Source organism: Alligator mississippiensis, chromosome 5 (assembly GCF_030867095.1).
Source record: "Alligator mississippiensis isolate rAllMis1 chromosome 5, rAllMis1, whole genome shotgun sequence".
NCBI classification, from domain to species: Eukaryota; Metazoa; Chordata; order Crocodylia; family Alligatoridae; genus Alligator; species Alligator mississippiensis.
In genome coordinates, this window is record NC_081828.1 from 210,447,575 (window position 1) to 210,735,932 (window position 288,358).

General features: G+C 45.5%; 1 protein-coding gene and 4 long non-coding RNA genes across 8 annotated transcripts; 4 read left to right on the top strand and 1 right to left on the bottom strand.

Moving 5' to 3' along the window:
- Window positions 1–23,206: 23,206 nt before the first annotated feature.
- Window positions 23,207–136,743, bottom strand: CTDSPL (CTD small phosphatase like). Of its 4 annotated transcripts, XM_019499389.2 has the most exons (9): window positions 136,222–136,306; window positions 127,388–127,574; window positions 67,628–67,782; window positions 56,600–56,632; window positions 47,595–47,696; window positions 38,013–38,069; window positions 31,702–31,794; window positions 29,815–30,000; window positions 23,207–27,866 (listed from the first exon to the last, which is right to left on the bottom strand). In XM_019499389.2, exons 2-9 carry the CDS (start codon window positions 127,464–127,466, stop codon window positions 27,741–27,743), a joined length of 831 nt encoding a protein of 276 aa, XP_019354934.2. In that variant the 5' UTR covers window positions 127,467–127,574; window positions 136,222–136,306; the 3' UTR covers window positions 23,207–27,740. The 4 variants fall into 4 exon arrangements, with proteins under 4 accessions (XP_019354934.2, XP_006275916.3, XP_019354945.2 ...); XM_006275854.4 differs by lacking the exon at window positions 127,388–127,574 and having other exon boundaries at window positions 136,222–136,743; XM_019499400.2 differs by lacking the exon at window positions 56,600–56,632.
- LOC132250956 (uncharacterized) lies at window positions 76,415–80,510 on the top strand. The gene is made up of 2 exons (XR_009462727.1): window positions 76,415–76,577; window positions 80,036–80,510. It is a non-coding gene; the product is annotated as an uncharacterized LOC132250956 (long non-coding RNA).
- A 788-nt stretch (window positions 136,744–137,531) lies between the features above and the next one.
- Window positions 137,532–179,948, top strand: LOC109286136 (uncharacterized). The gene is made up of 4 exons (XR_002094076.2): window positions 137,532–137,685; window positions 137,774–137,958; window positions 160,452–160,618; window positions 179,687–179,948. It is a non-coding gene; the product is annotated as an uncharacterized LOC109286136 (long non-coding RNA).
- A 37,586-nt stretch (window positions 179,949–217,534) lies between these two features.
- Window positions 217,535–228,749, top strand: LOC109286151 (uncharacterized). The gene is made up of 2 exons (XR_002094098.2): window positions 217,535–217,688; window positions 227,650–228,749. It is a non-coding gene; the product is annotated as an uncharacterized LOC109286151 (long non-coding RNA).
- Window positions 228,750–242,958: 14,209 nt separating this feature from the next.
- LOC109286142 (uncharacterized) lies at window positions 242,959–257,057 on the top strand. The gene is made up of 2 exons (XR_002094084.2): window positions 242,959–243,347; window positions 253,287–257,057. It is a non-coding gene; the product is annotated as an uncharacterized LOC109286142 (long non-coding RNA).
- The last annotated feature ends 31,301 nt before the right edge of the window (window positions 257,058–288,358 follow it).

Consider the following 288,358-nt stretch of genomic DNA (forward strand, 5'->3'; position numbering starts at 1 on the left):
TACACCAGTTTTTGTGTAATGTCTGTCCCTAGCCTTAATGACTGCAAGGTGCTTGGAAGAGACGGTGACATGGGCCACGTCAGTGTCTTGACTAGTTTGATAAGGGGGACTTTGAGAGATCCATGGCACATTTATTAGTATATTATGGAACAAAACACCTCAATGGCTATGATGCCATGACAGGCTACAATTTGTACAAGATCACCAAAACTTCCAGACAAAGGTTCACTGAATCTTGCCTGGCAAACTGCACGGGGTGGTCAACTTGTGACACTTTGGAAGAAAACAAAACTGTCGTGCACCAAAGCACCTTCCTGACCCCAGCTGGTGATCAGCTTGTGTCCTGAAGCATGAAGGTTGCCACAGCCATTATGAGTTCCTCTATAACTAGGGTTATAGCCAATGCTGTTCTTATACTTCTGGTGATTTTAAAGTCACTTGCCTCAGCAGTGGAGGTATGGACCCAGACCGCTGGACCTCGTCTCTTTTGCTCACTTTTTACTCACTTCTGCTGCAGCCACACAGCAAATGTAAAGAGAGAACAGGATAATCCAGGCATTTTGTAAGCAATCCAGGACTGCTTTTCTACATTTCCAAAGAGAGAACAATGACTTCACTGGGGGCCCTGGTCATTTCCCCCATGAAAGCAGACCGATTCTTGCTTTTGACTTTTCTGGAAGGAAGCTAGAGACCTGATGGTGACTTTCATTTAGTGACCTCAGCACAACTTTCAAAGTCAGAATTTACATTCTGTGGGATTTGGACACTTAAATGACTTAGGTGCCTTTCAAAGTTTTGCCCCAGGTCACTAAGTGCAAGTCACCATCAGGCCCGTACTCTCTTCTCACACCATTGGGCATCAAGCATTGGAATTCCCTCCTTGCAGTATCACAGAATCACAGATCCAGCGAAAATGAGGGTGGAAGGGACCTCAGGTCACATCTAGCCCAAAGCAGGACCAGCCCCAACTACATCATCCCAGCAAAGGCTTTGTCTAGCCGGGTCTTAAACACCTCCAAGAATGGAGACTTTCTGGGTAACCTGTTCCAGTGCTTTACTACCCTCCTAGTGAGAAAGTCCTTCCTAATATCCAACCTAAACTTCCCTTACTGCAGCTTGAGCCCGTTGCTCCTTGTTCTGTAGCCTGCCACCTGAGAACAGTTCAGCTCCATCCTCTTTGCAGCCCCCATTCATGTAGTTGAAGACTGCTATTAAATCCCCCGCTCCAGTCTTCTCTTCTGCAGACTGAATAAGCCTCTCCTCACAAGCCATGTGCCCCAGCCCCAGTAGAAACAGGGCTTGGGTATTCTGTTTAACAGGCACTCAGTGCACAGAGGTGCTTGCCTTTAAAGAGTAGCAGGTAAAGAAAGAGGGTGGGAGCATTTGCAACAAGACAGCTATAATTTTCTCTCTTGCTGCAAGATGGGCCTGACCCTATGAAGTTGCAAATACCTCCCAGTGGGAATTTAAGGCATTCAGAAATCAGCAGGATTGGACTCAAGATGCTGCCCTGCTGGGATTTAAGGCACTAGAAGATGGATTTCACTGACTTAAATCTTGGGATGATGATGAGGAATGTGGATTGCACTGATTGTTTCTGGAACGACTTTTAAGTCTGCTACAGCATTTTGAGCTGAGTGTCTGGACCATCAACCATTACACAGTGTCTCATTGCAAATGCCCTGAACCAACTGCACTTTATACAGTGAAACTTAAATACTGATTCCGGTGAAACTGAAAGGAGCCACTTCTAGAGCGAGATAGCGCAGGTCTCAGGCTGTGCATAGCAACAGTGCCATACCCTTCCCCTCCCTTCTTTTCTCTGATTGAAAAGGCAGCAGTGCAAAGGATGTCATTACCCCATTCAGCCAGATCGTGCTGGTAAATAATAATGTTTGTCCTGCCCGCAGTCCTCCAGAAGCGCCAAGCCACACAGAGCTGCTATTACTACTAATGACATGGTGTTGTCTAGAAGCCCCAGGGTGGCTGTTCCAGAAAGAGTGTATTATTCACATAAGCAAGACCAGCAGAAGGTGGGAGACAGGAATGATCATCCCCACAAAACTAAGGCACAGAGAAATCAGAGGACTTTCCCAGGGTCACACAGGGCATTTGTGGCAGAGGTAGAAACTGGACCCAGGTCTCTTATATCCCCTTCCAGCACCTTAATCACAAGTCTAACCCTCTTCATTCAGACCCAGGTGGCTTAGAGGTCACTCCGTTTTTGCCGAGACAGATATTCTTCTGCTTTTGGTAGTCGTGGAGGCGTTTCCCTACAGTTACAGAAACGTGGGTATGAAACTCCAATTACAATCTCTGTTCCTGAACTCTACCAAAATTTTGCAGCCGTCCTTCGTCCACTGCAGTTCAGCAGGCTCATAAAACCTCAGCCTCCAGAAGACTCCCTCACCCCTAATTAAAACCTTATGAAAACCAATGACTGCATGCAAATGCCAGCATGCTTTGCTCGGGGTCCTCAAATAATAGCCTTGCAAACACAGAGTCAGCTGAGACCAGGAGCAAGAATCCATCTCCACACCAAGGCCAAACACGGTGGGGATGAACTACTAGCTCCCGTGGCTGGTCAGTAGGAGTTCGGATCGGATGCAGGCAGGCAGCAGCTATGCAGGCTGCACGCACATTTCCAGGCAGGCTGTTATGACTGCATTGTGCTATGGAAGAAGCTGGAGGTGCCAACTGAAAGCAGTGCTTCACTGGGCCAGGCGTGCACACAGGCAGTCTTAACCGTCTAGACTAGAGCAGGGGTGTCAAACTCATCTAGTCCTGGAGTTGTGCAGGACTGGTCCGCAGGTCAGATGCGTGGTGCAGGGCCGAGCCTGTGGGCTGTGTTAGGTCCATGGACCTCCTCCCCAGCAGGCCTGCCAGTAGGGGAAATGAGCTGCACGTGGTGGCCACTCCAGTGAGACCAGGGCAGGCACTACATGGTGTCTTTGTCCTGGACCATCTGAGACAGGCACTGGGTGCAGTATGTATGTGAGGGACCCACAAACCCCCTCTCCACATGCAGGACCAGTATCAGCTTTGGCTGCTCCAGGACCTGCACTGCCCTGCCCTTGGTGCCCACCCCAGACAGGCTGGAATGAGTGCAGCGTGCAGTCCACCCCCCTGGTTGGCCAGAGCAGGTGCCACGTGTGGTAGTCCTGGACCACCTGCAGTGGGCTGGATCTGGCACGTAGGTGCGGTGGGGGGCCCTGTGCAGGTGCTGTGTGTGGTGCAGGACCCAAAATGGACGCTGCATGTGATGCCCATGCACCGCATGTGGTGTGTGGGTCAACTCAAGACCAGGGCCAGCACTGGGAGCTGGTGGTGTGGCTCCATAGGCCACGTCTTGCTCACGGGAATCTCTTCGAGACCCCTGATCTAGAGTGACTGTAGCATAGTATAGAGACAGCCCAGACAGTTGTAACCAGCTAGCTTGGATACTACGAGCAGTCTGGCCACTGCAGCATGGAGCTCAGCGCAGGCTAAGGCTAATTTACCCCTGCTCAGTACCCCATGGGACAGTGACTCCCACTTTCCCATGTTACCGGTCCTCGAGGCCTGAGAGACTCCAGATGAACAGACTGTGTTGTTCCCTTCCGTTCCTCCATTTCTCAGAGTGGGTCAGGGGGCCAGGAATTACAATTGAAATCCTCTCCATCTTTAATGCACTTTAATCCTGGTGGAAAGCCCCAGAGGGCTGAGCTGTGGGTTGTTTGCACTGGGAGCTTCCCTACACTGGCCAAGCAAGTGTGCTATGTTGACTGTAGCCCATGAGGAGGCAAGATTGACTAGGGGTTAAAGTCTCTGCCAGAGCCCTTAGCTAAAAGGGTTCAAATCCCAAATCCACCATCCATGACCAGGGCTTGAACACAACTCCTCACAAGGTATTTAAGGCAGAGCACTCCCATGGAAATCAATGGGACTAACAGATTCCAGCAAGAGCTTGGTATCTGCACACTTCCGAGGACCCAGGACTCACAGAGCAGATGCTTGGCACGGGGGGCTTGCGTCAGAATAAATCCTTTTGACATTACAATGGTGCCCTGACCCGTGCATGTAGGACCAGCAAAGATTCATCCTGGCCCAAAACAAATGCTAAAAGAAAGGAAGTTTGTGGTGACTTCGTGGTTGTTCATGAAGCCTGTTACCAAGACTACCCAGGGACAACACCCACAAAACGCCTCCCTGGCGCCATGGATCTCTCTGCCGCTGAATTGATCCTCTCGGCTCCTTTCACTCAAGCTCTCAGACTACAGCTACGGGCCAGGCCCATATTTGAACCGGTGACCTTGGAGGTGAGAGGTTGTACTACAAGCTGTCCAAAGGATCCAGCCCTCCTAGCAGCAAGCTGGTGTCATATAGGCAGCTTCCTATGTGCTCCTTGGGTAGCACTGAGCTTCTATTTACTGCTGCTTTGTTTGTAGAAGGAGACCAAGCCCTGGTGCTGGCCTGCCACGGGGTTATTGTTGTAAGGAATGTAGCTGTGAACATGCCAACCAGGAAGGACAGTAAAGTCAATAGCTGTACTAGCTGGGAAATTAGTTTCATTAAATCCTTCCCTTCCTTAGTTTTTGTACAGCCAAGATCATGAGAGGTGCAGGGCACTTCCAGCTCTCCCCCAATGCCCAATTTCACCCTTGATGAGCACATCTACCCCATTATCCACGTGCAACAGATGTCAGTCACATTGCTTAGTGCCCTACTGGAAGGCACCCAACTACTATGGCAATGAGCCCGGCCTAAGAGCCTACGTAGGCCAGAATCGTCTCCGTTCAACAGCAGCACAGATTAGTTACGTAGCTGAACACTGTGCACATTTTTCCACGCCACGTACAACAAGCCTCTTAGCACTGATGATCTGGCTCAGTGCACTTAGAGCATCTCTCTGTAGCCTGCATAAAAATGCCTATTCATAGTCTCCAACATGAATTTGCAAAGCAGTTATGGAGGAATACACTCAGCTGCTCTATTAGGACTTTTCCATTGCTAACATCTCTTATCATAGACGTTCCCTATTTCCCCAGGATCAGCGTGAAATGGTAAATGGAGACAACGGCTGCTCGTGTGTAGGCATTTTGCAACATGGACACTAAGGAGGCAGAATCCGGTTTAGAAAGCTGTTGCTTCACTGACTTCAGAACGGGTGTGACTTTTACAAGCAGCGCCCTTGAAGTGCTGAGGGATTTAACCACAAGATGCTATGGTCAGACTAGAGAGAATAAGGGGCCTCCATAACTTTATGCATTTATTTCTAATGGAACCAAGATCTTGATACACAGCAACAAGGAACTTGAGCAAAATACTTCCTGCCGATGCAAAAGACCTGCAATTTAAGGTTTTGCACATTTCTTGAGGAACTTGGAAGGGAGCTCCATTTGACAGGACGTTTTATATGGTTTTGTGAGTTCTTTTGGGATGAAATCACGATCATCCTCCTCATCAAGGTTTGGCATGAAAAAGCAAACACAAAAAATGCTTCTGTCAGCAGGATGACAAAAGCGACGCCTCTCCAAACATCGCTGCCTTCAGTGCAGAAGAGACAGAAAGAAGGAAATCACAGGAAGCTTAATAGGCTTAAAGCTTGTTAAGAAGTTAGTGCATGACAAGTACCCTCTCAGCTGACACTGTGGCTTAAACCAAGGGCTTCTAGTGCTGAAAGCACGACTTGCTGCAGCTTGATCTAAAGAACTGAGGGTGCCATTCGGCAGCTGCAATATCTGCTGGGAATCGGGCACAGGGGACATGCAACTCCCTGACCGGAGGGTTATCAGGATGCGCTGGAATAAACTTGCTGCATCCATGAGCTCTGACTGAGATGCTCCGAGTAATGGGGGCTGAAAGGGCCTATCCCACCCTGCTAGAAGACTGCAGCCTGCTCCTAAAAGTACAGGTCTACTCTGGAACGTGACTATGGTCTGGAAGGGATTTCTGCCCCTGGTGCAGCCATCTGAATGGCTGTGCTGGACAAACCTGTAGCAGGGCCAAAGACTAATAAGCAGAGGTTTGCATCAGCTCAGTCTGGGCCACTTGGGTTAGCAGTGGTGAATTGATAATGAAATATGCCTGTCCTCACTGCCAGCCTCACCAAGTCAGCCTGGGAACCGAGTCAAGCTGGTTCCTCTCCACTGCTGGCCTTTCTATTGCATTTTACCTGCTAGTTTCTCCCTAGGTATTAATTAAAGCCTTATCACTGTGACATGAGATTGCCCTCTAGCTTTATGCACCAGAGACTTTCAGAACTGGAAGCACAAGGCTTTAGGACTCTAGCTACAAACCCAGGCTCGCTAGCTGGGAGCAATGCGGATAGAGCACAGGGTAGGGATGCTGTACTTATGCTGCAGCGGGCCTCTCAATCACCAAGAGCTCTTATTCTCAGTGCTTCTGAGAGGCTTGGCAAGTTCTAGTCCCTCTGTTGGAAGAGGATCTAGGAGGGAGTGACCTGCACAAGGGAACACACAGGAAGTCAGTGGCAGAGTCAGGAGTCAAACCCAGGTCAAAGTCACAGTCCTAATTACAAGGCCTTCCAAGCCCATTGCAATTTCAAAACTGAAAGATCACCGTAGCTCTGGAGAGAGACGGCACTAAACTTTCCTTAGAGAACTGACTCATATCACCTCTTCAACTGGCGTCAACAAAGAGCTGTGAACATTGTTCCAGCCTAGGTGAAACCCATACTATCTTCCTTCAGCAGGAACCTGCCGCTTAGTTTCAGGTTTATGATGGCTTGGGAGGCCTTGGCCCTTGACCTCCAGGTTGCTGACATCTGACATTCAAGAGAAAACCTTAGGGTGAAGCTTGCGTACTGCCCAGGCATACCTTCCCCCTGTGACAGCTCTAGGACTGGTAGATATAGAATTATTTGCATTATTCTCATCTGCTGTCACTGTGTACCAATAACATTTGCCTGCTATTGAATGGAGAGGTCATGGTCGGTCTGCGGGTTTGGGTCCACCCAGAACAAGGTATCTGGGTCATAAATCCAGTGCCAACAGTTTACATGCATAATTCCTCTGTAGTCATTTTCATTATTACACAGTGCAAATATTGATAAGACTTAGTGTTCCCGCTTAAAAGGGATTTACACCAAGTAGGAATTTCACCTGAGATAAGAGGACATTTCCTCTGCTCTGGTTGTAATGTTTAACACCAGGCCAGTGAAGCACACACTGTTACTAAAATAAATGTCTCACTTCTAGGAGGTAGGGGCCACTTTAGAGCGAGGGGATGCACATAAAGAGCACTGGCCTGTTTAGCACCCACATAGTTTGCCTTCTGTAGGCCAGGTAGTGCTCAGCCAAAAATGTCCATTCGGCAGTGACTAAAGAATTATAAGGGCATTTGAAGCAGAAACAGAGCACCTCTAAAGTAACGACTCTTCTTTACCTCCTGTCTGTTTTGATTGTAAGCTTGTGAGGCAGGGGGTACATATAGCATCTAACACAAAGGGGCTTTGACCCTGATTGGGGGTTTTAAGCAGGAAGGCAGTACAGACACTTACCCCAGTCCTCACTTGGGCTGTCTGATAGAGGGAAGATAGAAAGACACCAAAGGCTCCAACACGCGTGTGTAGGAGAGAGCAGGAAAGGTTCTTTGGGTAGATGCGATATCTTTTATCAGACCAACTGAATAGTTGAAAAAATTGTTCTTTGCAAGCTTTGGGGCACAAACACCTTTCTTCAGGCATAGGGAGAGTCTGCTGGTGTTTTATGTGCTTCTCCTGGGTAGAATAGAAGCCAAAATGCAGGTCTATGAAAATGCAATAGGAAGGATGGGGGACTATAAGTGTGAGACACGTAGGCGGGGGACAAAGGGGGTGTTGAACGGCTGATTAGAATGTAGCTGATCAAATGCAGGCAGGTTACCTAGGGCTACGGGGTGGCAGGCAGGTTATAATGTACCATATATCCAATGTCTATATTTAGTCCATGATCCTTTGTATCCAGTAGATCTATGAAGTTCGTAGGCTTGTCTACAACAGGTGTTTTGTAAATTTCCTTTGAGGATCAGAGCTCAGAGACTGGCAAGAGAGTGGTTTTCTTGTGAGAAATGTGCATTTACAGGTAATTGGGTATTTTTGTCTTGGATAGATTTTCAGAGTGCGTTCATGCTGGTATGCAGTTGTTGTTTGGTTTTTCCTAAATATTTCCCACTGGGCATTTAGTGCGCTGGATGAGATGTATTGCATTTCTGGAGGTGCAGGTATAAGGTCCGGGAATGGTGATGGCTCTGTTGTGGGGTGTAGTTATTGTGGGAGTGCTGGGGATGTGTTGGCAGGTTTTACATTTCTTGTCCTGGCATGGTCTGGATCCATTTGGTGTGCTTCGCGCCATAGGACGTTTGCTTCTGGTAATGAGGTTGGTGAGGTTCAGTGCTTGTTTAAAGGAGAGCACACAAAACACCAGCTTTCCCTATGCCCGAAGAAAGGTGTTTGTGGCCAAAAACTTGCAAAGAACAATTTTTCCAACGATTTAGTTGGTCTAAAAAATAAAATGCTGGCTCCCTAGTGGGAGCAAATATCTATGAAATTTGCTCTTTATGCCACAACTAACCCACAAAAATTCTTTAGTCTCACTGCAAGTTAAACAGGTCCCTACCTATCACTCCAAAACTACCACTGCATATATCAAGTACGGCTTAGTAAAATTTTTCTGGAAAACTCTTTGACTAACAATATCCATGGTGAAAATCATATGGTGAAACACCTAGCAAATCCAGCCAAATCCCAATATATTTCAATTTGGGTATCCCACCACAATGACTGGGGGGATGGGCGCGTCCAGACGAGCCTGCATGTCTCTTGCAGCACATGCAAGAATGAGAAAATGTGCCCCATGCTGCAAATTTGCAGCACAGGGGCAAAGTTAGACTCCTGGATATCCAGGGGTTAAAAAAACCCCGCAGACAAAAAAATGCCCGGAGGCAACTGGAGGCTGGGTCCTCCGCAGAGATGCTCTGGCTGCCACAGCATCTCTATGATTGGCCCTCGCCCTGGTGCTGGTGCAGGGCAGGCAGTGCCAGCAACAGGGAGCTGGCTCCGGGCTCCAGTGCTGGTAAGTAAGGGGTTGGGGGGACCCACATTGGCCCTGCCCGCTCCCCCAGCCCCCTGATCCCTGCCCCACCCAGCCCCCCTGGGTCTTCCCCGATTCCTGCCCCACCTGGCCTCATCCCGCCTGCCCCCCCCCCCCCCCCGAGACCTGCCCCACCCAGCCCCATCCCCCACCTGACCCCTGAGCTCCCCCAGTGGCTGCCTTGCCCGGCCCCATCCTCTGACTGGCCCCTGACCCCCCCAGTCCTTGCCCTGCCTGGCCCCATTTCCCCCCCATCACTGCCCCATTCCCCCCCAATTGCTGCCCTCCCACCACAGCATCCCAGCAAAAACCCACAAACAACCCTCCCCGGCAGTTCCAGCTGCCGTCAGGGGTCACTCGCCCCCCTGCACAGCGGGGCCGGGTGACAGCCCCAGCCTGGGCCCTGCTGCCCCTCGCAGGGGGGCTCCGCCAGGCGGCCCCGGACCCCCCAGCCCCTGCTCCTTTATTTTTGGTTCAAGTGCTGGAGGCTGTGGTGGGGGTGCAGCCATTGGGAGGGGCACCACGTCGCAGCAGGCCACAGACCCAGGGGATACAATGCTCAACAGCAAGCCCAGCGGCTTCTTGTTCGCATCACCTCGCCATCCCAGAGGAAAAGGGCAGCCGTCTCAAGTGGAGAAAGGGGATACCAGGAAGCACCCAGTAGCTGTTCCTGCTCTGCTCCCATCACCTCCCTCCACCTGCAACTCCCAGCCTGGGAGGGGGAAAAGGGAACCCTCCCCCAGGCCTCATGAAGGAGCCCAGGAGGAGCAGGATTGAGGGGGTTTGGGATGGTGAAGACAGGGCGATGTGGAGGGTGAAGACATGCCTCTCCCTCACTGCTTCATGCCACCTAAACAGTCTGCACTAGTCGTACCTAGAGACCCGAGTGAGACCAGGAGCTGGGTGTGCCAGGTGCTGTACGGACAGGGTGAGACTGCCTCAGGTCCAAAGTGCTGACAGTGCAAACAGATAGATACCAAGAGACGGGAAGGGGAACAGTCACAGAAGAGAAACGACTGGAACAAGGTCACGCAGCAGGTCAGAGGAAGAGCCCTTTCTCCACAGAGCTTCTCCACAGAAAGGAAATCCATGCAACGCATCACGCAAAGCCCCTTAAGTACAAGGTGAAAAAAGGGTTTGCTATGCACGGAAATCATAGCACGTCCTCGCTGCATTCTTACGTCCGCCTCTCGTCTCCTATCAAGGCTGCTGCGATCCTCCAGGCAGGGACTGCTCTGTGCATACAGGGACTAGCAGCAGGGGGTTGGGACTTTGCATGGCGCTACAAAGAAAGCTATAACCCACTTTCCAGTGGCCGGCAGGAGAAGTGAACTCAGGGCTCTCACTTCTGCAGCTGTTCCACCGAGTCTCTACAACAGTTACCGAAGGCCCTGGTTTTAAGAGATGCAATAAGGCACCGCACAATCCCGCTAATTCTGAACACACACACCTGCCCCGCAATAACTGTGGACACACAGGCATGAAGTGACAATAGCACTCACTCCTCTTACGGGGCTTTCCCCTGCAGACCCAATTCTGCCCATGAGAGTAATTAAGCTGATGCCTAATTCTTGTGGACTCACCCTTACTGGACAAGGAGAACAAATGGTTACTAGCCTCCGTACGACTGCCATTTCCATACTTGAAGATTTATGTCCACACACAATCTTCTCCTTTCTAAAACAAACTCAATTCCTCCAACATGTCCTCAGAGATGATGTTTTCTACACCTTGCCTGCCTTGCTACTCTCCTCTGGACTCTCCAATGTGTTACTTCTCTGAAATATGTTGTCCAGGACTGGACCCACTACTCCAGCTGAGGTCTCACCCACACTGCGAAGAGTTGAATTAATTACCTGTTGTGCTATGTATGCTCCTCATGTTAATACACCCAGAATTAAGACTTTCTTTCTCTCTTTGCAAAAGCACCACCTATTTGACTCAGGCTCAGTTTGTAGTCCACTCCAACGTCTAGATCCTTTTCTGAAGTGCTGCCTTCTAGACAAATACTCCCCCAGTTTGTGCATTTGATTTGGTCTTCCTGAGTGCAGTACCTGTGAACCTGATTTTTTTTTAAAGCAGATTTCATTGTATTGGTTTTGATCCATTTCTTCAATTTACCAGACCATCTTGAAACCTAATTCTTTCTTCCAAGGTGTGTAGAAGCCCTCTCCTCAGGATACTATCCCCCGATTTTATTAGCAATCATTGTTATAGAGTCATTATTGAAAATACTGACTAGACAGACCCCTGGGAATTTTTGCTTAAATATCCTCCCAGTCTGACAGCAAACTGTTGGTAAGTGCTTAGGGGATCATACATCCAATCTTCACCAGAGCAGACCCTTTTAAACCTGACCTGGGCAACCCACGGGTTTCTTCAAGTGAAGAATTTTGTACCATTTTCAGAAACGTCTCCACTGGAGAAGCAAGTTTGAAGCAGCTGAAGGGATGCCCAAGACAGGAGTCTCGTTCCTAGCAGAGACACAACAAACACAAGCCACAAAAACCACAATAATCTTCTTCTGCCTAAACTGTGCAAAGCAGTGTTGGAAATGGAAATGCTGAGATCCCCTAAAGTCACCCAGTAACACTACAACAGGGCAGGACAGGCATTTTTGTACCATACAGCTTAGGTTTAACTTTCACTTTCTGTCCATCAAGATAATTGGGATCATATAAGAGGAACAGCATCGGGTCCCAGGGCTCTGACATGGGAGGTGAGGGAGACTGTATCGGGGTGAAGAATCAGAGGCAAAACTAGAGAGAGAACGTGGCTGCCTCTTGCACACGACCTAGACCTCGGGCCCCGCACCCAAGTGAGGTGGGTGGAAAGGTTCCCACGGCCCACTGTGGCAGGCAGCATACACTCCTGTAACAAACCCACCGTGCCCCAGACAACTTACAACTGGGCATTATACGCACAGAGACTTCATTGTTGGCTGGGGCAGTTCCAGTGGCATGGATGCTCCCCCTTTTGCATTGCACCAGAAACAGCAGTGGGGACTCTTGAATGCTAAAAGCCAGGTAAGAAAAAAAACCCACTTTCTGTCCTTCCCCTTCTAGGCATCGCTTCCCATCTCTGTCCTCAGCAGCGCAGGCACCCGGCTGCTGTCACTGTCTCCCCTGATGCAGGGTGTTCCCCAGTTGCCCCCACCTGCTCCAGTTAGGGATGATGGCAGCAGGTGGGTCCCTCCTCTCTGCCCGGTACCCTGCCAGCCAGGAGCAAGCGCACGCTGGAGAGAACCTGCCTGCTGCCGCCTCCGCTGGGCCTGGCCGCAGCTCTGGAGCCCCTTCTTGCTGTGAAATCCACGGGGAGAGGGACACGAGGTGAGGGCCTCCAGAGCCAGTGCACTGGGGCTCAGCATTGGTGTCGGCAGCAGGGCGGTTCACCCTCCCAGGGTTTGCTCCCAAGGTGGCAGGGAACACCTGGGGGGGAAGGAAGGAGGATCCTACTTGCTGCCTCTGCTGCTGTCCCGTTAAGCCCAGCTGGAGCAGGGCAGGAGGAGTTAAGGAACACCCCCATCCCACCCATTAGCCCAGGATAGCATCAGGTGCAGGTGAGGGAGGGGAGGGGACAAGCTGCTGAGGACAGAGGGGAAAAGAGGGGGTGCCAGAAGTTGGGGGGGAATGAGGGACAGTCCTCACTGCTGCTCCCATGGTGCTATCTGCCTGCTAGGGGTGGAAGGGGCCTGGGAGTGGGGGTGCAGCCACCCCTGAAGCACTGGTTGCTGCTCCTGTATCCCCCTTCACAAAATCCTGGATCCACCCATGATCACTGGTCTCCTCCAGTTCCATTTAAACACTGACTTCTGAAAGCGGTTGCGATGCCAGTCCTGCTCCTGCCCATCCCGTCTTTGCAGCAATTGTTTGCTGCCTAAAACCATATAACATCGACATGCCTATATTTGCATATCTCATCTCAGCAGAGAGGCTGATACAGCACAGCCTTCCAAAAGATGCCACGAGGTTATTAGAGATGCTACTACTTTGAGTGTAAATGTTGCTATTTGATTATCAGGGAAGGGAATTTGGATTTTGAAATTTCAATTAGAAAATGCTGGACAGTAAACATGGTTTTGATTTGCTTTATAGCTGCTTCAAAGAACAGGAGAGGGCAGAAGATTCATGGAAACTCAATACTCCCACTGCTCATTTTTCAAACACCAGGAGTTTGTTCAAATGTTTTCAGCCAGCTCTAATTGCAAGGTAAGCGGAGCAAAGACCTCAGTCTACCTGCCTGATATGCCTAGTGTGTTGCTGCTGTGATCCAAATACCACAGACAGGAATTCCCTCGCATGGTCTCCAGGAGCGGATCCCTCTAGCAGCAGTGAGGTTGGACCGTGATCCTCGGGCACAGATTTGGAATCCCTTGCGGATAAACTGCCGGCCACTGTCTGATGTTCTTGTATCCAGGTTCAGCGCCAGCGAGCTGAAAATCTTGCTTTTGAATGCTGCTATTTCACAAGGAACAACAGCCCACTCCTTTCCTTTCAGAATCAACAACCCTTATCATTTAGTCATTCATTTCCCAGCTGTTGCATTAGTGGTGTTCTTCTAGGAGCACTTTCACGACTACCATCATGTCACATTCAAGCAGTTATGTAGCTCGCACCCTCTGCTGCCATTCCTCTGCCTCCTTCCCCTGAGACTGATGAGCTGCCCATGGTTAGGCCAGATAAAGTCCAGTTTTCCTCCATCTGGCCACACCAGTTCTCACTTTTTTCAAGATTGCTGCTTTGCTAGGGCCTTGCAGAGTTGGGTTCTGTGTTTTTCTCTTCCTGGTGTCCTGGATTCATTATTTTCAGCATCTAGGGTTCGACTCTGATGGGAGCAAGCTTTTCCTTAGGTATTTCTATGGCTCTTACAATCTTTGAGGTAGAGAAGTGCTGTTATCCCCATTTTACAGGTGGGAAACTGAGGCCCACTTCTTCACAGGCACCTAACTTCCATTGATTGCAGTGTCCCCACCACCCATTGTAATCATGAGGAATCATGTCCCTGGGCTTCCCATCCACTTAAGTGACTTGCCCAAGGTCACACAAGAAGTTTGTGGCAGAGCAGAGGAAACCTGGATACAGTTCCCTAGCCAGAGGTTAGTGCCCAAGCTACCAGCCCTGTTTTCCTCTAGCTAGGCCCTGACAAAGCACGCTTGAACCCTCCCACCCTTTCCATCTTGCTTATCTATTTTTCTGGACTCCTCCCCTGGTCTCTGGCTACCTTGGCCCTTTTCCCCACATACACCTGCAGATGGGAGAAGGGAAAGCTAGAAGCCCATCTACACTGCCTCTGGCCTGGTCCAGGGAGCATCGCAGCGTGGGTACACTTACTCCACGAACAGATGCAATGTAGCCGTCTTAAAATGGTATCGCATGCAACCCAAGAGGCCTGCTGCTTATTGGCATGTACCCAGCACCATTCAGAGGTGGCTACACTGCATCTGGTTCTGGGGTTAGCATGCAAGGCGGTGGCACACCATGCTTCATAGCAGTGCGCCCTAGCAGAGTCCTAGGATGGCCCAGACCTATCAGAGGAACTGCCCAAACTGCATGGAGACAAATACGGCTGACACTGCCAGTCTATGGGGCTTTTCCTATGTACCTCCAATACTGCCCAAATCTTTTCAACCACGTATGCACGGGAGCTGCTTGTTCAGCGTCAGCTTCCCTGGCCATTTCATAGGTAAAGAAAGTGGGGGAAAAACCCAATTAATTTGACATTTTGCCTAAAAATTGAGTTTTGGAAGATGGCCTCCAGCTGTGCTACTCATGCTGTTTGCCCACAAGCAAGAGTGGTTTTCCTATCTTGCCTCACTAAGTCACACCAGTGCCTCGAAGACCCGTTGCCTGTAGCTGATCACTGTCCATTAGTGGCCTACGCAGCGTTTCAAGCTCATAGTGGGGACTTCATCACAGGTGGGACGGCAGGGGGTAAAGCGCATGGTCTGAGGACATGCCATTAGGCTCACAGTCAAAGCACTGAAGTGGGACAAAAGCAGCCCAGTGTCATGTCTGCCGGGGCTCCCACGTAGACTCTGAAACTCCATCTGGGCCTTTCTCCCCCACCATCTCCTTGCTCTCCTGTGAAGGCCAGGTGACTTCAGCCTTTTTGACCTCCTGCCCCATTTCACCGAGTAGTGACTGACCTGCATCATCCTTCTCTGGGTCAGGGCTTCACCAGCTCCGGGCTGAGCAAGAGCCACTTGTTCTGTGGGTTGGATAAATAATCTACGGAGGCTTCAACCTTGGGGCATTCTCTTTCCCTTGGACTTATGCCCGGTCATAATGAATTATCTTCTGGACACTATCACACAAAAATGGCAAATCAATCACTGGGGAAGCTGATTTTGCCCAATACTGAACAAGGAACTTTCCCGGGGGAAAGAAATGTCATTATCCACTCACTTAGTCATTTCCCAGTCCTCTGCAGAGGTTGTCCCCAATCTCCCCTCTGCCCCATTTCCCTGCCACAGGTTTAAAACAGACCGCACACTCACAAGGGCAGGCTTTCACAAACCAAGTTAGCAATGCAAGCTTTGGGCTGGCAATAGCTTCTTTTTAAAGCATCCTGGTTTAATTCTTTTCAACACCCAGGCTTTGGTTTTCATGCACTTCAGTGTGAGCAGGGATCCATCTGAGGTCTTCATATAACCCCAGTCCCCTCTGACAATCCTTAGAGCAAGGCAAGGCGGTGCTATTATCCTCATTTTACAGAAGAGGCTCTGGAGAGATCCTCAGGTCTGTAAGTGCCTAACTCTTTGCATGATGAAATTAGAATATCTGGATTTTCTCAGAGCTGACGGGCAAAGCCGCTCTGGAGTCAAGCGACCTGAAAGCAAACAGCAGCACGTCACAAGACTTAATTGCACAACGCATTCTAGACTGCCACAGAGTGTAACATCAAATACATTATTAACAACCCCCCCCACTCACAACTAGAGGAACAAAGCCTGCCTCAGCTTAGAAACCAAACAGAAAGGCTGCAGAAAATCAAAAGTCCTATACACAAACTTATCAAACAGTAGATACATGATTTTAAAGGCAGCAGTTCCCTTTCTACCACTCACTGACCTACCTTAGATATATTAGAAGCCTTTTATTCAAGGCCATGTATTTTTAGAGGACACACTCATGCAAAGTGCTGTTATTCAGAGCCCAGTTAAGCTATGATCTCCGCAGAGGATCCAAGGGCTAAACAGAACAGGGATCTGCCTGGTATTGATTTCTGCTCTCCCCAGCTGAATCCATTCTTCTTGTTAATACGACTGTAAAGAAGGAACACAGGCTCACAGCATCCGTAAGACTGAAACAATCCAGCTGGGCATCGGCATCCTAGAGCTAAAGCCATATTTTCATAGTTGAAGATGTGATATTTGACAAGAGAGGAGAGCCAGCTTCCAGATAGGAAGGGGTTGACAGCTTTTGATTCAAGTTCTGCATCACAGACTGAGTGTGTTAATTCAGCATAATGCCGATTAATGGTGCGAGACCGACATCAAGTAATTATGCAAAGTCTTGATACACAGTAATCAAGAGAAATACAAATACCCCCTAATTAACATGGGTAGCTTGAGACTTCCATTTATATTATCATGGCTGGAGGGTCCTCAACTGCCAGCAGGGATCCCTGGTAGGGAGGTGCTGACTGCTTGGAAACCTGTTATAAAGCCAGGAATTGAGTCCAGATCTCCTGAAGCGTAGCCCAGTGCCTAAACCACTAGATCAGACTCTTCACTGCAGGAATGCCTGGCAAACTTTGAGGTTACCCCATGTTTTAATATATTCAAGTTGCCGAACTCCCACGAAGTCAACTTCTCACGCTTTGGGCACAATTTTCCTGCAGGAAAGAAAATTGGTCTAGACGCCACAAAGAAAAAGCAGCCACCCTCTCATCCCCAGCCCGGGGATTATCGTCAGTGATTTGCTTTCCCCATCAATGTGTTGAGAGAGTACGGTGCAATTCACTGTCTCCATGACAGGCCCATCCTTCTTTGCACAGCGCATCTTGAACCACCTGTAAGAGCATCCTTCCCCTGCACCTCTGAAAGGCACCGCACCCTCCTCCCCATCTGCAATAACAATCTCCTGACAAACCAGCAGGGCAGACCTGCAAATTCTCACCCATTTCGTGTTGTCACACCACCTCTGCCAGGTGCCTCGATGCATCTGTTTGGGAACACTCAGCCTGGCTGACTTCAGACTAAAACTGGCCAAGTTCTCCCAGCTGCATTGTCCTAAGTGCTCACTTTCCAAACGATGACTATTTTTAAAGAGTAAAAGAGAATGCAGAGGAGCAGAGCTTGAGACAAAGTGGCAAGACAGCAACAAACCTCTTGTGCGTACTATAGAGCTGGGATTGCTGCTGGTCACTGAAACACACTCTCAGTAGCGCAGCGCAGCATTTGGGAGACTGGAGGAATCTAGGGTATAAAAGGAAAGAGATGAGATCTACAGCAAATACTGAGTAGGATAGAGCGGAGAAAAGACATTACAGTCAGCAGGACCTAGTCTCCCATCAAAACCAAGGGGTACCTATGTGCTCACCTATTGAGAGAACTTGTGTTCCAAAATAAACCAGATGCAAAAGGGTGGGAAGAGATGAAGATGCAGATGGAGAAACAGGTAAAGAAATCAAGCATCTTGCTCCAAGTGACACGGGGAGTCTGTGGCAGGGCTGGGGGTGGAGCCCAGAGCAGACAAGACCCACCCCAAAGCCTTTGCCACAAAACCATCCTTCTTCTCCAAGAGAGCTGCGCTGGGATGGAGAAACCAGTGCCAGTTGTACAAGGTAGTATAACTATGAAAAGCAGGATGGAGGCACAGCACCAGTAATGCCTGATGTGATGGAGACGAATTAGGCTGTAGAGCCCCTTCCCCAAGGAAAATGCAGGGAATCTGTTTAAAATCAGATGTGATCAGGGACAACGCATGACCTGTAATTTTGTGGCTGGATGGGGTCTTCTTCATCCAATGTGCATTTCACAGCCGTGTGTAGTGTAGTGGTGGTCCATGCACCGGACATAATGCACAGCTTTGGTCTCCTTTAACTCCCAGGATACGTGAAACTGCTTTGCTCTACCATTTCGCTCCTCTTCTTTCCGTCCCTCAAGCCATTAGGGGTGCACCATGGTGCTGACAGGCAGTAGTGCTCTCGCATTTTCCTTTCTGAATGCACCAGCTCACTCATCAGCGCCTCTGACCTTCAGATCAGGGACTGTCCCACCGCGCTGGTACAGAGCCGCTGAACGCCGTGGGGACATCTGCACACCAACAGTAGCTTGTGTGCTGGGCCAAGCTTGCTGTCCAAGCTCCTGTTGAGTCGACTCCCAGCTACATCTCCCTCTCTGTAGCCTGGCAGCTGGCACTCCCCAGGCTTTGCAAGGAACGGAGCGAGTGAGCTATCACTGTGTTCACTTACTCTGATGTCCGGGTTGTATCAGGCATGGAAGTTTTCCACATGGAAAGGTAAGCGATGGCCTCAAGGTGGCCTAAAACATGCTCTGGCAGATGGTGCCCTTTCAGCCTGGCATCTACTTTCTAGGTTTCCCCCTCCCCTCCCTTGGATTGGTTAGTATTTTGGGGGTGTTTTGGAGTCACAAACAGAGCACTGGGCAAATAACCGCAGGGAAACGGAAGACCTGACGGAAGGCACTGGGAGCTCTAACGTGCTGTGCACCTGCTAGCTTGGCACTGGATGGCGGCACAGACGTATCATTTATCCCTACTTCTTCCAATGCATTTCAGCCAAGTGCAAAGTGATTTACTATCCTCGCTTTGAAAAGGTTAGCTTCTGAGCTTCGGGAGAGGGAGAAGTCGCCAGCAAAATGTGCAACCTGGCCATGTTTACAAACCCAAGACATTTGAGACAGACATCCTTGCAATGTTTCAATATCTGTTTTGAGCACTCGGCCCTTCTGAAACACTCAGTATCCAAACAGGTGGGAATGTTGGCTCCATTTTCAGTTCTGGGGAGAATAAGTATTTTTGGTAAACTGCGGCATTCGTGAGTTAATGATGTTGTCAGTGAAAGAAAAACAGCCACCCAGGTCCTCAGTGGAAGATGGACCTCAACACCAGCTGCAAACTTGATGCCCTGGTATTTTAGAAACACTTCTTCCATTCATCTTTAAGGAAAACACAACCATGCCATCTAGTGGCCTACTGAAAAAGACACCCCTGCATGAACATGGTTTTAAGTCTTCAGTTGTTCTAAAATGGTGGCTGCCCTGAATTTGGAGTATTTGCATGTTCACCTCCAGCCCCTCGCAGGAACTTCCTTGTGATAAGTTAGTCCTGGACAGCGTGATCGTCGTGTACCCTTGCCTCCCAGAAAGGTGTCTTTTCCCTAAAATGTCATTCTTCTCCCCAGCCCAAGATCCCCAAGTGGTATCTTTCCTATAGCTAAATGTAAGTGGTATTACAGTAGCATCAAGAGGCTTGTCCAGGGCCACAGAGCAGGAATAAAACCGAGGTGCTCTCAAGTCCAATCCTTTTCTCTGATAGACCATGCCGCTCTCCAAAAACTAGAACAACTTTAGAGAGTAATGGCATTAGTAGGTGGGGAATAGGCCTATTCTAGGCCAAAAAGGTGATTTCTCCCCTCTACTTCTGATGAGATGCAACCCAGCATTTGCTCACCCAGCAATAAGATGGCCTTGGATATCAGATTTTTAGGCATAGGAAAGCTATTTTAAGGCAGTTTAAGAATTTTTATAGCTTCCTCTCAGCTCTGTAAAGTCAGATAAATGTTAACTAGGGCATCTGGCTTTACCGGGAGGAACAAATTGTCCAAACATTTAAAAAAAACCCTCCTAAAATAAACTTCCTTGCTACACATGTAGTGCACACATGCTGTAGTGTAAGAGAATGCCAAGGTTTCATCAGCACTTATTTGTGGCACCTTGCCCAACAGTTTGGACTAACATGACCATCCCAAACTCATGCTATTAATACTATAATGTGTAGGAAGGGTATCATATATTTGGGCACTTATACCCATACACATTCTGAGTGTTATCTTTAAACCGCTCTTCCCAAGACAAAGCTCAGAAAATTGCAAGTTAAGTGATTATGGGAAAGCACTGGCAGAGACCATATGTTCAAATCCTAGAAAAAGCAGAACAGCATGTCTCATTCTAGCTTACAGTCAAGACAGGTCTACATTGCAAGAACACCGATACAGACTTGAAACCCCCAAAGTATTAATCAACCCCCTCCCTAGGCACAGGTGGCACTGCCTGCTACTTTACAATCTTGTAGAAAGAACTGCTACATACCTTGCAGAATCCAGTCTTAGGCACGTGCCTGCTGAGCGTGAAATCCATGGGGACAGTCATTCAAAGATGAATCTACTCTCTCTCTGCCCAAACACTGCAACAGGAGTGATGTTTCAAGGCAGGAAGCTGATTTGAATAGAGAAGCCAGCATGAGATCTGCCAGCACTGGGATGATCCGAGTGCTTTAACCACCAATGCCTTTAACCACACAGCCATTCACCTCAGGCAGCTTTGGAAGGAGAAGGATGGTTTTAGTCACACCTGTATCGATCTCACAGCAGAAGGAAGGAAACTGCCACGAGGGAGAGACCCTCTAGAAGCCTCAGCGCTTCTTAATTTAGTTGAGTCAGTTGAGATTTTCATCTGCACCCAACTGAACACAAGACATGCCATGGTTTGAGAAGGCAGTTCTGGTGCTGAATGAGGGGGTATCTCCCCTCTGCTCTGGAGGCCTTTGCAGGCAGAGGATTCTTGTAGCGAGCGTGTAGGCAGGGCAGCTTTGTCCCACCAATCGCTGCTTCTAATTGCCCCAAGCAGAAAAGTGGCTCTGTGTGGATCATCAGATGTAAACAAGATGGAGATCTGCTGCATTCAATATAACACACATTGGCTGATGAACATTTCTGAACTGGGACATAAATCAATGGTAAATTACTATACGTTGCATTTTAAATCCAGTCTGGTCTTAAATCACAACACTTGCAAAAGTAAAATCACCAATAAAACAGGATATTATGAAATTAACTTTGAATCAGCAATCCAAGATAACTGAATATAAAGCATTCACTGCAGTGTTGGGAACTTGTGGCTCTTACAATCTCATTTGTAGGGGTGAAATAATCAAGTTAATTATCCAGAAGAACAGTGGTCCTGCAAGCATCCAAGGCAGGAATGCTTCTGGTACAATGGTGAATCATCCGTCAGTCTTCAAGCAGTGACAGCTTTGTGCTATTTTGAGTCCTGTCTGGGATGGCTGCAAGCATTGCCAAAAGATGTGGTGTTTTATTTTGTTTTGTTTTTTTTATTGGGGAGGGGGGGAGGGGGGACCAGCTAAAGTGAAACAAATTACCAGCTCTGTGTGCTAGTGTGCTATGAATGAGCAATCTGTGTCTTTATCCAGTGTTTGTGTAAAATTTAACCCAGATCCAAGTTATGAACAGTCAAAGTCAGAGGAGCAGCTAAGACAAGATGATGGCAGGACTGCACAGATCACAGTAGTGAGATGAGCACAGTGCACGTTCAAAACAACACAGGTTCAAAGTCTATGAGGGACAGGACCAAACAGACCTTAACGCAAATTCAGCTGGTTAATAATACCCAAATCTGAACTTTTGACTTAAGTTCTGAAAATTAGTTTCCTTTCTCCACACACTTTTAAATTATATCCCCTTCTGATGCTTGGTTATTCTTTAAAAAGTTACTATTTGAACTCAGGATGTTCTTGTTACCTGTGTAAATGCCTAAGTCTTTCTAAACATTGCATGATCCTGGCCTCCTTGATTGGAAGACAAAGCAATTCCTACCCTATATGATCTGGACTACGGGGTTGGATCATTAGCCTTATTCTAACAAGGTTAGATGATTCTTGATCTCAGTAGGTGCATCTACACATGCACTATAATGTGCTGTAGCCCATTTAATGGCACAATAAAGCATCATGTAAAAAAACCATGCTAATATGCTAAGGTGCAGTAAAAACAGGCTACAGCACATTAAGCGTCGCTAAAAAAAAAAAAGCATGTATTCTTGCTACTGCGCATTAGGGCAGTCTAAAGTGCATTAATTTATTACCTCACATTGGAAGTACTGAATTGCATGTTCATTAGGAAAAGCACATTAATGAACATGTAGATGCACCCACTGAGCAGTAACTTACTGTGCAGTAAGTCCAAATAGCATTAATTGTACATGTAGACGTGCCCAGTGAGAGGTTAGTTTGCACATGAAATGTAAAACATCTCTGCAGGGAAGTTAAACCAGTCTACATTGTTCCAGTTTGCCAAGAGCTGGAGGGGCTTCACCAGCAGGAAAAAGACCCTAGGTGTCAAGAAATGTAGGTTCTACTCCAGGGGCAGGCAATTATTTTGGGTGGAGGGCCGCTTACTGAGTTCTGGCAAGCCATCGAGGACCACATGCCAGGCAGCCAGGGGCAGATAAATATGAATTTTCTAAATTTTTTAGAGTCTCCGCAGGCCAGATAGAATGGCCCAGCGGGCTGCATCTGGCCCGCGGGCCACATTTTGCCCACCCCTGCTCTACTCTTAATGGCGAGGGCTGTGTGACCATGAACTAGCCACTTAACCTGCTCATGCCTAGTTTTCCCCCTTGTACTTGGTGAATCATTAATATGTAGCCTAGTAGCATGTGACGTTTTGCTACATAACCGTGTTAGCTAAATGACAAAGTCAACCATTCAGCCAAACAAAGTATGTAATTTAATCCAATCTTTCTTAAGCTACAGCAACACTTTTCAAAAACTGTTACTCAAGCAGTACCAGCGAGAGGCCTTCAAAAATAAGTCACAGCTTTAAGACTCAACAAATTACGGCATGATCTCATCCAAGAGATCTAAATAGCTGGAACATCTGCTGAAGTCGCCAGCAATTTATTTAGCAGAGTTCATCAGAAGTTCATCAGCTCTGTTTGTACAGGCAGGTGCCAGGGTGTTAAAAAAGGACTACTATACATGTGTTAAAAAGCGGGAGATGATGGTGAATGGTTCTCCTTCTGACTGGTAGAGTCACACAGAGAAGGAATAAAGTCCCTGTCAAATGAGGAGAATGATTTGAATTGAGCGGAAAAGTGGCAGCAGAGGAAAGGACAGGATTTTTCTCAGTGAAGTATTACATGCACAAGTGACTAAATTGTTAAAAAAATTTTATTTGTGACAGTAAAGAAACCATTCAATACCCGATTGACAACACTTCTCTCTCCTCAAAACACTCACACGGTATATGTAGTGTTTCTCAAGTATTGCTGGATTGTTCAATGCATTAAAGTGTAAACAGCTCCCATTCTTTTTTTTTTAAACAAGCAATATGTCCATTGCTTATTCCTTTGTTAATAAATTCCCAGTAGATTTTTTAACAAAACCCAGACAGCTGGAGTTTTACAAGAAAATATGAAGAGAAACCTGACAGCTCATTTTGCATAGTTAGCCCAAGCAATTCCCCTTCCCAAGCCTTACCTGCCCTGCTTTCCACACAAAGGCATACATCACAGCACCTTTGAAATCAGAGGCACAAACTTGTTTTTATTTTACAATAGGGCTGTGCGGTTCTGTGTTTTATTAGTAAAAAGAATCTGTAAAACAGGATCGTGTTTGTCAATTATATAGCTACAGACTTTTTACATTGAAATTTCAAAGCTGCAATGCCAGTACAAGCCAGTGTCATTTAGATATTTTATTGTCCCCAACCACTCTATTCAAAATCATGCTGTGGTAAAGTGATTGCACACACTGATAACCAAATTCTTCATGTGACGGGTTTCTTCCATGGATAACTTTGCTGTTTAAAAATATATATATGTATATATATATTAAAAGGGCAAAACGAGACAGGATCCCTCTCCACCCCGAAGCTACCTAAATGAACACAGCTACATTGTACATGTGTTAAAATCTTCCATCAAAAACCCTGCCATACCTCCTGATGGGTAACAAATTCTGCGCACAGCCCTAGTTTACAAATGGCAATTTAATTGTAACACTTCAATTGAATTTCAAGAATCTAAGGCATTCTGCCTTACAGCTTAATTTAAAAATACCTATACAGGCAAAAAACCTTTTTTTTAACCCAACATAGAAAGGACAACAGAACTTCAGGTCAGGCAGCATTTATTTAGCTGAAAAGAATGATCTGCTGGGAAAGCTTTTGCTGTTGTTCTTTAAAGTAGTCTTGTGATAATACCTGGGAATTATAATTGGAAACCAAGGTTTATAACAGCCCTGGTGACACATTAACTGCATCTATAAATATGGAAGAGCACTGGGAAATGATCTGATTTCCTTTTTTGATTTCCAAAATCTCATATTTAAAGTAAAACCAAATACCCGTATTGCAATTTGTACAAACATTCCACTCATTTTCTGGCTTTCTGCTTAGACTATATTGCTTTGTTAAAATCTAGGTGCTATAAATATATAGGATATAGAAATCAAAACAAGCTTATAAAAAGCCTGAAATTTTTAAGTGTGGCAAAATAAAGTGCCAAAAAGGTATATATATATATATATGATAGCTGCTCATGTATTTAAAAAAAAATTTCAAAAACTAAGGAAACCCAAAACTTGATCAGAGAAGACTCCTACTTTGTTGCCAGCAGGAATCATGGACTATCCCAAAACATCCTCTTTCTAGAGTGAAAGTCATCATGATTAGAAACTTGCAACAGAAACCATATACAAAATGCACTTAAAATATTAACACAGAGGAGATATATTTCTAAGTGTTATCCCTTATTTTGCATCTGAGTATTATTTTGTATGCTTTATTTATTGTAAATTTAAATGCTATTCTTCTGGAATTTTGTGGATTTCAAAAGCCCCAAACCGTATTTAAACTATACAGAAACACAAAGATAATAATCATACAGAATGTCATTAAAATGGTTCTTCCAGATGTTGAAACAGAAGTTCAGTTGTCCATTACATGTGGATTTCAAAACAATACAAGACACTTTAATATCAACATTCATTCACAGACATTAAGGCAACTGGTTCATGAAATCGCTGCTTTTATCAACATGAAATAACATGGTTTGTGTTATGTACAACAGATTACAACTGTCAAAATGGTAATGTCTCAAAGGGGTTATGCATTGTCTTAATTGGTAGTTAGAAGATTGTTTGGTCTAATGCTAGTGAAAAAAAAAATCTTTAATTTTTTTTTTTATCCATTCCTATCATACCTGCACAATAAAATACAACCTGAATACTTCCCTGCAGACTGTATTTGGAGCATGGAGACCATAAATACAGTTAAAAATACTGCTCAGAGAACAACTTTTTGGCGGTTTATGATTTCGTTACTCTGTATTCAAATACAAAATTAAAGAATCTTAGATCGAATGCAAAACTTAATGGACTAACCAGAATCCATACGTCCTTTTAAACAATCTAGATTTTTTTTTCTCTAAGTTGTCAGAACTTATCTTTTGTCCTGGCACAGAAATATACAGTACTAGGGTAATGTCAATAGAGAAAAAGAACAAAAAGGTGTTGCTGTACAGACTCACAAATGTCATGATACTGCTTTGAATTCCCTCCCTATCACACATGGCAAGTACTCAGTGCAGAGCTGCGCTGCAAGCAGACACGTCTCCTCTCAGTCATCCTGCACCTGTGATAATCTATCCCAAGCCTACGTAGGCTGGCCTACCCTTTTCTGGATGAATTTATTAAGCTGCTTAGTAAATGTTTTAGTCAAGGACTACAGTCCAGGTCAGTTTCTCGTAACTCCTACTGGCCATACCAGGAAAAAGGCAAATAGTATCGACCATTCTGCATTTGACAGTAGGCTATTAAAGCACCAACTATTCAGTTTAACTGTGATGCCTGCCAAATATGGCTATAATTTGTATGACTGAATATTTCTACTGGTGCAAAAATGGTTAGAAGATGACAGTGGAAAGGAAAAAAGGATCATGCTTTTTTGCCTCAAAGTACCTGAAAGGGTTAAAAAAGCATACATTTTACATTAGAAATGCAGGCTTCGTCTAATCCGAATGAATGGAACATGAGTGTGCTTAAAACACCACAAAAGGGTGACAGTCAAGTAGACCGAGAAAGGGGTATTTTTAGAATGTTAAAAACAATATCAAAGTCTAGCTTAACAGTTATTTGACTCCATTACCTAAGGAATATGTAAGAGTAAAATCCTGTGTGAATAACACCTCCAGCCCTTTCAGCAAGAGGATATTGTTCCCAATAGGCATATGGGATCCTCAGTAAGTTTTCTTGGTTTCAATGGGAAAAAAGTTGACATTCCTTACATTTTCATAGGAAAAAGAAAAAGGAAAAAAAAAAAAAAAAAAAGAGGAAAAAAATCTACTCTGAAAACTGATCATTGCTTTTTTATGACATATACTCACATATATCATAAAAGAACAAAAAAGGGATGTGAATGCAATACTTTTAAAATTTTAAATCCCTTGCAGGTCACCTTTATCAGAGCTATCTGCCATATCAGATACCCCAGGTTTAATACATGAGGATGGATAATAGGACCTGCTTTTCATTTATTGCCCAAGTTTGCAGCTTATAGCAAAACATTTTCATGGCACAGGCACAGCGGCAAAGAACAGTATAACAGCCGATGGTCAACTCCATTTGGTGAGTATACAGTAGCAGCAAGGAAAAAAAAAAAAAAATACTCTGAACAGCTCAATACAGATCCAGCTTACCCAAATGGGTTTTTGTAAGATAACAATTTTAGATTAATAAATAGATCTTTACCTTCCCTCCCGAGATAAAGGGTTTCTCATTGTGGTGATCAAAAGAGAGAGGCATGGCAGTTGTGCGTAAGCAGAGACAGTAGAACTTGGTCTGTCTAGAATAAAAGGTGCTTCAGATCTAATTTGCCACCATATTTTCCCCCAACCCCATTGATTCCCAACACATAACAACTGCAGATATGTTCAAACGGTGCCCAAAATGAGTAAAACCATGCCAACAAACATGTAACCAAAGTTACCCCCCTCACACAAGCTCCTAGACCTTCCAAGCATGACAAAATGTAATACAACTCAACTTCAACGTGGAGACAGGAACCCAGCATCTTGGTTTCAGCTTTTTTCCTTTGTTACCATATATTACAGTGCTCTATAATTTTTTTTCCTTTTTCCTTTTAAAGCATTTTAGACAATACAAGACTAAAAGATGTTTGGAAATACGCCTTATACAAAAATGATTTTTTTTTTTAAATCTTAAAATAACATTCAAAAAGGCACTTCATTCTGTAAGAAAAGAATTCAGAGTCAGGTCAACTGCTCTAAGCAGGGGGTAAAACTGTCTGCATAGTGGGAGGGGGAAGGGAGAGAAATTCGACTGCTGAAATACAAGCTTCTTTTTGGCATGTTTTAAGAAAAGCTGATCCAGTAAAATGTGTCCATTTATGAAATTCATTAAAAGAGTCCCATTTAAAATAGCTTCTTTTTTTTTTCTTTTTTTTTTTCCTAAAAAAAAGTAGTCTGAACACATGACCTTAGGAGTCAGGTTTCTGAAGGCTTAATAGCATCACTCATGATTGTCCTTCGTGTACAATGTAACAGGAAGATCAAGAGTAGCACTTCTGACAGGAGGGGCCTCCCCAGAGCTTACATTTGAAAGAGCTGTGAAAGATGGCTACGGCCTGTAGCAACTGCAACCTAGCAGCAGCAGTCAGAGTTAAGGGCTACCTGTTGCAAAGTTTGTGAAGCATACTGTAAACTTCTTCTTCTTTGCTTAGTCCTTCAAAGAAAGGAATAAGATCTAGCAGTTCTGTGTCTGTCATGTCATCAAACCAGGACTGCACAGGCACCTGAAATAACAAGCACAGCATGGGAGAGATTTCATTACATCAAGAATGCGTACACTGTCCACCTACTTCAAGATCCTACCATGCAACTCCTGTTAGTAGGTACCTGACTGCAGATAGCAGCTGCGGTAAGGAAGAAGTTGCTCGTAACTTGAATTCAAGTAGGTTGCCAGTTCAGACCCACATTGCTTCTAATGCACGCTCCATGCAAGCCTGGAACCCTATGGATAGCTAATGGTTATCGCTATGTGGATGATCTTTCCACATAAGGAGCATCCCAGGTAAAGTTGTGAGAGGCCTAATGCTACATAACCTCAATTCCTTGGGTCTCCTTGACATCTAAAACAGATTAAAGAGGTAGGGAAGGAAGGTATAGACCATGAACCTGCATAGATACACCACTTGGAAAACTCCAGCTACGGGTGAGTAGCTTTTCTTTTGCCTTAAAGTATTGTCAGTGAAGATTCCCATGTATGAGCAAGCAGCAACAAACCCCTACAAATAAGGACTAGACATCAGAGAATAGGGGCTACATTAATGCTTCTTAAATGCGTCAGTTCCATGTGCTTTTACAGTAGGAATAAACTGAGGCCATGCCATAGAAGTTGCACTGGATTTGTGCGTTGGTGTTTGATTAGACTAGTGTAAACAGTCCCTGCTATTTCTGCCCACAGCATTTTTCTAGTCAGGATTTAATTCACTTGAAAAGGCACCCAGCTTCCTCTGCTACAGTGGCTCTCACTCTTTTCAAGTCAGGGTACCCCTCCACCATTTTTTAATGTGACAGCACCCCCGGTTAAGAACCACAGTTGGTCCTGCCTCAACTTACCTTAATACTCACCTGGGAGATGCTGCTTCCAGGTAAGACTGCCTAATGCATCTGCCACACAGCCAGCCAAGGAAGGGCCATGGCATGTGTGCATATTCCTGCTGCATTAGGGCTCTCTGATAAGCCTAAAGCAGGACAGAGCTGGCTTGGGTGTAGCTCTTTCTGGTCCAGCCCCACCATGCTTCTCCTGGAAACACACACGGGACACTTCCACCCTTCTGTCCGTTTCAAGAGAAGTGCGGGGGTAAAGGACTGGGAACGGCTACAGTCTAAGCCAACTCTCTTGTCCTGGGACAGGAAACAGGAAAACCCTGTTTTAGGGTTTTCAGAGAGCCCCAAGGCAGCCTGTATGTGTGCCATAGGCCTTTTTACTTGGCTGCCCCCTTATTGTCAGTGCCTACGTTGTGGCATGGTTGAGGGGGTCCTGCGACACCCCAGTTAAACCCAACTGTTCTATTAGGTAGTAATTCCTTGGCTCTACATTTTGAAACATTAAACGGTCTGGAATACTTCTGAATCCTATCCATCAGCTTGAATTAGAGCTGAGACTCCCCATCATTTTGCTCATTGATAGTAACTTCAAACCATATTTGGTGCCTAACGGCTGAGTACCATATTTGGCACGCAACCGTTAGGTACCACCCAAACAGCTGAGGCACCTGGATATTAAGATCCTATTTTAGAAAACTGAGGTTAAGACAGGCGTGCCTTAAAGCCTTTTTTAAAAAAAGGCAACAAAACAGCCAGATGAGCTATTTCTACAGGAAGGCCATGTTCATGCTAACACTGTTTCTAAGGAAGAAGTATAAATCTTTGCTGCATTAAATTCAACAATTTACAATGAAATAAATACCTAATAACTGTGAAAGGAAGTGGCTGACAAGCAGAATGCACAAGCACCCCCAAAATGGGAACCTCTACTGATAATACCTAAAGGAACAGCTGGAGAAGCCCTCCCTCTCCCTCTGACCATATCTAGCAGTAGAGCCCACACGTCTACTTTAAGAAACTGAAGGCACCTGGCACTAGCTCACTGTAGATCACGAACATCAGTAATCTCCGAACATGGAGCCCTGAGCGAAAAGCCCGAAGAAATAAAGTTCATCTCTCAGAATTACTTACTGCATTTTCAGGATGGAAGATATAAGATGCAGGAGAATTATCTACTATAATAACTTTACTCAGCTCACGTCCCAGTCGACTCAGATCCTTCACATAATTTCCTCTGTGGAAAACACAGGATTCTCTGAAGAGTCTGGCCCTGAATACACCCCAGCGGTCCAGCAAGTCTGCTACTGGGTCTGCATACTTAAAAAAAGAAGTTTGAGAGCTGAAATAGTCTGTCCATAGATTTGGCAATATTTCCCAGAACTAAACAGAAGCACAGAAAAGGCAGGCTGGAAAGGGACTGTGAACTTCATCTAGATCAACTCCCTGCTCAAGTCAAGAAGGACAGAAAAGTAAAAGCACAATTATAACCACCTTTTCCTTCAACTAACTGGCAAACCCAGTGTTTATTAATGCCGGGGTGACAGGAGTACAGTACAGTTATTTTTCAGAAAGGAAATAACTGGCAGTGCAAAGCTTCCTATGCTTTACTGATTACATAAATACAGCTCACTGTGGAGTCCTTGCATTTCTCCTTAAACGCTTAATGTTACTGTGAAATGCATGAAAAAATAGTGAAGAGAAATCTACAGCACCAAACAGCAAGTTCAAAGTTGCTCCTAGCAACTCCAATTCCATGTGCCTATAAAGGTAAAGTGTTATGAAGGGGCAGGTGACTTAATCTAATTAATTTACCTTTATTCATTATGTGTGGTGCCGGAGGGCCAAACCAGAGCAGGTGAAAATACCATTAAGAAAAAGAGGCATATGCTGCATTCTGTTTTGGAAAACACCCAAAGGAAAAAAGGGGTAGCTCTACCACATACCTTGAAGATAATGAATGTAGTACAGCATATTAGGACATGAACTGGGGCTTGAGAAGTGATAGAAATGGCCAAAGGAAAAAGAAAGATGTAGGAAGGAAACCAGAGCATAGGCGCTTATATCCTTGGCAATTTTACTTCGCACTAGTCCTTTACAGTTTTGCTTCTGGAGTATAAGGTTAAGTGTTTTATGTGGACTTTCAATTGTGCAACAAAACTGACCTTTCTGTCAATGACTTTCCCCTACAGAAAAGTGCCAATGCCCAGAATTTGCAGAACTAGACTGGACACAACCCTGGTGACCATAAATCCAGCGCTGACAAGGATATAAACTAGATGCTCTATTAGGTCTTCTCTATCTCTATAGTCTATGGAAAGCCACAAGAAGACTAAAACATAACTTACTTTACTAAAAACAAAGATATTTAAGATTAAAAATAAGCTGATTTCATAGCAAAACCACCACCAGATATGCTCCACCAAAAACAATGCAGAATTTACATACTGAAGTCCGCTACAGAACTACCTCTGGTATAACTATGTCTACAAAAACTCAAAGGACACAAAATATGGACTTTCAGATACTACATCTGTCAAGCTGTGCAAAAAGGATTCAGTTTCTAAACCCAGAGTATAACCGCACATCCACAATTCAGAGGTGCTTTCTGTATTTTTGTACCCAAGTAATTTCTGAACTAAATCACCTGGTTACACAGTTGTTGTGTTAGATATGGTGTATTGTATTTCATGCCCGGCTTTAATACACTGCTTTATGTAGTACACTATTTGTTCTAATTGCCCACTATAACCATGGTAACTTGTAAGCCTTTCATATCGGCATCATGAGCAATACATGGAGGCTACATTATGAGACAAGCCCATATGTGATATTGTTACCATGGAAACAACTTACCCACACACTAGCAGACAAAGTACACACTGTCAGACAAAGAAGCAGAAAAGAAGGGGAAAAATTAAGATAGCACTAAGAAAGACAATTATCCATAGAAAACCCAAACAAAAGAATTTGCTAACCAGCATTAAAAATACTAAGGACAAAGAAAAGTCTATGACAAACCTTGGCTAGACTGGCTGTGAAGAGTACACATTCAAAGAGTTCTCCCATTCTCTGGAGAAACTCATCCACATGCGGTCGTTTCAATACATAAACCTGGAACGACAGTAACTGTTTAGGTCAAATGATGCTTTAAAAAACAGATGAGGAGTTAGCCTAACACTGGAAAGAAAAAGTAAATGTGACACAGGGTGCTCTGTTAAATAGATAAGGAAAAGATATTTGCTTTTATGTGCCTCGTAGCCCCCAGCTGATCATGCTGTTGCTAATAATGTGCATCCTCCTGCCGTGGTGTGTTCTGAAAATACCCCTTAAAGAGGAAGACCATCTATCTAAGTGCTGAGGATTTACAACTTCTTGAGTGATAGGACTGACTCTTTAGTTGTTTATTTCTTTAATTTCTTGAGCAATTTTGGAGGTAAGCAAACATCCAACGTTTTCTGCTGTTAGCACTCTTTGCTTGTCTGTGTCGGATGCTGCTTTCCCCTCCTGCTCCGCAAATATGTATTTTTTTATGTATCCACAGGATTACTGTCTCTGTTGCATTTTGCTAGCTTTCTAAAGCTGCAAGTAAAATAGAAATGTTTACCTGCTGAATGGAGAAATGTATTTCCAATATATACTATGAGCTTTGCTGTACCACCACTTTGAATGGCTAGTAAAAATTGCTTTTAAAAGCCACAAACTAAAGACATAACCCATTCTGTTAGGGCTTTATCATAAATGCAGTAAATATTCTGAGTTTTGCTCCTTTCAGGCAGCTGCAGCTCCAAGAAGGAGCCCTTGCCTATCAGCACAAAGAACAGTACCAGTAGCTTGGCTGCTCACTGCCAACACTAAGAATAATTAGATTATTATTTGTCAAGCAAAAAACACTGTGCTTTGTGTTCATACAAGATCCCAAGACAGACAGTCCCTGTCCAGGAAGTTTACAATTTGATGAAGATGATAATAAAAAATTGGGAAGCCAAGGGGAGAGTGAAATATGTATATATTTTAAATCATGTCATCTGTCTTGTTTGCTACTGAGAGACTGAAATTGTTTGAAAGAACTTGATTAGCCATATTATATCTTCCTAGTGTAGCCAATAATCTACAATGCTAAAATTTGCTTAAATGCAAAAAAGTCTGGTAAATAATTAAAGGACTTTCTTCTTTAAAAAGCAAAGCATCATACACAAGTCAACTTAATTAATGTTTCTGTTTTGTGTACAAGGAAGTTACACTGCTTAACTTATGTTCTTGATTAGATTAAAAGTAATACCAAAAAGCAAAAGAAGTTTAGGGATCCCATTAAGCACTGAAGGAGAAATACTGCAGAAATACTCTGCAGTGTAATAAAACCCTTCAGCAAAAGAAGATAAAGGACGTAATAAGGACTTGAACACTGCCTAGGAGTTGTTTGATAAAAACCCAAGTGTTTTGATGCAAATGCTAATTACTCTTCACTTCACTTTGAGCCCCTTGTCACCTGGGCACACTCATTTGAGATATTCAAACATGGAATCTGAGGACAAATTTCTCTCTCAGCTTTAATTCTGATTCCCCACTTTTGTAATGATTTGAGTAGTCAATTAGGTAAGTATGTGACACGAGTGGAATTCAGTTTACAGACAATTCTTTAGAAGCCAATGCATGTAAATGCTATTTGTTTTCTTTCCAGGTAGCTGTAGGGATGTTTTGCAGATGTTGCCAGAAGTGCAGAACTGCTTGCTCTCTTTTCTAAAGTCACAATCTAGTTTCTCTCCCACATTTATATTCACAGACACCCAGAACGATGTAAAAGAATTCCTTAACCAATATACTGAAATCACCTAACGACAGGTTCTAGGTGTTATTAGTTTTCTTCCTTTCCAAGAAAAGTCAGTGCATTCAGTTGCACTAAACCAAAATGCATTAAAAGAGAGAGACATATATATGTTTAAAAAGCATTTCCCTTGCACTATAATTATAAAATCCAAACCAAGAATTTAAATGATTGGCACTTGCAATAAAAACATATTTGTCCCCATGCCAGGGGAGCCTGGCCCCACTTACAGACTTGCTTACAAAGGGGGACTGAAAAACAAATAATTTTTTTTATTTTAAATCCTTGCCTGGTGTCCTGTGGCAACATGGCTGCTAGCAGGTAGTCAATATGAACTGGACTATGCAGTGCCTCTAAAGTGGAGCAGCCTCCATCTAATGACGATGGTGGGCTAGGTCTTTTGGTCTATCAGTGGCACTCTCATGCATTCCTAATTCAATTCCCTTCTGTCTTCCCTTTTTCATGCCAACTGGGCACTGGCCAACAACTTTTCTCTTTTTCGTTACTTAAATGCCTTGTGTGTGCACAAGTTCCTAGTATATGCTACAGGACCATTTCCAAATTCTGGATAAGGCCCCACCATTTCCTGCTGGCATATAGGAAAAAAAAAATCTCTTCTTCCTAACAGCATATCAGCATTTACCAAGACAAAGTTCCTTAGTGCTTCGGGTGTGGATTCTCTCTAGAGAAGGTTTTTGAGAAGTCACTTTCAGGTTTTGGTAGCAACCGCAAGTGTACTGGTATCCTGGACTACAAAATCCCTTGGTCTCCTTTACACAAAACCTTTCTCCAATTACAGAGCAGCTCTTTTCTTCTCTGCCTCCTCACATTCTCACTTAGCATATTCTTTTCTTTGCTTCAATAGCTACTGGACTTGAATCTCAATGCTGCATGGTTATTTGTGGCTTGGCTTTTTCTCTGTTGTATGATGTCTTCAAGTCTCTAGACTAACTGGCTCCTGGCTCTTCGCTGAGATTTATATACTGTTTTCAAGGCATAAAAAGACTCATTTCTTCTACATCTGTACTCTTCAGGATGTAGTGGCTTGTTAATTACCTCTCTATTCTGGTAAAAATTTAAAGGAATACAGTCAATTTTTATTAACCATATCTCAGTAACTAACATTTAAAGGAGTTTTAGTTAAGTACTTCTTTAAAACTTACTAAGTTTAACTACTTCAACTATATTAAATGTATTTTAGAGATTTATAGATAAAGCTTCCCATATACTGTGAAGCACTGTCACCTTTGAAGAGTACAATATTTGTAAGCAGAAATACAAACTTTATTTCAATAAAATACAATTGTGTACACACTTAAAAAAAAAATCATTTTGGAACCTCACAATCTTCATGCAAGAGAGTAGTCTGACCGAGACAACCTGAACTACTAAATCTTCCATTTCACAGGGTGGGTCCTTCCTACTGATAGGAAACGGAAAAATACTGCAAATTCTTGAATCTTCACGTGTCTGGTCCTCTTTGTTGTGGCTGTCTCCCAGTGCAAGTAATCAAGAATAGGCCAACTGCAATGCATACAGCCTATCCTGGATTACTTGAACCAGGTAACAGCCTTTTCCAGGAGAACTGAGGAATACTGTCCTTCGTGGAAAGAAAGATTACATTTAACATTGTTCTGCATAAAAAGGTCACACACAATATCCCAAACAAGCATAGTAAACATATGTTTCCATCAGCTTAAAAACGCAAAACATTTTTTTCTGTATTGACATATTATTCAAGCAATAAAAAGCTACAGTTTTTGTTCATGTCAGTGCCTGGCATCTTAGATTCACATAATAATAAGGGAAAAAAACCCAGTTCCAAACTGTGCTAAATAAAGCTATTTCTAACTGCTGTATCTACTCCAACTGTTCCAGTATAAGACAAAGTTATGTAACCACCCTAATAAAGGAGCACTGTATACAAAGGAATTTCTGGGTATAATGGGGTGCTATGCAACTGCCAGGATAGCAAGTTACCAAAATCATTATATGGTAAAAAAACAGAGAACCCTCCATTAGTGTGAAGGCTTCAAACTGCTGGAACCACATTTTAAAAAAAGCAACCTATCTTTTCTAAGCCCATCAAAATACTCACGATTTTTCCTGGGTGCTAGAATTAAATATTAATTTTTAATGAACAGGCTCTTGACTGATTAACATGAAAAAAGGTGTTATGTAATGATGCCAAAATTATGCATTAATTTTACACATTGCTATGTCTCATCTCAGTATGCCATTTTCATTTATAAAAACACCCACGTTTATAAAGCCTTCATGAATTACAACATCTTTTTCATTGATCTTGCAGAGATTTATGAGAAATAATTTGGTAAGGCACAGGAAATTAAGTTCATCCCTTTTTTTTTTTTCTTTTTACTTTTATAGAGCCAGAAAGAGAGACCTGAGAAAGGGACTGTGCTATTATCTGACCGATACAGCATCTGTTTATATTGGACGTGCTCTCTTAGGTATTTGTGCTACAATTTACTCCAGCAAGAGAAAGGCTAATTTAGCTTTTCAGTGTCACCTGAAGATTGTAATTTAAAAAAAACAATAGTTTAATAGATCATGTGTGCATTATACATTGCTGTGTATTTACGAGAAGCAATTTGAGGCTTCTTGTAGACAAAACCATGCTAATATATTTTGTTGACAGAAAGAAAAACCAATAAAAAGTTGTTTCCAAACAGGCAGTTTAGAAAATAACAGAGCAGCAAAACTTGTACACTCTGCTTGTCTTCTAAGGGAACCTATTTAAGGTGAAAATCAGGTCTGGTAATACTGCTCTGAATAACCTCTGCTCTGAAAAGGTGCTATTACTTTCATACAAAGTGGATTATGACTTTAACTACTGTCAGGATAGTTTCATAACATGTTAGTGCTTGTCTAATATCCTATATTAAATAAATAGACTTTCCAGTGAAGATTGCTTAATCTTTGTTTTCTTTCTTGTAGACTTTAGTCAGAATACAGGGATTGCAGATTCTGACAGATAATAACTGTTGTTAAATCAGTTTATACTCCGCTCTACCAAATGAGAAGTAGCTTGTGATGAGGCAGAAGATCATAATAGCCCTGTCCACTCAGAGAGCAAGAGACCTTTGGGACACAGCTATCTACTTAGAAAGATGTGTGACATGTAGTACAATTAGGTCTTGATCCAGATGTTATCATAATCCAGTGTAATTTAGTATAATGGAGCAAGTTTGTGTGTTAGGTGTCATGTTTAAGACTGGTTGGGGAAGAAACTTTTAGGTATTAACTAACAGGAGATATTTTAATCAGCATGCAAGCTCAATACCTTAAAAAATTAAGATATAAAAAGTCCAGTAAGAAGCGGGGGCAAGTTTAAGTATAAAAATGCAATGTTAAAATCTGGGGAAGAAACCTTTAAGCATTATGTTAATTTGGGCCAAGATTTTTAGAAGTGACACACAGTTGAATGCATCAAAACTTCAAAGAACAATATGAGATGCCTTTCAATGGTTTTGATTTTCACAGAACAGATGGTCAACACCTCCTGAAAGGCAGGTTCATGTATGGTTTCTGAAAGGAAGAGCTTAAAATTCGAGGTAGGCCAAAAAAAAAAAAAAAAAATCATCACATGACTTTTGAAAATCTTTTTCATATTGTCCCAAGCCTGCTGGGTACTTAGAGGACTACAAGGAACCCTGACATGCAAAACTTAAATGTAGACGTGCACTGGGGTGAGGGCCATCCGGATTTCTAGTTCTATTTTTCCTGCTGATTCACGTTTTTACAAACAAAAAAAATTCAATTTTTCAATGTTCATCATCTGACTCTGTCAGTCTCTGCCCTTAAGGAATGAAGAACACTGTAAAGAAATAGGTATATCACCTTACACTGACACCACTTGAAATGTATCATTACCTCATTTAATTTTTGAAGAAGCTCAACCTCCATGAGAAAAGATTTCAAAGTTTGGGACAGGAGATTTTCTAGAAGTGCTGAAGCACCTAAAGGCAGACTAGTAGTTGATTAGAAACCCTGCATCAGGTGAAGTCTGGATGCTTTTCAGGACGATATGCTCTACACACACAGGGCACATTTACACGTGGCCGTACGGCACCTTAGTTACTGCGCCATCCTTTAGTACTTCCAGAAGTAAGTACTAAAGGATGGTGCAGTAACAGCCTGTACTGCACTGTGCTGATCACACACAGTTATTTTTGGCTGCTACATCACTGTACCAACGCACTATAATGAGAGAGCGCCTTGCTACAGTGACACAGCCATGGCGTCATGGTTTTTGCTAACAGACGCTATGGCGCCTTAGCATCTTGTGTAGATGTGCCTACAAAATTATTATTATTTTACTTATTATTTCACTTAGGAGGAAGTTATTTAGTTCAACACAGAAACAACTGAGAGAAAGATAATAGCCTGCGATGTATACGAAGCAAGACTAGAAGATCTAATGGTCCCTTCTGGCCTTACATTTTTTCATAAAGTCAGAGTTCAACAGCATAACCGCGATGATTACCTGATGTATGGTTCCATCAATTTCAACAGGGACAATGAAATCCGCGTTGTTAATTGGCTAGAAAGAGAGAGACAGGGAAGTCAGTCCAAGGTTTCAAACAACCAGCTTAGCTAGCATTAGAGAAGGACGTTTCTAAGGCATAAGAGAGAGATCGCGGTAACTGGAGTTCTTCAGGATCTCTCTTCTGCTGGTGGATCCCACTCTAGATGTATGCACCCCATGCAGGCATGTCTGGAATCTTTTACCCAAGAGCAGCTGTGGGAGGCTGTACTTTTGTCCTGTATGCCTCTGGATCCCAGACCTCACCCCTTAACCTAAAGAGGACAGCAGCCCCAACATTGCTATTCAGGTTGGGGTTTTTTTTAACCCAGTGCTCACATCCAGAGAGAGGATTCCACGACACTGAGAAAAGCGGGTGGATCATGAAATTTGCATGGGAAGAGGCACCTCAAGCAGCTGCAGTTACTCTAAAGCAGGGGTTGCCAATTTTTTGCCCCTGTAGGTAGAAAATTGTGACCCAGGCCCCTGCTGCAGGCTGCAAAGCTCTGCCCACAGCTCAAGCCACCTGTACTTACTCTCACTGCAGGCACCCCATTCTCCTTCAGTAAGGGTAACTACAGGTATAAGCGAGCAGTAGAGAGAGCTGTGGAGGAAGATGCTGCAGAAGGGATGGGCAGCACGATGGAGCTGTGTGCCACCTGACCCTCCCATGCTGCCTCAGCCCAGGTTGGACTTTCCTGGGCTGGATACAAACCTTTTTGCATGTTGGATGTGACTCCTCCTCTGAAGTGCTCTTTTTCAAGCACTGGTCCACACATATTTCACTCTAAGCAAGTGGCTAGTAGTTAACTCTGAACATGGACCAACCTAAAATCTATAGCCCTTTAAACAACTTTAAAGTGCTATAAAAATGGAGTAGGATGATGAGACAGTGCTATAGTGCTACAAACCATCAGAAATGACCCTGGATGAAACGGGAAAACTCTGCGGCATTTCACAGTGACCCTGTAAACTGGGTGGCAGTTGTCTGTCCTTCTGGTATTGAAGCACTGAAGATTAAAAATCCTTCAAAAAAGGGAAGATTTTTGAAACTCTTATATGTATATCTGTCCATACCCTCTGAAGAAAGGGTGTCAAACCTGTCTAGCCCCAAGGGTTAGATGGGTGGTGTGGGGCTAGATGTCTGAGCACTGCATGCAACATAAGTCCTGGACCTGCTCGAGTAGGCACCGCACGTGGTGCAGTTTAACTGGAGAGGTTACCGTGTGTGGTCTGGCTGCCACTCCAACGAGACTGTGCTGTGTACAGTGCAAGAATGACAATGAAGAGTCCAATGACTTGGGGAAAAAAAAAAAAAATCATAGGTAAGTGGATAAATTGGTCTGAATGAAACTCTGAAACAAAATTTGGCAGGTTTCAGCATAACTCCAGCTTTATGGAAATTATATTAAGAGGTGCAGACATGAAAGCCTGCGACTCACCCTAAACAAACAAAGCAATGGCTGTTTAAAAACTCTGTCTTTATAGAAAGATGACATGCAGGATGTGATAGTTTCAAAGGAGGGTCCAATTCAAGACTTTAAACCACATTCATGTCCCAGGAAGAGAAAGGATCCCGATCTGGGGGAACAAATAAGAGGCACTCTAAAAACCAGGAATCTGGATGGTGATGGGGACCCTTCCCCCCAAATAATCAGAGTGAGATATGAAAAGAGTCGCCAACTAGTTTTAAGAAAAGAGAAACCAAAAGAAAAGAAGAGAGCCTGATGACCGAAATATTTCAAGGAAACTGTCCTAATTTGAGACAAAAAGGGCGCGTTTTCACTTTTTGCAGTTGTATATGCCTCTGCATGTGTGCTTTGGTGTGGGGCAAAATGCCCCACTTGGGGAAACTACCGTTTCTCCACTCCTCCCGGTTCCCAGCAGACTGGATGAGCTGGGGCAGAACTAGAGGAGGGGAGCCAGAGCATCTCCCAGGAGGACAAGGCTTTGTAAGGATGCTTCTGTGTCATGCATTACACCTTTTTTGCGGCAGTTTTTGTTTTGCTACCAGGCTTTTTAGATTTGAAAATTTGCTACTAGGAACATGTTTTAACATGCCAGGGAGGTGGTTTGTGGCACCACAAAGTTTGTGGTGCACAAACTGCACACGCCTGCATGTCTGGGTCTGGCCAAAGGGTCCTCTTGCTGGATACATCTCTGGTTAGACTATTAAAAAATGCTCCCATTCAGGTTTTGTAGGAGCTATGCTGATATGAAGACTTCCTGAACAGTTGAAGAACAGCTCCTCAAATGAAATCAATTAGCTAGAGTCTACTAACAGTTTCTGGGTGTTAAGTGCAACACTCAGTCCTGGAAAATGTGTCACAGGTTCAGAAGCAAAGTGGACAGACAATGTATTTCTCAATCAGAAAATGAACCTAACCAGGTGCTATTAAAAATAGTGCTTAGGCATTTCTACAAGTTAATTAATTTGCTGTAATTATGGCGCATTGAAATTTTGTACCTGTGGGCAGTTTTACACCTACTCTGGGGGTGGAGTGGTGCCTTAATTAGAGCAGCTCCGAGAGCCACTCTAATTAACGTGCCTCCTGCATCTCCTGTATCAGTGCTCCCATGCTTAAAAATGGTGTCTCATTGAACGAGCTTTGGTTCAAGTGCCCCCACCACCATTTTTAAGCACAGGATGCTGATGGCACATGGCAATTGCTACATGCCAGCAGACTTGATTGAGTCTGCTCCAATGAACTGGAATTCTAGCACTTTGGAGCAGCCTCTGCACTCGTGTATAGGCGGCCTAAAATAATAGGTACTAACTTAATGCACCATATGTGCTGCTACTGCGCATTAGTATAGATGAATGCTTTTTATGCAACTCTTAATGCGCATTAGACTAATTCTCCTGAGCATTATCATGGTTTTTGCCAGATGTGCTAATACACAGTAGAATTAGTCTAATGTTCATTAAGCATCTTGTATAGACGCACCCATTGAGTTGTATTCATATGAATTTTCCTGAGTATTCTGCAAATGAAGAACTGAGGAAAGGAACACACTGGGTTTTGATCCCATTGAATCAGAAATGCCTGACAGATATCAGATGCATTCTTTTCTGAAAGCAAAATATAGGAAATTCTTGGCATCTGTGCCAAAAAGATCCCTTCCATCCAAATACTGGAAATATAGTTGAGCCCTAACACTGATTTGTAAGAGATGGAGGGTTTCCTATACAAGTGGCTTGCTAAACTGTGCTAAATTCTTGCCAGAGTAAAAGCCAACAAGTTGATATGACAGTGATGCCCCATCACACACAGAATATTTTTGTGGAATAAGAGAAAAATCTTCCAACTCTTCCATATTTTACTTAACATATTGCCATTGTATTTTCCATTCAGGCTTGCATTGCAGTATTCTGGGGTGTGGGCCAGATTACACTAAAAACTAGACAAGTGGCTCTCAACTCCAACACACACTTTCATACACATTTAATTTTCAGGGTACCTCAGACTGTGGATCTCAAGTTTCCCTGGATGAACACATTATGCTTGTTCAGATATTTATTACAATCTGGTGGGAGAAAACTGAGGATACCAAATTTCCTGATAACTGAAGGGCAATGGAGAATCTGTCCACCAACGAAGAGAAGCCTCCTTGGAGGAACCTCTCTTATGTGCGTCTAATGCATCTGCTTGGATGATAAACTGAACTTAACCATCTCCTGAAAGGGGCAGAAGAGAAGTATCCTATAGAGAGTCATAAAGACATGCTTGCAGGATGCAATAAGCTGAAGGTAAATGTTCACTGAGGTCTTTTTTTGGGACTGGACTGACTGAAATGAGTTATTTCAGAAAAAAATCTGCACTGAAACAGTAATGCCCTAGCCAAAGCAGAATTCAGATGTCCTCCTATATAGTCCACAGGCTGAAAGGGGGCAAGATGGCTTTGTTCCTGCCTGTCTTAAGGCCCAGGATGACAAAGAACTCCGTAAGTTCCCAAACTTGTCCTCAGCATGACCCCATTTATGCAACATGGCCGCTCTCCCCGTGACCCCATCCGCTGATGTTGTGACCCCATTTGGGGTTGCAACCCACAGTTTGGGAACTGCTAAATTAACCTATGGTGACAAGGCATCAGATGTCCAAAATGGGATCCCACTTCTCTCTCTCTCTCTTTTTTTTTTTTTCAAATGAGAAAATAATGAGACCAGAACTCTTGGCCACTGAAGTCTGGATACACCACCTTCATTGGACTTCTCCTAATTCTAGTGGCGAGTGACTGGAATTGACAGGAACTGGACTGACCAAATCAGCAAAATAACCTTCATAATTCACTGGTCAGAGATAACTGCAGCCCCTGGTACTGCAAAATGGAGAAGATCTTAGATGTTGCTGTGGCTGGAGCAAGGGGTTTGACAAAATTCGCCTGCAGATTCTAGGCTACTTGCCTTTCCTGGCAAGGTCATATGACCCCAAGTGAAAAATGAACATTTTATTATCCTTGAAGATCTTAGTGGTGCTCAGGAGAAGGAATACCATATACTAGCATCTTTTCAAAGTATCAAAGGAACTCTCTCTTTGAAATAGTCAAAATTTTAGGTAAGGATCAAAGAGATCTTCTGGACTGGTACCAGAGACGTGGAAACTCATGGAAAGTGAAGAGTCTAGCAGAGAAGTCCGGTTCTGAAGCAATAGCCATGTCTGCAGAACTTCAAAAGTAGACTACCAAACTTCAAGGGATGGCACTGATACAGTTGGTAAAGATCTTGTTCGCCCTGAAGCAGAGAACTTGGTAGTACCTGGCTGTTCACTAAAAGTGCTGTACCACAGACATTGTAGTCTACGGCCACGTGTAGACCAATGATTTATAGTCTTTGGGGTGGGTTAAAATGCTTTTGCACTGCTTTAATGGTGTTGGTGTTTGCCCGTGTCAGCGGTGTATTGCACAGCAATTCCAGCCACTGTAGCAGATTCTGCAGTGTAACGTGCCTTAAATGACTTGTGACGCAGGAATCTAAGATTAAACTCTTCCAAGGAGTTTAATTTGCTGCCCTACAGCCACAGAGCAAAGCAAGGGGCTCCGTGCAGCTCAGGGGCTCTGCAGGAAGCCCTGCAGGCAGCCTGGCAGCAGTCTGGGAAAGCACGCTCTGCCCAAGAAAAAATAAAAATAAAAAAAAGCGGTGAGCCTGATTTTTCCTCCCCTCCTTGGAGCCTGCCTGCCTCAGCTGTGTGGGGGCCTGGTACTTCCCTCCATAGCGGCGGTGCCCCCCGGGACCACCTGAGCTGGGTGCCACCTGCAGGGGGAGGGGTCCACCGCTGTCACAGAGGGAAGCACCAGCCCCACCCCCACAGCCCAGGGACCACTCCACCTGCTGGCAGCCCACCCTCCCCTCCCCGCTGCCAGAGAGGCAGGTAAGTTCAGATGTGTGCAAGACACGGGGGTTTAAAGGGCCTTAAATTGAAGTGGTGTTTTCAAAAACCCACCACTTCAATTTAGGGCCCCCGTTTCATCTACACACACCCTACAGCACCAAAACCTAATGAATCAGTCGCTACTGAATCAGACCTACCTACTGAAGACTGCTTGTGCAGTACTGAGATTTGAAACGGGCTCAAAGTTGGCATAGATGCAGGATGCCAGCATGGCCTAGAAGAAACTGGCGTCAGAATGTCAGACTTATGCAATTCAGACTTTTTTGGTCATTTACTAAATATGTTGACTGATGCCAAGCAGCTTTTCCAAGCCTCTCTGCCTTTCCCTTTGTGGAGGCAGTCCACCTGACCCACACAAAGCAGAAAAGAAGGGAAGGTTCTATCTGTTTTTGATCAGCAAGAGGTCTCAGAGAGGACCTGTTAGTATTGAAACCAAAAACACAATAAAACACCGGCTTCAATAGACTGAGTTTCTCTTGAGGGGGACCTTCAGAATAAAGATACATGCCTGACAAACTTCCCAGCGCACAAGTTTTCAAAGCAAATAAAAATCTTAAAGGCGTGCATATTGCATGTTTATCCATTATGTGCAATTACCCTAAGTAAAATAAATTTTAGTGAGCTGTGCTAAACACGTGATTTCAAAACTGGGGAAGATCTTAAAACCAGGGCCCAAGATTCAGCTAGAAGTAAACCTCACTATGAAAAAGGGAGGGCCAAAAAAATTCTTGCTTACTTTCTTTCCCTCTCCCACAAAAGCTCTACCAACTAAAATAACCCTTAGTACAACAAAAGCAGCTACTCCTAATTATATGAGGGAAAGTGGGGATGCAGGCTGACACTAAAGATACCTTGTTGCTTAGGCAAAAGGAACTCAGTGGCAATTGAGACTGTTCTAAGATCTTTATATCCTCAAGTTTTATGGTTGCATGGGATGGTTTGGATAGGCATGATCCTGCCTCAGACAGGGGACTGGATTAAATGACCTCCAGAGGTCCCTTCCAGCCCTATTTCTCCATGACTATAGCTCTAAGTTTGGGAAGAAGTGGGGAAACACAAACATCACTTCCAATAGACACTGAAAGACTCTGGACTTCGGCACGAAAGGCAGACACATTTACAGCGGGACCCACGTGAATACACGTACGTGTTACTGCGGAGTTGACTACTTAGTTCTGCAGTAAAGCATCACCATCTACACATGCAGTGTTATTAGGTCGCACTAAACTAATTAACTTCACTGTAGGATAGTACTGCCTGACACAAGTACTATCCTGCAGTGGAGTTTAGCGCACCAGAACGCACGTGTAGATGGTGACTGGGACTGGCTGAGGCAAACAAATCTTACAGTGTGGGGCTGCCTGCTGGCTAGTCCTGCACTGTAGCACCCTTATGCCCCAGTCAGCACTTCCACAGCATGCTGAGCCAGGGCCGAGCAGCTCTGGGTTTGCAGGTTGACCCCCAGGCTGAACCACGCCGGCTCAGCGTACTTCAGTCCCAGGCATCAGTGTAAATGCTGCACCTGGGAGCAATAAACTCCAGAGTTTATTCAGGCTCATTAATATCACGTGTAGATGAGCCAACTGAGCATAAAAGAGCTGGGTATAGAATAGGGAAAGTTGCCTTTTTTAATTTAAAACAAATGCTCCAGAGTACAGATAGAACAACACACTCTAGTCAGATTGAAAAAATTGGGGGGAATTCAGATACTTCAGTGCCTGATTTACTTTACTTAGGATGGGGAGAAAAACAAGCATCTTCCTGCTTTATTTATGTATTATTTGCTTCCATTGCCATGTGATGGGAATTTACTCTGCTGCCATTTTGTAATGCTCTTCTCTCCCTCTCCTGCCCAAATACTCTGCAATCCTGTTCATCTAGAAGAAATTTAACACAATAAAAACTTTGAAGATAAGCGCAGTGGAACAAAGAATCTTTGAAGTACATGTATGTGCAATCTTCCACTCTGCAAAAGGGCATTGGACTATAAATCAACAGAACTGAAATGATTTGAGAAAATACATTTTCAAATTAATTTAGTAACACGATGTCAAGATATTCACATCTTCTTCTCATTAAAGAACCATAACTTCACAACTCAAGGCCACTCAGAGCACTCAGTTAAATACTCAATACCAATTTGAGACTGATTCTCTGCTATTTTTGTGGATATGGTAATCTCCCTTGAAGACTGTTCTTTCCATTCCCCCCCCCACCTATTCTGAGTTCTCTCTCTAAATAATGTGCCAGACGAACAAAAAGCTGCAATTTTTTCTTCAGTCAAACTGAAGGTCTAATGCTGGTATAACACTTAAGACATTTCTCAAGTATAAATTCAGAAGTGGCTACAGAATAACAGGGGTTTGGTACTTGAGTCTGTTACATCTTTAGACTCAATTATGAAGTGAATAAAATTGCCACAGTGTGGAAGGCAAAACATTTCACAGCTTCAGCCTGACTTTGCATCACGGTAATATTTATTACAATATAGCCATAAAAGGTCTTTTTAAAAGTCAACCAAGAAAATTGGTTTCCAGATGCTGACCACTAAATGAAATGGGATTTAAATGTTCAAATGCTTTGGCAATAGAATGCTTACTAGGATTAAAACATGGTATTTATATTTGCAGTGAAATACATATTAAAACCAAAATAAGAAGCATTATAATGTTGGTGGTAAGTTGGAGCTGCTGCTGGAAGGAGAAGCACTAACACTGTTTATTTACCAATGTATAAAATGAGATGATTATGAAAACTTTGAGATTCACAAAGCAAGAATAGAGATAAAGCACGAGGCTCGTTTGCTATGTCGGGGTTTTTTTCCCCCTCCACACCTTCCTTAGAAGCATTGAATGTTGGCTGTAGTCAAGGGAGAGGATTTTGACTGGGGTGTGCTAATGCTTTTGCTGGGAATAAAACCCAGAGGTTCCTGGCTACAGGTTCTTGCTCTTCTGCTCAGGGCCAGACTAATCACCACATTTGGGGTCAGGAAGGAATTTTACCCCATGGTCAGAGTGCTAGGGATGGTGGGGCTTTTGCATTCCTCTAGTGGGGGGTGTAACCCTCTACTTGGTACCGCTCAAGCCTATTTGAACAACTGTTGAAGCAGCAGAACGTTGGCCACCATTATGCTCTTGGCTTTACCTTTTGCAGGTTATGGTCCTATGCTTTGTGGTTGTGTGGCAGGGTTGATCGTGTAGTTTTAGTGACAGGCCAGACAATAGATTTGTTTAGGGTGGTTTGGATGGGGATGATCCTGCCTCAGGCAGGGGGTCAAACTAGATGGCCTCTAAAGGTCCCTTCCAGCCCTACTTTTCTATGATTCTGTAACTGCAGCAGCATTCACGTTTCAGACGCAGTCCTACATGTGTTAAACTCTGACCCCTACTGGAATAGTTCAACAACTACTAAGGTAGGACTGAGATACAGGTCTTGTCTTACCTTCTTATGTTAGAGAACTCTCATAAATCAGAAGCCCTTTCTTTAGCAAAGGTTTTTGACCAACCAAAATTAGAGCAAATCAGGGAAATAATGGTAAAACTGCCAAAAGAGGCAGTATATTCATCATCTTTTGAAAAACACATTAGACAATGGGTTTAACTGGGAATGAGAAAAGTAATTCTGGTACAGACAGACATATAAAATGCTTCCAATTACATCTGATTTTTTGAAGAGTTTTGTTTGGTCTTCAGCAGCACGCAGATATACAGCTGCTTCCCAGATAAAGCGTCACTGTGAAGCACTTCAGAGTTATGCAGGGTCATTCTTTTTGTAACAGCTTAAGACAAATCTGTAGTGCAACAGCTTTGTGCGTCATCTCTCCACTCAATTTTTACAGCATTTTGAAGTTGTGTGAAGCACAAAAAATCCCATTTGTCTCTGTCCTACGAAAACTGTCTTGCAACAATGCATGGAATCAAAGATGACTCAAAAGGTACTGTCTAAGCTTGTCAATTAGAAAAAGCAAACAAAGTGTCTTAACCGAACAACTTTTTTGGACAACGAGAGGTCAACTTTCAATTAAGGAGCTGATCTAATTATCAGAACATTTTTGGTTGGCTTGTAAGTTAATAGCTTGAAGATTACTCTCTCTAAAATAATCACTAACATTCATACAATCAAGTCTCAAAGTCCACTTCAGAATTTATTTTACCTTAAATGAGCTGTGCACTAATGTTTCATCTAAATCAATGACCACACATTTCTTCCCATAGTCCGACACTGTCAATTCTGGCAGGAGGTATTTAGCTGGTGGCTAAGGAAAAAAAAACACATTGAAAATGTAAATATTTCAAGTATTAACCAAAGGTACAAACTGCCAGCACTACTATAGTAGCTCTGGGCATGAGGAGGTCACAAACACACATGTCAAAGTTGGGCAAGCTCTTGGTTTTTTTGTTTTTTATATCAGTTGAACACAGCTGAAAATTAAAGGCGCATGCAATACACACACGCGTACACATGAATTTCTGTATTTGTTTCTTTAATGAAGAGAAACAGTTTGAAGATGAGTTTAAGCAAATACAAATGAACATAGCAAAACAATTTGCTGCTAGACAGTGGTGAAAATGGGACAGTTAATAAGATGACTCACCATCTCCAACAGCTCATTTTCTTATGCCTCAAAATAAGCAGGAGATAGTTGCAACCTGTATCCTGCTTTCCATCTCAGGCTCCAATGCAACAATTGGAAGCATATATTTCTCTCCACAGGCACGGGTGGCTGCGATGCTTACAGAAATCAACACTTCCATTTGCCATGATGCATGCTGAGATGAAGGAACTGAAAGATGAGTCCCAATTTTAAAGTCAAATGAGACTGTGTGAATTGTCATTTCCAGCATGGATCTCCCAAAATATCCACGCCTTTACATGGATTAGATGATCAGAATCAAAAGAATAAGACTGTACCCAATCTGTCAAATGCAGTTTTGCTAGAGTCCAGTACCAATCATAAAAGTACAATGCTTCCTAAACTGTACTGGGGAATTCCATAAAACTTCTCCCCAGAACAGTCTGTGAATGGTACCCATATCTTGAGGAATATAAAATGCAGCTGGGATAGATGACTGGGGTAGAAGGGAAATAAATTAGCAGCCCAATCCCCACCTGATACCAGTTGTCATCACTTGTTTCCAAAGTCTGAAAATACTGGAAGAGAAGGAAAGCATTCACCTGAATGCTTACTGGAATTCAGACATTAATATGCTGCCACTGTCCTAAGGGAAACTTTTAATGAAAGAAAGAGGCTAGTTCTGAAAGCGAAGGAATTTTCAGGTCAAGTGTATAGAGCCACTCAGTATATTAGGAACCAGACATGGCAATGAGTTTCAAAAAATCCACAAGCGAGGGCTAAAAATACAATGATTTTTACCAGGATGAGGCAAAGTCCCAGTACAGGCAGTCCTCAGACTTATGACACAATTGGTTCCTGAAAACCGCATCTTCAGTCGAAACGTTGCAACTTGGAACTGATTTTCCCATAGGAAACAATGTTATAAATGGGGGATTGGTTCCTGAACCAAGGCCCGATACCCTGTTTTCACCAAAAATAACCCAGAATTTTGTACTCAATCAATTATAGATGCATAATATAGCTACATTAATGTGTTCATATTGTAAACAGCAATCATATTGATTTGGAAGGACTTCTTTGGAGGGGACTTTGTTGGACTTTTTGAAGGGCTCTTGGCTGGAGTCTTCCCAGAAGTCTCAGCTGCAGGTTTTTCTGGAGTCTTGGCTGCTTTCTTAAAGGAAGTGTGCAAGGAAGTTTGGACAGATGTTCTCCAGGGAGAAGGGCAATGCAGCGAACTTGTTCGCTAGCATGGTGGCGCATCGGATCAAGCGTTGTAACGTCCAAGCTGACATCATAAAGTTGAAACAGGGTGTCAATTTATAAACTTCGTAAGTGCAAAATGTTGCAACTTGAAACACTGCAAGTTGAGGACTGCCTGTACTTCATCCTTCCTCTAGTGTGTACAGGGCCCATCTACACAGTAAGGTTTTTCAGGTGTGAAACTCCTAATACTTGTATCTTTAGCTCTATTTTGGTATAACTGAATGCAAAAACATAAGGTCTTTCTAACACGTATACACATTTTAGTTATCAGGACCAGAAAGGCAAACTGATCAACAGTGTCATTTTTTGCTTCCTTAGAAAGCAAAAAGGTTAACTTACAATATACGCTGCTATCAGCGTTCAAAACATCCATCCACTGACATTCAGGGACTCATAATGTTGAGCAGAAGAGCGATGTATGTGTGCATACATATTTTTGAGACACTTTGTGAAGCACCTTCTTGTTGCCTTTTACGGCAGTAGCCTGAGAGACCCGAGGTCACTACTGTAAACTGTACTAGGGTCAGCTAGCTGTATAAGATTACTGCTGCATACAGGGTTGCAGCTGGAGAAGAGTATTCTGTAGTTTATCACTGTTTTATTTCAGCTGTCACAATATATTTACCATAATTCTTAAAGACAAAACTCTCACTATAAACCATCAGTTAGAAATCTGAAAGTACTTTCTCTCAATACTGTACTTTTCCTGTCTGTGCACTTAAATATTCAGTGCATCCCATGAATGGAGAAAAGATTCCCAGGTTCACATTAACTGCGTGTGTTGACTCAACAAATGGATAAATAAAAAAATTCTCAAGACAAGTCAAATGACAGGTCATGACATGCTAAAATGTGAACTTCAAAATACTTGTTACCTCTGTAATAAACCCCCATTTGATAAATGTATGTAAATTTATCCCTAGCAAGTGTTGCTTTCAATCAATTAGCTTCTCAAATACTGTTAAGAATTTGAAATTACTACTATAAAATCCTCAGATACATAATGCTCTTGGGGGCAGTGGGCACAGGGGGAAGAGGGAGATGGGAGCATTCAATGTTGGTCCAACTTATCCCACAGAAGTCACTGAGAGTTTCCTGAGACACAAGGCACGAACAGACAAATGTTTCGAGCATTTTAAGGAGTTTAACTGAACTACAAATTAGCTTGAGCCATATATAAATGTCACTATACAAAAAACAGGGAGAAACTCTAGAGTGCTTCAGAGTGACACGTTGGCTGGGAGGCAGTTTTTAATCTGCACACTACAAATTAAAACGCTTCAAATTCTACCTTTTTAAGTATGTTACATGTATGTCTGTCCAAACCCTTATTTATAAAACACTTGCCTTCAAGTCTCGTTTGTTCCTTAGCTCAATTTCCCTCAGTGCCTGTCTAAAACTGATCTACAAGAAATAAAATTGTACTGTAGCTGATGAGGTTTGTAGCATGCATACAGCTCTAGACAGAAGAGATTTTGTATGCCAGGTATGATCCAATACCCAAACATAAGGTCCGCTTGAGGCTTTTACTGTTGGGGTCAAGAGTCACGCCTTTTCTTTATTATCTGCATTACAGCAGTACCTACAGCCTCAACTAAAATAGGTTCCTTTATTAGCAAAACAGTGCACTAACATAAGTACCTAAATATCTTTCTGGTATACTAAGTATCACTGAAAAAAATTAAATGAAAGTTTGGCACCTGCATATTTTTCTCGATCTGGACCCTACCTCTTAACAAAAACACTTAATGTAAATGAGTGATTCACAACCAGGGTGCCATGAGACACTTTCAGGGGGATGTTCACAGCTAGGTAACACTACCCTAAGTGCCTTGAGTAGAGCCAGATCAGAAAGTGGCTGTGGCAAGAGCAGACACTCCTGCCAGCCTAAGGTCTATCTGTTAAACACAGGGAGTTTGTGACAAAGGGACTCCTACCTGCGTTAGGTTTACCTAATAAGTATAACGATAAACTAAAAAAACCTTACAAGGAAAACCTAATGCCGGTGGGAGCATCTGCTCTTGCTTCAACCCTTCCTGGTCCAGCCCTGCATGCGCCTTCTGGAAACAGACGGGCAGGACGGTTCTACCTGGTGGTGGCGACAACTCGGACAAACACAGGAAACAGATAAATCTCCAGGCTGCAGTCTCATTGCTTGGTGGAATCACCCCAAGCACCTATTTCTGGGAGGAACATGCAGGGTTGGAGCAGGAAGGGCTGAGGCAGGAGTGGGCGATCTGGCTTCCAGATCTAGTTTTGCATGAAGCTCACAGAGCAGATCCACTTGGTGGCAGTGGCAGCGACAGCATCAGGGTCAAGGACCACAGAAGTAACCCAAGGCAGTACAGCAGTGGTTCTCAGCTGGTGCTGAATTCAGAAAAAAGTTAAATAGGATGCCTCAAAACTAAAAAAGGCTGAGAACCATTGATCTCAACAGACAAGGCAGAGTAGGGAAAAAGTTTTCTTTTCTCATTTTACAGCTGGCAAAGACAGGTTCAGTGCCCTGCGAGACAGCTTGTGAGCAATGCCCAGTCCCTCCTGGCCAGCAAATACTGGGCTCCCTTTCTCACCAATTTGGAGCTCTGTTCTCCAGAGTCAGTCTATGATGAGGGGTTCAAGCCTGTCTCCACTATGCATTCTCATTGTTCTTATGGTCCAACACACTCCCTCTACACAGTATTCTCCTTTGTCTTCAAGAGCCACAACCGCAGCATAAATTTACCCGCCTTCGTTATGAGTCAGTGGAAGAGCCACCTGACTTGCAGCTATATTTGATTTAAATCTCATCATGCATTAGAAGTGAAAAGCCTCAAGTGACCAAAGCTACACACTAAATTCTGTCAATAATTTGCATGTCTGGGGATTAGAAGAAATAAAGCAACTACTCTGGTTCTCAATTCATTTGTTCTCCATATTGAATTCTATTTCTGTGTTGCGAGAGAGCACATGAAGACTTTTTATTCCTCCAGCACTAAAGGGTTGGGTTGAAACACGAATGAAAAAGATAAGGCTTCACAATTTCTGCATGAAGTAAATCTCTTGATTGGGAATGTAATGTGAGGATGTGATTTAAAGAATATAAAGAATACTCATATGCAGCCATAACTCATTTATGCAGATGCCCAAATCTTCTAATAGGAGTCATTTTCACATTAAGTATAGCAAAGTTAAAATCAAAGATCACAAAGGAAAAAAATTAATTTAAGCACTATCGAAAGTTAAAATCTATTCATAATAGATTGAATAAGAGGGAACAGGAGAAATATTCAGGAAGGTTCATGAGTAATAGAATTCTATCCAAGTTATCCTTCAATGAAGATAAAATTGAGATATTAAATATTTTAAGAGCTCATGTTCTTTACCAGTTTAACTAAATTTTCATAAACATTTTAGTAAATAGAGCACATTACACAGCAATTCACTCACTACACAGCAGAATCTGAAGTACTGTGCTATTTCTCCAAAACTGAGTAGAAAAAGCCAATTATGATATCTCAGATACCACCATGCGGAAACTGTGGATCAGATGTTTTAAGTGAGAAGAAACATAAATACTCAAATGAGTCAGTTGTGTTACCAAAGATCCACATTTCCTGTAGATGCAGGTTACTGCAGGTACTGTAGCTTTTTAGACTGTGGAAGCAGTCAGTGGTCAGGGCTTTAGTATCCTGTGCAGGTTTCCTGATTGCTGGCTGGCGTAATTGTTTTCTAGAAGCAACTACTGCCCACGTGTTTCAAGTCAGTTGAAGAAATACTGCATTTTCTGTTATAGCAAGCAGGAAATCCTGTTTTCTATTTGAAGTATAAACAACTGGCAAACACCAAGTCTTCAAGAATTCACTATATAAAACAAACTCTAAACCCCCAGAAAACATCAAGGTTAAAGGGGTCTTTCACTACACTTCACATCCTGTCTGCCGTACAGTGCAACGTGTGTTCCTTTCCTCTTCACGCTCCCTGCACTTTACTTCTTGGTCATGCACAGAGGCAGCATGGTGAGCAGTCTCTCTTTGAGCAGTTCCCCCCGAAAAACAAATAAGATGCAAAAAATATGCCGATTTAAACTCTGTATTTACTTGCCCACCAGCAAAACCAATTTGTGTTCAAATGTAGATGATCAATTCTAATAAACATATTAACAAGCCTGACTTTATTTTCTCGGGGGGAGGAGGGGGCATCAAGGGATGAAGAGGAGGGATATTTTTTTTCTAGGTAGAAAGATACAATACTTTGACTTCTATAGCAGCCATACAGCCAGCACTTCCAACTCGTCAGTGCTTTCATTAAAAAAAAAAAAATCCAAAAAAAAATCACTATGGTTGTTTTATTATTTAGGAAGTAATACATTCGAAGAGGGGTGCCCAATCTCCAGCCCATAGGTGAGATATAGCCTACAGGCCCAGGCCCTCTGGGCTGCCCATGCATCTGGAAATTTGGCTGTGGGAGAGTGGTAGCATAGCTCCTTACCAAATTTCTGGACCTCTGTCTGGGATGATCTAGTTGGGGCTGGTCCTGCTTTGAGCAGGGGCTGGACTAGATGTGACCTCCTGCAGTTCCTCCCAACCCTCATTTTCTGATTCTATGAGCTTAATTGGGTGCCTCATCCCAGCACGGAGGGCAAGGTGGCAGTGGTGCCAGGCCCCAATCCCTGTGCACTGGGGTGGTGCCAGGCCCCTGGGGAATAACTCCCTGTGGGAAGGGCTGGCAATGCCCCCAGGGCCCAATCCCAGCATGCTGGTGCAGAAGGGGCAGTGCCAGGTCCCCGGGGCACAATATCCGGGAGGCAGGAACAGTGCCAAACCCTCGGGGCTCAGTCCTGACACATGGGGGCTGGAGGGGGCAGTGCGGGGCCCTAGAGTTTCCCTGCAGTGCTCAGGGCAAAGAAGGGACAGTGCAAGGCTCCAGTGCTTGATCCTGGTGCCCAGGGCTCAAATCCAGCCTGCGGATAAGTCCCACCCCACTCATCTGGCCCACAGAGAGAAAGAGTCCAGCTCTCCTGCTTTAGAAGAATTAAAATGAAAGAAATCCAGGAAACAAGGCCATTCTGAACTGCAGGTTCCCTGCCACTGTTAGCCCCGATACCAGGCTTCCCAGGACTCCACTGCATCTGCAAGCTCTACATAACCCAATTTGGTCTTCAGAAGAGGAAAAAAAACCAACCATCCACCCACCCACCAAAACAGTTTGCCTTACTAGATAGTCACTGAACTACCAAAACCAATTCATTAAAATCTGATTTCTAAAATGAAAATATGAATGACCTTATATGGCTGATTAACTTATAGGTATACTGGCAGTGGAGATCTAAGTTATATATAGGAACTCTAAAAAATTAAGGTTTCTTATGAAACAATCTCTGCCCTTGTGTGTGAGGATATTACAATTCAGGCTGTAGTGATGTGTTCACAAACTGACACTTTCCTGTATCACTCGACTATCGTGAAGATGAACTCATTAATGTACATTCATTAATGAAGCACAGAAGTCAATTAATTAAGACATTTTCTTCTGAGGAGCATGCAGATGCACTACAGGAGACATTAGGCCATGCACATGACCAACAAGGTTCCCAACTCACTGAGCCCCATCCACCCCATCCACCACGAGCACCAAAACTTGATCATTACGTTTTGCTAAATCCTCCAAATTTGATAAGATAGCTATGTGGCTTATGTAATGTTTTTGTAGATTTATGAAACATTTCTTAATAGGCAAATCCAAGAGTGTTAGACTACTCACTCAAAGTGCCCTGTTTAATATGTCTCTATTAAATCTAGCATTTTGGAAAGTAGTCTAATTATGTGTTTGTTAAAAAAAAAAAAATTATATATTTGGCATTAAGTTTACTACATAAGTTAATAGCCAAGTGTTATATTTTGACTTTGCTGTCTGCATCCTTGTGCCTATGTGTTATTGTATTCTCATCTCTTAAATTTTAAAGCTTTCATTTCAAGCTTGGGTTCCACGCTTTTTATATAGGAAGAAAACTACAGCATTTGTTTCTAGGTCTAGTTTTCCTTTGCAGAGCTAATGTTTAAACCTACCAGGTTAAAAAAGTTGGAAGGAATGAGAAGAGAGGACAGTAAATCTAGACACAAACATAATATACCAATGAAAAGAGGATATTCCCAGGTGCCCCATAACGTATATAGTTTGCTTCTGGCCCTGATGATTTGGGAGATGCCAAACTTTAAAAGTGATCATTGGCTCTTCAGTGTAATGCTCTTTGGGCACTAGTCCAGGACTACTGTATGGAAAGTAACAATCCTGGAGCTAGTATAATTTCCAATAGTTTTCAGCTCCAAGGAAAGGTGGTGATGGAAAGAGGAAGCTTATATGGCTGAATACTGATCACTTGACACCATTTAGTAGCAGGAGCAGTTTAAAAAAAAAAAAAAGATACTGGTTGCAATGTTGAGCCTTGTGAAACTTTGGTGTAAAAGAAAAAATAGGGAATCCGAAGGGCAATATTCAGACCTTTAAAACAGATACAAAATACCACCAAAGAGGGGTGAGCATCTTTTAAGACCTGCATTGACACTGTCTTGAGAGCTTTGCAATGGCACTGTCTCAATGAAGTATTGTAAATGGTGAAGCAGTAATGATAGATACAGTACTGAAAAGTCCCCCAAATTAAAAACAAACATTAAAAAGCACACAGTGAAAGCACCCTGATAATTCTTAAGCAAAAAAAAAAAAAAAAAAGTCTCAAGTCCAAAAAAGTAAAATCTCTAGCTCAAAACATGTACAATGTTTTTATTTGGTTTTGAAAAAAAGAATTCCCCACTAACAACCTGTATTCTAATTAAACCAGTTAAGATTAAACAGAAAAACTAAGACTTAAAACCATGGTTTATAATAAAAGTACCGTCTTACTACAACACCAGGGATCTTACTACAGTTGTGTAATACTCCAGAAGTGGACTGTTCTAGGAAAATTAATGCCTCACTTCACAGGTGGAAACTAGGGGAAATTTATCTCAATCCTCCTTCATTTATGACAATTAAGTAACCTCAATTTGGTTTTTTCTTTTGAGCACTAAGTTTTCAAAATTCAACTACAACTCAAAAACAAAGGATAGACAGAAATGAGAACTTCATAAATCTAGACTGTCCTCATCTTTGTAATTAGTTTTGTCTCTATATTTCCTGTACACTGTTAAGATAAATCATTTCATAGCATTATACATCCTTGAAAATTAAAAAATGTTTCATATTACATGCAACATAAAATAAATCCATTTGACTCCAACATAAAATAAACCAAAGCAAAGAAAATTATGAAAATTATTAAAATAAAAGGGATAAAAAATACATACACTTGGGATTGGAATGACCTGCATCTGGTCACCCTGGGAAAAAAGAAAAAAAATACCGTGAGGGTAATGGCTTTTAAAAGGGTGAAACAGAAAAGGTTTCAAACATTAAATTTAAGTACTTAACCATTTTAACAAAAAAAAAAAAAAAGTTCAAAATATAAGAAATCAAGAGGAAAAACAAAAAACTGGGGTCTTTAAAATGATTGGTTAGTACAACGTAGTATTAATGGATTTTAGGAAACCAAAACTGATAAAAACCCAAGGCTGATTAATAAGAGGTGATTAAAGTAAAATTAACCTGTGCTTGCTTTAACATTATTTCGTTTGAGGAGTAAGGTCTGAAGGCGTGTTGCAAAGCATACTGTCGGCCTGCTTCTAGCTTGGGGCAAAACCTGACCCGTCAGTCACTAGGAGCGGCAGATTGCCTAACTGCGACAACTTCCACAACTAGGACAATTCAAAATCTATTCCCCCCAATTTACAAGATGTGCTAAATAAACCTCAAGGCAAAGCAATTTCCACTACTGCATAGCATAGTAAATTCCACTCAACAAGAAACCCAAACCCTTGGATGTCAGTCTCCAGCTCTGTTTTGGAGACCTGGCCTGTCTCTTGAGCGAGGAGGTGGATCTGTGGACCTCATTACTCCAAGACAGGAAGTTTTTAAGGTAAGCACAGATTAAGTTTCCCCACTCTTTGCAGCAAGGTCCACAGATCCATGTATTTGTGGAAAGCAGAACCTTCCTTTAAGTAGGACTATCTGAAACACTGTATGGTATATCTAAATATTTTCTCTATCTTTCCCAGGGGATTAAAGCACACAATTTTTTTTTTTTTTCTTCAAGAAAGAAAGGAAATTGCACTAGCTAAAACTAGAAGACCAGTATGCAGAACGTACTGAACTGATGTCCACCTAGCACATACAGCAACACAAGAACCGTGGTTACTTTGCATGGAGATAGATGACTGGGGTTCCTAAGAGCTGGTGTATTTTTTTAAATTTACTTAGGAAATGCTATGTCAAAACAGTTATATTTTTTAGCGCAGATAAGACCCGGTATTTTGAACCCGGCCTGTCAGAGACGGCTTCAGATAAAAAAGCACCCAAAAGATGGGGAGAGTAGCTATGGTGAGTCCTAGTGTTGGGTACTGCTACATGAACATGGCTCCTGGGTTGTGCAATATGACTTTGCAGATTTGGAATATAAAGCCAATACCTCAAGGAAGCATTTAGTGTTGGGATTCATATGGAACTAGCTACATTTTACTGAACATATCAAAAAACTGAACTGGAAAAAACATGCCTTTTTTTGCTTGGAAATTCTTAGGGACCCACAATAAAACCACTGGTATGTGTTATACTGCTGGACTTTGCCAATATAATATATTCCATCTGCTGGCTTTTTAGGGGGTCCATGAGGACAGTTGTCATTTCACCAAATATTTATTTTATACCTGTCTGGTCCTCAATGTGGGATTGCAGTAGCAGACCTACTTTAGGAGATGCATCCAATGCAAAGTTAATCAAACTAGAGACTCAAACCATCATTGGGAATAAAGGCACACAAACTGCTACTCTCTCATTCCTAGATTTTAGATCGTTCTGAGAAGCAATAATAAAGATGGGAATACACATAGCAGGGACCTTTGTCTAGCTTTATAAAAATGCCATTTACCAGCTCACATCCCAGTTACTTCCATGGAGAAGCACACCAAAAAGCACTTTATTAACTAACTGTTTGGCAAAGAGACTGGTCACCAAACTACAGTCTTTGATTTATGATAAGCAAGATATTTTGGACTGCTGGAACCACTCCTACCCACCATGCTCCTGCCATGCAGGGTCAGTGTTGTGATATTACTCTTTGTGGGCAGTGTACAGGAAGAAGGGAAAGGCTGCTTTAGCTTGGTTGGGATTGCCTGACATTTTCCCCCCGATTATTCCAAAAACGCTACTTGGACAGTTGAAAATTAAGGGTTTTCTTTCTTTCCTTCTTGATAATATCTTTTATTGGACCAAGAGTATAGTTGAATGAGACGTTAGAGAAGTTTTTGGGCACAAGGTGCCCTTCTTCAGGTTGAGGAAAGAAGCAGGTACATTTCCAAGGACTGGAATCATACATGTCTCCGCAGGTTTAAAAAGCACCTGCTGAAACCCAGGGTTGAATCAGGGACCTTTAGATCTTACGTTATTTATTTATGTTAGTACTGTAGATATTTCCTTCTTTCCCTGATCTGTGGAAGGTCAATTGTTGCCCAAAAGCTTCTCTAATATATCTCCCAGCTATATGATTACTCCAATAAACGATATCAACAGAAATCCCTTGATTCACTCATATTCCCCGAATTGCCACAGCTACACCACCACTCCAGCCCTACTACGCTGGACATGTTAACGGTCATGACCAAAGCAACCCTGTTATCCATTAAAATACCAATACTTTGAGACCTTCATTGGACTTCAACTGATGGATGCTTCACTTGCTTTCTTTCTGACATCCATCCCCTGAATCAGACTAGAATTAGGCCCTTAAAAAGAGAGATTCTTTATATTCACCAGGTATGGATATAGATAACCTGCCAATAGATCAAATGGGGTGGGATGCAAGGGAATACCTACCTTTATTTGATGCACATTATTTGAACTCTGGATCACTAAAACATACGTCTGTATAAGATCTCATTTGATTTCCCAGCAGGCTCCAACAATAAGCAGGTTTCTGTTTGTGACACCACCTGTCTGCCATTATGTTAATCTTCTGAAGGGAGACTGCGCACCCAATACAGACCTGGGCTAAGCACAAATATTTCCTGAATCCCCTGGCATTGTATGTCTCTCCTGAATTCAAGATACTTTCTTTCTGTACAGAATTTGAGTACACACACACACACACACACACACACACACACACACACACACAGATGTGAATGCCTTCTTCCCTTAAATGCAACATTTGGGGGTCGGACTTGATGATCTATTGAGGTCCCTTCCGACCCTAACATCTAACATCTATGAATTATTGCTACAAAGATCCTGGAGAGTGTCGCTGGGAGTTTATGTAAAATTTGAATGGTAACCACTGACATTAGAAAAGCAAGAGGTTGCTGTGCTTTTGTAAAAACTAAGAATCGTCTGTAGACAGTACAATGGGAATATCTTCAAGACAGGCCTCCTTCAGAAATGCAGTTTTTGCAGGAAGGTTCTGCTCTGCTCATTATGATACCCTGGAGCTAGAAACATGGAGGGAAAGCAGGCCACGGTGCTCCAATTAGAAGCAGGTGAAGGTGAATTTCATTCATGTTGTGATTTTTCCATAAGTTGCGGGGAATTGGTTAAAGCTGTTCCTAAACTTGCAGTTTCAAATCATGTCACTAAGGTAGCTGAGAACTAGTTTGTTTGAACACCTGATTGCAAGGACTAAAGTCCCAGGTGCTGGAGAAAAGGAACTTTGTCCCCCACCAAAGAAACCCTTCAGCCCTATAATTTTTAGGTTGAAATGGACAAGATCTACAATACTGTCCACCATATAAGCATTGGTTTGACAGCATAAGGCAGGGTGGATAAAAATTAATTATTAAAAAAAGTCAGATTTTTTAAAATTTAAATCAGATTTTTTTTAATCGTATTGTTTTTTAAGATGCTTTTAAAAAACAAACATAAAGATATCTTAAATTTAAACTATGTCAAAGCTCAAAGATATCATCATGGAATAAGGATTATAACTTGTAATCATATACTATTTGAGATAATATACTCATATAACCTTTTTAGAAGTTTTATAAATAGGTCACAACAGGCCATGGACTATATTAGGGGGCCAATCTTACAGGGTTCCCAGAGGCTCCTTATAGATTAGTAAAGATTGAAGAAAACCACTGTACCCAATGGGACCCCGTGCTCAGTCTAGACGATGCCATTAAGCATCTCTGTAATGTTTGGTTTCAGTTCTCAAACTGTGGATTTGTGCCTCCAGAGATCACAGGCAGACAAGATTCTTTGGGAAGATGTAATATCTTTTATTAGACCAACTAAATAGTTGGAAAAACTGTTCTTTGCAAGCTTTCAGACACAAACACCCTTCTTCAGGCCCAGGGAGAGTTTGTAGTCTCCAGAGATAACATCCTTGTTAACAGCAGTATATGGGGATCTCAGAATCATAGCAGTCGGGTCGGAAGGGACCTTGTGGATCTTCAAGTCCGAACCCCTGCCTGGGCAGGAGGAAAACTGCGCTCAAATGACCCCAGCCAGGTAGGCATCAAGCCGCTTATTAAAGACCCCCAGGGTAGGAGCCAGCACCACTTCCCTTGGAAGTTGGTTCCAGATCCTAGCTGCCCTGACTGTGAAGTAGTTCTTATGAATGTCTAATCTAAACCTACTCTCCAACAACTTGTGGCCGTTATTCCTTGTTATCCCGGGGGGTGCTAGGGGAAACAAGGTCTCCCCCAAACCCTTCTGGTCCCCCTTAGTGAGTTTATAGACAGTCACAAGGTGAAGGCTGAACAGGTTCAGGTCCCGTAGCCTCTCATTGTAGGGTCTGCCCTGCTGTCCCCGGATCATGCAGGTGGCCCTCCTCTGGACCCTCTCAATGTTGTCCACGTCCCTCTTGAAGTGGGGTGCCCAGAACTGGACACAGTACTCCAGCTGTGGGATGAGAGATAACAGACCTAACTGCCCACCCATCAGCCCTATTGCCAATCTGCAAGTTTGTGTGCACACAGTCAAGCCTTACACCTTTCTCTAAAAAGTGCAAAGTTTCAAGAAATTAAATGAATAAAGGGTATCAAACAACATGAATGCACTTTCTGTAGAAAACAATGATTGATTAAATTGAGGCTTCCTGGCCAGCAATTTAAATCAAATTGATTTAAATCACAATTTAAGTCAAATCCACCTTGGTGTAAGGACACTTAAGGATCATTAGGTGGGAGAGAACAGTGGTTTATTTTTGTTGGTCTGATGCCAGTCAAGATATTTTATGCCGAAATGGAGGCTGTGAGAATGCCTGCACGCACCCTGCTGCCTGTGAAGAGCCTAAATAGAAAGGGATGCACGCCTTCCGATGCAGTATCTCCCCCACTAGAATCCCAAGTCACCAAAATTTACAGAGAATGGGTGCATCCGTCTTTAATAATGACAAGTTAAATTTGGTTGGCGCATGTCACTGCCTGCCAGTCCTCCCTCATCAGGGATGCCATCCTGGTGAAAACTTCATAGCCCGCGGTGAGGGAAGAGGCGCTGTTGAAGCACAGCCTCTGCTCTAGAAGCTGTTGGCAATACACTGGACATTCTGGTATGGAGACTTTTGGCAGCAGCCCGAGTGACGCCCTGATGCTTTCCAAGTTTTTAGGTGTGGCAGAAAAACCCCATTCCTCTCAGACAGCTTCCCCAGGTGCATGAGACAAGACGGAAGACAATCATTTGTCTAGGAGAGGTACTGACATCCTAAGCACAGCTTCACGTCTCAGCGAAGCAAAAGGAGGGCATGGACCTCTCTCTCCCTACCACGCCATGGTGCTGGCAGCATTATGAGCACAGCTTCACTTCTTTCATGCTGCACTCTGATTGAAGGCAAGGGGGCTGAGCACTAGGGATTACCTGCCCTGCTGATCTTTGTGCAAAGGGCAAAAGAAACCGTTCTTTTATCTTCCGTGGGAGTTTGTTTCCTTGCTCAGAGAAGGGAGCAAAAGGGGATTCAAGCACTGCTCCAGAAATACTGCCTGTTCTCAAGAACACTGGGCATTTTTGTCTCCCTGTGTAGGTCCCTCAAGGAAGGTAGCACTGTAGAGCTCATGAATGGGCTCCCAAAAAGCTCCAGTTATCTCTAAACCAAGGGATTCAACACAACCCATTTAGGTTTGTGTTTGCCCTGTTCTTATCTTTGGTTTTCAGTAAGGATCCTTGGGGAGCTGGGGGGTGCAGGGCAGGGAACTCTCTCCCACTGTCACTCTGGTTTCAGCAGCATCCTGTACATATAGTGCCCTCCACCTATGCCTATGGAAAAGCAAAGCGGGGAAGGACAGATGAAGTCTGCAGTTGGGGATATGTATCCGATTCCATTCAGCGCTCTGCTCTCTGCACTGGACACCAGGGGGTATTTTTAGCCCCCCGATCCCACCAGGAGAAAAATCCTTCCCCCTGCTTTGTGACCTCCATCATCCCTCCCACTCCAACTTACTTCTATTGGGTCTCAGCACCAATGATTGACAGGAAAACCGGCACCAGAAGTGGCATGCAGGACTGGGGGAGGGGGGGGGGGGGTTGGTTGGCAGGTTTGGAGCTGGGTGGTTAAAAATAGTTCAATGCTGGGGAAGGCAGGAGGCTGTGCTGGGAATGTGTACAGAAGTTCATTTAGATTGCTCTTGCAAGAACCCATCTAAGTTAGACTAACTCCCAAGTAGAGTTAAATTAGATCCAGTCGACCATTTTTTTATTTTTAACAGAGTTAACCTTCTGGGAACTTCTATACAGTTCACACTTAGATTGATCTAACTAGAGATCCAAGTGTAAGGTCTGCACATGGGCAAACTTGGTTAGCTCAGCTGGCCATTTTCAATGTGATCTAACCTCCCCTAATGTCTGTACCCACACTAACCGATTCACAGATCTTAGCACAAAGGTTTGTGTTGCCTTAAGGGACACTGTAGCTACTTAAGAAATGAACAAATCTACAATATAATTTAAGTAAGTATGGTTATTGGAAAGGGTGTTACTGCAATTATTTTTTCTTCATAGAACGGACTGATCACTATTCAGCATGTGAGTCACAAAGAAAGCAACTGCTTTGAGTAGCACTTTTAAAAGAAGCATTTCACACTCTGCAAAAATGGGAATACTTTAAAGTTTGTTTTTTTTAATGGAACAGAAATCCATATTATAAAAGTCTGGGTTATTCAAGATCACCCTCCTCAGCCTGACGTTTCGTCCAAGCCTGTGAACATGTTAATTGATGCTTAGCTAGCAAAATCACATCCATACTGCAATTTTTTTGGTAATACAGAAGTAATTTTGCATTTTATCTGAAAAATATGTTTCTAGATGAAATTAAAAATTATGGAATTGTTTAATGTGAGGGCTTCAGGACACCAATATTGACAGGGATTACAAATTAAAAGTTATTAAAATGAAAAAAAATATTTCCTATACCAATTAAAACTAGAACTGTCACATCAGTTTCAAGAACATTCTTAAATAGTTTGAGAACTGGTTACACCAGGGTAGGCAATTATTTGGGCTGGAGAGCCACTTTGGGGGTTTTGGTGAATTGCTGTGGGCTGGGTCAGCACACCTCCCTCCCCTGCTGCTCACAATGCCTCGCTGACTTCCTAAGGGGTAGATTACGGGAGTGGGCATGGTTTCAGCATAGACTGGCTGGGTCCCTATGGGCAGAGTGTGCACTTGGCGAGGCAGATGGGATGGGGTTGCAGGCAGGCAGGGAGCGGTGTCTGGAAGCCAGGGCCAGAGTGGGTGTGGGGCCCGGGGCAGAGCTACAATCTGCTCCAAGCATGGCACTGCACTGTCACTGCAATGGGATCCAGGCACCAGCCTCACCCACCCAGTCTACTCCTGGACGTTGCTCCCTGCCTGCCTGTAGCCCCATCCCATCCACCCTGCCCATGGGGGTTTCATCTGATTTCCATGGAGACCTGCCCCGCCTGCTGCATCTGGTGCTCCCAGCAATGGGTACAGGGGAGGTGGGCTAGGGTGCTCAGGCAGTGGGGCCAGGTCTGGCAGCAGCAGCTGGAAGCCGCTGATATGGGGGCTTCTGGGAAGTGAGTCTGGCTGCTGCACCGCCTCAGCCCCGCTGCTCATCTAGGAATCGCAGGATCCCAACACCTGGGCCAGGTGGGGCTCAGGGACACGCTGCAGGGATAAAATCCCTTGGCCAGATCCGGCCTGCGGGCTGTATTTTGCCTACCCTCGGCTTACACTGAACTTCTATAAAAGAGAATATGCCTTCCTACTTCTGCTTCTCTCCGTTTCTTTTGTTTTCATCACTAGCAATATTGCAACACCGCACAATGAGAGAGGAGACACAATACGGGCAAAGCCATTTTATACTACAGCTCCTGACAGCAACTAATTAACACCATTAATGCTTAAGAGGCTTTTTCTATTTAGCAAGTAAACAATCATGTTGCAAATGCTCATGCCTGGTGAAGTGCGCCTTGGGAATCTGGGCTGAATTCAGAGATAATTTGTAAGGTGCTAAGAAGTTACCACCTCAGGATATGGGTGACAGCAGATGCAGAGAAGCAACCAAGTATATATACACTAGCTCAGAGTTTAAGGGATTCTAAATGGGTGCAATTTACCAAGGGGCTGGAAAATAGGAGTGTTGTAGGAGCCGCAAGTAATGGAAAAGTAGTGTGAGAGTTACAGCACCTGCTTCTTTTTTGTCCCTTCTACAGCAGATCTCATTTTTCATCCCCCGGCAGTTTTATTTTACCAACATAGATATCATTAAACCCACTTCAATGTGTAATTTTCACCACCTTTATGCAGTGCTTCTGAATTTGGCCTCCATAAGCACCATAACTAAACCAAATTTGACAATTGCAAATTTGCAGCATCCTCTGGAAAGCTGCACTAACCTTGACAGAAGTTCATTTATTTACATTTATTTTAAGCATGGCTTGTTTTTTTTCAAATCTAAATAAAAGGCAGCATATATCAGATACATTTACAAAGTATATGCATAAAATAATGTTTTACATATTTCAGTGACCTTCAAAACTTCCACCTTCCACCTCTTTCAAACAATTTTATGGATTCAATTTAAATTGGTTTAAGATTATGTGATGGGCAAGGATTCATTTGGGTGGCATCTTTTATTGGACCAACTACCTAGTTGGGATAAAGTTAGACAAGCTTTTGAATGTAAGACGTCTCTGTCATGTCTTTGATTCAGATTATGAGCATTTTTCTTTCCCCAGGAATCCTACAGGTTCTGTTGATATTAATATTAATTAATTATTCAATTTCTACTAAATTAAAGGAAGTGGGTCTGCTTTAAAAAATTTTAAAGTGTGAATTTTGTGACAGTTGTTTTTGGCTTTTGAATTTGGGTATGAAAATAGATCTTGAATTAATCCAACTGCCATCAACCTTTGCAGTTTAGTACTATTGTAGTTTAGCATTAGGATGATATCTTGTACTTATACAGCACAGGTAGCAGTTCCATCAAGCCACAATGTACAGATATTTAGATCATTTATCTGTATTACCACATGAATTCTGAAGTGTTTCCGTTTCTGAACGATTCAACTAGAACATTCACTCTATCCCAGCAAAACTGAATAGGATACCATGTACCAAGGAAAGTGAGAAATGCAGAAAGCTAAAGGTAATTTATTTTCTAAGTTTCTGGTTATCAAGTTAAGGAACCTACAGGGTTTTAGTACAGTTCTGGTCTTCTGCTTAACACTAAGCATTTAACATTTCCGGGTCTCTCTCCCACTCTGGAATTCATTCCTTTTTCTTCTTTCACCCCTTTCATCACTGATCTTGTTTCTGTACATCCTTCCCATCATCTGTTATTTTGGAAAGGGTTACCTGTTCCTTTTGCTTTTTTGCATGCCGCTACTCCTGGACCAAAACATTGGAACTGCTCATTCTAGTCAGTCAGTAAAGAATTTGCAGTTAGACAGACCGAACAAAACAGAAACATGCAATTCTTTCTCCTCTTGGGGTAGAAAATAGCCAACTCTGAATTTGATCCAGAGCTTCTGGACTAGTAAATTAGATGCAGAGCAGTCTCAAGCTAACATGCACACTTCCAGTTCAACTCTCCTCCATCTGCTCTTTTAATTTCCCATTCTTTTCCTCACTTCTCCAGAAAGCTTCTTGCTGCTCCTCCTGCACTGTGTAGGATTGATATGATTTGCTTCTGCTGATGCCAGCCTGGGACAGATTTGGTCCTAGGAAGTATGAAACCTGTTGTTCCAGCTATGAAAAGATGTGACCCAGTGTAACATTAAAAAAATGAATCACTGAACTGGAATTGTGCAAGGAGGAAGGAACAGACTTCTCTTACTTTTATTACTTCTGGACACACCAAAGGTCCACATTTATTTTTCTGAGACCTCCAAACTTACAAGCACAAATGGGAAGTTTTTCTAGACAACAAGGGTATAATATAACTCTCTAACGGAGAGTTCCAAAAATCTAGCAGAGCTTGGGAAGAGATGGGAATTCTAGGTTCACCGTTCCCAATGGTAAAACTCCAGCCAGGAAAGGCTAGTTTACTCTTTGCCATCAGTATAAATTATGTACAAAAATTATATGTATATTTATCACAGTTATGTGTCTAAATTAAAACATATGAACTTGCTGAAAATAACCCTCTGTAAACTCAGCTATTGGTTTACATTTAGTTATAAAAGTTTAAGGGTTCATTCAGTTTCCAATTACCTACTGTTCAATTATCTAATTTAAAATCTAAAAATAGGTTTGCACACCAGTAAGACACATGGCAAAATAAACCATTCTATCTGATACCTGTGGACCGGTTTAAATGACAACACACTGCGGGCAGGTGCAGGGCATCTGAAAAGGTCAGTACCTCCCACCACGCTGGGAGTTGCTCCTCTCACTCAATGCCTTTTCAACTGGATGCTGAAAGCAGTTCCAACTGGCTCTCAAGGAGCAATATCTAACTTTGCTTTAGCTGGGAGAGAGTAACCCTGGGGATGAAGATTGTGGTTTAGGTGAAGAAAACCCACCCCCCACAAAAAAGGGGTCCGTTTCTAAAATAAATGTAAGTTTAGTGCTTTGGGTTTCTCTATTCATTTTATTTGAATTATACATATTGTTCACATGCTACAGCTAAATTGTTTTCTGCAGAACCACAAGTACCTAGACTCATGGAATAAAGGCCTATCTTTTAAAGACAATTTTTAACTAGCAGCTGAGCAGATATTACTCATAGGCGTTCAACTTACTTGAGTTACAATTACATTTTTCACACAGGAAATCAGCATAAAGCTAGCATTCAAAAGCATGAACTTTGCTATTGCCAACTTGTTTACCTTCTGAAGTCCCCCATTCTCCTCCACCAACGGTGGGAGAGTACCGGTGCTGTTGCTTGATGGTGGCTCGACATTGTAGTCACGAAAGCAGCAGAATAAGGTGCTAAAGATACTTCGACTCCTCTGTTTCTTCAAACTGATATTACATTGGGACACTACAGAAAGGGGAAAAAACATCGTGTTATACAGATTTAAAACATTTCCAAATATAAAAAAATTTTAAGAAGCACAATATTACTTTTAAAAATAATTTTAAGCAAACATTTTTTCTTCCCACTACAACGTATTATTGTCAGTTAGGCTTTCATAGATATTTGTATATGCTTTGGATCTCCACATAATCAAAGTTTTTCTTAGCTGTTATCTTATAATATAGTGAATTGTTATTTTGATGTATTTTCCATAAGTATTTATAATAAAATACTGTAACCTATAGGCAACAGTTTGCTGTCAAACAGTGACTCCTGTAGCCATTAACTGAAACAAGACTCAAAGTCAATTTACAGCTAAACATACTAGGATGTTTATACTCGTTCCAAGCCGAGGACTACTTTTCAAATTTTTTTTGATTCTTCCATTATTTACGGCTTGACAGGCACATTGACGGACACAAAAAGCACTGAAACGGAAATTCTTCTAGTGCACAGGTTTACACAAAGTCCTATAGGAAAGAAATACTGTCACTCTTCCTGTGCAAGTTGTTTGTAAAACCAGAGTAAAGGAAGCTACAGCTTGATTTTTGTGGCAGAACATTTTTGAAGGACAATACCACACCCACCGACTGATTAGATAGTAGGAAAAAGGTACACATTCATTAGGTACATAGAAGACCTGCAGGCAGGCCTCAATTACCAGAGCTGCAGGTTCAAAGCTTTTAAGTCCTCCTATTACCTTTTGAATGAGCAGGACAACAGTTTCCCAATGCAGTAATGACCACCAGGTTAATCAGACTCAATAAAAATTTAACAATTAGTTGAATCTGTGCAGGCGTAGTTCTACTAAAAAGAGAATTTAGATATATTTTATTATTACTTTAGATCTGGACCATCCAACTTTTAAGTGGTTGGGGGCTGCATGCTGTGTGGGCTGCACCACTGGGGGCCACAATAGGGAGATCCACACTCTACCCAACTGCATGGCACAAGGCAACCCCTCCCACACCACTGCACTATGCCGCAGGCTCCCTGGCACTGTGAGCTGCACTATCCTTCTCTACTCCCTGGGACAGGAGCAAGAAGCGAAGATAATGGTGGGTGAAGCTTAGAGGCTCCAGCTGCAGAAGCAGCTGGGGGAAATAAGGGGGGCAGTGGCCAGCTAGGAGCCGGAGGGAGAGGGGGAGGACACGCATTAACCCCTTACACATTAACTCTAGTTAGCATAGTTAATATTCTCTCACAGATAATAGCATTATAATCTCTCTAATAATAGTATAACACTTGGCACAGTACAACCCTTATTTCTTTAGTCTACTCTACTGAACAACTGCTGGTAACAAGTAACTTCCAATACTACAAGATACAATAACCTAAATCTAAATGCCTGGTATACCTGTCTCTTGGAAGTTAAAAAAAACAAACAACCAAGCAAATATGGCTCTATCACAATTACTAAAAGTTAAAGCAGATCAGAAGTGTGGGAACACCAAAACATGTTAATACTAGACACATTTTGGATGCTGCGGTAAAGAGACAATAGCTATTGCAATGTACTGGAGAAAGAGTTCCTAAACTACATGATCTTTCAGCCTGGGGTTGCAACTACCTTGCCTTTCCCATTACCTGGGGGAAAGGATTCAGGGATAGAAGATGCAATTACCTCAATTGCACCTAGTTCATAATTTCATACCATACTTTTTGTAACCAAAGTTTGGGCAAGGAGCTACTCTGTACTTACTCCAAAGCCAGTCAATCATGCACCAAGGTGTGTATATATATATTCATTTATAGGTCATCCATAGAAGTGTTATGTCTTATCCAATTGTAAAGGTTTTGGTTGAATTTTCAGCAATTGAAAATGATTTCTTTTGTGTTTACACCTAAAAAAAATTGAACAGATATATGTGACGAAAGGAGCCAACTTATGGCCCGATCAGGAAACTAGCCTACTTCTTTGTCCTTGGGCCAACAACCTGCCTCTTTCTCCTGCCACACCTTGATGTCTTACTGTTTTGATGTTATTAGGCAGGAAGCTTCCCTTCAGTCCACCCTGATGTCAAGCACCTGATGTACATGCTCCAACAATCCCTAGCTGTGTCCCATATCTCACAGATGTTTCCTCCACCTAGGCAGTACTGGGACCCAAGCTCCAGAGTCTCACATGGGACTCTCACTGCCCACCACAGCCCAAGTTCCCAGCATCCTCACAGATGTTTTCAACTGCGCTCCCACGACTCAACTACCTCTCACTACACCGCCCTCTCCCGGGGCCACGCTACGCCGCCCTACCATTTAGGCTCAGGGTCAACCACCCCTGTAGGCTCAGGTGGCACTCTTACTGTGCCTCACCCACCACTCCATGCTCTCACTCAGGGCTCGAGGTAGAACACCGCTGTAGGCTCAGGTAGCATTTTCCTGCTGTGCCTGCCCCACCTCCAGGTCTACCACCCCACAGGGCTCAGGTGCAGTTACTCTGTGTTCCTGGCACTGAACTGCCTCCAAAGCCTACCTGAAGGTGGGGGCAGGGATTTAGATGCCCCGACTTGCCTTACACCAGGATGGTCCTTGAACCTAGCCTTTAAGAGGCCCTGCTCCACCACAGGCAAGACCACCAGGCCTCCCTATCCTGGCAGGGTAGTTTCAGGTCACGTACAGGACGAATGAGGCGAGGCCTCCTCCTTCCCCATAGCCTCACTCTTATCTGTCTGAGGTGTTCCAGGAGCAGCTCAGCCCAATGTTGCCTCCTTGGGCCCTCCGCAGACTGCTCCGCTCTTATACCAGAGCTCTCCAAAATGGCCACCTTTGTCAATCACCTGATGGCTGGCTGCTCCAGCTCTTAAAGTGACATGGCACTGAAGCTGCTCCGTCACAGATACCATACTGCAGAGCTGATACGCATGTATAAAATGCCTATATCAGTGTTACATATTTTAGGTATTTGATTTTAAAAAGCTATATGGCAGCTTGCATGGCAGGGCAATCTTATGCTTCAAATGCAATGCTTTTGCTGTCTGGGTAACATCTGATTAGATTCAAATCACAGAGCAGGCTAGCTACCTGCTTAAATTTATTTTTGTGTAAAGGGCCCACACGGCATTTGTGGAACAGATGTAAGACTTTGGGATGGCCTCAGTGAAGACATTTTCTCATGTCCAAACATTTGTTTCTATTTGAATGTTGGCTTGGGAATTTTAGAGGAACAGGGAGGCATACTGCACAAGTCCTAAAATATAATTACTTAAAAGGAAGTAGATCAGATGGATTTTCAAGAAAATATCAGAACTATGCATTGAATACTCTAAGCAGCATGATTAAGAGAACTGCTCAACATGTGGCAGTTAGAGGAAGCCTCTTTCTTTCTGGGAAACCACCATCACCACTGAGGATTTCCAGATGCTACTTCCTATGACCCCACCTCAGACACTAAGCTGGTGACCCATTGTCCCTACTAAAGCATAAAAACAAATCATGAGAGTCATGCAAGAATATTTTTAAAGTTCTGTATGGACTTCCTTGACATACACATGCCATTTTCTTTTAAATCACAATATTCAAATATATACAATTTTAGGCAAGTGAAGGTGGAGGGAGGCTGTCAAGCCAAAGCTTCCAGAGCTCTCCCTAGATTAATTTCATTTTTGGTCATACCTAAACATCATACATATCAGGAAAAGAAAAAAACCGTTGCCCAAGACAAAAAGAGCTAACATTTCATGCAGCAAATCTACACCGTGGAGGAGGCAACTAGGAAAAGAAATGAGAAAATCTCATGCAGTCTGTGTTCTATATACACATACACTGAGTTAATTATAACTCTTAATGGCACATTAGCTTGTTAAAAACCACCCGCTATGTTCTTTATACTTTTCAACTAGTATTAAAATACAAAGACTGAATGCAAATGGCATGAAGGGCAATGGAAGTACCTAATGTGAATAAAATAAAATCTACAGATGTGGCTAGTGTCAATGATTGATCTTACCTAAAGGCAGACTTACCATCTACTGCCATGGTTTTTGTGGCATGGCAGAAAAAGGACTGGAGGCCCAAGGGAATACAGAATGCCTGATTTAAACACAAATGATAAACAGAACCATACACTTCTACTAACAGAAAACACACAGCAGTCATATCTGGTTCAACAAAATGAAGGGGAAGAGGATAGCCATTATAAAAACAACCTCCACACTCTACCAGTCATTCTCAGCCTTTTTTAGAGTAATGATACCCCTCCCCACCTTTGAATTTGGCAACGCCCCAAGGTGAAAACCACTGTTAGTGCTGTTGTATCATCTTACCTCAGGGCTTTTCAACTGGTTGTTACCACTACCAGGTGTAAGTGCCCATGCACCAGCTGCACAGCCAGGGCTGCAGCACACTTGCTCTTCTGCCTCCTTAGGGTTCTCTGATATCCCTAAAGCAGGTAGGAGAGCTGGGGTCTGCTGCAACCCTTCCTATTCTGACCCTGTATGGCATCTCCTGAAGGAGGCATGTGGGGTAGGGGAACTGCCCGGCATGCCTCTCGTTTCCAGGAGAAGCGAATGCACGTACTTGTGTGTGCAGTGGGGAAGAGGGAAGAAGGGGAATTGGACTAGGAAGGGCTGTAGCACAAGCTGCGTCTCCTGCCTCCTAGGGTTTCTAGAATGTTATCAGCTCCTTTCTCTACATTATACTAGAATTGATGCAATTGCTTGTGGATCTTCCCTAATAGATGAACAAGATAGCTGATATACCTGAATATTTTTAATAAAAAACTCTGACAATGAAAGACTGCAAATGTACTAAATGGGTGCTTCCAACAGCAGAAAATGGCTTTCTGCTTGCCCAGACTCAGACTTGAGAAATGCATAAATTTACTTTGAAATATCCTAATATAATGGAAGGGTACAAATAGGTGGAAAAAAACATGGACTGGAAAAACCACAGTTAGCCATCCTTCACATTTTCCTGTTTTGTTTTTTTATTAAGAGTAGGGAACCTATTGTCAATTTACTCAGGAACTTGACATTTGATTAAGTAGCTGAAACTTCAGCTGACTTGGATTGGAGGAACAAGAATTTTTTACTCAGTTATTCCATGAAATGGACTACCTTCCAGTTCACTATTATAGAGGCTTGCATGTTGCCTTCTAAATTATTAAGGCTAGAGTGTTGCAATTCATTCAGTCTTGTATGTCTGAATGGGATCTTTAATTTCAAAGAGCAATGTATTCAGTTGTTAATCTCTAGGAGACTGTTATCCCTTTTCTTTTCTAGGAGGAAACAAACACCCACTACTACTATACTAATGTTAAGTAGTAGTTACCACAGAAAAGGTGCCAGAATGGAAGACCTGGGAGGCAGAGTCGCGTACGATATGAAATTGGAGAAGTCTGCGGTCCTCATTTGGGGACATTCTGGTACAGCACTGGAGGGATTTGTGGACCTGGTTAACAAGGAAATGGAGGAGTACCTACTGGACCTGAGCAGAATTAGTTCCTACCAAAATACAGACCCTGAACCTTGTCTGGTTATTTATATCAGTGCAGTTGACTCGAGGACAGACAGAGCAGGAGAAAGGCTTCCTGACTCTTAAAGGGGGTTTCTTAGGCAAAGGATTGCTTAACTTTAAACCATATACACTGAAATGTGGAAAGATCTCGGATCCCTTGCAAACATCCTTTCCTATCAGTGTCTGGTTTACCCCATCTTTCCCCATGGATTTTCAAGGGCCTTCATTGAAAAGGGAGAGGCAAGGTTGTATGGTATTCTCACCTTTTTTTAAATAAAAAATTCTCACCTAACAAGCAGGCTGACCTCTTAGAAATTCAAATCGCTTTGGAAGAAACAATGAACACGGCTGTACTAAGAGACAAGAGATGTCTGGAAAGCTAACGAAGCCACCTAGTGGTGGCATTTCACTGTTTTTTGGACAACAGGCTATAAAGAGACATCTCCCTTCTAATGAAGTGATCTCGTTAAGCCTTGCGATACACCAAGAACCATACATTTAGGACTATACCAAATACGAGAGAAAACTTATCTGCTTTGCATATTTTATGTCTGCCTTTTTTCTTTTCAGATACCTGTTGCCCCTAAAAACCCAAATGGAGTTGTGAAAGCAATGCCACGGAGGAGGCCAAATCCCTAGAACCAGATACGCTGGAACTCAGCACCAGATCTGCCAATGCTCCCTTCCTTTTCTACTGCTGCAATAGCATACATCTCAGGAGTACTCCCTCAAAACCTCAAGTGACATTTACACACCTCACAGAAGGAGTCATCACCAGCATTTCCTTCTTTGTGGGAAGGTTAGTAGCAGAACTGCCTCTTTTGGCTTTTGGTGGTTTCAAATGTACGGTAGTGTCACAGCATGCAGCATTAGCTGGTCTTACAATAGGGCAGTGATTCTCGACCGTGATGCGGTGGCATCCTGGGGTGTCCCAAGATTATTTCAGAGGTGCAGGGAAGGCCACGCAATGGTTGTACGTGAGTAAATACAATTCACAAAATACATAAAGCCAATGATTTCAAATAAAAATTCCCAGTGTTAAAAAGAAAGAGAGAGGAAAAAGTGAGATCTGTTGGTCTTTTTGAGTTATTTGCAATAAAAATAATAAGAAAAAAATAGAATTTTTTTTGTTTATTATGGAAGAGTGGAAACTAGGAGGGGGATGAATCTCAAAAGGTTGAAAACCACTGCTGTAGGGAAATGCTCGTCTGATCTATCCACTGGCAGCAGGCACCTGCTAAGGGTGCTTTTGTGGAAGCCAACTCCATACCTCTGAGAGCCCTGGGAGAAGGCATCTGTACTACTTTTTTTGGTGTTTCAGAAAAACTAGATCAGTTTTTGGCAGCAGCCTGATTCTCTTTGGGATAATCTACCTTCATTTAGAACCTAGCTAACATTACATTTCACTGACAATATTAAGGTACCCGACGACCATTCAACATGAGTCTAGTCCTATGGATGGCCATTAATACAAAAGGGAAAAAAAAACGAACTGAAACACCCCCCCCCCCCCCCCCAAACAACTGCTCTTCTACAGTATTCCTCAAGTTTTCTGTATACAGTGAAGTTCAAGACACATTCACCTACTTGGTACAAACCAATCCATTCCTAAAGATGGCACACAAACACAAAATCATTTTCTATGCTAAACATGGTAAACACAAAATCCAACTACATATCACCCAAAACTTGGTGCCTTCTCTATGGAAAGTGAGCTTCTGGGTTACCTCCGAAACACCCCTGAAAAACAAGTACTCAAGAAATGGTGTCATGACTTCCATGAACTGCAGCTACAGCTACGTACGAATGGAATACAAATATATAACGTTCTTCTACTGCTTTTACTGGTTTATTGTCTTTGCATCAAAATACTGGAATTCTCCCCTTCTTTTTTCTGAGAGATGAAGTTGCTTCTATAATACAACACTCCAAAAGAGCCTGTGAAAACAAAGCTGTCAGATTAAAAAAAAAAGAGAGAGACCTAAATCCCATAGTCCTCATATTTAAATACTGAAGACAAACAGCTGAGAATGAAGGGCTGTAACAGAGCTGTTGCATGTACACAGGATTGCATATCCTGTGGGTCCAAATTCCTTCAATTTCAAACCACACGAAGATCCTTCATCTCAGTTTCATCATACCATGCACAAAGCTGACGTTCTCCTGTTAGAGATTAGCAGCGTCTTGGCAGATACTATGGGGACTACAGCTGATCCTTTACATTTTGCTACCTAAAATACAATACACTGATTTAAGTCTGAGATAAAATGTAAGTGAAACATGTGCAGGACAAGGGACATAAAACACACAGCCACTGACTACACAAATAAGACAAGATCATTCTAGTAACAAAATGAGGTCCCCGTTTGTGGCAAGAACCATTCTGTAGATGGCAATTTATTGATCCTTTTTGTTCAAACACCCAGAAATGCCACAGAGGACAGAGCTGTCTGTAAACGATACAAATGAGGACCGTTTTTCAGATGCATTTGATCAAATGAATATACATTATAATGATGCAGAACTGTTATGTTAGCTTCCACCGTGGTGAGCAACTTTTTTAGACTCAAGGCACTCCTTGAAAATATCAGCTCTTAGCTTTCACTTGGTTTTTGACTGAAAAAAAATAAACAAAACAATTTTTTCTCCTTTTTTTGTGCAAGGAACTAGGAAAGACAAGAAGAGGTCAGAATGGTTTTTGACACTTGGATACCCATTTGAAATGTGTGGGGTTATCCTGTGAATCATGCATGCACACTTAGTGCTACAATGGCACAGCACAGCACCCCATGGCAACTTTGAAAGGATCTCCGGGAACCACTGCTTTAGTTACAGTATTCAATAAAGGTTACCTAGCATCAATTTTGTATTGTCTTTGTATCATTCTCTGGAGAATTAATAAGATCATTAGGAAAGAAGCAAATGATATCTGTGACACCTCATTATTTATCCCAATAAAGGGGAAAAGATTTTGTATTTCCTATACAATTTAAGTATTTCAATTGATGCATCATTCCTTCATTTTACAACAAGGATCGAGCTGCCCTGCTTGGACTCCTTCCCAGTACAGAGGTTTGGAATGGGAGTTTCACAGGAAATACTGTGCAGTCTGTGCATGCATTACATTCCTTTCCCGCCCGGAGAGAGTGGCCAACAAACAAACCTTTCTTCTAGCAAAAAAAACACAGACTGCACAAAGTCGAACAGCAGATGTGGCCTATGAATCTAAACATCCTTTTCTGCTGGTAAAAAGAATTCGATGCATTTGCAACATTAAAAGTAGCCTCACCATTTTGGGATGCCAGGTCAGTAATACCAGGGGTTTTTTTGTTTTTTGTTTTTTAACAAATTAAGTTTGTGTGTGGCAGTCTTTTCAGGTTCCTACTGTACACTAACTTGTTTTCTATAATGATTTGCCAAATATTAATAGAAACTGTCACAGCTACTAATTAAGAGTCAAATCCAGCTTTTTAAAGAAAACCTTGGTGCACAAAAATAGTAATGAAAATGAAAATGAGTTTTGTGAATGTTAACTCTTACTTAAATTTCATGCAGGACTCAAGAAAGAGCACTATGTCAAGTACTGAATTTTTAATGTTTTCCTGCAGTGTACAGATGGGAACAGAATTGGATACAGGAACCACGTGTTCAAATTGCTTGCTCTCTATAATTACTTTTATGTTGGTTTCTTAACTTCTGAAACATTAAGTAATTTGTTAACTACTGGAGAGGAAAAAATGAGAGAAAAACAAATGGGAACGGGTAGTACACGGGGTCAAAATACCAGTATCTCTCAGTTTGTTAATCAGGACTGACACTTTCGAATTCTATTCCAGTAACCCAGGGGAAGTTTCCGAATGGCAACAAAAATGCAAAACAAACCTGCTTATAGAACAAAACCACGAATCTGACTTGCTCTGCTCTAGATCCAACTTCATTGAGAAGCTGTGGGAGACAATAAGTGATCAATAAGTGATAGCCAATGTAGGGCTCCACTCCGAAGCGGCACATGTACAGAAGAGAGATACTGTGCAACAGAATGGCAGCTTTGGAGAGGCTGCACTACCAGGCCAACTCATCCTCTAACACCACTTTTGAAATGCAATTCATGCTTTGTTTTTGATACTCAGGAGCAGTGAGCACTATACTGACTAACCACAGGGATGAAAGACAAGCTCAAACAAGTAGCACTCCCTTAGTCATATTTTATATACACCTACACGCAAACACCAATATGTCCATTTTCTCTACAAGGTAAGGCCACAGCATTGGCCTTACTTAGCAATGCTAAAGATGTAGAAATACTGTAAAATCTCTTAGTTCTACACTCCAGAAACATTGAGCAGCATACTTAAAACATATTCATTACATTAAATCAAGAGCCTGAAGTATTTCACTTGGTTGATGAATTCTGCAAACTGGAAGTGCAGTTTTAGCTTAAATAGGTCTGTAACGAGGACATCATGTACCTCTGGAATTATTTATCATGTTTCATTAAAAAAAAAATCAAATTTGTTCCGTTTAATAAGTGAGAAGGACCGCCACACCCACAAACTCAGACTTGGCTCTGGAAGTCACAGCGCGTCCTTCCTATCTCGTACGTACGTGAATACACAGCAGGTTTATTCACTGTACGTTACATGTTTTCTTAACACTTCATTCTCAGCTTGCAGCATTCCACACCAGCATTCAAAGCTACTTCATTCAACTGAATAAAGCCCCTTCTCATCTCCAATGAAAAATGAAACTGATATGCTTGGGAAGAGGAATTAAGTTTAATTTATTTAAATTAAGATGGTAGCCTTTCTATATACACACACTAGTGAAGTATGATCCTCTGATATGGGATACCAAGGGAAAATATTTGTGCCATGCCAGTGGTTTTCAGCATTTTTTTCATTTGCGGACCCTTCAAACATTCTGAATGAAAGTACAGACCCCTTTGAATTGAGTGTGGGTATTCACACTGTTGATTGATCACAGTCATTTTTTGGACCCTTTAGACAGTCTGTGGACCCCCAGGGGTCCATGGACCACAGACTGAAAACTACTGCACTATGCTATTAGTTTGGTCTTCTTTGGTCTTTTAGCCCTTAGGGTAATTGGCAACTGTTGATAGTATGGATCATGGTCCACATAAAAGGTCTAGTCAGATGCCTGATGAATCCATTTTGTGGCTGACTAGCCCAATTCAAGAGCGACACAGTTTGCTACAAGTTTCACAGATCCACGGTGTTGTCTGAGTTAGAATCAAAGTTTACAGCATGCTGCTTTCTTCTCTCTTGCTTTGCTTCAAACCTCAAAGCCACTTCATGTCAAGCTGCAGCCAGTGCCAGGTGTTCCCTCCAGACCAGATGGGTTTCTGTGCACTCCTCCTAGCTTTCCAATGTTGAACGACTTCACATCTTTTTTGCACATGTGGTATTGCCCTAGAGGGCAACCCCACTTTCTAGAGCCATCCTGTATCTTGCTATACAAGTTATTCTTGGGGATACAGTCTCCTCCCATTTTCTTAATACGGTCTATCCATCACAACCTCCTCTTGTTGATAGTGGTTTCTAAGTGTGTCAATCCTGTGCACTCCAGTACCTCCATGTTTGGCATTCTGTCTTCCCACTTAATTTTCAGGATTTTATGTAGGCATCTTATACGGAAGCAGTTCAGTCTCTTGCTATTCCTAGCCTATGTAGTCCACGTTTCTGAACCATAAAGTAGGGATGACAGCACACAAGTCTCATAGATTCACATTTTCACCTTAGCTGATAGATTGCTGTTATTCCATGCACATTTCTGAAAAAGCCTGAAATTCTTAGCTGCATTTCTGATTACGTTCGTTCAGTCTGAAGGTCAAGATTTCTACTGATTGTAAAACCCAGGTAGCAAACTGTAAATAACACCACGAGTTACCCTCCAGAGTGATGTCAGACACTGGTTCTTCCATCCCGTGGTGCATGATCACAGTTTTCTTGAGATTAAACGCCATCCCAAAGCTCTTGCATGACTCAGAAAATCTGCCTCATCAAGAAAGGGTCAGTTTTTCTACCTTGGCTTTGCATTCCCTCAGCCTGTCCCAGCTGGTACTCGGGGACAAAACATTCTGGTCAATTTTCAGGGAAACAAAATAGTTGAAAATCACTGCATTTGGCTCAGAACCTTTTCAGGCTCAAGGCATCCCTTTGAAAAGGGCAGCTCTTAGCTTTCACTCGTTCCTTTTGACTACAGAAAAACAATAGAGTAATTCTTCTGTTGCAAACGACTCTAAAAGACCACAGCAGGCCAGAATGTTTTTAACACCAGAGATTTCCATTTGAAATCTCTGGGTTTATCATGAGAATAATTATTGCACACCTAAGCATGCAAACACTGTGCAGCATCCCACAGGCACCCTGGAAAGGATCTCAAGACACCCCGGGGTGCCATGGCACTCAGGTTGATGATCACCGGCTTAATGGATCATATATAACCTGTGGCAACAGGGTTGATGCTGACCTACTAAAAAAAGCACTTCTAACACAAGAGGCCCAACTTCAACATACTGTTCAGTTGTTTTGAGGATAACTGGAACAGGGGTGATGCACAGGTATTATTGTATGCACCAAACATGCAACTCTATCTCAAGAAATAATTGCTTTGGATTGTTTACAGGGAAACATAGGCTCAAAAATTTTTCAAGTAACATATCTTTGATTGATTAAGCCCCTTTTTCTCCCTCTACCTTGCTGCTATAATTCCCAGTAAAGTGGATATTTTTTTCATGTTGCAGGAACAAAGAACTGCACAAATAAGAGCCAGCATCCTTTTCTCCGCAAGTCTTAACTGCAATTTCACTGCAAGTCTCAATTCAAGAAAAGATCTGCATTTCTGACAATGTAAATCTAGGGAGTAGAACGATCTGCTTTTTTTTCCCTCAAATCTCTCCATGTCAGGAGACTGACATCAAAATTGGGTAGAGTTTACACAAAGATTAGGAGAAACACTTCTGCTCCACAAGATAACCTGAATTTATGTCAACAACCTTCTCTCCAGATGCTGCCACTGAAAATCTTGCTTTTACTACTTCTGGGTTATTTTACTGCAATATAATAAACACAGGATTATCAAATGAAAACCACTCACAAATTACAGCAGATGTAGAATGAGGCCGATAATCAACAAGGAAAAATGTATCACGTTATTTCTTTGATGATGATATTGAGTTATTTTCTTCTGGAATAATACAAGGTGTTTGAAGCCCTAAATGGTTTTGTCCTGTTTGAAAGACTGGTGCTTTTCTGGTGAACTGATAGGGTAGTTGAGATTAGGTGGGTGTTTTAAATCTTTGCATGTCTAATTACAGCGCTTTCCCAGGGAAGGGCCTTTGACACAAAATCGTTTCTCTCTGAAGGGGTGTGGCAGAACCCATTCCTTCTTTGGGTTTCACATCAGTAGGGATGGTGGCTGGCTTGGGGTTTGCTCCTTGTGTTATAAATAGGGCTTTAAATTATATATGTTAACTCTAGACATGTAATTGAGCGCATTTCATACAGCAAAAAATAAACATTTTAAAACAGAGAATTCTCTAACTAGCTTTAAAATACATGAACCTACTGCTAAAAAAAAAAAAAAGAGAACAATTCCCTCTGTCTTGCCTATAGCAGGGGTTTTCAACTCGGGGTACGCATACTGCCGGGGGTACTCGACAGCAGGCGCCGCCGCTGTGCCATCGGCACTGCTGCTGCTGCGCCGCCCTCCTCCTGACTGACAAGGGATTCCTGCCTTCTTGGCCAGCCCCCGGGGGTACGCCAACCCAAAAAGGTTAAAAACCCCTGATCTGTGTGTGTAAGGAGTTCTTTCAATGACAAAATTTATTTTAGGCACTTTTCAAATGTCACTTACGGTCAGCTTCTTCAGGTGCCTGAATGCAGGGCTGCAGTTATGGAAAGACTGCAATAAAATTCTAGTGCAATTTAAAAGAGGGCTCTCTTTCCCCTGCTGAAAGGCTACATGCATGCTAGGAAATGTAACAGGAGGTGGTACAAGCTGACTAAAGAAACAGGAGCAGAGTAAATCAAGACATTTCAAAATCACAGAACACAGATCAACTGCACTGACAGCTTTCAGAATGAGACACAGGCCAAAACAAGGCAAGGGGCATGCTTCAGTATGAAAACTCAAAACAGGGAAAAGTTAGCTAATACCTACAAGACAAAGATAACTGGTGGGCAAGCAAGGCTGGAAACACTACCCTTTTGAGAACAGCTCTCCATCCAGCCAGCTGCCTGAAGACTCAATCTTCTGTGCCAGCTTTTAGCTAGTAAATGACCAATAAATCTGAATCCTCTCTCCAAAATCAGGAAGGAACGAGGTTTCTCTTGACTCCTGCCAGGACTGCATCTCCTCTGTTCTACTTCAGCCCTCATTAAGTCTTCCCTCAGTGCCTGCATTTTGCTGGCGACATGGCTTTTCTATGCACCACCATGAAAGCAACTTGATTCTTGAGTTTCCATATACTGTACCATGCTCCCAAAGAACATTCAGCTGTCCAGGTGGTTGCTCTCTGCTGGCTTCAGTGTTATAGATGCAGACTTCAGGTTTTCCCAAGGCCTTCCTCAAAACTAATATGTGGATTGCAAAACCCTGTTATCGTCACTTTATTTTTCCACAATAGACATTCAAAGGGAGCATTTTAGGCCCTAAACGGAAGACAGGATTTACCTGTTACAATGCAATCTTGACATATTGATATGGTACTGCAACCTTTACAAGTTTAAAAATCCTGAAAAACTCCCCCCCGCAAAACTGTAAGACTAAGCAGAACCCCAACATGGTTTTGCCTGGGTTTCTTTTCCATCCTCACTTGGATTTTCCGCTGTGTTCCTCTCATCCCTTAGTGCTGAATGGAGAAAAGATGAGTAAGCAGCTGCCTTGTTTAATTGCTTGCCCCATGACCTAAGACCCACAACCTGTATACACACTACAAGCTATAGGGTGGAGATCTACCTAGAGGCACAGATAACAAAGCAACTCCACTGGTGATAAGTGGAACTGCAGAGGATCACTTTTAACAAGTGCTGCAGCCAGAACTGCAGGATGTTACGGCTCAGGCAGATTCCAAAGTTGCCAAGAAATCCTCACACGACCTTGAGTGAAGTTTGATGCTGTAAATTATGGCATTTTCAAAAACATTTCAGGAGTTGTCAATCCTGTTTAGAAATCAAGCATCACAGTCAGATGTATCCATTTTAATTTGGTTCTACCTCCTGCCCCCAATTTTATCATATCCAACTCAAAAATCTGATCAAATACAGCCTTCGTGCTAACTTTGGTACGTTTTTTTTTTTTGCTAGCTAGAAGGACGCACAGTTTCTATACAAGTTTATTTCACCAATTAAGCCAAGAGCTTCAAATCACACACTTATTTAGTCTTAACTTTTAATTTTTATTATGTTGGAAAATACAAATGACGCATTTAACAAGACTGGTAGTTTATTTGAATAAAAATTGGAATGCAATTCAAACACACAAGAACAGCATCACATTATTTTTATATTAGATAGTATTAACTTTAAGCGTGGATACATAAGAAAAAGTAATTCATGTAAAATGCTTTGACATAATTAACAGATTAACATATTTAACAACAAGGGAAATAATAATGTTTTTAGGGAACTGTATTGATAGCTTCTAGTCACCATATCCATCAAAACTAGTATAGGTTTCCTTTGCTTTATGCTGTACATATGCATCCTGGAAAACGGCGCATAACTTGAATTTGCATAAAGGGACCCACTTTACAATGCAACAAATAGGGATATGTTCCAAGACCTCGACTGTACTGACTCCCAGACGCACTTTTACAAGACAATTTTGGTACTCACCAACAGGAGACAGCGCGCACAAGCACAGGGCACTATCGTAATGGAGATGGCAACTACAGAAACACGTGTTGCAGACAATGAGCGGGGAGCATATATCCACAGAGGAGACTGCATTTTGGTGTGCATCGCTCCTACAACGCACCGCACAAAGGAGCCAACTACGGGCTTCCACCACACCGATCGCATAAGAGTGAATTTACCTTGCATATAACAAATTTTTGGTATAAAAAGGGTCATCGCATAAGAGCGAATTTGCACATATAGGACCTGCGTAATGCAAAGGAAACCTGTATCTAAAATATCCCATCCTCCAACGCTTGGTGTTTATTCACAGATTGGAAAAAGAAAACACATTTTCCTTCCTTTCAGCTCCCAACTGATTTCTTAACTTGGGATGCACTAAATCACTGAACTGAGCTAGGTGAATAAATTGAAACAACAATCATAAACATAGGCGCAGCAGAATTTGATTTTTCTAATATATAATTTCAACAGATAATATCGATGTTTATTTTTAAACATTTATTTACATTTTTATCAATTTAAATTTTCAGGATTCTGCAGTTTAACTGCCTGCTGCAACAAATGTAACTACCGTAGGGCTGCTATTGGCTGAGCAGCAGAGCTGCCATGAGTCCAGGCTCCAATTGCCCATAGCTCCCTTGTCCGCTTGGTCACTTCCTCTTCCTTTGTTCCCAGTCCCCTGGGAGTTTCAGGCCGAATTACAGTCAGCACGGTTTTGCAGGACTGTTCCCCTTGCACTAACACACTCCATCAGCCATCTTTTTTATTTACATCCTCGTTCTGTAAATTTGATTAACGCAGGAATTATTTTTTTGTCAGTCGGAGTATGAGTGGAAATCAACATTTGCCAATAAACATTGAATCCTGCCAAGCCTACATATATGTGACTGAAAATTATACTGCAGTCAAAGTTAGTATAGCATGTCAATAAATTCTGGTTCCTGGTGCTTAACTAGCAGTTAAGCCACTTCACTGGCTTGGCTTTTTTTAGAATTTGGGAAGCAAATGTATTGCTTGATTAATTATAGTAACTTTAGGCCAGTGGCTCTCAACCTTTTTAGGTTCAACATTCTCCCTGCCTCCCAGCCTTGGAAAATGTAAGCTTGTATTTTTCACTCATTTCTTGACTTACAAAGCAATTCTTCAGTTGCGAAGAACTCAGAAAAAACACAAGGACAGAATGGTTTCATCACTATGGATTCCTATTTGAAATATCTGGGTTTTTATCTTTTGACTCATATTGTCACACCTAACACTGCATGGTACCTTGTGGCACCTATGGAAGAAGGCTGCTTCACGCTGATTGAGACTCATTGCTTAACCCCGGGTGTCGATTTCATATTATTTTTCTTAAGGAAAAAGACAAACCTTACGTAAAGAAAACTGAAAAAAATACCTCAAATTACAATCCAACTCTTTAAACAAAATTATTCTTAATCCAGCATAGTTACATTTGTTCAGTGTTTGCTACATTAAGGTCACATTAAAGTCTCCTGAAATAATTTAACAGCCACCATCACTGCTACTCTGCAAAATGTTTCGTTTGGTGAAAAATGTGGCACAGCAGTGGGGCAGGGAAGCGAGGAAGGTTTTCAGCTGGAAGATCCACAGGGCCCCTGTTATGGTTGTACTCGTAGAGAGGTAAGCCAACAGCAGTAAAACAAAACAGGGCATGTTTTAGTGATCTGTTAATATAAACAAGTAATTATTGAGCTGAAGCATGAGGCTTCTTGTGCTTTTTCACTCCCTTTCCCCAGGGTGCTATTTAAAAAGGCCAATGGAACATGTATTATCATTTCCGAATGACAAGTGTAATATATTTAAAACATCTAAATGTTGCCTATTGAAATCTTTGCTACGAAAAGGAAAGTCTCTTGTATTTCAAAAGCGTTATTAATATTTTCATTTAGAGACTTTTCTTTCCTCTTTGGTTAACTGTACATGCAGTGCCAAAGTATGGATTACAGGCAAAATACTAAAAATGACCCTATTGAGCTGAGCTGACATGCCCTCATACAATGAATTTTAAGAACTCCACAGAGTAAAACATTTTATATTGCTTTCAATCAAAAGTCATGCTTCAGGACTTGCCATTACTTATAATGTCTACAGTCAGTGACAACATTTCTAACAACTCAAACGTGGAAATTGGTATTTATAAACTTCTCTCCTTACCCTGCATACTTGTCAAATACTTTTCAACTAGTCCAAAGATGAAAATTCCAAAATGTTGATTTTCTAGCGCTCCGAGTACGTGGGACTAAAGATTATCCACCCTCTGTTGATGTCCCTGGACTTGTCACAAGGGGGAATTCTCAACACTGAATGGGCTACACAATGAGTATTGGGAAGATAAAAAAACAACCCCCCCCGAATTGAATTGAAAGGGTAACCACACTACTGTGTGCATTTCACATGACTAGGTAATATAGATTTGACAAAGAAAACAGCAAGATATCCATACATTTTTGGATTCTTTCTGAATTGTAAGGAGCATATTTCGTGAGTTCAGACTACAACTGAAGAGGGAAAAACGAGTTTCAAGCAGGGGTGTTAAACTCACCCAGCAGAGTGGCAGGGGCCAGTTCGCAGGCTGGACTGGGCCCACAAGCCCCATCCCCCAGTATACTGGATACACTGCAGCTGGTCTGGGAGCACCATGCAGTACCTGCCCCAGCTGGACTGCAAACGCAGTGTCCGCTCTGGGAACTGTGCTGCACACTGCATCTGCTCCAGCTGGTCCAAGACCCAAGCAGCATGTGGCTTTCACAGGCACCGTAAGAAGCAGGGATGCTGGACTGGCTAGAGAAGATGCTACACATGGTGCAGTCATAGAGCTGCCAGGGCAAGCACCGTGTGTGCATGGCACCCGCTCCAGCTGGTCTGGGGTCTGTGCTGCACACACCCGCCCATGCAGTGCAGTCCCACAGTGGCTGGGGCACAGGTCACGCGCAGCACGCGTCCCAAGCCCTGTCTGCGGGGCTGGGCTGGTGCGTGTTGTGTTCTGTGTGGGTCTGCTCAGAGCCCAGAACAGCACCAGGGGCTGGATGGCAGGGCTCCACAGGCTGGATCCTGCCCACCAGCCATATGACACCCCTGATTTAAAGCATTTTAAAAAAGTGGAGGTGGAGAAAAATTGTCTTCAAAAAAGCCATTTGAGGTACAAACACACTTTATAAAGTGTGCAGCTGTCTTCCACAGTGACAAGACTGTTGCAGGCTAAAACAGATGCCATCATGTTTAACTGTGTTTCTCCAAAATACTCAACACAAAAAACTTCTGACCCATTTGAAACCTCGTCAAGCTTTGGCCACATAGCAATGCAAAAGATTTAACAGCACATTCAAATGTCTATTAGCTGACAAGAAGCTCGAAGGTCAGCCATTTAATAAACAACCTCTACTTTGCTCATGACTACGCAGAGTATCACACAGCTTGCTGTTCCTGTTAAATAATCAACAGGCTCAGTATGATAGGTCTGAAATCATCCTATTTTAGTTAATTCTGCCAGGAAAAAAAAAAAGATTTACAGAAGTAGTGCGTAAAGCTAAAATGATCAAGTTTAAATAAAGTTGTGCACGCACTCTACAGATGATCTCTTATTTCAGAAAAAGGCAAAACGTTCTTATGATATTTTATCTGTGCTGAGATTAAGAAAAGGAAAAAAATAACATTTGCTCCAAGTAGTGAAATAGAAAGCGTTACTCTGTTGAATGCTGTCATAATCCTAATTGCATAAAATTTAACTTCACACGCACTTATCAACCAAGCCCGGACGGAAGTCATGGCTATCAGCAGTGTGCCATGACCAAACAAGTTTTGAAGAAATGTATATATATATTTCTTCAGTTATCTGAAACTAGCTAATGAAACCAAGACCAAACTTCTAATCCATGACTGTACAAAGCAGTGTTATTTTATGGAAAAGCATTCTGCAACAGAAAGTGAACTTGCCTTAGAAAAAACTGTCCTCCCAAACCTTTCAGTCTTCAGAAGTCCATAAAGTCATTCCATGCAATCTAATTAAGCAGAGTGATCAGACCATGTCTTCTGCATTGTAAAGCCTTTAAAATACGAGTAGGCTCAGTCACACAAGTTGTTGTTCAGACAGTGCAACAGAGTAGGCACACAACACAGGATTACAAGAGTTTACCAGTCCAGATCCACCATTCCTAGCACCATAAGTGGTTCCTGAATCAGTAGCAGATGAGACCTTTCTTCCAGAAGGACAGAGCTAGATTTTCTACTTTTCATGTAAATAAGGACCTACTTTCCTCTGTTCATGGGACCAAGGGAACCCAGCTCATAGGTTGGATTTCCCATCCATTAGAGAGAGAGGCTCTGAAATGCCTTGTCCTATATATCTTACAACTTCAGGTAGTGACGATCCTGACATGGACAGGGTTGGGGGACCCCCCAAAAATGAGAGCCTACTTAGAGATAACTGAAATCTAACCATTAGTACCCTTCAGTTTAGTAAGCAAACATCACTGGAAGCTCCTGTGGGTATTCAAGCACTATGGGAAATCTGACCACTTAAAGTGCACAGTTAAGCAGTTAAAACCTGAAGTCTGGATTCCTATTTAAAAATTTTTTCATCCATAACCTTCTGGTAAACCAATCAATATTTAATTATAAAATTCCACTTCAAATTATTTATTATTTTTTGCACCATTTTACGGTTTGTGGTTGAGATTCTACTTTATTTGCTAGCAGGTGCACGTACCACAAACATCAAACAGCTGGGCCAAATAAAGTCAACATGATTAAAAAAAAATCTAAATTATAGGACAATTTGATTTTTAACTGAAAAAAGGATTGTAACGCTTGAAGTATCCAAGCATGTCTCAAATCCTTCATCAAGAGGAAATATTTATATAGGTCAATCAGTAGTAAATGTTCTCTCTCCTGACAGCTTTGGAGACCTGTAAGCCTGCAAAAGCTGCAGAGTAGAGCACTACAGAAAGTACAATGTACTTTAATCACACTAGGGCTGGAGGGTGGGATCTGAAAGAGGTTGCACTGGGTATTAATTGAGTCCTGCCACTTTAGGCAGAGCCTCTCCCCACCTCCTTGGCTCCCTAAACCTTCCCTAGAGTACATAAGATGACATCTGTGCCAGGCACATTGAGATCTAAATGCCTCTGTTTTGCTGAAGTATCAAATCCCCAAACCATGAGCCAAAGATGACCTTAGATCTTTTTGTGCTGCATGATTCTTCCCTCTGCCTCCCAGTCACCTGCCATCACATTTTTATCATGGTGGCACTGCAGGCCTTCAGAAGCAAATTGCATTATAATGGAGGCATGTTTGTGTTACTGCCAGTACAGAAAATGCAACAACAACAAAAAAAGGACTTTGTCTCTGAGTTTAACCAATGCCTTCAGCTTCATTTACATTTTATATGGCAAATTCCCAACATTAGTCTACAAATACATTTCAAAATAAGAGGTACTTCTCTTTTGTTCTTGAACAAGCCGGGGGTGGGAAAAAGGGGTGGGGGAGGGTAAACAAATCAGCTGATTGCGGAGGACTTTGCTTATCTTCCTAGTTAAGGCCCTGTCTTTTTTTGGTTTTGGGGTTTTTTTGGTTTTTTTTTGGTTTGTTTTTTAAGTTCCTTCTTTGCTTCAGAGAAACATCCTCCACCCCAAGGGCAGCCTGCTGAGCGCACATACAATTACTAACCTACTCCCCGCCAAGCCCATCAACCACCAATACTCCAGCCAGCACTGGTACTGGTCATCTTCAATTACAGTCCTAACTAAATAGCATAATGGCACTGCAAAAGTAAGAGGGAACAGGGGGACAAGTCTATTTTACACAGACCGTTCGCCGTCGGCAATCCCGTGGAGTCGAGAATGACGTCCATTAGGCTAGATGGGTCCTCAGGTGACTGAGAAGCCCGATTCTGGATACACATTCTTTGGCAATGGGGGTATGTTGTTGCGCGGGGGCAGTGGAATTCACAGCCCCGGGTTGGTCTCCTTCCCCTTTCTCCACCACTGCTGTTCTGCCTCAGTAACGAGTTGTTGGGCCTTGAAGTGATGCACACCTTGGTGAACCAGATGGCACCAAACTGAATGGTCAGCAGCTTGCTCCTCTCAGCTGCTGGTGTTGATGCCTCCGTGCTTGAGGGCAGCTTTGAGCGTGTCTTTGTACCGTTTCCTTTGGTCACCCTTTGAGCATTGGCCAACAAGAGAGCTGGGAAAAGAGAATCTGGCAAGGGAGGCAGTTCTTGAACATCCGGACATAGTGGCCTGTCAATCAGAGTTGATTTCTCAAGAGCAAGGTTTCAGTGCTGGTGGACGCAGCTTCATGGAGGACGCTCTCACTGGTCTGACAGTCCTCCCATTTGATCCCCAGGATTCGATGCAAGCACCACAGATGAAAGCTCTTGAGGGTCTTAATGTGATTTTGGTAGACAGTCTAGGTTTCACTGCAGTTGAGGAGGGTGGTCAGCACAACAGCCTTGCAAACCAGGACCTTCGTCAACTTCTGAAGATCTCTATTTTGGATGACACATTGTCGCAGTTTGAAGATGGTGGCACTGGCACAGCTGACCCGGGGCTGGACTTCTTCATTGATGGTGGTCCGTTGAGGGAGGTGGTGGCCGAGATACAGAAAGTGCTCCACGTACTCCAGATGTGGAGCACAAAGACCATTATTAGGACATTAGCTATGACGGATTTTGTGTGTTCACCTAACATAAAATGATGCAACCATCACTGATGGTCTAAACTTCTGAAAAATGCCTAATTGAAGCAACAAAAAAGGACGAGGGGCAGGATACAGGTTGGCAAAGTTAGCAGATATCACATCTGAGCAGCCTACACAGGAAGCAGAAGAGTGGACATCCAGGAATGGTTGTTGGAAGTGATGCATAAGCAAATAACTTGAGAAGAATATTTGATACTGAGTTCTTGATCAGCACTTCAACCTAGCTGTGGTCACCACTTTGTGAAGAGGACAAGATATGGGAAGCTTACTTTCAGACCCCAAATATCAGGCTCTTCCCAGTACACTGTACTTTGCAAGACACAGAACAGTTTTAAACATCCTGTCGCCCTCAAACTCCGCGAACACTCAAGTCCAGTGAGTCAGGTATATAGGCAATCACTTTAATGCATCTTTGTCATAGTCCCACTGGTTTTAAATGTGTTCTACTATAAGGAATCAAAGGGAATTTTCATTAAAAAAAAAAAAAACACAGTCAGGAAGTCTCACTACCCCCCACCACCATATGTTCTTAATAAATGGTTACACAACCACACATCATTAATTTTTAGCCAGAAGGTAAGAATACAATTTTTTTTTAACCGTTTCCCTGACCAGTAGATGGAGCCTCTCCATGTTATTACGAGCAAAATGTCTCTCCACTTCTGCACCATCAGTGACAATTTCTCCCTTGCTTTCTCAGATGTTGTACAGCAAGCACTTGTCACATGAGGCAGATATTTTTCATACACATCCAGTCTGTCAGTGAAAGATCCTCATCTTCCCCTTTAGTTTTCCAAGGGAATTTTTTCCTGTCCAATTGTCCCGTACAGTCTTCATAAGACAGGACAGAAAAGGAAAGCTTAAGTTTCCAGAATCACAGATGGGTTTCAACACCATTTAATCCCCACAGTGATTTTTGGAGAAAGCTTCCTTATCGCTGTAGGAAACAGAGATCCTAGATGTTCTGGAATTGGAGACCTCTCTAGAACAGCCCATTTTAACATTAATGAACCATCTGCTATGAACAGGGCCTAGAAACACTCCTTTCTGCTGATGAACTTTGAGTCCTGTGCTAGAGAGCTGAAAGGGTGAGGGTCTCATCAGCCATCTCAAAACAACTGGAGAAACCCAAAACACCTCCCATGCACTGTCAGACTTTATAATTTAACCTAGGGGCACCCCGTGAATAGCAGGTGCTCATTCTCATGAGAACAGCCTAGCCAATACCATACTGTTTAATCATCAACTGGTACTTTACAGTGGGAAGCTTCCTATCAGTGAAGGTCAGACAGATCTCTACAATGCTGGTATTCTACCACTGCAGGTTCAGAGTGAGTTCTGTCCAGATTTCTAGGCTTGCAGCCTGTGCCATCCTGAATTTCTGGTCATCCTTAATTTTTACCAGCTATTACCAGTTGACCAAGGTCAGAAGCAGCAACCCATTGCACAAACTGATTCCAGAAAAACATGCAGAAACAGTTGTTCCATTTCATCCCTTTCCCCTTCTTCCATCTATATTGCTGCGGTCATCTCTTAGCCACTCCGAAACCATCCATGTGGGGCAGCCTGCTTGTATCAATGATGGACAGACAGAATCAGGGCATCTAATGGTCTCCTGTTCCCTACCAGGGCCACTTTCCAACTGCTCTCACAAAAAAAAGAAAAATGCAGAGATACCAGATGAAGAATCAGCTGTTCGGCTCTATCCCCAAATCCCAGAATTCCAGTAGACCCCATAGACACCCCAGAATGCGCTGTGATAACAGCTGCAGAGCACAGGCTGTAGTGCAAGGGTAGGCAACCCCCAGCACAGGTGCCAGAGCATGGCACGCAAAGGCCTTTTGCCTGGCATGTGCACCTGGGGGCAGATGGTAGGGAAGGGACCGGGACTGCACTGCCACAACAAGGATCAAGACTCTCAGCTCCCCCACCATTAGCCTCTGGCACGCCAACATCTTACAAGCCGAGGTTGCGGAGGGGTGGGGGGTGGCATATCTTCCCCAAAACATTGCAGAACCCCTGCTCTAGCAGGAGAACACCACACTCTGGACCAGGAGCCCTGAATTTTGAGAGACTATTTTAAAATAAAAGTGCAAGGTTGTATGGCTGCAATGTTTTGCAGGGGAAATAAAATAACCCCAAACCTGAAAACCTTGCATAAGCATTCTTTAACTAAAACTATTCTGCACTAGTTTTATTTGTGCATGGGTGGGGGTAGGGAGGTGAACAGACGGGAGGGGGCATTATTGAGTAAATGAGGCTCTGGAAAAAAAAAAAACACTTCAGAAAACACATTTTAAGCTAAATTGTTTACAACATGATACTTTTGTCACATTTATAAGCTAGCATTGATAACTTGTTATCTGAGATCCCTGATGTTGTCTTATTCTTAACCGACCAGTGATGAACTGTTTTAAGTTTTTATCAAGTTCATGCCTCCATGATGGGAAGCACAAGAACTGATAAGACCACTTGACCCCAGAATGCCTTAAGCCTGCAGTTTAAATTCTGAATACGAGGTAACTAAAATTAAGCAATGCCATTTGCTAATTGTACAAACCCACAATGAAATTCTGCCTTTTCTGGTGTTTACAGCAGCTCCAGTGGTTGTCATTTATTTATAATGTTACAGGGCTGTTTTGATGGCACTTGTGCCATTATCACAAACCACAACTAACATCCTTTCAAGGCACACACTTCAAAATGAACGTGGGAAGAGTAACGATACCATGAAGTTTGTCTTCACTGCTGCAAAAGTATTTCAGGCCGAAGGTGCTCATATTACAACAATCGATGGAAATACAAGTTTGAGACTGACAGTACCAAAAGATAAAACTGCTCGGGGCTGGAGAGAGAACTGAACTGATTTTTGTTGGAAAAAAAATCTAAGGATCAAACAAAAGGAACTAGTGTACTGTGTTGCTCAATATTACATATGTACAAAGGAAAAGGAGAATTCATTTGTTAGCCATTGATTTGGAAGACTGAATGCAATTAGCAGCACTACCTCAAACTCCCTTGATGACCTTGGACTAGTCACATCACCAGCTTGTGCCTCAGATCTCCCTATAAAATGGAGATAAATTCTGCATACAGATGCAACCCCCCCTTCCCCCCCCAAAAAACCCAAAAATGTTGCATTACTTTCAGCTCTCCACGCCCCTGCACTGAACGCAGCGCACACCCAGAAGAGGCAGCACGTTAATTTGACCCAGTTCACCCAATGTCTATACTGTACAGATCAGGCACTTCAGTGGGGCTTTTTAGCACTTAGATAAAAGTGCTAAAAAGCCCCACTGAAGTGCCCGATCTATACAGTATAGACATTGGGTGAACTGGGTCAAACTAACGTGCTGCCTCATTTGGTAAAGTTCTCCCCATGTTCCATATGTCTGTTAGTAGCCAATGAGACTTTTTAACCTCCAAGGGATGTTGTGAACATAAAAACCATGAGGAAATGGAGAAGTGCACATATATGATGATGGTGGTGCCCAGGGAAGTACCTATTATAGAACACACTTACTTTATTTCCTTAACACTGCAGGCTTTCAGCGCAAAATTCATTCTAGGAATTTATCAGACCATTTTTTGCCATTATACTCCAAACGTCACACTGAGCTTAAGATGCAGGAACTAGTGCTATTAGCAGCTACTTAACATTTAGTCGCAGTTCAGGTAATGCTTCAACGAACTGCCAAGGCTTTTAAGATATTTGTGCATTAATTGGGGGGAAAAAAGCGTGTAATTAGTAAAGTAATTTTTGTAATGATATTTATACAAATTAGAAAACATTTGGAAAGTCACTTGTCTGAACATGCAACTTGCCATTTTTGCCCAAGTCAGTTCAAGCAAGTGAAACAAATACAATTTAAATGAGGTGATGCATGAAAGCAGGAGTATCACAGAAAGCAATGTTCAGCTTCTCTCCGCAGTTATCTATGATGAAGGTAAAGAGGAAAAGAGCATTTTCCTCATACACATGGATTTTCATCAAGCTTAAAAAATGTGAAAGATTTAAATTTAACCTATTGCATAATGCTAAATAGCTTGAAACAATTTCTGGAGGAAACTAATGAATTAGATAACCTTCTGAGGAGAAAAGCAGAGGGCAGTTTCAAATGCTTTGACACACTGATCCAAGAAAAGATTAAGTGCATTTCTAACAGTTCGTTTTGAAATATGGGAATAATGTAAAATGTAACTGTCCCACCCTCTTATGCAAATGAGAGGAGTACTCTCATGTCAGATGTGAAGTAATTTCATTACTCCCTTTCAAAGCGGTTTCTCAGCAAGCCTATTTTGCTTTTCTGCAGAAAAAAAATCCATAAAAAAATTACTGAAATCAAAATGTCTTACCATTGCTTAGATTACAGACTCTAGTTTTTCCAATGTGACTGTCTACCAGTGGTATATGTATATGTAGTCAGAAGCATCATTAAGGGTATGAGCAATAATAAAATATCCCTTTGCCATTTTCATTAAAAGAACAAAATATTTTACTCTGAATTCATTTCTGCTTTTAAAAAGAATAAAGCTTCTAATGTGAATCTTCTCATTAATCAAATAATTAACAAAGAAGAGAGATTTAATTTCTTTAAGTCCCCAAAATGTATAGTTTCTCCAGAATACTTCAAAGCAGAGTCTTATAGACATGTGAATATTATAAGAGTACAATTGGTAATGTATAATGTAAAGAACTCTACTATCAATACACACTTAACATTTCAGTGCACAAGCTACAAGGTACACCGTCTCTCCACTGCTATCAAAAAGGTATATTCAATGTAAACCACTGCATCCCATGCCAAAGGTTTAGTCAGTATTATGCTTTCATCTGTAAGCAATTTGCTCAGCAACTCACTAAAATTATTTTTATGCATGTGAATGGAAAGAGAAGCAGAGATCAGGAGGGTACAGAACAACTGCAAACTCCAGATCAGAATATTAGAGTAAAATCTAAATTACAAAGTTCCAACTACTATCAATTAAAATCCAAGCACCACCAAATAAAGCAGTGAGGCTTCAGAAGTAAACCCAGACAGAATGACTCTCACCACTGAATTATTATTTCCCAGACAAGATGAGGCAGACAACGAAGACTGGATGTGGGCTGAAAGTCTGCGGGCAAGAAAGACCTACAGGAGACAAATATCCTGATATTAGCAGGGTTACTTCCTCTTAATTTTTATTACAAGTTCTTGAATCATTTTTTTCCTTCTAGCTTTCATAACTGTACAAACAAACACTAGGAACACTACAGGTTCAAAAAGCCAGAAGGCAAATGAGTTCTGAGATAGGGTTTTTATTCCCCTTGAGGGACTCATGTGCTATTGTTTCTTTTTGGGTTAATGATGGGAATGAACTACCACCAAGACTGCAGCAGCTGTAATTGCAGCACCACAGTCTGCTCTCAGTCAAATATCTGATAAAATAATACACTATTCTGGAGAGGTTTTTAAATTTCTTCTTCCCAGTCTTTAAGACACCTGTTCCATCCTCAAGAATTAGGACAGTCTATTCTTCTTGGTGCCCCTGGCTAAGCAGCAAGAAGTGTTAGCTTGGAAGGGAGAGAGAGGTGTTTTGTTATTCTTATTTAGTTAATCACCAAGGCTGTCTCTATAGAGGTTTGCTCTCCATGAAGATTTCACTCTGGCTCTATAGTTTTCAAAACACTTGAGAACAGGAAGATCCTGTTCGGCATGGAGTGGGGAATTGTTTCCTACAGTGAACATAACAACAAATTATTTTGATCACTTGACTTTGACACCCATGGAAGTAAGAGATGAAGCCTCCCGTGGCACTAGAGCTGGGTACAGCATTTGGAGACGAAGATGGTAGGGTGGTTACAGGGAAAGAGATGCTGAAGTATCAAAGGCACTGGGAAGCAAGTATTGAAGTTGGATGGGTAGGGGAGAGATGTGTATGGATAGACAACTGGGTAGTGTATAGTCAAGACACTTCCACTACTCTCCTCCTAGGACGTTTAGCAGAAACCTCAGATGTTCAATCTAGAAAACTTTCTGCTGTCTCTGACTAAACCCAATTGGGAAGACCTGATAAGCAAATATTCACCCAAGGCTTCAGGGCAGACTATGAAAACTAGCTACAGGAAAGGTAAAGCGGTGGGCTTTCGGAGTCCCTATCAGATCTTAAGAGTATCTAGATTAGGCTGAGATAAAAAAAAACTGTCTAAACCTATCCAGAAGGGCTTCCTGCATGCTTATTTCAAAGTTGCCTCCTAGCAGGAAAAATTATCCCGCAGGATCACACAGAGTAGTGGGAGAGGACGATACTCATTGACAATGACACAAATCTAAGGTACACAGCAATTTTGTGAAAGCTTAACATATATTTTATGAAGCAGTCCTCCAAATTGCTAAGTTTAGTATATTAAAGTGGCTTAAATGGTAGAAAAATTACAGTTCTTTAATTAAAACTTACCACCCATACAGGCCTTTTTCAGTAACTTCTGTTTTGCTACATTTCAAAATTTGTTTTTACCTGGAAAAAAATCACTTTTGTACAAAATAAGAAACTTCTTAACCTTTATGCAAAGAGCGTTTCTTAAATAATAAAAAAAAAGGTTTAGCATAAAAATATGTAAAAGACTGTTTTTTGAACTATTGAAGTCATGATAAACTGCCAGCAATCTTATTAACAGGCTTCTCATATAAACAGTTGTTTTCAGTATGGTTAAAGGGCAGCTTCACACAGACAGTGACTGCCCAAAATGTCAGCCTTGTCCCAGGGCAGGAAGTCCACTCAGCAGTAGCTGGCAAATGCCAGAGTAAACTGAATATTCTGTGTTTGTCCAATTACCCTTTTCCCTTTTGGCGAGTCTTTGCTGTTCGTAAACGCTCTGCTTCCCCTACACAGGAAGTCGGGGCCTCAAATTTAATCCTGCACATTCAGTTCTGTTCTGTTACAGCTACCACTACAAAAAGGAGTCTCAGAGTAGATAATCTGGTTTTTGCCTCTGACAGCATTGTAAGTTCTGAAAATTGTTAAGAGCTTGCTTTGGGAGGAAAAAAAAAAGCAGCCCATGCTTTTGCAACTCAAACAGGATTTCGGAACCTCACTGGAATTACTGAGTAGCTAAAAAAAAAGGGCTGTAGCAAATTTTTCTCAATACCTCCCCCTCTCCAGAGCTGAAAATATTTTCTTGCTATGAAGAAAAAAGAAAACAGAAGAAAAATCAAAATAAAATCGAGTGGGGGGGAGGAGGAAAGGAAAAAAAAAAAATCACTGAATATCCATTCATCAAGCATTAAAAAGAACATATCACACAAAAAGCTTATCATTCGTATAAGTCCCATAATAACCGAGTCTACCTACAATCTTTTAACTAAGTAGAGCTTGATTTTATTTATTTTTTAGTTTCTACCCTTAGCCACACACATCTGTCAACTTGTTAACTTTCTCAGCACCTAGTGAACTGGGTGGACAAGAAAATACACATTTTAAAATAATTCTATTGTTCTGATTCTGCATGATACTTCTATAAGCTTTCACCATTTTGATGCAATTACTGTCAACCTGATCTACGAACAAGGGGAGGGGGATATACATCTTTAGTTTTAGATGACAGTAGGAAAGGAAGAATTCAGTATTAAAGGTTCTGTGTTGCATTCAGTTACTTCCTGTTTGGGCTCCACCTGCTGCTGTGGATCAGCCATACCAACTAGGCAGCAAAGTTTCATCGCTTCCCAAAAAGGATACAAAAAGGGAACTAGAGAAAGTACAGAGAAGAGCTACAAAATGAAACTAGTAGGCAGCAAGTTTAAAACCACTGAAATTAATTTTTCACATGGTCTAATCAAAGTGGGGAAACTCACTGCCACAAGAGGTTGTGGAAGCTGAGTTAAATCAAATTCCAAAAGGGGTTAGATCAGGGGTGGGCAAAACGTGGCCTGTGGGCCAGATGCAGCCCACCAGGCCATTCTATCCAGCCCGCGAGGCCCCTAAAAAATGTAGAAAATTCATATTTATCTTTCCCTGGCTGCCTGTCATGCAGCCCTCAATGGCTTGCCAAAACTCAGTAAGCGGCCCTCCACCCAAAATAACTGCCCACCCCTGGGTTAGATGCACTGTTGGAGGAAAGGGGCACCAACAGCTATTGAACATGATTCAGCCTCCGAATCAGAACTTCCTAGACCCTAAATACTGGAGGCTGCAAGTGGGAGAGGAACAGTGGGAAAAATCCTGGTCATACCTTGCTCACTCTCCATTTCAGCATCCACCCTGCCCTGTATGACATGGGGTACCGGGCAAGATGGATTGTACGTAAATGGTAATCCTAATTTGTGCATTAGACCAAGCTAACACAAAAGAAGATCCTAGAGTTCTGACTTCTATTCCTTTAGTCTGCCATTCGCATAGCATCTCTTCCTCCCTCTCGCATCAACAGGAAATTGTCTGTCAGCTGTTTGCCTTCAGCGTTTTTGTCAGTCCCTAGATTCAGCTGCCAGGACATCCAGCCCTCGGCAGAAAGCCTTCTCCTGGGACTTAGAGAAAGCATTTTTCTCTTCCCTCTCCTGATCTGCTGGACAGGATAATCACTACTATGGCTATACCCTTGTTGGTCACAGAAACCCTTAAGTTAAGCCTGTTCATCTATAAAGACAAGGTCATCAGCTCTACTTTTCTGAACCCTGCATTTTCAAGCGGCATACTCCTTTACCTGTAAAATATTCTACTTGTATCTCTTATACTCAACACATCTCTGTCAACACTAGTTTGCCAATGTGCACTGACCAATCAGAAGACATTTAGGCACATACTCTTTGGCAAAGCACTATGTACCCCCAAGGGTTGTGTACCCTGGTATGAAAACTACCATTTGAGAAGACAGCAAGGAGAAAGATTCTGTCCTTGAAGTTGCAACATGTCAGCTAGCAACCACAAGGTCTCAATAAAGACCCTTAAGCATGAGCTTGGCAACTGGTTATTTCATTTATGTTCAGGCACAATACTCCAAAATGCGTCTTATAACAATTCTGAGGACATGAACAAACAATTTAGCCCATTTAAAAGTGTGTGCGTGTGCAGGGTCAAACTTGGAATATTTCTGCTACACTTGTATCTCTGCAAAATCGTAAAGAAAAAAACACAAAACACTTGCAGCATAACAGTGTGTACCACTGTTTTGACTGCAATACAACTGTTACTGCTATCCATACCCTGAATTAATCTTAGGTAGGTTGAAGAGAGGCCTGTATTTCAGCTTTCTTGGCCTTCAGAAGTCCAGTAACTTTTGCTACCTGTCTTTATAGCCTTAGGCTTTTCCAGCCCCTCTCTTAACTGCAGCTGGTCACCCTGTCTATGCCTAAGTCTACGGTAAGGGTGGGCAATTATTTTGGGCAGAGGGCCACTTACTGAGTTTTGGCAAGCCATCGGGGGCCACATGACAGGCAGCCAAAGGCAGATAAATATTAATTTACTAAATTTTTTAGGGACTCCACAGGCTGGATCGAATGGCCTGCAGGCTGCATTTTGCCCACCCCGGTCTACGGGGACCTATGCGAAAGTTCCCCTACAAACTGTGACTGTGAAAGTAATTCACTTAGTTGCCCACTACAAAAAAATTGAGTATGAAATGTTAATTAGGACTACAGGTTAATTTCTCATCTGAGCTTTTTACCTGACAAACTGGCACATTTATTTTTCCTGTTGAAAACTACTGCACTGCACGCTATCTGGACAGAGAAGCAGCCAGGGGCAGATCCAGGGGGGTGCAGTGGTGCAGCTGTAATGCTGCCCCCCCGCATTTTGATTCCTGTTCCACACGATTTAAAAACAACCGTCTGGCCATGGCAGCAGCATTTCTGTCCAGGCAGCAGTGAGGGAGGCCCTTAACTTCATGGCTCTACCCAATCCTTCTAAACTCTTCACTCCACAGGTGTTAACAACCCTCTCTCCTCAATGATCTTGAACTTCCACTAAACATGTCATCCTTTCTTCTGCAATCCTGCTGTCAGTTAACCATTCCTGGTACTGTAGCTCCTCCCTCACAGCCCTGCTGTAGTCTTTTTAACTCTGGCCACAAACATTAACTCAGGAGCAGAAATAACTTTCAGTGAAGTACTGGATGCACTGCCAAGATACTCTAGAAGCCAGACTTTGTTTTGTGAATCTGAAAAAGAGGTGCCCATTTAATTCTAATGACTACAGGACTAATGAAATGACATATTTTGATTATTTTTACCTGGTTTGTTTTGGTTTTTATGCATACTATATGATATAGCAAATTAATGCACATTTCAATCAAGTTATATTTGTTTTTGCTTTAATCTTACACAGATTAGTATGGCCGTAGACCCCTAGTATATTAGTAAAGCTTCTAGTTTCTTTTTAACTGGTCAACATGTATTACACCAATGATGTACCACACCACCTGCACCCCCCTTTTCAAAATCCTAGATCCGTCTACAGAAGCAGCCACTGCTTTACTTGCTTCATAGAGAATCTTTTAGAAGGACAAAGCTTCCCTTCCAAAACTCGAAGTAAAGTCTGGCTAATACATCCCTACCATTCACTGGCTGAAATCACATTCACTTAAGCCAACTATTTGCTGGCTCCAGATAGTTTTAGAGCATAAGCCAGTGCAGAGTGCCCTGCAGCAGTTTAGATGAGTGAGGCTAGAATTACAGCAGCAAGGTCCTTATCTAAGAGAAGAGGTTGCAGTCTCTTTATCAGGACATATTTCCTCAACTGCTGTCAGCCAACACAGGCTAAGTAGATCACTCCAGTTATAAGAGACGGTGGGTGGCCAGCACAGCGCACTCTCAAGGGCCCAAGACAAGGGACTTTTTTTCTCTCCACCCTATAATTTGGTCTGGAAGCTTAAAGGAGACAACTTCTCAGTATTCTGCAAAAGCCATTTGATAGGGGTTGAGGGCAAACAGACTGTAGGCTCCCAAGAGCGCTAGCTGAGTTAATTTGCTACCTGTTTATGATTTGACTGTCTGTTGATAAGATAAGGCATTATCAGGGTCCAAGTCTCTAAAAGGTCATTGGGTTATCGCACTTTAATTAATAGGGTACCTCAAGCATTTAGTATGGGCATCTGATAATTAAATTTCAATTCAAATCATAACATAGATAAGCAAGTTGAAAGGAGCATGAAAGTTTAGGGATATGTGCTTGCATGACCCAACTACATGTTAAATTACAGACCGACATTAATTTTTTGTCAAAGACATATAAATAAGCCACAAGACATCAGCAACACTGGTAATTCTTGCTGGCAGCCAGCTTATCCATTATCAGTTGGCCATCTGTCACTAGCATCATGGGACTCAGACTAAGGAAATGATTAGTGGTACTGACCAATTCCAAGATGGCTTCTATGCAGAACCCTAACACTGTAGAGCAGGGGTGAGCAAAATACAGCCTGCAGGCAGTATCTGACCTGCCAGGCCATTCTATCTGGCCCACAGGACCCCTAGAAAATTAAAAAAAAAAAAAAAAAATTTATTGGCCTCTGGCTCCTGTCAAAAGTGACAGGAGCCAGGGGCAGTAGGACCCAGGGGAAGCCACTGCAGGTCCCTGGAAGAGCAGGGCCTGCCCTGCCCCCCAGCCAGAGGGACCATGGGGCTGTTCCCACCTGTGCTGGAGTGGGAAGCTCAGATAAGGGGGGGGAGGGGGTGTCAGGGGGCACGCTGGTCCTTGCCTGGCCAAGGAGCGCGCGGGAGCCAGCACTGGTGGGGCCCAGAATGGGGTGGCTCCCCTCTCTCCCTGCTGGGGCAGCCCAGCCAGACTTCATAGAGCCCAGCCAGCTGTGCTCCGGGCTCCCGCCACCCTGTTCTGGGGCTCCGCCTGGCTGTTGCTGGCTCCCAACACCCCTGTCCGGCCCTGGGGGTAGCACGGGAGTGCGCCTGGGGCCACTGGGGGCAGCAAGATCCAGCGGGGACATGGCCCAGGGAGACGGTGCGGAACTTGTATCCCATGCCCGAGGCTTAGGGCAGCAATGGCCCAGCTGCTCCCCCCACGGGAAGCTCCAGTGGGTGCTGCCACCCTGTGGGGGAAGGCCTGGGCCCCCCTGCCCCATACAGGGAAAGCATCAGCTCACTCCCTGGCCACAGTACGGGGGGGGGGGGGGGAAGGGAAGGAGGCAGGGGCTGCGCCTGGAGCAGAAGCGGATTCGCAGCTGCTTTTCTGCTCTAGAAGCTCCTGCGAGGAGCCCAGGGGCCCCGGGAAGCTCCTGGTCAGCCCTGGGGGCAGTGTGGATGGCCTCCCAAGACTGCTGGGAGTGGCACAACCTGGCAGGGTCCTGGCCCAGAGCCTGGGAAGCTCAGGGAGGCCACAGGAGCTTTTGAAGCAAAAAAGCAGGCTCTGCTCCGGCTCCTGGCACAGCCTCCCCACCTGTTCTAGGGTTGAGGGGCAAGCTGCCGCTAGGCCCCTGTGCAGTAGGGGTGGGCTAGGCCTTCCCCTCGGGGCAGTGGCAACCTCCAGGCCACTCGTGGGGGAGGCAGCCAGGCCTTTGCCACCCCAAGCCTCCGGTGTGCGATGCAAGTTCCACGCCACTTTCCTGGGCTTCCTGCATCCCAGCCCACATCCTCACCAGGTTATGCCACCCCCAGCAGCTCTGGGAGCACCTTGCACTGCCCCTGAGCCTGATAGGCCCTTCCCCGGCAGCTGCCACCTGGCAGATGCAGGAGCTGCCGGAGTGCAAATGTGGCCGTGAGGCTTTGGGCAACAAGCGCCCGGCTGGCTCCCCCTTGCAACCCTTCCTACAAACCCCACAGCTACACCCTCCTCCAGACACAATCACACATCCCACAAATACCACGCGCACACAGCCACAGTTGCCCACAAACCCCACATCCACCCCCCCGGGCACCCCTGCACACCCCACACACGATACAAGAGTAAGACTATATTTTGAGTTATTATGCAATCACTTCTACATATAAAGCACAAACACACATATAACAGGACAAAAATATTTTTTTAATTGAATTAAAATATTATATTATGGGTATTTGATTTTTAGTACATAATTTGTTTTGTTCTGGTCCTAAGATAGCAAACCCTCTTCAAAGAAGTACTTCCAGGGGCAAGGGGAGGGACTTCTGGCGGCAAGGGTCAGAGGTGGGACTTCTGGTCCCAAGATGACAACCAGGGGGTGGGGTGCCTGTCAAGGGGTGGGGTTACCCATGCAGCCCTCAGCAGCTTGCCGAAACTCACTAAGCAGCCCTTCGCACAAAATAATTGCCCGCCCCCGATTTGGAAGGACTTTTTTGAGGTGACTTTGCTGGACTTTTTGAAGGGTTTTTGGCTGAAGTCTTCTCAGGAGTCTTAGATGCAGGTTTTTCTGGAGTCTTGTCTGTTTTCTTAAAGAACGTGTCCAAGTAAGTTTGGACAGATGTTCTCCAGGGACATGGGCAATGCAGCGAATTTGTTCCCTCGCGTGGCGTTGTGTCAGATCAAGCATTGTAAAGTCGAAACTGACGTCAGAAAGTTGAAACAGAGTGTCAATTTATAAATGTTGTAAGTGCAAAACCTTGCAACTCGAAACATTGCAAGCCGAGGACTGCCTGTATGCATACGTGCAGCCAAGTTTGTCTCTACTTGTTACTACATGTGCCAAATGATCTGACAGACAGAGCCACATTTGCAGACCTGAGTCAGGCTTGTAGACATGATGCCTGACCTCAGGTCAGCTAGTATACGTTTTGTGTCACAGGCTCTTTATGCATACTATGCTACTTATTTTTCCTAAGATTGTTTTCCTCCTTGAACAGATTCACTTGAAACTGGTTATATTAACAAGATGCTCTTGCTGCCACAGTGCAGTCCCCTCTCTTGGGAGATCAATAAATCAAGGAAAGATGGAAACTGGAAGACAAGGAGGAAATGTGAGCATGAATCACAAAATGTTATTACATGGAAGATTCCAGGGATTTGGAAGTGCAGTGATGCATGGGTCTCCAGATTAAACAAAAACAAAACACTTCCATGTGAAAGATATGCTTTTTCTTACTTTTTACGGAGATGTCAAAGCCTTCTTGCAGTACTTCAGAAATCAACTGAATAAAAAGATTTTTTTTTTTTTTTTTAAAGTAACACGTTGAGCTGTAATCCCAGGCCCTTTTTAATCATCATAACATTTTGTAACAAACACCAGAAAAATAACCCCCCTCAAAATGGGTACATATTTATTCTGAAAAAGCAGTCACTGTATGCACTTCTATCAGTACTAAATTACTCATCTAGGATCAAAAAAATCTACAGTGAAAGGCTATTCATACTAGCCACTGTTAAGTCAGGAAGCCTAAATACAGGGATCGCATGCTGATACTGAAACCCTTTGCCAGAATGCCTCTTAGCAAACTCCTGAAGAGACTGCTGAGCTTTGAATTCAAGTCATTCAGCGTAGAAAGACTCCACACCACGCTCCTGATGCTAAAATGGCTTCTGCAGTTCCTGTCAGAACTTGGTCCAATGTCTTATGCATTTCTTCTTCTTGACAACTGCTGTGGAAAAGAGATTTAACAATCTACTACTGACTGAAGAATACAAAGCGGAAGAACCATGACTGTTTAAAAGTCTGCATGACCAACAGTAAGCTGCTTTAAAAACCTTGGAGTTGCATGTAGATGCTACTTGAAAACCTAACATTACTTCCCCAACTGCAGTGTAACTTCTGTTCACTGCAATGCCATGTAATCAGACAAGAGGTGCTTGTATAAACCATGATCATACAGTTGCAAGTTCCTCTGAAAGATCTCTCTCTACATAAACAGAATTATATAAATTTCATTCAAGTCACTTAAGAGTTTATCAAATTACATTATAATTATTACTTTTGCCACAACAGAACTATTATTGACAGTAGTTCTCCATCAAAGAGCCCTCCCCCTTGTCATCTGACACAGAAGCTCATTTAAGTGGCAGCACTGACTGAACAAAACTGTTTTCATTGCCATACCAGAAAAGTATTCTGCCTGATTAGACTTTGTTTCCTGATATGGAAGCAAAGGCACGCTCCTAGCTTACTGAACTCCTTGTATACTAAATCAATTTTCAGAAATTACCACCATCACCTGACCTGGATAACTACAATTATAAGTGAACAACAATGCCTTGCAGAAACACCACAAATTCCTGAGCAAGTCAGAAAATGCCTGCTACAGACTTTCTTTTTGCAGAAACTATGTATCAAAAGATATATGGAGTAATACAGGTGTTAATTTTTTTTTGTTAATAAAATGCTTTCAAGACACAAAAGTATACACACACATAGCACACAGGTTTATCCAGGTTAATTATACCAGGGATGCTACTGCAGTGATCTGTCTGTCTGTCTACCATCTGGTAGCTAAGCATGGTGCTAGTCAAGTGGCCAGCACAACTTTGGCAAAGTATTCTTGATTCAGTTGAGACAGTCAAAGATAATGATCAATCATAATGATAACACAACATACAGCTAAGAAAAAAACAGCATGTAACAGAATCGCTTGTCATTAACCTTTAGAATACAAAGACGTGGTATCACATTACGATGCTTAAAGATATATTAATCTTAGACCAATTACATCACTACTGTAATGAAGTACTAACACTGTAGGAAGGTATAGCCACATGTGCTACTGATTATCCTAGTAACAGGGCTGAACTCAGCAAAATGCAAGAAACTTAAAAACAAAACTTGGTGCTTTGATGGCTGGATAAAATAGGGCTTATGTAACTGGCTGTAGTAATGCCGTTTAGCAGAGGCAAAAGGCAAAGCACTGGTTTCTTATGGATGCATTAGTATCGCAGTAATAAAATGAAGGACACTGCAGCAGATGAAGGCAAAGTTAAGTAGGAAAGGATAAGAGCTTTGTCAGCATTTTGTCAGGAAGATAAATTATCTAGAACTCTTTATGTATATCTGAAGAAATACTTTGGCTACTATCCTAACAAGATGTAGAAACACTTACACAGGGTATGCACCTGTGCTTTTTTTGGAAACTTCTACACCAAAAATTGCTGTTTGAGAGTTTTTGATGAAATGCTGAGTATAAGACAAATACTACAAATGTACAGGATCAGTACACTTGTCAAGGTTTTAGCAAATAATGGAAGTTACAATATATTCATTCTTCTCAACTCATAGGAAACATTACATTTCTGATCTCACTTTGCCTTTTCTGATAGTTTCAGACCAATAACAAACAAAAATACTTGAATCTCAGTTCAAGTTGACAGACTTTTAGGAAAAGGTTTTCAATATCAGAAACACTAATTCTGCCATCAGTGGCTGAAAACCACTGTCTTAGGCTAAGTATAGGCAGTCAAAAAACCCAAAGCTGAATTAATTCAGTCTTTGCAGGTTGGTTTAAGATGGAAAGACTGAACCAATAAGCAAGTGACCAGACACTCACTTTTGATTCAGGAAATGCAGCCACGTGCCTGAAGTGGCTCAAGCCAGAAGCCAAGGGGGGCTAGAACATGGCTCTCTGGCATGCAGCCAGCATGGCTTGTGTGTTTGCTTCCTTCTACCTCAGAGGCAGTGGGATCTGGGATTTGCAGTCCCCAATCACAAGAACAGGACTCTGCAGGGTTGCTCATCACTTCCTCTTCCTGCTTTCAGTGCCTCTGGGATTTGCAGGCCACAGTTGCAGCCAGCAGTAAGTAAGTGGTGCAGCTCCATACCCAGGGGAAAGGAAGTTTAACCCACCTCCCTAGCCCCAGACCCCAGCCAGGTTGCGCCTGGGGGGGGGGGGAGGGCAGTGAGCTGGCCAGTGAGCCAGCCCTCACTGCTCCAGCTAGGAAGCTGAGGGGTGGGGCAAGCCCTGCTCTCTGGAATAGGCAGCCCAGCCCAGCCTAGGGCTGAAAAGCACACTGGGATGCTGGGTGGCTGTGATTCAAACTTGAACTAGGAAGCGGTTTGGGACAAAAGTTTCATAAACTGGTTTGACCTAAATCAGTTAACTCTGTTAGGTTTATCTTAAACCAGTTTCAGACATTTTGAAACTGGTTTATGTGCACTGAACTTCTATTCTGTTATAGCTTTAAACCAGTTTATGTGTAACTTCTGTCCCTAGCCTTAGAATCACAGAGAAGCAGGGCTGGAAGGGACCTCCAGAGGTCATCTAGTCCAACCCCCTGCCTGAGGCGGGATCATCCCTAACCAAACCATCTGATACAGTCATAATCTAAACTGTACCTAAGACTACCATCAACCCTGACACAATATAGACCTAACACCCTAACCTGCCACAGGGAAAGAAGGGGCCAAAATATCAGCCAATGTCCTGCTTCTAATAAAATATTGTCAAAATACATTCAAGAAGTCCCAGGTAGAAGGCCATGTCCCCTGCTACCGAGGAAGGCAAAAAACCCACAGTCTGTACCAATCTGACTATGGAGTGTAATTCCTTCCTGACCCCATATGCAGCAAATCAGCAATCAGTCTGACCCTCTAGCCAGGAACCTCTACCCCAGTCAAAGTCCCTCGACTTGGCTGCAGCCAATACCCAATGCCTCTAAGGGAGATTTAAAAACATCCTGACATGGGGAGCAGAACAGGGGGAGCAGGGGCAACCAGCAAATCCCAGAATCATGGGAAAGAGTCATGGTAGAAAACAGGCATAGCCTGACCAGTGGCTGTCCAACCCCTTCTTGAACACCTCCAGTGATGGAGTCCACAGCTTCCCTAGACATCTATTCCACTGCCTCACTATTCTCACACTGAAGTTTTGTTCCAAATATCCAATCTAAAACTTAATTTGTTGCAACTTCAAGCCATCAGTCTGTGTCCTCTCTGCAGCAAGAGAGAAAAGGTGTTTTCCCTTTTCTTTATAGAAGCCCTTCAAGTATTTGAAGACTGCCATCACGCACCTTTTCTGCGAGCTAAACATGCCTAGCTCCTTCAGACCTCTCCTCATCAAAGACTATCTTTGTTGCCTGCCTCTGGACCCCTACTTCTCCACATCTTTTTAAAAATGTGGAGCCCAGAACTGCCCACTGTATCCAGAGGAGACCTAACCAGTGCCAAGTAGAGAAGCACTATTCACCTCCCGTGTCTTGCACCTGCTGCTTCTATTGATGCAAGCCAAAACTGCATTTGCCATTTGTGCAGCTGCACTACACTGCAAACTCCTATCATTACAAAACAAGGTACACTGCAAAAAAGGTAAACTATATGGAGGAAAGATGGGGTAAAAGAAAGCCTTATCCCAGAAGATCCCAAATGATCTAAGCTAGGGGGTTGGCAACATTTCCTAGAGGGGGGAAGGGGGGGGGGGCTGGAATGACCCAACTCGTGTCAGAGGATGGCAGGCATTAAGACTCGGCCACCATCGCCATTTCTCCCTGCTGCAGAAAAAGCTCCACTTGCTGAGCCTGTGCTGCCCAACTGCAACAGCTGGGAATCACTGCACTAGAATAGCAATTTGCTAATCTGAACCAAAACTGAATTACTACTTAAGTTGGCTGTTAGGGATCACTGTGCTACTGTCTCTCAGATAAAGTGTTGACTTGTCATTAAAAGCTGCAAGGTTTGGGGTTTTTTTGTTTTTTTAAGGGCAGTGGCATTATCCTTGACATCCTTGCCAATTTCTAACTATCCAAAGTAATTAGTGTCTACTTAAATTCTGTAGTTCGAATGAGACATTTTTCATTTTGTGTTCTGAACTATTGTAGACAACTGCTGAGCACCGTTAAGAGCCATCACGCTTAAGGTCAAAGAGAGTCCTGTTTCAGGAGTGGAGGGATTCATTTGCACGTAATATTTCCATTTGTAGACTTTTGAATCTTTTAGGATGCAGTATAATGTGAGCACAGATTTTTTGGAAGTTATAGTGCACCTTTTGTGGGGAGAACAAGGGTAGTTGCTACGTTTTCAAGCCTAGGTTTGCCCATCAGGATTGGAAAAAAAGTGCATTAATATAGTATACAAGGCAGCCAAAAGGACATAAACCCCATTCTTAGCTCCATGCATATCACTTTAATGAATGGACTTGGGATAGTACAAAGGATTGTTTTCATTTATATTCTCAACAGAACCTCAACTGCACTCCCTGAACACTGGCTAAGCTGCCGAGTTGCTTCTAGCCCAGGAAGTAAATTGATGAAGTGTTCAAAATCAAACATATTGTAGCTCTTATTTGAGCTATAAATCAATGGTCCTTCCCATTTACTGTATCTCTGAAGTTCAATTTCTCCTGGCTTTCTGGGGAAGCATGATTCCTCACAGCCAGTACTTAAACTGTCATGTACCGCAACAGCAGCCCTGTGCAATAAATAGCATATAAGAGTCATGAAGTCTGCAGTTCTTGTCACTGCCCAGGACTCCTGTTGAGGTAGGTGAGGTAGCAGCTACTGAACAACTGAGTGCTGGGACCAAGGACAACAGCTAGATACAGACAGGCAAGAAAATACAAAGAGAAAGCATTGGTTAGCAAGATAAGCAGTAACACCTGCATTTGCCCTTTTCTTCGTCCTTACCACATAGTTATGTTTTCCTCCCCATAAGGTAGATTTTCGGTTTTCTCCATATTTATTCAGAGCTATATCCATACTACAACAACATGGAATATCAGAACACCTAGTTAACACAGTCTCAGGGGCTACAACATCAAACTCAGTCAAAAATAATTCTGAGCATACAGAAGAGTACCAATTTATAAAAACAGGAGTTGGGCATTTTTTTAAGTGATTTATATAGTTAAACTTTTATTCCAGCGAGAATCAGACTTCCACATGTCTTAATAGGGTTCAGATGCTCAGGATTTTTTTTCCCCGCTGGAGGCGAGGGGAAGCTGGCTTGGCCTGGCACGGCTGTTCTACTCCCCTCACCTCCAGCTGCAGCAAGGGGGCAGCAACCCTGATGGGGGCAAGAGCCCCTTTCATGGTGTCCCAGGACCTCAAGCCTCTCCCCCGCAGGGGGCTGCGTTGTGGACAGGGGCAGGGCAGTCAGAGCTGCTGTAGATTGCGCGGGGCGAGTGGCAGCACTGGGGCTCAGAGGGGTGGCCATAGCCCCCGAAGCTCCCCATAGTGCTGCTGCCGCTCGCCCCGCACAGTCTGCAGCAGATCTGCTGCCCCCCTGCCCTGGGAAGAGGCTTGTGCTCCAGGAAACCCTGAGAGGGGCTGCTTCCCCTGCCAGGGTCGCTGCCCCCTCACTGTTCCAGCAGCAGGGGCAGGGGTGGGGCTGGAGCCCAGCTGGCATGGCCCCCTTAGAGGAGGAAGAGGGAGGGGTATTCCATCACTTCCCTGTGCAGGCAGTGATTGGAGGCATTGACAGATGGGGCTGGCAGACCCCGGCTGCAGTCCCCTGGGAGCAGAGGGGGGAATAAACCCCCTCCTTACCCCCTCTGCCTCAGGGGGTCATGCTGGCCTGCCTCTGGCTGTGCCCCCACTGCTGCACCAATGAGGAGGGAGCACCAGGCAGACCTTGGCTTGGGTCTATGCTGGGGGACAGTGTGGAGGGAATTAAGCTCCTTCCCGGGCCAGTTTGTTTGAGGCTACTGCTGGGGCTGCCCCCCAGCACAGCTTCCCTGCAGCTGCAAGCATGCTCTAGCGCTACCTGGCTCCTGGCCTGAGCCACTGCAGGCATGTACCTGCATTTCCAGAGTTAATAGTGAATGTCTGTTCCCTTGAAAGCTGGTTCAAGCTAGGCGGGTTAGACCAACCACACAAAAGTATGCTCCATTTTGATCATTTATTTTTTTAGAGAAATCTATTATGGTTGCTTATTTTAAATGTTACTTGTATTAAAGGTGTTTAAGTGTAACAGAAATCACTGAGATACAGCTAAACAATGCCCATCAAGTTAGTTAAAATGCAAGTATGTAGATCTGCACAGCAACTGTTTACATACGTAAAAACAAGTGCATAAGAACACATACTATGATAATGCCACAAATTCCTTCCTAAACTATTTTGTAAATATTTGCAAATCCTTGAGTGCTGAAATACCTTCAGCAGGTTATAGAAGGGCAGCTTTTAACAAACACTCCCAACTTCTAAAATTTGATCTGTTTAAAGTAGAACAAAACAAATTCCTTGTGTAATACTCATGTAACACTACCTTCTCTACAGTAGTTTCCACTATTATGGTCTTTCAAACTGCAAAGAAACTTTTTAAATTTAAAACTGATTTAAGAAGATGTAGTTGCCAAACTACAGACAAGCGATTCTCCACCGGGGTGTTGCAGGACCAGAGGGTACATTGAGATCCTTTCTGGGATGCCATAAATGTTGGCACGATGACTCACAAGTTAAACTAAGGGCAGGTAATTACTTCGGGCGGAGGGCCGCTTACCCAGTTTTGGCAGGCTGTCGAGGGCCGCATGGGTAGCCCCGCCCCTTGACAGGTGCCCCGCCCCCTGGTCACCATCTTGGGATGAATGTCTCAATGTCTTGTGACTAACGTTCCAGGGCCAGTACTGGTGGGGCCCAAAGCAAGCCCAGGCTGGCAAGGGTTTGTGAAGCCGGGCTGGGCTGCACCAGCAGGGAGAGAGGGGAGCTGGCACGCTTCATAGAGCTCCTGCCAGCTGGGACCGCATGCTCCTGCCACCCTGCTCTGGGCCCCGCTGGCACTGGCCCTGGAGCACGGGTGCGGGCCCCGTGCTCCTGCTGGCTCCCTGCCCACTCACTCCCAGTGCCCCCCCAGCCCCGCAGTACAGGAGGGGGGCAGTGCACAGCCACGACCCCCTGCTCGCCAGCAAGGAAGAAGTTGGTGCTGAGCGCGGGGAAAAGCGGCCGTTCACCCACCCTGTGGCTCGCGCTCCATGCTGCAGGTGCTCGCGCCCACATGGTGCTGTTTGGAGCAGGCACAGGCAGCCCCACATGGGTTGCAAGTGGCTACAGTGCAGGGCGCTGGCCACGGGGTAAGCGAGGGGCCGCTTTCCGTGCTCAGCACCAGCTTGTAACCCACCCCTGGTGCCAGCCTGGGCCCTGTGCCAGCTCTGGGCTCCCCGGTGGCGGCAGCAGCTGCAGCCCCCCTGCATGCCGCACTGGGCAGTGTTGGCTGTTGCTGCCTGCCCAAAGCTCGCTTGCTGGGCAGCCCACAGGCGGCGGTGGCAGCAAACACTGCCTGGTGTGCCAAGTGGGGGGGGGGGGGGGGGGCCGCAGCTGCTGCCACCACGTGCAGCCCTGACGGGCGAGCCCGGAGGAGGTGCGGGGCCCAGGCTGGCAGTGGGGCCGGGTCACAAGGTGGTGCTGAGCATGCGGGCAAAGCGGTCCCACCCTGCCCAATGCCCCGTGCTGCAGCTGCTCACAGCCCGCCTGGGGCTGCCTGTTCCTGCTCTGGACAGCCCTGCGCGGGCTGTGAGCGGCTGCAGTGTGGGGCGCCAGCCATGGGGCAGGCGAGGAACTGCTTCCCCCCCCTTACCTGCGGTTCTGGCACGGAGCAGCCACATGCTCCCAGGCCAGAAGCCCTGGCTGCGGGAGGGCGGGGCTGGGCAGGCCCTGCTGTTGTGGGAGCCTGCCAGGCTTCCCCTGGGTCCTACTGCCCTTGGTTCTTGTCATTTTTGACAGAAACCAAAGGAAGATAAATATTAATTTTCTACATTTTATGGGGCCCCACGGGCTAGATCCGGCCTACAAGGCCATTCTATCTGGCCTGTGGGCTGTATTTTGCCCACCCCTGAGTTAAACTCGGAGATCTCAAATAGAAATCCATAGCTGCGAACCGAGTTCTTTCCAGCAGAAAAACTACTCTATTCCCCCCCCGCCGAAAAATGAGTGAAAGCTAAGAACTGGCTTTTCCAAGGGGTGCCTCAAGTCTAAAAATGTTGAGCCCCACTGCCATAGATCCTGGCAAGGGGGCTCCTGGGTAGTCACAGCACCATAAACATCTTCTAACACTAGATTTCCAAGCAACTGTGTTCCCTTAAAAGAGATTTTTCTCCTGATTTTTAATTTCCCTCTCAACTTTTCCTTTTCAGTTTGTAATTATTACCAAAAGTAGCAGTACCTTTCCTTTTTCCAAAATCACGATGCTTAGGCACTTCAGCCACTTGATGGGTACCTCAATAGTTAGGTGCATGCTGCAATGCCGCACCGAGAGCCAATGATTAATGAGGGGACATCCTGTCATGAGAAAAGGAAGGGAGAGGACCGGGGAGAGAAAGATAGAAATTTAACTTTAAACCTTTCTGAAAGTTCCCTAAATATTTACTTAGTTGCAACTTCATCCTTAATTTACATTAATATTTCTGGGTTGACAGCAAATAAAGAAGTACTGAAGCATTACAAAACAAGTTGTATGAAAACAATACACAGTAGTTAGCACCTTGTTGTTTGTGCTTTTGGTTTTCATCCTGAAGCCATTTGGTTTCCTACCAACACTTGAAAGTGCATCTTGAAAGGACAGACAGTGAAATATAAGTGAGCTGCAAACTCAAAGAGGGGACAGCAAGTGCCTGTATACTGTACTGCCTTGAACCAAAGTTGTTAAGCTTATATGTAAGCACCAAATCCGGAAACCAGCAGGTGTCAAATCACATGTACTAGCAAAATATAAGATTTCAAGGTATTATAATCTTGTTAATCACGTCAGTCCTAAATCTTACCAAAGAAGGTTATACAGGGTAATAAAGCCAACACAGTCTAATGAGCAGGGATCCTGGTTTTCTCAGATTAAAATAATCCAAAACTTTCTGATTACCCCCTCACCCCCAATATCCACATTTTTCCATGATTAAAACAAAACACCACTATATATACAGTATATAGAAACTCACCCAGAGCCCCAGAGCCTCTCTTACCGATAAAGCTATCTACCCTACCACCAAGTTTGGTAGAGAAACATACCCAGAGCCCCATACCTCATCTATAGATAGATCTATATATCTATACCCTATAGACACCTTGTCTGTAGGGTACAGATATATAGATCTATCTATAGATAGTGTATGGGGCTCTGAGTATGTTTCTCCACCAAACTTGGTATGGCGCTGTAGCACACACTTGCACACGCTCGCACACACACGTGTTTTGATCATAACCATGGAAAAATGTGGATGGAAGGGGTTCCAATCAGAAAATTTTGGATTTTTTTTTTTTTTTTTAAATCAGAGAAAACCGGGTCCCTGTTAATGAGAGGCAAATGCTGCAATACAATTATTTGGACTGGCTAAGGTATTTTGTGGGAGCGGGAGGGGAGGGGGGTTTAAAAAGTTTTATTATAGGAAAGCCTGCTTGTCCTTGAAGGAACGTTTAAGATCAATGCAATAATAATAATAGAATAAAATACCAGTCAAAATATCCCCTTAACCATGATCCATTTCTCGTCTTCCCTTCACAATTTAATCCCATTTCCTTCCTCAAATCTGCAAGCCTCAGCCATGGTGCCAGATGAGACTCCTGCCCTTTCCTCAAGGAAGCACCCATCCCCTTCAACACAACAAATTTCAAAAAGGCAGGGAAAACAAAAATACTCTTACTGAAACAGCATTCATTCACATAATATTAGAAACTATTATTTTGGAACGAGACAATTCATTAAAATACTCAACGGAAAACAACCCAGACTGTGTAAATAAGTTAATTAAAAACAAGATCTCAGGTTTCTGGTGGAACATAGAAAGGTTGGTGTATATTTATATCTTTTATATAAAAAGGTAGGCTATACTCACTCAGGAAGTGTGCTGCCAAAATTTATCAGGAAATAGGGATTAGAAGAGGGAGGGGGCGTTGTTTTCTTTAAATGAATGTTATCTGTAGCTTTACTTTTTAAAAAACATCCAATTGGATCTGTGCAAATTGTTTGAAAGGGTCACTAGTATAATGCAGCCCTTCCATAATGATCTATATTGTTCTCTTGTCTATGAACTCTTTCTGAGAATCTTCTCTGCAATAAAAGTGGTTGGGGGGGGGGGGGGAGGGGGGAAGCTCCTGGACAAGATTTGCTTGCATGGGTTAAACTAGCATCAGAACTGAAATACCATATGAACTTTCCAGCATTAGTAATTTAGCTATTATAAATGCTAGTCATATCACCACCCACTTTGGCAGGGCTGTCACCAACTGCTAGCATCAAACCAGCTAGTTAGGTCTTTTCTGCAGTACAGAAATCTTACTGCATACTGTTTTAGATGCATGAGGTTTGACAATTTAAGGAGTCCTATGCAGATAAGAATACAATTATTTTAAGTAACAAGTTACCTATATGTGCTCTCAATAGGAATAATCAACACTGTGCTTAAAATATAGCCAGCCCAGGCCATACACGGCCCCTAATGCTGCTAAAGCTGGTAGGGAACGAACCAGTGCTCACCAGCAGGGGAAATTTTTTGCCAAATTCCCCCTACTCTAGAGTCAGACAAAAGTAAAAAGAACATACGCATTGTATAGCCAAAGGCCACATGCCATATTTCAGCATGATCGTTTGTACAAGAAACAGAAGACAAGGGGAGAAGGGAGGGGGGCAGGGAGAAGACTCCCTAATGATAAGAGACTATTAAAACTAGGGTTGTTGTTGTTTTGTTTTTTTTAAATGCAGTAAACATCTACAGATCATGGATAATTTCACCCATCAAACAATTTTAAAGATCTTCAATTCTGTCACAATTGCTTAATGGCCTGTTTCAGGGCTTTCTTCCAAAGAACTGTTTTTTTTTTAATCCCTTGAATAACCTCTTCCCATGCCCAAACCAAAATCTAATGGGAAAGAAACCCTTAAGGATAGAAACAAAATGGTGATTTTTTTTACTTATACAATTATTAAACAATATTTATGAAAATATGCTGGCCTCTGTCCTGTTGATGGTCATCATTGCCAATGAAAGCACAGAAATAGGAACACAAAGCAAGCTTTTCATTTTTGCTCACATGCGGGGTTTTGTTCCAAATTTTTGTCATGACTCAGTTCATACTACAGATTTATCAGTGACATTTGAAATAAAGTTTCCATTTGCTGATACTACAAATTCAGATCCAGCAGCACTAGCAGCAGCAAGACCCTTGAAGGGTACGAGGATCATGCTAATTAGACCAGTGACTGTCAACCAGTGGTTGTGTACAGATAAGCCACAAGAGTGGCCGCAGAGGTAGATTAGCTGATCCCCCTTCCATAGTCTGCAAGACCACGTTGAGATGTCAGCCAATGCTCTTTGAACAGGAAGCAGGAATACCACCTTAGTGCAGTTCTGCAGGCTATTTATTAGGCCAGGCTCAATGCCATGTAACTGCAGGTAAACTGTTTTTATTCAAGAGTTGACATATGCAGAGACATCTTGGGCATCGTTGGCATATGCCAGGCAACAGGACTATATGAAAGGTAGGTTTAAAGATGGTAAGCAAGGCTGAAGGGGGAAGGTAAGCCATAGGATCACAAAGGTTGAGAACCATTGGGACAGGCATCCTCCAAGCTGGAATGGATTACAGTATTTAAAATACAAGTAGCTACCTTCAACCTTGGCTGCGTACATACATTCAAATAATCTGGGAGAATTCTCCCAGGTTTGTTCTCCTGGTAGGAAGAAAAATAAAACAAAACAAAACAAAAACTTACCCAGAGACCCGTGTACAGACATGCGAATGAGGAGGCCCTGAAGAGTGGAGAGCATGCATGGCTTACACTGTGCATCCAGGGGCAAAGGAGGGGCAATGCCCATATCTAAGTATGCCCTGCAGGCTTCCTTAGTCTGATTGGTGACAGATGGCAACAGACCGCCCATAGTCAGCCTGTGTTTCCCTGCAGTATGTCAGGATCATGAAGTTGGCATGTTCTGCTCCCTGCTACAGCTGCAGAGTCCAGTGAGTGACACACTGTCTCCCTGGGTGGCAGGGAAAAAAAATACTGGAGGACTATGTTCTCTTCTGAGAACTATGCTACCAATCCCACTGTTGCTACCACTGGTAAAGATGTGACCAGACCAGATCCAGGGAGAATGCAGTGGGATGGCTGCACCTGATTTCAAGTAAAGGTCACATGCTGGCAGCTCTATTTCCCCATGGGCCCAGCTACATGGGTCCCCTATAGTGTCCAAAACACGGGTAGAACATGACACTGGGGAACCAAAAAAGGAGCAGGCAAGGAAGAGGGAACCCACCAGCTTCTCCTGCTGTCCCCAAGTGACCTGGTGGTGAGGGAAGCCCTAGGATCACTCCTGCCCCACTCCAGCAAGGGAGCAGCTGTGCATTGTGCTGGGTAAGGCTGAAAATAGCAGCATGAGTGGGTGATCCTTACCCCATCTTTCCAGTACCTGCCTCCAAACCCCGGGGGTAACCTGCAGGTTTGGCAGAGAGCAGGAATGCCTGGAAGGATGGGGAGGGAAAAGTTGCCCACTGACACTGCTATCCCCAGCCCTGCCCTGTACTTGGCAAAGCTGCTTCCTGCAGCTGGAGTCCCCAGGCCAGCACAGCAAACATGGTGAGGGGGGAGGGAGCACAGATCTGGAACCCCATGCAGCAGCAGTCATGGGGCTTCCCCTTCCCCAGGATCACCTGGGGACAGCAGTAACAGTGAGCTTGCAGGCACTTCTGCTCCCTGCCTGGCCCCCCTGTGTCCCCTGCAGTCCAGGAGCACATGCTGGAAGGGGGAGACCTGCCCCTGCTGCCACTGTCCCCAGCCATGCCCTACACCTTATCTTGCTGCTTATCAAAGCCCTGGCTGCAGTGGGGCAGGAGCAGTGGCAGTAGGCTGGTCTCCCTCCCCTTGCACCCTCCTGGAGAGGGGGAGGTGTTTGCACTGGAGGGAATAGGGTGCTGAGAGCAATGGCAGGGAGTCTCACCTGCTGGCCATCAGCTGCTGTGGCATGGTCTGCCCACGGAGCAGGGTGAGGGGACTGCAACCTCTCTTTTCAAATATCTAGATCCACCCAGGGACGCATCAGGACACTTCTGCACACCAGCTATGGGAAATTTTTGACAAAATGCTCCTGCTCTAAACAAAACTCCGCTAGCGTGCTTGGCTCTCCGCTTGGCCGCTGGCCAGGAGTTGTCTACAGAACACTGTAAATAACCCTGAAGTGTCTTGTCACTGCCCGGGGCCTGCGCTAGCACAGAGCTGCCTGCCCAGAACCAGTTTAGCACACTGCCTGTGCAGTGTGAACAGGCTCTCCCACCATATTTGCACAACTGGTCTGACAGGTCCTTTCCGACGCTCTGCATCAGGACATTCCACACCAGACCCAACTTTGCTACCACTGCGTATCTGTCCTTCAGAAGTGCCATCCGGCTGTGCTTTCCCACACCGCACTACTGCAAATATGGTTAAGCCAGCATGCATGGTGCGAACACAAAACATTTTGGAGTGAAAGGTAAACTAACGGACAGACAATCTTATTTCTTGTTACTGGTTATGTTGTTTTCTTTTAACTTCTTGGAAATGATACGGCTGAAGTGATGACTAACACCTTCCTTTGTGCCAATGGATATGTGTTGAATTAAATCCCATGCTAATATATTCTCACATCAGTGTCTCCAGGTTATTTCTATTAACTCTCATTCTGCTTGGGCATTCCCTCATTTGTAAACCCTTGACATACATTTTTGTTTTAAATCTCCCAAATCTTCACAGGGGAAGCAGGAGAATGAGGTCATCGATAATGTCCCCCTCCCAGAACAAGACAAAAATCCTTATAGCCCAGGCTAATATGACCGCAGGGTAAAATCCCTTCCTCATCCTAAATGCAGCCATTGGTCTGACCCTGAGCAGAGAAGCAAGACCCTCTAAATGGGAACTTTTCTAAATCGGAGCAGGAGCACCTGCAAGCTTACGGTGTGCAATGGCTGCCGTTACATACTGCAGCATATCCTATATTCAAAACTCAAAATTAAAAAATTTTGACTAACACAACACAAATGCTACTGGGTTTGCAAAGCTGTCTCAGGCAGATGTTGTAAAGACAAGATCTAGCTTACAAATATTTGGGCACTTAGAGAGACCACGCCTTGTTTTCCAAAACCAAGATCTGAACATTGCAACTACGCAGGTATCAACAAGTCATTGACAAAAAGATTAAACTGGTAATTATCTTTGGACAGGGAGCAATCAAAACTGAGAAAAACTTTAGTTTGCGTTATAAGATGAAATAGGAGGGGAGTAAAACACAAGCTGTTTTTTAAACGAACTAATTTTGTACACTAGAAAAGCAACATCAACTTGGTAAAGAAGTTTAGATGTTTAACTGATCATTTTAAAGCGGATTTACAGAGAATGGTAACGAAATACAACGAACAAACTCTTGAAATCGGACCTGCTATGTTATTTAGTACTCCCAAACAGGATAACAGCTAGTCAGCCCTACTAAATCAATTACTTAGAGGAAGAAAAACGTTCATAGATTCATAGATGTTAGGGTCAGAAGGGACCTCAATAGATCATCGAGTCCGACCCCCCGCATAAGCAGGAAAGAGTGCTGGGTCTAGATGACCCCAGCTAGATGCTCATCTAACCTCCTCTTGAAGACCCCCAGGGTAGGGGAGAGCACCACCTCCCTTGGGAGCCCGTTCCAGACCTTGGCCACTCAAATTGTGAAGAAGTTCCTCCTAATGTCCAATCTAAATCTGCTCTCTGCTAGCTTGTGGCCATTGTTTCTTGTAACCCCCGGGGGCGCCTTGGTGAATAAATCCTCACCAATTCCCTTCTGTGCCCCCGTGATGAACTTATAGGCAGCCACAAGGTCGCCTCTCAACCTTCTCTTGCGGAGGCTGAAAAGGTCCAGTTTCTCTAGTCTCTCCTCGTAGGGCTTGGTCTGCAGGCCCTTGACCATACGAGTTGCCCTTCTCTGGACCCTCTCCAGGTTATCCGCATCCTTCTTGAAGTGTGGCGCCCAGAATTGCACGCAGTACTCCAACTGCGGTCTGACCAGCGCCCGATAGAGGGGAAGTATCACCTCCTTGGACCTATTCGTCATGCATCTGCTGATGCACGATAAAGTGCCATTGGCTTTTCTGATGGCTTCGTCACACTGCCGGCTCATGTTCATCCTGGAGTCCACTAGAAGTTACAGAAGTGGTGGATTTTATAACCAAAACTGAAACCCTCATCACCATATGAAGGGCAGAGTGGAATACCACAACCCTTGCTACAAGGTTTCCAAAAAGGGAAGCTTATTATGGGAGCCATTATAATTACAGCAAGTTAGGAGAATTTTGAAGATTTGCTTATATTTGTCAGCCCACAGCTTACTGCCTCATTTTGGACTGTGATTCAAGAGAAACTTTAGCTCTTAAAACCTAGATAAAATGATCCATGGTGAAAATATGGTCCCAGTTTCTCTTGGAGGCCAGACTATGTCAGAAAAGTTATAGTTCAACCCTGTAACTCTTACAGTGGGAGAGTATTATATATAATTAATTATCTAGCTGATAGTGATAGTAATTGATTTTACACATAATGGACATGCTCATGAGCGTGGACATTTGCTTCCCCGGGGACAAGAAGCAGCGGCACACTCTGTGCACATCCCTGTGCACATACTTCGCAGCTGTGCTCATCCGGACACAGCCTCTGAGACCAAATTGAATAGAAATTGAAAATTTATTTTGCTGAATATAAGGCCACCACAAACATGCTTATTTTATAAAGATTATATACGCTGCATTGTTTGGGTCTCAGAGCTTGTCTATGCCAAGATGCATTTAATGCCAGAAGTTCTGGGAGCAGACAGCAGCCACCACAGGGAAACTGCCGGTGTGCATGTACACCTGGGCAACTTCTTGGGGATCTGCATGGCTCCACTCATCAGCTGTGTCAGCAGGACATGAAATACACCCTGGAGGGCCACAACTGGTACAGCAGCTGACAGCAGATGCAGGTGTATCTGCTCACAACTTTTTCAATCCAAGAGCTGGTATTGCTTACCAGCAGAGAAGGATTCTACTCCACAGGGAAACTGTCAGCAAAAAAATCTGGCACATAGGTCAGGATTCAATGTATTTAGCTATGATCCAACAGAACTATATCGACTCTTTTTTTTTTTTGTCATTGTGAGACTACTGAATCCAATCAAGTAATTTCCAAAAGGAAATAAACCTACACCACACCTGACATCTTATAGTAAAAGATGTAACCAGAAGATAAGAAAACTCCTTGTACCACAGCATCCTTCTCTGTAATTCTTTTGTGTAATCAATGTGCATTTCATCCCAGAAGTTGAATGCAAATTCACCGACTCAGAGCTTTCTATCAGAATACTCTTCATGGCTGGCAAAATTTTAATCAAATTAGAACTTTTCCTTCCAACTCTCTGGAGAAATAGGGTTGTTAATCTATTTTTCAGCCTAGCCTCTTGTTGATACTATCCAGTTAGCGTTCCTTAAAAAGAGAGAAAGAGAGAGAGAGAAAAAAATGATTTTGTTGTCATTTCCTTACATGATCCTCCTGAACATCTGCTTAAGTACAAGTGCTTCTTGCATAAACAGAGTAAAGAATACATTTTAGCTAACTAGCAAAGCTATCTGAATTGCTGCTACTTTTTTTTCCTGCCAAAACTAATACAAGACAAAAATTCCACGACGTGACTGAAATAACCTCACAGTTCAAACAAAGATCAAAACCATGTGAAGTTCGGGTCAATCTTAAACTTTCCAATTCCAGGCTTAGTCTAACACAGAATATGGTCACAACCATTAAATGCCATTATTGTATGATTAGAGTTCTCTCCATTTAAAATACATATTCCCTGGAAGGACCCTTGGAATAGAGATTTTGAAACAAAGTTTATTTTAGTCTGTTCTGCTCTTAGTTTGGATACAATCTTGAAAATTCTCACTCCCACCTCTTCATGGCATCCACCTATAATGGCTTGCTAGCTAACTTTTAGCTCCATGGAAAAATTAAAGAATGATTGCAGTAAAAAGATGATAGGGATTAAGAAAATGTACAGGCCTGCACTGAGCATAAACCTGCATTTAAGTGGATTTTTTAAAAAGCATCTGACCTCATGTGGTTAAGCTGTTTGAGTTTTACAAAGAAGCAAAACTGTTTGCGGCTAAGATTTAATGTCCCATAAGAAGGGGACAAATCTAGATAGGAGTGAAATGAATGGCACGGGGAGAAAGGCAAGCAGACTCAGAATTTTATCATCTCCTAGCCCAGATCATAAGGGAAGTCATTTTCACATTATGATTATCAGCAGCTTAAATGAAACAGTCTTGGTTCAGCTCTCAGAAACTAGCATCTACACCACAAAAATAACAAGCCCAAGCAGCATTCCTTACTCAAAATGTGAATGGAGATCAATACCTGATTTAACTTCTAGGAACAGAGAAATTGTCATTTAAGATCAAACCAACAGGAGACAGCAAGCAACCCCCAATACTTTAAAGGAAGATATAATACATCCAATTGTTCACTTTACCAAGGGGAGATTATTTTTTCCCCGGACTGCAGGATTTTACGCATTTTGGTAATTTCATCCTAATTAGAGATAACTACAGATTTTCATAAACATTAATCCTTTTAAAGAATTCCAAGGATTTTTCTTTTGCAATCATATCTCTTTATTTAATGTAGTTGTAGATGGATCAAAATGTACTTCCTGGTATCGGTTTTACACATACTGCCTTTTAATTCTAAGTTCTTATGGGAAAAATAATAAAAGGCTTTGCCTTTTTCATCCAATTGTTAGTTACTAGGTACATCAACTATATTTCCTATTTTTCTTCTTTCATTCCTGGTCTTTAAATCTCACATAAAACTCGCTCCAGGGGGGCTAGTCATTTTGTTGTTGCTCTTTATAATTTTTGTATTTCCATTATATCTAGTCTTTCCCAAGATGAAAGACCAGATTTTACCACACTATTTGAGATGTAGACTTACCCTTTTACTATGTATTTCCTTATTTTGTATAATATTCCCTTCCAAACATAATCCAATATACTTTCTGCTTATCAGACTGTCTCTATAATTTAAAAAAAAGATGCCTTCACCAAGCTATCCACCAAGATGCCTCAACTAATCTAGAAGCCACTGGTCTGCACCAGTGGTTTAGTGTTCCTTCTAATGTGTGTTATTTTGCCGCTATCTACATTGAACTATCATTGCTATGTACTTTATACCATTTCTTAGTTTGCTGGCTCTTTTCATAAGATTTTTCAAGCCTCCTTTGTAGTTTAGGGAGCCATGTTGTTTAGGCTGGAGTCTTAGGGATTTTTAACACTGTTATACAAGAGTCAGCATGGAGTAGCAGCAGCCACAGGAGGCACCGCCAGGATCCTTCTGCCCACTGTGTGCCACTCTTACTCCAGCATTCTGATACCATGCTCTGCCCCATACTTGCACAGGTTTTGCTGATGCTCCAGCCCTACCTGCTCTCTACCCTTGCTGCCAAATTTGCCCCTCAACATGGTTGCTGCCCAGAGGGATCTGCAGCACCAGGTGATGACAGGGAGCAAAGACCGTGGGTGGGAGGGGGGTAGAGGCGAGAGAGTGAGAGTGCAGGGAACGCTGGATCACAGCAGGCTGCACTATAATCCGTAAAGGCTGCTGATCCCCGCTGTTGCTTATCTTTATCTTCAGGTAATAAATACTTAATCAGGAAAGGTGCTTTACTCAGTCAAGCCAGGATCAAGTGCAGATCAACTATCACAGGAGAACCATCCCATGAGCTTTGCTGTACTGGAAGAGTGTTGCTCAACTGGGGGGGGGGGGGGGGGAAGGGTTGCTGTATCCTAATATTAAAGTATTTTAAATACCATTAGAAAGGAAAAATTACATTTTTAGCGATTTTAGGTTTACAAAGTAAAAAGGTTTAATCTTCTGTAGTATTATTTTAAATTTTATAAAAATAATTCAACTTTAAAATTGAGATAGTGCCCTGTGCAGCAGCAGGGTTTGAGGCTGATGGACCATTGGCTTGCATTATCCTGGAAGGGGCTGACAGGCTACCAAGTTTAGTGTTGGAAGGGTCTCAGGCCTGTGGGAAGGGAGGAGCGATAAAGACTGCCCAGCTGCCAGCACTGTACCTTGCCCTAGCTGCCTGTGCTTCCTAGTGCCCTCTGAAGGGAGAACCATATGCTTTGGGAATACAGTTGGAGTGGGACCATGTTCTACAATGGGCCTTTCTCTGAAGTGACTTTCTGTTCTGCTGTTTTCAGCTGCTGTAGCCAGGCCTGTGCTGCACTAGAGCCCTGTGGGTGTGCATCCACCAAGGGTGGGAGACTACTGACTTTCCCCTTTCAGCTGCTAATTTTTTTTATAGAGCTCTGGAGCCTGGGAGTTGAGTATCCCTACCACGTCCTTCCCATCCCCTGTCCTTCCTCCCTCAAATTCAGCAGCAGGGAAAGAGGAAGAGGAGGAGGAATGGTGACTGCATTCAGCTCCTAGGCTCTGGAATGGTATGTAAGCTCTGAGCCCACCATATGTCAGTGTGGGTACTGGCTGGAGCCACAGCTTCATGCAGTTTTGGAGCCTATGAGCTGAACATCACTGCTACTACTTGGATCCTCCTTTCTCTGCTGCAGTGGAGGAGAGGAGGGAGGGGAAATTTAATGGCTCTGACAGCTCCTGGGCTCCAGAGCCGCATGAAAGCTCTGAGCAAACTGGCATATCAGTGTGGGTGAACAGCACTGCCGCTGCTTATATCCTTCGTTCCCCTGTTGCTGAATCCAGAAGCATTCACCTGCTATTCACACCAGCTTTGCAGGCCACATCTACCTGTGGCCTGGAGGTTGAGCACCAGTGTACTAGAAAATGACCCATTAATGTCTCAGACAGTTTTACAATCCATAGCAAATCATCTTTCACTGTCAAAACACCTTTTCTGAACTGAACATATAACCTTCTCTATACCTTTATCCACTGTAATTGCTCCACTTAAGTATTCTGATTGGTTAGAAAAGGGACCCCAAAAATCCATATGCACATCCATTTATATGTATCCAGTGCAGGTGTGCAGATAACCAGAATGCCTGTGCAAGTCAGGATTTGTGGACCTGACCTGTAAGGATGGCATATATTCAAGCATGCGTACACTGAGAAAAAGATGCAGGCAGCGATCATGTATCCATGAAAACGATTTGCCATTTTACCCTCTTTGAAGTCACATTTGTCCACGCAGGCTCACTTACAATGGCTGCTACAGCATCTAACATGGCAAAGTCATTCCATTCCAACTAAGAGACGTTACATCGAGGTTCATCTGTTCCGTGCCTTCCATAAGGGAGAAAAGAAGGCTCAGGGGGAACCTGGTGGCAGCCTATAAGTACATAAGGGTTGTGCACCAGGAACTGGGAGAACATCTACTCACCAGGGCACCCCAAGGGAAAACAAGGTCTAATGGTCACAAACTGCTGGAAGACCGTTTTAGAATGGACATAACGAAAAACTTCTTTACTGTCCGAGTCTCCAGAGTCTAGAATAGACTCCCCCCCAGAAGTGGTACAAGCACCTACTCTGGATACAGTCAAGAAATGCCAGGATGCTTATCTTCCTGGGGTGATCCAACCTCAACTAACTTCCCATCCCTTGGGCAGAGGGCTGGACCTGAAGACCTTGCAAGGTCCCTTCTGGCTCTAACATCTATGAAATCTGTAATGCCTGGTCTACATTACGTAGCTTTGCCAACACAGCTAAGAGCATATTCAAACTCACACCTCCCTTGTGCAAGTAGAACTCTGCTAGCAGAACAACATCAAATATGTGAACAACAGATTTCTACTACTACACAGGAGAGAACAGAAGTCACAAGTAGATGGCACCTGCATTTTCTATCAGTTTTTAGGACCCTTTTAACAGCCGATGCCTCGTCAGTTGCCATGCATGCCTTGCCAGCACAGCTGTTGTATTAGAGCCTTGTGGCTGCAGCAGCACAGTTTCCTTTAGTATCAGCATGAGACAAACATATACATAGTTTCACTGCTGATTAATTGCCTACAAGTGTCAAAACTACTTTCAGTTTCATTGCTGCCTCAACTGAAACTCTGAAGCGGTAGGGGGGGAAAAACAGAGGATTCATCCCGCTCTGCGAGTCAGGTCTGCCAAGAAAGTGGGCAAGTCTCTGAAGAAGAAATCTGACCAGACTGATTAGTAAAATGTAGTCTGTCAAACAACTGGACAAGACCCAAAGATGAAAATATACTGAATCTACAAAAAGTATCTAACAGACTGGCTGACATTTCACCACCAATAAATCTACTTCAGATTTAACTCACACTCGCATATACACATACCTATAGCTTGCAAGTGTTGGTACACTGGATATTATTCACTTAGCAGCAATCACCTTTCTATTATGCAGGAAGTAGAGTAGATTATTCTAATGGTGTAATCTGCCCTCAAAATCTATTAAGCATGATTTAGGTAAGAAACAATGACTCTTCACACTCGCATGTTTTTTAAACATATACACACACTTCCTCTAAAATGAAGAAGAGTTCTTTAACTTTTGATTCACTCTCCACATAAAGCGTTTTGTGAAACTATGTGCTTAAGTCAAATGCATGTTATTAAATCTATTCTGTAAATCAGGGTTGTCCAACCCGTGTGGCCAGGGGCCACAGGCCCTCCACCATATACGTGTGTTGCACGCTGCACTGCATAGCAACTCTCCTGCTATCCCATCCACACCCCTTAGCCCCCTCTCCACCCCCAGGTAGGGACAGGAAGCAGAAGGTGGTAGATGGAGGGGGAGCATACACGAGATGACCTCGGGGTGCCATGATCGTGACAATCTTCAAGAAAGGAGACAAGTCTGACTACAGAAAGTATAGAGGGATTGCAGCAGCACCTAGGACTAGGTTAATCCCTCGGGTGATGCATGCAGCCCAAAGCCTGCTAGCTGTACAGCCCTGCTGTAGATGGTAGTAATGGAAGCTGAAATCCTTTCAACTACTATTAAGAAACCCTACAAACACTGCAGCAGTATGAACAGTGCTAAAATACCACACAGATAAAACAGAAAAACTAAGGCACTTTTATATAAAGCTTACCCCAATAACAAATTAATTAAAGCCTGAAGCCTTCAGCTAGGCCTGACGCATCATTTTTCTCCTCCATTTGTCTGAAGCTGCTAGTTTCACTACAAATATTCATGTGGAACTACCCAACATTAATTGGCACTGAAAGACATAATTGTATGGGGTTCATGTTGATCTAACCTATAGCAAGCAGATTTAAGTAAATACAAAGGATAACAATACAACATTAAGACCGCATAGATTCAAATCTTGGGTTAGAGAAATGCATGAGATTGAAACCTAAGCCACGGAATCATAGAGCTCAATAAGTGCGAACAGAATTCAGTCCAACTGGTGACCAGCAAGTGGGAGATGCTAGAGCTGTCCTCTGCCCCAGCCCCTCCGATTGAAATCTAAAAAAAACCTTTCACTACATCTCCAATTCTCCACAATCCTCTTCCAAAAATGGAAAATGTCAGAAATATCAGAAATGCAAAATCTTAAAACTTTTTTTTTTTTAAACCAACTCTGGTGGTATTTTCAAAGTTCAGTGAGACCTTTAAGACCCCTTCCTTATACAATACCTGCAGCATCACCTAACTTAATTCAATCTGAGCTTCTTGTTGAGACTCAGCTTTCTAATAGTTTAATCAAATTCTGCTGAAAAAGATACCTTAACAGATGCCTACTAAGCAAGCTTAAGAGGGTTTTTTTTTAAAAAAAAAAAAAATCACCTCTTTCCTCCTCTCCAGCAGACACCAAACGAACGCACATGCACACCTCCTCACTGATCATTCCTGGCTTTATCTTCATTCATCCAAGCAGTCCTCCCGGCTCCAATGACTATCTCCATTAAAACTAATTACTTCAGCAAGGATTTCCAGGAAGAGGCCACCAGCAAAGTCCAAGTATCAGTCATTCCTTTTTTCACAAAGGGAAAAAACAGATTACATGCAAACAAGCATTTTGAATACCACTAAAGATTTTTGTTTGAATTGCCTGCAGGATAATTTACTGAAGTAGAAAACAAGCTTGAAAAATTACAATCTGAAAAGTGAATACTTTGAAAACATTTGAGAGACAAGGGGAGGAGAAGGTCATGGTAATTTTTATTGAACCAACTGTATAGCTAGGAACGCTGTTAAAAAAGCTTGCCTGATATCCCTCCCAATTACACATCTGATCCAATAAAACATATCAAAAAAACCCTCATCTCTCCAGGATCCCCACAGTTACAACAATCCAACCCCTGAAAACATATAAAGATGAAGTTTTTACAATTTTTATATAGCTAGCTGCAACACCAGAAGCTCTGGTAACTCTGAAATTGGGAGAATTTCCTAATAGTCCTCTCTCTTCATATGACTTCTAACAGAAATATAGCAATGCCTTCAATAAGATCACTCCTCCCTCTGCTACAGACAGGGACATATTCACTTACAAATGTTACTTATATGGGTAAAAGTCAAGCTGCAGATCTAACAGAGCAGAAGTCATAGCTGTTTTGTTTCATGCTGAAAAAGTTTCTCTACCAGCGACATTCAGTCCTGACGGGCTCAGGAGCCACATGAGTAGTCAGCGTTAACCAAACAGCCACAACAGGTAAGCCACTTGGTGAACTGTGGCAAATGAACCCAAGTTCAAAAGGGGGAAAAAAATAAGACTATGCAAACATTACTAAAATTCTAACAGGAGGAAAACACTTCAAAAGTGGAAAGGCTCTTCAAGTGGTAACCGACTACAAGAAAGTCATACCAAATGTATGCAGGCAGGGAACAAAAAAAGAGTTTGATAGGACTTTCTGGAAAAAGTTAAGGCATATATATGTGCTGGCGGGGGGGGGGGGAGGGGGGGGAAGGGGACTCTTTAATTAGAGTGGCTCCAAGAGCTGCTCTAATTAAAGCACCCGGAGTGTCTCGTATTCGTGTCCCTGCGCTTCAAAACGGTGGTGGGGGTGATTTATCTAAAGCTTGTCGAACAAACTTTAGATAAAGTGCCCCCACTGCCATTTGAAGTCCGGGGATGCTGATACACAAGACACGGGAGGCTGCTGGAGCACAGCAATTGCTCCACACTGGAATTACAGCACACTGGAGCAGCTCCGCTGCTCGTGTATAGGTACCCATAGGTGGCAAGTTGAAGAGCCTCTTATGGCTTAGGAGCCCTGGTGCCTTACTGCTCTAACAAATTAAATCCGTATATTAAATAGCAATGCAAAACAGATTTCTGATAGGATCTTCATGGCCAGAAGAAACAAAGAAGCCTCATTTATGTCTACCTTGGCTGCCAGCACTTTACATTTTCATACTGAATTTTTTCCATATTCTGATTAGCATTAGCTTTAAAATGCTGAGCAATTTCCACATGCAAACTCAAATTACTTGTAAGTGTATTTATGATGTTCATTAGTGTGAATCTCGGCAAAGATTAAATTCAGAAGACTGAAATATGGCATATGACAGATCACACTGAGCATCTTATCGACTCATCTGTTAGAAATATGCATGTTTCAATTTGCATTCCTGAATGCCAGATTGACAAAATATGGTTCAAACTTGCTGTTTTTAAGGCATACTAAATTCATGAAAGCTTCAGTTCAATCACTACATTAAGACTACTTGGAGTTCAAGATAACACCATCAACCATAAAATGCGACATCTTCACAGCCCTCAAATATGGTTCGAATACCAGATATTTGTGTAAACTATCATTTGTATCACTGAAGATACAGTCCCATTTGTTCAGTTTTAACTGCAACTCTGAATCTCAATCAAATCCTAGGTTATTTCAGGCTACTGCGGTCTCTCAGGAACAGAACCCCTTAAACTGTATGGCTGCTCTGGTTTCATGTAGCAACTATGCCATTAGTTAATGTTTTAGATTTTTACCCTCTGCAAGGAATTCACATTTCAAAACAGAGCTGAAAATCATTTTTGCATGTTATATGGAGCAATTTTGGTGACTACAACAACAGATTATTAAACTGTTTCAATAAATATGAACGTATAGCAATTATTATACATGTGTATCTGTATTGATCTATTAAATGTATATTAAGTATATTAAATGTATAACATGTATTTTACATAAATCATGCAATACTTGGTCATTTGTTCAAATCATGAGGACAAAGAGGGAATTAAATGCCCACATTTTCTTAAATCCAAGACAAGGACTTTCCCCCAGTTCAACATGAGGAAAAAAAGCCTCATCTTGGATTCAAGTACAGGCCTGGGACAGGTCACTACTGAGACTTAAGGCCTGGCTCCAGCCTGGGGCCAGAGCTGCAGCCACCACATGCCCTGGGCTGGGGCTGGAGCTGTGGCGAGCACTGCCGACTGGCAGGAGGGGAAGTGCAAGGGAGACCACGCAGAGCAGGGTGGAGCACTGTGCAGTGTGCAGCCTGGGGCAGCACTGAGGCAACCATGCAGTGGCAAGGGAGCTGCTCAGGGCTGGAGCCAGATCTGCACCTGGACCTAATGCTGTGGTTAGAGCCACCACTTTAGCCTGCTTCAGGCTGGTACTGGGGCCGGGGCCAGACCTGCTGCCACCTGGCTAGGGCTAGAGCCACTATGTGTTCCATGTCCCAGGCCAAAGTCCCTGCATAGGGGAGCAAGTGACAGGGACTGGGGGAGAAGGAAGGGCAGGCACTGGAGAGGGAAGTGGCTGGGTGAGTGTGTGTGTGGGGGGGTGGGGACAGGCAGCAGTGGGGTGTGAGAGCACAAATGGTGGGGGTGGGGCAGAGGTCCAGGCCACTTGCCCCACCTTTCCCCACCGTTTGCCCCCCTGCCCCAGCAGTGGGGATGTTGAATTTAAGACAACCCTACAATAATTAGATTCTACAGGCGGAAAATTATCATCATGGATACTCTGATCTTGGACTTGGGTAGATGTTTAAAATATCTAGAATATCTGATTAAATCACATTTCATTAAAATTTGAATTAAGAAACAATACACTTCTGCACATACTACTCCAGACATGCACTCTTAACTGAATATCTTTTGAAATGCTCATAGCTTCAAATGACAATGAATGCTTTTCCCTTGTTCAAAAGAAAGAACTGAAGAACCTTTATTCAAAATACTGATAGCTGCTTTATAGATCAGGTTTTAAACTAAAAACAAAACACCTGGCTTTTACACATAATAAAAGATAATAATTAAAAAAAAATTAACATACACAAGTATTTTGAAATACTGCAATAAATTCTTTGATCATGGTAAAATGTTATGGCAAATTAAGAAAGGTATGCCCAAACTGGTAGTCAGTCAAACATCAAAGAGAATCTTTAGGGCACTATATTTACTAAATAGACTTAAATATAACCCTGCTGCTACAAAATAATTAATTTGTGACTATCTGACCAGTCTAAAATCTCTGCCTTAATTATGAAGGCTAAAATAATAGAAATCATAAAAAATTAGGGTTGGAAAGGACCTCAGGAGGTCATCTAGTTCAGAGGTTCCCAAACACTGGGCTGTGGCGGGTTGGCTGCCGGGTTGTGGAATGAGCGCCCCGCTCAGACCCCCATTTGTCCAGCCGGGCAAGCAGCTTCTAGGGTTAAAGCTGAAATGCAGGGCAGCCCCGGGAGGGAGGCAGCTGGCTCTGCGTGCCCCATCCTGCTCCTGCCGGGCCGCAATATAAAAAAAAGTTTGGGAACCACTGATCTAGTCCAACCCCCTGCTCAAAGCAGAACCATCTTCAACTAGATCATCCCAGCCAAAGCTTTGTCCAGCTGGGTCTTAAAAACCTCCAAGGATGGAGCTTCCACCACCTCTCTGAGTAACCTATTCCAGTGCTTCATTATCCTCCCCATGAGAAAGTTCTTCCTAATATCTAACATACACTTTCCTTGCTGCAAACTGAAAATGAGCATTTGTTAATACAAAGAAAAAAAATCACTTATTTGGGCAGGTGATACTGTATGCATCAAATAGCTCATCTAAATATTCAATACTCAGTACTAAAATACATAATCTCTGCACATTTTTTAAGGTCAAAAGGATTTAACTGACACATCTAGAGGTCATTGCTCCAGTGATCAGTACATAAAATGTAATTAATTCAGTTAAAATAAACCGTCTGTTATACTGATTATGCCAAGATCTATAATTTGAATAAAAAAATAAGTTAAAATGTTTCCACGTCTGTCCCTTACATAAAAGAAAAAAAGCTATGCACAATTACTTTTCATAACCTTTATCTATCCATTTTAATTTCAAGCTACAACTTTTGCTGCTATTGAGTTCAGAAGAGCAAAAAATGCCTGCTGTTTCAGATGTATCAGCATATTGGTAATCTCACTTATTGAAAGTGAGGTTTTTTTTCAGAGAATTCAGATTACCAGAGAATTAAAGCATTTGTTAATCCGCTGCACAAAACTATTAACTGAAGAGTGTTTGGATTATGTACAATGAAGTTACATTTCCAAAGAGTAACTTCATAGTTTCAGTTTTAAAGGCAGTTGAGCATAACAACTTCTGGAAAAGAAACTGTATTTCATGATGTATACTAGATGTAATAATTGAAAAAGTAGTTGCTACAACTTTCCATGCCCAGCCTTCATTTTGACAGACAGAAGTAAATGCAGGGCACCACCATGTGGTAACATATCACTATTTAAATAAAAGAATCTGACACCTTGTTCACAGTTTTGGTTTAATTATGAAGTACATAACTTAATTTTGCCACCTTAATATTCACATATTTAAAAAAAAAGTCTTCATGGGAAAGTTGAGAGTTATACAGAAGCTAATATTTGACAGGGAAACCAATTTTAAGGCATTGTGGATTAACAAGAAAATATTCAGATTTTATTTTTAAAACCTAATAGTAACATGAAATAAAACTGCCCAATTTTATGCTGAGAAAATAGGCTGATCTGTTGCCAATCTATATTACATTCTCTTGCAATGATAAATGTGCCTTAAACATACTCAGCTGGATCACACTCAGAACACTGGCTACTTTGCATAATTAAAATTTCCACATTTTAAACCAACACTATGTTAAGACAAGTGCCTTGTTTAAAAAGCAGATTAAAAATACTTTAAGAAAAGAAAAACCACTCTAAAAGCAGCATGGTTTGATTAGCATATATGCACAAAGGAGTTAATAGTTGGTCTATTGCTATAAAGCTGCTTTCCTTTGCATTAAAATGAGGATTAAAAAATCCAAAAACAAAAATAATCTCCAGATACCCTATATGTCAAATTATGCCTTGCTGCACATCGGTACAGCAAAACTCTTAGAATAAGTGAGTAAATTAAATCAAATGGCTCTAATTAAAACAGTATAAACAGAGCTGTTTTAATTACTGTACAATTGCAGAAGACGGTAAACATCTAAACCAGCATGTTTTGGAATTAGCTGCTTCAAGAGTTAAATTAGCATGCATTAAAAACATACATGTTAGAGACCCACTGTGTGCATGTCAACTGAATCCAATCAAATTATGTAAAAACCAGGCCCTGAATGCTTAATTTAAAGTGTGGCCTTCCAGGAAAAGCTTTCAATTCCCCACTGCCACATGTCTGCCACCCCTTAGCTTGAGCTCTGCAAGAGGCTACCCTAGCAGAAAGCTCTGATTGGACTCGCAGGAATCTGCACGTTAGAAGGAATTATGTGCACAACACGCAGGCATTAAAGGAAGGCAGGAAACTCACCTCAATGCACAATCGATGGGGCCCTTAAAAAGGTAGGAAGCCTGTGACCCTACAAAGAGCTTAAAGATGGCTAACATTTCCAGTACAAACCCTTCAGATACAGGGGATTACTCCTCTCAGCCATAGCCAGTTGCTCTGGAATGACATCTGACAAAACTTCAACTCACAGCGCATGTTAATATGTTGCAAATAGAGACAAATGCAATCCAGCATTCACTCGTGTACAAAGCTTCTTTTTAGAAGTCCACTAAACCTGAAGTTTCAGAGCCCAGCAGCCTGTATGTCAAGTAATGATCATTCTGGGGTTTTAAAAAAACAAACCCCAAAACATTAAAAATGTTTTTAAAAGTCACTTCTGGACAGTACCAGAAGAGGTGATATGTTGGGCAAACATGCACCATAGCAGAAGCAGGATTCTGAAGGCACAATTTTTGAATAAACAGGGTAAAGATCCAGCAGGCACATTTCTGTTTGCTGTGACTACATATATATATTCAATACAAGCTGTCAAAATGCACTCTACCAGCTGTGTCTCAACTAACCTTTGTACTCTTAACATTTCCCACTGCTGACACCACAAATGCAGCTCCAACTGTTAACAGCAGCAACAGTGGGAGCCTCGGTAGGGACAGGCCTCAAGTTTTAACCACTCGATCACTTAGCCCTACTCCAAACAGGAGTCCCAGTGTATAAAGTGTCAGTAATCACAAGTGCCTGTTGACAATTGCATCTCCCGAACTCCCTGCTGCTAACACCAGTGGAAATACTAGAAGTCTCCTAACATAGAGAGACCTCGGAGCAGAGGTATCATTTCACAAATGATACGGATGAGAGACAAGTGCTTGTAGCATTCATGTCCCACAGGAGAAAACACTGAGCACACTGCATTCAAAAGCTTCTCCAAGTCTATCCCAACCATGCAGTTGCTCCACTGAAAGATACCACCCACAAAAAAAACAAAACTCCATCCCTCTTTCATGAGAATAATCTCAAATGGCACAGATGAGTTTCTTGTGAGTAACTGTTCTGCATAAGGTGGCAATGTCTGGATTATTTTGCTTTAAAAATAACGTTGTCATGAAATACGGAACCACCTTTAACTATTCACGAAAACCACCACACACAGCAAACCGGAAAGATTGCTTCAGGGTATCTGAAAACAATAACTGCTGATTGCAGGAGAAAGGGACAGTACTTTTATCATTTTAAAGTAAGATGATTACCAACTGCTGGGTCAATTGGCAACACAAAATGTTACTCTCATGCCCACACATTTCTGTTCCTTCCCCCCCACCCCCCTTAATGCCGTCCAAAACAAACCAACACAACTATGTGCACAAATCACTTCAAAGGTCTGTGAACACTCAGAAAATGACTCCAGGGAACCTGGACATGATGACAAACAGAGCACTTTTTACTCATCTGGCAGCGCCTGCCTCTGCACCACAAAGGACGCAGCCACTCGCAGTTCAAAGCCCCCTGCAACATCCCACAAGGAAGTGAGGTTAAGCTACTGTCAGTGTCCTGATGTCCCAGAAAGGGCTGTGCCTGTCCCATTTTGGATTTGGGAAAATACGATCTTTACCTGACTGGGACTGAGCTATGACTGGATATTCACTGATCACATTTGCCTACTTCTTTTCACAGGTAGCTTCCATTTCTTGCACGGGCTCAGACCAGAACCTGGCCACAGTATCTGAAGACAGACCGTGCTAAATTGGAGGGAAGTGCAGTTTTCATTCCCCCCACCCTGCAACCCAAAATTAAAAAGAAAAAAAAAATCTCTTACTACCTAAACCTGAGATTCCCCCCTTGAACCGGCAGCCTACCGGCATTACAGGACTCCTCATGGGGAGACCCTCAGCGATACGTTATGTAGACAAGCATATTTTAGGCTAAATTAAAACACAATGTCTCACACAGCTACACTCCTACAAAGCAACCCATTTCAGAGGTCTTCTTCCTACAAAAATAAATAAATAAATAAATAAAAAGCCTTTCTTTAGAGGCAGCGCCCGGGAAACATTAGATCAACCTTTTTAAGCTCCAGGCAGGCACCCCTCCGAAAATACCAATGCTTAGTTTTCACTCCTGCCTTGCCTCTAAAAAAATAAAATAAAAATAACAGAGCCATTTCTCTGTTGCAAAGTGCTCAGAAACGGGCAGAACATTTTTTTTATTTATTTTTTTTTTAACCCTGCTGCTCCTTCCTGTAAGCTGTTGGGTCCATCGTGCCCGTCGGCACTGCCTGCCCAACCCTGCCAGCAGCGCACGGCACCCTGCAAAGGATCCTCCAGCACCCCGGGGTGGGGGACAGCGGGAGGGCTGCGCGCCACCGCAGGATCCCATCCCCGGCTGCAACCCCCTCCAGGCAGGACCAGAGCACCCCTCGCCCGGCTGCCGCACCCCTCAAGGCTCTCGTGGCACCAGTCATTCCCCGGTTGAGAACCACTCGCCTGGCAGCGGCACCCCTGGAAACCTCTCGCGGCACCAGACACCCCCGGTTGAGACTCGCAGCGGACCCCATCCCTAGCCGCAGCACCCCTGCGAGGCTCTCACAGCACCGGTCGTCCCCGGTTGAGAATCGTGGAGGCTCCCGTCCCTGGCTGCTGCACCCTTTCGATGCTCCCGCCCTGGCTGATCCTCGCAGAGGATCCCGGTCCCGCGCCGCAGTGAGGCTCTCACGGCACCAGGAAGCCCCAGTTGAGAATCACGGAGGACCCCAACTCTAGCCCGGCGCCCCCGTGAGGACCTTGCAGCACGGGAGCGGGGGGTGGACATGCAGCCTGGCGGTGGAGGATCTCACGGGCGGTGGCGGGGGGTGCACCAACCCCCTGGAAGGATGCGGGAGCAGCCCCAGGTGGGGGGATGCAATCAAGACCCCCCCCAAATCTCTCACCTTTCTCGTGGGCGCAGGACAGGATCTCCTCCTCTTTGGGGTTGGTCACCTGGGTGATCACGGACGGGTTGTCCATGGAAACGGAGGGGGGGCGCGTGCACCTGGCGGCTCCCTCCCTCCCTCCCCGGGCAGGTGCGGGCGGGGGGGCGTTAAAGGCTCCACCAGCGGGTCGGAGGGCAAAAACCAGCCGGGCCAGGAGCCCCCCCGCCCGCCCGCGCCCGCACTATCTCATGCCCCGGCCGGGGCCGGGGGCGGAGGCGGGCGGCGCGGGCGGAGGACGGAGGGAGGAGGAGGAGGAGGAGGGGGCCGCGCTGCGCCACAGCCGCTCGGTGTGTCGGTCGGTCGGTCGGTCCGCCCGCGCGCGCGTCTGTCAGCCCGCGGGCGCCGCCCCCCGCCCCCGGCCGCGCGCGGCCCAGGCGCCTCCCCCTCGCGTCGCCGCCGCTGCCGCTCTCGCTGCCGCTGCCTGCCCGGCCCGGCCCGCGGGACGCTCCAACATGGAGGCGGGCGGCGGCAGCGCCCGGCCCGGCCGAGCGGTAAACAACGGGGCGGGGCCTGCGCCAGCCCCGCCCCGCAGGGGGGCGGGGTAACGGTCCGGAGGGCGGGTAACGGTCACCGCGGGCGGTTCCCCCCCCCACCCCTGTCTTCCTATTGGAGGAAGGCGCGGAGGGGGCAGGCCAAGGGTGGGGGGGCTGAAAGGGGGTGGGGCTTAGACGGACGACAGAGCGTGTGAGCCAAAGAGCGGGCCGCATGCAAATGAAAGGACGCGCGAGCCGAAGGGCGGGGTTGGGTGGGGTTTACGCAAATGAGGGGATAGGGGCAGAAGGGCGGAGTTATGCAAATGAAGAGTGGGTGGGGTTTATAGAAATGAGGGGATGGGGGAGCCAAAGGGCGGAGGTTTATGCTAATGAGGGGTTGGGTGGGTGGGGTTTATGGAAGTAAGGGGATGGGAGAGCCAAAGGGCGAGGGTTTATGCTAATGAGGGGGTGGGTGGGATTTATGGGGATGGGGGACTCAAAGGGTGGAGGGTTATGCAAATGAGGGGGCGTGGGGTTGACACAAATATGGGGGTGGGGGAGCAAAAGGGTGGGGTTTATGCCAATGAGGCGAGTGGGAGGCAAAGGAGGGGGTTTATGCAAATATGGGGGTGGGGTTTTATAGTAATGAGGGGAGGGTGGGGTTTATGCAAATATCGGGTGGAGTGGCCCGAGGGCGGGGCTTATGCAACTGGAGGGCAGGTGAGGTTTATGCAGATGAGGTGATGGGGAGACAAAGGGTGGGGTTTATGGAAATAAAGGGGCGTGGCTTTCCTGCCTGGGGTGGGGGCCACCCTGAGAAGGGGCTGCTCCCCCTCCACTCCTCCCTGGGGGGCTGTGGCTGGGCCAATGCAGCAGGGCCTGGTCTGACCCTGGGGGACAGAGAGCTGCCCCCGGGGCAGAGCCAGGCGGCAGCGTGGCCGGACAGTAGGTGCGACGTCTGCAAACACCACGACGACGCCCTGAGCAAGTCCCGCGCTGGCCGGCCACTCACGAGCAAAATATTCTCCTTTTTCCAGAGCCTCAGAGCCCTGCATCTCTCCCCCAAGGGCCTTAACGCGGCCGCGATCGGCTTTACATGGCATCTGGAAGAAGAGGATCCCCCTCTCTTGTGCCCCGGGGGGCTTGCCCTGGTGCCCAGCTCTCCAGGTCATCGCCAGCACCCGGCTGTAATGCTTTCCAGGGGATCTGGTGGCGTGGGCAGGTAAGAGCGGTCGGTCGTCACATCTGCTTTGTTCGGGTCGCTGTTTCTGTCCGAGGTGTGGGCGTACATCCTGCCCTGGACAGAAATAACGTCTGGAAGGAAGGCCGGGCGCCGGCAGGGAACAGAGGCCTGTCGCAGCCCATCTCCGTGTTGCTGAAGCAAGGTGGCTGGATGAGCTGACCCCGGAGGTACCCACCGCGCCGGTGAGTCTTCCTCTCGGCGTCACACAAAACCTGGTCCTGGGCGCTGTCCGAGAAAGCCTCCTGAGCAGGTGTGCCTCAGGTATGTCTACAAAGAAGTGTTCCTAATCATACTTCCCTAAACCTTCCTACCCCCGGCCTGTCTCCTCCAGTAGACACTGTATAAGGAGCTGATGGCTATGTCTTCTCCGCAGAAATATGTTTTGGATCACAGGAGCGATCTCAGTGCTAAATCTTAGGAGAGGTGAGGCAGAGACTTTTAACAGCTGCATGACAGTGGCAGACCAACACTTCCCACCTGGGGTCAGGAGTGACCTTAGGGAAGTGCAAACGGTGCAGGTGCACAGCTGCCCGAGTTAGGGGCCATCGTTGCATTATGGTTGTGTTCAATGTGATCTCCCTAATAAAGAGTAGAGCCAGAAACTGGACTTTTGCATAGGACCCTCCTCCCCCCCCAAATAAAGTAAACTTCGCCACTGGTGTAAGAAATGATACCTGCCTTGTGTATACTAGGATTTTATATTGCACTAGGTGCTGTGATGTGGACTTCTTTTATACAGATGGGATGGTCCTTGTGTAGATGAGGCAATGCCGGACCCCAGAGTGTTACCTACGGTAGCCAAGCTTTCACTAGAAAAATACTAAAAAATACTGTGCTTAATGAACATTTTTAACTGGGGTGCTGTCTTACTAAAGATGAGTCACAGATAGCTTGAACTAGTGCTGCTCATTGAGATAACCCTAGTCATGTTAATTAAAATAGGGGCTATCTGGATTTGCTTAATACTGGTTAAAAATATACCTTTTATCCCAGTAGACACAGCCTGCGTTATGTAGGCCAGCTCTGAACAGGGATAAGCGACAGTACAATTAAAACACTGGCAACCAGTCTTCACAGACGCCATTGTCGTTCCTCCTGCCAAGGGAGTTGCAGACAGGGTGGGAAATTTTAGGGAAATAAAGTGTAGCCTGTCAGGCTGTGAGAGTGAGGAACACTTGCTATGGGAAATCCTGGTGACAAGAAATTATGACTGTATTTAGTTCTACAGGCAGTAATGTTAGTAGCCATTCTCATTGCAGCTCTTCTTTACATAAAAGTAAGAGAGCAGATCCTGCTTTGAGGTAATTATAATCTATTTACAGTACAGCTACCTTGGTTTCCTGGGCAGATCTATTAAAAAAATCAGTTTGTCATGGAGCATATTCCTATGGCATGAAGGCACATGTAAAACATCTTGATGCCTGCAAGTTGCCATGTACATTGTGATGCACCAAGTCCTTCAAAATAGAGCTTTGCCTCCTTCCTGCCTCCGAATCAGTAGTTCCCAAGCAACAATGCATGTCGAGGTACCGGTATTGCCGGTTTTCTGGACTCCTGTTTTGGGCTTGCCTGGCCTATTATAATAAAGAGCCTTTGCACAGAGAGCTAGTATAATGTCACTACTTGCCCTCCATCCCACTGCACAAGTTTTGACCTGCACTATGTCTTTGGCTTCTCCAGAAAAGTCTGGCAAGCAGCTCTTTGCAGGCTAATGCAGGCACAAATGAATAGGAGGAGGTGGTGCATGCTAGCTGGAATAAATAGTGCAGTTACTGAACAGTCTGGGAACGACTGCTCTAAGCCATTATTCAGCTCTATCGCAGCACACGCCGTGTTGCAATCCTTTTGCGTACATGAACTTTCACCCTTGCAGGCACTGTAGGCATTCTTAAGGACTTGCCTACACACAAGTTTAATTAACTGCTTCATGTCCTTTTAATTTTTGCTACTATTTTTTTAGCCCCTGTTTGCAGCAGAATTTTAAAAAGCATCAACAGGTTTGAGCTGAAATGGCAAACGATGTCAAGTTTGATATCAAGCGCAAGTTTGTGTGAAAAGCAGCCTTAAAAAAGACCCATCATTTCTCTGTATTGAGAGGGCAGTTACAGAAGAACACCAGCTGTCTGGAGAAGTGTTCCTCCTGTATGCAAGGATGGGAGGGGATATCTGGTCTGTCTAGCATGTTTTTTATATTAAGTGAAACTTTGTTTTAGACTCATCCTCAAACTCCCAGCCAAAAGCTATTTGGGTCCCAGTCTCTAAACTGTATTGGATCAGGAAAGCAATTTTCACATAGCCTTAGAAGATATGGTGAAAACTTACTGAGTGGGGCAAAGAGGGCAGAAACAGTGCGGGGACAATGTCCCTCTTTTTAAGGAGTCCCGCTGTGAGGATGAAGCTACCTGAATTGGTACCCCCAGCCAGTCTGTAGGATACAGCAATGCTGTGACACCCTGGGGTGCCTTGACATCTTTCAATGGTGCTGCAGGGTGCCACACAATTAGGTGTGCAAACATAATTCACAAGATAAACCCAGAGGCTTCAAAGAGATATTCATAATGTCAAAAATATTCTGACCTGTTGTGGTCTTTCTGAATTCTTTGCAGTAGAAGAATTGCTCTATTTATTTTGCTGTAGTCAAAAAACAAGTGAAATCTAAGAGCAGGCGTTTCTGAGGGGGTCCTCGAGTTTAAAAACATTGAGAACCACTGGGAAAGAATATAGAGAGCAGGTGTGTCAGCAACACGCTGGGAGATGGAGCAGGTACATGCTTCAGCTCCTTTAGGTGCCCTATGAGAGACAGAAAGGAAATTTGAGCAGCTCTGGAGCTGCTGTTACTTGCGTCAGGGCTGGGAGGACATCTCCGTACTATGGGAAGCATTTAGAATCTCCCCCGCCCTCATGCAGAGATGAGAACGATGATGGAGTCACAGATAATGCATTTTTCCAGTATCCTGCTTTTACTTTGAAATACTCTTATATGCCCCTTTTACTTGCCATTAAACTTCACAGGGCCTGGGGTAGCGGGTGGATGGCTTTATATCCACTTTACAGGGTGAAGGACCGAGGCACCGAAAAACTGAGTATTTTACTCAAGACCGCAGAGCAAGTAACAGAGAATGCGCCCTTGCTGCTAGGCCATGTCCTCCTCTCAATGTCACAGAAAATCCCATGTTCTGTCTTAAAAGGAAGCATACATTTTAATTGATATCAGCTCAATGAAAGCCTGACCCTGGTCTTACAATGGGAATTTTACCCTTGACTTCAATGGGAGAATGATCAAGGTCCCATGATACTGCAGTGCAAGGGAAGGAAAATACCATGGTTTAACTCAGTAAGATAAATGGTTTATACTTAATGTAACCCAGGGTATTCTTGCAATAAATGGCTTGATAGATTGATTAAATGTCTCAACTTCATTTCAGCTATTAATCAGTTTCAGCAGCTGTTTATTGTTTTGTATACTTCAAAGCAATAGAGATTATCCCTTAATTATCTCATTGTAGTCCATTCCTTGTTTCCTAAATGGTGCCATTACAATGGTAAATTACAAAAGTGAAATGGAGTCAATCTAAAGTTATGGAGTCCCCTTTTTATGATGCAATCTAGCAGAGATGTAATTGTGATTTCAATGCAAATCCTAAAATCCTTATTATTATACTATATTAGAAGTTGTGAAGAGACAACATTTTAATGCAAGTCTTTAGGGACCTTGTTCTCACCAAAGCAAAACAGAATATAATCTCCTTTGAAATGTGCATACATGCAAAAATCAGTACTTGTTAAACAAGGGTGTATTTGATCACTTCCAGTTTTTCTGAGTGATGCAAGTTCCAAAGAACTGGTGTCTTTGAGTACAATGTCATAGTTTCTTTTTGTCAAAATAGTAAAAAAAAAGAAAAAGAAGGAAAAAAAAAAGAAGAAAACCTTGGATATTATGACCATTCAGAGAGACACATTGATTAATTGCAGAAAGCATTAAGATACCCAGAGCAATCCTAAAAATGATGAGCAATAAAGGTTAAAGTTTTGTCAACAATTTCCATTCTAAAAACCTCTCTCCAGGTTATTATTCTGTAAATCTTTAATTGTCTGTGTTGTTTATGTTACGGTGAATTGCTCTAAAAAATATTAATACTATTACCAACTGCAAAAAGTTTGATTCTGACCTCAAAAACTAAGAGTGTAATCTTTTTCTTAAATATCTTATTTGTCTGTGGGCCACAGTGGCTTTTGAATTCTCCTTACTCATTCCTTTTGTGTAGAGCTACACTGCAGAAAAAGGTGTTCTCCTAACTTGGGTTAAAATAACAAGGAAATAAATTTAACTTGGCTATTAGCTACATTTAACAGCTTAAATTCAACACCAAGCTTCCCTTCAGACTTGGATTGCAGGGACTTTCATTCCAAAACCCGACTAAGATTGTGACGCTGTTGGAGCAGCACCTGTCCTGAAGAAGTTACAGTCTAGCACAATGGTTCTAGAGGTGTACTGATATATCATATATCGGTGCCAAATGGGATTGGCACTGATTATAAGGAAGATTGGCAGTATTGGCAATCAGCTTTTATTGGCTGATGTGGCCAATAATGTCGCTGATACATGCCCTGTGCATGAGTGCAGCATCCAGGCGGCCAGGAGCACAGCCCAGCAGCATTGAGAGCAGCTGGGTCCAGCTGGTCAGTCTGTTGTGAGGGGAGAGAAGGGAAGGGGTGGGGTGGGGGTTGTTGATTGAGGCCCCAGCGGTGAGGGAGGGAGTGGGGCTGGGGCTGAAGCAGTGGCAGGCATGGGACGGAGTCGTGAGTGGCTCGTTTGAGGGTTGGGGGGGGGGTGGCTCCTGCTGCTGCTGCACACACCCCAGGTGGGCATGAGGGGCATGTGCCCCCATATCAGCACATGGGGCAAGGGTGGTCTGTGGGCTGGGGCTGAGGACAGCTCCGGGCTCTTCCTGGCAGGTGGGGCTGAGCCGGGCTGTACTTGGGGTGGGTGACAGAGGTGCTGGGAGGGGGGCTATGGTGAATTTTCAGGGGGCTGCAGCTTCCCTCATAGCCCTGCTCCCAGCACTGCTTCCACCTGCCCTGAGTGCACCTCAACCCTGCTCCCCACCGGGAAGAGCCTGGCGCCACCCCCAGTCCCAGCCTGCAGCAGCAGCCCACCCTTGCCCTGCCTGCAGTTCTGGGGACACATGCCCCCCAGGCCCTCCCAGGGTGCGTGCAGCAGTGGGAGCCACCCCACCCTTCCCACACCCCCCAGACAAGCTTCTTGAGGCTCTGGCCCATGCACCGCCCCAGCTGTGCAGCACCTGCCCCTGTCCCAGCCCCACTCCCTCCCTCACCATGGGGGCCTCAATCTTCCCTTCCCCTCGCCCCTTCCTTCCCCCCCTCCCCCCTTCCTCCACAACAGACTTACCAGCTGGACGCTGCTCTCCAAGCTGCCCAGCTGCATATCGGTGATTGGGTCAGTATCAGTGGATATGGTTTGTTAAAAATCAGCCATTGGTATCAGCCCCAAAAAATCTCTATCGGTGCACTTCTAATTGGTTCTCAGTCTTTTTAGAATCAAGGGCCCCCTCATTAGACTCAGGGCAATTCTTGGAAAATGCCAGCTCTTAGATTTCAATTGTTTTTTGACTATGGAAAAGCAGTAGAGCAAGTTTTCTGTTGCAAAGAACTCAGAACACAACCGGACAGAATGTTTTTGACATCCTGGATTCCTATTCAAAGCCTCTGGGTTTATCTTGTGAATCCTATGTACGCCTTGGCAACATTAATGGTCTGTGGTACCCTGGCTGAGATTTACTGGTCTGGTGTGAAGCATGGGGGTGAGCATGTGATGTGAGATGGGAACTTGAACTCTCTTATTATAGGGTCTACTGTCCACATATTCCGTGGAAACAGTCTTTCTGCCAGCCAGATTCAAAGTGGTAAACTCCATGTGAAAGGCACTTCAGCATGTTACTTGGTGAGCTACACTTGAGGAAGCTGCCCCTATCAGTCCTAATGTGCAGCTTTATGACGAAGGCTACTCTTTGGAAAGATTACATTTAAATCAAAGTTCAGTCTGTCTGTGGGCCCTAGTAGGCAGGGTCCCCCATCAGTGGACACCCACGCAACATCTGCATAAACACTATGAACTGTCTCAATATGTTCTGAGAAGGACAGCTGCTATTAACCACACACAAATAATAAAAACATGACAGAAACACAGCTAATAGCAATGTCCTCATTCACTTTTAAATACAGAATCTAGCAGTATACAATGCTTCCAACCATTATTCCAGGCCTTTAAAGCCTGCCTGTTTTTCTTTTTCACTCCCCCACAACTGATTCATCAACAGGGTGTGAAGCACAATCTCCAGATCTGCCGACCTCTTCCACTTCATCTGCAAGAGTAACTGGTAGGTGTAAGCATGAAGCTATCCTCTGTGGATGAGTTCACACAAGGAGACACACTGTTGATGCTGTTAATGGGCTGCAGAATTATTTGTGTGACAGCAGTGGAACTGGGCATCTGGATTTGTACTCATGGCTCTGGGAGCTGATTCTGGTCTAGTGGTTGCAAAATGCATAATGAAGTTAACCTCTGTTTGGGTCATCTGTATAGTCTCTGTAAAAGCCTGAGCCTTTAGTATATGAACTAAGAAATGTAAAACATCATCATGGGAGTAGTAGCAGAGTCCTATGTTGCTCCTCTAACTTCCAGAGAGTGACATAGTCACACCACCTTCCATAGGGGTAAACAAGCACTTAGTTTAACATATCCTTTCTGAAAGACTGAGCAGCAGGGAACCTGGTTTTCTTGGATTTAAAAAAAATCCCTGATTTTCAGTAAAAAAAAAAAAAAGGACCCCCAAATCCACATTTTTCCACGATTTAAATGCAACACCACTATATATGTATATATCTCCACACTTTTTCATGATTAGTGCAACACTGCTATACATATATAGTGGTGTTGCATGTTACTCATGGAAAAATGTGGATTTGGGGTTTTTAACTGAAAATTGTGGACTTTTTAAATCAGAGAAAACCAGGATCTCTGCTGAGGAGCAAGGTGGATGAGGTACATCTTTGTTAGATCAGGCAGTGTCTACACTTCAGCCTTTGGCTGGTGTAACTAGGTTAGACAGATGTAAAGAGGTATGATCTTTGACTGAGGCAGCTGTGCCAGCAAGACTTCACAGATGCATTTATACCAGAAAAGCAGCACCTTTTACCAGAATAGCTTGTTTTGCTTGGGCGCAGCAGTGGAGTAGGGTATCCCAGCCAAAGTTCACGTTTGCCAGTACAGATCTGTGCTCCTAGCATACAATCAGCCATAGCAGCTTGGCTTCTATTCCTAGCTCTGCTCAAAGCAATTGTAGCCACCCTTAGGGCACAGTCGCTTGACTCAGTTCTGTGCCCTTTATAATTCCTGTTCAGGACGCTCAGTGGAAGAACTGGGACTAGAACACGCAAGCACTGGAATGGCAGGTCATTCTACCTTCCCTTAGGCTATGTAGTGGAGCTTCTTGCTCCCAATCTGGTGTGTCATTATCTAATTAAAATCTGTCTCATAATGAATATGGAACAAATCAAGGTTGTGCTGGCACTTCTTAACTTCTGCCACCTCCTATTTTCTGAGAACATAACTCTGTATCCTTGCTGTCCTTTCATGGCAGGCTCTTTCTATGTAATTCAGTTTAGATTATGGTTAACCTACAAAATGGGCTAAGTGCTTTTCAGACAGCTCCTGCCATCAGCAGCTTCCAGTTTAACTCAAATGAAGAATGGGGCAAGAGATGTGAAATAGAAATTCTATTCAGCCAAGCACTTAAGGGTATGTTTGAGTAGCCCCATCAAGACAGGACTGCTGTTCATGTCCTTATTAAAGATAGGCACATGCTTGGGTTGCTTGCCAAATCTGGACTAGGGTAATCCTAGCAATGAGAGACACATGACTCATTAGTGGCAAGGTTTTGTTTCTAAGTAAAACATGATAGTTACCTCTAAAGCACTCCTTGCAAAGTCTGGGGAACAGGACTAAACTGTTGCAGAGCTGGATGAAGCTTCATGGCATATGCTTGGGTGAAATTAGTACATCAAGGGATTGCAAAAAATGTTGTGGAGCCCAGAGGAAGGAATCCAGGCAGATTCCATGCACTTTAGTATCTCATTCTGGAAGTTACATTAAAACTAAAAGATGAGTGGTACAATGAAGTTAAACTGTCTGTGATTTGGGGGCTTCAGTCTGAGGTAAATGGAAGAGGAATTAGAAACAATAAAAAATAAAAACTCCAGTTTGTGTCAGTATTTTGTCATGTGAAGGAACTGTTGTTCATAGTAGATAGGTATCTCTAATTAAAAGAAGAGCGGTTCTCCCAAAAAGCCATGCTGAGTGCAGGAAAAATAAACTCAATTAAGAGTTGCAATAAGAATTTCCAGCCAGTACATTGTTTTATAGTAACTCCTTTCAAATTGCATAGATAGCACTTAACTTTTGGCCCAGTGCCTAGGAAAGCACTGAGAATATGTTACTGCATCACAGCCTATTGGGCTTTATTGATTAACTATGGGACAGCTTTTGACAATGAAATAGTTTGACTAGTTAAGAATGATGCCATATCTAAGTAGAGGTAAATACTGCCAAAATATTTACATTAAAAGCCACAAATTCCTTTTTTAATATTTGTTACCTACTCTTTTGATGCATCTACACAGATGCTTTCCTGTGCAGCAAACTAATTTGCTGTGCAGTAAAGTGTCACTGTCTTCACGTGTGTAGCAGTTAAGGTGCAGTAGACTAATTTACTGCACTGCCAGATAGTCCCAGCAGGTACAAGTGGTATCCAGCAGTGCAGTAAATCACTACACTTAAATGCACATGTAGATGGTGACATTGGAATTAGTTTACTCCAGCTCAAATTGAGCCAGAGTATATTCAGTCACATTAATTGCATGTGTAGATGCACCCTTTGTTACCTTTTTGTTAACTTTCATGTGAGTTATATCATGTTCACAGGATTGTTCATGGAGCAAGAGAGTATTATGAACTTATACGAGTTTGTGAGTATCCAGTTTGGGAAGGTTTGTATGGTAGAGTGTAGGGAAAGAGAATAAAAATGCACCTCTGGTTTAGTTTGTCTCTAAGGTGCAAATCTGCCCTGTCTTTCTGCCAAAGGGAAGGTCAAATGGGTGAAAGGGAAGAAAAAAATTGGCTCCGGGGTCGGACCCAGAGGGTAGTAATTGATGGAAGTCACTCATCGTGGTGTCCTGTGACCAGTGGGGTCCCCCAGGGCTCTGTCCTTGGACCCATACTGTTCAACATCTTCATTAATGATGTGGACACTGGAGTCAGAAGCGGACTGGCCAAGTTCGCAGATGACACCAAACTTTGGGGCAAAGCATCTACGCCAGAAGACAGGCGGATGATCCAGGCTGACCTGGACAGGCTCAGCAAGTGGGCGGATGAGAATCTGATGGTGTTCAACGCCGATAAATGCAAGGTTCTCCACCTTGGGAAGAAAAACCCGCAGCATCCTTATAGGCTCGGCAGTGCTATGTTGGTTAGCACTATGGAAGAAAGAGACTTGGGGGTCATCATTGACCACAAGATGAACATGAGCCTGCAATGCGATGCTGCGGCTAGTAAAGCGACCAAAACGCTGGCTTGCATCCATAGATGCTTCTCAAGCAAATCCCGGGACCTCATTCTCCCCCTGTACTCGGCCTTAGTGAGGCCGCAGCTGGAGTACTGCGTCCAGTTTTAGGCTCCACAATTCAAAAAGGATGTGGAGAAGCTTGAGAGAGTCCAGAGAAGAGCCACGCGCATGATCAGAGGTCAGGGAAGCAGACCCTACGATGACAGGCTGAGAGCCCTGGGGCTCTTTAGCTTGGAAAAGCGCAGGCTCAGGGGTGATCTGATGGCCACCTACAAGTTTATCAGGGGTGATCACCAGTATCTAGGGGAACGTTTGTTCACTAGAGCGCCCCAAGGGATGACGAGGACGAATGGTCACAAACTACTACAAGATCGTTTCAGGCTGGACATAAGGAAGAATTTCTTTACTGTCCGAGCCCCCAAGGTCTGGAACAGCCTGCCACCGGAGGTTGTTCAAGCGCCTTCATTGAACACCTTCAAGATGAAACTGGATGCTTATCTTGCTGGGATCCTATGACCCCAGCTGACGTCCTGCCCTTTGGGCGGGGGGCTGGACTCTATGATCTTCCGAGGTCCCTTCCAGCCCTAATGTCTATGAAATCTATGAAGACGGGAAAGAGGGAAGAGGTAGATTCCGTAGAAGAAGAGGGACTTTCTGCATGAGGTGTGGATAAGATGCTGAGGAAGAATGGAGAAAGAATGTGACTGGGGCGGTAAAAGGGCTGAGCAAAGAAAAGATAGGAAAGGCAGGGAGGGGAACAGATAGTGGCTTTGACTTTCAGCTTCAGCATTTCTACTTGGGAGGGTTTGTGAGCAGAGACTGGGAAGCACTTGAGTTTCTATAATGAGAAAATTTTGGAGCATCTCATTCCTTGAGAAATGCAAACAAATGAGATGGAGTTTAAGGGAGCAACTAAATAACTAATGGCTGAAAAGACTGGCATGGGATAGAAAACTGAAGGAATTATGTTGTTGTGTAGAATAAGGGAGCAACTAAACAGCTGTGTAGAATTAGGGAGCAACTAATGGCTGAAAAGACAGGCATGGGATAGAAAACTGAAGGAATTATATTGCTGTGTAGGAATAGTACCAGCCTCCTAGCCCTGGATGAGCAATTATTTGGACTGGAGGACAGCTTGAGGAGTTTGGTGAGTCGTTGAGGGCTGGCGGGGGGAAGAAGGGGGAAAGGGCTAACCCAGCCTCAGCCCCTCCACATTACAGCTGCTTACGTTGCTCAACGAAAAGGGGAGGGGGGGAAAGTGGGGAGATGCCAATTGATCCTATCCAGCCCTGGTCCTTTCTGCCCTGCACCCACTGCTGGGGGTGCTGAATGGAACAGGTGCGCAGGGTCTCCATGGAGCCTGGCCTGGGACCCCCATGGGCAGGTGTGCTCAGCCAGGCAGATGGGATGGAGCCACAGGCAGGTGGGGAGCAATATCTGGGAGCAGGGTGGGTGGGTGGGGATGGTGCTGGGGCTGGGATCACGAGGCAGTGACAGCTCAGGGCTGGGGCCTGAGGCACAGCCATGATCTACTCCCTGAGTATCCCTGTGATGGGCAGCAGTTCCATGGGCAGAGACCAGCCATTGCCCATGGAACCAGCGCTCATTCCAGGGACATGCAGGGAGCAGATCATGGCTCTTCCCCAAGTCCCAGCTCCGCACTGTTACCACCCCGCGGTCTCAGACCCAGCCTCGCCCATGTATCCTGCTCCCAGACACTGCTTTCCACCTGCCCACAGACCCATCCCATCTGCCTGGATGAGCATGCCTTGCCCATGGGGGCCTGGGGCCAGTCTCCATATACCCTGCCCACCCACTTCATCTGGTGCCGCCAGCAGTGGGTGCGGGGTAGACAGGCCAATGTGCCTCGGCAGCAGGGCTGGGTCCAGCTGCAATAGCGGGAACGCTGGCAGCGGGAGCTGGAAGCTTGAGGGCAGAGCGAGGTGCTGCTACCAGGGCTACTGGAAAACCAGGTCTGGCCACTGCTCTGTCCCCATCCTGCTGCTGTGCCATGGACTACAGTTCCCAGCATGCCCAAGAGCCACATGCAGGGATAGGGCAGAGTGAGTTCCATGCCAGGAGGCACCTCTGTACCCAGGGGTGGCGGTACTGGCCACACACAACACGGCCTGCACTGCCCACTGTGCCTGGCCTGGGTGAGACTGAGGAACCCTCCGTGGGCCGGACAGAATCTCTTGGTGGCCTGATCTGGCCCATGGGCTATATTTTGCCTACCCCTGTCTTAGCTTATTGCTGCTCTTGCTATAAATGCAACAAAAACAAGAACCTGCATGGGCACAAAGGAGTTTTAAATAACCCTGTTCAGGAAATACACTTGAATATGCAATGCCTAGGTACGTACATACTGCTGCTCCAACTGGTTTCTGCAACTCCTGAGGCAGAACACTGTGAGCACCACCAGTGTGTTCACACCCTGTTTAAAGGAATGCTACTTCCTATCTTTACGCTTCAAATGCATGTTGTGGCTAAGTGGCAATGAAGCTGATGCCATGATAGCTATCTAGGAAAGGTCAAAACATCAAGATGTCATTATACAGGGCAGTGTAAATAGAAAAGCAATGTAAAGGGTGGAAAAAGGAAATATTATTCCCCACCCAATTTTATGTCTGTGGAATGTAGTTCCAGAGAGAGAATGATTTGGCTAGGATTGCACATGCATTCTGTAGTAGGGCTGGGGATACCCAGGTTGGTGCCATCCATCGTTCTCTCTAGTATAAGATGAAACCATGTTTGGAGGCCTTTAATATTGGCCTAGTCAAGACACAAAAAGAAAATTGTGGAAAAAGTCCTACCATGGCCCCCAGGGAACAGACTAAGTCAATGGTTTCTTGTCTTATCACCCCCTATAATAAACGTAAGTACTACTGATAAAATATTCTGGACATCATCCAGGACTGTGAACATGTACATAATATACTCCAGGACTGTTTGACAGTGGCAATCTCAGGCAATTGTGGCAGAATGAAATAATGAACATAGCACTTCACAAAATACCAATTGTGAAATGTAATTGGTGCATTGTCACCGAATCGGTGGGACATCTGTGCTTGTTTACTTTTGAACCCGGTACCTCAGCAGTGCATTACTGATCTGAGGTTCACACATGAGCCATTTCCAATTCGAAGCCCATTCCAAGACTCTGACTTAATAGGTGTCATTGCTGAGATTTCCAGCTCACAAAGACATGGGCTTGTAAATGGAGGTAAGTAGATCACGGCCTTATTAACTAGAGATGGGCATGCAGACCTGTCAGAGCTCCAGAATTCAAACAACAGGACACTGTTGAACTGGCTTTTGAGGCTGGAATTGCATGTTAATTCAATTAATTGGCTCTTCAGCTCTGTTGGGAGAGCAACACATGATATATAGGTGTCTGAATCCAATCAGATCCTTCCTGTCTGTCATCTATAAAGTATGTTGCAAATTATTTTCTTTGAAATGTTCAGTTGCAATAGGAAATATATACAGCCTGATACTTTCCACATAATTTTCCCTACAAGATAAGCTCTTGACAACTAATACAGATTTTTCACTTGGTCAAGAAGAGAAACACTTTTTTTAGGGGCCTCAGGAGTTCATCTAGTCCTGCTCAAAGCAGGACCAGCCCCAACTAGAACATCCCAGCCAAGGCTTTGTCTAGCCAGATTTTAAAACCTCCAAAGATGGAGATTCCACTGTAACCTGCTTCAGTGTTTTACTACCCTTCTAGTGAGAAAATTCTTACTGATATCTAACCTAAATGTCCCTTGCTGCAACTTGAGACCATTGCTCCTTCTCCTGTTTTCTACCACCACTGAGAACAGTCCAGCTCCATCCTCTTTGCAGCCCCCCTGCAGGTACTTGAAGGCTGCTATTAAATCTCCTCTTGGTCTTCTCTTCTACAGACTAAATAAGACCAGTTCTCTAGCCTCTCCTGATAAGTCATGGCCCCCAGCCCCCAAACCATTTTTGTTGCCCTCCTCTGGACTCTCTCCAGTTTGCCCTCATCCTTTCTGTAGTGGGGGCCCCAAAACTGGACACAGTACTCCAGATGTGGCCTCACCAGTGCTGAATAGAGAGGAGTAATCACTTCCCTTGACCTGCTGGCCACACACCTACCAATGCAGCCCAGTATACCATTAGCCTTCAACAAGGCCACACTGCTGGCTCATATTTAGCTTATTGTCCACCGTAACACCCAGGTCTTTTTCTGCAGAGCTGCTGCCCAGCCAGTCAGTCCCCAGCCTGTACTGGTGCACGGGATTATTCTGTCCGAAGTGCAGGACTTTGCACTTGTCTATGTTGAACCTCATGAGATTTCTTTTGGCCCAATCCTAATTTGTCCAGGTCACTCTGAATCCTAGCCCTACCCTCCAGCATATCTACTACTCCCCACAGCATGGTGCCATCTGCAAACTTGCTCTATGCCATTTTCCATGTTGTTGATGAAGACATTGAACAAAACGGGCCACAGGACTGACCCCTGGGGCACTCCACTTGATACCAGCTGCCAGCCAGACATCAAGCCATTAATTACTACCCTCTGAGCCCAATGCTCCAGCCAGTTTTCTATCCACCTTGCAGTCCATTCATCCATTCCTTAGGTTGCCTGTGGGAATGTTGTGGGAGACCATATCAAAAGCCTTGCTAAAATCAAAGTATGCCACATCTGCTGTCCTCCCCACATCCACAGAGCCAGTCATCTCATCATAGGAGGCAATCAGGTTCGTCAGGCATGACTTCCCCTTACTGAATCCATGCTGACTGTTCCTAATCACCTTCTTCTCCTCCAGGTGCTTAAAAATGGATTCCTTGAGGATTTTCTCCATGATTTTTCCAGGGACTCAGGTGAGGCTGACTGGTCTGTTGTTTCCTGGATCCTTTTTTTCCCCTTTCTTAAATACGAACACTATGTTTGCCCTTTTCTAATCATCCAGGACCTCTCCGGATTACCATGAGTTTTCAAAGATGATGGCCAGTAGCTCTGCAATTACATCAGCCAACGCCCTCAGCACCCTTGGGTGCATCCCATCCAGCCCTATGGACTTGTATATGTCCAGCTTTTCTAAATAGCTTTCCCTTCTTTCATTAAAATCATCTGGAGGAGAACAAAGTATCACCAGCTGTACACAGAATTGGTGCTCAGAGAATGGGATTAAGATGGAAAACTGTGTTGCAACGTCCCAGTTCAAACATTATTGGCAATGTTCTTCGCCTGGCCAGCTGTCATGCTTCTGGACTCTGTTCCTGTTTCCATGCATATGACGACTTTGAACTGGCTAGTATTAGGGAAGCAATTCACCCTTAGCCAGAGGCCCTGTGCAAGGCTCTCATGGAGCTTATGTTCTAAATTGCATTAGCTTTTATTGGAATTAGTTAAATAACAAAGAGAACGTATTGGCCATTGGCCAATATATTGACAAATAAATGACCCTACTTTGACTTGCAGCTGTTTATGCGGCTGGGCTATTCATTATTCACAAATATTCATGCATCTGCCGATATTTGTGAATGAGGTTTATGTCATCAGGTGCAAGGACTGTTTGAGTTAGTCTCCACCTGGAACTAACAAGCTTCGTCCCTAGAGTTTTTAGGCCAAAGTGAGTTTTTCTGCAGGTCTCTAGGCCTTAGCAATCAGCTAAATCTAGGAATTAGATATATAGGAAACCCTCATCAGGGGAAAGAACCAGTTTTTCTCTTGATCTCTCTTGATATGCAGAAACCAAACAACACTGTAAAGAAGGAACTGAAATTCTGTAGCTGTCAGGAATATTATTTGATATGCTAGTTGGCAACTTGGCCTGCTAGATAATGGTGCACAAATCCTGAGATCTCTGTGAATGGCATTGGAAGTACCTCAGGCATTATTTGCTATCCGGCATTCCTGCCAAACCTGACCTCTTACACTTTTCTTTTCCCTCCTTCCTCCCCTCTCCTCCCCTCCTTTTCTGCTCTTTGTCTTCCTAATTTCCAGTTATTTATTTTTTCACAGACAGCCTTTTTCTACCTCGAATATTGACTACTGTAGAGTCTCCCTTGCAAAGAACCTTGCCTGCCTATTAGGCATTCAGCATTTCACTTTAGCTTTAGTCATGTAATCAGAGTGCAGAAGATCACAGGCAATCGGTCCTAGTGCATGAATAGTAGCCAAACTAAATGAACAGCTTTCTGGTACTTCAGACTCCAACTTACTTATCAAAACCATTCAGAGTTAGATGCGGCACCCCTGCTCACTCTGAATAGTGTGCTTTTCCACATTTGGTTTCAATGGCAGTTTTAGTTTAACAAACAGTACTTTGTCAGTCAGCTGAACTGAGGTCTCCTTGTCTCAATTACAAAGCAGGGTAGAGATGCACCTTATAGACTAACTGAATCAGAGATTTTGATGCAGTTAATCTATAAATTAGTTTCTAAAGTGCATCTCTATCTTGTCTTCTGCCTGACTTCTGAGTATCGTGCTTAGCCACTTCTCTCATCTCAATTAGGAAAGGCGTTCTGTGCTGGGAGTAGGAGGTGGCTTTTTGGCAACAAAGACAAAGCTAGTGTCTTAGGCTAGGAACAGATTTTGCATTGGTCCACATTATGCCTGTGTTTGTCCCAGAACAAAAATATCCTGGGATTGGCATTTATACACATCACCCTTCTAATCTGGGTTCAGTGAGCAGATGAAAGCATTGTCACTTTTCTGCCATTGATTCAATTATATGTTCTCAAGATAACTGTACAGACATACTTTTCAGTAACCCAGGATAAACTGTTACTACCTCTTATCCAAAAAACTTTTTTAGGGTTTATCCCAGGACAGTGGACACGTGTACAATTGCAGTTTGTTCCAGGATAAAATGGTTTATCTCAGAATAAACTTGATGTCTGCTTGCAGCTTTATTGCCATAGCCCCATCAGCTAGGATATCTAACCAGATTGTTAGGCCTCAATAGTTTATAGATGGTCAGACCTATCCAAGGAGTTAAATATTCCTTCTTCTGCCTGTCTGAAAGGTCTTTATGGACAGGTAGTTTGAGTGGTGCTTTCCCTACGTGGCCCTGAGATACACCAGTGAAATGGCACATTGAGCTCTTCCAAATGAACTGTAAAGTTTATGTCATGTTCTAGTCAACCTATCATCTGAGGCTTAAAAATATTGGGATGATAGCATCAATTCTTCTGCCTACTGTTGCACACTTCAGTTTATTGGAAAGTGGAATTCTTTGGTTTATTTGTAACAGAATCCCCAAGTATTTCTCTACAAATGTTCCTAGCAGCTGGTAGCTCTGAGCCTTCCCAAGTCGTAGGAGGCTTCTTACATTTTGCAGTCCTGAGCTGTGCCAAATAAGAAGGTGGCACTGCACTTCCCAGAAGCAGAAACAAAGTTAAAACTTTCGTTTGCTGCTCTGGAAATATTCAGTTGACCTTTTTTATATCTTCAGATTTATTCTGTTTTCTTAAGTTTTATTTTTGCCACCATTAGTACCTTCTGAAGTGGTTCCACTGAAGAAACAAGGGTTGCTTTCAGCACGTGGGATTACTCAACATGAGCAAGGGTTCTAGGTTCTGCCCATGCTCTTTGGCAGATCTAAACTCTTTTCAGTCAATGAGTGCATCTACATGAGACACTTTACGGGACAGTAGAGCAAATTACTGCATAGTAAGCATCACTGTTTACACATGCAGACCTTCACTGCACAATTTGCACTGCAAATGCAAGTAGCAAATTAACTGTTAAGTAATGACTACACAATAAGACATGTGTAGGCAGCCGAATGGGAGCAAATTTTCTCCTGCTCAGTCGGGCAGCAGAGGGCAGGAGGTTGCTTCCTGCACCTGGGACCTGCCTGCTGCCGAGCGGGCTCCAGTGGTGGAGCCCAGGCAGGGGCAGTGTCACGAGCCAGCTCCAGGCTGCACTTGCAGACTTCTCTGCACAGCCTGGGGCTGACCAGGAACTGTTCCCGTCTGGGGCAGGTCCCAGCCAGCTCGAGGATGGGCGGGGATGGGCTTTCCATGCAGGGAGCTCCTGGCGATTGTGGAGCAGGGACTGGGAGATTGCTCTCTGCCTCTGAGAGCTGCCTGCTGGCAAGGTGTCAGGGATTACTTAGCAGGAAGCTCCCAGACCCCACTCCACTCTCTGATGGTAATCCTGGGAGCTGTCGATTGTGGAGAGGGGGCTAGGAGCTCCCTGCAGCTGGGCAGGGGGACATTGTCCCTGCCTGGGCTCCAGTGGTGGAGCCTAACCTGGCAGCAGGCAGCTCCAGCTCCATGATCACAGAGGAGGGGCTGGGAGCACCCTGCTACCAGGATAGGGGGGCATTGTCCCCTGCCTGGGCTTTGGTGGCAGAGCCCGTCGTGGCAGGCGGCAACTCCTAGGGGCTGGGAGCTCCCTGCTGCCAGGGTAGGGGGGTGTCCCTGCCCGGGCTCCACCACTGGAGTCCACCCCAGCAGCAGGTATTTCCCAGGGGCAAGAAACAATCTCCTGGCCCCTGCCAGGATACAGCTGTCTCCTGGCCCTGTGCTCCGTGCTAGCTCCTGGGGTAGCACCCAGGGGGAGCCTAGACTTCCTCCTGGCTGCTCCCATAGGGAGCTCCCAAATACACTCACATGTAGATGCCTGTCCAGGGTAGGTTTACTCTAGAGTAAATTCCTCTGGAATAAACCCATTCATCAGTATTGCACCTGCAGATGCACACAGTGTATTTTTTGACTGGGATTTTCAAAGGACCCAAAGGTATTAGGCACCCAGCTTCCATTGAGATGGGGCTTCCTTATGCCTTTGAACTGGATTCCACTTCTCCTTCCATGCCAGCTGAGGTGTATGCAACATTTCCATAGGCTATTCGTTTTCCTTCAGAGCATATTTTTGGGGAGCAGGACTGTTGGCTTCCTCACTGGGGTATATTTCCAAATAAGCTTAAGTCTCAGTCTATTTTGATGAATAAATCAATGCTTGAGATAAGGAAAAAAAATAAACACTGGATAGGATCCCACTATCAGTAATGGTGGATTATAGCAGAGGAGAGACAGGTTTTTCTCCTTCCTACGCTCTAGCAAGTGACAGGGAAAAGCATCAGCCATGCTGAGAGAGAAGAAGCAGTGGCAGAAAAGGACCCATCCAGAGAAAGTCAGTCTCACTCCTTGTCTTCCTCCTACCAGCTCCATGCCTGTCAATCCGGGCAGTTGAGAAGGGGTCTGCTTTTCATTTTTCAACTTTATACATGTGCTTTGGGAATGGAAGGGAGGCACTTTAATTAGACTGGCTCCAAGAGCATCTCTAATTAAAGAGCCCAGAGCGTCTTGTGTATCATTGTCCCTACGTTGAAAAATGGTGACGGGGTGCTTTAACTAAAGTTAAAACTTTGTTGAACAAACTAAGCTTTGTTGAACAAGCTTTAGTTAAAGTACCCCCACCACCATTTTTCAGCGCAGGGGTGTGAATACAGGAGATTCTGAAGTCTGCTGGATTGTGGTAATTACCATCTTCCAGCAGATTGGATTAATTACAGCGCATCGGAGCAGCCTTGCTGCATGTGTAGAGGCTCCCTGTGAGACCATGTTTCTTTGCTTTTTCAATCAAAACTTAAAACATTTCAGCTGCTCAGGCAAAAATTTGGGGGTTTATTGAAAATATGTTCAATGAGTCACTCTTTTTCTGTGATTACAAAATGTGTAATTGAACACAGACTTATATAGAAACTTCCGGTTCTGACAAGCCATGCAGCGCTGGAGGTTTCAGCTGAAGGATTTCTGCCAGGTCTGTGGAAGTTTGCTGGGGGTGGCACAGGGGAAGGGAATGCAGCAGAAGAGTGAAAACCAAACCAAACCAAACCAAAAAAAGACTGAGCTCACAGAGATGCCTCTTTGGCTTCGAACAAATGGGGCGAAATCTCAGCCGGTGAACTGGCACAATGCTGTTGAAGTCAGCCAATCAGCTGAGTCACTGGAGCTGTACTGATTTACCCCAGGGATCTTGCCTGTAGATTTTTAGAGAACCAGCTTGGCAAAGTATTTCTCCAGTTGCCTGTTCCTCTCTCCAGTCCAGCCCCAAGTTCTCTTCTCAGTCTCTTCCAGTGTAACCTCATCATCTCCACTTTGTGGAGGCTGGGCCAGTATTTTCTGTTCGCATCCTTCTTATAACCAAGGGACACTGGGGCAGAGGCAGCAAGAGGTGGGCTTTTTTGCGCCATTCTTTAGGCTAAGGCTTGTCAATTTGAATTTGACCTACGTGCACTGGGGAACATACAGGGCCCGGTGTTCAGAACAAGTAGTTCTTATAGGTACTAGCTGCTCCGGCAGGAATTTTACATGCCAGTAGCAGTCCAGAATAGTAGAGACCTGTGGACTTCTGGGTGACTTCCCCAAAGTGTTTCATTAGGCACATGGGGCATGTCTACACGTGCATTTGCACCACCTTAAATTTACTGTGCGGTAAGCAAGAATAGGCTGGCATTTACACATGCAGGCATTAAAACGCATCAACGCTGTGTTAGTCCCAAGTCAATCCACACACACAGTGTCACCACGCAGTAAGGTGTCTACATGTACATTACTGTGCAGTTACTAATTGGGCATAAATTTGATACCTGCATGATGCAGGTTGTGAAGAAATCCCCCTCTCTGCCCCTCCCTTGGGCCAAACCAGGTGACCCCTCTATCTCCTGGTTTTCTTCTTGGTACAGGCTGGTCAATCAGGTGACCTGGCCAGATAAATTCCTAGGAGGAGGAAGCGTCCTCTTTCTCCGGTAAGCATTTTGAACACAGCAAGCAAATCCCCCAGGCTTGTTCCTGGAGATTCACTGGAAGTAAAAACCTGGAAACTAGCCAGGAGTTAGGAATTGTGTAGGCCAGAAAGGGATCACTGAGTCCAAGACTGTATAAGACTCTCATTGCTTAAGTTTGCTCAAAGTGTATTCTGATTTCCTCGTTCTAAACCCTCCCCTCCCCGATCAGTAAAAGTATCAGGTTACAGTGTGCCATGTTGAGCTACTGGGGGTAGCCTTTCATTCCCAGCTTGTCCCGCAAAGTTTGTCTTTTTATTTTCCCTCAGTTACCTGATGCTATCTTTCGATGCTTTGGGCTGAAAGAAGCACCCAGAAATATTACTGTGGGCAAAGCACCCCCATGGCTTGCAGGATCTGTATGCCCTGAGCTGCACAGAGCCCTACCAGAAGCCAGAGCCCGGGTGGTGGCAGCGTTACCCCAGGCTTGCAGGTGTCCTCCAGGAAGCAGGACAGCTGGCTGTAGGCTCCCCAGGAGAGACTCCCGAAGTGTGGTTTTGGGTCTGGCACAGTGAGGCAGGTGGCTCTGCATAGTAGCTCCCCCTACTGTGCCTCCACACCGGTATCAAATTTACACTCAAGTCAGCATAAGTCGCCATATTTACAGCACAGTACGCGCATGCACATATAGATGCATGCCTGTACTGCGCCATAATTTCGTTTACTGCACAGTAAATGCGTATATGTAGACCCCCCCCATCGAGCACAAAACTTGTGCCCTCAAGACAGGATCTGCACTCTACAGCATGACTTTTGTCACATGCTCCTGACTGCTTCTTCTAGGCTTTGTTTATTATCTAGGTCAGGGGTGGACGACCTGCAGCCTGGAAGCCACAATTGGCACAGGCAGCCTCTGTGTGTGGCACCTAGCAGATTGGGAAGGGGCAGGCAGCAGAGTGGCACATAGGGTAGGAAGCAGATAGCAAAGCAGAAAATCAGGCAGGGAGCACAGGGCAGGGAGCAGAAAGCAGAGCAGCAAATCTGGCAGGGGAAGGGGATTGAAGTGTCAAGTTGTGGCACTTTGGCCAAAAAGTTTGGCCCCACTGACATAAGTGACTGCTGCCATTACCTCTTGATTATTTTTCTTAAGTAGCAAACATGAAATGGGTAAGTGATGGCTCAGGAAACTTCCTTCATAAACCTTACAAGCTTTATATCACATTACAGGTTCCTTTGAAAGACCTGCCTGCATACAACTAAATGACACTCAGTTGTCTGCCAGTGAGGTGAGAAGATCTGAGTCACTGGGTCTGGAATTCGACTCTACAGGCTTATTTTAAGCCTAAATACATAGTTCTTAGGGATATCGCCTGTGGTAGATCCTGTTGCTACTGTTAAGAGAAGACACAAAACAAGACAAGAGGTTTCTTCTCAATTAAGTTGGCAGGAACATATTACACAGAGCTACTCTGCCAACCAATTCCTGAGCAGCTGAGTTACTGGTTGATTGCCCCAGGCACTGAAATGACAACTGTGTCTGCTTGAGAAATGAAGGATAACTTGTGGCAATGGGGCCCCTATGAAGGCCTGTGGACCCTGGATTGATTAAATCAGCCCTATGAACCGTGGAAACATGACTGATGCCATTTGAATTGTAGGTTGTTGCCGTGACTGGCATTTTTGTTTAGTTACTTTCCCTTATTTGTTCAATACAATTGTTAGTAATTAAATTTCTTTGTGAAGAACATTATTTTAATTAACCCCCCCCACTATACTGAAATTAATATTCACCATGTATATAGCACAAACGGATGTGTGGCAAATGTAGAAAGAGAATAATTAGTAGCTGTAGGAGGAGAGCATACGAGGAAGATGATTAAGAATATGTAATGGAGGAAGTGGACTACAAGGAAATTAAACTGAATTTTATGACAAATCATTAACCTATGTGTAAATGCAAGAATTGTCTCTACAGCTGCTTGACATACAGAGAACAGCTCATTTTTTTTTTTTTTTTAGAACATTAGCCACCCTTCTAACTAGCTGCTTCTTACCTGTCACCAGTGACTTATTCTCCGGAGTCGTGTTATTTTATTTTTACATGACAATTACTTATTTTTTGTAGGGTCCAGAAAGCACACGTGGCCTCATGAACTGGAGAAGATGGGAAGAGTTCCACATGAGTGGAAATGTGCAGTAATTCCACTGGCTTTACTGGACTCCTTGAAGTCTGTGGAGTGACTTTCAGACTTGTGCTGGCAGAAGAGATCAGAATTCATCCATTTGTCTCAGGTATATTCAGAGATTCCATTTAGGTCTAAGATTTGAAAAGTTGCCTGTGGCTTTTGAATGCGTGGCTGGGTGTCTTCCAGGTGGCTTTGAAGATCTCACCCTAAGGATTCAAGCCTTCTTCCGTGAAGTCCCATTATCCTCCTTAAAAGCAGGCCATGAAGATATGAACTGTTTCATTTTGAATGTATGGGATGGAGGAAACTCAAAGCTAGATTCAGAGAGAGCCTGAGCATTAGTACCTCCCAGTGAGGACTGTGCCCTCTATCTGGAGCATATTCTCAAATAAGTGGGCTCAAGGAGTTCTTGAAGGAAGGCAGGAAGGGTGCATGGAAAGCTCAGAAATTATAGCGAGAACTAGATCAAATGGATAGATATGTTATCTAGGAGGCTGTTTTAGGTGCATGGTCTCTAAAATCAGGGTTGAGTGGAAGTTGGAAGGAAACAGTCTGCTTTTAGGGAGAATGTATATTTCTATCCTGTACATACCTACTTTGCTGCTGTGTGATAAAAGCAATAAGTGGGAGGTTTGAAACCAGTAGCAAACTGACCCAGCACAGAAAACCATTAACTGGGCCCTCATTGTCTCGTAAACAAAGTGTATAAGGCCATGCTCAACTGGAAGGGAAAGTTATAGCTGCCTTTATGTGGTGATCAACTACAGTATATGACCAATTGAATCAGGTAGGTAGTATGAAAGATGAGGTTCAGTCATGGGCGACTGGTGCCTCCTGAGTCTGCGGGGGCACCCACAGAAGCCAGCGTCGGCAGCAGGGGCAGAGCTGGTGAGCACCCGCAGATGCTGCCCGTCGCATTGGCATCAGGGACAGAGCTGGGAAGCACCCGCAGACACCGCCGGCAGCTTCAGCGGTGGGAACAGCCCTGTTGGCAGGGGGGCATGTGGCCCCCCTACCAGTCACCTATGGATTCAGTTACTGGCCTGGGCCATAGCCTCTTTGTTTGGCAAAGGAATATCAGCAGGCAAAGCTCATTTTAATTCAAGGTTAACTGGCTATACAGTGGATGAGAATTTAATCCACTGCCTTCTTTCATCTTCTGCCTTCTCAATACTGCCTTCTTACCAGTGAGGTGTGGGGCCTATCCCACGTTTGATCCGTGCTGGAATTCCTGGTAGTGCCCTTGGGTGGAGCTCTATGGATCAGAGTTTGCAGAATGGTTTTTGCCTTCAGTGGGAACTGTTCACCTAAGTCCTATGGCTTCCCTGGAAAACCCCAAGGAAAACCTATATGGACGCAGTTTATCTGCCTTTCTGGTGCTGGTGTCCATGGCCTCAGGTCTGGGTCTGTGGAGATCAATGTTGATGTCAGTAAACACAAGGTAGGGCCCTAAAATAGATGGAATACTTCCCCTCTATGCGGCATTGGTCAGGCCACAGTTGGAGTACCATGTCCAGTTCTGGGTGCCGCATTTCAAGAGGAATGTGAATAACCTTGACAGGGTCCAGAGGAGGCCACTCGTATGGTTAGGGACCTACAGGTAAGGTCCTATGAGAAGAGACTGAGGGGCCTGGATCTCTTCAGCCTCCGTAAGAGAAAGCTGAGAGGGGATCTTGTGGCCGCTTACAAATTCATAGGGTGGGGGGGCAGCAAGAAATTGGAGATGCTCTGTTTGCTGGGGCACCCCTTGAAATAACCAGGAACCATGGCCACAGACTGACAGAGAGCAGATTTAGGTTGGACATCAGGAAGAACTTCTTTATGGTATGGGTTGCCAGAATCTGGAATGGGCTTCCAAGGGAGATGGTGCTCTCCCCCACCTTGGGGATCTTCAAGAGGAAACGGGACAAGCACCTGGCAGGGGTCATATGACCACAGTGCTCTTTCCTGCCCAGGGCAGGGGGTCAGACTCGATCTTTTGAGGTCCCTTCTGACCCTAACAACTATGGAACTATGAATACAGTGAGTGATAGGAAAAGGAAACACGAGGACTAGGTCAAAGGGAAGCCATGTGGATTACCCCAGCTTCAGCACAAGAGCACTAGTAGAAAAGGAACTTGAAGGAAGAGTGCAAAGACATATGAAATGCCAGCCATTCTTAATGAAGTTAAAAGGGTCCAAAAATGTGCTAGGTTCCTTCCAGATGTTCAGAAGCAGTTATTCTCTGTCCGAAAAACCTCTTAAGCCATCTAGATTCACCATGATGGATCTGGATCTTGAAGAAGGATTTAAGTCTTTATAAAAGGTTGAGGTCATCGTGTGCGTTGGAGGGGAGAGGGGGTCATAGAGATTTTGTATACAGAAAAAGGACAGCTGTTTCAGACTACATATATTAAGAAAGAAAGATGTAAAGACTGAAGTTCAAAAGGAAATTACAAAGCTGCAGGTGTGGACAGAAGGCATAGAGGGACCTGAGATGCAGAACTTCAAGAAAGCATCCCTGTTCAGAGCAACATTTAAGCACATGCTTAAGTGTCAGAGGCCATGTCTACGCACAATACTGACTGTGCAGTCGTTATTGTGCAGTCATTTAGTGCTTGCATACCCAAGTACTAAATGACTGTGCAGCAACCGGCGGTACTGTGCAGTAGCATTCCCACGTGGCTGCCTGGCGACGCTGACTGTGCAGTAGCTTGTTACTACTGTGTAGTAGCATCGCATCACAGTTTGTGCCCTGTGACACTACTGCACAGTAGTAACAAGCTACTACACAGTAAGCATCTCATGTAGACACAGCCCAAGTGAATAGGGCCGGACTTCAGCGTATGCTTAAACGCTCTTGTGATTTGGAGACAGGCTCATGTAGGGCTTGAAATCTGATGTAGAGCCAAGGAGCTAGTGACAGGGATGTTATATTTGCTGTCACCTACTGCACATGGGTCAGAGGGGTTAGGGAAGGGGCATGGAGGGAGGTTACAAGAGATGCTGAGGACATGTTCATGGGAACAGAGTGGAAAGGGTAGAGTTTAAACCTGTCAATCAGAGTCCACAATTTCTGAAATATTCAGGAATGCTCAAAGTTTTAAAGCAGTGAGGACGGTTGTAAAGAAAAAGAACACAGGGGCCCATCTCTCCTTTCGCTTATTGGGAGTAAGCCGAGCGAAGTCACAGGAGCTCCTTGTGTATGTGAGATCAAAATCAGACCCAGAAGCATTTAGAGTTTCAAAGAAATGTTTTTGTTTTGAAGTCTATTTCTGCTGCAGCTATTTGGAGCAGACACAGTCGGGGATGGAAGCGAGTGCCACGTCTCTGAAGAGGTGAATTACTGTCAGCCAATCTGTGGCAGTAAAGCTTGCTACCTTATGGACTTGAAATAGATCATCCTCATTAATCACATGTTGGACCAAACTCCATTAACTTCCATAGCCCTCCAGGGCTGAATTTAGCCCATTTATAACTGAATGATAATATTAATGAAATCTATTGGTGTGACCTGTGCTGTAGGCTAAATACCAAGGTACAGTATAAACTAGGTAAGGCTGAGTTATTTTGGGCTCTTCCATGGCATAGTTAAGATTTGTGTGCACTGGGCTCTGACTAAAAAATCCCACCATTGCTAACAGCAATTCAGACCCAACAGTAATGCCAATAGGAGGAGTAGTAGGACAAACAAGATTTCAGGTGTGCACCAGTGTGCTAAACATCATGCCCATCCAAAGCAACTCAGAAGGTGTACACGGCATGGTGGAAGGTGTCCTGCTGGCTCCTGGTGCTTTGTCTATGCTCTTGCCATTGCTGCCGCTAATGATGTGAAATAGAAGAAAGTTTATCATAGGCGAGAACTTTGGAAGATATTTTGAAAGCCTCTAAGAGGTTTGGAGAGCAACTGAGAGTAAGTCTGGTGCTCTGATGCGCTTTAGGGGCATTTGAAAGTCTCTCTTTCCATGTGTAAGGCATCTTGAATATTTGCCAGTGGACCGCAGAGTAGTGAGAGAGCTGGCCTTAGGGGTGGGCAACATGAGTGACTGCTGATGGCGACGTGGTCAAGGGGGTGCCAAACACACACACACATGCACACACTCATACACGTGTGAACAGCCCACACTCATAGCAGTGCTTTGCCCCTGCCCTGCCTCACCCTGGTCAATCCCCACCCCAGACAGGAGCGGTGCCCAGCTCAGCCTCCCCCTGCCTCCAGTCATTGGTGACAAGTAGGGTTTGCACGCGGGTGCACATTTATCCCCTGAGCTTGGCGGTGCACCCCCAGCAAAAAGTGCCGCTCTCCACCCACCCCCAGTGACTGCTGACACTGCTGGCGGTGTCTGTGGGCAGTCCCCAATCACTCCTGGCTGCTGCCGACTGCTGGCGGCATCTGCAGGTGGTCGCCAACTGCTGGCCAGCACTCGCAACCCCCACCCCTCCCCACCTCCTGCTGCTGACACCTCTGTGGCCACTTCTGGGAGCTCCCTGCTCACCACCACCATGCCCCCACATTGCCAACACTGCCACCGCCGCCTGCGGGCAGTCGCCGTGTCCCCCCAGCCTCCAGGGGCATGCAGCATTCATGCCTCCAGTTGTTGCTCAGGGGGAGCCAGCAGGCCAGGCACGTGTGGGCAGGGTTGTGCCTGCTGCAGCCTACCCGTCTTGTTCCCGCACAGCAGCAGTGGTGCCTGTCTGCCTGGCACACCATGCCACTTCGCCTCCCTGCCAGACTGTGCCCCTCACCCCTGTCCATCTGCCTCTAACTCTGCCTGCAGCCTGGGGGTGGGGGATACCAAAATACAAGTTTGCCCAGGGCACCATTTTCCTTAAGACCAGCTCTGAGTGGCAATAAAGGCTTACTTCAACCATGAGCAGAGAGCAGTAGCTAGCCGTGTTAGTCTGACGTCAAGCAGAAGGGAGGGAAGATATGAACCTTATAACTAGATAAGATACATAGAGAGAGAGAGAGAGCACAAGCTTTCATGAACCTAAGCTTGTGCTCAATACTCATCTTATGTAGTTAGACCATAAGGCCCATATCTCCCCTGCCTTCTGCTTTACTTTGAACACGGTCATGTGCCAGTATCATCACATGATGGTGTCACATGATAATTTTCTCCTATGATGGTAGAGTCATTCCCAACGAATGTCAGGGTTGCAGAGAGCTGGCATTAGCTCACTTTACAACTGTTGAACAATTGCATTCTTGCCAGCTTCAAGAGCAGTCATGTGAGTTTCAGCTCTTCAGAGACCAGCTCAACCAGAATAAAGAGTCTTGTCATTAAGGAGAAAGATGTAACAGGCAATGAATTGCAGAGTGATTATCTGCTGTTCTTCACCTAGCGTTACAGCAATGCAAAAGATCAAAGGTTAAGTAAGTTTGTGCATTTGAGGTGTAGCAAAATCTCTCGGACTGACTGGAATGTCCATTAACAGAGGAATGTAGACGGATGAACAAAGCTGTCAGAGCCATCGTAGGCCGGGGTCTATGATCAGCAACACCTAGTTGGAAAAGGTTCCCTCGGTATCCAAAAAGCTCGGGACCTGGTCCAAAGCCTACTAAAATCAATTGAGTGGTTGCCATCATTTTTTTTTTTAATTGAGCCCTTCCCAATCATATTCTTAGCTCTATTTTCTGTCCTTTGAGTATGGTGATTGATGGGAGTGCTGTTTATTTGCCACAAGCTCTAGATTGAAGCTGATTGTATCATTCCTGAAGCCTGTAAATCTCTCCTTAATTTGATAAGAGGAAATTTACAGCCAGCCTGTAATTTTAAGGTCTTCATTATAACCTCCAGAGACAACAGTTTGTTTTATGGCTTAATATCCCATGTCCCAGCCCCATCCCACTCTCTTTATTTTAATGAGGTAAACTTCAGCTCTGAAAGACGCGCACACACACACCTCACAACTATCACTTCCATTCTTGACAGTTTCTATGCCAACCTGCGTCTTATTGGCTCAATACGTGGAGCACCGTTCTAATTAATATTTGCAGAGGCTTTGTCAAGCTGGGCCTGGCTCTAGTTTATCATTAAGCAGTTCTTGGGTAATGGCTGAAAATGAGAGGGGGGTTGGTCTCCTGTTCTTGGCAGACCGTTTCTCCCATTGTTGTGCTAGGTGAATAGAGATTACAGAGACTTGAGCCTGGTTGAATGTGAAGGTGTTTGTTCCCCATTTACTGAAGTCCTTGCTTTGTGCTTTGGAGTGGCCACCCTGAGTAGCGACAAGGTGTTGGATGGGCGACTGCCTTCCATTCAAGCAAGGGTTGTTTTTCCTTGAGGCCATAGGCTTTTTTCAAATGAGTTGCCCCTTCTCTAGGCAAGTCCCACTTGGGACAGTCAGCTCTGGAGTTTCAGACTCATCTTTCTCTATGGAAAGAGATCTCCCCCCACCCATTTCCTTCCCTGATGTGGTTTGAATTTGGTTCTAAACCACATGGATCTTGAGGGAGATGCTCATCAGTGCGGAGGCCTTACTCCTTTAGACAAACGCTTATCTTCTTCTGGCCCCCGTGAGCGTCTCGGGGTTCATAGAAGATGTGATCCCATGAATCCACCATCCTGGGGAAGGGCTGTTGTAGGCAGCAATCCTAATGAGGTTGAGGAGAGGACAGTGCCACGACAAGGAGGTATCTCTCCCCAGCTCTGAAAAAACCCTTCCATCCCTAGTCAAGGAGCCCTAGTTGCCGTGCTCTCAGAAAGGAACCCCACAAGGTCAGGAGAACTTGGACTGCTTTCTTTTACACACCCTTCTCTCTTGAGATCTGCTGCTGCATGGTCTCCTGGAGGAAGAGTGGAGCATTGCATCCCTGGTTTTTAAAACATTTTGGGCACATCTCCACATGCCGAGGCATGCAATTGCCACAGCAGGAATAGCAGCAGCACAAATTTGTGCCACTGCTTTTTGCCACTGTGCGCACCCCTGCGTGTGGAGTTAATGTGGGGCAAATCATCCTGGGTGAGGTAGGGGAGATCGGGGCTAGCACCTATGCTGGCACCAGCAGCCTTCCCTGGGGTCCTTTTGGGAAAGCAGCAATGCCGACCTGGCCACCCAGAGCCTGGCCAGCAGCCAGAGTGTAGCTCTGGCCAGCCAGGCTCCCTTTTTGCTGGCACATGCTGCTGCCACATGTGCTGCATCACTTTTTTAGCAGTGTTTTTTTTTTCCACCAGGATCTCCCCGTGTCCAAAAGACCTGCCGCACTGTGAATTAGCAGCACGGTGAACAGGTGCACATGCACTGCGTGTGGTTGCAGCACTTCAAACTGTTTGAGGTACTTCACACCACGTGTGCGTGCTTGTCCAGCTGTGCCCTTTGTGTTCCTAGGGATGAAAAGTGCTATATAAGCATCCCTATTCAGTATTAGTTATGAATAGGCTGGTGAGTAAGAAAGGCAAGGAGTAAATATGTATAAGATAAAACAGTGTCAGCCCTGGTATAATGTCAAGTAAATAGAGTGCTTAATTAATGCTGTCAGCTGACCTGTGTTACCCTGTCTCTGAAATACTTTTTCTGAAAAACTGTGGGATCTTCTCTGTCACCCCCAAGTAGATCCACAAACCCACGAGAGTCTTCCCCACGAGAGATAAGGATGCTGTGTGAATACTATTGACATGACATGATGATTCCTCTTATCTGCGGAGATTGTTTAATGCAGCTGGTGCGCTGCACTTGCTTCCTGACATGATTCAACTCAGCTTTACAGTCATGAAGAGGGAGGACAATTTGGAATAATGCCTTTTCCCAAAGCAAGAGGATTACATCTCAGCATAAAACTCATGGTACAATTAAAGTTAATGAAGAAGCCTGCTCGTAGAGTGGTGCACCCAACGTAGCAAGGCCAGGTGCAGACATTGTACAAGTACTCCTCACTTAATGTCGTCCCAGTTAACATCGTTTTGTTTTTACATCGCCGATCTGTTAGACAACATACTCATTTAAAGTTGAGCAGTGTTCAGTTATAACGTTGTTTGGCCACCACCTGCTAGTAGGGAACTACTGTGACATAATTGGATTTGCTTAACATCATTTTGCTTAAAATCTCATTTTTTTTTAGAACGTAACTATAACATTAAGTGAGGAGTAGCGGTACTTTTACCAGGATAAGTGATTGGAAACTGGTCTATACCTGTAAAAAACCAGAAGTTCGGTGCACATAGACTGGTTTAAAAAATAGCAGAACCCAGTCTAAGATTTGCCACCCCCCCCGCCAAAGGGTGAATGTGGGTTCTGTTCGCTGCCAATATAAACTACACCACTTACAGAAAACCACGTAACTTAGATCGATTCTGCCTCGGGCTTTTTGAATGTCTGTACCTAGCCTGGATGTTTTTCCTGTTGTATGTGTTGTGTACAATTGCGGAAGACCCCTAGACAGGCTGATAAAGCAAACCTTTTAGAAGAGCTTAGCATGCTGTAAACCCTCCTAAAAAATCGAGCAATGGATGCCATACTGGAAGCTGCTTGGTGCCGATCATACTTGAAATGTAGTCCCATTTATGAGTGATAAATATGTATGAATCTGACCCTTGGTTCCTTCCAAATTCTGGTATCATTAAAGGCACTGGTCTGATCCGCCTTCCATTTACATGAGATTTATCCCTGAAGAAACTCCACTTAGCAGCAATGGATTTATTTCTACTCTACATTTATGAGAGAAGGGTCAGACCTGCTGCTAAATAGTTCTTGCCCAAAATGCAGAAACAGAGACAATGTAATAGGAACAATATTTTTTTGTGGCTTTTTAAAGATAGCTAATGGATTCAGTCAACAGATCTTTTTGCTTGGATGACACACTCCCTACATTTTAGCAGTAGGTTTCCCATGACAATTCCAATTACAGCTGGATGAATGATCAACTTTTTATTTTGCTGGCAATTCTGGAAAAGAAAGAAAGAATGAAAGTTTGGCTTGTTCTCCTCCAACCCCCCATTTACTTTATTTCAAGCAATTCTAAAATCTTTTGCTACAGATATTTTTAAATACAATTAAAGGAAATTCCCAAACAAAGTAATTTTGAATCGAAGCATTTCAACATTTTCAGAACTTAGCTTGGGTCTTTCTTTCTATATGAACAAATCAGCAGAACTGAATTTGTGAAATGTTTCATTGTTGCTGAATCTGCATTTGTCAAAAAGGCTTTTTTCATGTTCTGTCTCAACCTTAACCTATCATAGGTCTGGTGTGGTGTACTAAGGGTTTTGTGACTTCGCTGGAAAAACAATAAGGAATCTTCAGTTGCCAGTGGTTACATCAGTTGGGTGGTGGAAGACCTTCTCTTCCTAACACTCCCCCAAGGGAAAACTTTCTCTGCAGGGTTTACAACCCATGCTCCAATGTTAGCATTGCATATAAGATTGCATATAAGATTTAGATTTTGAAAATGAACATAAAAAGACAATGAAATGGCCCATTCCTGTGGAGTTTACTAAAAATATTCTAACGGAAAATACAGTTGTATACATGAAATTGCCTTTGATGGAGGGGGGCTATTCTGGTTCTTACTCTCCTCTGGACTTATTTTTTAATGTCGAGGAAAATCAAAATGTTTCCAGTCACTTTAACTCAAATTGGAATCTTTCATCCGGTTGGAATGACCTGATTGGGATGAAAACAAATGTTGAAACATCAAAATTCCCCATGAGACTGAAATCCTGAATTTTGTGCAGCTCTGGTTATGTGGAAATGGCCTACAGCAGACAAACAGCTGCTTTTCTAGTGTTTCTGATCAGTAGGTTAATTTGGAAGTGGTGGTTAATTTGGAGCTCCCTGGTGGAAGATCCCTTCTGGTCCCATCTGCCTGGGATGGCCTCTTGGGGGAAGCGATCAGCAGCTGGGAGAGGGAAGGGGGCACTCAAGCTTACAGGTTGGAGCTCCCAGGCAACGAGGGTCCATTCCTATGTAAGCCATTTGCTGTCAAGTCCTGTATCTATTTACATGCAGGGCTACATCCTCAGCTACTGCAAACAAGTAGTCCTCAACGACTATGTCTAGTGAGGTCTGTCCTGGGTCTGGTAATGTTTAACATCTTCATTAAGAATTTGGATGATAAGAGTTGAGTGCATCTTTAGGAAATTTGCAGATGACACCAACTTTGGTGAATTTGCCAACCCCTGGAGGGTAGGGCTAGGATCCAGGATGACCTGGATAAACTTAAGAAACAGTTCAAACTAATTAGGATGCAATTCAACAAGGATGAGTGCAAACTTCTGGACTTAGGATGAAATAATTGCATGCTCAGATATCAACTGGCTGGGCTGCAGTGCTGCGGAGCAGGACCTGGGAACAGTAGACCATAAACTGAATATGAGCTACCAGTGTGTTCCTGTTGCAAAACAAGCCAGCAGCATACTGGATTGCATTAACTAGATTGGTACTTGCAAAGCAAAGTGGTTCTTTAGCGCTATTTGGCACTGGTGAGGCCCCACCTGGAGACCCAGGTCCAGTTCTGGGCACCTCACTTTAAGAAGGATGTGGACATATTGGAAAGAGATGAGCAGAGAACAACAAAAATTGTTAGAAGCCTTGGAAACTTGACTTATGAAAAAATAGTATTATTTAGTCTGGAGCAGAGAGGATTGAGGAGAGCTTTGATTGCAGTGTACAAATGCCTGAAGGGTGGTTATAAACAGGATGGAGATAGACTTTTCTCGGTGGCCATAGGTGACAGGGCTAGGAACAATAGCCTCAAACTGCAACAGAGGAAACTGAAGTTGGAGATTAAGGAGAACTTTTGGACTATGAGGGTGGTTAAGCACTGGAACAGACTACCCGGAGAGACTGTGGCATCTGCGTCCTTGGAATTTCTCAAGAGCAGGTTGGACAGAGACACTTTTTTGGGACAGTTTAGACAGGGGTGATCCTGCCTGGAGCAGGAGGTTGGACTAGATGACTTCTGAGGTCCCTTCTAGCCCAGCTTTCCTATGAGTCTGTGATATCAGCACAGCTCTACTGACCTCTGTGGATCTGTTAGCTCTCCACAGCTGGGGATCTAGTCTTATATCAGGATATATAAATAGTACTCAGCAAATATATGATCACACTGGAATTTTATTCTTGGCACTGCAAAGCACAGGGGCATGAGAGCAGGGTGTCTAAAGCATTTTGCTGTGACTGGAGACATGATTTCAAGTTCTGTTCTGGGTTCATGGCAAAGGCTGCCACTAGCTGGTCCAGCTGGAACTTGGCTCTCCAGTCTGGGGAATCAAAAGCAGGTGGGAGTGGTTCCCACATCAGTCCTTTGTGTGCCATTGGCTATGGAAGGTGGTGTACATTAACCACAACAGCACAATGTGATGCTAGCCTCTGATGGCCCTTCCAACTATAAGGTCTGGCATGGCCAAGAAGTTTATAGTGGTAGAAGGTTTGACATCTTCAAAAGTATATGCACTTGCCACTTCAAGAGAATCTCTTCTAGTTGTTGGCTGTATCAGATCTATGAGACACAGCCAAGAAGTTCTGATTCCAGCCAGTAGACAGCTAAGAGATACATGTCCATACAATACCAAAGTACTGAGGTAGTCAGTCAGGTTTCAATGGCTTTCATACTGGGCTTCATGCTTACTCTGAATATAGCTGATAAAAATTCTTTTAGTTTCTGTAGTGCTTTTCATCTGAGGATTACAGAGCCCTGCATAAACAATTTGGTTTTGCAATACCCCTGTGAGCTGGGGAAGAGTTATCGCCACGTTTTCACCTGTCGGAAAGTCACCAAGATTAATCGAATTGCCCACGGTCATGCTCTGAGTCAGTGGCAGATCTGAAAATGGTACCCAGGAGCCTGCTTTGATACCTTGAGCCACTTGATACCAAACATCAGTTGTTAGAGAACGTCTCTTTTTGATGTATGGATTTGAGCAAACTTTTTTTTAACGATTTTTCTTCTGTCAGATACAGGATCTCTCAAGTGCATTTTAACAACCTTTGCAGTGGCTGGACGTTGACAGCTTTGCATCCCTACTTTACCTATGGCAAATTAGAGCTTTTGGTGTCTGTGGGCACAATTTGCCTTGTAGTTGTGTGACAGGTTTGATTGTGTAGTCAAGCAATTGTCTGCAATGGTCTAGATATGGATGATCCTGTCTGGGGTTGGACTAGATGACCTCCAGAGGTCCCTTTCACCCTTACTTCTCTACGATTATTTGATTCTGTGATTCTATGAACTCAAGAGGAACCAATCCACTGAACAATATTGATGGCTGGACATAGATATTGGTACTGGATTTACTGTATTCTAACTCCATTGGGACCAGGTCTGTGGGCCAGCTCTCACCAGCTGAGAAGGGCTTGGTAGTTGATATGGGGTAGCTGTTATGGGGTCTGGTGTGGGTCAGTGCCCCAAACTGCAGAGACAGAACAAGCAGTGAGCCTCAGCTTAAAGCAGGCTGTTGCCAGTATGGTACCTAATATGTAAATGATGTCATTTAGCTATTAAATGTAAGCTCTCTGTGCCCTAAGATGCATAACAAAGCTTATGCAGAATTGGGGGCACACTTATCTGTCACTTTATGTGCTGGAGCTGCCTACGCCAGGGGTCACTCGCAGCTTGTAGGGGAGTTTCCAGCTCTTGCCCTTGGGCTGGGGTAGGCAACATGTAGAGTCCATGCCATCCAGAAGCACTGAGCGAATGCACGGTGGTTGTAAACCAGTGTCAAGTTACTTCTTGCACTGGAGCAAGAGGGAAAGCAGAGTGTGAATAGTCACAGCACATTCCCCAGCCCAGGGCAGCACAGTTTGCCCAGTGCCTCCCAAGGGCCCATTGCAGCATACCAATGTAGCCTAAGATGTTGCTGCCTTTGGTAAGCATGGCCCCGGGTGGTTCTCTCTTGCCCTCTACTGATTTAATGAGTCTGTTGCAGCCTCCAACCTTAGGAAGTGGGTTCCTCCGCTGACGGGCAAAGGAGCTTCTGACTTCCGATGCTGAGGTTTGAAGTTCAACATGTGTTATCGTGCTTTCCCACGAACTCCCTAATGACTGAAAAAAGAGGTGCATAGTTAGAAATGCTGAGCCGTCTCCCATCTGGCCTGACTCCGTGTTGTCACAGAATTGCAGGAGGTACTTGTCAGCTGTCACTGGCTTGGACTTTCATTTTATTCACTTCATTATGCGCCTGTCACTTTTTTTCCTTCAGGTTTTTTTTTAAAGGTCCTGCCTGTCATGTTGAGTTTGGTCTTAGAAATCCTGTTTGCTGCAGTTTTGGTGTAGGGATCAGTTAACGGTTTATCCGCAGCAAGGTGACTGTAAAATACCTGCCTAGAATAATTAGGGAAACGCATGCCATTTTGAGAGGGAATGTAGCATAAGTCAAGAGAGCTTAGTCTCCGTCTGTCTGAGAAAGCCATAAGGTCTTGAAGTCAAGGGTGGGACTAGAGCTTTCCCTACATTTTGGTTTGCAAATGATTGCCATGGCAGGGCATGGGCAGTGCCTTTGTCTCCCTTGTAGTTCTTGGTAGCATGTTGTAGACCAGGAGTGCCAAACTCACCCCTCCTCCTGGGCTGGATCCAGACTGTGCGGCTCCTCCCAGGCTGTGTTCAGAGATGGCAGTGGAGGCAGGCCAAGTGGCAGTGGGGCGAGCAACAGTGACAGCTGCAGAGGTTAATGGGGCATTTCCAGCTGAGCTCCTCCGCTGCCCACCCCACACCCAAATTCCTGGCCTCTCTGGGAGCCCCACAGGCTGAATCAGGCCCGCAGGCCACATGTTTGATACCCCTGTTGTAGACTTTTTTTGGAGTTTGGGGATTTTGTGAGGATGTGAAGAGGCAGTTTTGGCAATTTGGGGGAACCCTTGGGTTGTCTGCAGACTCAGGGGACTGGTCCAATGGCTGGTGGCCCAGGAAGCCCCTATGTCAGGAGAGCAGCCTTTACGGATCACGTTCGGGTGCCCTTACTTGCAGTGATTAGCAATTCAGACATTCATGCTTAGTCCAAGCCTGGCCTTCCCAAACTATTCCAATACATTTGTTTAGTGCCTCCTATCTCTGATCAGGACTGAGGTCCCCTTGCACTAGGAACTGTAGAAAGGAGAAAGATAGTCCCTGTACCGAAGAGCCTTTCATATGGTATTTGTAGTGTGTGCGTTTCCTTTGCCAGAATCCAGATCACCAAATTTTGGAAAGGTCTCAAAAATGCAGGTCTCAAAAATACCTCAAGCCCAGCCTCGTCCCTATTCCCTTGATTAATTATGGGCTTGCTTTTGTTCTGAGCCAAAATTCATCAGTGTGGTTTATTTAATTATTATTATATTTGAACTGGCTCCTAAATGTGAATGCTGACGAGTTGGGACACGTTGGGCTAATTTCTACTCTGTCGCATGGAAGTAAACCTGGAATAATTCTGCCAAAGTTCTCAGTGTTGTAGCCTAATTGATGAGTGTTTGCCTGGTGCTTTGAGATCATCCAAGAAAAGGCACAAGAGGTAAAATTCAGTGTTGAGCAGGGCGCTCTTGCAAAAGCTTAGGCCCTATTTAAAAACCCTGGCCATGGAGTAAAAGCAAAAGCCTCAATTTCAGCCCTCAGGAGCACAAATGTTTTCTAATCCATTTAATGGAAGCACTGGATAAGGCCAGAACGTCCCAAGTTTTTTTAAAAAAGAAGTGCTATAAATTCCTTGCCACATTTCATACCTGTCAGCTGGCAGCACTGCCTGTTCCTCTGAAGACCCTACCGCTCGCAGTGCAGATGAGTTATCTACCATGTAGTTCAGAGCTGGGTCCGGCCCCCTCCAGACATCCAGCCCAGTTCTACCAATCAGCTTATCTTCTATGTCGACACGTGTGAAATGCAACAAGTTTGCAGTTCTGGTAAATCTTGCTTGGATCATTTTTATCTTTATTCATTTTTCCAAGTCATGCAACAAACATCGCCGCATATGGAAATCACTCGCACTGTGATGGTGTGAGGAAGCACTATAAAAATGGCTTGCAAACATTAGCAAATTAAGCCCTGCAAATACCCTGGGAGATAGTAGGGCGTATTCATAGATTTTTATGAGAGGACCATTAGACCATCTGGTCTGACTCAGTTAGATCAGGTAGTATACTGCACTGAGCTCTGTATTTGTGTTTGACTCAAGCCTATCTTCCTTAAAGACATCTGGCCTTGATTCAAAGACATCAAGAGATGGGGGATCCACTGTCTCCCTTGGTTGTTTGTTCCTGTAATAGTCCTCATGATCAGAAGATGTGTGCCTGTATATCTCACCTGAATTTGCCTGGTTTTAACTTCCAGCCACTCGTTCTTGTTATGCTTTTCTCTACTGGGTGAAACAAGACCGTGGCACCCAGAAGTTGCTCTCCACAAGCCACTTATGCCTGTGTTCATTGTCTTTCTGACAAGCCGTACAGATGGAGCTCTTGCAGAATATGTGATATTGTTGTGAGATGAGTTAAACACCATTGAACCCACTCACAGCCACCCTTCATTTGAGATAAGTGTATAAACAGTTAAGCTCCTTAAGGAACAAGAGAAGATTCCACCCAAATCTGAGGTTCATGCTGCTGCCCAAGGTGCGGTGGAGGAAGGGTTTCACTGGGTATGAAAGGAGAAGGTCGTGGACCTTTTCTGCCTTGGACTTTTCTGGTGTAAGGTGTCCCTCTTGGGTAGCTCTGCCTTTGAGGAGTTACTCTGAGCTCCTTTCAGCTCAAGCTCCTCACTCCATCAGCTTCTGTGCTTACACCTGGGCATGGCCCCTGGTTGCTGTCAGAGCGGCCTGGGTCCTAATTTCCAAAATAGGAATCCATAGTGTTAAACTAATTCCTAAAGGCTGTTGCCTTTCTCTGGTCTTTGCAACAGAAGAATTATTCCGTTGTTTTTCTGTAGTCAAAAACCAAGTGAAAACTAAGAGCTGACATTTTCCGAGGGGTGCTTTAAGACTACTGAGGGGTTTCTGGAGACAAATGAGGTTGAGAATCGCTGGTCTAGGTATTGAACTTTGCTGTCTCAAGCGGTAGTTTGGTACCCAAGTCCCTTTGTGGATCTAGGCCCAGATTCACCTAAAATAAGGAAAGACCACTCCTGCATTCAAAGATCAACCCGAACCAGGGAAAAGAACAGCCAAGATGGTTCAGGAAAGGAATTAGGATTGAACTTCCATAAAAATACCAAACCTGGAACTGAGGGTGCTTGAGATCATTGGCAGGGGAGTTGCTTTGCTATGTAATTTCCAGGTTTGACACCTGGAGAGTGAGATTGGGTAAGTGGGGTTTGCTTCTTAGGATAGCCACGGGAGACATGCCCACAGGGGCTGTGTCCAGACGAGTGTGGCCATGTGGCACGTGGTGCTGCAGACACATCCGTGGTGCCACATATTGTGTGTTCAGAAGTTGTCTATGCTGCAGTGGAACAGTGCAGAGGGTTTTTTTGACCCCTGGATATTCAGCGTTCAAAAAAGCCCATGGAAAAAAAAGTGTGGCAGTGCACGTGGGGGCTCATAAGCAGAGCTGGGCCGCCCGGAGCTGCGCTGTGGCTGCCAGCCAGGCTCCGTGTGGCAGAACCACTGCTGCTGCAGCCCCAGGAGGCCCCCAGGTAAGGCTGCTGGGAGCAGCCCAGTGCTGATCCCAGCCTCCCCTAGTGCCCCCAGGGTAACTTGCCACGCATCAAAGCATACCTGGCCTGGCCGTTCCCCAGGGACACGGAGCAGTGGCATAAGGTGGTAGTTGTGCCTAGGAAACCAAGCGTCCACACCACATGTGGATGCAGCCATGGAGTCCCTGGCAGAGCTGGGAACTGTAGTAACATCTCCTGCACCCTGTTCAGTGCCCTAAGCACAGAACGGTTCGTCCCGGCTCTAGAGATGTAAAACACAGCTACTGAAATGGGTTTCTGCCCTCCTGTGATCTATGATATCATTGCTGAGCTACAATAATACAGATCACTGAGGATATATGTGCTCAACCTCCTTTTATGACTACCAATATTTTTCACTTCTCTAGCATATTCAGAACACAGGATAGTAAATCCCCTATGTATTCATGTGAAACGCAGCAGGTAAACGTTAAATATTAGAGCCAGTTAGAAATTTTTCTGTCAAAACTGTGTTTTCACAGAAAATTGAGTTGCTGAATACATGCTTCTTTTTTTTGTTGCAAGTATCTGCTGTCCCTGGAAAGCATCATGGTTTCTCTTGGAAAAACAAAATATTTTGCATTTTCAGACTCAACTTGAATAATACCAGTTTAAGTGACTTGCAGTCATACGAGGAGTAGTAGAGCTAGGACTATAACCCACATGTCCTTACTCCTCTTATGAAACCAACTGGGCTAAATTCTACTTTTAGTTACAAAAATGTAATTACTGAGTAAACAGGGCTCCTCTGGATTTGTAGTAGGGCACAAATGGTGTATTAGGAGCTCTGCAAAATATGACTGGCAATCCTGCTCAAACTATGGCCCACATAACAACACTGCCCAGTATACAAATTTGACAGGGACATTGCAGAGATACACTCCCTTTCCTTGAGAATATTAGACTTGTTAACTGATCTTAAACTGACTCATAATTGTTGCTCAAGAATATTAGACTGGTTAACTAATCTTAAACCAACTTATAAAGACTTATATTGTTGCTCCAAGTCAGCCATATGAAGAAGAAGTAGGACACATCACTGGAAGCAGAAAAGTACCTTTTGCATCCAGCTTGCGTCCAACTCAGGTCAGGGTGGATCAAAAGCCTGGTACTCAGGATTACCACCCGATAACCATTCAGTGCCACAATGCAGAGTTATAGGACTGGAAGGCACTTCAAGGGATATCTTGTCCAGCCTGCTGCGCAGATGCAGGATGAACTATTCTTAAACCATCTCAGATAGCAGTGCAGCCTCTACTTGAAAACCTCCACTGAAAGATATTCCCGAATTTGCCTAGGTGGTTGAAATATGCGGGTGGCTACCTGATGGCCAACGAAACCATGGCAGAAGGATATAGCAGATCTCTATCCCCCATTTCTGTTTACTTCAGTGCGGGTGCTCGGTGCTTTTCTCATTCAAACCTATGGTGATTCCTTTGCAGCAGTGTCTGAAAAGTTTGAGGACTGAACAGAGAAAACGAAAGAGCATCCCTCTCATCCCTACAGCTGGTTCTTCTGTGTCAGGAACTGAGGCATGCTTCATTGTCGGTCATTCTCAGAAAAGGGCTTCCATCTTCAGGGATGCCAAACACATGGCTATCATAAGCAATGGAGATACAGTAGCATAACCAACTCTTAGCGCTGATGCAAAGGAGGTACCAGAATGGGGGAAGCCCATGCTGTGGCATGTAAGACACTGCCCACTCCTATGCCCCTCGCTCTCTGGCACTTGTCACAGTACCTCTTCTGCCTCCTTCCTCTGCTCAGGGCCCTAAAACAGCTAGCTGTGCCTTTGAGCTGAAAATACATTTTGCACCCAAATTCGTTTCAGGTGCAATTCTGCTGAAACCAGCTGTCATATAAAATTAACTGAAGGGGGCCTTCCATGTTCACCCAGGGCTTAAACTTGCTCCCATTGAATTTGACAGGAGTTCTGCCATTGCCTCTACTGAGAGCAGAATCAGGCTGGTACAGAAAGCCTGAGCAACTTTAAGCTCATTGTTTTGGGGGGAAAAAGTTACTCTTTCTTCTGCCTGAAAATCATTCAAAAGATATCCCTATGTTGTTGCCTTGCCCAGGGGGGTAAATAAAGCATCCTGGTTCTGTGCGTTAGTCTAGCACATTGAGTGGTCCCAAATAATCCTCTTTGCAAGTGCTGTTATTTTGCTACACCTCATCATTCCATGGACCTGCTCTCCACTTGCGGTTTTTGATAGATAAAAGATTATATGTGTTAGCTTGGGTCAGGATTTCTGATTTCCCGCGTGATCCATGACAAGCCTAAGGAAGGGGTTTAGACAACAGGTTAACAAGTTGTTATTAAAATGACGGCAAATATAACCCGCCACCAGAAAGCTGTGGCATTGGAACAGATTTCCCAATTTTCTTAGAGCAACGCAGAAATGCATGTCATTAATAAAACATCTTGTTATATGGCTTTTAATTATTTTCTCATTGCAGTTTTGCTAAGATCGTTACCCCTTCTTACATGAAAGAGCAGATGATTTGATGAAGGCTTTTGTAATAAGCATTGTTAGAGTCATCATCTGCTGGGATAGCTGGATAATTAATGGTTTGTTTAAATTCCAGGTCATTAATTGTTTTGTGTTTTCTATTTTGACTGCTGCTTAGATCCTAATGGGACATTTGAAGAGAAAACAGGAGGGAAGGAAGAGCTACGTTAATCATAAATGTTCACAAGCCAGGTGTGTTGGCCTAATGGATTTCCCAACAAGTGATGTTTCAGGATTTATGGTATTGCTTTAAGAACGGCTGTCTCCACTGAAAACAACTCCTTCCCAGGAAACCAGGCTGATATTTACAGGATTTTATTTTCTTTTTTTGTATATCATCATGATAAATGATTTCATGAATGGCATCTCTCTAAGAAAAATGTTCTATGTGGTCCTGATCAAATGCCTACTGAGATCAATGGGAGCCCTCCATTGGCTTCACTGGGCTTCAGATGCTGCCTTCTGTGAGGCCATATGCTCTAGGGGCATTGAGGTTATATGAGTAGGATTAAAACACTCGGGAACACCTGTTCTCTTACGCAGTGACTGCAGCATTGCCATCTCTCATGAGTTGAACATGAGACTCAAGATATTTGGGATTTTTCTTTTAAAATCCCAGTTGCTGGACTGACAATATTGTATGAGAAATTCAGCTTTCATTTTAAAATACGTCAGGCTTCCAGTTTGCCTGAGGAGAGAGAAGCTTAAGGACATGATCTGAGCATGCCCCAAAGGCTTAGAGACCAGACAGCAAATAAAAAGAACCGAAGTTAAAAAAAAGCCAATTCAAATGATCTTTCTGAGGCCTGACCCATGATACTGAAGGCCTGACCTTGGCAATTCCACTACCAACCCCAAGGAAGCAAGGCGTGTTCAGTTATATCTTTAACTGGAGCAATTATACAGTGGGGAGAGAGCTGCTGACAGATGTAAAAAATACACAAAAAAACCATGCTTTACTGGAAGAGGCAGTGCGTTAGGTTGACCCAGCTCCACAGCATCTGTATAGACCGCATGCTTCAGCAGGGTTTTTTGGCACTTTTATCTGATAGTCAATTCAATCAGCTATTAAATAAAAGTGCCAAAAAACCCCTGCAAAAGCACCCAGTCTATATAGACGTTGGGTGAGCCAGGTCCAACTAATGTGATGCCTCTTCTGGGCATACACTGGGCTCGGTGCGGGGCCATGTTGAGTTTGAAGTAATGTGCTGTTTTGTTTTTCTTTACATCTGTAAGCAGCCCACATGCCTTTCCCCAGCTCTGACATTCGGTGCCCAAAAGCTTGTATTACCTCTCTCCCCACATTGTAGCTGGTCCAATAAAAGATATGATCAAGCGAACCTTGCTTTTCAGATGTTCCCTGGACTATCTCAGCTACCACAGCATAGTAATGCAACAGCTACAGGTTATTAACCCCTGGGGATTACAATTAAAATCTTTTTTTAAAGCTAATGAGCTTTTCACCTGGCTCCCTGGAAAGGGAAAATTCCAAGGATCTGGCCCCTGGCAAACCCTAGGGCAGAGGTGGGCAAAATACAGCCCATGGGAGGCATTCTATGTGGCCTGCGGGGTCCCTTTAAAATTCAGGCAACTATTATCTGACGAGGTGCTGGCAGCAGGAGCCTCTGGCTGCAGGAGCTGCCAGCTGCAGCACCAAGCAGATTGGGCTCTGGTTTGACATGACCAACCCCAACCCCAACCTGACCTGCCCCACCCCTTAGCCTAGCAGAGGCTTCTGCCCTGGCAACCCTGTGGCTGTTCCCAAGCCCTCCCTCCATCTGAGAGTGGAAATTCAGGTAAGAATGGGCTGGGAGGGAGGGTGGGATGGACCGCTGGTGATGGCCCCACTCCATAGGGACTCACAGGACTCTGGCTCTGTGCATTCATGTGCCATCCTTGGCTAGAGTGCTATTAACACCACATGGAGGCAAAGAGCCAGCCCAGCCTGATGGCGTGGGACTTCCCACAGTTCCTGGCACTCTAGTGTACCACCAGTCTGGGCTGGTCCCATGCTACATCATGTGGGTCCCAGCCATGGAGCCAGGAAATGCACACTGTAGCCAGGATGGCATGGGCAGGGCTTTCTCTGTGCTGTGCCGTGTAGGTCATGGCCGTGCAGCTGGAACTGCGTTCTCTCAGGCTGAGCTGGGCTTGCCTTGTGCCGTGCTGTGTGCATTCCAGCCTTGCAGCTGGGAACTGCGTGCCACAGCCAGGCCGGGATGGGCTGGGCTGGGCTGGGCTGGGCTGGGCTGGGCTGGCTGTGTGCTGCACTGTGCAGGTCATGGCCTTGCAGCCAAGAACTGCACGCTGCAGCTGGGATGGGACCCACAGGACGCAGCATGGGGCCGACCCAGCCCAGCCTTAAAGAGTGTAGTTCTAGCTGCACCCCTGAGACCTGCACGGTGCAGCACAGAGCCAGCTCAGTCCATTCCAACCCAGCTGTGGTGTGCTGTTCCCAGCTGCAAACCCAGGACCCATGTGGCACAGCACAGAGCCAACCAGGCCTGGCCCATCCTGGCAACATGTGGCTCCTGGCTGCAAGGCTGAGACCCACATAGCACAGCACAGAGCCAGCCTGGCCTGACCCATCCCAGTCCAGCTGTGGCACATGGTTCCAGGCTGCAAGGCTGGAACCCACACAGCATGGCACAGGGCCAGCCCAGGTCGGCCCAGGAGAACGCGGTTCTAGCTGCATGGCCAGGACTGACTAACACAGTTGGAACTGTGTTGTGTCGCGATGGGCCGGGCTGGCCCCGTGCTGCACCATATGGGTCCTGGCCTTGCAGCTGGAAACTACACACTGCAGCTGGGATGGGATGGGATGGATGGGGCTGGCTCCCCACCTCCCACCATATTCCCAACACACAACCACACCCTCCCACAGCCCCCACACACACTCCCACCTCCCATCATAACCCCACACACCCCAGATCCATACACACACCAACATCCTCACATACCCCATCCCCCACCATTCCTTCAAACACACCTACACTCTCCCACAGAACCCACACACTCCCACCCCACCCCCACCACCATACCCACATCTTCCCACATATCCCCAACCACATACCTTACACTGACACCCACTCCTCCCTACATACCCCACCCACCATACCCACACTGCACACCCACACCCCTCACACTCCACCATACCCTCACATGCACAGCCCAAACACACAACCCCCACATGCACCCACTTATCCCCTGCAACAATATACAAAAGTAAGACTGTATTTTGAGCTATGGTGCAATCACCTCTAGATACATGATGCAAACCCACATAAATCAGGACAAAAATATATTTTTAAATAAAATTAAAGTAAGTTATAGTAGATGTTTGATTTTTTTTTTAGTATATGATTTGTTTTTTTTTCCACTTTTAACATGGCAAGCCCCCCAAAAGGAGTCCTTCTGGGGCAAGGGGAGGGGCTTCTGGTGGCAAAGTCAGGGGTTCAGGGGCGGGACTTCTGGTTCCAAGATGGTGACCAGGGAGTGGGGCACCTGTCAAGGGGTGGAGCTACCCATGTGGCCCTCCACAGCTCACCAAAACTTGTTAAGTGGCCATCCAGCTGAAATAATTGCCCACCCCTGCCTTAGGGAATGATGTGCCTGATCCTGCAGCTTCCAAGTCAATGAAAGGTCTCACTGGCTTTATTGGGATCAAATTTGGCCCTACCATATAATTTGTAAAATCCTTTTTCTGATGAGTTGGAGCCCCATCTAAATGGACAGTATCCCTTTGAAATGGTGGTAGGTAGAGAGGCGCTTCAATGCAGAGGCTTAACGTAAGCTGAGCCTAGGACCTGGCAGAGGAATAGTTGTACTGTAAAGGAGACACTGCCATTTAGAAGCAGTAAAGGGCAGTGTTTCCTTGAGTCTGTGCTGCTGGAATCAAATGATTGCATCTGGGACTTTTATTTTATTTTATTTTATTCTATTTTTTTAAGCCTGAATGATTTTATGGCTAACAATAGCATTCAGTGCTCTGCATACTGAAGATAATCAGATCTCCTGCTTCAGGACATAAACCAGTTGCTGCAGGCATTGAGAAGGACTCCTTCCTCTATGCACAATCAGGGAGAGTCATTATGTAAGGTTTTGCCTTTCTTCTGAACATCTTGGGTTGGCCTCTGCTGGCAGATGATATTCCTAAACCACAAATTGAAAGTGTCTGCTTATTTATTAATGGTTACTGGTTAATGATCTAATAAGAAACTAATTAATGCTTGGGAGGTGCTCATCTGCTACTGTGGTAGGGTTTTTTATACAATCATACAGAAGCAGGGCTGGAAGGAACCTCCAGAGGTCAACTAGTCCAACCCTTTGCCTAAGGCACAGTCATCCCTGTCCAAAAAATCCCAATCCAATCCTTGTCTGTCCTATTACTGAAATGATTAGAATCAACCCTGTATACATCTACAAGGTATGCTAGCCTTGCCTGCCACTGGTAAAGCAGGTCAGCAGTGGTGGTTAGTGGCTTGCTTCTGCAAGGGTTGTTAATATACACTTGAGAGATCCAAGGATTATGTACCTTTATTGAGGCACACGATTATGTATCAAATTGAGGCTGGTGCCCACTGGGCCTGATTAACAGAAATGTTGACTACTCAAAGCTCCCACCGCCTTCAACAGAAATTGCTTCTGCTAAGCATCTTGAATAATCAGGGGCTTTTAGATGGATCAGGTTGGATACTTAAACACTGAGGTACCCACATTTAAGACACCTCTTTGGATTAAAGTCTTATTTGTGTAAGGCCACTGAACAAGCAATCCACTTCCTGCCTTCAGGTGAATTGCCTTATTGTAGCTGAGTGTTTTCATGTTTACGAGCCCCAAGGGAAGCAGGGAGAGCAGCAGGGGCACTCAGTCCAAGTCAGAGGCCTTGCGGGATGTGTGTGAGGCAGCTGGATCTGCCTAAGGTTTGAGGAAAGCTATGAGTTTTAGGTAAGTGCAAAGCATGCAGACTATTTGGAGATTTAACCTTTTCATTGTTTGCTGTGTAGCAGATAATACAAGTGTGTCTTGGCCGCTCCCCCAGTGCCCTTGAGAGCATCACTGGGCACATCTACACAAGACGCTACTGCGCATTAGCACGGCATGAAAACAACATGCTAATGCATAGCAGAATGAGTCTACTGTGCATTAGTATCACTTAAAAAGCCTGTGCCTGCACTAATGCATGGTAGTGCCGATTATGGTGCATGAAGTTAGTACCTGTGATTACAGGTATTAAATTTAATTATAGCACATTAATGAACATGTAGATGCACCCACTGAGAAACAAAGCCCTGTCCACTTGCTCCCACTCCTCATGTGCCAAACTCAGAAATGTGGGGGAGAAGCTGCCATGGCAGGGGAGGGTATGTATGGTGGGGGGGTTTCCACGGCTCTTGAACTCTTTGCTTCTGACATGCTTGTCAGCAGCAGGGGAGGGTGCTTTCCATGGGGCTTTACTGACTCATGCAGAGAGAGGTGGGATGGACTCTTTACAGCACCAGCGAAGCTGTATAGATGTACCCAGTGTCTGTTCGGATGCGGCTATTCTGAGCCCTTTTTATCAGCCTCCAGTTGCAGGTACCCAGAATGAAGTGTCTTGCAGGTACCAATTACAAATGGGTCTTTCATGTTAGCCCTCTTTGAAATAGCATGGGCTTCTGCCTCCAGATGCAGTCTAAGGCCGTTGACAAACAAATAGCAAGCTAAAGACCGTGGGGGCTCACTACAGAGCGGCTGCTGAGTGATAATTGTCTGTTCTTCCTTTGCAGTGAGAGAGAGTTAACCCAAGGCTGTTTACCTCTCAGTGAAACAGGGTGAAGGTACTCCAGATTAGCTTTTACTTACCATGGCGTAAGAGCCAGCACACAGACAGCTACTGTGGAGCAGCTCAGCAGCGGTAAGGTCTTCTCCGCTGTTGACTGGCTGCAATTTGTTTCTCAACATGCTAGGAGAGGTAGGGCTGCGGTGGTCCATTCAGAGCATGCAGGTGCATACACCTGAGGGGGGAATTGAGAAGGAACCGCAAAGGCACGGCTTGCCCATGACTGTGGGAGTTGTTCTAGGCAGGGGGGATGTTGTAGGCTCATGGCCCACGCTACAGTAAGGTAAACCATGGAGGTTTGTTCAGGGAGAGGTGTAGGCAGAGGTGGGAAAGGGAGGCTGAGGGGGAGATCACAGGTGAAGCTTGCCCCCCAAACTGTATTGGCAAATTGTGCTGCATTTTTCTGGAGCAGCGATAAAGCAACGGCATCTTCCCCTGTCTCTCTCTCGCACACCCACGGCTTTTGTGTCAACTGTCATCCTCCTCCTGTTTCTGCAAACGCTGTAATTTGAAAATAGAAAAAGGAGAAGAATGAAACAAAACAATTGCTTGAAAAGCCCCATAAAAAGGGGAACCTGCGATATAATTATGCCTTTGAGATGATATTTTCCCCTGATAAAACTGGAAAAAAGCTAAATGCGTTCACGTGATGGTCGAGTGCACACATTCCTGTAGGAAGCCTCTGTTTTGGAGACACGATATATCTGGGGATGGATCAGCTCTGGACCTTGAACTTTGGATCTTAGCGACAGGGATCGTCTGCCAAATCTGGGTCCACAGAGACTTTATCTCCACCAAGATTACAGGTGTCAAGGGCTGAGGTTTTGATTCAGGCCTGTTACTAGATACCACCTTTTCTTTTAGGGGGATAGAAATGAGAATCTGTGAGCAACAGGCCATATTCTGCTCTTAGCAGTAGCTCTGCAGCCCTGTGAGGCCAAGAGGCCATCTGGCTGTAAGTGAGCACAGGTTGGTCCCATCTCTGTGACATCAAAGAGCTTGGAGCAGGCCCATAGAGAGCTCTGAGCTGTCAGGATCTTGTTCAGTAAGACCGGGATGATGTTCTGACAGGCTAATTGATGCAGCTGCTAGTCAGACATGGAAAGCAACCTGTAAGCAGGCTGACAAGTTGTTATGGTGCGTGCAAGAAACAGAAATGCCGGACATTTCTGTGCTTCAGAGATACATGAATAAACAGGCAAATTGCCGCAGCTCTTGGGCCACTGGCTTTCTCCCCAGGCCACCTCGAGAACCTGAGCCCTGCTAGTAATTATACTTGTTACCATGCTGCAGGAAATTCCTGCCACCTTATGCCAGAGGCTTTTTTCCTTGACACAATCCCTGATTAAGTGGATCCTGGGCTTAATTAATTCACCACTTTCAGGCTCAGATCAAAGGGGCAGATTCTCATGATGGTTTGCTTTCATTTTCATCCCTTCCCTTCATACCTGAAGCTTTTAGCCCTGGTTATTAACCACAGTTTCACATCATTTACCTTAAAATTAGAGAGTTGATATGTCCACTTGCTGTCCTTCAGAGGGGGATCATTTTCCCTTCCTCCTCCCATCCTATCACCTCACCTGTTTGTCCCCCCCCTTTCTTTTTGGTCAGATGCTGAAAATATTAGACTTTTTTTCATCAAATGTTTCACAGTTCTTTTCAGCAAAAATTTTTTCCCAACCATTTCTGTTTTTAACTCTTACATCAGGCAGAGATGATTTGCAAAACCAGTTAACCATTTGTTTAACTCAGGCTGAATGTAAAGTTTGTAATGAGCCATGAAAGTAAGTGGATTTCCCGGAGTGCTGTATCTCATGGTAATGATTTAATACCTTTCTGCATTAGAACCAAGCCACAGCTCTGACTCTTTAGTCATAGTATCTGTGGAGGTCCCATCATAGCTGATAAGGGGGTCTAGGTACGCAGCAGGCAGTGAAGGTTGGTCTAATATTCACGGCTTTTCTTATTCCCTTTAGTAAGTGTTGAAGAATCGGTCTTACTTTCTGCACTTGATGGCAGCTCAAACTGGAGTTGGGAGATTTGTTTGTTTAGACAAACCCTGTGTAAAGTGTTTTGGAAGGACTGGGATTTTTTGCAAAATTTGTAGAATTTTGCAAATAATATTGGCTGGGACTAAAATAGATGAAAATGGCAAAACATTTTGGTTCAGGTTTTTCAAGACAAAATGTTTTCTTTTGAAAATTTAAAAAATGTTTTACTTCCACATTATAATTGATTTTTTGGGGGGGGGGGGATGGCTTTTTTCAATCAAAAACTGGCCTCAATGTAAAAAGAGACACAAGGTTTTAAAATGGATAAACAACCTCAATAAGAAATTAAACATTTTATTTCAGGGCAAACTACCTGTTCCAAGTTTTCCTGAAACATTTTTCCTTTTTTTGTTGAAATTCTATTTTGGTTCAACCTATGCCGAATTATTTTTCAGATCACCCACCCACATGAAAAATCCGTCACTCACCCAGCTGTAGCTCAGGTCCATAATCATGTGGATTATCAATGGATAGTAAATTGAGGAGTAAAACGCTCTCTCTGTACGTTAGATGAATATTATGGGTCTTTAACCCATGTTTTGACAGGATATCAATTTACTCATACAGCTCATGCATTTGCAAAGATGAAAACATAGCAGAATAAGTCTGTATGGGCTCACATTTACCTAGCTGTATTGCAGTAAAAGCTGCATACAGTTTCTCTCTGGTGGGACTTAACTAGTGCATGTTATTACTCTCACAGTAATCATGCTATAAAAAGCATACCTTTTCCTGGCAGCAAAGGCATACATAACTTTTAGGTTGACTTGTGTCTTCTACTGTATTGTCCTCAGTAGGATTTTAACTCAAGTTAGCAAACCACTGTCAAGAACGCACTTTTGTTTTATCATAAATACAAGGCTGACGTATTCAGGGTCTTTTGCAGCGCACCACTGCTTCTGAACCTAGCATGAACATCGTTAAGTCCCAGTTTGGGTCTGCTCCTGAGTTTACAGCTAAGTATGCGCATAAGTGCTTTATTGAATCAGGGCCATGATTTCTATGTAAATGGCTTCTGTAGCAAATACCTGGTTTTCACTGATATTCCATTAGTTTCTTGCACTGAAGGATTAGACAGCTTCAAAAAGCCAATATATTCCTACAGATTGTCTCTGAAAGGGAGGGGAAAAAATCCCCTGTAGGTCTCACATCATTAAACCCGAGAATTAAGTAGTAGTTACGATTAGCGGCATTGAGGTCACCGCTCGTGGATAGAAGAAGCAATTAAGATTCACAGAAGCTACCAAAAAACTGCTGCCCCTTGAGATGTTCTGAGCAAAGCCTTCCTTGTCATCTTTCCTTGCCCAGCCAAATGAATGGCTTAGGCCTTCACACAAGCCAGCTGGCCTGGATTCGGTACTGCCCACTGCTGCAGGCAAAACCCATTGACTGAGGAAAGGCAAAATCAAATTGAAATCCTTATTCAGGGGAAAGCACAAATCTCTCTCAGGAACTTTGTATGGCCCCATTAACAGAGTCCAAGTACCTCTTACTCTTCAATGTATTTAGAGGGAGTAATAGTCCATGGAAGGGCCTGAATCCAAAACATAAATTGTCAAAATCCCCGCTGAGCTGCTGTCTAATGCTGGAGGCTCTGGAAGCCCCTCGCTCCCTAAGACGCTAACATTGAAGGGATTGAGTCAGTTCAACTTGGCATACCTTGCCTCCTTGGGATCTACAAAGAAAGCAGTCCACCACATCTGTCCTGACTTTCAGTTCTGTATCTCCCACATGTGTATTGTAACATCTGAGGGAGAGCGTGAGTGAGCAAATGTACATATGACTCACCAGCGTAGTGGTTAGAGTACTTGTTTGGGAGACAGGAGGCCTAGGGTCTAATCCCTGCTCCAATGGCTGTTTTTTGATAAAATTCAGTAGAGCATGGACTAGGCCCTGCTTGCGTTAAATACCAAGCTCTAGACTCATGTGGTCTCACAGTGGCCCAACAGATATTCCAGTATCCAATTTTAAGCAGAACATCTTCAGCTGGAAGACCCAAGAGCCCTCACCTGAGAATGCCCTATAGCACAGCGGTTCCAGGGAGATTGGCGTTCATCTCAGACAGAGGTAGGAGTTGAACCCAGGTCTCCCACATCCTGGGTGAGCATGCCAACCCCTGGCTGTGGGGTAAAAAGTCAGCAGTTTCTTCTCTGCTCTAAGAAAGTAGGCTCCTAACTTTAGAAGACAAGATTCATAACCCCAAATTATGTGGAAGGAGTTGCCTAAGCCACACACCTGTCCCTGGTGTGTCTGATGGGGAAACAGAGGGGAACCTCCACTCAGCTGCTGCCTTTTACAGATCTCAGCCTCAGGCCACTCACTCGCCCCTGGCATTGTACAGGTGGCTTCATTTGGAGCTGAGCATTGCAGTACCTAAACCCTTTAGCAAATGTAATGCTAAGTGGCTTGCAATGTGCATATTAATGGCAAGCAAAAAACTGAACTCTAAGGAGCTTCAGGCTAGTGCCCGTACCACTGACCTAGCTTTCTGCCCACCCTCCTCGGGGCATCCCCTCAGGAAATCTACACCACTCGGATTTGCCTGAGATCCAGCTTTTTCAGACAGCACCTTTCATAGAAAACACTTTCATGGAAAAAGTTGGTTACTCATTGGGGCATTCCTAGTCCCATGAGGAAAGCAATCATTTGGAGGTTCTTCTTGTTGCAATAGCCTCCAGTAAAAACTCCCTCCAATGAACAAATTCATCCCCGAGGCAAGTTTCAAGGAGTCGGTCTACAGCTACCTAGCAGCTCTTCATCTTGGTTGAAATTTAGTAAAAATAAAATGTTGTCAAAAAACTCCCTAAAAGCCAACATTTACTGTTGGGCAAATCTTGGAGCCAAAGGTGACCCTGAGAAAAAAAAGCAGGAGATGCATATGCCTATGTTAGGTGGGAACAAGGCCAGAATACTTGTCTTGTGTGAATCTCTCTTTCTCTCTGAGTCCATCTCTTATACCATCAAGGAACAGCAAGATCCCTGCCGTCGATTTATAGGTAGGACAGATGGTTGGAGGGCATGGGAAGAGCTTGGCTGACTGCACCTCTAGAGGTGGTAACCTCGAGGAGGCCTTGTAAGGGATATCTGTACAGTACACAGCAATTTGAGGCAGAGAGCCAGTTCTCAGCAGAACTGATTAGCCCAGCTGTGGTGCAACACCAATGTGCTTATACTGTTTCCAGTTCTGGAGCTAGCCCACATGGAGCCAACTCCGATACCTCTACACAAGGCTACCGGTATGGGAAGTAGCACACACACAGCAACCTCAGGGGATGGCACAGCATTGTGTGGGCATACCCAGAGTTATATTCTTCTGATGCACCTGGAAGGGGAAAGCCCGAGGGGCTAACATCATTTGTTGTTTCCCGTGTCATGCCAGGTGGTGGGCAGCCAGGTCAGGGACCAAGGTGCTGATGGGTCGGGAGAAGTGAGCAGCATCCAGGGATGAGCCAGGTCAGGAAGCCAGGAGGTCGATCTGAGAGTGGGGTCTAACAACAAGCTGAGTCAAGGAGTTGGGAGATTAGGCAGAGCAGAGTCAGAGAGCAAGCCAGGGGGAACAGCAGGGCAGTCTGGGATCAGTTTGAGCCCCATTGCCTAGCCATTTCATGTTCCTGCTTACATGGTGGACATGTAGGGTTAGGTGACCCCAACTGGCAGCATTGGTGCCAAGCAGGTGGTGAAGGGCTAAACCCTTCTGGAGGCTTCAGAGCAGCCTTGCCCGTTTTGGGTGTCCAGCTGTATGGTGGCAGGCAGGGATAAGTAGCTGATCAGGTTGAGACCCTGTGTTTGAGGCTGCAGCGTCCCCACTTCTCTGCGTTATAGTGTTCCTAGCTAATTCCAGACCCTTCCACGCGTGCTCCATGTGGCTTAGTTCCTTATGATTTCTCCTGTGCCAAAGGCAATTAGGAAGGCACTTATCTCCGTCATTAGAAGTTCCTGAGCATATGCAGCAAGCACTCTGTTTGTCATGCAGTCTTCTGATCTTGGCCCCAGCACTTCATTACATACTTTGAAACGCACTTGTTTCAGCGTTGCTGGATCCAGGGATTCTTCCTTCCCACCCCCGCAGCTCCTGACTCAGAAACCGCTTGAAAATTTCAGGTTCTGAGACCTCCTAGGGCTCCTCTGGTGTGCAAGGGGAGGGGGGCATATGGCGGAGAGCTGACACATCACAAAGTGTGGACTCTTCCTTCCAGCTGCTCCCACGGGGGTCCAGCCTCCTCATTGTGCTAAAGACAATGAAGAGTATGTTGAGTGCTTTCCCACTGTTATTTTCACTTGCAAACACTAGCTGGAGCTGACAGTGGATGCTGTTTTGGTTAATTATTTGCAGTACTGCTGGGTGGAGAAGCCTCCATGTGGTTAAGGGCCCATGGTACTAGGTGCTGTACATTCACAAAGTCAGAGGCTGCGGCCTCAAAGGATCATAGTTACCTTGTGTTCCCCCATGTGCTTCCTGGATCCCCCGTGTGATCCCATCTGATACTGTGATCGATGATTCTCAACCAGGGCACCACAGCACCCTGGGAGGCCTTGAGATCCTTTCATGGGTGTCGCAAGGCTCCACTCAATGTTAGCACTGTTAGGTGTGCAGACATAATTCACCAGATAAACCCACAGATTTCAAACAGGAATTCATAGTGTCAAACATATGCCAAGCCGTCACCATGTTGCTGAGTTCCTTGCAACAAAATAATTGGTCTAGTATTTTTCTGCAACAATAAACCAGTGAAAACTAAGAGCTGGTATTTTCCAAGGGGTGCCTTGAGTTAATCAAGGCATGCCTTTGGTCTGAAGAGGTTAAGACCCACTGTCTTAAATTGTAAGCTCCTTTAGGCATGGAGCATCTTTCTGCTGTGCTTTGGTAAAACACATAGCACAAGGCCCTGCTCCCTGGCTGGATAGAAAGCATAGTGCCATTATGTATTTTACAGAATGGAAAATGAGGCTTTAAATGCTTTGCCAGGTCACATGGAGGGTCTTTGTCAAAGGCAGGTATTGAACCCATTTCTCATGAGTCCAGATCTACTGCTTTATTTGTGAGACCATTTCAATCCACCTTTGCACGAGTTTGGGGACAGGTCAGTTTTTTTCTGCAAGTATTCTCTATCCTAGGGGTATTCCCAAACTCCCCCGCAAGCATCTGTTCAGCTCAGCTCAGCTCCATGCCTACGCTCAACATGCAGCCTTACGCATAAAGGTCAGGACCATGGGGTGTCCTCTTACACTGGCAGATGCAAAGGTGTCTCTGGCTCTTCATTCCTCCAGAAATAACACACTCCCTCAGAGCGCATAAAGGGATGGCCTGTTGTAAGTAGTGAGGAGCGGGTCCCACGAAGGGGGACTGTGGCAGAAAGGCTAACACAATCCAGCTGAGAACGTCCCTTCATTAAGAAGCTGCCCATCTTTCTCCTGCTCCATGTGCAGGATGCCCAGCAGTGAGGGAGCAATAAATACCTATGAAAGCCTTATGCTGTTACTGGGAGAACGGGCACAAATGCCTACTGGATGCCTTGTGACGAAGCACATGGGCCTAATTTGGGTTTGTTTACTGCCTGGAGGATCCGGTTGCAGGTAGGGGTGTTTTGTGGCATTCTCCTTCCTCTTCTACAGTAGCTTGGGTTGGCACGGCGACTGCCCTGCTGAAGCTGGCATGCTGTTTTGCAAACAGGCACCATGCCACCCCGCCAGATGGTCATGAGCGGCAATGTGTGAAAGGAAGAGAAGGCACCTCGCAGCTGAGTCCTGGGCCATGGAGGGAGGGCTCGGGTGACTGTCCAAGAACGTCAAAATGGCAGGTTGTACTGAGTAGGAAAGAGCTGCCGGCTGGGATAGCTGAGCCGCTAAGAATAGCTCCTGTCACCCTGTCAGGTGAGTTCCTGGCACGGTGGACTCGAGCTCAGTATGCAGGCCACAGGGTGAAGATAGCTGAGGCAGTCCTTGCAGAGGGTGTGTGCCATGTCTGCTAGAGGCAGCCCTTGGAAAGGGCAGAGAGGGAAAGTTCATGGCACTCACTTAGGTTGCGGTTCTCTCCCCTTGCCCCTTTCCGTGTGTCTAATCAAGGCAAAATTATAGACACATCAGTGCACGTGAATTTGATCTGAATGGGCTGTAGGGCAAATCCTCTCACTGTCAGAGACACGTAAAAACCCAACCATTAGCAGAGCAGGTTCCAGGTGCTTTGTCCTTTCTCACTAAAAAGACCATGTTATAGTTTGTAGGGTCGGAAGGGAGCTGAGCAGATCATCAAGTCCGACCTCCTGCCATGGCAGGAAAGAGTGCTGGGGTCAAATGACCCCAGCAAGGTGTCTATTTAGCCTCCTCTTAAAGACCCCCCCCCATGTAGGAGCGAGCACCACTTCCCTTGGAAGCTGGTTCCAAGTCCTAGCCGCCCTGACTGTGAATTAACGCCTCCTGATGTCTAGTCTGAATCTACTCTCCATCAACTTATGCCCATTATTCCTTGTTCCTCCCAGTAGTGCTCAGGTCCCGTAGCCTCGCCTCATAGGACCTGCCCTGCTGCCCCAATCATGCGAGTGACCCTCCTCTGGACCCGCTCCATGCTGTCCACATCCCTCCTGAAGTACGGCGCCCAGAACTGGATGCAGTACTCCAACTGCAGCCTGACCAGTGTCGCATAGAGGGGGAGGATCACCTCCTCAGACAGTGATGCATCTGTGGATGCTTGACAAAGTGCGCTTGGCCTTCCTGACCGCGTCCCCACACTGTTGGCCCATGTTCATTTTGGCATCAATAATGACTCCAAGATCCTTTTCTGCCTCTGTGCTGATGAGAAGGGAGTTCCCCAGCCTGTAGGTATGCTGCTGGTTCTTCCTCCCCAGGTGCAGCACCTTGCACTTGTCAGTATTGAATCCCATCTTATTCTCATCTGCCCACCCCTGTAAACCGTCCAGATCCAATTGCGGCCCATCACTCCCTTCTAGCGTGCCCACTTCTCCCCACATCTTAGTGTCATCTGCGAATTTGAACAAGGTGCTTTTCACCCCCTCGTCCAAGTCGCTGATGAAGATGTTGAACAGCGTGGGTCCGAGGACCGAGCCCTGGGGGACCCCACTGCCCACATCCCTCCAGGTAGAAAATGACCTGTCCACCACCACTCCCTGGGTGCGGCCCTCCAGCCAATTGGTGAGCCATCTGACTGTGTAGGTGTCAACACCACAGTCGCCTAATTTTTTGGTGAGAATGGGGTGAGAGACAGTGTCGAAGGCCTTCCTAAAGTCTAGAAAGACTACGTCCACCGCGACACCTGCATCCAAGGATTTTGTGACCTGGTCATAGAGGGCCACCGGGTTGGTCTGATAGGACCTGCCTCGAATGAACCCATGTTGGTTGCCCCTAAGCATACACTCCCCTGCTTGCCCTTCGCAGATGTGCACCTGGATAATTTTCTCAAAGATCTTCTCCAGGACCGAGGTAACACTAACAGGCCTATAATTTCCTGGGTCCTCCTTCCTCCCTTTTTTGAAAATGGGAACCACACATTGGCCCTTTTCCAGTCCTCTGGCACCTCACCAGAGCACCATGAGTGTCGTAAAGCTGTGCCAGGAGTCCCACAATGACCTCTGCTAATTCCCTCTGCGCTCTGGGGTGAAGATCATCAGGACCTGCTGATTTGAACACGTCCAGTCCCACCAGAAGTTCCCTGACTAGGTCCTCACTGACCCCGGGCCTGACTGTGTCTCCCCTGGGTCTGTCAGGGATCCCAGTGTGGGGGATGACCTGGTCCCTGCTCAGAAAAATGGAGGCAAAGGAATTGTTAAATAGGTTAGCTTTATCATCTGGTGAGACCACCAGATTTCCTAGAGTGTCCTGCAGAGGCCCCACATTACCCAATACCTTCTTACCCACTATGTATTTAAAAAAGGGTTTCTTGTTATTCTTGATCAGGGTTGCTAGTCCCAGTTCCATCTCCACCTTGGCCTTCCTAACAGCCCCTCTACAATCCTGAGCAATGGAGGTATGGTCCTCCCTGGTGATAGCCCCTCACTTCCATTGGGTGTACGCCTCCTTTTTAGCTTTGAGATGTTCCTGGATGCTTTTGGTTATCCATGGGGGCTTTTGAGCACTCTTGCCCCCTTTGATCCGTGTTGGGATTGCCACCCTTTGGGCTTGGAGGATCGTCTCCTTCAGGAACGATCCTGGAATCCTGGATCCTCCTTCAGGAATGTCCTTATCTGGTACTAAACCATAGAGTTCCTTTGAACTGAATGGGGTTTCCTTGCAACCTTTACCTTCTCTTAAAGGATTTCTTATCTTTCCTCTCTGACACAATTTCACATCATCCAATCCAAGCTCAAGCATATTTGGTAAGTGAATCCAACAGGAGGTAAAAAAATGTTGCTCCAGGAAAATCTGGCATAGGTCTAGTGTCACTCTAGAGATAGGGAAGCAGTAACACTATTTATTGGGCCTGGGCAAGACCTCATCTGGAACCTTACATACAGTTCTGGTCGCCCATGTCCAGCAAGGATGAACCCAAACTGGAACGGGTACAAAGAAGGTCTGTGAGGATTATCATGGCAATGGAGAGTCTGTCTTATGGGCAGAGCTTGGCTTGTCTGCACTAGCCAAGAACAATATTTGGCCCCTTGTCTATAACTTTATAGTTGGATCCCTTCAGAAGTGTTTTCTCCATGGAGAAGAATGGCTTAGCAGTTAAAATACTGCATGAAAACTTAGGTCTCTCTTCATTCATTTCCCTGCTCTGTCCTGCATTCCTCATATGACCTTAGTCAAATTACTGAATCTCTCTGCCCCTCAGTTTCCCACCTGGAGAATATGGCCAGAAGGAGTCTCCAACTCCAACTCTGCTCTGCAACTTCTGTGGATGGATCTTAAGTCACCTCAAGACCCATCAATGACCCATGGCAGAAATCATCCTCAAATCAAGGAATTGGCAACAACAAGCTCTAACGGGGAAGCCCTATCTTTTAGTCGGTGCCAGTGCAAAGCCTAGTAACATGGGGATAGACTCTAAGTCTTAGACTGGGATTTAATAAAAGAGCACAGAGCAAACAGGGCTTTCTAGGAGTCAAAACATTGTCACTGCAAGAGCAAATATGAGAGATAGAGAAATCCAACAGGAATAGACAGAAATAGATTTCAGCTCACACTGGACAGACTGGGCGAGTCGCAGAGGAGGGGCAGATAGCACGACCCCTGTTCATGTAAAATGTACATCTTCATTCATCTCTGTGGTCCTGTCACGTACTCTGTTGAGGTCACCACTGTTCAGGACAGATAGTGCACTCGAGGACTGTTTTGGCAGCCTGCACTGGACACCCCTTGTCCACTTTGGCTGTGCCCCTTTTTGGCTCCAGTGTCTCCCACTGGAAGGAGATTTATAGGGAAAGAAGATTGGAAAGGACCTTCTGGCCCAATGAGTCCAGTTTCTTACTCTGTACCCTACACATTTCCCCATCAAACGTTCTTCTGTTGAAGGCCGGTCTGGGGTCATTTCCATGAATTTTGTCCCCTAGCCTGAATATAACCTAGAGAAAGACTGTTCCACAATGCAAGATATGCAGAGGCAGAAGGTTCTCACGATAACCCTGGTGAGTCAGTGTGATGGAACAGAGAGGCTGGAGAAGGACTCAGCAGGGAACCGGGAAAGAGAAAACAGTGGGTTGGAGCAAATCTCTGAGGAAAAAAATTCACAGGGAAGAAATAGGGTGCTGGTGGAACCATTGGAGAAATGGGGTGCGGTGGTCAGTCTTCTTGCTTCCTCTGCTTTCTAACACAAAAAAGGATAATTTGAAATGGCCTGCGACTAGAGCAAGGCTGGAGAAGAGAGCTACAGTAACCACATAGGCTAAAGAGAAAGGGTCCAGGAGGGTGCAACCTGCTTCTAAAACACTTCTAAGAAGAGCAGCCTGAGCACAATGTGTTTCATTAAAATTGCAGGGTGGAAAGCAACCTTCCCCTTCACATTATAAAGGCAAGAGAGCCACTTCCCAGCTGGTGTAAAGTGACAGAGCACTAGCGTCTTCAATACAGGTTCATCCACTTCGGACAGCTGAGGATCCGACCTGTTCTTTTTTTCAGAGCTGTGCCAAAAGAAAAGTCATAAAGCACAATTCTTCCCCAAATGAACAGCAGTCGGGAGACGATAGCAGAGACTGAGCCTTAATAACTGTGAGGCTGTAGTCCACGGTTCCTGCAGAGCAGTCATGTTACAAGAATATATGAGAGGCATCTGACATAAAGGAATAATGAAGTACGGCCCCATGCTTCTTGACTGAGATCTGGGGAACAATATTGAGAACTGACATAAATCTCTGACAAGGAGAAGGCAGTGATGATGATGTTAAATAAGGTGAAGGTAAATCTGATTTTCTTTAATATGTCATTCCCAGGAAGTGGGGGTGGGGGCAGCCAAATGATATATTGTGAAGGCAGTTGGCACATGAGAGAATAAGAAATGCTCCCATCCTCCCTCATTTTGAAAGGGTGTAAACCACATGCTCAGAAGTCTGTAAAGCTCAGCCTGGGTTTTAGATCCTCTGCCTGAGCAAAGTAGAATCAATGGTGTTGTGAGTTCATAGGAGGGAGGAGTGCTGTGCAAGGGGTGGGGTATTTGCCGTGGGGGATGTTTGTGTGGCCTACCAGTGGACGTGCACTCTGGAAGCGCATACCCCCTGTCAGCTTGCAGAGAGAGTTAAAAGAAATCCAGAACAAGGCAGCTGGAGCACTCAAGCTGCAGGATTCACTCCAGCGTGTGTCCCTTACATTCATGTTGCATAAATTTGTCGTTGACTTAACAAGGCACTTGCATTTTTTGCTTGTTACTTACCTTGCAACAAACAGTGGTCTTCTGGGTATCGGTGTGTACCAAGGTTCTGATCCTGGGGTGGCCGTGGACACCCCTGGATTCCCCTCAGTCTTTGCCAACCTGGCTCTCTTTGGGCCATCTCCCCTCCACTTGCCTGCCATGCCTTGATCTTATTATCTTTTTTAAAAAGGGAGGCTGCCCCAGGGCTTCCCCAGCCTCATCTCACACTCCTGAACTCAAATGTCTGCCTTAATAAGGTGCCTTAATGTCATGCAAGCTACTCCTGTAGCTAATGAATGGTGTTTACTCTGAGTTTGTTTAAATGTATATTCCAGATAAATGTATAGCTTTTCTTACAGTCCAAGGCTCTGCATTTAAGTGAGATACACTGTACTGTACATATCAGATCTACATGTTATTTACTGGATAGAGAACATAGATCATTCACTGTGCCAGGCTGTGGATAATAGCACTGGCTTCTTTTATAGATGGAGAGTGCTGGATAAAAGCCAGGTATGTTTATGATGGGTTAATCTGCATAGACCAAGGTTCAGATATACCAGCCTGCTCCCTGCCCATCTTGCTTCTGGAGTGAGTTCACACCAATGAAAATCTGGCCCCTTCTATTATAGTTTGATTAAAAACAGAGCAGTAAAGAATGTGCAGTTTTCCGTGTGAGCAAGCCAGGCCTTTTAAACCAGCAAACAATACATTTTTGTATTACTGGCATCTCACCTCTGCAACTGGACACTAGCCTCAACTGTGGTCTTGATCAAGAGTTAGTCAGGAGGGAGAGTGCCAGGAGCCTGGCAGGCTGAGTGGCAGAGAAAGCGTGGGAGTGATACCCTCAGGGAGTTTTCACTTTTTCCTTCCGCATCAAAAGCAATTTGCACATTGTTGTCTAAACCACGGCTTTTCATGGTGAGGGGGCTGGTGACCCATCATTTTTTCTTCAGGGCTACCATAACTTCCTTCCTGGATGCAGTTGCAAGTGAAAGCAAGGAGACAGAGTAGGAGATTTGAAGAGATGGAAGCCCAAGAAGAGTGGCTGTGCCTTAAGGAAACGATCCTTCGGGCACAATGCAAGACGATCCCCGAGCGAGGCAAAAGAGGGAAAGGGGCCAGAGGCTTTCCTGGCTGACCAGAGAAATCCAGAGCAGCCTAAGGGACAAAAGGGGAGCACATAAAAAGTGGAAACAGGGAGAGATCACCAAAGATGAATATACCTCCTCTGCTCGTGCTTGTAGGGAGGCAGTTAGACAGGCCAAAGCTACCATGGAGCTGAGGATGGCAACCCAAGTAAAAGACAACAAGAAATTGTTTTTTAGATATATTGGGAGTAAAAGGAAGGCCCAGGGAGGAATAGGACCCCTGCTAAATGGGCAGAAATAATTGGTGACAGACAGGGGGGACAAGGCTGAACTCCTCAACGAGTTCTTTGCCTCAGTGTTTCTAAGCGAGGGGCACGACAAGTCCCTCCCTGGGGTTGTAGAGAGGCAGCAGCAAGACACCAGACTACCATGAATAGACCCTGAGATGGTGCAGAGTCATTTGGAAGAACTGGATGCCTTTAAGTCGGCAGGCCCGGATGAGCTCCATCCGAGGGTGCTGAAGGCACTGGCCGACATCATTGCAGAGCCACTGGCAGGAATATTTGAAAGCTCGTGGCGCACGGGCCAAGTCCCGGAGGACTGGAAAAGGGCCATCGTGGTCCCCATTTTCAAAAAGGGGAGGAAGGAGGACCCGGGCAACTATAGACCTGTCAGTCTCACCTCCATCCTTGGTAAAGTCTTTGAAAAAATTATCAAGGCTCACATTTGCGAGAGCCCGGCAGGACAAATTATGCTGAGGGGAAATCAGCACGGGTTCATGGCAGGCAGATCGTGCCTGACCAATCTAGTTTCTTTCTATGACCAGGTTATGAAACGCCTGGACACAGGAGGAGGGGTGGATGTCGTATACTTAGACTTCAGGAAGGCCTTCGTTACGGTATCCCACCCCATACTGGTGAACAAGTTAAGAGGCTGTGACTTGGATGACTACACAGTCCGGTGGGTGGCGAATTGGCTGGAGGGTCGCACCCAGAGAGTCGTGGTGGATGGGTTGGTTTCGACCTGGAAGGGTGTGGGCAGTGGGGTCCCGCAGGGCTCGGTCCTTGGACCGATACTCTTTAATGTCTTCATCAGTGACTTGGACGAGGGAGTGAAATGTACTCTGTCCAAGTTTGCAGATGACACAAAGCTATGGGGAGAAGTGGACACGCCGGAGGGCAGGGAACAGCTGCAGGCAGACCTGGATAGGTTGGACAAGTGGGCAGAAAACAACAGGATGCAGTTCAACAAGGAGAAATGCAAAGTGCTGCACCTAGGGAGGAAAGATGTCCAGCACACCTACAGCCTAGGGAATGACCTGCTGGTTGGCACGGAAGTGGAAAGGGATCTTGGAGTCCTAGTGGACTCCAGGATGAACATGAGTTGGCAGTGTGACGAAGCCATCAAAAAAGCCAATGGCACTTTATCGTGCATCAGCAGATGCATGACGAATAGGTCCAAGGAGGTGATACTTCCCCTCTATAGGGTGCTGGTCAGACCGCAGTTGGAGTACTGCGTGCAATTCTGGGCGCTGCAATTCAAGAGGGATGCGGATAACCTGGAGAGAGTCCAGAGAAGGGCCACTCGTATGGTCAAGGGCCTGCAGACCAAGCCCTACGAGGAGAGACTAGAGAAACTGGACCTTTTCAGCCTCCGCAAGAGAAGGTTGAGAGGCGACCTTGTGGCTGCCTATAAGTTCATCACGGGGGCACAGAAGGGAATTGGTGAGTATTTATTCACCAAGGCGCCCCTGGGGGTTACAAGAAACAATGGCCACAAGCTAGCAGAGAGCAGATTTAGATTGGACATTAGGAAGAACTTCTTCACAGTTCGAGTGGCCAGGGTCTGGAACGGGCTCCCAAGGGAGGTGGTGCTCTCCCCTACCCTGGGGGTCTTCAAGAGGAGGTTAGATGAGCATCTAGCTGGGGTCATCTAGACCCAGCACTCTTTCCTGCTTATGCAGGGAGTCGGACTCGATGATCTATTGAGGTCCCTTCCGACCCTAACATCTATGAATCTATGACAGGGAGAGAGCAAAGGCCCAAACAGAGAAAGCCTGATAGAAAATTCTCATAGGTCCTGTCCATGTTTCCTATTATTCATCAGCATGACTTGTTTGGTTTTGATGTGGAACCTCCATCGTCGGGAGTCTTTAGGAGCAGGTTAGATGGGTGAGATGGTTCAGAAAGGGATGATCCTAGCTTGATCAGAGTTGGACCAGAAAACCTTCTGAGGTCCTTTTCAGCCTTTTTTTCTCTATGATTCTATAAGGCTCACAAGATCTCAATCAATGGACTTTAGGGAGTCTTCCATACAGATACAGACTGGGCAATCAGTGTTGTCCAACACATCTGACCCCACAAACCGGATGAGTAGTGTGGGGCTGGTCTGCAAGCTGGATTCAGCACACAAGGCTGGTCCGTGGGCCACATGAGTGGCGTGGGGCCAGTCCTCAAGCCCAATACAACTCATGAGATTGGTCCACAGGCCCATTCGAGCACACAGGGCCACAACATCTGGCTCATGGTGCTCCCCACAGGTCCAGAAATTTGGTGGCAGCGCCATAGGAATTAATACTGCCACCACTCCTCCCTTGCCAAATTTCTGGACCTCATCTAGGTAGGAACCTAGAGCAAGGCAGCTTTGTGGCAGCACTGGGGGTCATGGTGAGGTGGGTCTCACCTCACTGAGGATGTAGGGAGTATAATCCAACAAAAAGATGAATAGAGCCCTGCATCATCCAGCACAGGAAATAGGGAATCACAATAGGGATCCAGCAACTCACAGTCTATTCTTAGCTCCGTTACTGACTCACTAAAACTCCGTGCCTCATTTTCACTGAGCTCTTAAATGGTGATAACTACATTTATGAAATTTTGTAAGCCCTTTGAGATCTGCCAGGGACAGGTGTTCTACAAGACCTGAATGGTATATGAATCACCGTAGGTGGATTAATTTGTCTAGTTTTTTGACAACTGTCTAGAGTTATATGTGCAAAGATAGGGCGACCAAATATCATGCTTCAGGGCATAAAGGGATGGCTGCAGAGATCAGCACATCAGCATTTTTAAACCTCATCTTCACCATTTTGAAATTAGGGGGCAGATTCTATTCCACTGATCGGGTGTGTAAGTGGTCTTGGGTACAGTTACATATTACACTTAGACCGTACTAAATCTATGTAATGTTAAGCTGTGTTAAAGTTAGAATATGCGGTGAGAAGTGGCACAGTTAGGATTAATGCTGTTTCTTGCCTGCACAGCTCTGATTTACTTACTACCTGGGATGCTCGGGGGCGGGGGGAAGGGAGTGGGGAGACTGACAATAATGTGATGATAACGGTGTATCCTGGGTTACTGGAGGACTGCAGTTTGCTTGTTTTATCTCCATGGAGCAGATTGAAATTACTCCAACACGAGTTTGGTAGTGTAGCCCAGAGTTAACCCTCACCTGAAGTGGCATAACTTTGAGATGCTCAGCGGGCACTTAGCATGAGTTAATTAGCTTTAATGCGTGGATGCTCTTAGTATGGTCTAAGTATAACATGTAACTTCACCCTTAACAGCTAGGTCGGAGGTCTCCTCCTTGCTACTTTTTTGTGGGTCCATCTTAATGATCAGGTGAGGGTGTGTTACACAAGTAGATGAATTCATGGGTTTTCAGGAATTGGGCAGAGTCCAGTAGAATCACACTTAGGTGCTTAGGTCTGCTTAGATGCCTACTAGGTGGAATAGAATCTGACCCTAAGTGTTCAATGGCATTGTGGAAGATCTTTACCTTTGAAACATCATGCATTGGCCATGGGCAAAGCAGATACCAGGCTCGATGGGCCAGCAGTTGGCATGGTCCACAAGTCCTGTATTCCTTTCATCAGCTAATATGTACTGTTTGGAACCATGTCCTTTGCATTCTGCAGAGAAAAAGAAATCAATCGAAGGAGGCAGTACCAGTTTTGCTGCTGGAAGTATATTTTTTGTAGTGAGCTGTGTGCATTTACAGCACACTCATAGAAGCTTAATAATAATAATAATCGAAAGAGTAGGCTGGAATAGTCACATATGGGTAATAGCTTATAATTAAGAAAACATAGCTGTTGTACATGGGATATACAGCAGTGCTAGGCATATGGGTTACATACCTGGCTCATACCAATGCCCTGGTACCAAATGGATCAGAAGTGATGAGGAACACAGACACTCCTTGATTCAAAATGAGCTGTTATAGAAATCAGAGCTGAAAAGGCTGTTATCCCTTATGACCATAATGAAATTAAGGAGACTTTTACGTGGCATTATCAATCATTGTATTTGTCAGATCTCAGCACCTAATGGCTGGAGATTAATACCTTGCTTAACTGCATTTCCAGTCACTGCCTTGACATTTCAGGCACAAAAAAAGGAATTAAGTGCAAGATCTTTCAGGTGAAACTAAACCCTTGTGTTATATTCAAATATGGTCAGGCCGTGGGAGGAGATGGAAAATGCAGCAGGGCTGTGGCTTTGTGGGGCTCAGCTATTTTTGCCCTAATCCTTGCTTCAAGCAGGAGTTTGATGCATGGGCCCTGGCGGGAACATGTCTTTTCAGGTGGGCCAAAGTCTCTTAATCACGGTGAATAGCACCTTCCTCCTTGCTTTCAACAACCAAAGGTCAAGGCCAAAACAAACACCTTAAGCTCAACTCAAGGGCAGCACTGCGTGAACAATTGATTTCTCGGTTCATTCAAAAATTCAGAACGGGAAGAGAGGAGGAATTTTTGTTTCCCCACAAATGTTATTTCAAGTTCAACAAAAGAGTTTGTTATATTCAAAATGGAATGATTCAAAACCCAAAATAGACAATATCTCTAATGCCTGCCTCTGTTTGTACCTTTTCATAACAATTAAGGCTAGTAATGCATGTTCTCCTGGAAAGTGTGATATGGAGGAGCTGTTCAGGTGCAGAATAAAGGAAGCCTAAAGGCAATAGGTGCGTGCTATCATCTAAATTATAATCTGCTTCCACTCAGCAAAAAGAGCTGGCTTTTAAGACAGTGGCTTCATGCTTATCCAAAGCATTACAGCATTACGGTTTCATCTACCTGAAATCCCCCAATTCTTCTTGACCAATAAAAAGATGCTGGTGTCTTTGAGACCATTTGCTATTTCTTTCCCACACATCATAGCCAACACCTGCTAGGATGAAGCCGAGACCATTACTGGTCAGTTGCCAACCCAATTATTACCTTCTAATTCCATGCAATGCTGGCTGTGATGGATTCACCACATACAGTGAAAGCTCCAGGTTTCAGTTCCAGCTCAGGAGGAAACCTGCGGTCCCCGGTTCATTCATGCTCACGCTCAGTAGGATGAACCTCCTATGGAGTTCATTAGGAAACACCCCTTGCTGCCTCCTCAAGCTGCCTGCTGCAACAGCTCTACCCTGTCCCTATTTGGTTTGCATCCTCACTCTGCAAACAAAATCCCCTGCCAAGAAAATACTTGATTAGCTGGGCTTTTTCTGAATGGACCCTGGAGTAGCTGGGTTGCTATCAGCTGATCAGTCCCATTTCAGATCCAGACATTATAGCAGGCTGTCCCCTACAGTGGAAGCCCTTCTGCTTTTAATCATAAGCCCACTCGGATCAGAGACTCTCCCCCTGATCCTAGATATCTATCCAGTTTTGTACAGAGCTTGACCTCAGCTCACTAGCCCTGGGTAGTACTGAGGGGTAGGGACTGTTCCTCTGCTTCTAGCCAACACCTGGCATAAGCGGACGCTCACCCCGGTGCTGCTGCAGTGCATAGCCTAACAGACATGACATGAGAAAACACCAAGCCTTTCAGAGGGGCTGAGTACCTGCCGCTCCCACTAACTTCATCTGAAGGCTGTCACGCAGTACCTCTGGGGAAGAAAAGGCACAGGAAGGATGCTCAGGATGAGCGTGCTTGGGCATCCCTTGTGCTTTCTCTCCACACACTTGTGACCTAGTGACTTGCCTCAGGTCACTTGAGGAGCCTGGGGCAGAGGCAGAAACCAAATGTAGGTCTCCTGAATCCCTGCCTTGCTGAAAAGACAAGCTTTCTCTTCATCTGAGGTGGCTGCAATGAGCCTCAGCCCAGCTGGAGACAAGCCCTCCCTGGGCTGCAGCTAGAAGTAATCAGGGACTGGGATGGGTCATCTCCTCCAGGCTAAAGGAAGTGACCTGTGTCCACTTAGGATTTTATAGGGCCAGAGGAGACAAGATGTCTGGGCAACAGGCTGCCTTGCTGTGCTCCCGGCCTTCTTAGACCTCTCAAACCTGCCTCTGGTGTTCGATCCTGGCTTGTGATTCTACTTCGAAGTGCCATCTTGTGACTCTGCTCTGAACTCCTGGCTTTGTACTCCTGGACGGTGACTCCTGACTCAGATCTTGCAACACAGATGACTTGCCTTGGCTCCCAGGCCCTCTCCCTTATGGTGGCCTTCAGGGTTGCCCTATCTGAACACTTATTTATCCCCACAGTGTCCTAGTGAGAGAGGGAAGGATTGTCTCCATGGGGAACTGAGACACCAAGGGGTCTTTAGGTTTAGAAACCTAAAGTCACACTGGGAGTCTGTAGCAGGGCAGGGTATCCCAAGTCCCAAGCTAGGGCTCCAGCCACTGGACTTCCTCCCTTCTCCTTTCACGACAAACTCCCGTGGTTCTGTATGTGTGTGTATAGGTGTATTCAAACTTTCCAAGCTGCCATGACAGTGACCCTTCATTCCTACAGGCTCAGTCCTGCTCCCTTTGAAGTTAATGAAAGTCCTGATACTGATGGCACAAGGGGCAGGCACAAGCCCATTCACTTTGAGACTTTCACATAATATGAAATACATGGAGTAGGGAAAGACAACCGCCTCCACTCTCAGTAAAAATGGCTTGCGATCTCTGGATTTCTCTCTTGCATTTCAGTACATTCTTGTAGGTGATGTCAGTTCTTATGCTATTCCTGATGGCATTATATGGATTTTTTTTTTTTTATTTCAATATTTTCTGGTGAAAAGCTCCATTGTTTCCTGCCATTCTCATGCGGGAGCTATACAGCTCAGTTCATTTTCTCACAGGAGAGTCAGCAGATCATGCAATACCAATGTATATTAGCATGCTAATGTATCTGGCACCTCGGCCCCCAGAACAGGAGGCACAGGGATGAAGGTCTCATTAGGAATTAGTTGCATTGGAAGTGTAATTTAATACCAAAAAAACAGTTTATTATGAAAAGGGTAAAAAATCTTCAGTTTCATTAGCTAAATATCTGTGGAACAGAGACAGAGAGAGATATTGCCGTAGGTATTGACTTACTGAGTGGGTGTACTGGTGTCTCCTTACTGTGATGGTTTTGGTATTCATTGGCATAAGGGGAAGTTAACCCCTAATGGACCGAGAGGTACAGCTTCAATAATGAGGCTTAGCACACATTAGGCTAGCTTCTCAGGTGGTGTAAATTGAAATAATGCCACTGACTTACGGTACCAAACACTGATATCACCCCACAGGGCCAAGGATCTTCCATAACGGCTTTCCAATTGGACCCAATGCCTTTTTCATTTGAAAAGGCTGGCTTTGATGGTAGCCGACTAACTGCCCCTTTCTTGCTGGCTGCAAGTAGATAAAGCTGCCAGTTCCCTCTGAAGGGGAGAATTCACAAGCCCAAGAAAAAAAATCTTCCTTTGTTAAAACATATTGGGGCCCTCTTGGCTCCGTGCAGTGTAGGAGACATTTCTGTGGCAGGAACTGCCACCGCAGGGGCCCAGGATGACCAATCTCTGCAAGACCTCAGCCTGCCAGTGCTGTTGGAGCCAGGATCCCCGTATTGCTGGCAGACAGGCGCACACACACTAGAGCAGTATCAACAAGTCCTTGGTTATTCCAGCAACCTTGCTGGAGAACAAACTTATCCCCAATCTCCCCCTCCCAGGTAAAATGATGTAGATATTACAGCAAACAAACTCCATCATTACTTGCCTTCTGCCAACAACATGGGTCCCTGTTGCACAGTCCATGGGGCTTTTACACTTGTCGGCCAACCATCAGAGACCCACCTTGTGCAGCTCGACAGGGTTGACCTGGGCTGAATCCACACTCCTTCCTATCAGAGAGGTTCCAGAAGGTCTCTGCCCGCTGACCAACGGGAGGCTCAGCCCTTGAAATGCATTGCTGGACAATTCCCTTGGTCAGCATTGCTTCATTTTAGGCTGCCCCCAAAGACAGCAAAATCGTAGGCCAGAGACACGTTGTCCTGCGTTCTTCTAGACACCTTCCAGCGGGATCATTTAAAACAAGGGTGTCAAGCATGTGGCCTGCGGGCCAGATCCAGCCCATGGAGCTGCTCCATCCAGCCCACCAGGATACTGTTGCGGGACAGGGAGTTTGGCGGGATGGCCAGTGGCACGAGTGGCCTAGCACAGAATTCGGGGCCCAGGGGCCCAAGTGGACACAGCCATCAGTGCTAGTGGAGGGGAGGAGGCCTGGCCTCTTGCCCCACTGCTGCCTTCATGGCTGTTGTTACTGCCCCTGCTGTCACAGTGGCTGCTCTTGCTACTGTTGCTGTTGCCATCCTATGCTTTGGACTGAATCCATGTAGGGGGAAGCCCATCCAACCCAGGGCACAAAGTAAGTTTGCCACCCCTGATTTCGAAGAAAATGGTTAGAAAGTGCAACACACACACACACACATGCTGGATTTACTTGCCTGTTTCTCCTACAGCTGGTTGCACAGATGACCTCACCCCCTTCTAAGTCTTCCGCCTCATCCGTACAAATGTATGGCAGGGCAGAATGGCTACCCCATTGGAGAAGGAGATAAAAGAAAGTCACTCAGCCTGGCTAGCTCCACTAGGCTATACCTGCAGCTGATACCAGGTGTCGGGGGAGGAAAATAAAAAACAGGCCCAGCAGAGAGCAGGGGCACCTTGATAGCGAAGTGGTTCTTTGGAAAGAAGCTTGTTGCCACAGCACCGAGCAAGGAGTGGTCATTCTTCTGAAGGGAATTGTTCACAGGTGAGAGGCTTATGTTAGGAGGATGGCCTGGGTCTTCCCTACGAAGGTAGACCCTCAAGGAGACTATGGAGTGGTTATCTGGGTGCTGCCTGAAGTCAGCTGTCATGGAACAGCATTATTTGTAGACCCTGTTTCCCAGCAGATCTTGTCAAAAGTTGCGGTTATAAACATGGTTGCCACAGTGCAGGCCAATTTCTAGCCTGCTCCTCCATCTCTGAGAGGTTTCCTGAGGATGACTAAGGCATCCATGTCTGTCGCCACCAAGGAAGGAACACAGTGACAACCTCCTTGTGATGCTCCTGTTTCATGGGGTTGCTTGATGCAACAAATGTCATCCCAAGCCTTCTGGAGGCTGATTTGTTCATCTCCCAGTATTGATGTGAAGTCTGCTAAGAGCCTTGGTCCAGCTTGCCCTGTATCATGATTGCCCTGAGAGAGAGGAACCAGTAAGACGAGGTTTGGATTCTAGCATTCTGGCCTTGAGCCCTGAAGCTAGTATCAGCAGAATTGGGTGTGTGCATGTAGAGGGCAGTGGGTTTTCTTTTACCAGATCCTACATCATTTCTCCAAAGCCAGCGCACCCTTTCAATGACCCTGTCCTCTTCCCACATGTACAGTTAAGCCATTCTTCTTTGTAAAACTGGAATAGGGTGGTGCATAACTCCAAAGGTCTCATGCTTATTGACTCTCTAGTCCCCTGCTCCCTGCACCTTGGGATGTTCCTCAGGATTCACGGGCTCAAATGCAAAGGAACTGTGTGCTGACAGCTGAAAGGAAATCCCATGCACCTGAGAGGGACCTGGTGGAAGCTGAGCTGGTGGAAGGCAGAGGGGAGGTTGGTGTAGCTAGTTCAAGGAAATGAATCATCAGAAGAGAAGAGAAACTTAAACCATCAGTTCTGGTCTCCTGTATATACCAGACTCCTACATATTGCCTAGGTCCCTCTCATATTGAGCCACATTTGAGTTTCCCCAAATTGGATCTTCTAGAAAGAATCAAGTCCTGATTTGAGGACCCCAGGAGATGTGGAGTTTCAGATCCTCCAAACTAAATCACTTGTATTACTGAAATGTGTGCCTTATGGCAACACATGAACACGACAGGCTTCAGCTTCCAGCTGTTGGTTCTTGTTGCATGGTTTGTTTTGCTGAACCAGCCTTCTCCAAATGGTGGCCCACAGGCTTCAGGTAGCCCACGAGGGCTTCATGTGAAGCCCCCAAGTGCCTACCTACCCACCACCCCAATTTTCACACTGGCTGCTGCTGCTGCTGAGGTCTTTAGGCTTCCCTTCCCTCCTTCAGCTTTTGCTTGTTTGTGACCCAGGAGTAGGGCAGCACAGTCCATGGTGCTGGGGGAGGTGAGGTGGAGGCCACCCACATGCAGGGACAGTGGCCGTGTACAAAGTGCAGCAGCTACACATGTATGCTGTGCAGTGGTTTGACCGGTGTGTGTGCATGATGCGGGGAAGGGAGGATACTCCTGCCTGCACAGTGTGGTGGTATTTGGGGATACCTCCTGCCTGCATGTTCAGTGCAGCAAGGCGTGCGGCCTAGGGACCCATGGCTTCCACTAAGGCAGCCCCCAGTGCATGCAGCCCTGGCCACATACAAGTTGGATGTCCACGTGCTAGCCTAAAGAGCCTTTTAGTATTTTCTCCATGTGAAGTCACTTGTACAGTGTAAACCTGTTCTCTATCAGTTGTCCTTTTCGTCAGCCAAGCAAAGTGAGTTTGAAGTTCTGCAAGTCAAGGTATTTTCTCCAGCCCTCAGATCTATTCATGGCTGTTCTGATGCCCTCTCCATTTTATTTATTTTCTTTTTCTTTTAAAAAGTGTAGATACAAGAATTGCAAGCAGTCATCAGTGCCATGGACAAGGGCAAAACCGCCTTCCCACTTCTACTCGCTATTCCTCTGTCTACATAGCCCAGGGTCACATATGCCCTATTCACCACCGTCTTTGACCAGGAGCCCGTGTTGTGTCACTTGTCCGCTGTGATCTCTACATTGGCCTTGGAATTGCTACTTTTCAGGATACTGCCCCCCCCCCCCCCCCCCCCCGGCCCCCAACACACACACACACTTCCCTGGAGTTACACAGTACACTTCGACTATACTAAATTTGTGGAATATGAAGTTAGAACGTGCTGTGGGCGGTTGCATTTCAGGACTTAATGCTGTTTCTTGCCTGCAGAGCTCTGACTTGCCACTAGAGAGCTGGCGAGGAAGAGCATGGTCAGAATACTTGGGCTCTATCCCTGCTCTTGGTAGCGGGGGACAGCTGTAAGCGGTGCATCCTGGGATGCTGGTTGTTTTTAAAATTGCTTATTTTATTTCCATGGAGCCAACTAAAGTTATCATAACATGAGCTAGGTGGCATGTCCAAGACCTGACCCTCACCTGAAGTGGCATAACTTTGAGACACTCAGAGGGCACTTAACATGAGTTAACCAGCTTTAACATTTAGGCATCTGCATTTTAAGTGCCCTTAGTGTGGTCAAAGCAAGTAATTTCACTATAACTGGGCTCCGTCCTCACTCTTCTTTACCATTCTGCAAATCTTTGTGTCCTCCACAAACTTTATCAGCAGTGATTTTATGCTTATTTCCTGATCAATGATGAGAGCCTTGATTCAATTTAGGCTTATTATCACGCCCTGAGTTAGTAGGGAGTGTAATAACCTCACTAGCATCCCATCCCCTGCCCTCCACAACATCCAGCGAGGATTTCCCACAAACTACTGCTTTTTAACATCAGCTATCCAGTTCCTACTCCATTTAATGTGGGGCTATCAATGGTTAGAATTATTTTTTTTATTTGAATATCATGTAATAATAGGAGAAACCCCTTAAGAAAGAGTATGTTATACCTTTGCAGTTATTCTCACCTATGAAATTCAAAGAATGAAACTGGATTCATTTGTCAAAGCTAATTTTTCCTAAAACCATGCTTTCTGGCATTATTCCGACCCTCTGATTTTTTATCAGTGGATTCCTTATCAGCTTTGTCATCATGACTGCGCTCGAGGTTGATGTCAGGTGAGCCAGCCTATAGCTGTCCAGGTCATCCTGCTTGCTCCTTTTGAATATTGGCACAATGTGAGCCCTCTCCTGGCATATGGCGTCTTCTTCCAGATACTCTCCAAGATGTTGTATTTGCGTCTTCCCATTTTATTCTTCAGTGTTTCCCTTGGGCTGGGAAGACTCCAGCAGCATTTCTTTCTTGGCCCTTTGGAAACATTGTCTATTATTCCTTCACAGATGTGAGACCTTAGCGTCCAGCTGACCTGGACCTAGGCCTCCACAACAACCTCCTTGTGTGTTTCCCGTCCCATAGCTGAAGGCATCGTTGCTTAGTCATACCTTTTCCCAGAGGTTCAACCTCATGGCCACTGGTTTACAGTTTCTCTGAGGAACCTGTGATCTTTGAAACTCATAATGCATAGGCTTTGCAGATGTTTCTAACAAAATTACTCTCTTCACTTTAGATTAGCCCAAGAAATATACAGCTATAGAGGAAAATATACTCCTGCTCGAGTCTCCTCACCACTTCTTCTGAGTGTTTTGGGCTCTTTTTAGGTTACACTTGCTTCTCCTTCAAATCATAGAGCAAATTCCTTCTTCTCTCCTCCACCCTGCCCCTCAGTAGTTGGGCGATCTTCTGTGACAGTATCTTGGCCATTGACCAGATTGCTGTGGACCTAACTGCTAGATCTCAAGGTGCCTTAAGCCTCTAGGCTACTTCTATGGTGGAGACTCTCCATCTAGTGCTTCCTTCCTGAGAACAGAAACCTCTGTAGCCTGTCCCTGAAGTGCTGGACTGATGGCTCAGATTCTCTTCTCTTAGTTTAAAAATGGGGTGGGTGCAAGCAACCGGTTTCTGAACACACCATTACTTTACTTAACCAGCAGAGTGTAAGAGATTACAGAGAGTTAGAAAACAGCAACATGCCTAAATGCAGTACCGCTAGCTCTGGGAGGGTCCATCTGTGCTTTGGAAATTGGGCAGGCAGCTCAGGAAGTGTCTTGATCAGTTTTGCAGCAAGACCAGGCCCCCATTTCATCTCCAACCCCTCCCATTACACAAAAGTTCACTCAGCCACAACCCAGCATCTCCCTTGCCGTTTTCTCTGTGAACTCTTTTCAAACGCTCCTTTGCCTTTTCTGTTCCTTTATCTGATAGCCGTTCCAAATTCCAGCCCCTGCAAAGAAACTTGGCCAGACATCTTTGCCTAGGCCTCAACAAGCCTAAACTGTTTCTGCCTTCTTAGTCACCCATTAAGGTAGGGTGATGGACAAGGGACAATGGTCAGGTCAGGTGCATGGGGCAGGGGTCTTGTAAGCAATGCAGATACTTGTCAACAGAGGAGTCATGATGATACAACAAGTTGTATAGTGACAGCTATGTCATAACTTTATATTATCAACCCAAAGTCTTAAACTGCATAGACATGCTTCAGATCAGCTTCTTCGGGTGATCAAAGTCTTTCAGAACTCGGAGATGAAAATTATCTGGTCTTCTCAGCTTGACTGTGTTGAGGTCCTTGAATTTTGCTTCCATCTTGGTTATGGTAATTTCCAATTCTGGAGCATCTTTCCCATTATCCATACTGATTTTGCCTCTGTGCCCAACATCTTTCTCCACCTCCTCCTCCTCACTGAAAACTCAGGTAAAGTATTCATTTAGTTCTTTGGCTGTGCCTAGGTAATCCTGAATTTCTGTTACATCCTCACTGCAAGACACTCTCACTAATTTTTTCCTTGTTCTTTTTCTACTTAGATAGCTGAAAAACCAGTTTTTAAACCATTTGTTTTAATATCCTTTGCAAGATTTAAGTCAGATTGACTTTTGGCAATTCTCACTCTCTTCCTACATTTCTTACTGTCTAAGACAGATTTTTTGCTGTTGGAGTGTAGGCTTCCTTGTAGGCTTCCTGCTTATTTTTTATGTCCTTAATTCATGCCCTTGTGTCTGGATCTCCTTCCTTAGGATATAACTTCCAGCTAGTTGCAGTGCCTTTTATTTGAGTGTTGTGAAATCCTGCAATTGTTGCCAAGTCCTTGAGCTTCTTATTTCAGATGACTTCTCTAGCCAGGTTCCTTGCTTATCAAAGTTTTCCTTTCTAAGTCAAGAACCTTAGTTACAAACTTACGTTAGTTTGTTCATATGAAATCAATGTAGTATCATTCAAACCAAGGTTATGATCTATGATGATCCCTTTTATAACATCTTAATTAATTACCCAAACTCAGACTCAGATAGCATCACTTCTTGTTTTTCAGTGACTGTTGGATGAAGACATTTGTCAGCTATCATATCCAAGAATATTTGAGCCTATTCACAGTGTTTGTCCTTCATTTGATATCCGAGAACTCAAAGTCTTCCATAATGACTCAATTTCAAGTAGTGCATCAAGTGGTGCTGCCGTGGTTCTCCCGCTTTACCCATGGCAGGTTAGGGTATTAGGTCTGTGTTGTGTCAGGGTTGAGAGTTGTTTTATGAAGAGTTTAGATTATGAATTTATATAGAATGGTTTGGATAGGAATGATCTTGCCTCAGTCAGGAGGCTGGGCTAAATGACCTCTGGAGGTCGCTTCCAGCCCTACTTCTCTATGATTATATCATTCGATTAGGGCCTTGTTACACCTGACCCTGAGAGCCACACAAACATTGACGGGTATTAAAGCTAGCTCGAGTTTGGAGCAGTCACACTTCAGGCCAACGGGGGCCTGGAGGACTGAAAGGTAAGATCCCCTGCACCTCGCTTACTTGTGACTATCTGTGCTCTCTGTCCCAGGGGAACAGACAGGGAAAGGTTAACCTGCTTGTCCCTGCCTCCAGTGCCATGCTGCCAGGCTACTGCTCTTCTCCAGGATGAGCCCAGCCCAGAGAGCAGCAGTGGCTGAGTAGGCAGGTTAACCTGTCCTTGCCTGCTCCCCTGGGATAGCCCAGGCAGCCACAAGTCAGGGGCGGGGGGAGACAGTGAGCAGGGATGTGGGATGCTGGGGAGGGCAGGGAGGAAGGCAGTGCACCTGACCTGGGCTAGAGTGGTTACACCTTTGTGCGACATGAGCTGGCTGGTACAGTTCAGAGAGAATCCTGCCCTGGGCTGGCATTACTTTGAGTTGCATAATTAGTGCTTAAAACTGGTTTCAGGTGTTAATGTGCTCACAGTCCAGGGGTTAAGAGCTCCAGGAGCCACCCAAAATTCCCTTATAGATCTGCATCTGTTTTCAGATCTGAACGGATTTGTCTTTTCTGAACAGCACACACTCTTCAGCATCCCTGGTCCAGTCATGATTGCCCTTCCACCGTGGTGCTGTGGTGCCTAGAACTTGCAGTTCCACGACCAGCGTCTGTAGCTCAAGTTCCTTCATTTGGCTCTTGGAGTTTGTCCACAAATATTTCAGGTTTTTGTTACTGACTGCACATCACGCTTTAGCTGGAGTAGGACAGAGAACATTTATTAATTGGATTGCCTATCTGACTGCTGTTCCCTTTGGTATTACCACAGACTATTCATGGATAAACAATAACACAATTATCTTAAGCCAGTGGGGGCCAACCTTGTTGGCAGGCATGCCACAAATTAGCCCTCCCCTGGTAGCTGGTTCAGGGATTTTTGCTTAGCTCGACAGTCTTTCAACATAATCCAAAAAGGGGTCCCTCCCAGACCCCAGGAGGGTGCTGCTACCCTGTGCTGCTCTCTCAGCACTGCAGTGCAGTCTTCCATCTCTCCTGGTCTCAGGGCTACTGCCTCCAGCCTTGCAACCCTGGGTCTTTTGCAAGACCCTGGCAGAGTCACTGGCCTAGTGGTGCAGCCACCAACCAAGCACCCCCTCCTTCTCTCTTGCACAGCCTTCTGTCTCTCTGGGAATCTCTCTGATGCCCAGCTGTCTGTCTGCCTCCATAGCCCCCTTCCCTGGGACCTTGTAGCTTCCTGTGCCCCAGCTAATTATCTGAGGCAGCTGGCTCAATCTCCTGGGCAGGGCTACAACCAGCTACACTGCCCACAGCTGGGCTGTAGTCCCTGCCAGCCTGCGGAGGCCAAAGCTTGAGGCGTGCAGTCTGGGGCAAGCCTCAGCCAACCAGTCTGCAATACACTGCAGTCCCCTTCCCTTGCCCAATCTACTGCTCTGCTTTCTGCTTCTTGCCGTATCTGCTGTTGTGGTGCTGTCCCGTCCTTTATCTGCTATGTGCCACACACAGAGGCCATGCGTGCTACTTGGCACACAAATGCTGAGGTTGGCCACCCTTTTTTTAGGCGTTGCAGGAGGAGTCTAGATACTGTGGTGATGGGCACTTTGCAGATGAGATTAGATATATTTAATGCATGGTGTCTTTTTAAGCATAAGCATTCCAGTGTTGCCTGCATATTCTACCATGTTCATTCTCGCTGTACAGCAGGATCACCAGTTTAAGTGAATTGCTTATGGCTTGCGAAAAAGCAATTAAAGCTGCTGGCAGGGCATCCTTTTTCTCAAGTAGTTTGTTTTCCATTTAGTCAGACAGGACTTTGTTTAGAGCACAATGTACTTTGTATTCCAGAGTCATCCTGATATTGTATATTCACTGGCTATTCAATGCCTAATTCTGCTCATTGCCCTTACTATAGAAATATCATGTATTCATTTCCGTGACTTACCTGAATGATCAGCTAAGTAGGTTTAACTTGGAGCTGTTTGTTCCTTTTGTTGATCAGTATTTTCTTCTCCCTCCACTGCCAGTTGTTGGCTCCAAGGGTTTAGGTCACTGAGGTCTCTGCATACATTATGCTGCTGCAGCAAGCACTTATTGATAAGCTTTCTATTGTATAAAACTGCTAGCTGTCATTAAAGATGTACATTTGCATACATAGGGGGATGGATGATACGGGTTGTGTCACAGAATTGTAGAAAAATAGGGCTGGAAGGGACTGTAGGAGGTCTTCTAGTCCAAATTTTGCTCATGGAAGGATCATCCCTGATTAAACCACCCTAGACAAGCATTCCTCTGTCATGTCCTTGAGTGTGTGGCACCTACAATGGTCATCCCAGGAATCACAGAGACATAAAGTGGTTACAAAAGGTTAGTATATGGATCAGGAGTTTTCCCAACGTTTTATTTCAGCTCACTACCATAAGGGGAGGCAGCTGGAAAAAGTGAGAGCCATTATTTAAGAACCTTCTTGCTCCAAATGAAATCAATGGGAGTTAGAGTTACTGTGGCTGAGTAGGATTTCCATTTTGGCCCTAAGTCACACATGGGGGCTGTGACAGAATTGGTAACTCTCATGCATCCTGGTCCTGTGCTTCAATCCCAAGGCCTCACCAAAAAAGGTCTCATAAGACCAGTGGTTCTCAACCTTTTTAGGCTCGAGGCACCCCTCAGACTCAATGCACCCCTTGGAAAATGCCAGCTCTTAGCTTTCACTCATGTTTTGACTGTAGAAGAATATTAGAGTGATTCTTCTGTTGTAAAGATCTCAGAAAGACCACATCTGGTCAGAACATTTTAAACACTGAAATCTCTGGGTTTATCTTGTGAACCATGTTTGCACACCCAACAGTACGCTCATCGTGTAACACCCCGCAACACCCTTGACAGGATGTAGTGGCACCCTGGGGTGCCATGGCATCCTGGTTGAGAATCACTGCTCCAGATAGTCAGGCTGTGATCACAACTATGGTATCCAACCATTTGTAGCTGGTGTCCTAACCAGAATGGGACCCAAAATCCAGGATTTTGAGATCCAAGTGTGTAGTTCTGGACGTGCCTGTCTCTCCTTGTTTACTGCAGGGGTCGGCATGTCATCCTTCGTTAGTGGAGAAAGAGGGACAGAACCATCTCAGTAACATTGCAGGCTCAGATGCTCAGTAGACAGGCCCCAGCATCTCGCCAGGAGCTCACCAGCAGCATGCACGGCCCATAGCCCGCAAGCTTTGCACGGAGCCTTTGTTCAGCTACTGGCAAAACGTTCGTGTTTCAGGCTCAGTCCACCCCAGTGTTTGCTGAAAGGATGCATGTTTTTGAGAAAGCTCAGAGACTTGGAAAGGAATGTCGCATCACGCCTAGCAGTTTTCTTTAGCTTCAAGCATAATGAAGCTTCTGTTCAAGACTTCCTTCGCTATTTTTTTGTGTGCACCCTGTATAAGGGAAAAAAGGCACTAGAGACACATTGGCAGAGAAGAGGGAGAAAGCAACACAGTAACTGGAAATCTATCACCTGCTGTTAATATTAAAGGAGTTATTTAGTCTTGTTGCTGCCAAACATACTTTACTGCCTACAGCCTGACAATCTCTGCATTTGTTCTGGGAGTCGACATGACTCATAGGGGGATGTGGTAAAGGTTGCAAATGACCCCGTGGTGAAACACTGGAGAGCATTGTGAGTAATGGCGAATTTTTTACCGTAACAATTTGCTGTTTTAATCAGTAACAGGTAGATCAGGAATGAGCAGCAGCGGCAAGTGATTGTAGCAGCGTTACTCTTTAGCCCAAAAGTAACTTTTCCCAACAGCCCAGCTCTGATGAAGGGGACAGGGAGACTGGCTCACGCTACTGTTTGATGTGCTTTCGGCTGGCTGATTCAGAGGTTCCCTATGGATTTGGTGCCCTCCCAGGATATAAGTTAAAAGCACCAAAATAGTCGCTGCCTTCATTCCAAGAGTAGCACTGGAAACTTTTTCAGTATAAGAAGTCTCTCTTTCTACCTTTTTCAGGTTTGTTTTTTTTTTAATCTTCCCCATACTGAAGAAGGCTAAGGCACCGAGTTATATATCGCTGCTTGGTTAGAGTGTGGTTAAACTCCAAACTGGAAAATGGAGTGTGATATGTTTTTTAAGCTTGCTCAATAACTGAAGTCAATTGCAGTTATATCTCTCATCCCCAAGTGGTTTCATATGTGCTACAGAAATCACTTCTGCTTGCCACTGGATTGCAGCCACGCTTGGGTTCAATGTGGCAGCTGTTCGGTAGTGTGCAGGCATTCTTACACAACCTTTAAACACTGAGGACCCAGTTCTCTCCCAACACTGGCATTATACTATGCTGAACACTTCCAATTGGTTTTCTTCTGATCCTTACCGGTGTAAATGGGATTTTTTTCTGCCTTCCTCGGACACATTGTGTGTTGGCTGCAGCCCTGGTTGGTGATTTTGACTGGGATGTGCCAGTGTTCCTGCTGAGACTTAAACCCAGAGGTTTTATAGATTTCATAGACACTAGAGCTGAAAGAGATCTTGCAAGATCATCAGGTCCAGCCCCCTGCCCAAGGGGCAGGAAGTCAGTTGGGGTCAAATGATACAGCAAAATAGGCATCCAAGTATATCTTAAAAGTGTCCAGAGTAGGTGTTTGCACCTTCTGGGGGAGTCTATTCTAGGCCCTGGGGACTCGGACAGTAAAGAAGTTTTTTCTTATGTCCAGCCTAAAATGGTCTTCCAGGAGTTTGGGACCGTTAGACCCTGTCTTCCCTTGGGGTGCCCCGGTAAACAGAAGTTGTTCTAGTTCCTGATGCACACCCCTTATGTACTTACTAGCAAATTGTCATATTCATAGATTCATAGATGTTAGGGTCGGAAGAGACCTCAATAGATCATCGAGTCCGACCCCCTGCATAGGCAGGAAAGAGTGCTGGGTCTAGATGACCCCAGCTAGATGCATGACCCCAGCTAGATGCATTCTTGTCCTTCATGAATGTCAGGGGGTGGGTAGGGATGGAGCGCCACCACCCAACACCCTGTGGTGCTGCTGATGATAAGGAAAGTAATCAACTTGTGATCACTGTCTCCCAGCTTCCCTTCAATTCTCAGGTCATTCACTAGATCATCCCCTTTGGCGAGTACTAGATCCAGGAGCACCTTACCTCTTGTTGGCCCATAGACTTCTTGAGACAAGTACAGTTCGTCAGTGCAAGTGAGGAAGCTACACGACCGGTCAGATTTCGCAGAGCGCTCCACCTATGAGAAGTCAGGGTAGTTGAAGTCACTCGTGACAACCATGCACAAGAGTTTGCAGCCTGTGCCAGTTCCCTAGCAAATGTGTGGTCAAGATCTTCTTGGTTAGGAGGTCTATAGGCTACTACCGTTATATCCCCTTTACCGCGTTTCCCCTGTAATCTAACCCAGAGGGTCTCAAGTTGCTCTTCTAGGGTGCCAAACTCCACTTGTAGGGAAGTGTACTGCTCCTTCACATAGAGAGATACTTTAGACTAGACATTAGGAAGAACTTCTTCACAGTTAGAATGGCCAAAGTCTGGAACGGGCTCCCAAGGGAGGTGGTGCTCTCCCCTACCCTGGGGGTCTTCAAGAGGAGGTTAGGTAGGCATCTAGCTGGGGTCATCTAGACCCAGCACTCTTTCCTGCCTATGCAGGGGGTCGGACTCAATGCTCTATTGAGGTCCCTTCCGACCCTAACATCTACGAATCTATGAAACCCCGCCCTTTCTAGCAACACAGTCCCTCCTATACAAGATATAGCCAGCTATACCTGTGGTGCAGTCATAGTTTGAGTCCCTTATCCCTATGAGATCGTATTCATTTTTGTATAGCAGAAGGGCCAGTTCCTCCTGTTTGTTCCCTAGGCTCCTGGCATTTGTGCACAGGCAAGTAAGCCTGCCATCAGAAGCCTTAGGCTGCCCAGCACTCCTAGAAGAGTCCTGTTCCTGGCCTGGGTTAGGAGTGAATTCCCTTGTGGTGCCTGACCTGCTGATCCTGTGGTTGATGCTTGGTGGGCTTGCACTGGTGGTTGTCTGCCCATTCCCCAGCAAACTTAGTTTAAGTTAGGTTCCAGGCTAGAGGGTCCTGCCCCTCTGCTCAGGGTCAGACCGATGACCATATTTGGGATCAGGAAGGAATTTTACCCCATGGTCAGATCGGTATGGTCTGTGAGGGGCTTTGCCTTCCTCTGTAGTGATGGAGCATGGTCCTCTTGCTTGGATCTCTAACATATATTTTAACAACCCTTGTAGCAGCAGGACATTGGCCACTGCTGTCCCCTTGCCTAATCTGTGGCAGGTGATGGCATTATGCTTTGTGGTTGTATCAGGACTGACTAATAGGCTAGACAAGGAGTTGTATGGCATGGTTTGGATAGGGATGATTCTGCCTGTGGTGGGGTGTTGAACTAGATGACTTCTGCAGGTCCCCTTCAGCCCTGCTTTTCTCTTTCTAAGTGTCAGGCCTAGGCAGTAAAGTACAAGTGAAGCTATGAGGGGAATTTAAAAAAGCAAAGTCACAGCTACTTGTATTGCAGTTTTGGCCAAAGTGTGGGACATAATGCTCCTGTTGTTCATAAAGACAGTGGGAAGACTTCTCTAATGACCACTGATAGATGGAGACTTCGTTTTTCCATTTATACTAGAAATTATGCAGCAGCTTTACATCTCCTACATCACCCTCCACTTGGTTTTGAGTAAGCAAGAGCAGTGCTCTGCTGCTGTTGCATCTTTGATCTCTGCCATTTCTCATCCCTCAGTACCTGTCTGATCATCAGCTCTTTGGGGCCATGACCTGTGTGACAATTGGGGTCTATTCCCGCATCCTTGGTTTGATTCTGTTAAAACCCATGTTGTGTTTTAGCCGCCATTTTATTTTAATGTTAATATACCCTTCACTGATTTGATGGCATCATACTGCCCACATTAGCACCTGTAGCCTAGAACTCAGACCCTGAATGAGATAGCTGGTGGTAATAAAATGGTCTTCTAGGTTAGGGACAGACATTATTCATAAACCAGTTTAAGTGATCAGAAACTGGTCTAAACCTGTAACAGAAAAGACGTTCAATGCACATAAACCAGTTTCAAAATGGCCTGAAACCGGTTTGAGATAAACCTCGTTGAATGTAATATCAGACTTAACTGATTGAGCTCAAACCAGTTTATGCAATGCCTGTCCCAGACCCCTTCCTGGTTTAACTTAAACCAGAGTCCCCCAGGTTCCCAGCATGCTCTCTGGGCTGGGCTCTCAGCTCTGGCAGAGCAGGGATGGCCCCGCCCCTCTGCTCCCCAGCCAGACGCTGGCCCCAGAAGGGAGCAGGGAAGAAGTTTATTCCCCACTTCCCTCCCCTGTCCCACCAGTACAGACCTGCACTTCTCCATGCTGGCTGCTCCAGTGGCAGGGGCATGGCCAGCCACGGCATTAGCTTTGGCTGAACTGGCCACAGAGGGGTTTAATTCCCCCTCCTTGTCCCACTAGCAGGGGCCCGAGCCGGGTCTGCTGGGTGCTCCTCCCTCACTGCTGCAGCAGTGGGGCCGGGCACGGCCAGATGCCGGCCAGCATGGCCCCTGAGGCAGAACGGGCTGGGAGGGGAGTTATTCCTCCCTCTACCATCACTGCCCCTGGGGGACTGCAGCCAGGCCTGCCTGCCCCAAGTGCCATTGCTGCTTCTCACTCTCTGCTTGGGGCAAGCAGCAGAATAAGCCCCCAACTGCCCCCTCCACTAGATGCTAGAGGGATGAGGAATAACCCCCGTCCCTGCCCCACACCTAAGGGGCCCTGCTGGCTGACGTCTGGCTGTGCCCCCACCCCACCACTGCAGCAGGAGGGGGCAGGGCTCTTGATGGGGGCAGCAGCCCCTGTCATAGTGTTGGGGAGTGCAAGCCCCTTCCTGGTGGGAGGCTATGCTGCAGGGTGGGCAGAGCTGCAGGGGACTGTGCGGCAGCACCAGGGCTTGGTGGGGGCCAGAGCTCTCCCAGCACTGTTGTGGTCTGCAGCAGCTTTCCCCACCCTGCAGTATGCCCCCCACCCCCCACGCCCCCCTCGCTGGGCATGAGCTTGTGCTCTGGGAAACCGTGACAGGGGCTGCTGCCCCCATCATGGTTGCTCCCCCCTCACCGCTCCACCAGCCAGGCACGTGTGGGGCCAGACGCCAGCCAGCAGGGCCCCTTAGGCAAGGGGGCAAGGAAGGGGGTCATTTTGTGGCTTGCCCTGCACACAGAGTGAGCAGCAGTGGTGGTCGGGGCGGGCAGACCCTGCTCCAGTCCCCCAGGGGCAGATGGAGGAATAAACCCCCTCCCTGCCCCCTGTCTAAAGGGCCCTGCTGGCTGGCATCTGACCCTGCCCCTGCCCAGCCCCTGGAGTGGCAAAGGGGGAGCGACCGTGATGGGGGCAGCAGCCCCTGTCACAGTTTCCCAGAGCATGAACCCCTTCCCGATGAGGGCAGGGGGTGGGGAGAGGGGCTGTGCTGTGGGGCAGGGAAAGCTGCTGTGGACCGTGGCAGTGGCAGCAGTGCTGGGGGGGCTCTGGCCCCCTCCGATCTCTGGTGCTACTGCGTGTAGTTCCCCTGCAGCTCCGCCCGCCCCGCAGCGCAGCCCCACACGGGGAAGGGGCTCGTTCTCCCCAACACCACGACAGGGGCTGCTGCCCTCATCAAGAGCCCTGCCCCCCTCGCCACTGCAGTGGCAGGACAGGCGCACAGCCAGGTGCCAGCTGGTAGGGCCCCTTAGGTAGGGACAGGGAGGGGGATTATTCCCCCCTCCCTCTGGCATCTGGCAGAGCGGGCAGGAGGAGGCTTATTCCATCACTTGCTGTAAGCAGGGACCGAGTGGTGGTGGTGGCAGTTGGGGTGGGCAGACCTGGCTGCTGTCACCCAGGGGCAGTGGGGGTAAAGCGGGGAATAACCCCCCTTCCTCCCCTCTCTGCCTCAGGGGCCATGCCAGCCAGCGTTTGGCTGCTCCCAGGTCCACCACTGCAGCAGCGAGGGGGGAGCGCTCGGCAGTCCCGGCTCGGGTCCCTGCCGCTGGGACAGGGAGGGGGAAATGAAAGCCCTCTCTGGCCTGTTTAGCCAAGGCTACTGCCTGGCCTGGCCACGCGTCCCCAGCACAGCTTCCCTGAAGCCGAGGGCACGCTCTAATGCCTCCTGGCTCCTGGCGTGTGCCCACGTTTCCTCAGTACAGAGGAATGTCTGTGCAGTTACAAATCTGTTCAATCCAGCCAGGTTAGGCCTGCAAAGACTAAATCAATTCAGGCTCTGGCATTTTGAATGTCTCCCTAGCCCCGCTGTCAGGACAGTGGCTGCTACTAGCAAAACCACTGTCTGCTAAGAAGCTTCTGTCGGTGATACCACAAAGGGCTTGAGAGCGGGAAAAAGGCTTCAGGGGAAGGACCGGAGCAAAGGTTGCCAGGCTCTTGTTAAAAAGGAGGCACCTGGAAGAGGGAACTGAACAGGAAAAACGGGGGTCAGTGAGCCAAGACCTCCTCCAAAACACTGACCCAAAGGCTTTAAGAAGTGGTCAGGCAACTGGAGAGGGTGCTGGCTGTTTATTTTTATATTATATGCAGGTGCTGGCTGTTTATTTCTGCATAGATCTATAACTCTCCTGTACTTTTGTGTAAGTAAAGCTTTTGTCTTTAAGACCTGCCTTTACAAAGCCTTTAATGCGGTCCCTGAAGGGTTAAACTCTAAACCAAAATGCCCATGTGGCTAGTGCTCGAGGACAGTAGATATAGACAATTGAGAAGGTGTGAGAGTATGTAGGAGGGAATTCAGCAATGATTTTTGGTGGCCTAGGATGGGTGAACTGTGGAGTCCTACATCCTGAGACAGGGTACCAGACCAGGCAGGCTGTACCCTGGGAGCATGCTTGGGAGACTGGACTTAGAGGCAGTGTTTGGATGCTGCCGAGACGCATGGAACTTGGAAGCGTCTATGATCCCAAGGCCAAGTTCACTACATCGGTCTCATGTCCATTCATAATGGGGAACTCAACCAGGGCTGTTCTAACCTTGTCTTTCCTCCAAAGTGCCTAGTGCACTTTGGGCATACACTTTGGGCAATGCATAAATAATAATAATGATGAGTAATAATGTTTCTGACAGATGCACAGGGGGCTGGCATGTGCTACTGCATCGTCAGCTTCATACCATAATGCTGCAAGGTTCATTTCTTCTGATACCTGACTACAAATGCATTTGTCAGATCCCTCTAACTCTCCACTTCCCAAAGTACTAAAGGTCAGCTGTTCATCTCTGATGTTATTAGAATGGTTTTAGCTGAAGTTAGTGCGCAGCAATTGCTCCATAGAAATAAAGCAGATGTTTCAACCCTCTTGGGGAGGATACTTTATGTGGATTAATCATGGTTTATGAAAGGAGACAGTTTCACACCTCTGCTGACTATCTCTTTATCCATACAATACGAGCAACCGCAACCTAGTTTCTGTTCTTCCCTCCTCCCCTTCCAAATTCCTCTTGCCTTTAACCCAAAGGGACTTTCAGACTAGAAATCAAGTGAAAATTTTTAGAAGTAGGGGTAATTAACTGTTAGGACAATGTCACCTGGGGACATGGTCAGTAATTCATCACTTGAAATTTTTTCATCAAGACAGGAGACCTTCCTCAAGGAGATGCTGGGTAGAAATTATGGAGTGAGGTTTTATATGTTCCTGTGTTGTGCAGGAAGCAGACTAGGTGATGTTCCTCTGTTCTTTCTATACCAGTGCTTCCCAACCTTTTTTGAACTTGAGGCACCCCTTGTTGAACTCAAGGCACCCCCCATAACTTTTGTGAACTGAGTGGCACCCAATTGAAAAAATGAATTTATTTATTACAGTGCTTACTTCCTTGCAGAGAGGCCTGGCAGCAGGGATGGGAGATTGTCCAGGCACAGGCCTGAGCCTGTGCTTATCTGCTTAGTTTATCTGCTTATCTGCTAATGCCTAGTGGCACCTTTCAAAAGATATAGTGGCACCCTGGTTGAGAATCACTGCTCTATCCCTTCAGTCCTCAGGTTCAGGATCATTTGTCTTGCAGATGCCTACACTAGGTATCAGGGTTTGGATTAAGGCTAACAGTTCATTTCACAGGGGCTAAAAATTAATCTGAATGCTGAGTGTATACAATGGGAGTAATGTAAAGGCTAATAAGGCCCTATTGGATCTCTTCCTTGGGTCTCTCAAAAGTATTTTAACAACTTTTGCAGCAGTAGGATGCTGGCCACTGTGGTCCCCCTACTTTACCAACAGCAAGTTAGGGTGTTATGTCTTATGGTCATATCATGATTGCCTGGAATTTTGCTAATCAATTAAACAATATAGGATGGTTTGGATAGGGATGATCTTGCCTCGGGTAGGAGGTTGGACTAGATGACCACTGGAGCTCCCTTCCAGCCTGACTTCTCTGAAGATCTCTAGATGACCTCCAGGTGATCTGATGATCTCTACATAACCTCTGGAGGCCCCTTCCACCCTGACTTCTCTTTGATTCTCTGATACCAGATCCCACAGACCTCTCAGTCTTAATGTAACAATATGTAGGATTTAGGGATGGGGTCTGTGGGATCTGGTATCAGAGAATCAAAGAGAAGTCAGGGTGGAAGGGGCCTCCAGAGGTCATGTAGAGATCATCAGATCACCTGGAGGTCATCTAGAGATCTTCAGAGAAGTCAGGCTGGAAGGGAGCTCCAGTGGTCATCTAGTCCAACCTCCTACCCGAGGCAAGATCATCCCTATCCAAACCATCCTATATTGTTTAATTGATTAGCAAAATTCCAGGCAATCATGATATGACCATAAGACATAACACCCTAACTTGCTGTTGGTAAAGTAGGGGGACCACAGTGGCCAGCATCCTACTGCTGCAAAGGTTGCACTGAAGGAAATGGAGGTAAAAGGAGCTGGAGTTGCCAGAGGTGGGCTGTGCCAGGAGGAGAGCCTGCCTTCCTGAATCACAGCCCCGCGCTTTCCTCATCCATCTTCCTTCTGCTCGCAGGGCTCATTCATCAGCACTTTCCTCTTTGCTGCCACCTGTGAGGCACCCTTAAAAGCTCTCCTGCTTTTAAAGTTGCTACAACTTTAATCAGGTTCTTATTTTCACGGCCGCTCCGGGTTCACGTGGCTGGCACTGCTCCTGGCTTTGGTTTTCTTGGCAAACGATCAACTTGCTTATCCTCTTGTTTGGTTGGTCGGGATATTTTTTAGGTCCCGCATGTATTTATACCACCGGCCAGGAGGAAGGGGCTTATAAAGGGAGGCACATCCCAAGCCCTGCTTTCACTAGTTAGTTATCTGCTAGTTGTCCACACCAGTAACAGGTGACTAGCACCACCCCCTGCCTACTGTCCTGCTCTTCTCCAGACACTTGCTCAGTAGGCCAGGCCTCCCCTCCTTCCCCCAGGTGCAAGCAGAGATGTGGGAGGGGTGCATCCTCTCCCCCCACTTTCGGCATCTCGTTTTGGTTCCAGGGGGATGAGTTCAAACACGGCTTCAGACTGTGCTGAAGGCTGCCACCAGCTGGCCCAGCTGGAAATGGCTACCCAATCCTTCATTCGGTGGAGCCAAACAGCAGCCAAACGTGATGCTGGCCACATCACTCCCTTGTGTGGCACTGGCGAGAGAAAGAGCAGTGCCTTAGCCACGCTAGCCTGATGGGCTGGCCAGTTTGGACAGGCCTCTGATTTTCCTTTTTTTTTTTTTTGAAACCTGGGTTGGTCACAGTCCTTTCCATTCTGCTTCTTCCTTTCTTCAGCTCTGCAAAGAGAAGGTTTTTAAGCTTTTGGAATCAAACTCATCTCTGTCCTGCCCACGTGGATCTATTCCCCCCTCTACACACACACTTCGAGGAATTTCATAGATTCATTGACATTTGGGCCGGAGGGACCTTGGAAGATCATCGAGTCCAGCCCCCTGCCCCAGGGGCAGGAAGCCAGCTGGGGTCATAGGATCCCAGCAAGATAAACGTCCAGGTGTCTTTTGCAGTCGTTCAGACTAGGTGCTTGAACCACCTCCGGCGGCAGTCTATTCCAAGCACTTGAGTCTGATACCAGATCGAGGACTGTGGATGGGCGAGAAATAAAGAATTAGTTCTAATGTTACTGTTACAAGTCATTTTAAACAGCAATTTCACTGGTAGATCCACAAGTGCTGTATAAGCAAGGACATCGTGATGTGCATTTTACAGATGGAGAAACTGAGGCACGGAACAGGGTAGTGACTTCGTCAGGGTCACCCAGCAGAGCAGTAGCAGGGCTAGGTCTCCTGAGTCCCCGTCTAGGGCTTTACCTACAAGCGTGCATTGCCTGTCATCTGCCTGCAGGAGATGGTAGCATCATGTTGCTGCACCGTGGCTTCAACCCAGTGCTTAGCGCAGCTGTTCCTGTAATTCTGATGTATTCAAACAAATGCCATTCAACAACCAGCTTCCTGGCTTCTGAAAGGGCTGCTGATTATTTTTAATGAGATCTACCGTTGCTGAGGTTTGTTTTTCAGGCTTAATGTGCATGCTGTTTCATACCACCTTCCGTGGGGAAGGATTACTAGAGCCCGTGTGCTGCCAGCTGTTACGAGGACACCTATACCCCTGGCCTGGTGCTCTTGAGATCACTGCTTTACCCACCCTCTGCTGTTTTGCAGGTGCCAAGCTGGGAAATGAGGCAATGCAGCTGATCTGAGGGAGATTCCTTCTGCCGCTGTTCTCCAGACCTCTGTCTCCAGGGTGTTGGAGAGCAGAGATGCCGGTGTCCCTTGGGTGGCACTACAGCTGGATTATTTCTGGTTCTTGTGAGGATCTATTGAGGTTGGCAGGAGAAGGCATATTTAGCTTTCCAATGTACCCTACTGCGCCAGCCATGATTCACCTCTAGGTAATTCCTTAGATTGCACATGGAGAAGCACAGGCCCGATCCAATACCTACTGGTGACAATGGGAGAACTCCCACCGAGTCCCACGGCTGCTTGATGAAGTCCTAAAGAGAGGGAAATATAACAACATTTGGACCTTACACAAAAATCATAGCGATAATCCAAGACACTGCAGTCACAGTGCCAAAATCTGCAGTGTTATGGATCATTATTGTAAAATACGGCAGGCCTTTTTTATTAAAAAAAAGGGGCCATTGGTTCAAGAGATGGATGGTTCATTATTGCACTCCGAGATTTGGAGAAGCTATTTGGAATGCTCTGAACTCTCCACGCACAGCACGTACCCCACCGAACCCTGCTACACAGCTCCCGTTTTTATTTTTGTTGTTATTTTTATTTTTGCTTGACACTCACTGCATTTACTTCTTTCCTGACAAATTATTTAAACAGATGGCTGCGTCTGATATTAATACACTTATTTCAACATTTGCATAGAGCATCTGTTATGAAAAAGGGGTAGGGCTTTTTTTTTTTAATGCATCTTCAACTCAGATTCCAAGAACTCAGAAAGAAGGCAGCCTTTTCCAAGAATTCAAGAATGGATAAAGGCTTCATTTATACAGTGCTCAGATGTCACCCTGCTGAAATGTCATTCACTGGCAGAATTAGATGATGAAGGGAAAAGTGAATCTGTAAATTATAGAAATGGTCAAAGGACTGAAATTTTGGCATAAAAATAAGCTTTTTTAAAGGGGAAAAATGCATTTTCTACTGGGTTCACTGACTGACTTGGTGTGCAAGTGACTTTTAGCTTATAAAATAAAATAGTACAAGTAACTTTTAGCTTATAAAATAAAATTCAGATCAATATATTGCTATGGCAAGAGTTACTAGGTGCTGCTGCTGACACAGCTTTTTCTCCTAGCATCTGAGTGGTATTTAAAAAAAAAAGATATGATCCTACTTCACCTATTCAATGTCCGGGTGTGATCCTATCTGCCTCTGCCATTTTTTACATCGTCTTCCTTATGCTTCACCTGCAGATAAAACTGCGTGCACATCGATTTTAAAATCGGCCTTGCTCCTGGGCAGCCCAGTGCAGACTGCGAGCGCAGAATCTGCATGCATAGCCAGGCTGACTTGGAGTTGCTCCAGATTCAGCCCAGGAGGTCCTCAGGATCAGAAAACGGACCTTTTCCCAGTGTTGGAAAGCAGGGATTCCCCTTTTTGTTTGGTGGGTTTTGGTTGTGTTACATTGCAAGCGGCAGTAGCAGAAATTATGGGCACGGTGAACGCATTCTGCATTTCACCGTGAGTGGTTTATATGGTACAGCCTACTGAACGGCGCTAGGCTGAGGCTCTTAGGTTTCCCTGGGTGGCAACCCCAAAGGCCTTCTGTAATCTCTCTCCCACCCTCTTCTTGTGCTCAAAGAACGCCCTTCAGATTCTCAAGTCAGCCAGACCTTCAGCTTACCGTATACTATGGAAATGAAAACAGGCCCACACATCTGCTTTTTCAACTAGCGCTACTCTAGTAAACACAGCCACAGAGGCCCCCCCTTTCTCTTCTCCCACCTTACCTCCAGCCACCCGCCCTCCCTGCACCATGGTAACTCAGTTTATCACTCGTAACAAACCCTATTGGCAGGATTTCAGCTTGACTGGGGTAATAAAAATTTATAGCCATAGCAGAGGCAATGCTAAAAATATTCGACATGAATAACATTGTTGAGGGACGCGGGTAGTGTGGCTTTGAGTTAGGTCCCTTCTGTAAGGCAGGGCTCTTGGGAGGCCTCTGTATTCCCAGTGTTGTGCTTGCTAACGACCCACTGAACCCATTTCAGAGGCTTTAATTTATGGTGCTGAATTACAACCGGAGGGATTGCGGCCCTCACGCCTCGGCGTGGGCTGCTTTATCGCTTGGTTCCTTCCTTCCAGCTTCGCATGACGGCATAAGGGCCTGGTGCCATGAATATTGGGCTGATAAAAACAAGAGAGAGGAGGTTTTGCTCGGAGGCTGGGTCCTCACCGCCTCTGCAGAGTAGCTGGGGGGAGCGCGCAGTGGTGGGAGTGGGGTTGAGGCCGGCGGAGGATGCAGTTGGAACCACTGTGTCCCTGCTGCTTTGATGGATTTTCTCAATAGAAGTGAAAAGAGCTTTACTCCCCCCCTCACCCCCAATTTCTCACTGCATCAGCCTGAAAGAGCTATTCAGTCCAGCATTTCTCAAAATGAGGTAGGCCAGGGGAAGGCATGGGGAAGGGGAAGGCAACAGAGGGAAAGGAAGAGCAATTCGAGATGAGGAATGCCTCTAAGGGCTAGATCCTACTCCACCTGTTTGGTGCCTGAGTATGATCTTACTGCAGTCTGCGTGCGCCCCCAAAAACTGAATACAGAGGATCAGTGGGTCCTCCTCTTGGCTTCTTTTTCATCACTTTGTTTTAAAGGTGAAACAGCAGATGTCTATCCAAATGATGGCTAGGCATCTGGCTGTGGTCATCTGACCCCAGCACTCATTCCTGCCCAGGGCAGGGGGTTGGACTCGATGATCTGTTGAGGTCCTTTCCGACCCTAACATCTATGAATCTACTAGTGTGTTACTAAAGGGGGTGCATTAATGGGATTTTGGGGACTTGAACAGTCTGGCATAGGATTCGGCCCTAAACATCTCTAACACTATGGTTGTTAGTGATATCAAGTGTTTACATTTGTATTAACCATAGCACAGATCTGCAGGGATACACAGCCACATCATAAACTCAAAAAGGGAGTGAGCGACCCCCAAAAGATATAGGAGCTGCTGGTTTAAGCTACAAGAGAAAAAGCCAATGGAGAGGCATGCTAACAATTTACCAATAGGCATCAGATTGTTACAGTGAAGACAGTGAAGGTGAGGGGAAGAAAGGAAATCAGTTTAATTTATAGTAAAGAAGGTTTAGGTTTGATACTAAAGGAAAACTATAAGCATTAAAGGGGTGAAACACTAAACAGACACCTCAGGGAGTTGTTCAGGCTCCTTCATTGGAGGTTTTTAAGAACAGGTTAGGCTGTTTCCGGTCTGGGCAGAATTGCCTTGGTGCCGGTGGTGGGAGTAGATGACCTCTTGTGATCCCTTCTAGCCCTGCTTTTCTGGGATTCAGTGACTATGTCGTTGGAAATGAAGGGCTGGATTTAATCTGGCAGGTGCAGCGGTATAAAAATCACACCCTCATGCCACGGTGAGTGGGCTTGACCCAAGGGAAGGCAGAAGAAGTTCCATCCCATTTTCTTGCCTTGGTTTGCCTGCTGGGGAAGGGCACAGGAAAGGGTGGCTGAGCCTCCATTTCAGCTCTGTTATCAAAGGCTGCATCGCTGCAATGGTCCAAGCCAGGCCTTCTCCTAAGCCAGCTCTGCCCACCTGAGACACTGTACTAGGCTCAGCTGCTCACTCCCTGTGCCAAAGAGGTTCCTGCTACTTGTGACCATCCACATCCTCACCCTGCCTTAAGCAGATGTTTCACTACCAAGGTTTGGGCAGGTGGGAACCAACATCAGCCCTGCCTTATGCCATGGCTGCTGCTCCTAGGGCAGCAAGATGAACCTGATCCATCTTATCTTTTTTTCAGACCATTTTGTGGCTGTAAAGTGAAAATATGCCCCTTTTTATTGTCTTCTGGGGGAGGGGGAAGGGAAAAGAAGCAGGGAAGACTTCCTGTCAGCTTTACCATGCTCCTTCAGGTGTGCTTCATTGAAATACTGTGTGCTATATTTAGACTTTGGAGATGAGAAGGCAACAAAAGGTAGGACTGGCACAGCAGAGACAGCCTGCTTACTTTTAGCTGCCGTTTGCAATCCAGAGCCGAGAGACGGTGCTTCACAGAGCCTCACCTTTCTGCAAATGGATTCTGAGCAGGTTTCTGTCTGTGCAAAGAGGTATGTGGAGATGCATTTTGATGCATCTCCTGCTTTGCAACCACATAGCTTTGAGTCTGCATCTATGCTGTCAGGCCAGAGGTGTGCCACAACATCTGGATCTAGGCTAGAGGCAGGACACAGGTTTCTGTTTTGAGGCCCATATTCACCCATATTAAAAATATTTGGGGAAAGTTCTGACCTAGGCTTGACTCCCTCCTTTTGACAGCAGCGCCTTTTTGTCGTGGAGCACAGCCGTTTCCTCAGCAGGAATTCACAATCAATCATCCCACGCTGAGAGAAGACAAACAGTAACAACCTGTCTTCCTGCCTGAACTGTGGGGAAAGTTGATTCATGATCCACAGCTCAGGACTTCTTCTTAATTACATCATTTAGGGAAGCCAGGTGGTTGTTTAAATTAAGACTAAGTTCTTGAAAGGCCCCAGATGCTGTTAAAAAGGAGTCAATAAAGTGCATTACAGATTCTGATGGTCCCCTTCAGGAAAGCCAAGCAGAGCATAAAGTTTCTAAGTCAGGGGTTGGAGGCGAGATAACTGAAGGCAATGGCCAAACCTACTGGTGGGACCACTTGGACAACAGAATTGACAGGCATAAAGTGATCCGCAGCTGCTGCTGCATTGGTTATGGAAAGCGGCTGCAGCTATGTCTGCAAAAAAGAAGTAGGACAAGACAAGGGATAGTTGTCTATAGTATATTGCATCCAGGAATGGTATCATTGTGTGCGAGGAGGGAGCAAGGTGCCTTTGGTAAGAATTGCCACAAAGGCACTGGGAGCCCATGGTAAAGAAACAGCCTGTCTTAGCCCTGCTCCATAGCGGGCATGCCTACATGCTAAATGCACAGTAGACTAATTCTAGCACATCAGGCCAAACCCATGCTAATGCGCTAATGCACAGTAGAAGCAGTCTGCTGCACATTAGCATTACAAAAAAAGCATGTGCTGACACTGCTGCACAGTAGCACCGATTATGAAGCGTTAAGTTAGTACCCGTTATTGGTGGGCATTTATACACATGCTTTTTGGTCCCGTGATGCGCTGGAGATCTGCTGCTTTGGAGCAGACTCAGTTAATCGGTGCATTTTGCATCGCAGCACTAGGAGTGTTTCAAAGCACCCGGCGCTGCGGCTTGCAGGTGTAAAAATGCCCACAGGTACTAAACTTAATGCGTCATAATTACGATGCATTAACAAAGGTGTAGATGTGCCACAGAGGTTGTAACCCTACCTTTTCCCTTGACCAGATACATAGGTAATCAGCCTCACTTTTCTCAGCCTCCTGGCGGCTTTGAATCCTCTAGCTTTCCAAAAGGTCCAACCACTAATAGGAAGAGAAGTAACATCCCAATCAGATCGAACAAAAGACCATTTACTGGTGATTTTCACAGAAAGGAGAGGAAGATAGGAATTAAGAGGACTGTTAAATTCATACTTGCCAAAAATATCAGACTTGAATTTATAAGCTGCTGTAAAATTATCTGCTCTTATATCATAGTTACAATCTGTCTAGTCACCAAACAAAGGGACATGATTCTAGGGGAGGAGTGTTGTCTTCTAGCCAAGAAACGAAACAAAACAGAAACCCTTCGTGTGCAGGCCCCGACTAAACAAGCATTTGACACATGCTTAACTTTAAGCCTGTGCTTAAGCCCATTCCTATCAGTCAGGCGTTTTAGAGATGGTTGCTGATTCCATCTCAAAAATCCACCTCTGAGAGTATGGAAATACAATCAGGTTAAAGCATGTTTTACCTGTGGTAAGTGCCAATGTGCATGTTTTCACCCAAGGTTTAGTACCAGTTAACTCATGATAACTTATCAGCCCTCGAGGGCCAAATTCTTATGCTTTAGCATCCAGGCACCACAGGATAATACATACAGAAGTAAAGCTGGATGGGACCGCAAGAGATCATTTAGTCTGACCTGGGATCGAACTTGCAACCTTGGTATCATTAGCACCATACATACCTGGGTAGTAACCATAAAGCAGCTGATGTCTGGAAAACCCTATCACCCTTTTACCTTATGGCAAATCATTTGTATGCCCATACCCTAAACTAGAGGGCTATGTGGGACTTAAGCGTGTGCTTAATATGTGCAGGAGGACGGAGGCCCCAGTGGTGGTCATGATGCTCCCTGGTGGCCATGCAGTTCCTGCCCTGCCCTGGCTATCTGGGTACTCTCCCTTGTCTTCTTTCTGCCATGCCTTTGTTGGAATAATTTGATTACAGAAAAGGAGGCTACCTAGAGTGCCACAGTGAGTCCTCTTCGGCTCTGCATCCAGCAGATCCCTCTCAACACCCAATGGTCCCAATCTAGCCTCTTTTGCTATGTGGGTCCTCCTGGCCCATCTGTGCCCTCGGGGCTCCTGATGCCTTGTGGGCTATTTGTGACTTCCAGCCACCCCCATAGTTACATTCATGCCTCGCAGATGTCACTCCAGATTTATGCACCAGCTTCTACAGGCTTCAGCCCTCTTAGCTTTAGTTCACCGGTCACTCTTTGATTTACACTGACAACCTAGGTCCACTTCCTTTGGCCTGGTTTCCAAGTCTCAGCTTTGTCCAGCCCTCAGCCTGTCTCATCCAGCCCGTGGCCCTTGTCTCTTTGCTCTGGTCCGCCAGCCCCCAATCTCCCTTTTTGGGTTCTAACCCCTAGCCCTCCTGGCCTCAGGCTGCCTCTACTGCCTGTGTAGTTTTAGGTCTTGGCCCTTTCAGCCTTAGGGTTACAACCCATCCCTAATTGGGTGGGACAGTCCTGAAATGGGAATGTTAAGTCCTGGTCCCAGGCTGCATGACTCTGGGACACCATTTGTCCCAGGTTCTGGGTTTTCCATTCACTGGGGGAAAATGCAGGAAATGGCTGGTTTCCCCTTGCAGGCTCACAGAGTTCCAGCCTGCAAGGGGCTGCTTTGGACTGGGGGGAGCAGGATGCAGAGGGTGCCACATGTATGTGTGCACCTGCACACATGCACATAGCTGGAAATACAGTGAGGTGGCATGGAGAGCAGCTCCCTGCAGGTAAGTCTATAGGGAGAAGGGGGCAGATTGAGGCCCCCAGGGTGAGGGGGGCAGGGTATGGGGGTGCTGTCCAGCCAGGGAGGTTCATGGGGCCTGAGGCCCGGGCATAGAGCAGGATGGAGCTCTGGGCAGCTCATCCAGAGGGCAGGGGAGGGGCCGGCTCCCTGCTGCTATGCACACTCCTGGGGGAGAGGTCATGGGAGGGCACGTGCTCCTCCCCAGATTTGTGCATGGGACAGATGCAGGATGCCTGCTGTGGCCTCAGGCTCCCCTCCCTGCTGCTCTTCCCCTGGGAGCCCCACACTGCCATGGTGAGATGTTCCCTGCCTGCCTGGCAGTAGTGGGGCTCCTGGAGGAAGGGCATTAGGGTAGGGATCCTGAGTCCACAGCTGGCAGCCTGTATCCTTCCCTACTCTGCTCAGCTCCACTCCAGTCATGCCACCTGCAAAAGCGGGTGGGGAAAGCAGTCATGTGTCCTGCCTTTCCATTTTGAAAAGGTGGTCACCCTACTCAGCTACTGCCTGCCTGTCATGAGTCCCAGCTCTGTGGTCCTTGAGCCCAAGCCAGGCTGCTTGCCTCTCCAGCTCTCAGCCATCTGGTTTCCTGACCCCAGGCTAGGCTGCCCAATGCTGCCCTACCTGGCACCCCTCCGTGGCCTCCAGACCCCCCCTGTAGCCATAATCCAACCCTCTGGTTTAAACTTAAAGAGAAACATAAGTACACAAGCTGCAACCAAACTCCAAGTCTGCAGGCTATATAACAACCCTCCTCAACATAGGTAAAACTCCCTGCATGCCCCACTTCTTAGCTGCAGCTCCCAGGTATAACAGAATCCTAGCCATTTGTCCCAGCCCTCTTGCTTCAGAGCTCTTTCCCCTGCAGCCTGCAGGGCCAAACTGACTGCTTCTGCTCAGGCCCTGGGCTTGTGTGTCTCAAGCCCTGGCACAGCTGCCTCTCTTTCTTCTAATGGGCTGTTGGTCTGCTGCTGTAGCAGTGCCCCTGCTGCCCAAGCCGTTCTCTGCCTTACTGTGCTATTGCAGAGCATATAGTTCTGCAAGGGGCATTCATCGTCTCTGAGCCCTGGCTGCCTATTCCCCTGCAGTCAGCTCAACAAGGCAGTGGTTCCCTCCACCTGGGGAACTCTCTGCGGCTGCCTTCTCCTGAAAGTCATGGGGAGGCTCTGGCTCCCTGTTTCAAAATGTTTCACTGGACCAGGGACCTGGGCCAAAGCCCAGGGTATTGGTGGCAAAGCTCTCATTGAGCTAGGCAATGCAGGACCCAGCCCTTATAAAGAAGAGAGAATTTCTTTTCCTGCTGAGAACCCCATTTCTTCACAATCGACAGCAAAGTACACATTAACATTTGATTAAGGAGCCTTGTCCTTAAGTTGGCATGGAACAGAGAAGATGTTAAGTTTCTGATTAGGCATCCTCTCCCAGCCTCTGGAAGTCAAATACAATGCAATTACCTCTTACCTTCTTTATTTTATTAGATTTTTGTAATAACTCCTGTCTCTAGGTTGGCTTCTTGGTCTCACTGTCACTTCAAATAAGTCATCACTGTTCAAGCCAAATGAAGGTTATTTGAATTTCAGTAACTTTCCTTGCTCTTCACTGGATGTTGAGTAAACCTCTGAGTTCCCTAAAAAAAGTGGTCAGGGACTATGACACCCTTTTCTGGTGGGTAAGTTGAGGCACAGTAGCTTAAGGTACTCAACCAGCACCACAAAATAAGTGAGTATAATGGGAATAGACCCCATCCCCTTAAGTCACAGGACCACACCTTCTCTCCTAGACCATAATCTAATAGAGGCACAAACTAAATAGGAGTCCAGAGCACCCATTTTTTAGAATCCAGGTACCTTATTACTGAAATGATTAAAGAGTGAACAATGCACTGCACGATGCATGTTTGTTAAGTGAATATAGTATTTTTGAAAGGCGCAAAGAATGCAGTCAGGGAAAGAATGTTATTTGTGGGCCTGAACAGGTGACACATTTGGACAGCCAGTGTTTACAGGAATTACACCAGAATAAAAGAGCAGACAGATAACACAAACCTAATGTGTGGTAACTCTCTGAAAGAGTAAAAGCAGGCAACAAGCTTTTGCCTATTGGCAAGGTACAGTCAAAGTGACCTGCTGCATACACCTATCCCAGAATAGCTGGATATCCCAGAATGTCTATGTATTCTTGATCCCAAAGTAATTTTACACTGGTATATAAAACTGAAGTAAATTACAAATAGGTATGTGTTCATCTGTCCAGGGCTTATGGAACAGATAAAACAATCAGCAGTTATACAAGATTCTCCTGTCATCCCACCAAAACCATGCCTGTATTTTAGCCCAATGTTATGAGCAATGCACAAGAAAGCCCATAGCATGCATGTGTGTACATGCATGTGCATACAGACAATTTGAGCCCTCTAATGAGGTTTAGTCATTGTCCAATATGTCTGTACAGCAGGGCCAGGCAAAATACAGCCCGTGGGCCACATCTGGCCCACCAGGCAATTTCATCCGGCTCATAAGCACACACCAATCAGTTGTACCCTTCCCGGCCCACACGCCTCGCTCCCTCCTTGTGCGTGGAAGGGCCCAACCCAGCCAACATGTATGGCTTCTGGGCAGGGCTGCTGCCACGGTTGCATTCGCATCTCCTGGTCTCCTTGCTGCAGTGCGCCTTGCTCCAGTGCTCCTGCAGTGTGGGTATGAGGGAGGGTTGAGGGGGCGCAGGGATCCCCCCACACACACGTCCCCCCATAGTGCACAGCTCCTGCCAATGGTGGCAGCAGCAGGTGGGGGCCCTTGGGGGTCTCGTGGCCTGCACGGCCGCTGCTCCCAGCGTTGCATGGTTCTGGCCAGAGCTGCACATGGCGGCAAGGAGAGCAACCAGGCCAGCCTGCTGCTATCGCACAGGGCTCCCCATGGCACACATGCAGCTCCTGGCACTCACTGCCACAGGGGGGAAGCCCCATGTAATGGAGATAGCTGCCTTCCCCCGCTCCCTGCCACCAGGTGCAGCTGCCGGGCCACCCCCCTGCTTCCATGGCAGCAAGGAGAGGGGAAAGCATCCGGCTCCTTCACACGGGGCTTCCCCCTGTGATGCATGAGTGCTGGGAGCTGCACCTGTGCTGTGGGGAGCCCCGCACAATAGATGTGGGCCAGTCTGGCTGTGCTGCTTGCCTCCATGTGCAGCTCTGGCCAGAGCCATGTGCTGCCGGGCAGCAGCACCTGCACAGGCCACGAGTGCCCCAAGCACCCACTGCCACTGTCAGGGTGGTGTGCCATGGGGGTAGTGTGGGGGGTGGGGGTTCCCACACTGCCCACCCTTCCTCACACCCCACAAACCCCATACATCCACACCCTGCCCCCACAACCTCCCACATATACACACCCCGCAACATACCCTGTGCCCCCACACACACAGCCCCACATACCCCTCACAAATCCCCCACAGCCCTCCCCCACACACCACCATACACCCCCCACCCCTGACCACACTCCACACACTCCCCCACACACACTATACAAAAGTAAGACTTTATTTTTTAACTATTATGCATCAGCTCTAGATACACTACACAAACACAAATCATGACAAAAACATTTGTTGTAATAACATTAAACTATCTTATAGTAGATGTTTGACTTTTAGCATATGATTTGGGTTTTTTAGGTTCAAAGACAGCACCCCCCTCCCAAAAGGAGTACTTTCAGGGGTAAGGAAGGGACTTCTGGTGGCAAAGGTCAAGGGCTAGGGGGGTGGGAATTCTGGTCCCAAGATGGTGACCAGGGGGTGGGACACCTGCCAAGGGGCGGGGCTACCCTTGTGGCCCTGGACAGCTCACCAAAACTCATTAAGTGGCCCTCCAGCTGAAATAATTGCCCACCCCTGTTCTACAGGATCAGCTCATTGAAGCCAATTCTCGGAGTCTCCAAGGTAACAGTAGTCCAAGAATAATTGCCAACAAAAGTTGGGTGCCATGTGGAACCGAAACGTTCTTCTTTTTAAATGATAGATTCTATAATTTAGCACAGCGATTACTGCAGGCAGAGTTTCCTGGATTTCATAGGATATCACATCTGTGCACTAAGCCCTGTGCTTTCTTTCCCCAGCCTTATGAATATTCTAATGCCGCTGTAGGATGGCGAGATGGCTCGGTGATGACTTCTATTGTGATAGCAGAGGAGGGGCTGAAACAGCTACAGCAGTTTTCTGCATCTGCAAGAGGCAGGCACAGACTGGAGCTCCATAGGTGAACAGCCCCAGGGCTTGGGGTCTGGTCGGAGGCTATCTATAATCTGGATGCGCCTGAGCTGCCATTATGGAAGCCTCTGGCCCATCATATATAGGTCGCGTGCTCCCTCTGTGCAGAGGAGAGATTTCAGACTTTGATAAATACGGAGTGATATGTCAGTGGGTTGAGAGTGTGGGAGCGTGGAGGAAGGATGGTGGAAAGGAAGCCAAGTATTTATGTCAAGGGAAACACTATGGGAGAAGTACGTGGATATATAAATAAGGCCATTCTTCACACTTATTCAGTGCTTAGCTGCTGTTGAGACTGTGCTTATTGCTTCCAGACTATATAAACTTACTTTATTTTTCTTCAGACAGACCGCTTCTTTTTTTTTAATTCGGTATCTCAACCGTCTTGCATGGCGCTTGATTCTCTCCATCCTTTGTGTTAAACGCCTGCAAAAGGGTTTAGAGGAGCTTGTCATGTTCTGCACCCCTCCCGTTGTCATCTAGCCAAGCCATACATATTTCTCTTTTCATCCCTCTCTCATAAGTCAGTCTCTCCAGCAACCCAGTGACTGTGGGTAGTGGCTGGGGTTTTCTTGTCATGCTTCACTTCAGCATTTTTTCCTGGATGGAGATGTTATTTATTGCCACTGCTCACCAGCTATATTAGAAGCTGAACATCCCCCAGATTCACCACATAATTTCTCCAAATGCTAATGGGAGCCACTGTTGCCAGTTAACATTAACTGAAAGTGGCCAGTTCTCCAGCAGAGCCTAGCTGGGATCACAAATCATGCCCAACCTACGGAGTGTAACAGGCTCTTCTCTGGAGAACTAGCACTGAAGGAGTGTAACGGGGACACTGAATCACTCCTCCCACCAAGCACCAAGTCAAGATTGATGCTAATTACTGGTCATGTGGTAGCGCAGGGGGAGCTTGCGCTGCAGCTGCTGACAACTGAGCTGGGAATAGCTCGAGAATTCATTTCCAAGGGCTGCAAGCCGTCCCTTCGTCTTCACTCGCGCACCACAAGGAATCCTTCGAAACGCTGGACGGGAATAGGCGAGAGAGGGGAAGAGAGGGTATTTGTAGGGCAGAGGTCTTGTTAAGAGTGTGACCATTAAATAGGATCAGATGAAAGATTAACATACTCTCTGATTTCCTTTTTCTTCCCCATGCTGTTTTGATCTGTGTCTGGAAAAGCCGACTGAAAGGCAGTGGGTGATATTGTGGTCCCAATGGGAGGCCTGTCGCACCTTCAGTGGGGCCAGGATTTCACCCAGGGAGACTGGATGGTCATTCAGCTGCCAGGAACGCGCCCCAAAGCACAGGCCCCACTGCCAAAAAAGAGGCCTGTTCCCAGTTCTTCCAAGCTTCCCTGCTGGAGTTGGAGCGTCCCATCATTCTTGACGGATGTGGTTTATCAAGTGAGGTGGCCGATGCAAAGGGAGGCATACTGCTGTAATTTGGACGGACTCCACAGAAGCTTTTGTGAAATGCAGATGTGATGATACCCATCAGAGTGAATGGCTATAGTCCCGTCCTCGGGTCACAAAGACCGCTCCCACCATTGTTACCAGATTTGCCCATCCTTTTGGGGTGCGCTCATTTATTACAGTTATGTTTCTGGAGTCTCTGTAGTTCTATCAGTGGGCTGCTTGTGTCTCTTGTAGGAGAGACATATCTTCTATATGGAGCTCTCTCTCTCTTTTCTGCAAGTCCTCACCCCCAATGGAGCTACCTTGAAGGGTTTCGTTTCGATGGAGCTGGGTTCCTCCAGCTACCGAATCAGTCGAACACACGCAGCACGTCTGAGCCGGCTGGGTCAATCAGCATTTACAGGCTGACCGGCCCCATAGGCCACGGCTCAGCACAGCAGGGCAACAATAAAACCCAGTCAGACACATGCACACAGGTTTCATAGACATTAAGGCTGGAAGGGACCTCGGGAGATCATCAAGTCCAGCCCCCTTCCAAGTTAACAGAGTACATCTGAGCAGGCAGGGTTAATCAGCACTTCCAAGCTGACACCCTCATAGGTCCCGGACTCACAACCGCCCAATCTCTTGTCACAATTGTCCTAGTAGTAACTCCCTTGATGAGCAAACCCCACAGGATTTTGGAGCTTTACAGGGATCTTTGGCTTAGGTTAAATAAGCGTTGCTGCAGAACAAATGGGGAGGTTGAGGAGAAGGAGGAGTAAATGAGGTTCAGAGAGAGTAAGGCAACCAGCTTGACCATCAAAGTTATTTTATTGCCAGGTATAGGAAACTTTTGATGATACTAGTAGCAATAGCCATACAAGGAAAAACACACACAACAGTTACAGTATTACAGTTTCAGTTGGGTATTTGAGGAAGTCTAGCTCAAGTGTGATCAGCAAAAGTCAGGTTTAGAAAGCTGCGCCTGGAGTAAGAGAGAGAGGGAGAGAGAGAGGTGGGGTCTCACCACCCTGTAAAGCTTGAGCCGGTCGAGGTTCCCAGATGTTTGGGGAGCTTGCAGACAAGCTGCTCAGCTTAGAGTCCAGGGGGTCTGAGACAGGCAGAGCCCCCAGCACGATCCATGGAGGTATGTCAGGCAGGGAAGGAGAAGGTGAAGTCCCAGTGGAAGTGGTGCAGCATTTGGATCCAAGCACCAGAACAGAAACTTGAGCTTGGGTAGAGGTATTTGTAGGGAAATAACAATGGTTCAAGGGAGAACACCAGGTTTGCTTATAGATTCATAGATGTTAGGGTCGGAAGGGACCTCAATAGATCATCGAGTCCGACCCCCTGCATAAGCAGGAAAGAGTGCTGGGTCTAGATGACCCCAGCTAGATACTCATCTAACCTCCTCTTGAAGACCCCCAGGGTAGGGGAGAGCACCACCTCCCTTGGGAGCCCGTTCCAGACCCTGGCCACTCGAACTGTGAAGAAGTTCTTCCTAATGTCCAGTCTAAATCTGCTCTCTGCTAGCTTGTGGCCATTATTTCTTGTAACCCCTGGGGGTGCCTTGGTGAATAAATCCTCACCAATTCCCTTCTGTGCCCCCGTGATGAACTTATAGGCAGCCACAAGGTCGCCTCTCAACCTTTTCTTGCGGATAAATGATGACTCAAGGGAGTATACCAGAGTTGTTTTATGCTGGACGATGGGAGCTGATCATTCCTGGCTGTGGGCAGCGTTACCCTAGGGGATCTCACAATGCAAACAGGCAGATTCAGTGTTTTGGGTACCAATAAAGGAGTCATCGCTAGAATTGGTCTGATAAATACTGAGCTGGGTGTGTGCAGCTATGGGGTGATAGCATCTGGAGCAGGGATCCCCCATCATGCAGTGCTCCCCTGCTTCTCTGGTCCCAGAGTTCGGTGTGGATCTTGCCTTGGAGTCTCTGCTCTCCATCCTGAATGCTAATGGAGGTGCCTGCCTGTCCCATCTCTGATGCACATGGGACCAGAGGAGTTCCCACCCGGTCTCCACTCTGATTCAAATGAGACTAGGGAAGTTCCCTTAATCCTGTCACCCTTATCCGGAGGGGTTTAGGTGCGCCTCTCACTGCATCTTCATTGCCTTCTGTAAGTCCTTCTTCTGATCCGTTCTGGTTCAGGCAGAGGTGGTGGGGGCAGAGTCTTTCGGGAGTCAGACAGGCTGGGTCCTGCTCCAGAGTTCCCCAGGAGCACAGAGATGACCGGTAACGCCACGGTGGCCCCCGTTCGCTGCGATGGCAGGATTCTGGCTGGGTGGAGGTAGGAGGAAGAGAGGGATCTCACCAGGCAGAGGGATGGGCTGGCAGTTGGAGGTCAGAGAAATGGTTACAAAGACGACCGGTGAATAACAGCAGCTAGCTTGCAGAAGAACCGTAGGCTCGGAAACTATCTAAACAAACATCTTGGCTTCTCAGTAGGGAAGCCACAGCCCAGATAAGGGGCAAAGTCCTCATGATGAGCTGCCTGACTAGCTCTACTCATTACCTGGGCAGCAGGAACTCCCTGAACCACGAGGCACAGCCCTCCTGTCTCTCACACACCAGCTCCACCAACCAGATGGGAAGGGAGAGTATTTTGCATTTTGTTCCTGCAGAGAGGGAAGGTCACCGTCCTACAGAGTAGCTTCAACAGCAGCTTTTCCTCCTCGATAGGCAGACAGATACAGCAAAGGTAGTTCCTCTGGCATCCTTGAAAATAGAAACCAAGATTTTGAATATATTTTACAGCTGCAAGAGTGGGAGCTTTAAGGAAAAGCAAATCAAAGGACTCTTGATCATATCAGGAGAGTTGCAATACAGACCGTGAATCAGACATGTGGCAGTTATCTAAGGTAAATCCCAGCAGGACAAGGACACATCATCACAATAAGGTTCTTCATCAAGAAACAGAAAGGAAAATCCAGACACATGCAAAACCATTCTGAGGGCTTGGAAATCATGGAGGGTTTGGTCTGAGTAAGTAGTAAGCCAGGGTTGCATGCCTGGACCCACAGTTCTGCTATAACTTTGGTTCTGGAAGAAAACTTAGAGGCACAGTCATTTTTTCCTCATGCTAATAAAAGTTGTACAGCTGAAGTCTGTGCACCAGGCAGTAAGTCCTAAGGACCATCCAGAGCCAGTCAGCCATTGCCTGTAATGAGGGGATGGTGCAGCACCCACTAGATTGAACTTTAAAGTGGTGACATTTTAAGTGTAGAAAAACTATTTTCAGTTCTAGTTAGAGGCTTATAGGGCTCCCTCTGAATCTTGTCCAGTTGGATCTGTGGTAACTAAAGCACCTGCTTTTTTTAATAACCCCAATAACTTTCTTGAAACTCTCCAGCAGAGTCCTAAAATAGTTTCTGTAATGTGTGGCATATGCAGAATGCATGGTGGAGTGGTACAAAACGTTTTATCGCAGTATTTGTTGGGGGCAATCCAAGTATTGCTCTCCATTTCATCATAGTGAATAATGAGCCCATCCTTGCTCTAGCCTCATGCTAACAAGGCGCTTATTCCGCTCCACATTTCAACTCTTCCACATGAGATACATTTACACAATGCAATTGAAAGCTTCTTTCAGGCTCATGAAGTTAAGCCCCACCTTTCCTTCTTATCAATACTTGGTACGAATCTGGACAAAGGAGCTGGTCTTGCTGGTAGAGGAACATCTCCAGGGGCAGGGGATCAGAGTTCTTTTCATAGGCCTCCCTCATGCTTCACGTATGATCTTGGCCAAGTCAATTTGCCTTTCATCATCTGCTTCCCCCTTGGTAGAGCATAGCTGCTAACAGCCCATTATAGGAAGTCACTCAGAGGATTTATATGTTAATATTTGTAAGATACTCAAGGGCTATGTTGATGAGGCCCATAGAAATGCCTATAAATAATGAGTAATATTCTCTGTGCGCATCTTTAATTCAATCAAGGCCACTCCTGTTCCACGAACATCTGTTGGAAGCCCAACGTTTGGAAAACTCCCCGAAGTTCCATCAAGACAGATCTAAATTTTGTTTAGAAAAGTCTTGAGAAATGATTGCAACATTACCTTAGGGATGCACAGCTTCAGATCCCATACTCACTCCAAGACTCTTTAGATCTGAGGCTTATTTACATTTCCCGTCACAAGTAAAACAGTGGACTTTGGCTTCTTTGGGCTCTTGGAAAACTTGTCCTCTTCTTCATTGTTTAAACATGCAGTGAAGTAGAAAATGTCCTTCTTCATGAAACCTGATACAGTTCAATAGCGCGAGAGTCTCCTACTTTTGTTCACCATATATTTGCATTACTTCTCAAGTAGTGCCAGGTAGGCCTGCGAGACTACTCGGAGAGTAATGTGTTATGCGGAAGCAGAGGGTAGCCCAGAGTTTGTGAACATCCAAAGAGTAGGAGGCAACATGACATGAAGTTCTGGAAATTGTGATTTTGCCTGTGTTGCAGTGAGAAGCACTTTTCAAACGCTAAGAAATGGGTGAACTGTCACCCCAGATGGCTTATAATTAGGGTGACCATATATCCTGGTCTGGCTGGGACAGTCCCACATTTCAGAGGCCAGTCCTGGTCAGTGAAAATTAGAACAAGTGTCCCAGGTGCAGGGCAGGGAGGCAGAGCAGCATGAGCTGTGAAGTAGGAAGCCCTAGCAGACAGCAAAAATTGCCCTAAAATAAGTTAGCTTGATTACTGGAATGACCATTAAAAAGAGGAGATGACTGTTCATACCTGTGAAGTAAAGAACAGTGGGTCATTAATGAGCCATTGACTCCCTTAGCTGCCTAGTAATACCAGAGCTACTCTACATTGCCCTGCCCCTCACCTCTGCCTGCAGCAGCGCCGCTGACTTGAGGGGACAGGGAGCAGCGTCCTGGTTTGCACATTGTCCCATATGGTCACCCTACTTATAATTACACCCTTGCCTTTTCCTCCTCCTTCCTGTAGGATGAGAAAGGCAAGAATCAGTGTTATTTGTTAATTTTATATTATCCCTGCATCTGAATGTTTTGTGGGCCTTGCATGGGATTTCAGGTCTTGTCCAATTCACTAGCTATAGAATCCAACAACTGCTTTGTTATACAAAGTGATACTCGGAGAAGGGTGGTAGTGAGAGCACACTGATTATTACAGAGAACGTACTGACTCAGACTGCATTCACTGACCATGGTCTGAAGTCTGTAAAAGGAAGTGTCATGTCAGGCCATGGGTGACCAGGTCTGGGTGTCACCCCCGGCTAGAAGAAGCAACAAAGATCCAAGGGAAGTGTGCAGAGTGTGGGTGTAAGGGAGCTAGGAAGCAAGAAGATCTATTTAGGAAACTGAGTCAGAGATACAGAGGGCTGGGCAGAGCATGGGGTCAGGAGGCCAGACAGGCTGGGTACCTGGGAGATCAAACCAGGGTCAGTTTAGGGAGCCAAAGGGTCTGGCGAAACTTAGAGTCCATGGGCAAACTAGGTTGGGTAGCCAGAGAATCTGTCAGAGAGCCAGTAGAGGCACAAGCTGAGGATGAAGCAGCCTGGCTGGGTACAAGATTGAGCCTTATTGTCCGGACATGTCCTCTTCTGGGTCAGGGGTTTTTATTACAAGAGGTTAATGGGTCATCTGACCCTGGCTGGCCACTCTGGTAGCAGGGAGTGGGCAAGTGGCTAGGCCCAGCTATCAGGTTCTGACCACCTACGTCTACCCCAATGCTCAGCTAAGGAGGTGGCAGCCTGGGATGAGCAGGCAGGCTGAGGTCCCAGGTTCAAGGCCGTGACCGAACAGGCAGGGTAGATCTGGACCTTTGTATACTAACTAAATAAAATATATAGAGAGCACAAGGTTTGGGAACCCAAGTTCACTTCATTTGAGAACATGAAGGGATGGACATTGGTCCTAGGATGGATTCTGGGCAGAATCAAGCTTACATAGACTAAACCCAATTGTCCCTTTTAGGAAATCAGATGCAAGACAAGAGATGGATTATGCATGTGTTGGTTTATTTTTAGATTCATGAAATGTGCCTGTCTTGCATTCTCCATGCACGTTTGCATGATCCAGAAGTAAAATTCAGGATAGGTTGGCCAGTATAAGCCCTAAATAAAATCCCTAGGGGTATGAGACACATAGTGTTCTCTTTATCTTATCTGAAATAAGATTGAGAGGAGACTGCAGCGTATGAGGAGGAAGAAATGCCAGGTGATGCAGGGATCTTTAATCTAGCAGCAGAATTGTATGAGGAACTGGTGCCCGGAAGCTGAAGCCAGGTAAGTTCTAACTGGAAATTAGGCACTTTTTTTTCAATAGCGAAGGTAAAACTAGCTGGATTCTTCACCTCTTGGAGCCTTCACATCTGTTCAGAAGACGTTACAGAAAAATGTACTTTAGTCAACCACAAATTATTGGGTAATGGGGTGATATTTTGTGCCCTGCACTTTATAGGAGGTCCAACTGGATGGTCTCATGGTCCCTTCTAGCCTTAAACTCTATAAATCCACACCAAATTGCAAAGCTCTTAAGTAGGCGTGACCCAAACCCCAGATCTTTATAGACCAAGTGTTATACCTTGGGTCTGCCGTTTCCACAAGATGCACACACCTTCCAGGGACTTCAGTGCCACAGGCACTACTTATATCATATGGCAAAGGAGCAGGGTGTTGGATTGCACCTGAAAGCTTGTGGGGGTGCTCTCCTATCTTTGACTGCGACATACTTTTGAACTAGGCGGTTTTACTGCAGCAATCCTTTCCCTGCAGTCATCCCTCTGAGAGACGCGCTGTCTTCCGACCTCTGGCCAACAGGAACGTGAAATAGCACAACTGCAAAGCATGAGCCAAACACGTTCAGTGGAGGACAAAGCCCCCCCCAAAATGCTAAAAAAGAGTCAGCTTTCCTGCCTATGCTGCTGCAGTGCAAAACAGCAAGAAACTCCCTAGCTTACCTCCCTATGTGTTCATGCAAGACTAGCAAGATTTATCTTCTATCCTGTCTTTTATTGGAACAACTGATAATCAGAAGAGATGTCCATAGGATCATAGGAAAGCAGAGCTAGAAGGGACCTCACGAGGTCAGCTAGTCCAGCCCCCAGCTCAAGGCAGGATCATCCCTATCCAAACCATCCCACCCAAGTGCCTGTCCAACCTTCTCTTGAGCATGGAGCTTCCACAAATCTCTAGGTAGCCTGTTCCAATCCTAGACTATTAGACAATGAAAGGCAAGTCTCCAGGCACAAAATGCCCTTCCTCAGGTCTGGGAAAGAAGCAGATACAAGCTAAGTGCCTTGCACCATTTGCATCGGTGCAACATGGGTGCAAAACATGACCAAATGAGGATGGCAGTTCATATTCACACCTGCACTGCTTGTGTCAACGCTTATGCAAGGTAATCGAGCCTGAAGTCCGCTCTTCAAACATTACTGTCCTCCTTGGGCGAGTCCAGTCTCTCAACAAATTAGCCTTAGGTCTAAACAGCTTTGCAACTGACTGTCTAATAGCAAGCAAACACCTTATTAGTAAAGACAAACCGAAGTAGCCATCACATAGAGCGAGGCCAGGAGCTTTGCTCAAACTGATGCTTAATAATTGTTCTGTGATGCTGTTTTGAAATAGCAGACGAGCCGAGTAGCTTTATATGCTGTGGTCTTCGGAGTGATTATTTAGTGAAGGTCTTATGCAAATTATATGTGTCATGGCACTGCTATCAATAGCCACGCGGGCGTTTCACCTTGATGATTATGGTGCAGCTGGAGACTTGTTTGCTCAAAACTTGTTAGCAGTCTAACCCGGGAGTAGAGCTCAGTTATGTGCAGCGCTTCCACTTTTGTCAGGAATGCGTCTCATGACTATTCCCTACAAACACAACAGATAATTAGTTTTAGCAAGGGGCCCAAACAAAACAGAGGCTAGATTGAAGCAGAGTTTGGGATGCATTTAATTTTTTGAAACTGCAATGCAGTTCTTGCATTCAGGGTGTGTAATACCAGGATAGGGCCAGGTAGATAGATAGATCCAGGTGCCCTTCATTCAGCCAGGCACCCAGGCAAGTCATGGTTATGCCACAAGGAAAGAAGAAGGACTTGCTGCTGATGAACCAAAGTTTTTCTCTGATTTTAGTCATGCGACCACATAGGCGAACCTGATGGGCCCTAGGCAGCTACCGGCTCTGGCTGGTATTTCCCAGGCAGGGGGTGGGGATGTGGGGGCTCAAGGCTCCTGGCAGCTACAGGCTCTGGCTGCACGGAGTGGGAAATGGTGTCCCCAGCCAGGGAGTTAAGTGTCTCCCCTGCCCCCTCGCAGCCACCACCGAATGCCATGCTAAGTGATGATATAAAACCCTTAATTGTGTGGCAGCCACAGGGGTGGATAGAGCCTGGAGATACCCACCTGATGCCCCCTCTGCCTCTGTTCTGGAGCTTCCCTCCCCACTTCGACAGCACCCAGGGCTCATGCTACTGCTACTGCATGGCCGCAGGACTTTACAACAGGGAATTTAGAGTCAGAGTTTTAGTAAGGCCATTGTGCCATCATTACCTTAGTCTGGAGGTTTGTTGCATCCCCTCTGTACATCAGGTAGGGAAATAAGCAATGTCTGCCTATCCTCTCCTCCAGTTGGCTCTCATGCAGCTTTCTTCTAAAGCCTTCTTGCCCTGTACACTGGAAACAAGTCTCCTCCACTCTGTTCCAGATCGTAAAGATAGGATTTACCTGTTCACATACAGGCCATGCAAAGCACTGATGCTATAGTGCAAGCATGCCTCCATCTTCAGCAGCGCCCAAAAAGGGCTGAGATGCATCTGGGCCTGCACCACTGAATTAGTCATTTGAAAAGATGTTCTGACTCCCTGTGCAGCTGAGCAGCAAGCATGCTTTGGTTGGATGAGCTCATATGCAAGAGGTGAGGATTGGCTACTGCTGCTGGTCTATTTAACTGTCCTAGAAGGGGCACCAATTATTGACCCTTGATCTGATAAGAGTCACTACTAAACCGCTGGGGAGAGCCCAGACTTTCAGATTCCCTCGTCCCCATCAGGCAAAATGTTTTTCAAGCAAAATCTCCATCAGCTGCTGCAGTGTAACAGGTGCTATCTGGTTGCCTGCGCTCCTAAGACCTAACCTGTCTCCCAAACCACAGTATGGAGACAGCTCTTCGACCTAGGCAGTTTTTGGACTTCTATCGTTGTCGGGTCTAGTTAACACTTCTGTCCTCTGTCCCTCTTCCGAGAATGCTGCAAGTGTCAGGTAGCACCAGGCAAGGTCCAGCTGATATAGGTTATAGATGCGACTCATTTCCCCCAGGCCACCGCAAAGCTGTTTAGTGGTGGAGGTAGCTCCTGAGCTGCTGTAGGTTTGAACTAGTGATGTTAATGAAGAGCAGTGTGAACTGAATTGGCAAGGAGTGGCTCAGGTGCCTAAATCCAACCTTTAGATCCACAAAACCACAGCCCGACCTTGGAGGCACCTAGTGTCCAAAAGTACCTTAGCTTCCTTTAAGAAACTCCCTTCAGTGCCTGCATTTCTGCTTCTGGGGATCCCCAGTCCTGCCAGCTCGCAGTGGTTGGGCACCTATCTTATCTAAGGGCTTGATTCTATAGGAGTGCTCCAGACCAAAGTGCAGCCACTGAGTGTGGTGGGGCTGCATTTTACCTGAAAGGCTGGGGTGGAAAAGAGGGGCATGCAGAAGGTCAGAGCACTCACTGGAGTTGTGGGAGATCTGGATGAAAATCCCCTCTCCGAATCAGAACAGGGATTTGAACCAGCCAAGCGAGTGCCTTACCTCCCGAGCGGTAAAGCCCAGAGAATACTTAACATATACGTGTGACATGGATGAGCTTCAGGAAGGGAACTTGAGAGACACCCACCTTCTATAGTTCGGTGATTACAGCATCCTCCTAGGAAGCAGGAAATGCTGGAAGACAGGGGACCCGACTCTGTTTCCTACAGTCAGGCAAGTGCTGCAGCAACCACTCTCCCACCAGTGTTTTGTGTGACTGGTGTCTGTGTCAGACCAGTCCCACCCCCAGAAGAGCATTTCAGGATACGAATCCTGAGAAGAGATGGGAGCATGACTTTCTTTGAAGGACAGCATGTGGGAACCATTGCTCTTCTTGGTATCTTGGCTGGTTAGCTTAGGTGGCTCCCAGCTTGGTGTGCTGCCTGTGCTCTCAGATGCTATAAGGGACCATACGGTTTCTCACTTGGGGCTGCAAATCCCACTAAGCCACAGCATGCCTCAAAGCTTAGTGTTGCCTAAATTATGTGAATCATAGAAAAAATAAGGCTAGGAGGGACCCCCTGCTTAAGACCACATCACTGCATCTAAGCCATCCCCAGTAGATGTTTGTCTAATCCGCAGTGAACTGCGTCCAGTGATAAATATTCCACAGCCTTTAGCCCCGTACACCGCCGCGCCCCCTCCCTCAACCTTCTTGATGTTCTAGGCAGAGCAACCTGTGTATAAAGTGCCTACACTGCTCTTTCCCTGCGGATATCTAATCTTGCTTTGAACACCTCCTAGCAACAGCAATATTTGTGCCCAACATAATAGTAAACACAACAGATGGAGCAAGATAGATTCAGTGCCAGGATATCTGAAAGACGGGGCTCGGTTTACCCAGTTAGTTTGATTTGGAATGACTTCACGAGCAGAACAAGGCATCAGATGTCTTCATCTTCTATCCGAGTTGCATATCATTATCTGTATGCGGCTGGGTGTCTCTTTTGCATGAGCCAGCTAGGATTTCCAACCCCAAAATGGACAATCTTGTGTATTTAATGCAACCCCTTCCTCCCCTTGGAAAAAATAAAAAACCCCCAACCCTAAACCCCAGGATTTTTGCTGAGCTGCTACTTGCCAAACTCTTGGACCTGTAAGTCTTCATGCTGGTTGGTTGGTCTGTGTTTTGAAATGAAGTGTTTGAAAAGGCCTACAGCTTGGACCTGTCACCTTTTTACACTTGTAAGTCCAAACAGATTTAAAACTACAGTTCTTGAACAAACTGATGCCAGATTTATTTCTGCTTTGTTTTAGCTGTATATAACAGGCCTTGGCTCTGGCTCCATGTGTGAGAGTCTGAGCACACAGTGCACAAAATGTTAGCTGCTGCTGTTGAAAGTTAAGCCTCTGAACAGAAGTATTCAGGAATTTAAGGGCTGACTGCTGTTCAGCAAAATACTAAACTTACCGTTAACAATTATGTAGTCCCCTACTTGCAACACAGTGGAAGCACTTGAGCTGCATCTGTGAAATTGTGCCCAATACATCAGTTTAAGACTATGGTGTGTCCATGCCAGATTTATACCCCGCAGCTCTAATTGTTCCCAAGGGCCAGAGGATTTTCATCATGGAGCAGTTTGACCCTAGTACTGTAACACATGAGTGGCCAGATTATAGTTTACACCTATTATCTAAACCAATTTTGAGAATCGGTATTGATATGGTTCTTAAAAAACAAAACAAAACAGGAATTATTAAGAGGAAACTCCTATTATCTTAACTGGGACTGACTTTTGAATAAGTGCCTGTCACGTAGAAGCCAGTGCTACTAGTTAATAGGGCTGTGCGGAGCGGCACCATTCCGTTTCACCTTGAGTTTTGAGGTTTTAAGGCAACAGCGTTTCATATCAAATTTAATTTCAATTCAAAACAGCTGTTCCATTTTGCTTCATCAAAACAGCGAGGCTGTTTCAACTCCATTTCAACGTTTTGATCAGCCGGGGACGGGAAGACAGCCCAGCTGGGCTGACTTCCCATCCCCGGTGAAGCTAAAATATTAGTTTAAGTATATTTATTTTGACACAAGATCTTGTTATAGTTCTAGGTCCTCCAGGAGAGCTGTAGAAAACAACCGCTTGCTCATGATAGAGGCTGAAGCCATTTAGCACCCAGGTCCCAAAAATGGGCCCCCCAGGTAGTAAGTAGTAGAGCTGTGCGAAATTTTACCAGCCATTTTGTCTTGACACTATTTCAACTCATTTCGAGGTCGAAACAGCAAAATCGAAATGAAACAAAGGGCTTCGAAACAGCCTTGAAACAAAACAAGGCTAGTCAAAACATTTTGACTTTTGAAATGTTTCAGACATAGTGCTAGGGATGGGAAGTCAGTCCAGCTGAGCTGACTCTCTGCCCCCAGCCCAATCTTGCGTGGGGATGGGAATTTAGCCCAGCTGGGCTGACTTCCTGGCCTTGGCCCAATCTTGTGCCGGGGGTAGGAAGTCAGCCCAGTTGGACTGACTTCCCATCCCCAGCACTAAGGTCGAAATGTTTTGACTTTCAAAACGTTTCGACTAGCCTCATTTTGTTTCAAGACTGTTTCATTTCAATTTTGCTGTTTCGACCTTGAAATGAGTTGAGACGAAACAGCCGGCAAAATGTCACACAGCCCTACTAGTTACTATCTGGGGAGCCCATTTTTGGGACCTGGGTGCTAAATGGCTTCAGCCTCTATCATGAGCAAGGGGTTGTTTTCTACAGCTCTCCTGAAGTATACTTAGACTAATATTTTAGCTTCGCCTGCTATTCTAGAGTTGCCATAGCTTTCCTTTGCTGTGTATTTGGATCTCTCTTTGTCTACCTGCTCTTAGAGCATCTCTCATTGCTCACCTAGAGTAAAGTGTAAATCGATAATCCCCTGCCCTGCAAATCTGGGAACCAGCTCCACCGCCCAGATTCTCAAATGTCTCGGCACGGTCTTAAACCTCACTGGACACGAGAGCAGCCTAGGGGCTCTCTGTAAATTAGAGCAGCTTACTTACTCCATTGCCCATGTTGGTTCCTTTAAGTGCTCTTAGCTACATGCATGTTTAATTTGGGACTCTTTATTTTCAGCTTTTTCATGCTATCAGGCTGCTGTCCATAAAGAAACAATGTCATCAGCTTGTCTGCTTGAAGAAGCTACTTCTGGCTTCCAAGAGCTGCTGTTGCAGACTGTCGGATCAGGTGCAGCTGATTGTGTTTCCAGGCTGTTGGAGAGGGGAACGCTAGTCCCAACTCTGATGGCACTCGCTCTATCCCAGTGGAACTCCTTGGAGGAGAAGAAAGTGCCGTGGTCAGTGTTGTCGTGCGTGGGATGAGAATCAGGTTCAGGCCGAGTCTCAGTCATTTACCATTCAAGAGCACCCATCCTGCTTTCATGCTAGATATGCCGCAGTAATGGACAGAGGTTTCCATGGTCATCCCCAAGCTTTTGGGGAGAAAGTGAAAGGTGAATGCAGGTATGACCTTGATAGCAAGGCAGAGACTGAAACCCAGGGCTCCTGACTCCCCAGTCTCTGCCATGGCACCCTGCATTTTTTTGCAAAGCTGAGCCCTTTGTTCTCAAAAGCTGATGCTGCAGATCACTTCACCTTCTCTCGCGTATGTTATTAAGCTTAAAGCTTCCACTATTTGCAATTCAGGCTATGGTAATTTATAATCACAAAAACAGCTGAATTCATCCTCCTGCTGTATGTCTTGTCATTAAAAGCACTCTAACTTTTAGCTAATTGGCAGGGGTTACATGCGGGCTTCGGAAAAGGGTAAATCATTACAGCTTCATGCCTCAGTAGTCAATTATAGATTGTTTTTCTAGCGTGGCCGTGTTGGCAGCCTGCAGCGCTGCAGCGAACACAAAAGGGGTAAGCAGTCTTCAACCAAAACGCCCTGACGTCACTCATCAGCTTAAACCAGGACCCTGGATCTTGATGTGGAGCTTCGGCTCTGGCAGAGGTCAGACGTAGATGCAAGTCTGACTCTGAAATGGATAATGTGAGCCTGGGTCTAAAGGGGTTATGGTGCAGCAGGTCTGCTTTGCTCCAGTCTCTGGACACAAAGAAGAATCTGCAGGTAGCATGCAGCTTTCTCCTACCCGCTTCTCCCAGTGCAAGGGCGGCCAGACTAGACATCCTGCCTAACACCCCAGCGAGCCTCAGTTTCCAGAACAGCCCTGAGGGCTGTTGGCCGTCAGCAAGTTAGAGGGATGCACTAGTAGTTTAGGATAGGCTGGGACACAGCCACATGCAATTTATGCTACAGCTCAGCCTACTATAAGCTGAAAATATTAGTATTGTGGAACAGACGCGTGTGGATGCCTAGACAGGCGTTTCCAAAGGTGCTCGTTATCGCCGGTGTAACAAGGCCTGCCCCAAGGGTGGCTGTGATGCCCCCTGGCAGCCACTCAGCCTTCATGTCCCCTGATTCCTTAGAGCCTGCTCCCCTTCTTCTCACCTGCCACGCTGTGCTGTAAATATGTACTTAGAAAAGGGAGGCTGCTCCCAGGGATCCCTGAGCAAGATCTCATCTGCTCATGAGCTATGATCTAATTGCTCATTGCCTTAAGGGCTAATTTTGTGGCCCTTCTAGCCAAGCCCAAGCCTCACAGATGTTACCAATCAATCAATTCATGCCCCACTCCTGGGCTCAGTCAATTCAATGGGCTCTCGGCCTCCAGTCAGCTATCACTCTATAACCCCGTCTCAAGTCCTGCTGCTGCCCTGCCCCTGGGCTCTGACCTTACCTTCAGGCCTCTTACACTCTCTCTGTCCTGTTCCTCAGCTCTGGCCCTGCTGGGACTTCTGCACCCCTTAGCCCCTACCCAAACCAGCACTGTTCTCCGGGCAAATCCATAATATTCCACTTGCCTGGCCTGCTCCTGGGCTCAAGGGCATCCCTGGTATGAGTCAGGAGCGCCTCTGCAGCTCCCTTTCTCAAAAACTCTTCCTACTATGGCTTTCAGGGCTGCACTGCCTGCCCTAGCTCAGGCCCTGGGCTTATATACTCTCTAAGTCTAGCCCTCTTCCAGCCAGGTGCCTTCCCTTGAGTGCCACCTGAGCCCTGTCTGCAGCCTTTCTCCTTTGGACGTAACAGGAACACTAAGCTCCCCACTATACCACTTAATTCATAATGCATTTGCAACAGAACCAGAATTTCTGGTCTAGACAGCACCAATGTCAATGCAGAATACACAGCAACAGAATAACTCACGCTCGATGGGACAACGGTGCTCCTAGCCAGACATATGGGTGTCTGCACAGCTGCAAAAGTGAAATAGAAGCGGGACTTCTTGTTCTGTGCCCTGTGTGCATAGATGTGGGGCTCACATGAAGTAGGAATTTGCCTTCTTCGCGGTACACAAAGCAGGTATCTACGGAGCACATCCAGGGGTGGCACTGAGTACTGTCCAAGTGCTGTGTTTGTGAATCCGCCACCTGTTACCGCAGTGCTGATTGTGCAAGCATCATAGAACGGAGCAAAAGTGAGTCAAGAGCTGAGCTCTGCTAGGGACAGAGGGATTGAAGCTTTGGCTACACAGGGAACATGGACTCTTTGAAGCCACACGTTACACATGTTCCAACTGTGTTGCGTTACGGTGCAGGATTGAAGTGGGGCTACCCTCACACAAGCTGAGGTCCACCATGGGTCTGTGCTGAGGCCTGTACTATTTAACAGAATCATAATTTGGGAAGATGGGTGAGTGGTGAAATGCTCAAGCTTGTGGGCACATGAAACTATTAGTGCAGTGAAAACTGAAGTTGACTGTGAAGAGGTGAGGAAGGATCTCATGATGAGCAAATGGAGAACAAAATGGCAGATGAAGTCCAGTGTTGGTAAGTGCAATGGGATGCACATAGGAAAAAATAGCCTGAGATACATATGCACGATGCTGGGCTCTACCATATCTGTTACTACTCAAGAAGGACAGAGGTTGATAATTTAACCAGGTTCAGATGGGAGATTGGACAAATCTATGCAGGATAGGTCTATCAGTGAGGATGAAACAGTACAGGTGTGGGTACAACTTCCATCTTAGGGATTCCCTGGGCTCTGAATGTGCAAAAATATAGGGGAGAAGGATGGGAGGCAGATGAGTCTGGATCGGTCCTGGACAAACACCCTTTCCCTTAGCCTTCCCTCTCTGCCGCTGTGGGAAGCAGGCTACTGAGCTAGGTGGACCTGTCCTAGAAAGATACCTCTTATGTTCTCGAACTTAGAATACCCTCTGTTTGCCCCAGAGAGAGCAGCAGTGACGGAGAAAGGGGTGGAAGCAGGTCAGTAAAGCACTCGTTCCTCTGCACCAGAGCTGTGTCAATGGTACAGCGTGGAGCGAGACCAAACTGGATGCATCACGTGGGACACAGCACCATGCAGTGGGTTATTGTTCTGTGGAGGGTCACTGTCATGAGTTAGCATTTCCATCACTTCTCCATAACTAGTGAAGAAAGGAATGATTTCTTTCCATCTCAGGTCTTGGAGCATAATCAGGCCTCAGGCACAGTCCACGTTGTCCTGCCCAGCTTCCTGCTCTCCCAACACAGTTACCATTTCTCCGTTCAGAAAGGAAGGTCCCCGAGACAACACAGCTTACACTAACTTTTCACCAGGCTAGTTCTGGAGATGGAAAGCCCTCACCGGCTGGGAAGCAACTGCAGTCCTGGGATCTTCTGCTTTAATAATGAATCTTGAGCCCTCTTGTAGATGACTAGAGAAGAAAAATAAGGCCTTGTCTGAGGGCTCATGATTGCAACCATTTTCCAGCCTCAGAGGATCTTAGATCTTCCTCCCAAGGTCAGGATGGAACCAAAGCACAGTGTTTAAAACAGTTTCTAGTTAACTCCATGCTCCATAGCAGAAACCAAGACTGAAGCAGCGCAGTCCACTGACTTTGCCCAAGAGAAGGGTCTCTTTTTTCATGGTCTACAAGTGCCTACCTGGCAAAGAGATATCTGATGGCAGCCGGCACTGTGACCTAGCAGAAAACAGGATATGGCAGGAGCCAAGAGATGACATCAAAATGGCATAATTAAGGTTGGGACTAAAGGAGACGGTTTCAACTTCCTCGGAGCATGCGGGAAACCGTGTCGTCTGAAGTCTTTCAAAAACTAGGCTGGGTGTTTTTCTAAAAAACATGCCGCTGTTCACGCAGCTACTTATGAGTTAGATGTGGGAGTCACTTGGTGAAAATCGCTGGCCCGTGGGATGCAGATAGTCAGACTAGATGATCGGAACGGCTTTAAAAGTGATGAAAAGCCGCTGCTTGCAAGCGCATGCCTTACAAGAGAAGAAAAACAGTCAAAGCAAACACCTTGTCTTTGCCAGGCAGCTGGACCACTGCGCTGTCGGCTTCTCTGGGTGGTTTTCCTGCTCCACGCGCCTGCTCCAGGCTGGGTTTCAGGAAGGCTCACAAGCAATTAAAAACATTCAGAGGAAAGCAAAATATTACATTTTTGTCCTTTTTGTAAATAAAACGTTCCACTGTTGTTGTTAAAGTCTCCTCCGTTTTGTTTCTTTGAATGGTGGTGGTCAGCATCCAAATGAAACGTTTCATTTCTGATAACACAATGTTTCGTGTGACCTGCAAAGGAGGTTTTTTCCGTTGCTACCGAAGCCAACATTTTTGAGGCGTTTTCATGACAGGACAGCCTGAATTTATTTTTTCAAGGTTTGGAACTCCTAGAGAACCAAAAAAGCAAAAATGTAGCTTTCCTTTAAGGCTTAATTAGTAAAGAAATGGTTCTACATATGTGCCAAGGATTATTAATTATTCTGATGTATATCACCTCACACCTAGAAATGAGAATGTAAGCCAGAAAATCCATTGTAGGGAAATCATATTGTACTATTAATTTTAAACACTGCTAATGAGTTATTTTGCTTGGCCAGTTGGTATCGATTGATTTAAAAAGTAATTAACAGCCCTGGCATAAGAAAGAAAAATATTACCTTTTACCCCTACCAAAAGATGTTTTTTCAAGAATAATCAATACTCGCCCAGCTAAGTCCCATTGTACTGATAGATAGTTATTATTTGTATTTATTATTCATACTGCACTAGAGGTATATAGGCACATTACAGGCAAGTGCATTTTTAATTAAAAAGCAATAAAATTCCCAGTTGATTTATGAACTGTAATAAAACATGAGACAAAGTGGAAACACTTGCAACTCTCACAGAGAATGTACTGGTGAAATACCTCTCATCCTTGTGGGCTGTGGGGAGAAAATATCACAGCTGTGAGCTGAGAATATAAGTCTTGAAAGGGAAGGATGAGGAATGGACCGTGACCTCAGGACAACGCTTCCTAGCATTTTTGGCTCCCAAGGCTGTATTTAGGCTTCTGAATATTATTAGCTGGCTTGATTTGTAGAAATGCCGGGCATTCGCAAATCCCACCGAAATCAGCCCGATCCAGAGACATTCAACACTTTGCAAACTAGATCACTTTTCTATAGTCACCCAAACATTTCTAAGCAAGTCATAATTCAGGGTCTCACTTCAGACGGGTTCCTCAACCAATTAGTGAGCTAATACACAGACTGGTGTGCATCCTCTTGTGCTCTGGGGTAAGTGGGGGTTTTGGTTTGGTTGTTTCTTTTGGTAGGCATTCCTGTTTTAAATGCCTTTATTTCGGAAGGAGCATTGCAGAGATTGAAGAAATCTCTGCTTCTTGGGAATTTTTTCTTTTAATGAGATTTCAAAAGCAACTCCCCCTTTCTCCCTGCAGCATAGTGGTGGTTGGTTTTTTGTTTTTTTTAATCAGATGTTATCTGATGGTTTAAGGTTGTATTTTTTTAAGTGCATTATTTATTTAAGATGTTTTGGCTGAATAGTCTAGCTGTAAAGAAGGCATTGCCTAAGGAACAAGGAAGAACACAATACACAAAACAGTTGACTGCACAGCAAGGAAATATATAAAACAATAAACAGGCAGGAGGAGCTGTAAAATGTTGCCACATAATTTCCTCCTCGTGCTTTAATGTTGTGAGATTAGTGTTGTTTTTAAGGGAGGCTCGATGGACAGGACACCGCTTAGTCATGAGCTACGTTCCAGCTCTTTCACCCTTGTCTGCTCTTGTTCTGTTTGACGCAGGGTTTTTTCTCTCTAAAGCTCCAGATCCTGGAGTCACGCGGTAAGTCAATCTCAGTTGCCCCTTCCTTTTAAAATGTACGTGTGCAGCTTTCAGCTTTGTAAATTAGACACTTGAAAACATGAATGTTCATAGGACCATAGGAAAATAGGGCTGAAAGGGATCTCAGGAGGTCGTCTAGTCCAGCCCACTGCCCAAGGCAGGATCAGCCCTGAGTAAACCACCGCAGTCAAGTGTCTGTCTCAACTGCTCTTGAGAAAGTCCAGGGATCGAGACTCCACAGCTTCTCTAGGTCGCCTGTCCCAATGCCTGACCACCCCCATAGTCAGGACGTTCCTCCTCCTAAATTTGCCCTGCTGAAGCTTGAGGCCACAGTCACAGAGAAAAGCCCACGTCCAGTCTCTCTGTAATCGTCCTCCAGGCAGTTGAAGACCATTATCAAATCCCTCCTCAGCCTTCTCTTCATCAGACTAGATAACCCTAGTTCTTTCAGCCTTTCCTCACAAGTCCTGTTTTCCAGGCCCCTAATCATCTTTGTCACTACGTGCTGGACTCTTTCCAACCCATTTACATCTTTCTTGAACTGTGGGGCCCAAAACTGGAAAAAATACTCCCAGCAAGGCCTCACCAGTGGCAAATAGAGTGGAAGAATCACTTCCCTTGATTTGCAAGTGGCACTCCTGTTCATAAAACCCAGCAGTCGTTGGCTTCTTTTTTTTTTGGCAACAGGAGTACACTGTTGGCTCACATTCAGTTTATGGTCCACTGTAACACCCAGGTCCTACCCTGCAGTCAGCCTAGCCAATTCTTCCCCTGTCTGTATTAGCGTGTGCAATTTTCCATTCTCAGTGCAGGACTTTGCACTTTTCCTTGCTGAATTTCATTGGATTGATTTCAAAACATTTCTCCAGTTTATCCAGGTCATTCTGGATCTTAGCTCTACTCTCCAGACCCCTGTAACTCCACCCAGCTTGGCGTCATCTGCAAATTTGCTAAGCATGCACTCAGTCTCATCATCCAAAGTAGATACTAAACAATTCTAGACCCAGGGCAAATCCCTGAGGAATCCCACTTCATGCTTCATCCCAACTAGACATTGAGCCATTGGTGACTACTTATCGAGCATAATGATCCAACAAATAATTTATCCAAATCCATTGCTCTCCCCAACCCATAGAGCCTATCATGTTACATTATAAGAAAATCAAGTTGGTTAGGCATCATTTGCTCTTGGCGTATCCATGCAAGCAGCTCCTGATTACCCTTTCTCTCCCACATGCTTTAAATAGATTCCTTGAAGACCTGCTCCATGATCTTTGCAGGTATCGAGGTCAAACTGACTGGTCTGTAATTCTTAGGTTCTCCTTCTTCCCTTTCTTAAAGATGAGCAGGATATTTGTCCTTTTCCAGTCACCTGTGGGTGACCGTACCCCACTTCTAGACCTTCTCAAAGCAGATAGCCAATGATTCTGAAATTACCCCAGCCAATTCCTTCAGTACCCTATGGTGCATCCCATCCGGCCCTGCAGACGTGAAAGCATTTAACTTCTCTAAGTAATCCTGCACCTGTTCTGCCACGACTTTTGGCTGCTTTTCTCTTTCCTTATTTTTGCTGCCAACTGCACTTGGTATCTGGTAGCTGCCTGTAGCTGTGAGGACTGAAGTACAAAAGGCATTAAAAACTTTAGCTGTCTCTGCATCCCCTGTAACTAGATTGCCTTCCATATGCCGTAATGGACCCATGGTTTCTTTGGTCTTTTTGGGGAGAGCAATGTCTAGTTGGCAATGTCTAGTTTGACATACTTGTAGAATCCCTGCCTTTTACGTCCTTGCCAGCTGCATCTCCAATTGTGTCTTGAACTTCCTAATTTTCTCCCTCCGTGCCAGGGGAATACTTTTATGCTCTTCCCCAGCACTATGACCAAGTTTCCACTTCTTACGGGATTCCTTTGTGACTTTCGGCTCATTGAGGAGGTTGCTGTCTAGCTCGGCTGGCCTCCTGTTGTACTCCCCTTGCTTCTGTTGCATCGGGAGAACTTGCTCCTGCACCCTTGAGAGGGCCTCCTTGAAGTACAGCCAAACTTTCTATAACTGAAAAGTTCAGAAAAAAAAATCCATTTGGGAAGCTTGAAATGAATGTTTTCAACTGTTTTGTCATAAGGTTTTGGATGTGGAGACTAAGGGACGGGATTGAAACGTCCCCAAACCAAACTGGACATCACACATTTTTCAGTTCCTAAAAGCTGAATCCAAACACAAGAGGTTGGAGGGTTTTCCTTAAGAACAGTTTGTTAAAACCAGCATGTCCTCACAAATTACTTTTATTTTTAATTTCACCAAGATCCTATTTTCTGACAGCCAAAGTTTTACTTGAAAATGAAATTTTAGCCAGTTCTAGTTTTAAGTGAAGTTGCATACAGTCGCTGGTAGAGCAGTACTCCTGTTGACCCCCATCTCTCAGCCTACCTTAGTTTGTGTGTAATGTTTGAAAGTCTCATGGTCTTCAAGAGTTTTACTCACAACCCCCCTGCGCACAATGGAAGTACAATATCCATTTTACACCCAGGGACCTGAAGAACAGAGTCAATTAAGCGTCTTGCCCAAGGGGAAGCTAGAACTCTATGGCTGAGTTAAAGGATCAAATTAATATTTCCCAACTCTCAGCCATGGCCCTTGATCATAAGACCTTCCTGTTCACACCCTTGGATATCAGTAAAACCGCATTCTGCCATTGACTCCCTTGATATTATTCTGCGTACAGACTATGTGAAGTGATGTAACCAAGAGCAGTTCGGCTCATGGGATGCACCCGGACACACTCCTGTTCAACCATTTAACAGAGGAATCTCCTCACAGAGGGAAACGGGTCACAACTAAAGTGGAGGTGGTTAATTTAGTCTCTCCACATCCATCTGGGGCTCTTCTCAGATTACACAAGGCAGCAGCTCATCCCTACCAACCACAAATCCATAAAAAGGTCTTTGAAATTTTCCTCATAAATCATTGCTACCAGCCGCTGGCTCAGTTCTGTTTATGGCCCAGACTAGGAAATCCCTGAATGAATCTCACCCTTTCTTCCTTGTAGGCATAGGCTGAATTTTAACTCCCACTTTTACTCGGGAGCATGGAAATTCTGGTCTGCAGTACCTTTATAAGTCTGTATGGTGGGGAACGGCCAACAGCAATGGGAGATAAGGTTTGTTGTCTTCATTTATCCTGGTTGTAGATCATGTTATGTTGTCTTAGATATTTTTCAAGAAATGGAGGCTTTGAGGAATAAATACTGACACCTCCTTGTCTAGCCATGTAGGTAGAAAGATACTCAAAGTTAGCAGAGCACAAAGGAAATCTGAAGATGTTTCTGCATTTGCTGCAATGATGCAAGTAAACACTGGTCTAATCCTGCACATGGTGTAGACTAAGCAATTAAGGAGGGACTCCCCAGCTCTTGTGCAAGGGGATACATTACCTGGGGCAGAATATCAGCTAGCATAAATAGCGATAGCTGCAGCAACGTCAGCGGGGCTATGCTGATTTGTACCATGGAATATCCTGGGCACTGTTTCTAGTCTGAATGGCGTACAAAGCCCTAGGCCCAAACCTAACACTGGCCAAGAACTGAGTATTGCTCATTCTGCCTGAAAGCCCCAGTAAATGCTGGGGAAAACCAAGCGTTGAATAGGGGTGAGAAGCAACATTTCATGGTTATAATGACATATTGACTGTTTGAAAACAGCCCCAAGTTTAGTAGTCTTAGCAAACACTGCAAAGTGTAATGGCAGAGTCAGTTGGGAGTGGAAGGGGGTCACCTGACCAATATTACTTATCACCTGGTTCTGCAATTTCTCAAATAGCTCCACAGTTTATCAAATAGATACGGCCATTGCATGGGTGGAGTCTGATGCATTCTGCTTCTGCACTGCTCTGACTCCGGTGATGCTAATGGAGCTGCTCCATCATTGACCAGTTTGTCACCCATCTATTGGTGCTCATGGTTGAAGTCATTTATGCAATGTGTGTGTACAAGCGTGTGCAAATATGTTCTATCTACTTTACATGTTGTGCACACTGTGTGCTGCGGGGCTTAACTGTGATCTCATGCTGACATTAATGGAATTGCTCCCGCTTTGCAGTTGTCATCGGCAATCCCTGAATTAGAGGATGATCTCTACCATGGCTCGTTGATGGGTTCCTGTGGTAGAAGCCTATCTGTGACTGTTGAACACGGGGAGGGTGGTGCGCTGACACAACACCCGCATGATCCTGACATGCGGCACTGGCAAGGGAGAACCCCAGACAACAGGAGATCTCCATCTTGATGCAGCCTTCTTCTGTCTTTACAACCATTGAGATCCCAACATCTCCTTCTGCCTGAGCCACCTGATCCGCTGCTGAGGACTTGGGTTTGGACTGCAGTTTGTCTGGAACCTGCCCTCAGGCCCGTTCCCCATGGGTGACCTTGCCAGGAGCATGAAACTCTGGGCAACATAGCTCTGGAGATCATTGGGACATACAAGCCTCTCCTTTACTACAAAGTCTCAGCCTATGGAGAAGAAGGGAGATCTGATAGATTGGATCAGGATGTCAGTGGGAGTGCAGAGGGTTTGCACCAAACTATGATTTGGCCCACAAAGCTATGCAGTGTTGATATTAAAACTTTAAATCAAGAGAAACCCAAAGTACCCAAGATACCCACAGTCAACCTGACTCTCCCAGCTGGTTTATGTCAGTACATTATCCCATGAGAGCAGCAGGCACAACCTGTGCCCCTTCCCTCCGCTCGTCTGACCGCCGAGCTCTTAAACAACCGGGCCCGGTGCTGAGTTGTGCTGAGCACTCACAGCTCATACAGAAGTCAGCAGACGTGGAGAAGTGGTGCTCTGCTCTTCGTGGGGATGAGCCCCAGTCCTGTTTGTGGACCTGATTTGCACCATTTGACTCTCCTGCTGACCCGAATGAAAACTGTGGGAACTCAGCACCTTTGAAAATCAAGCTAAGTGATCTTTACTCGGTGCTGGCTGCAGTGTAAGGTCATCCACAAGTGACTGTGTCTTTATTGAAGTAAGAGCAAGAGAAGGAAGGAAGGAGAGTATAAGAGGTGAAAGGGGTGGTGTTGTTTTTCATCATTAACTCACATTCTTGCAGTGCCACAGTAATAACAAATGCATCCTGTAGTATATTAAGGAGGACAAATAAAGATGGGTCTCTCTTTTAAATGCAGCTTGGCTGCAGGATGTGAGCTTCTCGTGTAATTTAAAAAAAAAAAAATCTTTTTACTTTAATTGCCAGTTGTGATAGAAGGAAAAAAAATATGTAAAAAGCGGGAATTGCTAAAAATAGGTCAGATAAAAGACGGTGTATCTAGCCATAAATTATCCAGAGCCCAATAAAAGCTCAGTGAATGAGACAGTTGGAATGTGTGGGGGCATGAAGACATAATGATATTAAATTAGAGCTTGCTTCAAAATTGAAGAGGGATCTGAATTACTTGCGTGTAAGAGCCTTGCTGGAATCGATAGTGGCTTTTGCTGCCTGTGGACCAAGCCCCATAAATTTCTTTTTATTTTCCGTGTCAGCGATAGTGTGAAGTTGTGTCACAACGGCTTCATGAAATGCAGTCCCGTTTTCTGCTCTCAGAAATGGCAGCGGTGGTCTCGGTTCGGCTTCGGGATCTCAGTGGTGTGCAGACGTATGCTTTTAAGGTGGATTCTCTTCTCCTCGCACCCTTGTTCTCCAGGGGAGGGCAGGCTGCTAACAGCCAGATGTGCTAAAAGTTGTGCAAACACACTGAGTAGCTAATGTGTTTGCCTCCGTTTTGAGGGCTTTCCTGGAATACTGACTCTAAACTGAATACACAAAGAGGTTCCTAGCGTGTATTTTGATAGGGGATCCCTGGTTTCAGCTGTCCTCTTGAGCTGTATTTCCACTGAATAATTGGAGTATATAAGATCATAGGATCATAAGGTAGTAGGGTGAAAAGGACCCCACGAGGCTATCTTGTCTAGCCTCCTGCCCATGGCAGGATCATCCCTGATTAAACCATCTCAGTCAAGTGTCTGTCTAATCCGCTCTTGAAAATGCTCAGAGATGGAGATTTCCTAGCCTCTCTATGTAGCCTATTCCAGTGGTTGACCATCCTCATAGTCAGAAAGTTCCCCGTAATCTCCAACCTAAATTTCCCCTGCTGAAACTTGAGGCCATTGCTCCTAGTCCTGTCCCCTACACTCACGGAGAAAAGCCCATCTCTATCCTCTCTGTAATCACTCTTCCAGTATTTAAAGACTGTTATCAAATCCCCTCTCAATCTTCTTTTCTCCAGACTAAGTAGCCCTAGTTGTTTCAGCTCATAAGTCTTGCCTCCCAGGCCTCTAATCGTTTCTGTTCTTTTCTGCTGGACTAGGCCGTGTAAAGGAATACACATGGTTATTTGGGTCCAAGTTATGGGTACTTAGTTTCCTTATCTTTATGACAAAACAGCAATTGCTGCTTTCATGTAGTTGTTCCTGATTTATACTGGTTGGGCAGGAGAATCGGGCCCGAGATAGACCATGCTACGTTGCCAGCCCCTGAAATGTCAACTGTCTTCCTGTCTCTTAGGTTAATGGTTCGACAGCCTGACAAGTGTCAGCAATCTCTTGCCAGGCCATTAAATCATGTCCAGAGGGCATTGCACATCTGTTTGATGGGTTGGAGTAAATATACCTGGACCAGGTATGTGCCAGGTATGGCTAATGAAGAAGTAAAGATGGGGCAGGATAAATCCTGTGCTGGGAAGGAGAAAACCTTCCATGTCCCAAGTGTAATAGGCCTGAACAGTAACCAAAGAGAGCGCCTGCTAGCAGGGTATGGGATGGGGAGTTGCTCCACCCAATCCCTTGTACACACCGTGTGTCGGCGTAAAGACGCCTGCTCCCAGGCCCCGTGTCTGAGAATGCTGTAGATGGCCCGTTATCTGCATTCTTCTCATTCCACCAACCACTTCTCCCCATGGTTCATTTCCTCTAGAAAGGTATTAAGGAATATTAAAGCAGATCGGAATCTGCTCATTAAAGACGTGTCTGGCCGATGCCTCTCTCCCTCAAAAGGAAAGGCTTCAGGCTGAATTTACCCAGTTGTTGATGACTGATTAACAAGACCATTTTAAAACGCTTTTGATCCCTGGTCCCTGTCCCCATCTTCCCTTGCCCCTTTCAGGCACTGCCTGGATTAAAGTGTTGAATTATTCCCAAGGGATAGTGGCAACAGAGCTGGCTGTGAACGTGCTTTTGTTAATATTCAGGTCAATAAGCGTGAAGGAGCTGATGAGTTAAAGCACAGAAAGCATTTTGAGATATTACACTTAAGAATCTAGAGTTTCAATCAAACCAGAGTGCATTTGTTTAGGCTCGCATGGCTAATCTTCCCATGTCATGACCACAGCCACATGCACACTGCAGTAATAGCGTGCCATCAGCTGGGCATGCATCTGAGCATTTGCACATCCAGTTACCGTGACAGCACAGTTCATTTAATGGAGCACGCACCTCAGCCCCACTGTCTGTGTCCCAGCTTTTGCATGTGAGGTATTCTGCACGGTGTCACGTTGTAAAGCATATGCATCAGCATAGAATGGGATGGATCCGCTGCTTCATGTCTAGAGCGCTAGGCCATGAAATAATGTTGTAAATGAGTATTTTTATGTTACATAGTGAACACTTATGTCTTTTATTGTAAAATGGAGAAGCAACTCAGCACAAAAACCACAGGGTCAGGCAGTCCAATCCTTTCTTCCAGGGAGAATTTCTCTCGTAGGTGTAAGTCAGCAAACAGGCGTGTGACTGATCCTGTGAACAATCAGTGGGATCAGGTAGCAAGGGAAGAACAAGAAACGGCCACATGAGTCCTGTGGCTGGTGGAGATGAGGGAAGGCCAGTAGTCTTGTGTGATAGAGTGTGCCTGGACCTTGTGCTAGTCCCTTGTATTCCTCCCTCGTGCTTTAGGTTACTGGTGAAAAATACCCCATGCTGAAAAACTTCCAGGTCTGCAAACCCCAGCATACAACATGATGGACAGTTGGAGTCTACCCCCTTGCAGGGTGAAACCAGGAGCTCGTGCTTTTGGAGGAGGTGATGGTGGATAAAACCTGGGGCTGAGGCGCAGTGGATTTTGTTTGCTCTGATGGGTGATGCTGAGTAAGTCACATCATCGCTATGTGCCTCAGTTTCCCCCATCTTAAACAGGGATAAATGATACCCGCCCTGTTTGCTCAGCACTTTGGGATTAGTGGATGAAACGCACTATACAACCATCTACGTATTATTATTAACCACGGGCTCACAGCCTACCATCTGGCTTTCATTTTCAGCCTGGCTGCCTGGAGGTAGCAAGCTGTTCAGATGGGTTCACTTCCTCCCACGGTAGTTCTTTGGGTACTGACAGTTGTCTGTTTGAATGCTGAAAGAGCCTCATGGCTCTACCTCATTCATTCAAGTGCTCGTGGATGGAGATGTGCTTCCTCTGAGCACTAAACCACAGTCAGTGGAAACTGCTCCTGTAACAGGTACCGTTGAACCAGTGGATCCTACCGCCACATTACGTGCCAAGGCTCCTGGCTTGGGGGCCCTCCTCTTGTTAGCAGCAGAGTTGTGCACTTGCATTAATAGAGGACATACTTTTCTGAATGGGCCGGTAAAACTTGTCCCCTTTGTAGACTGGACCGCAGTTGTGTGAGAAGCACCAGGTGCTTAGCATGGCGTGAACAAAGTTCACAAAGCCACAGCATGCTACATGGGGAAAGTATACTTCATCCTTGGCAGTGTCTGCTCAGCCTGCAGATGGGTTTGGTGATAACCACATGGTCCAGAAGGTAAAGACCTTCCCCTTCTTCTCTGTCTGGCCATCGGAGGCGTCATGCCAGCAACAGTGGCTGATGTCTAAGGTGCTGTATCCAGAAAGTAGAGCTAAGGAGAAATAATGAGTTTTAAAGAAGTCATCATCTGGCTGGTCGTTCTAAGGATAATTTAGGACTCAGAGCCCGGCCTACCAAACAAATTTATACCAGTGTAAAACATCAGTTTTGTACACTACTATAAATTACCCTGGAACTGGGGTGGGGAGATGACCAGTTATCCCAGGATAGTTGTAAGTAGTAGGTGTTAGTGGAGTACCTTGCCACTAGGTGATGGGGGAACAGGTAACAGCCTATTAGTCTTGAGTAAAGGCTGACCTCAAGATAAGCTATAAAAAACAGCACCTACACCAATGGAGTTCTACCCCTTATTCTTCATGAGGTCATTTTTCCTAGATTGAAGATAATCTGGATGTTACAGTGCTTTAGAGTTGTACACCTCATGTCCACTATTTGTTTTCACTGATAACATTGGTGCAAGTTTCTCAAGTGTCCAGGACCGATCCCTGCCAAAGCCGAATTTGTTGTTACGATCACATTTGCGGCTTGGTAGAATTTTAGTCATGGACAATTTTTTTGTTATTTCTATGATTGCAGCACACGGGAACTCCGGTCACGGGCCAGGCCCAACTACTGTATGTGCACAGAAGAAAAAAATCTCTCTCTGCTTTAAACAACTTGAAATATTGATTGAACATTCTTGTATTGTGAATTTTTGTTCCTTGCCAAACCAGATATCGACTCAGAAGGTCCTGGCGTAAACTCTACCCAAAGAGAGATCCTTTATCTAAGAGCCCAATTTGTGCTCTTCCAAGGATGATTCAGCCTTGAATGCACCTGCTGGAACATGCTACATATTTCAAATGTGACCTGTGCTGGAAAAATAATGTAGGCTTTTGGGCTAGAAACCTCAGTCTCACGCGGATGAAGTGCCATGGGATATAATAGTCATCACAGCTTACACTGCAGAATCCCAGAACTCTGTGGTTGGAAATGAATTTAAAATAAGAAGCTCTTGTATGCCCTGAATTATAATATCAGCTCTTTCTCCTTACTGGGGTGCTCACATTGCTTCCCCAAACATGCATACTTTGGTAGTGTACCTTCAAGAAATTCCTCAAGGGAACTTCCTTGAAATGAAGTGCAATTAAACATTATGGTGATATATAATGTAGCATTTATTTTTATCTCGTTTACAGTGATGAAGGCCAAAATACAATAGGCTAAGAAAATAAGAGGTAAAATGAATGGCCCGGAAAATGCATTACTGAGAATTGTTTGAAAGCTTTGGTAATTCGGGTAGAAAATGTAGTTACAAGGGACCAGTAAAGACAGATGCTTTAAAACTTAGGGCCAGTTCTCCTCCAGATTTTCATAGATTTCATAGACATTAGGGCTGGAAGGGACCTTGAAGATCATCAAGTCCAGCCCCCCGCCCAAAGGGCAGGAAGTCAGCTGAGGTCATAGGATCCCAGCAAGATAAACATTCAAACGGTTCTTGAAAGAATCCAGAGTAGGTGTCTGCAGCACCTCTCGGGGTGGGGGGGGGGGGGGGGGGGGGTCTATTCCAGGCCTTGTGGGCTCGGACAGTGAAGAAGTTTTTCCTTATGTCCAGCCTAAAACAGTCACAGAGAAGTTTATGACCGTTGGTCCTTGTCATCCCATGGGGTGTTTTGGTGAACAGACGTTCCCCCAGATCCTGATGTACACCCTTATGTACTTATAGGTAGCCATCAGGTCCCCCCTAAGCCTGCACTTTTCCAGACTGAAGAGTCCCATGGCTCTCAGCCTCTCATCATAAGGTCTGTTCTCCTGACCTCTGATCATGTGCATGGCTCTCCTCTGGACTCTCTCAAGCTTCTCCACATCCTTCTTGAATTGTGGAGCCCAGAATTGGATGCAGTCCTCCAGCTGCGGCCTCACCAAGGCCGAGTACAGCGGGAGGATGACATCCTGAGATTTACCTGAGAAGCATCTGTCGATGCAAGCCAGTGTTTTGTTTGCTTTACGAGCTGTGACATTGCATTGAAGGGTCACGTTCATTTTGTGGTCAGTCATGACCCCCAAGTCTCTTTCAGCATTGGTGCCAGCAAGCGTAGCATTGCCGAGCCTATAAGCGTACTGCGGGTTTTCTTCCCCAAGGTGGAGCACCTTGCATTTATCGGTATTGAACATCATCAGGTTTATATCCACCCACTTACTAAGCTTATCCAAGTCAGCCTGGATCACTAGCCTGTCCTCAGGTGTGGAGGCTGTGCCCCAAAGTTTACTGTAATCAGCAAACTTAGCCAGTGTGCTTCTAACAGCAATGGCCACATCGTTGATAAAGATGTTGAAGAGAACCGGTCCAAGGACAGAGCCTTGGGGGACACCACTGGTCACGGAGCACCATGATTCACTTCCATCGACTACTACGCTTTGGGTCCAACCTCGGAGCCAGTTTCCCAGTCATCAAACTGTGGTGTAGCCAAGGCCACATTTAGCCAATTTTTCTATGAGGAGATCATGGGACACCAGATCAAAGGCTTTTTTAAAAGTCCAAATATATGATGCCAATCTCTTCTCCCTTGTCCAGGTGATATGTCACCTGGTCATAGAAGGAGATGAGATTGGTCAGGCAAGACCTACCCAAGACAAACCCATGCTGGATATCCCTTAGGATGTTTCCATCCGCCAGCTTATCAAGAAGGGTCTCTGATAATTTTCTCCAGAATCTTACCAGGGATTGAGGTCAAGCTGATTGGCCTGTAATTACTGGGATCCACTTTCTGCTCTTTCTTGAAGATGGGTACCACATTGGCCTTCTTCCAGTCTTCAGGTACTTCTCCTGAGTGCCACGAGTTTTCAAATATTTTTGCCAATGGTTGGGCTATGACACCTGCCAGCTCCTTGAGTACCCTAGGGTGTAATCTTTCTGGACCAGCTGACTTGAAGATGTCCAGCCTCTCAAGGTGATCCTTTACAAGGTCTACACCGATGCTGGGTATAAACACGCCCTCACCCTGGCCATCCCACGTTATGCTAGGCAGGGCGGTCCCTTTGGACTGATGAAAGACTGACACGAAGTACACATTAAGCAGATTGGATTTTTCCTGGGTTATCCATTGTCCCGTCTGGTTCAGCAGGGGTCCAATGTTACCCTTGCTTTTTTTCTGACTCCCTACATATTTGAAAAAGGACTTTTGATGTGAGAAGCCAGATGGAGTTCAGTTGCAGCCTTGGTTTTCCTGGTCCACTCCCTGCAGGCACAGACCAGTACTGAGTACTCCTCCTTGGTGGTTATTCCAGCCTTCCATCCTTTATAAGTCTCCCTTTTTAGGTGTAGGAGGTCCTCAAGTTCCCTGGTGAGCCAAGGGGGTTGCTATGCCCTTTTGCTTCCCTTCCTCCGAGATGGAATGGACAACCCTTGCTCCCTTGAGGAGCAGCCATTCCTCTTGGACTCCTCTTCCTGTCCACAGTCCTGTATCATCCACAGTCCTGTATCACTAGTGGACAGAGCACCTGAATCACGTAGAAAAGAGGAAGCCAGGAATGGACACAGCCTCCCAGTGTGCAAGCTCTCACATTTCTAAAGCACACCTCATACTATTTGCCGATATCCTTAACTCTTTATCTGCTGGAAGCAGGTGATTACCTGAGCATCTCTGCTTTTGTTTTTTATCCTAAAAAGTCCATTTCTATTCCTTTCACCCATTGAAAAAAGGAAAACCTGGGGTGTCTAAATTAGAAGAACCAAATACTTATTATTTTTCAAGTCCCATGTTTGTGGTGCAGACTCATGATATTTGAATGGTGGGAGCCTGTAAAATCAGACTGCCATGTAGGAGATGGCCAACTCAAAACACTCTCAGTGAAGATCTTCTCACCGGTTGGTGTGGCTACATCACACTGGAATTAACCTCTTCCATCTGGGTGACAGTACTTTGTCATATTAGGGGTTGGTTCATTCCCACTGGAGGGCCATGTAGTTGGGCTGTTTGGACAGGGACAGAAATTACACATAAACCAGTACAAGTGATCTGAAACCAGTTCGGACCTGTAACACAACAGAAGTACAGTGCACATAAACTGTTTTTAAACTGGTTTAAGAGAAACCTGGATGGACTTAGTATCAGACTTAACTGATTTAGGTTAAATCGACTTATTGAACTTGGTTCAAGTTAACTTAGTCTCCCAGCATCCCAGGATGCTTTGCACCTCTCCCGCAAACCCACCTCACAGGGTGGGCAGGCTAGCCTTGGCTGAAGCTATCTGCTCCAACCGAGCAGGGAAGCATGCTCTAGTGCCCCCCCGGCTTCTGTCCTGGGCCATTGCAGACATGTGGCTGCATTTCTGAAATCAAAAGTGAACGTCTGTTCACTTGCTTCTTGGTTCAATCTACACAGCTGAGACTAATCTGTGAAGATGAACTGATTTAGCCCCGGGCTTTTTGACTGTTTGTACTTAGCTTTTGTGGACTGCAAATGAACTGCTCTCCAAAACGGTTCAGTCTTTAAGACCTCAATTTGGGTCTGCTATAAATTGCTGGAGTGGCTCTATCGCACTGGAGACTCCTTTTCAATAGAGGACCGGCTTGACCTAATAGCTGTAGGGGCAGCTTTGCTTCCATTTATGATTGAAGAGTCTTTCTTGCAAATCTCAGCAGAGGTACCTTTGGGGGTGGTCCCTGGGTAAGCCACTGGGTGGGGCAACCAGGTGCAGTATTTGGGGCTCCCTCAGGTTTCCTGTGTGAGTTCAGGCAAGTCAAGTGTGCCTGAGCCTCAACTCCCAATCTGTAATACAGCCTCCCTACTATGGAGGTTAGAGAAATCCATCAGAGATTATCAGGTGTTCAGATACTCTGGTAATGATAGCCAGAGAAGCACCTAAGATAGATAGATAGATAGATAGATAGATAGATAGATAGATAGATAGATAGGCTGGCATCAGCAAAATTACTATCTACCATGACATGAGTCTGTACGAGGTCCTGGACCCCGCATACCTCACCCACACACCCTGTTCTGCACTCACTTCAGGTTAGAAAGCTCATTCCAGCCTCCCCATGAGCAATGATCCCATTTAACCCTCATTTTCTGTTTCTCTCCTATCTTGCGTTTGCTGATTTAGGAGATGGTGTCTGAGCTTTGAAGCAACACTTCGTTATGGCCCTGGTGATTTTGTGCCAGCTGGCCGGTGGAACAGAGATGGCTACAGAAGCTTCCAGCTCTGAGTCTGGATACAGCTTAAAGGCACACTAATACTGAGCCAAATTCATAGATACTCCTACGCAGTTCCCATTTGGACAATGTTGTCTGCTCCAGAGGGGCTGTGCTTAGCACAGAACCAGAGAAGGGTAGGAAGAAAGTGGCCTTGGCCCCCTTAGCAGTACTACTGTTGAGCTGTTTTCCTAGTGCAGTTCAGGACTGTTGTAGACTGTGCTGGCTGCCAATAGCCACCATGGGCTGGGACTACAGGGATACCACAGCTGCCCACAAATGTGTCTCCTAGACCTGGGATCCAGTTTGCGTTTGTTATAAACTGCTGGAGTGGCTTTATCGCACTGGAGACTCCTTTTCAATAGAGGACTGGCTTGACCTAATAGCTGTAGAGGCAGCTTTGCTTCCGTTTATGACTGAAGAGTCTTTCTTGCAAATCTCAGTCAGCAGAGGTACCTTTGCCAGAAGGCTATTTCTTCATTTAAGTCCTGTTAAAAAATGTGAACATTTCTTTGGGGAGTGGGTTTGCTGCTGGGAGAGCTGTCATCTGCGCAGCCTACAGTGGTCTAAGAGGACTACACTCTGGAAAGCTATTCTGGGAACTGCACAAATAAGAGTCATCCATTGATGCAGATTGAAATGGCGAGCTAATGCTTGAGGGAACCTGATGAGTTTTTTAATTTCTGCAATTTGAGCTATGGGACAGGGAATTAAAAATAAACAATCTGCATTCATTCAAAGTCTCCAAGGCTATGGAACAAGCAGGTAATGGTGACTGATAGAGGTATTGTTAAAAGGGAGGATGGAAAATGCAGGAGACAAACATTGTTTAAGTTCTTTGTTTGGAAAGCAGGGTAATTGCATCACGTGCCTTTGTCCAGCTCTGTAGGATTGGATACAACAGGCCAAAGCCCTCTTTGCCTGATACACTGCATTGTCCTAATAGAGGCTGTGAATAATCCATATTAAGGAACCTGTGAACAAGCTGCCCATACAACCAGTATGCATGTAACCCAGGTGTCCCCAAAATGAGTGTCCCCCCTTACCAATAGAAGGGGAAAGCCAGCAGGGCACACGTGCCGAGGTGGAAACTGCAGTCACTTGCAGTTCCTCCCACCTATCATGTCTCAATACAGGAGGGACAGAAAGCAATGTCTTAACCAGGCACAAAATTTAATATAGGTGTATATATAAAAGTAGTGAACTGAAGTGAGTATTTATAGGTTATAAATACATATAACTATAACTATATACACACCCAAATGTAAACGGTAAGCATAATGGTCCCAAACGATATGGACAGATAAATACAACAATAAATAGCACTCTGAAATACAAGGCGTATCGTTAACAGTTAATAAACACTCCAAAATGCACAGCATGTATCAAACAATCAATAAACACTGCAAAATATAAGACGCAGGGGTTCTCTAGTGGTTCACCTCCTCTAGGGGATCCCTTCCTCCTGCCTCTTTATTGAGGCTACCTTCCCCGAGTGTCACTCCCCGGGGGGAGACCCGGTTCCCCACTGACCCACATGTCCCAAGGAGCCCGGTGGGGCAGCGTTCATAAGCTGCCCTGGCCTGACTAATGTTTCTGCAAGGGAGAGCTCAGTTCCCAGCCTCAGAGGAGTGGCGTGACTTGCTCACATGTCCTAGTGGCTCAACCCTTCAGACCCACTTCAGGGAATGGATCCCAGACCACCTGGCCCTTCCATCTTTAGGGCCCTGTGCCCTGCAATGGCTCATCCCATGGTACCGCTGGCTCCCATGCCCAGCCTCACACTGTGATTGGAGACATGAGCTGCCTCGCTGCAGCTCCCAGGGTCCTGGTCCCTCGCGGACCCTCTGTGTAGTGATGCCTGCGCCGCAGCCTAGCCTCATGCTGGGGGTTGGAGAGCTGAGCCCCCGCTTTGGAGCAGATGGGAGAGTGGACTCTCCTCCTGACTCCTCCCCTGCCTGTCTCTGATTGGTGGGTTTTGCCCCACCAATCGCATTCACGGTCTCTTAAGCCTGGAGATCCAGCCAAGCCCGGCAAGCCCACCACATTCATTTAACCGACTAGATCCTATGCCCCCTCCTAAGCAGGGGCTTCCTTCATTTACTTCCCCATGTCCATCCCTTCCCCTGACATACACCTTAGAGGTGGGGACGTCACCAGCTGGCTGAGATGTGGATGGATTCCTTCCTTCTTCCTGGGGTTCAACGTAGTGTAGGCAGTGCCTGGCCCATTAGGGGCCCAGTGACTGTGCCACAAGTTTCCAGCAGCTGAGGGCAAACCAGTGGGACTTTCTCCAGCCACGGGCCAGTGGAGAAGAAGCCAAGTCCCATTCCCTGCTGTGCTGCTGATTCAGCTGGCTGCCCCAAGCACGTATTCTGCTATGGTAAAGCAGCAGTGACAAATGCTAGCCAACCCTACTACCCTTAAAGCAGGTGGCTGTGGTCCCCGTTCTATCTAAAGGGTAGAGTGCCAACCCTTCTTGCCAACCTCTGGTTTCCCTTACCACTGGGGATAGCAAATAATCAGTCACTCTGATTCCACTCAGGATGAAGAGCCGGTTGTGCTAGGGCCAGGGCTTTCAAACTTCCAACAATCATGAACTCCTTCCATATCACCCCTACCCTACCTCACTCCTGCCTTTAACCCGAGCCTCGTTGCAGGACCCCGATGACCTATCGTGGCTGCATGCAACACAGTTTGAAAACCATTGTGCTAGGCCACTAACAAACAGAGACGGTCCCAGCCCCAACAGCTTGCAGCCTAGAGGCTCCAAGTAGGGTGGGAATGGGGGGGAGAGAGAAAAGGCTACTTACTCAGACCATTTGGCTCCAGGACCCTGGACTGTGACGTGGGTGAGCTGGGTCTGGTGATGAAACAAGCAGTTTCAGTGTCCAGAGGCGGCCGTGGTGGCCAGGGCAGCTGTAGTAGCTGCAGTGGCTATGCACCATTATTGCCCTGCCTCAAAATGGGTGCCCAGAGCTGGTGCCCCCCTCGCCCAGCCCTGATTACACTAATACCTGTTCAGTCCCTGCCCCTGCTACAGCGTGTTTGGGTATGTCTACCCCACGGCAGCAGGCTCTTCAGTGCTACCACTGAGGAGACAAAGTGCCCGCATCCACTCTCCCTCTGCATGCATCAACCCCAGGGGTGACCCGGTCTGCTGCTCCTGGGCATGCTGGAAACCCAGGTCCCAAGTGTGATGGCAGGGATGCCCCTAGAGCATCCTCACTGCCTTCTTTCTGGGCTTGAAGTGTGCAGAGCAGGGGGAGGGGGTGGGATGCCTTTCCCCACCCAGCCGAGCCCCCTGCTGCCAGTGTGGACAAACACTAGGGAAAGTGGCTCGCTCCCTTTTATGCCTCAGTTTCCCTGTCTGCAATAACTGGTGGAGCGGGGTGGGGATGGGTTTTCTGTCTGTCACAGAGATCCCAAAATGCTCGAGATCCATTTTGACACTCAGCCCCTTATAAATAGACTGAAGACGCCGTTACATGAGCCAACCGTGTGCAGGCATGGAGGGTTTTCAGCCAAAAGAAAAGGGTCTTGCTTGTGTATTTTGATTATAGGATATAAACAGATGATAAATGATTTGGCAGATGATCTGTGAGAGCAGTCAGCACTCAGCCCCACTCCTTCCCTCCACCGTGTCTCCCAGAATCCTGTTCAAAGTGGTGAGAGACAGGCTGTTGAGCACTTATAAATATATTATACCACCCTGCCATATGAAAGCAAATTCAGTTCGGTTGACAAGTGAAGAAGAGGCAAAACGCAGCCATTTTCCTTCCGCAGATGCTCCTGTAACAGAATTTCCCCGAGACTGTCCATGTCTGCCAGGAGCGGCGAGGGGATGAGGAGATAGATATTGAATTCAGACCAGTGTTTAGTGTCTGGATTTAAGGCTCTTTCAAAAGCCAGATCTTTGAACCCTAATGGTATAATAACACCAGCTTCTCACAGGCTGACCCAATGTGATTTCAGCCTTGGGGCCACAATGTGCAGCACTCAGTGAGAGGAGCTGCATTTTGTAAAGGACTCAGCATCCTTCTTCCACAAAAATTCATGGAAAGTGTCCACAACCCAGGAGCTCCCACTGAGCATGGGAACGGGAGCTGGTCTGTGCAGACCTGCTTTGAAAATTGAGCCCAACAAACCTTTCTTCAGGTTGGAAATTGGGTGATGCCTGCTGTGCTCAGTTATTCCAACCCCATGGGTCTGGGACAGACATTGCATAAACCAATTTGACCCAAATCAGTTAAGTCTGATACTACATTCAACCAGGTTTATCTTGAACTGGTTTCAGCCATTTTCGAACTGGTTTATGTGCACTGAATACATCAGTTTCTGATCATTTAAATCAGTTTACGTGTAATGTCTGTGCCTAGCCCCAGGGATTTCTCAATGCAAGAGGCTTCAGGTCCATCTAGTCAGGCACCCTGTGTCTGAACCCAGGCCAGAAAAGGGGGCTGTGGTTGTGGAGGTGCTACCATTTTGGCAGCATTAGAGGTGGGGTGCCAAATCAAACCCACAACATTGTGGGGCAGTTGCATCCAGGGACTCGAGGGCTATCACGATCAGATTTGCCAAGCTGAAGACAAGTGTCACCACGAGAAGTGAACCTGAAATCTCAGTAATGTACAGGAAAGGCAAGGACTGTTCACGGTGTGCTAAGTCACAAGGTGCACTGAATGGCCCTATCATTAAATGCAAATATGTACTCTGGTGGACTGGATTGTTCTTTGTCTTTGGTTAATCAGTGACAAGAAACATTGCTAGCAGTCGCCTTCAGGCAGGCTTCGGCAAAGAGGTTTTGTTTGTTTTTTTCTGCTTTTTTCCCAACTTAGATCAGAAATCTCTTCTCACCTGGGGGGAACTAAATGCTTGTTTTGAAACTTTTCAGTGCCAGGGATATTTCAGATGAACTCTCCACAGGGGACGTGGAGCTCGGTATGATTAAAATGCGGCACTCCCACAAGGTCCGCAGGAAGAACCCGAACACTGCAGCCTCCTGCATTTGCCAGACTGAAACTCTCTCTCCCCGCACGCAATAAAAAGAGCAGTGCCCCATATTCATGTCCCCCAGACAGGTTCAAATGAGGCCCTGGAGCGGTCAAATCTGTTGCTTTAGGTGGACGTCGTGTAAAATGCATGTATAGTTTTACCTGGTTCATGTCCCTTACCAGGGCACCGTTGGCAGCTCTGTTTTGAGTGCTGGAAATCATTCAAACAAATGCCAATAAAACAAAGCCTTTCCCACCGCCACCTCCACCCCTGCAGCACTTTAGAAAGAGAGGGCTTAGTTTTCTTTGTCGTGCAACTTAGGAGCTGTATGTTCAGCTCACACCAAAGTCAGCCTAGGCTTATCCACTGGGCCATAACCGCTGCCGAATGCTGCAACGCCCCGTGCTCTGGGGCACACAACGTGCTCTAGAGAGTGTGAAATTCCCGGCGGGGCTAAGTGCGTCCCAGCACAGACTGCCAGCTCTTCTGGGACCAGCCATGGCTGTTGCTGTTAGAAAGGGTTGGATCACATCCATCTCACTATCCCTCTCTAGGGCCAGTGTCTGGCTGGTGAGGAAATGGCAGGTAATGCTAAAAAAGAGACCACCATCCTGTTATGCAGACCCAGGGGTGGGATGTCTCTCCATGCCCAGGGGCACCACAAAGAGTTACTGCATCTTGCCACCCCGTTGCGGGCTCCTTCCTCATTGATCCTTTAAATACCAGTCCAGATTCTCCCCCGAGGTCCATGCACATGACTCCCTGGGACTCACCTTCCTGCTTTGTACCCAGTTCCCATCCCCACAGTTAGCACCTGAGGGTAGAATTTGGCCTGTCATTTGCAAACGCATTAGGATGCGTATTGCTGACTACACACATGCAGAATAGTATCACCCCCTGCGCTACTCACATTGCAGTGGACTGGGACTTCGAGTGCCAGCTACTCCCAGCAGAACACCCCCCCAGCGCTGCCGGCTGTGCCCCAAGGCTGCATCGATCCTAGTGAAATGCTCAGCCGACGGCAGCATCCCCGTGCGTGGAGAGGAGGCGCAGCCTGGCTAGGACCCTGCCATAAATGTCTACATTGAAAGACTGAATCAAACACCCATTCAACCAAAGCATATGACCGGCAAACATCACCCTCTGTCACAGGAGATGCCTGAGAGGTGGAAATCCTGGCAGCTTTATTTTTTCCAGTGTGACAAAGTATTTCCTTCCTCCTGCAGATGTGCAGCTAAGCACTGGAAACAGTTACCCATGAAGTTCAAGCAGCTGCGTGTAGTGTAACTAGGCAATAGATGGACTCCAGGATCAGGCTGTCACTTACACTATTGAAATAAATGGGCCAGGAAGTTGGCATTGGTGAGAAATAGCCCATTTTATCCACACACCCACACCTGCACGCATACACTTATATGAATGTTGGCAGTAGTGAGAAATAGCCCATTTTATACCAACATGCACGGGCACACACACACGTATGCACACAAACACACACTTATATGAATGTACACATGTACATACATACACACATATATCTATTTATACACCCACATACATGCATATGTATGTGTGTGCAAACGCATGCACATAAACGCACATTTACACACCTGGTAAATTAGCTAGGACAGGGTATGCGCAGAGGAGCAGCTAGAAGAATGACAGGGCATAGAAAGAGAAATTCCTTGAGAGGAAAAAAAAGAGCCCATGGGGAGAAAGTTATAATTTAATGAAAAGAAATGTAAGGCACACCAACAGGCAATCAGGTACCATGCTGATGAGTGGTCAGACAGAGAGCAAGAGCAAGGGTAAGAGCTGTTATCTGTGTAAGAATTACCCCAGCATGAGACCGTGTCACTGTCCTAATCACCACCGCAAAGGTCAGGTTGATGCAATATTTCTAACTGGTTACAACAACATGATTCAGAACAGCAAACTTTAAGCCAGATGGGCTGTGACATCAAGGAGATGACAGCCCGGATTCAATTTTGGTTTAGTTAGTAGGAAGAAGGAAGCTTTTTTTTCTTACAGAGCCAGTGAGAGGAAATAATGACACTGATTGAAGGGTGAGTTGCAAAGGGAAAGGGAATGTGAAATTAGGCCCAGACAATGAGGCTAAACGAGGAGCATGCAGGGCAGAAACAACTTTCCATGTGCTCTTGTCTGAAAAGTCTCCTTGCTTTTCTGTGAGCATCAGAGATGCCCCATAATTCATCCTGCTGGAACCGAGACTACCTGTGCCCTTGATCAGAGCACATCGCACACGCCTCCTCAGGGTACCCGAGTACTTTATAAAGGGCAGGCTCAATGGGTAGGTACAGACATTCAAAAAAGCCCGAGGCAGAATCAAGCTAAGGGCAGCTCCCAGCTGTAACTCATGACACTCCGCAGGAAGTGCCATGAGTTACAGCGATCCCACGGACCAACAGACATTGGCTGCTGGGTCATAGATTCATAGAGGTAGGGTCGGAAGGGACCTTATAGATTTTCTAGTCTGACCCCCCGCCCTGGGCAGGAGAGAAAAATGACCCCAGCCAGGTAAACGTTGAGCCTTCTCTTAAAGACCCCCAGGGTAGGAGCCAGCACCATTTCCCTTGGAAGTTGGTTCCAAATCCTAGCCGCCCTGACTGTGAAGTAGCACCTCCTGATATGTAGTCTAAACTTACTCTCTAGCAACTTATGACCATTCTTCCTTGTTACTCTGGGAGGCGCTCGGGGGAACAAGGTCTCTCCCAAACCCTGCTGGTCCCCCCTCATCAGTTTATAGACAGTCACAAGGTCCCCCCTCAGTCTTCTCTTGTGGAGGCTGAACAGGTTAAGGTCCTGTAGCCTCTCCTCATAGGGTCTGCCCTGCTGTCCCCGGATCATGCGGGTGGCCCTCCTCTGGACCCTCTCAGTGCTGTCCACATCCCTCCTGAAGTGCAGTGCCCAGAACTGGACGCAGTACTCCAATTGCGGCCTGACCAGTGTCGCATAGAGGGGGAGGATCACCTCCTGGACCTGCTTGTGATGCATCCGTGGATGCACGACAAGGTGTGGTTAGCCCTACTGACCGTGTTCTCTCATTGTCGGCCCATGTTCATCTTGGAGCCAATAATGACTCCAAGATCTCATTCTGCCACCGTGCTTTTGATAAGGGAGTTCCCCAGCTCGTAGGTATGCTGCTGGTTCTTGCTGCCCAAGCGCAGCACCCTGTACTTGTCAGTATTGAATCCCATCCTATTCTCAGTCACCCACCCCTGTAACCTGTCCTTCCCTTCTAGCATGCCCACCTCACCCCAAATCTTGGTGTCGTCTGCAAATTTAAACAGGCTGCTCTTCACCCGTCGTCCAAGTCACTAATAAAGAAATTGAACAGTGCGGGCCCAAGGACCAAGCCCTGGGAGACCCCACTGCCCACTTCCCTCCAGGTCGAATATGACCTGTCCACCACCACTCTCTGAGTACGTCCCCTCAGCCAATTTGTGACTCATCTGACTGCGTAGGCATCAATGCCACAGTCACCTAGTTTTTTAATGAGAATGGGGTGGGAGACAGTGTCAAAGGCCTTCCTGAAGTCCAGAAAGACTACATCCACTGCGACACCTGCGTCCAATGATTTTGTGACACGATCATAGAAGGCAATCAGGTTGGCCTGACAGGACCTGCCCCTAATGAAACCGTGCTGGTTGCCCTTGAGCATCATCCCCGCTGCTGGCCCCTCAAAGATGTGCTCCTTGATAATCTTCTCAAAGAGCTTCCCCTGGATTGAAGTAAGACTAATGGGCCAATAGTTGCCTAGGTCCTCCCTCCTCCTTTTTTTAAAGATGGGAACCACATTGGCCCTCTTCTAGTCATTTGGCACCTGGCCAGAGCACCACGAGTGCTCGTAAAGCCATGCCAGGGCCCCCGCGATAACCCCTACCAATTCCCTCAACACCCTGGGGTGGAGAGCATCTGGACCTGCTGATTTGAATATGTCCAGCCCCTCCAGAAGTTCTCTAACTTGGTCTTCCCTGACCCTAGGCTTGGCGGAGTTTCTCCCAAGTCCATCTTGAATCTCGGTAGGGGAGTCCTGGTCCCTGCACAAGAAAATAGAGGCGAAGAAATTGTTAAAGAGGTCTGCTTTCTCCTCTGGTGCGACCACCAGATTGCCAAGCATATCCTGCAGAGGCCCCACATTACCCGGGGCCTTCTTCATTCTCCCTATGTATTTGAAAAAGGACTTTTTGTTGTCCTTGATGCTAGCCCTAGTTCTGTCTCTGCCTTAGCTTTCCTAACAGCCCCCCTACAGACCCGAGCAGAGGCGGTATATTCCTCTTTGGTGATAGCCCCTCGCTTTCACTGGGTGTACGCCTCCTTTTGGACAATCAGGCATTCACGAATGCCCTTGGTGAGCCAGAGAGGCTTTAGACACTCTTGCCCCCTTTGCTTCTTGTTGGGATTGTCACCCCTTGGGCTCTGAGTATCGTCTCCTTAAGGAACAACCACTCATCTCGGGCACCCAGTTCCCCTACTCTCCAGGACCCTAGTGCCTCTCCCACTAATCTCCTCAGCTCATCGAAGTTGGCCCTCTTAAAGTCTAAGGCTACTGCTTTGCTGCAGGCCCTTGACACCCTGCGCTGGATGGTGAATTCCAGCAGGTGATGATCACTGTCGCCCAGGCGGTCGAGCACCTGGAGTCCCCTCCCCAGGTCGTCACCTGTGGCCAGGACCAGGTCCAGCAGGGCATTCCCCCTGGTAGGACTGTGCACCTCCTGGGTTAAGTAGAGGTCTTGTATCTCGGCCAGGAACCTCCATGAGAGGTCAGACCTGGCTGACTGCTCCTCCCAGCAGATGTCTGGGTAATTTGGATCACCCATGACAACTACATCCCTTTCCTTAAGTGCCTCTGCAAGCTGACCCAAGAATTCGCGGTCCAGCTCTTCCCCTTGGTTGGGAGGTCTGTGGTAGGGAGGTCTGGGTCCCAGGGGTTGAGGCAGGGTTGGGCAAAATATGGCCCATGGGCCAGATCTGGCCACCAGGCAATTTCATCTGGCCTGAGGGGCCCCTCCATTAGCCCTCTGTAAGGCCTGTCCCTGGCCTGTCCCTCTGCAAGCTGGCATGTCTCTGCAGGAGGTGCAGCTCTCATTGTTAAGCAACACCCCCTGTTCCAGCCTGGCCTGATTTGCCCCGGCTTGAGCTAGGGATGCTGGAAACAAGAAGCCTCTGCCTGGCACAGGCTTTTGCTGGTGAGACTGGGAATTCAGGTAAGGGCCCCACCGGGCCGGGGCTAGGGACTCCCATGGGGGGAAGTGGGTGGGAGCGCAGGGAGCTGTGTGCTATGTGGCTGGGTTGGGCTGGCCCTGCATGCTGCTACTATGTGTGGCCAGGGACTCGGGTGGGAGTGTGCGGAGTTGCGTGCTATGGGGCCAGGTGGGGCTGGCCCCACTCGCTGCCACCATGTGCAGATCCAGGGACTGGTACACTCCAGGGACTCCAAGGACTCCCCCCACCCACACACACACACCCTTCCACCCCCCCTACCTCCCACCATATCCCCAAACATGCCCACACCCTCCCACAGCCCTCACACACACACACACACACACACACACACACACACACACACAACCTCCCACACGGACTCCCACCACTCACCATACACCCTACACACCCTATTACACCCACACCCTCAAACACCCATACCATAACCCCACATACACCCACACCCTCCCATAGCCCCCACCTGAACCACATACCTCACACCACTCTACACCCATCCCCTGCCTCCCCCACACACCCCATCTACCATACCCACACCGTACACTCCCCCACTCCCCAGCCTTCCCCCCACATACACCCCCTTACCCCCCCAATATACAAGAGTAAGGCTGTATTTTGAGCTATGTTGCAATTGCCTCTAGATACACGATGCAAACACACATAAATCAGGACAAAAATATTTCTTACAATAAAATTAAAATAAGTTATAGTATATGTTTGATTTTTTTATTATATGATTTGGGGTTTTTTTCCAGTTTCAAGGTGGCAACACACTCCCTCCCAAAAGGAGTAACTTGGGGGGCAAGGGGACGGACAACTAGTGGCAGAGGTCAGGGCTTAGGGGTGGGACTTCCAATACCAAAGTGGCAACTAGGGGGCGGGGCACCTGCCAAGGAGTGGGGCTATCCTTGTGGCCCTGGACAGCTCACCAAAATTTGTTAAGTGGCCCTCCAGCCAAAATAATTGCCCACCCATGGGTTGGGGGATTGAGCTGCAGTTTGGAGCAGCTATGAGTCTGTAGCTGCTCTCCCCTAGCTCTGTCCCTCCCTCCTCCCAGCCCTGACACTGTCTTCTGAATGAGAAAGGGTCCAAAAGCCTCTTATGCTAGGCACAAAGTGTTCCTCTCTCTGTGCTGGCTCAGCTGCATCGGCCACAAGTTGTCAGGGCACAGCTATGGTATGCCCTGGCCATCCAACTGTGCCCACTGTGCCAATATAGGCCAGGTAACCAGTGCAAGGAGGAAGGGGTTGCCACTTCCCTCTTGCTAAGGTGAACACCAGTAGCTCTCTCTCTCTCTTTCTCTTCTGGTCTCTCTCACTCTCCTCCTATCAGCAACTCTGTGTAGTGGTTTTTGTAACCTGAGTACCCCACAGCACATAAAGATCTATGCACAAGGGGTCAGAGCTTGCTCCACCTATTAGGCACATAAGTGGACTTAAACACCTAGGTGGGATGCTGTTCCACCATGCTTGAGTCCCTGAAAACCATTGATACAAAAGCTGGATGGGTTCTCTTCCTCCTCGCTGCTTTTTCTGACTCAGTCTTAAAGGTCAGATGATGATAGGTTACAAAAGTAGATGCAATAATGAGTTTCCAAGCAGGGTGGAATAGAATTGCATTGAGGTGTTTAAGCCCACGCAGATGCCCAGTAGGCAAAATAGGATCTGGCCCACGATGTAGAGAGATGCACTGCTGCTTTCTCCCGGACAAGAGGCCGGCAAGGCTCCCTGGAACAGAATTTCCCTCTTCCTATTCTTGCTTCTTCTTTTGGCCAGGAACCTCCCCGGCTCTATTCAGAGAAGAAGCAGTGGAGAAGGCTTTTAAAATAAGAAGCGGTATCTTTCCAGGTATCAGTTAGACTGACCAGTTTGTAATTCCTGGGGTCTTCCTTGTTCCCTTTTTTAAAAGACAGCGCTATAAGTGTCTTGTTCCCATGTTCTGGGGCTTCACCCGATCCCTGTGAGTTCTCAGAGCCAATAGCCAATGGCTCGGCAATTTATCTCAGCCGATTCCTCGGGTACTCCAGGGTGAAACTCATCTGGCTTTTCTGATCTGAAAACACCTGGCTTTTCTGAGCAGCTTCTAGCTTGTTCCTTCCCCATTCTAGGCTGAATACCTACGTCTCTGTCCTTGATGGCAATTGTAGTAGTCAACTAACAGTACGCTTTCCTTGCAAAGACTGAAGGGGGAAAAAACTTATTTTTTTTTTACTGTGCTACACTTGCATAGTCCATTATGAGATTGCCTTCCCCATTCAGTAAGGGACCCACTCTTGTCTTGTTTTTCCTTGTAGCTTTAGCATATTTATAGAATGCTTTTATCTTATCTTTTATGTCTTGCTAGCTTTATCTCAACTGATGCCTTGGCCTTTTTGATCTTATCTCTTTTATACTCATATTAGTACGCTTATACTCATCTTTATTATTAAGATGGCCAAAGTTCCTTTCTTTTTAAGATTTTTTTAATTGGAAAGTCATTAAGGGGCTCATGGTTTCATCCAGCAAGTCTCTCGCTACACTTCCTATCTTTCCTTCACATTAGGATAGCCTGTTCTTGTGCCCTTAATGTCTGTTTTAGGGGACAACCAACTCTATACGGCTCCTTAGACTTGCCTCTTATGGCATCCTGCCTACCAGGTCCCTGAGTTTGTTGAAGCCTTTTGTTGATGGTAACTTTAATTGAAGATAAACATTATATTTAAAAAGGGGGGTTAAGACCAGATCTGGTCAGAACAATTTACAGTTTTGATAATGGAAAATGCCTTTTTTTAGATCAGGGTGATTTTCATGGGAAATTTTTGTTTCATAGAATCGAAGAAAAGTAGGGCTAGGAGGGCCCTTCGGAGGTTAACTAGTCCAACCCTCTGTTCAAGATAGGAACATCCTCATCTAAACCGTCTTATCCTAGTGTTTATCTAAAACCTTTAAGGATGGAGAGCCCACGGTTACTTAGGTAGCTTGTTCCAGCGCTGAATCACCCTCAGAGTTAGAAATTTCTTCTAATATACAACATAAATTTCCCTTGTTGCAAAATAAGACTTCTTGACCCAACCCTAGTCTATCACCACTCTCTTTAAAACCATACATCAGGTATTTGAAGAATTTTATCAAACCCCTCCTCCATCTTCCTTTCTCCAGATGAAAAAGCCCTAGGTCTTCCAACCTTTTCTTATATGCTGCATTTCTTTGACTTCTAAACTTCTTAGATCTCATTCAAAAGTTGCTAATTTAATTAAAAAATGTAAGTTGTTTTTAGTTTTTTTATTTAAATGCATGTTTTTATCTTTTTTTTCAGTTTAAAAATGACATTTTTGAGCTGCTCTCTTTGAAATGGACTTACTTTCACACCATCTTCACTGGAACAGTCGGCGGAGAACTGGGTGCAACTCCATGTCAAGTCTCTCTTTGCAGTTCACCTGTAATGTGAGTTTACAAGGGGAATTACAAATGATTCAAAAGTTAAATAGATAACGACACAAAGAAATCGTCAGCCTAATTGGAGTGTATAAACCTGCAATTCCAGGTGTGTGCAAATGAAGGTCTCCAAGAAGGTTCATGTTAGCATTATTGGTCTCCGCTCTTTGGGTCATATGAGCTTGGAGAGGCTGACGCTCAAGTACGATTGGCAGGATATGAAAGAGCGTCCTGTATTAAACTGTAAAATATTAATAGTACAAGGAGACCACATCAATAAAACATGGAAATTGCCATTCTGTTTTGAAAACGAGTTTCTCCAAAGGTGAGAATCCACCGAGCCTCAAATAATCCCTCCTGAAAAGGTGGGATAATTACTATAATTTTAATGTACTTCAAGATGATTAAAGTACACTTAGTATACTAAAAATACCCTGCTTTGCCATCAGAGCTGTGAGTTCATGAACTGCTTGAGAGCTGCTAAAGCCCCTGGTGCCAGGATAGAGCTGCACTGCTGAGCTCTGTAAACCATGTTGCGACCTCTTAACCGTGGGACTCTCCCTTCGACACCTGCTTCAACAAGTTCTGCTATTTCCACGGTGTCAAGAAGAACAAGCATGGGACTGCATGGCTCCCAGAAAGGAAATGCATGAAGACAGGCAGAAAATTAAGCAGGAGAGCAGTAGGAAGGTAGTCGGCAAGGTGAATACTTTTCACTGAGTCTGGGAACTGCAATGGAAAAAGTCCATGCTATGGCTTTTCTGCCTAGACAGTACTGCCAGACTCAAACATCCAAAGGCCATGAGCTTGACTTAAAAACAGTGGAATTTATAAATAATATTAAATGTTAGGAGGGTTGGTTTTTTTTGGTATTTGTTGCCTGGCTTTTGATTCATGAAAGTGTACTTAGTTCATGCGTTCAAGGCTTTCTCCATAACGAGGGAGGTAACATTAAGTTTAACTCGGAAAAGTAGTTCATGTTCTCACATAATCAGTTGATTCGAGGTCAGGCTCTGAAAAAAAAGTCACAAGCAAAAGGCACAAAACTCACGACACAAATGATGAGCTCTGGCAATGCTGCCTAAAGATAAATGTACACACTAGGCCTAAAATAGCTCTTATTTTAGGGTCCGAGAAATGACGATGTAAAAGAAATGTCTGTCTTGCTTCTTTGCTGAGGTCTGTACAGCAGCGACTGTGCTTCTCTCACCTGGTGGGATGTAGGAAGAAAAAGGTTGGCTCCTCTGTTTGCACAACAGCAGACTTTAGAGATGCAAAGGTGTCAGCAGAAAACAATGCAGGATCACGCAATATCCCCTT

Bases quoted from the DNA above. Each gene is read 5' to 3' on its own strand.
- CTDSPL (XM_019499389.2), bottom strand. From the start codon at position 127,466: ATGAAGATAAAGCCAGGAATGATCAGTGAGGAGGTGTGCATGTGCGTT. The intron at 67,783-127,387 runs GTGATTTTTTTT...CCCTTTCTGTAG, and splicing joins TGCTGGAGAGGAGGAAAGAG to TGTCCCAATGTAATATCAGT. The intron at 31,795-38,012 runs GTAATCATCGCG...CTGTCGTTCCAG, and splicing joins TTGATGGAACCATACATCAG to GTTTATGTATTGAAACGACC.